Below are 288,358 nucleotides of genomic sequence, written 5' to 3'. Positions count from 1 at the left end.
GTGAGGGAAACTAGGAAATTTATCATGTAATGCTACAATACAAGAAAGACTCTAAATCCATAAGGCAAAAATAAAATGCTCTGGAAGTTCAGAAGAGGGTGAAAAACTTTCACCTAGTCAATCAAGAAAAGTTTTGTGGAAAATGTACCAATTCAATTTACACAAAAAATATAAAGGTCAATAAATAAGTGGAAAATATAATAATTTTGTTAAACACCATAAGTACAAAAAAAAAAAAAAAAACTTCAAGGTATGCTTTTTACCTTTCAAAGTTGAAGTGCTTTTTAAAATGAGGGTACAGTGAGTCAGAAACTTCAACCACTGACTGGGAGTGCAAATTGGTATGTTTCAGAGGAAACCATAAAGAATCTACCTGCAATGCAGGAGACCCGGGTTTGATCCCTGAGTTGGGAAGAGCCCCTGGAGAAGGGAATGGCAACCCACTCCAGTATTCTTGCCTGAAAACTCCCATGGACAGAGGAGTCTGGCAGGCTATAGTCCATGGGGTGGCAAAGAGTCAGACACGACTGAGTAACTAACACTTTCACTTTCAGAGGAAATGTATACATTGAAAGCCCTATAAGTATTTATACTACTTGACCTAATAATTCATTTTATGAATTTAATCAGAGCAAATAATCAGAAATACGTAAAATCTTTTAAGTATTAGAATAATCCCTGAAGCAAGGGAGAAAAAGGAGATAAGAAAATGAATGTTCAGAAATAGTAGATTGAATAAACACAGCACATCCATATAAAGGAATATGTGCTGCCATTAACATCACATTGTAAAGTAATATGCACTGACATGAGAAAGTGCCCATAGTATACTGGTAGGTGAAAAAGAGCCAAGTCATAAAACTGTATCCATACCCTCGATCTTTGCTTTTATATGTACTTCTATATATCCAATATTAAAAAAAAAAAACTACTGAAAAGAAATGAGTTGAAATTTTGTCTATACTTAGTGTTTTTATTGTGCTATGGGTTATTTTTTCTTATATTTTTGTATTTTTTTCATTTTATAATAAGCTCAGAATAAAATCTATCCCTTACGATGGCCCTGGCTTCTACCTTCTGTGATTTCATTTAACATTTCTCTCCCCCTCACTTTCTGAAAGTTACTCTCTGCTTTTTTGTTCCTCAACTACTCAGAGTGCAGTCTGGTCTTAGAATATTTGCATCTACTATTTCCTCTGCCTGGAGCACTCTGCCCCCAGGTCACTGTGTGACTGACTCCTTCATATCATTCTGTTCAATATATCACATTCTCAGAGAAGACCAGCCAAACTGAAGCCACCTCCCTGCCCCGTGTATTCTTCCGCTCTTATCATCACCCATCACCCATCAATATCTTGTACATGTGCTTGTGTTTTCTTGTTCTCTCTCTCCTCTCTCTAAAAATGCATTGTCCCTGGGAGCTCACCTATCTTGGATACTAGTGCATCTGAGAACCATGACCAGTGCCAGATATGAGCAGAACCTCATTCTACTAGAATTTGTATAAAAAATGACAACATAGGCTATTTGGTACTTTCTGGGGATCAAAACCCTCCTGTAACTAGAGTCTTCCTTTATACCCAACCCATTTTAATTCTATGTGTCCCAATTTCTTCCCCAGCCTTTTTTGGTTGTCAAGAATCCAGTGTCCACAGGAAAGAATAAGCCACTAAAGGGTAATACACATATACTGGTACATTTCACTGTAAAAGTAGAATTGTGAAAAAGAAAACCACTAGCACAAAGTGGACTAAAGAAGAATGGCTTCTTGGAAGAGGTTGTTAAGAAAATGAAGAGATACAGATTCACAGATGACTGGTAAAAGGATATTCACATGTTGGAACAGCACGAGCTGGAGTTAAGCAAGTCGTGTTTGATTTACCCCACTAAGATTCTTCAATCTTCACAGTGTTTTTAAGAATTGGATGACACACAAGTATGATATATATATATATAGTATAGTATTGTAAGTACACAAAAACCCCACAATCTCTAAAACTTTAATGTTATATAATAAAAAATTTGGTCTTTCTCTGCTCCCTTTTACCTGAGAGAGGGATCCTAAATCTTTAAAATGTTCCATTGATAAGGGAGTCTTTGTTATTCACTGCAAGCATCCCAAAGGACACAAGTTTATGCTAATAAAGTGACTTACACAATGGGCTCCTAGAAAGTTTCAAGATGGGAGTTGGTTGTACAGAAGGACTAGCCAGATGAGTAGAAGTTTGGGACTGAACCCCAATTACTAGCCTACCCTCAGGGATGGGATAGGGGCTGGAGACTGAATTTAACCAAGTGACCAATGATTCAATCAGTCATGCCTACCTAATAAAATTCTAATAAAAACCTAGATAATAAAGCTTGGGTGAGCATCTTAGCTAGTGATATAGATTTACTGGGAGGCTGAAGGGTCCTGGGGACTCAGGCTTCTGAGTCTTTCCCAGACATCTCCCTATGTGTCTCTTCCTTTGGTTTAAATGCATCTTTTTTAATTAAAGTGTAATCATAAGTATAGGATTTTCCTGAGCTCTGTGAATTATTAGAGCTGAGGGGTAGTGGAAACCCTTGATTATGTAGCCAGTTGTTCAGAAGCAAAGGTAACCTGTACACTAGAGTGTATGGCTGCTGTCTAAAGTGACGTGAGTATTGCGGAGGAGAGTGCCCTCAACCTGAGACGTCAATGCTAATTTTAGATAATTAGTGTGAAAATTACATTGCATTCAATAGAAAAACCTGATTCTCCATGAGCTTAAAATCTTTTTCTTAATCTGGCTATAAGAATTTTAATAATATTCCCATTTCTTAGACCTCTAATCAGCCAAAGTGAAAGAAAGAAAGTGAAGTGCCTCAGTTGTGTTCAACTCTTTGCGACCCCATGGACTGTAGCCTACCAGGCTCCTCTGTCAATTATGAGAGCCTACCAGGCTTCTCTGTCAATGGGATTTTCCAGGCAAGAATACTGGAGTGGGTTGCCATTTCCTTCTCCAGGAGATCTTCCTGACCCAGGAATTGAACCCAGGCCTCCCGCATTGTAGGCAGACACTTTACCATCTGAGTCACAAGGGAAGTCCAAAACCATATAAAATTTCATCACTAGCAAGATAATATTTTATTTGTAAACTCAAGTTTAACCACAAGTAGATTCAGCTTAGATTCAGAAGCAGATAAAATAAGTATAATATACTCCTGGGATGTTCCAAATGATATTCAACAATGGAAGTTCTAACTCTATAAAGACTCTATATGAACTTTTCATAAAAGCATAAATTCTCCCTGAAAAGCTGTTTCTTCTCAGCTGTTGTAGAAGATGAAGAATAATATCACCTAAATGATTCCTACCTGTACTGAACTATAGAAAAGATTAGAGAAAATTTGAAGTTATATGCAGTATACTATTCTTGCTTTTTATATTTTAATGCAAAACTTTAAAATTTATTTGTATATCTCCTGTACTCAAACAATAATTGTAAGATCAAACCTTGGAGAAAAGAGAAGAAAAGCTTTCAAAAGACATCAATTGATTATAAAACTATTTTTTATTCTTCAAGTTGCTTATTTCAGGAAAGTAACTGTAAATAGTTCTCTGAGATAGTAAAATTCAGAAATTGGCCTGAATCTTCTAAAGAGGGAAAGTTTTCATGTTCACATCAAAAAGTTCCTTCCATTCTTGAAAATACTCAAATTGCTCCTTAAAAAAAAAAAAAAAACTCACTTTTTTGGTTTTGCTTTGTAAAATGCCAAAGTTGAGAAATATCTAGTTCAAAACATAATTATGGAGTTTAACTATAACATGACAGAGATCGTAGATATGCATGCTGAGATCAAGGCTGAATTTTTTAATCCTTAGAAAAAAAATCCCCTAAGGGAAATGAGTCAAATAATATAACTGCCATTTTCCATTTAATGATGTGGAGTGTTTATTTTAAACAGAGTGAAAATAGATACAAACCAAGCAAATCTTCAAAACATTTTAACTCCTCTATAAACTAGTAGAATTTTCCTATGATGATGCAAAGAAATCAAACAATTGGAACTGAGCTGGGGTCTCTGTAATAGAACACTGTTCTTATTAACAGCTAATGTGCAAAGCTGGTTCTGTAGAATGAAAAGGGGGCAGGACCAGGATTTCCTCCTTAGCAGTTTCAGTAGCCAGAGACAAATTATTGCTCTTTTCACTTAATGACTTCTGTGAGTCTTCAGATAGACAAACCATGCCCACTGACCCCATAATCTCAATTATTATGACAAAGATTTTGCCCTATCTCTTTATTTCATAACAATAAAAATTAAGACAATTGATATTTGTTAAGTGCCAAAAACTGTATGATCAGCATATTTACACCTTACTTCATTTAATCTTAATAATAGATCTACTAGGTAAACAACATTAGTCCTATTTCCAACCATCATAATTGAGGAAAGATATTAAGTTACTTGCTCAAGATTGTTTAGCATTAATGGCTTAGCAACTTGTCAGTAGTAGAGCAAGGATGTGAACCTAGGTCTGTCTGATTGGGGCTTCCCAGAAGACTCAGTGAGTAAAGAATCTGCCTACAGTGAAAGAGATTCAAGGCTCACAGGTTCAATTCCAAGTCAGGGAGATCCCTGGAGGAAGGCAAGGCAACCCACTCCAGTATTCTTTCCTGGAGAATTCTATGGACAAAGGAGCCTGGCGGACTACAGTCCATAGGGTCACAAACAACTGGACATGACTGAAGCTACTGAGCCCCCATATATAGGCACTGTGTGTTTTAAAGTCCTAAATCTTAGCCACTACAAGAGATGGAAAACAATGACCTTGTGAGGGAAAAGTAGTGGTAACAGACTTTTAACAATTATTATTTAGAGGTAGTCTTAACAAGCTTGTATAATTGTCTGGCAAACACCGCCACCAAGAAATTTGGTGACCAAAATGTAGTTCTGAGAGCTCATTAGAGATTATATACAATTGTATATGCTATGTGAATATATAAAAATCAAGGGGAGAAATAGATAAAAGTCAAAGCAGAATGATTTTTAAAGTGGAATTTAGAGTCATTCAGATCAGAATTAAACACCAATTCTGTGCATGTTTAGTATTATCTGGTGTCCTCAAACATAAAATAGAAATGATATTTATTCTTGTCTTACTCAGTTTGGGCTGCTATAATAAATAACCATAGACTGGATGGCATAAACAGCAAACAATTATTTCTCACTGTTCTAGAGCCTGGAAGCACATGTTCCAGGTGTCAGCATAATTAGGTTCTAGTGAGGGCCTTCTTCTGGGTTGCAGACTGACAACTTTCCTTGGTCTCCTCATATGATGATAAGAAGAGAAAACTATCTTTTCAGCCTCTTCATATAAGTGGACTAATACTATTCATGAGGTCTCCAACATCATCAGAGGATGAGATGGCTAGATAACATCATTGGCTCAAAGGACATGAATTTGAGCAAACTGGGAGATAGTGAAGGACTGGGGAACCTGGTATGCTGGAGTTCATAAGGTCACAGAGTTGGACACAACTTAGGACCTGAACAACAAAAACAGCCACCCTCATGGTATAATACTCTCCTAAAAACCTGGCCTCCAAATACCATCACTTTGGGGATTCAATTTCAACACATGAATTTTGGGAATTACAAACATTCAGTCCATAGCATTACTATCCCTACAAGCTGATCTTAAGGATCAAATGACATGGTACATATAAAGTACAATGTCTGATATACAATATGGAATCAATCAGTTCAGTTCAGTTGCTCAGTTGTATCCAACTCTTTGCTACCCCTTGGACTGCAGCACACCAGGCCTCCATGGCCATCACCAACTCCCAGAATTTATTCAAGCTCATGCCCATTGAGTCAGTGATACCATCCAACCATCTCATCCTCTGTTTTCCCCTTCTCCTCCTGCCTTAAATCTTTCTGAATATCAGGGTCTTTTCAAATAAGTCAGCTCTTTGCATCAATGGCCAAAGTATTGGAGTTTCAGCTTCAGCATCAGTACTTCCAATGAATACCCAGGACTGATTTCCTTTAGGATGGACTGGTTGGATTTCCTTGCAGTCCGAAGGACTCTCAAGAGTCTCTCCAACAACACAGTTCAATTCACCAAGCATCAATTCTTTGGTGCTCAGCTTTCTTTATAGTCCAACTCTCACATCAATACATGACTACTGGAAAAACCATAGCCTTGATTTAGACAGACCTTTGTTGGCAAAGTAATTTCTCTGATTTTTAATATGCTGTCTAGGTTGGTCATAACTTTCCTTCCAAGGAGTAAGCGTCTTTTAATTTCATGGCTGCAATCACCATCTGCAGTGATTTTGGAGCCCAAGAAAATAAAGTCTGCCACTGTTTCCAGTGTTTCCCCATCTATTTGCCATGAAGTGAAGGGACTGGATGCCATGATTTTTTTTCCTGAATGTTGAGCTTTAAGCCAACTTTTTCACTCTTTTACTTTCATCAAGAGGCTCTTTAATTCTTCTTCACTTTCTGCCATAAGGGTGGTGTCATCTGCATATCTGAAGTTATTGATATTTCTCCCAGCAATCTTGATTCCAGCTTGTGCTTCATCCAGCCCAGCATTTCTCATGATGTACTCTGCATATAAGCTAAATAAGCAGGGTGACAATATACAGCTTTGATGTACTTCTTTTCCTATTTGGAACTAGTATATTGTTCCATGTTCAGTTCTAACTGTTGCTTCCTGACCTGCATACAGATTTCTCAGGAGGCAGGTCAGGTGGTCTGGTATTCCCATCTCTTTCAGATTTTTCCATAGGTTATTGTGATCCACACAGCCAAAGGCTTTGGCATAGTCGATAAAGCAGAAATAGATGTTTTTCTGGAAGTCTCTTGCTTTTTCGATGATCCAACAGATGTTGGCAATTTGACTTCTGGTTCCTCTGCCTTTTCTAAAACCAGCTTGAACATCTGGAAGTTCATGGTTCATGTAATGTTGAAACCTGGCTTGGAGAATTTTGAGCATTACTTTACTAGCTTGTGAGAGTACAATTGTGTGGTAGTTTGAGCATTCTTTGACATTGCCTTTCTTTGGGATTGGAATGAAAACTGACCTTTGCCAGTCCCATGGCCACTGCTGAGTTTTCCAAATTTGCTGGTATATTGGGTGCAACACTGTCACTGTTTCATCTTTTAGGATTTGAAATTGCTCAAGTGGAATTCCATCACCTCCACTAACTTTGTCCAAAGTGATGCTTCCTAAGGCCCACTTGATTTCAAATTCCAGGATGTCTGGCTGTAGGTGAGTGATCAAAGCATTGTGATTATCTGTGTGGTGAAGATCTTTTTTGTACAGTTCTTCTGTGTATTCTTGCCACCTCTTAATATCTTCTGCTTCTGTTAGGTCCATACTATTTCTGTCCTTTATTGAGCCCATCTTTGCATGAAATGTTCCCTAGGTATCTCTCATATTCTTGAAGAGATCTCTAGTCTTTCCCTTTCTATTGTTTTCCTCTATTTCTTTGCATTGATCACTGAGGAAGACTTTCTTATCTCTTTGCTATTCTTTGGAAATTGCATTCAAATGGGTATACCTTTCCTTCTCTCCTTTACCTTATGCTTCTCTTCTTTTCACAACTATTTGTAAGGCCTACTCAGACAGCCATTTTGCTTTTTTGCATTTCTTTTTCTTGGGGGTGGTCTGGGGATAGAATCAATAAATATTAGCTAATTATCATTGCAGTTTTTGGTTAAACCAATTATCACTGGTCAGTTTTCATTCCAATCGCAAAGAAAGGCAACACCAAAGAATGTTCAAACTACTGCACAATTGCACTCATCTCACAAGCTAGCAAAGTAATGCTCAAAATTCTCCAAGCTAGACTTCAACAGTATGTGAATGGCGAACTTCAAGCTGGATTTAGAAAAGGCAGAGGAACCAGAGATTAAATTGCCAACATCCTTTAGATGATAGATAAAGCAAGAGAATTCCAGAAAAACATCTTCTACTGCTTCATTGATTGCTCTAAAGCCTTTGACTGTGTGGATCACAACAAACTGGAAAGTTCTAAAACAGATAGGAATGTCAGACCACCTTACCTGCCTCCTGAGAAATCTGTATATAGATCAAAAAGCAATAGTTAAAAGTCAACATGGAATAACGGACTGATTCCAAATTGGGAAAGGAGTACATCAAGGCTGTATATTGTCACCCTGCTTATTTAACTTATATGAAGAGTACATCATGTGAAACGCTGGGCTGGATGAAGCACAAGCTAGAATCGAGATTGCCGGGAGAAATATCAATAACCTCAGATATGTAGATGATACCACCCTTATGGAAGAAAGCAAAGAACTAAAGAACTTCTTGATGAAATTCAAAGAGAAGAGTGAAAAAGCTGGCTTAAAACTCAACATTCAAAAAACTAAGATCATGGCATCCAGTCCCATCACTTCATGGCAAATATATGGGGAAACAGTGGAAACATCGAGAGACCTTATTTTCTTGGGCTCCAAAATCACTGCAGATGGTGACAGCAGGTTTGAAATTAAAAGACACCTGTTCCTTGGAAGAAAAGCTATGACCAACTTAGATAGCATATTAAAAAGCAGAGACATTACTTTGCTGACAAAGGTCCATCTAGTCGAAGCTAGACTGGTTTTTCCAGTCGTCATGTATGGATGTGAGAGTTTGACTATAAAGAAAGGTGAGCGCCAAAGAATTGATGCTTTTGAACTGTGGTGTTGGAGAAGACTCTTGAGAGTTCCTTGGCTGCAAGGAGATCAAACCAGTCCATCCTAAAGGAGATCAACCCTGAATATTCATTGGAAGGACTGATGCTGAAGCTGAAACTTCAATAGTTTGGCCACTGGATGTGAGGAACTAACTCATTAGAAAGACTCTGTTGCTGGGAAAGGTTGAAGGCAAGAGGAGAAGGGGATGACAGAGGACGAGATGGTTGGATGGCATCACTGACTCGATGGACATGAGTTTGAGCAAGCTCCAGAAGTTGGTGATGGACAAGGAAGCCTGGCATGCTGTAGTCCCTGGGGTCAAAAGAGTCAGACACAACTGAGAGACTGAACTGAACTGATGGTTCAGTTTCATTTCTCTTATAATTTTAATTATTGTAAGTACTATACTTAGCATACAGGAACTCATGCACTTCTAAAAGAAATATCATTGCTGTTATCATTTTCAGTAATGTAAGTACATTCCCACGCACTATACTTTAGCATACAGGAACTCAACAGGGCCTATAGCACTATGATTAACTCCATACTACTGCTTACTGTTACATGATCAGGCATGCAACAGTAATTGATTTGAGTCCAGACCACATATCTAGATAGAACTACTGGGTACTTCAGCCTTAAAGCAACATTATTCCACACTAATGACAGAATCAAAAGTTGCCCAGTTTAAGAATGATAAATCTTTTGTGATTTTCAGTAAAATATCATATAAGTCTCTCTTCAAAGTAAAGGTTCTTCCTGTTATGTATACCTGGCTCAAACTGATTAATTTGCCACAGGTCAAGGATAAATCAATGTTTAGTTTAGAAAAAAAGCATCAGTCTCCTGAATCACTTATTATTTCCTATTGATTTTAATTATAAGACACTGGTCAAAATTTAATGTGTTAATAGCATTTAAAGAAGTAGTCTTTGTCATTGCACAGATTCTTATTAATAACCAAAATAAATGCTTTAAAACAAGCATGTACTATTTCCATGCACTTGAATACCATTTGGTATAGCCAAGAGCCAAGAGCAGTTTTCTGAATAGTATCAGGAGAATCTAGATAAATGAGTCTACCAAAAATGGTATGCTAGCAAAAAGGGGGGAAATCATATCACACCATGTACGCTTACAGTTAACATTAATAAATGTTATTTTCCCCCTAGAAAAAGAGAATTACACTCCTTATTAATAAAACAACAACATAAAAAAAACTTTTCAAGATTTTTATTGTAGTATAGTTGATTTACAATGTTATGTTAGTTCCAGGAGTATAGCAAAGTGAATATTTTAAACTGGAATGGAATGATCTGATAAGGGATAGGCATAGTATATAAAATCTAGTTGTGTGCTCCTGCTAAGGAAAGCAAAAAGGGCAGTTGCCTTGAAATGAGAGGAAACAGAGTAGTTTTGATTGTAAATTTTAACTTTGTCAGTGTAACCCAAAGTTAAATCAGTTTTAGAAACTAAATGGACAAGAACTGGATAGCTCTGGGTGACAAGTTACTTATATCACTATGAGAGACCTGTTTTATATCCAATAACGTTTATAGAGAATAAGGACATTTTTAAATAAGAGCTCTATTAAAAATAATTGGTCAAAATTTTAAATAAATTGTCCAGAGCTTTAAATACACCTTTAGCAAATCAGAAGAAAGATACAACTGGATAATTCAATAAAATTTCTTTGTCAATATTTCAGAGAAATAAAGAAGCATAATGTCAACATTGTCTCAGGCCTCAGGAATCTTGGTGAATATTCTATAGACAATGGCATTTCAACAGTATCACCAGTCACAATCATACCAGATGTTACACTTCCAACCTTTATTCTGTAGCTCATAGTAAAAAGAAAGGGGAAAAAAATTATCTTTCTATTTATAGCAATAGGAAAAATAGGTGACTATTTTATAGATCATCAGTTCAAAGATGGTAGGCTCAATAGTTTTGCCTTGAACAGAATCGTATTATAATGGCAAATAATGGCAGTGTAGATTTTTGATATCCTGTTTTCTCAAAACTGAGCTAAGCTTGAATTTTACCCCATTCACAGTCTTTCAGAGGAAAGCTGAAAGAGATATAACCTCTGCAGTAGTTAGTGGCAACTTTCTATGAGATTGGAAATGTATTCACCGTGAAAATATTGAGTCACTAAGCCTTCAGACTGCATTCCAAAAGTCTACTAAGGACATTTCAATCAAGGGTGTGAGAATGTGACAGCTAGGCCATTTGGGCTAAAGAGCCTTGTGCAGAATTATGTTGGTGAATCTAGTGCCCTCCAAACGACCTCATGTGTGGCCGTGGTATTAAGTCATGGAGAAACCTATTCATAAGTTGAATATTTTTTCCAAAAAACAGGAGAAAAGAAAGAGTCTTGAATTCCCAGTAAGAATGCTAAATTACCCCATCTCCCAACGGAATGATTCACTTTCATTTCCAATAGCAGTAAAACCTTTTGACCCCCGTGGTGTTATCCTTCTCGCTGCTCATGCAGTACTTTCTTTAATCTCTTGGATCAAAGATTGGTCAATAAAAATCATCTCTGCTTTTGTGGGGAGCAAACAAACCACACTCAGTCTTATGATAATTGTAAGTTTTCACAAAATTCTAAGACAGAAATTCCCATGTGCTGTTATTAAACTGGCAAAGGAAAAATACTTGTCTTCTATTTGGTATATAAGCCCAACATAAAATGCACTAGGGTTTCCAAGTAAGGTACATGTTACTCCTCTTGGGGAGTTTTTGTTCTGTTTTCCCCCACTTCTTCCTAAAATTTTAAATGAATTTTGAATCAGTGAAAGATCTTTTACCACTGACCCTGAACACTGAAGTCCAATTTTTCTATAGAAAAAAATTATATGGAGGTGTCATTTTGAAAAAAGAACATCAATATAAATGACAGCCTCAATATGAACTGCCCTTTGCAATAAAGGAAACATGCCTCAATCCCAAACGAAAAAGACAACTTCTTTGGTGAAAGAGTAGGCCAGTTGTTTTCTCCATTAAAGTTTGGTCATGTTGCTAAATAGTAGCAAGTTTCAGGAGAAGATAGGAATAATATCTAATTTTTGTTAGGTTTGTGGTTAGTCAGTTGAAACTAGACTCAGTTCATTGACTTATTTAAAAATAGATCATTTAACAGTCACTGGTAGGATATTCATTCAAGGCTCTAATAAATTATTTTGAAGTTGACAAATTGATAATTATTAGGGTACAATTTGTTCCAATAAGCTTTTAAATTTTTATTTTAATTTCATAATTGCTGATCATAAGAATACACACTGTCTTCTGAACTGCTTCTTCCATCCTTATTCCTTATTTAAATTTAAAAAGTAATGGAAATGAACACTTTGCAAAAGTGAACTCTGTGGGTGTTATTCTGATAACTTTGCCATCAAAGGAAACTAAAGATCAATTTCAATGATATGGGGTGAAATACTATGGGGAATTGGCTATTCTATATACTACTAGGTATTTTACATAATGCACCAGGAGAAAAGAAGCAGCTAAAACTATGAAACTCTCTAAGGACTATGAAATACAAAACAGAAAAGCTGATTGCCAGAAAGACAGAACACACTCTACAATGAGGTGTACATTCTGACATATTTTGCTCATTATTTTGGCATTAATGTGGATGCTGTTGTTATTGTTGTTGAGTAACTAAGTTGTGTCCAACTCTTTCGCAACCCTCTGGACTGTAACCCATCAGGCTCCTCTGTCCATGGGGTTTCCCAGCCAATAATACTGGAGTGGGTTGCCGTTTCCTTCTCCAGGGGATCTTGCTGAACCAGGGATTAAACTCTCGTCTTCTGCTTGGCAGGTGAATTCTTCACCACTGAGCCACCTAGGAAGCCCAATATAAATGTTACTACAAATATTTTCTTCATAAGCATGTGTTTAATAACTTTTTGGTGTCATACAAAACTGTAATATTCACCTATTTCACCAGTTATAAGCCATATGCTTTAAAATTATTAAAGGAATAGATTAAATGAATCTAAGAATTATTGTTACTGCTAATTTGAGAAAATAATTCAATGAAATTTTACCATTCTTAAAAGCCAGTTATCATTAATTTAAAATATATATATATAATTCAGAGCATTGGTTTAGAGTTAAAGAGATTTGGACTAAAATTCAAGAATCATGACTTATCCTTGCTGAGTTCTTATACTCCTTGAGTTTTCATTTTTTCTTTCATAAAATTAGAATTAAAAAAATATACATCATTATTTTGTGGTAAAAATTAAATATGAATGGTACATATAAGGGGTTTCCCTGGTGGTTCAGTGGTAAAGAATCTGCCTGCAATGCAGGAGACCTGGATTCCATCCCTGGGTTGGGAAGATCCCCTAAAGGAAGGCATGGCAACCCACTCTAGTACTCTTGCCTAAAGAATCTGTGCACAATTCAGGAGATCTGGGTTTGAACCCTGGGTTGGGAAGATCCCTTGGAGAAGGGAATGGCAACCACTCCAGTATTCTTGTCTGGAGAATTTGGTATTCCATGGATAGAGGTGCCTAGCAGGCTACAGTCCATAGCGTCACAGAGTTGGACCTGCTGAGGTGACTAAGCAGCAGTACATATGAAATGCCTGGTACCATTCATGGCTTACTCTAGGGACTCTAAATAGCTAGTTTATTGAGTACTTAGTATTGGTAGGCTGTGTTCTGAGTACTTTTCTTATATAAGCTTATTTAAACTCCAAACTAATCTAAAAGTGAACAGTATGATAAACACATTTCACAGACAGGGAAACAGAGAAATTTGGTAATCTGCCTAAGGCTATTCTGAGTGGCATAGGCAGAATTTAAGCCCAGGTGGTCTAATTTAAGAGATTGAATTTTGGGTCTCCACAGTGTCAGGGGGTGTGGGGTGTAATTTCCTCAATTCTGTCTCCCTGCAGCAAAAATTTGTAACAGTGGACCAGAGTTACAACTTAGTTACAGCTCAGTTTAAACCGCGGACCAGTGATATAGCTCAGTTACAGCTCAGTTTAACTGGTGGACTGTGTTACAGCTTGGTTACATTTCAGTTTTATTTAACAGGCAAAGAAAAGTACATCCGTGAATATTCCATCCAATGAATATTCAGGACTGATTTCCTTTAGGATGGACTGGTTGGATCTCCTTGCTGTCCAAGGGACACTCAAGAGTCTTCTCCAACACCACAGTTCAAAAGCCTTGATTCTTTGGCATTCAGCTTTCTTTATCGTCGAACTCTCAATCCATACATGACTATTGGAAAAACCACATCTTTGACTAGATGGACCTTTGTCAGCAAAGTAATGTCTCTGCTTTTTTATATGCTCTCTAGGAGGTCACAGGTTTTCTTCCAAGGATCAAGTGGCTTTTAATTTCATGGTTGCTGACATTATCTGCAGTGATTATGGAGCCCAAAAACATAAAGTCTGTCACTGTTTCCACTGTTTCCCCATTTATTTGCCAAGAAGTAATGGGACCAGATGCCATGATCTTAGTTTTCTGAGCTTAAGTCAACATTTTCACTCTCCTCTGAATTTCATCAAGAGGCTCTTTAGTTCTTCTTTGCTTTCTGCTGTAAGGTTGGTGTCATCTGTATGTCTGAGGTTATTGATATTTCTCCTGACAATCTTGATTCTAGCTTGTGCTTCATCCAGCCCAGCGTTTCTCATGATGTACTCTGGATATAAGTTAAATAAGCAGGGTGACAATATACAGCCTTGATATATTCCTTTCCTGATTTGGAACCAGTCTGTTGCTCCATGTCCAGTTCTAACTGTTGTTTCCTGACCTGCATACAGATTTCCCAGGAGGCAGGTCAGGTGGTCTGGTATTCCCATCTCTTTCAGAATTTTCCACAGTTTATTGTGATCCACATGCAAAGGCTTTGGCATAGTCAGTAAAGCAGAAATAGATGTTTTTCTGGAAGTCTCTTGCTTTTTTGATGACCCAACAGATGTTGGCAATTTGATCTCTGGTTCCATTGCCTTTTCTAAAACCAGCTTGAACATCTGGAAGTTCTCGGTTCATGTATTGCTGAAGCCTGGCTTGGACAATTTTGAGCATTCCTTTACCAGCATGTCAGATGAGTGCATTTGTGCAGTAGTTTGAGCATTCTTTGGCATTGCCTTTCTTTGGGATTGGAGTGAAAACTGACATTTTCCGGTCCTGTGGCCACTGCTAAGTTTTCCAAATTTGCTGGCATATTGAGTGCAGCACTTTCACAGCATCATCTTTCAGGATTTGAAATAGCTCAACTGGAATTCCATCACCTACACTAGCTTTGTTCATAGTGATGCTTCCTAAGGCCCACTTGACTTCGCATTCCAGAATGTCTGGCTCTAGGTAGTGATCATACCATCGTGATTATCTGGGTCATCAAGATCTTTTTTGTATAATTCTTCTGTGTATTCTTGCCACCTCTTCTTAATATCTTCTGCTTCTGTTAGGTCCATACCATTTCTGTCCTTTATTGAGCCCATCTTTGCATGAAATATTCCCTTGGTATCTCTAATATTCTTGAAGACATCTCTAGTCTTTCCCATTCTGTTGTTTTCCTCTATTTGTTCGCATTGTTCACTGAGGAAGGCTTTCTTATCTCTCCTTGCTATTCTTTAGAACTCTGCATTCCAATGGGTATATCTTTTCTTTTCTCCTTTGCTTTTTGCTTCTCTTCTTTTCACAGATATTTGTAAAGCCTCCTCAGACAGCCTGTTTGCTTTTTTGCATTTATTTTTCCTGGGGATGGTCTTGATCCCTGCATCCTGTACAATGTCACAAACCTCTTTCCATAGTTCATCAGGCACTCTGTTTATCAGATCTAATCCCTTGAATCTATTTCTCACTTCCACTGTATAATCATAAGGGATTTGACTTAGGTCATATCTGAATGGTCTAGTGGTTTTCCCTACTTTCTTCAATTTAAGTCTGAATTTGGCAATAAGAAGTTCATGATCTGAGCCACAGTCAGCGCCCAGTCTTGTTTTTGTTGACTGTAAAGAGCTTCTCCATCTTTGGCTGCAAAACATAAATCAATCTGATTTCAGTGTTGACCGTCTGGTGATGTCCATGTGTAGAGTCTTCTCTTGTGTTGTTGGAAGATGGTGTTTGCTATGATGACCAGTGCATTCTTTTGGAAAAACTCTATTAGCCTTTGTCCTGCTTCATTCTGTACTCCAAGGCCCAATTTGCCTGTTACTCCAGGTCCTTCTTGACTTCCTACATTTGCATTCCAGTACCCTATAATGAAAAAGACATCTTTTTTGGGTGTTAGTTCTAGAAGGTCTTTTAAGTTTTCATAGAACCATTCAACTTCAGCTTCCTCGGGATTACTGGTTGGAGCATAGACTTGGTTTACTGTGATACTGAATGATTTGCCTTGGAAACAAACAGAGATCATTCTGTCGTTTTTGAGATTGCATCCAAGTACAGCATTTTGGACTCTTTTGTTGACTATGATGGCTACTCCATTTCTTCTAAGGGATTCTTGCCCACAGTAGTAGATATAATGATCCTCTGAGTTAAATTCACCCATTCCAGTCCATTTTATTTTGCTGATTTCTCAAATATTGATGTTCACTCTTGCCATCTCCTGTTTGACCACTTTCAATTTGCCTTGATTCATGGACCTAACATTCCAGGTTCCTGTGCAAAATTACTCTTTACAACATTGTACTTCGCTTCCATCACAGTCACATCCACAGCTGGGTGTTGTTTTTGCTTTGGCTCTGTCTCTTCATTCTTTCTGGAGTTATTTCTCCACTGATCTCCAATAGCTTATTGGGCACCTACCGACCTGGGGAGTTCATCTTTCAGTGTCTTATATTTTTGCCTTTTCATACTGATCATGGAGTTCTCAAGACAAGAATACTGAGGTGGTTTGCCATTCCACTTTCCAATGAACCACATTTTGTCAGAACTCTCCACCATGACCCATTCATCTTGGGGCATTAAGAGTATTTTAGTAATAAGTGGGATGGAGTGATGTTGCCTACAAGGGGGCATTGTCCTGGTTTTAGGAGTTAGTAAGTGGCTTAAGAACAAATTGATAAGAGACAACAGACCAGATTTCCATAAAAGTGGAGTGGAGATTTATTTGATCCACGAGTATGTTTGTAACTTTAGGAGAAGGGTGGTAAGGGTTTGGGCCCAAACGGCCTGCAGGGCTAACTCCCAAAGTGGCAAACATTATCCCTGGAAGCCCAATTGTCCTTGAAGGGATGCCACCAACAGATGGACTTCTAGCAGGTCATTGTGTGCCTGCTACCCACCTTGGAGTGTTCCCTGAGAGATGCTGTTGTTGAACATGCTGTAGGAAACACGGGAGATGAAGGCCTGAATATCTAGAGGGTTTTGATATCATACAGTATTTCCCTCCCAACGACCAGCTATTTTCTGGTTGTCCCTCCAGAAGATTGTAGAGGCAACATCTACAACGGGTCCAGACAGGAATCAGGAAAAGAGCATGAAATAGGAGTGAAGGGGGCAGGGCATGACTTTTGAAGGAATGACATCCACCAAGAGCATAACATAAACCATTAAAATCAAATGGGTCCAAGATGACAGACAATTCAAATTTAACTAAACCTTGATTCTCAGTCTGCAAGCTAAAGGACACACTCAGAGGCGCCAGGACAGTTCCAAGGCACTATCAAAAAAACCAAGGAATGGGTGGTTCCCCAATTGTTGGAATGATCCTCCCACTCATTAGCACATTAAATCACACTCTGTGGACTGCGCTTCTCTTTGAATCTGAACAAATCTACCCCTTACCTATTGCTGTGTCTCTCACTGAATTTTTTGCCATGAGACATCGAGAACCTGAGCTTCATTCGGTCCTGAAACCAGGCACCATGGGTTTTGGCCGGGCTCAAGTCCTAGTCAGATAGGACTGAGTGACTAAGCATAGCAAAGAATCCCTGCCACGTGGGTGTGAGCCCCAATCTTAGGTAAACAGTTTCAAACACAACTTTCAGAAATGGAAAGATGGTGACTTGCCCGATACTTTGTAAGCAGTGGCATCAATGGAGAGAGGAGCTGAAGGATGGGAGGAAAAAGCAGTGGGAAAAATGTGCTGAGAGACCCCCTTCATAACCTGTTGGGAAATCTGCTAAATGCCTGACCTGTGTTTACAGTTTTCATAGCCTGATCCTTGGCACAAAGAAGACTGGCGACAAAGAACCTTCACCCGCTTGGGTACCCTCAAGTACGCTCAACAGCTACCAAGACACAATAGATAGTACAGCCTTCAGGACACACTAGGGAGTAGCCCCTGCCAGAGTCCCTCAGTTGCACCCACTGCCACTCGCCTGTTCACAGGGGTTTGAGGAAACAAGAAACAAGAAATTGTAAAGGAATTAAACTTTGTTATCCATATGTCCTTCCAGCCACAGGGGCGAGGACCTCCTACATTAACCAGAGGTCTTCTGGAATCTGAGACTGAGCCTCATGAGCTTTCTGCTGAGTGTGTTTTTGCTGTCCCGGTTTCCGGCAGACTGGGCTTCTTGTCACTTCCATTGCACTTGGTTTTCTTCGCATTCAGCTTCCACCGCAAGAGCTCTCCCGAGTTGGGCTTCTGCTGTGCTTGGCCTCCACCTTGTGGGGCTGAGCCGAGGTTGTTTCAGACAGGTTAAATCTGAGTCACAGCACCAGATATGTTGGAGGAGTGTATAATTTCCTCAGTTCTGTCTTGCTGTAGCAAAAATTTGAAAGGGTGAACCAGTGTTACAGCTCGGTTATAGCTCAGTTTGAACAGTGGACCAGTGTTACAGCTCAGTTACATTTCAGTTTTATATGGCAAACAAAGAAAATACATCCTCGAGGTGTGAGGGCAGGCTGACCCCAAAGAAGAGGCGAGCAGCTCAATTTTGGCTCCTCTTTTTGTGTGTGTTTTTTCTCTTCTCCCTGATCCTGCCCTATGTAAATTGGGTTAGCCAGGAGGGCTGTTTATTTCACCTGAGGTTCTCAGTCCAGTCCTCAGACCTTCCTTTGTTGCATTTTTGTGGGCTTCTCTTTCTTTGTCTTTTAACTACCACCATTTTGGAATCCTTTTTCCTATTCTAACTAACTAAAATAACAGGTTACTGCCTCTCCAGTTAATAATAACTACTAACTGGCTATTTATGTTAATGTGTACAGCATCATCTTGCATTGAAAGTACTTGAGTTTTGCATTCTTTTAACTTGGGATCAAAGCCTGGCTTTGGTGCTCAAGGGAAGTATCAACTTGGGTACTCCATTGGGTGTGTCTAACTTTCTTCACTAGCAATATGAGCAACAAACTCTCAGTGCTCAGAGAAGATCACAAAAGATGATAGGTATATATGTGATAAGTAATCAGAAAATTTTAGTGTACCATTTTGTATCCTGGGGGAAAATATCCTAACTTACCCCTGTGACCCCAATGCTTCCCAAATCCAGGCTTTGAGGGGCCCTGATTAACAGGTAGAAAGGAATTTTAACTCTCCCAACCACAAACAACCAGAATTTCTTGTGTGTACTTAATTTTCATGTTCAAAATAAGAATACTTTCAATAAAGGATCCCAGAGCTGTAAATATTTAAAACCTCTGAACTCAGTAGTCTATACCTACCAGTCAAAATTCAATTACTCTATCAACATTACCACTTATATCACATGCCAAAGAGATTTGGGTTTGCTAATTAATTTAAATGTAAATACTTTTTAAGGAACTATATATCAAACAGTATGTTTCTAAATTTGGGGAAAGTTTAGTTAAGCCATTAACAAAATGCCATGATGTTTAGAAGAAAAGAAAAGGAAGTGGGCACTGGAGATTAGTTTTCTATCACTAACCTGACTTGATTGTATGTGTACAAATTAACATCATAATTCAATCCTTATGAGTGATACTATACCAATTCATAATGCAAATACCTCACAGATAACATTAGTGAAGGAATAAATTCTACATCCATGCATTTGTTCATTCAAAATTACTTATTAGACATTTATTGAAACTGTTGCAGCGGCCATTATAGAAGAACAAATATATTCTATATAGAAAACTAAAAATACAGAAGAGCATAGATAATACTTTGGTGTACTTCCAGACTTCCCACACTTTTTACATACTTTCAACTTCTTGCATGAATGAAATTGCCTGAGTTAATTTTTGAGTAACATAATTTGACTAAATGATAACATATACTTGGAGATCCCACCTGGCTCCGTGGTAATGAATCCACCTACCAATGCAAGAGACGAAAGAGACAAGGGTTTAATCCCTGAGTCGGGAAGATCCCCTGAAGAAGGAAATGACAACTCACTCCAGTATTTTTGCCTGGAAAATTTCAAGGACAGAGGAGCCTGGTGGGCTACAGCGCATGGGATTGCAGAGTTAGTCACGACTGAGCACGCACACATAGGCACAATGCATATTTATTAGAACGAAACTGGGATATACAGAAACTCAAAATGAAAAAATTAACTCATCCAGAATCCTAATGCATATCATCATTAGCAATTGGTATATTTTCTAAATCTCTTCTAAATAGTTGAGATTACTTCATATGTTCTGATTTTTAAGTATATTCACAGCTGATCAGAGGGCTCAGATAGAAAATTAAGACAGAATCAGTGACTGATGTCTGCTACTGCATAGTCTCTGTCAAATCGCAGCACAATGTCGTGTCTCACATCATTTAATATGTTTCATGTTAGTCACTCAGTCGTGTCCAACTCTTTGAGACCCCATAGACTGTAGCCTGCCAGACTCTTCTGTCCACGGAATTCTACAGGAATGCTGGAGTGGGTTACCATTCCCTTCTCCAGGGGATCTTCCCGATCCAGGGATGGAACTCGGGTCTCCTGCATTGCGCACAGATTCTTTAATGTCTGAGCCACCAGGGAATCCCTTAATATGTTAAATATGCATAAATTAATTACACACATTAATTAAATGCATAAATTTAAAATGGAAATTTAAAAAAATAAAAAAGGTTATTTTCATGTTCTATGCAACATGCTTGCAGGTAAAGAGAAAAATAGATGCTTTTTAAACCAGGTCTCCTAACTTGAAAATTGTTAGCATGAACTGAAGTAGAACACCATCATATTAATATTTGGTTAAAAGTCTAATATTTGGTTAAAATTTCTATATTTTCAACATCTATGATCTTTCACAACATGTTCATTTCTCAATACTGCATGTTGGGAAATAGTCTTAACATTTCAAGGGGTGCTCTGGCGAACTTTGATGAGTTCACAAAGCACCTGCAGCAGGTCTTGTTCAAATGCAGATTCTCACTGAGTAGGTCTGGGCTGGGTCTGAGATCCCTCAATTCTCACAAGCTCCCTGGGGGATGGAATGCTGTCAGTCTCTCTCCAGCTCCTACAACTCACCAATGCAGAGGCGAGATGCCCCCTCATCTGCTGATATAGACGGTATGTTTCTGAGTCTGGAAGCACACTTTGAAGGAAGAAAGAGTTCACCTACTTTCTTTTAGGTAATTGAGACTGTTCTGTTTCTTGTTTTAAAATTATTTGCAAGCTAGAGATTGGTTTTGTGTTTTGATTTGCATTACTCCTTATGTCTTCATAAGCATGTTCATAGGAAAAAAGGAGAGAAAGTATCAGGGACAACTAACTTTTAAATATATCAGAAGTTAGTTTTAGATCTTTAAAAATAAAAATTAAAAAACATAATGTGACATGAGTTGTGTCAAGAGCCAGCAGTGAAGAAGCTGGAAAGGAGGAACTTCCCCGCAAGTTGTAAGAATAATGACCATCCCACAGGATGGAAAACTACCTTTTTATTGCTGTTTCTTTCAATGCAAAGTGTTCAAGTGATATTAACAGCCTAAACCTGTGGTGCCAACAGGTGAGTGTAGACATATCCTAGGAGAGTCCGTGCCTGGGGCCAGGCACAGATGGCTGTCAGTGATCCTGTTCGGCATTAAAAACGTCCTGCAGCATGAGAAACAGAGCAGAATATAATTTAGACCACATTGTGAACAAAATCAAGCAGGAGAGAATTTCACTTTTAAGTGTTCATTTGCCAAAAACACAAATAAACAAAAACAATCTACATAGCGCTGTATTCCCCTGAGGCAAATGATTATATCTATGCATCAACTGGTTTCAGAGAGAGCTTTGTGAGCCGAGATAATTAAGTACTGTCCTGCCCTGAAGCAGGGGATGGGTAAAATGACCTCTTGACATCCCAATCCTGTAATTTAGGAAACGGCTACTAACTCCAGTAGAACCACAGAAGTGCTGGTAAAGGGGTTAGCAGGCACTGGTAGCCAAAAGACAACACATTTTAACCCTCTGTTAGCTGCAGTGTTAGCAGGGAAAAACATTTCTGCTTTCAATAACTAGAAACTTCCAAATTCCCATGGTCCTTTAATCCTAGTGGGAATCATCATTTAATTTCGTACAAGCATTAGGACATTCATTCCCTAGGGACTATCAGAACCTTTATGGGTAACTGCATTGTTTGGTAACAAGCCTAGATTTTTGCTTTTAACTTGTAGTTTTTGCAGGAAAGGTACAGAATCAAATATCTTAAAGGTACAGAATTAAAGACATTGAGAGATCACCTTGCCTTAATGATTCCAGACATATCAATTGAGGCTAATTTTGAATAATTCTCAGTTACACAGAACAGTATTGGCTGAGATATTTTTATTTTGAAAATACACGTTGTAAAATTAAAAATGCTCAACATCATTAATCACCAGGGAAATGCAAATTAAAACCACAGTGAGATATCATCTCATACATGTCAGAATGGCTATCATCAAAAAATCCACAAGTAACATAGGTTGGCAAGGATGTGAAGAAAAAGAAACCTTTCTCACTATTGCTTGGATTGTAAATTGGTGTAGCCAATATGGAGAACAGTATGGAAGTTTCTCAAAAAACTGAAACTAGAATGACCATATGATCCAGCAATCCCATTCCTGGATATATATCTGAAAACAAAAACAAAAACACTATGCTGAAAAGATACACAAAAAGAACCACAATGTTCACAGCAGCCTTATTCACGGTTGCCAAGACGTGGAAGTATCCATCATGGATGAATGGATAAAGAAGATGTGGTATATATATATATATATATATATATATATATATATATATATATAAGTGTGTGTGTGTGTGTGTGTGTGTGTGTGTGTGTGTGTTAAGTGGAATACTACTGAAATACTACTAAGCCATATAAAGTAATGAAATTTTGCCACTTGTAACAACATAAATGGATGTGGAGGACATATAAGTAAAATATCAGACAGAGAAAGACAATTACTGTGTGTTATCACTTATATGTAAAAAAACTATCTACTGAGTATAACAAGGACATACAAAAAATAACAAAATATTCCAAAATATAACAAAAAAGAAACAGATTCACAGATATAGAAAAACAAACTAGCAGTTACCAGTGGGGAAAGGGATGAGGGAAAGGACAACATAAGGATAGAGGATTAAGAGGTACAAATTATTGCATGTAAAACAAATAAGCTTTCTGGCTTACTTCACTCTGTATAATGGGATGAAACTGGAGCCCATTAACAGAGTGAAGTAAGCCAGAAAGATAAAGACCAATACAGTATACTAATGCATATATATAGAATTTTAAAAAGATGGTAATGATAACACTATATGCAAAACAGAAAAAGAGACACAGATGTACAGAATAGACTTTTAGACTCTGTGGGAGAAGGCGACGGTGGGATGTTCAGAGAGAACAGCACTGAAACAAGTATACTATCAAGGGTGAAACAGATCACCAGCCCAGGTTGGATGCATGAGACAGGTGCTCAGGGCTGGTGCACTGGGAAGACCCAGAGGGATGGGATGGGGAGGGAGGTGAGAGAGGGGAACAGGATGGGGAACACATGTAAATCCATGGCTGATTCATGTCAATGTATGGCAAAAACTACTACAATATTGTAAAGTAATTAGCCTCCAATGAATAAAAATAAATGGAAAAAAAAAGAAAGCATTACTGATTAAAAAAAATAAGCTATGAGGATATATTGTACAACACAGGGAATATAGCCAGTATCTTATAATAACTCAAAATGGAATATAATCTTTTAAAATTGTGAATCACCTGTGTTGCACACCTGATATAATACTGTACATCAGCTATGAGCTTCCCTGGTAGCCCAGGGGTAAAGAACCACACCACCCCCCCAACTCCGACAAGGCAGGAGGCACAAGTTTGATCCCTGGGTCAGGGATCTCCAGGCTCCAGGTAGCCTGGAGAAGGAAATGGCAACACACTCTAGTATTCCTGCCTGGGAAATCCCATGGACATAGGAGCCTGGTGGGCTATAGCCCACTGGAATTATGAAAGAGTCAGACATGACTTAACAACTAAACAACAGCAACAGAATCAACTATACTTCAATTTTACAAAAAATTTTAAGGAGGAACACATAAACATGTGGTAAGATTTGATAAATGATACTCTATGTAGACAATAGAATTCCAGAAAATTAGAACACTTAATTCTGAACTCTATTGCTGTCTTTCCAAGGTGTAGTGCTAATTAAAAGGGAAATTTGGACAAGAGCTTGAATGACTTTGCAAATCTATTACTAATGAGTGAAAACAAAACAAAGCAAAAAATCTAGGCTCACCTATTGATGGAGGTTCAGAAGAATTTTCACATTTGAAAGAGGAGAAATACTCTTATGGGACATTATGGGTGCTGTGATTTTTCTCTGTGGTTTAGACCAGGCTGCCAATTTCTAGTTTAGAATCTGTAATATAGAAATGAAGCAGTAGCCAGGCTTTCCTGTGATATCCTTTCACAAGCTCCTCAGCTTTTCCTTCACGGGATGATGCTTATGATTTTGTATTTGTGGATCAGTTGAATCCTCCTGCCTTTCCCCACTAGACTCTAATTCCATGTTGACAGAGACCTTTTGTTCTTTCCTTCTTGAATCTACAGCACTTCCTAAGCCTAGTACCTTACACATAGTAGACTCTCATTAACTAGTCATAGAATAAATTTTAAAGAAATTTTGAATTTTTTAATATGAAAATTTTCCTTGAGCTACCAGAAGTTCACTGACACTTTGATAAAGACATTTTTCAGGTAGAGTTCATTTTATTCATGGAAATGGTATATTTAAATATTAATACTTTTCACAGGACTATTAGCTTTATCAGTGGAACTGATTTCTCATTGTCCTAGTATCTTAAACTAAACAAGTAAACTCATCCCATGTTATGGATAGTGAGTGAGAAGGACAAAGATTCCCGATTAGCAAAATTAATATCCCAGATAAACAGGGGATGAAAAGCCAGATATGTAATCAGGATCTTAAAATATTCTGTTACCTGTTCAACCACAGAGTGCAACTCCCTCCATTACTGATAGAGTTCATCCATTAGCTCAACAATTATATTAATGGAAGCACTATTTAAATCACATGAATGCTTAATGACTTACTTTAGAATTTACATGTATTTAAGAAGTAAATATGCAGTATATAAATGCATGCAATTAAAGAACAGCACCTAAAATTCTTATTTTCTTTTTTCATACTTTGTAACATATAGCATTTTTGCTATAAGAAATAGAAGCAACTTATTGGAAAATATCAAGCTTTATTTTTTAAACAAAGCACTCGGATACTAAAAAACTGAATACTTCATAAGGAAAATAGGTTGCTTTCCCATAAAATTGCCTCTAATGTTAGCTGAATATTAATAAAATCCATAAACCATTAGTACATTATAGCTGCTTTGTTCTGAATTACATAGACCTTTTATGTTTATTCCTCAGTGAAAATGCATAAAAAAATGAAATCCGCTCTAATTGTACTCTCTGAAGATAGCTGGTAAAATCATTTCTAGCAGCTATAAATCAATTGTAGTATTAAAATGACCTGCCAGGTGCATCTTCTGGGTATCAGACTAATTAAGGAAATGTATTAATTGCAACTATTCATCAACACCACCAACGTTGTTAGGTAACCCTAACAATGAATCTTTTTTACCATATTATCTAGCAATAAAACTGCAGTTTTAGAAAATGTGAAGAAAAAAAAGAGAAAGAGAAAGCTGGGAGAATGGTTTGTTCTTTTGCTTCTACATTTTGAAAAGGTCTTATAGTGTTGCAAGATAGCTACAAAAGAATTTTTCTTACACAAAAAATCTTTAACTCACTTTCATGCTTGGTTTCTGTTATATTTCATTTTGTAAAACACCTTTAATATGTTCTAATAAGTCAATTCTTATTAGTCATATTCTAATATGTATGTGCAGTAATATATGTATATACACATAAACACATGTGTACAAAATAGCATTACAAGATTGTGTGTGTGCAAGCATGTTATACATATATATATATATATATATATACACACACACATATATATATTCCCCCAAATGGAAGTCAATTAAGCTGTAATGGTAATTAGAACCAAAAAATGTCAGGAAAATGTATTTTGATCTTAAGTAGTAAACTGAGTAGGCTTTTGAAATTAATTTCAAATGGCTGCCATATCAGTTTTACACTTTCCATTCCTCAAAGGAAAAGTGTAAAATCTAAGAAATTGTTACAAGATAAAAAGTGTTTTTTGTTTTTTCTTAATGAGCCAAATTCTTAAGAGAACATTAAGTGTTCCACTTGTTCTAAGACATACATTAATTCACTTTGTCCTTATGGTAACATTTTTGAGATTGACTCTCTTTAGTAATGTAAATAATACAAATGACAAATTCCAAGTGGAAGAGACTGCTATTTTCCATTCTTTGGTTGTAAATCCCCTGGGGACTCGGAACTGACCATGAATATCTGAAAAATCAGTTCTAGAAGCTGATTCCAAGCTTCTGAAAATGTGATTCCTTTCAGATCAAATCTTTGCAACCTGCTACCTTTTTGGAGTTTATCTGCAAGAAATCTGTCCCATGTATACAGTGTTCTGAATCCACGAATTTTGACTAGACAGGTTCTGGGATAATGTTGTATTACATTAGCACTGATCCCTCTGGGAGACTAAGTCACTGGAATCTCCGGTTCCACAGGGCAATGCTCTCAACAGTACTAAGAGGAGTAGTCACTAGTGTCAGTTGCTTCCATACAAGTTGCATATTGGTAAGCAGCCTAGCTCAAACAGGGGCTTCCCAGGTAGTTGCTATTAATAAAGAATCTGCCTGCCAATGCAGGAGATATAAGAGATGTGGGTTTGATCCCTGGGTAGGGAAGGTCCCCTGGAGTAAGGCATGGCAACCCACTCCAATATTCTTGCCTGTAGAATCCCATGGACAGAGAGGCCTGGTAGTTACAGTCCATAGGGCAGAAAAGAATTGGATTCCACTGAAGAGACTTAGCACACACTTGACCAAATAGCCTCAGGTAATGTTTTCCTGTAAGGCTTGTGCTGGGGCAAAGGAATTCCCCTGCTCCTATGTGGTTGAAATTTTAAGATGGAACAGAAATGTGTTTACTTAACACATTTGACCTAAATCTAAGAAGGATCTGCCAGTTCCCCTGCAAGGAGCACACTGGAGGTAAGAAATTGATAGGCACTATTTAGAACTTCATTTGGGTGAGTAAACTCTTCAGCTCCTCCAGGGAAAGGCAGTCAATAGCCCCATATCAGGGATTAGAGATGTAAATTCACTCTTGTTCTCCATCTCCCAAAGAGCTAAAATAGAAGAGAAAGGGGAAAAGGACTGAAGTCTAAAGGGGCAGACAAAGGCCCCCATATAAAGGCAATAGGAGCAAGGCCTCAGGCTAGCATGTTCAACAACCACAGCTGGGCCTCCATACCCATAAGTTTCACATCCATGGATAATCAACCATGGATAGAAAAAAAATTTTTAATTCCAGGAAGTTCCAAAAGGCAAAACTTAAATATGCCCCTCACTGGCACCTATTTATATAGCATTTACATTGTATTAAGTGAAAATTGAAGTCGCTCAGTCATGCCCTACTCTGCAACCCCATGGACTCTAGCCTACCAGGTTCCTCCCATGGGATTTTCCAGGCAAGAATACTGGAGTGGGTTGCCATTTCCTTCTCCAGGAGATCTTCCCAACCCAGGGATTGAACCTGGGTCTTGCACATTGTAAGCAGACACTTCAGCGTCTGAGCCACCAGATAAGTTATTGCATTGGGTATTAGTAATTTAGAGATGATTTAAAGAGATTCTTGATGAGAGTAAAAGAAGAGAGTGAAAAGGCTGGCTTAAAACTCAACATTCATAAAACTAAGATCATGGCACCCAGTCCCATCATTTCATGGCAAATAGAACAAGGAAAAGTGGAAGTAGTAACAGATTTTCTCTTCTTGAACTCTAAAATCACTGCAAACAGTGACTGCAACCATAAAATTAGAAGACGCTTGCCCTTGGAAGAAAGGCTATGACCAAACTAGACAGCATATTAAAAGCAAAGACATCACTTTGCTGACAAAGGTCTGTCTCGTCAGAGCTATGGTATTTCCAGTAGTCATGCATGGATGTGAGTTGGACCATAAAGAAGGCTGAGTGCCGAAGAATTGATGCTTTTGAACTGTGGTGTTGGAGAAGACTCTTGAGAGTCCCTTGGATGGCAAGGAGATCAAACCAGTCAGCCTTAAAGGAAATCAACCCTAAGTAGTCATTGGAAAGACTGATTGAAGCCGAAGCTCCAATACTTTGGGCACCTGTTGCAAAGAGGAGACTCATTGGAAAAGACCCTGATGTTGGGAAAGATTGAGGACAGGGGAAGAAGGGGACAACAGAGGATGAGATAGTTGGATGGCATCACTGAGTCAATGGACATGAGTTTGAGCAATCTCCAGGAGATGGTGAAGAACAGGGAAGCCTGGCATGCTGCAGTCCATGGGATAGCAAAGAATTGGACATGACTGAGCAACTGAACAACAATGACAACATCTATAAACAGGGCTAGTTCACTTATTAATACTAATCAAGGACAGTAGAAAGGAATAATCCCAAAGTCACTTTGGGTCCTGAAATAAGTATGTTTGAATATTTCCTTTTTGATACAGAGACTGCTTTTATTTTTATTTCTGTACTCTTAACAAACTCAAAAAGGAAAGAAAATCAGTTTCATCATCTCTCAGATTTATTCATTGCAGTGATTTGTGGATACTGGAAACAAACGAAATAAGCTTAAATCAGAAAATGCTTGTAGGCTGTTCAATTTTGCCAGTCGGTTCTATTGGCTGATATCTTCTTGAAATTCTCTCCATGCTGGGAATAATTAACTCCCACTCAAGCTGACATTTTGCATGTCTCTTCATCTTTCTGTGTATATATCAAAGGCGTGATTATCTCTGACAACATTCAAGCTTTTAAATATAATATAAGATTTTCCATGTCTCTTATTTTACCTTTGACACAGAGCCCATCACCCATTAATTCTCTCAAATACATCCATTGTTGGGCCCTATCCTTTACCTAAATGATGCAAAACAGCATTTTTCATATATTTCTGCATCCCCAGTCTCCACTCTATGCTAAAGGAATTTCTTTAGCATGAATTTTGACCATGTTAGTTCACTTCTCTGGTCGTCTCTTGGGCCACACAACTGAAATTCAAACTACAATTTCAAAGGAAAGTGCTATTTTGAGCATCATCTTTTAGAAAATCTTTCTCAGTCTTCTCAAGAAAACCAGCTTCTTCTTGCTCATTACCACCACCGTACAAGTACACAGCTCTATTTTCCAACACTTTCCATTCTTTTTTCTACTCTGAAGAGTAGAGGTTCATTACTTGCAGAAATCAGTTTTATATAACTTGCACATCAAATAGCAACTATTTTGTTTGTCATAAAGTGGTACTCATTAAATGTTTATTGAATTCAGTTCAGTTCATTTGCTCAGCTGAGTCCAACTCTTTGTGACCCCACGGACTGCAACACACCAGGCTTCCCTGTTCATCACTAGTTCCTGGAGCTTGCTCAAACTCATTCCATCGAGTCAGTGATGCCATCCAATCATCTCAACCTCTGGAGTCCCCTTCTCCTCCTGCCTTCTGTCTCTCCCAACATCAGGGTATTTTCCAGTGAATCAGTTCTTCATATCAGGTGGCCAAATTATTGGAGTTTCAGCTTCAACATCAGTCCTTCCAATGAATATTCAGGATTGATTTCCTTTAGGATTGACTGGTTGGATCTCCTTGCAGTCCAAGGGACTCTCAAGAGTCTCCTACAACACCACAATTCAAAAGCATCAATTCTTTGGCATTCAGTCTTCTTTATAGTCTGACTGTCACATCCATACATGACTACTGTTAGCTCCAACTTTTTGTCATTGACTAGGCCACAGTCTTGTATTGAAGAGTGAACAAGGTCTTTGGAGTCTGGGAAATCTCCTGAATTCTACAATGACAATTTATGACTTAAAAACTACTCATGGAGCCAGTCTGAACTTCAGTTTGAAATTTTACAAGAGAATAAGAAGTCCAAGATCCTTTTCCTTGCTCAGTTGTGTCCGACTCTTTGTAGCCCCATAGATATAACCTGCCAGACTCCCCTGTCCATGGGATTTCCCAGGCAAGAATATTGGAGTGGGGATGCCATTTCCTACTCCAGGGGATCTTCCCGACCTAGAGATCGAACCCAAGTCTCTTGCATCTCCTGCATTAGAAGACAAAATTTTTACCACCAGCACCACTTAGGAAGCCCTCCGTTTCCCTATTCCCAGGCATATTGTATTCAACACATGCAACCATCAATAAATAGCACTAATGATGGTGATGTTTGGAAATTTTGATGTCTTCTGCTCTCTACATGCATAACACAAAGGAAAAGAGAGGGGTTTGTGTTATTCATCACCCAAAGATATTTATCAAGGTCTCCCACATTTTAGCAGTATTCTGAACATGCATTTTAAAAGTCAATAAACTGCTGGAATTTCTGACTAATCATGAAACAACTGTCTATATGAGTAGAACTACTACTACTACTAAAGAAAATAATAAGCTAAAAAAATATAACTATACTATATTGCAAGTTGAAAAACTTTCCTGCTAGAAAAATGAGAAAATATAGTTTAGGAATCATAACATTATTTCCATTTCATTTGGGGAGGCTTTACCAGGATAACAGAATTTAAAATAGTGTTCTAATGGAACTTTTTAGTGCATCCCAGATGATCATTTCTCATCTTTAAAATCACAAGGGGAGATCTGACAACCTCAATTTCTTAATGTAGCTGTTTGAAACACTCCTTTGTGACACTCATATCTTTATGCTTAGTTAAAGTCTTCTGTAGCCTGAAAATAGGAACCAAATGTCTCCTGTCAAGAAAGAGCCTTAGCACATAGTAATATAACCAAATGTTACAATTTATCCTTTGACTGCCCTGAAATTTTCCTGTCAGGGTGCTATTTCTAACTGGTCTAGTCACATTCCTTGGGTTTTGCTTCTGACACAATCAAAAGGGGCTCCTGGAAATTATTGATCAGCCATGGCCCTGCCGTGAGAGTCTGAATGCCATTCAATAACATCGCTTGCCAAGAAAGCGCTATGTGCTGCAAGTTGTCATGAAATTCCCATCATGCTGGTTTCCTTTAGGTTCATTGATGCCTCAAAAAGAAGCCTGAAAAGCAGAGAGGTGACTGATGTCGATGGCAAGAGAAGGAATTGCAGGTGGGATTTAAAGGTAACATCAAGAAAACATTTGTTAAAAAACATAAAACTCTATCGGGTGCTTGTAGGTACCGTCTCCAGCGCTGCCGTTTGGACGGCACCTGTTCTCTGCAGTCCTTTATTCTGCCTCCTTCTCAAAGGGCTACTGAGCCAGAAGCAATAACACAACAGGGAGTACTTATGTCAGTCCCCACACTCATTTCTGTGAACTGAAATATGAGGTGTGGCTAAGTAGACCTCACTGGTGCCAGGGTCTACATATTTTACCTGTGCTCTCACTCCCTAGAATTGCTCTCCTATTACTGCCCTGATTGTAGCTAAAAACAATAAATGAAAATATGCTGAAAGATGACAGTCTAAAGTCATAATGGAAATTACAAGCACATAAAGTAGCACCGAGGTGCCTGGGTAGTCATTTGACTAGGAGTACAGATGTCCTGTCCCAACGCAGCAGAGAAGCCCGCATCTCCCCTTCTCTGTGGTTACTGAATATACACTCTCAGCTCACTGAAACTCTGAAACCTTGAGAACTGGGTTTCCTGGTAAAAACTCTGTGGCCCCTCTTTACCTTGTACCCCTAAAATTATGGGACACCACTGTCCAGCGCAAATAGAAGTCACAACAAGCTGAAGGTGCTGCTGCCTAAGCTAGCATGACAACAAGTGCTAAATATTCCTTGTCTCAAAGCAATTCCATCAAATCATATTGGTGGCACTGGGAATGTCAGATTCTGTCCTGCATCTGAATAGATTGTAGGTCAGTTATTTCTGAGAATGTTCATAAGAGCTTGGTGAAACAGTGACTATTAATATAATATTCTTAAGAAGAAATAGCTATATTCTAAAGTGTAAGGATTGATATTCTGTGAAGAAAATTATTCCCTAGTCAATATGTCTGGAAAGTTTTTTTTTTTTACCACATCCTGAAAATGTACAGTAATAAAGTACTTTTCTTATTTATTTGTTCTAATTTTATTGGAGTATAGTTGATTTACAAAGCTGTATTAGTTTCATCTGCACTGCAAGGTGAATTGGTTATACATATGCATATATCCATGCATATATATACCCAGTTATACATATGCATAAATCTTTTTTATATTTTTTCCCATATAGGTCATTACAGAGTATAGACTTCCCTGTGCTCTACAACAGGTCTTCATTAGTTATCTATTTTATATACAGTAGTATGTATTTGTCAATCCCAATCTCCCAATTTATCTCTTCCCCGCTTCCCCCCGCCCCACCCCGTAACCATAAGCTTGTTTTATACCTCTTTGACTCTATTTCTGTTTTGTAATAAGTTCATTGAAATACCTTTCTCATGTAATATAATGTTCCATGAAACATAGTGGAAATCATTGTTTTACTCATCTAAGAGAGTAGAACGTTTCATGCCTCTCTTCTTTAATTTGAATTTCCCCTACTTTGTTTGCATTATCTAAAGGAAATGCTAAGGCCAATCAAACTCAGGTGTGCTGATATTGAGACCCATTATGCTCAAGGAAGGCATTAGAGTTTCTATACAGTGCTGCCCTTGGAGTTTATTATCTAGACACCAATTTAAAGATCCCTTAGAACTTGAAAAAGTCCTTATGCTGGAGAAGAAGACAAACCCACCTCCCACTACTATTGTTTTTATTATGAGAGTTATGTACACTTTGGATGGTGAGAAAAATTTTAATTTACCTCCATTGAAAAAGGAAGCATGTGGTTAACACTACTATGCAAATTTATACCCTCAAATTCTGCCCAAACTTCACCAATGATGGTACCTCTGCTTGGATTATCTGAAGTGAAAGCAATAAAAAATCCAGCCAACTGCGTTGATGTAGGAGAGATGTTCAGTTTTACCTGGTAATTCATCAAATCACTGCAGCTACTTTTCAGTGTATTGCTTTCTGGCTTCCCAGATTCAAAACTTTCTTAGTTCCTTTTAACATCAACTGGTGAATTTAAAAATGCCTTGAGAGTTTAGTTTCTATCCTGAAACTAAACAAGAAATCCTTCACTCTTTAACTCTCTTGTTGCACCTGTTTTTTACCTTCCTCTTGTCCTCTATCTCTGACTTATCCCTTTCACCTTCTCTCCATTTGCCTCATTCTCTTGATCCATCAGACACAGCCCAGCCGTCTGATAGCTATACCTTAAAGTAATTTTGGACAGAAGCAAAAAGCCCCAGAATCCTTAGTAATCCGCTTCAGATCCAGCTACTGAGCGTTGGTTAGGCTCCTGAACAGCCAACAGTCTTTTCAGGCAACTACCTTGAAAATTGAAAACCTGTTAGAGCATCCATGGAATAATGTGAGCCCTGAGACAAAATCATACAAATAGAAAAGAAAATGTCCTTTCAGTGTTAAGGCACTGCAGAAACAATGGAAAGGAAGACAGGCCCCAGGTAATCTCTATTGATGAGCCTCAAAGTGGCTGGTGCTTAGAAGCAGCCTGGTTATTTTGCCTGCATTTCAGGTGTTATTAGGTCTCTGCCCTAAAGGCCCGGATGCTTACTCTGGTGCATGCAGCTTCCTGTCAGGGCGAGAATAGCAAACCTGAGATGATGCATGTTTGAGAGTTATTCAGAGGGTAGGCAATACATGCACAGAGGATCACAGCTCAAATGCCCGACACTTTGTTGAAGGAAAAGATAACTGTCCATGTAACTGCTGCTTCTGCTTCTGCGTTTTGCTTTCTGTCCCCAACCTCCACAAATGTGCTCCCCCTCTTCCCTGGGGAAAGACCACCATGCTCTCTCCCCATCTCTCCTTGGACTCATTGGTCTCTGAATTATTCCTTCCCCTCCACTCTCACCCTGTTACTGTCTTGTGTTGAACAAAAATGTTTGACATGGATCTACAAATTTAGAGAAATTTCTGCTGAGCCAAATTTAGAGAAACTCCTTTCTCTTTGTTGAGATCGCCTGTGAAATTATCCCGTGATTCAACATTTTCAGCTTTGCCTAATGCACGGGGTATTTTTAAGCAGGTGATTTTATTTTTGAGTGCCAGACTGCCACTATTAAAGGCTTCTAGTGTGCTGAATGCAACGCATTTCCAAGAAATTCAAGTCACATCGCCCATTGCCTCCTCATAATATATTCCTCTCTCTCTGTCTCATCCTGTCTCTATTTCTCACGTCCCCCTCCCTATGACCTGCTTGCTTTGCCTTTTATTCCTCTAACTTCCTCCCCCTCCACTTTTTCTCTTCTAGTCTTCCCCAACTAAAATGGACTTTTTCATCTAGCCGTTTCTGGTCAGCCTGCTCCCCTCCTAACAATGCATGGCATCTTTCTTTTCCCATTTCCACTCTCTTCACCCTGACTCATCCCCCGGTCCCAGGACAACTGAGCTCTGCAAGATTGGGACAAGGATCAGAAGCAGGAAATTTAACAATGGCAGAGCTGTGACAAGTTAATTCAACTCCTGCTGTTAAATTAACCAGCGTTCCAGCCGAGTTAACGCGTCACCCAGTTTCAAAAGGTTAAGCTCCAAGCTTAATCTTATTCATCATTATGAACTCTTCAAATTGGCTGAAATATTTAAAATTCAGTGAAATGAAAGGACCTCAGAAAACATTTAAGAACCAACTACCCAGTCTTCAAAAGAATGGAGAAATAATCTACAAAGATTAGGAAAAGAAGACTTCAGAATGGGTGAGTGGAGAACCAGGTTAGAGTGAATAATAAAAGGACATGGAGGACAAGGACATCTTATCTGCCCACCATCATAAAGAGATTCAGGCGTTAGGAAGAAATTTAATGGAGCACCCTGAAAATGCTTGTCCTATCTCATCATAAGCAACAGACCAAAACTGAATGCTAATGAAAAGGGCACGTACAGTAATACCTCCTGAGCTCTCAGTGTCTCTGGGTTTCAGACACAGATGGGAGGTGGGCCACGGTGTGCCCCCCACTTATGACTGACTGGGAGGCAGAATACAATCCCCTGAGTGCGCTCTACTCAGGTTTCTGTGACAGCAGAGCCCATATGAGTTTTGAGAGAGTAACCATGCAGTAGGAAAGAACACTGGAGGTGCTGAAGCTAGCATTTCTTACTTAGCAAAATGGTTAGTATACAGTAGGGCTTAATAAAGGTTAACTTCATCATTATTAGTATTGCTGTTATTGGATATTTTCAATTACAATCCTCTGTAGAATTTTGAACAGTGTAAACATTGAGATGGAGGGAAATGATATTCTATAGGCACCCCTTTCACTTCCTTTATCGCTCACCCTGAGTGGAAGTGTCTGAACTTGTCTACAAGGTTATTTCTCATGCACATGAGCTCCTGCTACTAACCCAGCAACATGGTGCTTTTCACATAAATAGCCACATTTTGCCCAAGTTGGTCCTCATGCTTCAATTTTCTCCCTGCTCCTGTTTGCCACTCGTATAGACTGTCACACGTTCCTTCATGCTCCACCTCTTCTCAGAAACTTTTTGTATTAGGGTTGTGCAAGCATGCATGCTAAGTCACTTCAGTTGTGTCTGACCCTTTGCAACCCCATGGACTGTAGTCCACCAGGCTCCTCTGTCCATGCGATTCTCCAGGCAAGAATACTGAAGTGGGTTGCCATGCCCTCCTCCAGGGGATCTCCCCAACCCAGGGATTGAACCTGCATCTCTTGCTTCTATTGCATTAGCAGGCAAGTTCTTTATCACTGAGCCACTGGGGAAGTCTGCTGTATTAGGGTTATCCATCCTCAATTTGCCAACAATCATATTTTAACTTCTTGTAAGAGGTAGTCTTAGAATATAATGATATTGCTTTGCTGATTGTTTATTTGGTCTCTTTGTATATTTTATCACATCATAGGTGTCTAGAGGGCAAAAAAACAAGTCTGTTTTTATTAATAATACACTCTTTGTATGGCTGATACAATATTGTCCATACCTTGAGTTCCTAATAAATAATAAGCCTATAGGCATCTGTGGCTCAGGTGGTAAAGCATCTGCCTGCAATGCGGGAGAGCCCGGGTTCAATCCCTGGGTTGGGAAGATCCCCTGGAGAAAGAAATGGCAACCCACTCCAGTACTCTTGCCTGGATAATTCCATGGACAGGGGAGCCTGGTAGGCTACAGTCCATGGGGTCACAAAGAGTGGGACGTGACTGAGCGACTTCACTTTCACTTTATAAGCATCTGTATACCTTCCATCCAATTTTGTGCTATATTTAACATTCTCTTGATTTCTCTTTCTCCCTCTCTCTCTCTCCCATTCACACAAGATTGTCCTTTTCTATTCGTATGCTGTTTTTAATGTTTCTTTATTCTAATTACACAGGTCAAAACCTCAATATAAGGCATATATGCTAAACTGTTAAACAGTAGTGAAGATGGGGAGCATCTTGCCTTTATCATTTTAGCATATACACCTCTAATATCTCGCCATTAATAAGATACCAAATGTGACATTATATTTTCCAGTAATTGCAATAAAGAACAGAATGATCTCTGTTAGTTTCCAAGGCAAACCATTCACTATCATAGTTATCCAAGTCTATGCCCCAACCACTAATGCATGCCAAGGAAGCTGTGGTTGAACGGCGCTATGAAAAAGAAGACCTATAAGACCTTCTAGAACTTACATCAAAAAAAGATGTCCTTTTCATAATAGGGGACTAGAATGCAAAAGTAGGAAGTCAGGAGATAACTGGAGTTAACAGAGTTTTGCCAAGAGAATGCACTGGTCATAGCAAACACCTTCTTCCAACAACGCCAGCAACAACTCTACACATGGACATAACCAGATGGTTAGTACCAAAATCAGACTGTTTATATTCTTTGCAGGCAAAGATAGAGATGCTCTGTACAGTCAAAACAAGACCAGGAACTGACTGTGACTCAGTTCATGAACTCCTCATTGCAAAATTCAGACTTAAATTGAAGAAAGTAGGGAAAATCACTAGGCCATTAAGGTATGACCTAAATCAAATATCTTATTATTATATATTGGAAGTGACAAATAGATTCAAGGGATTAGATCTGATAGACAGCATGTCTGCAGAACTATGGATGGAGGTTCATAACATTGTACAGGGGCAGTGATAAAAACCATCCCCAAGAAAAAAAAAAATTCTCACAAAGGCAGAATGGCTGTTTGATGAGGCCTTACAAATAGCCAAGAAAAAAATAGAAGTGAAAGGAAAAGGAGGAAAGGAAAAATATACTTATCTTAATGCAGAGTCCCAAAGAATAGCAAGAAGAGTCAAGAAAGCCTTCCTAAGTGAACAATGTGAAGAAATAGAAGAAAACAATAGAATGGGAAAGACTAAAGACCTCTTCAAGAAAATTAGAGATACCAAGGGAATATTTCATGCAAAGACGGGCACAATAAAGGACAGAAACTGTATGACCTAACAGAAGCTGAAGATATTAAGAGGTGGCAAGAATACACAGAAGAACTATACAAAAAAGACCTTCATGACCTAGATAACAACAAAGGTGTGATCACTCACCTACAGCCAGACATCCAGGAATGCACTCAAGTAGGCCTTAGGAAGCATCACTATGAACAAAGCTAGTAGAGGTGATGGAATTCTAGCTGAGCTATTTCAGATCCCAAAAGATGATGCTATGAAAGTGCCTCACTCGATATGCCAGCAAATATGGAAAACTCAGCAGTGGTCACAGGACTGGAAAAGTTCATTTTTCATTCCAGTCCCAAAAAAAGGCAATGCCAAAGGATGTTCAAACTACCACACAGCTGCACTCATCTCACATGCTAGCAAAGTAACACTCAAAATTCCCCAAGCCAGGCTTCAACAGTACATGAACCAAGAATTTCCACATATTCAAGCTGGATTTAGAAAAGGCAAGAAACCAGAGTTCGAGTTGCCAATATCCATTGGATCATAGAAAATGCAAGAGAATTCCAGAAAAACATGTACTTCTGCCTCATTGACTACACTAAAGCCTTTGACTGTGTGGATCTCACAAACTCTGGAAAATTCTTAAAGAGATGGGAATACCAGACCTGCCTCCTGCAAAACCTGTATGCAGGTCAAGAAGCAACAGTTAGAACTGGATGTGGAACAAGAGACTGGTTCCAAATTGGGAAAGGAGTATGTCAAGGCTGTATATTGTCACCCTGCTTATTTAGCTTGTATGCAGAGTGCGTCATGTGAAATGCCAGGCTGGGTGAAGCACAAGCTGGAATTAAAATTGCCAGGAGAAATATCAATAACCTCAGATATGCAGATGACACCACCCTTATGGCAGAAAGTGAAGAGGAACTAAAGAACCTCTTGATGAAAGTGAAAGAGGAGAGTGAAAAAGCTGGCTTAAAACTCAACATTCAGTAAACGAAGATCACGGCATCTGGTCCCATCACTTCATGGCAAATAGATGGGGAAACAATGAAAATAATGACAAACTTTATTTTCTTTGGCTCCAAAATCACCTCAAAAGGTGACTGCAGCCACAAAATTAAAAGACGTTTGCTCATTGGAAGAAAAGCTATGTCAAATCTAGACAGAGTATTGAAAAGCAGAGACATCACTTTGCCAATGAAAGTCTGTCTAGTCAAAGCTATGGTTTTTCCCATAGTCATGTATGGGTGTGAGAGTTGGACTATAAAGGAAGCTGAGCGCTGAAGAATTGATGCTCTTGAACTGTGGTGTTGGAGAAGACTCTTGAGAGTCCCTTGGACTGCAAGGAAATCCAACCAGTCTATGCCAAAGGGAATCAGTCCTGAATATTCATTGGAAGGATTGATGGTAAAGCTGATACTGCAATACTTTGGGACCTGATGTGAAGAGCTGACTCATTTGAAAAGACCCTGGTGCTTGGAAAGATTGAAGACAGAAGAAGGGGACACCAGAGGATGACATGGTTGGATGGCATCACTGATTCAATGGACATTTTTGAGCAAACTCCAGGGGATGATGATGGACGGAGAGGCCTGGTGTGCTGCAGTCCATGGGGTTGCAAAGAGTCACATGACTGAGATACTGGTCAACAACAGTTGCCATAAAATTACCTCCCATCCCAAATGCCTTTATGCAGTGTGACCCTGTCACTTCCCCATCAAGGAATGAAGTTGAATTCTGGTCTCCATGAGTACTGTCAGCCTTAGTGATTTAACTGAAACCAATAGGATGTGAAGGTGTGTGACCTGTGATCCTAGGCCAAATGAAGCCTTCTGACTCTTGGAAAGATACCTCTCCTCCAGATGCTGTCTCCAGGACATACCCTGTCACCAAGCTGTGAGAGCCCATTCCAAATGATGAAACCATATGTGGGCACTCTGATCAACAGTCAAGTGAACCCAGCCTCTGAGTCATCTCAAACCAAATACCAAGCCTGATACCAGGACCCAGGTTTTGAGTCATCCCCATACATTCATGTCTCCAGCTGAGGCCCAGACATCAAGGAACAAACATAGTATATCCTTCCTCAGCCTGGTTAGAATTCTGACCCACAGGATCTGTGAGCAGAATAAAATGGTTGCTTTACACAACTAATATTGATAACTATTTCATTAAATGTTTTTATTAAGGATTGTTAAATTTTGTAAGAAGAGTTTGAGCATCAAGATATATTTTTCCTCCTTTGATCTATTATTATGTTGAACTGTATTGATAGATTTCTTAATGTAAATCTAGATTTACATTTGTGAAATAAATCTTATTACTTATGGCTTATTATTTTAAATGTACTTTTGGATACTATTTGCTGTTATTACCTTAGAATATTTAAATCAATATTCATAAGTAATATTGATCTTTGTTTTTTTTTTCCCACAGATTTCTATCAGATATAAGTATCAATCTTATACTTGCTTCATGTAACAAGTTCAGTGGGTAACACTAATGATTATCACTGGAGAAGGCAATGGCAACGCACTGCAGTACTCTTGCTTGGAAAATCCCATGGATGGAGGAGCCTGGTAGGCTACAGTCCATGGGGTCATGAAGAGTCGGACACGACTGAACGACTTCACTTTCACTTTTCACTTTCATGCATTGATAAGGAAAAGCAAACCCACTCCAATATTCTTTCCTGGAGAATCCCAGGGACAGAGGAGCCTGGTGGGCTGCTGTTAGAGTCGGACATGACTGAAGCGACTTAGCAGCAGCAGCAGCATATAACAAATTTGGAAGTTTTTCTCCTTTTCTATGATCTGGAACAATTTAAGTAAAACAGGGATTCACTTGTCTTTGAAAGTTTTGCAAATATATAAGCCTGATGTTTTTGTGTGGAGGGTTCATTTATAAACTATGCTTCTTTTATGGAAACCATTTTTTTTAAACTTCCTATCTCTAATGTGTTCCATTTTAGTAAATTATATTTTCTTATAAAATTAGTCATCTTACCAAGGTTGTCAAATTTATATGCATAGAATAGGACAACATTATCTCCCTTTTAAAATATAACTTTTGTTTTAATGGTGTTTTGTCATCATTTTTTAATCTTAATTGTGTAAAACATGTAACAAGAGATCTACTCTCTTTACAAATTTTTTAATGTTAAATAAACTAGACTATAGACACAATATTATACAGTAGATCTCTAGAACTTACTTAATCATCATGCATAACTGAAGCTTTATGCCCACTGAATAGTAAATCCCTATTTCTCCTTGCCCACAGTCCTTGGCAATTATCATTCAACTCTCTACCTCTAAGTGTTTTACCAATTTATATATGTAAAATAAGTAACATATGCAGTACCTGTTTTTCAGTGACTGGCTTATTTCACTCAGCATGATTTCCTCAAGACTGATTTACGCAAGTTTTCACATATAGCAAAATTCATTTTTTAAGGCTGAATCATATTCCATTATATGTACATGCTACATTTTTTTTAATGCATTCATCCATTGATGAACATTTAGGTTATTTCTGCATTTTGGCTATTATGAATAATGCTGCTATGAACATGGGAGTGCAAAGATCCCTTTGAGATTCTGACTACAATGCTTTTGGTTAAATACTCAGAAATCAAATTACTATCATATGATAGCCCTATTTTTTACTATATATTTTGAGGAATCTCTATACTGTTCTACATAGTGGCTGGATGATTTTACATTCTCACCAACAGTGGACAAAAATTCCAGCTCCTCCAGATTCTCACCAACACTTTTTTCTTGTTTTTGTTATGATAATGCCCATCCCAACAGTGTGAGATGATATATAATTGGGTTTTGATTTGCATATCCCTGAGGATTAGAGATGTTGAGCATCTTTTCACATATATGTTGGCCATATACATGTTAAAAGAAATGCTTATTAAAATTGGGAGACTGGGATTGACATGTAAACACTGCCATATAAAAAGAAAAGAACAGATAACTAATAAAGAACCTACTGTATAGGACAGGGAAGTCTAGTCAATACTCTGTAATGACCTATGTAGGAAAAGAATCTTTAACAAGTAGATATACATATATGCATAACATTAATTTGCAGTACTGCAAGAAATAACCCACCATTGTAAAACAACTATATCCTAATAAAAATTAATTTTTAAAGAAGCAGAATATGATTAAAAACAAATGCTCATTGGAGTCCTTTACCCATTTTTAAATGAGGTTATTTATTTATTTATTGCTATGACAGGTTTGCTATATATTTTACATATTTGGAGTCAACTTTTGTGACAGTGTAAAGTCTGTGTCTGGGCTTCCCTGGTGGCTCCATAGTAAAGAATCTGCCTGCCAATGCAGGAGATGCAGGCTTGATCCCTGGCTTGGGAAGATCACCTGGAGAAGGAAATGGCAACCCACTCCAGTATTATTGCCTGGGAAACCCACGGACAGTGCAACCTAGCAAGCTACAGTCCAGTGGTTGCAAAAGAGTCGGACATTACTTAGTGACTAAGTAACAGCAACAAAGTCTGTGCGTAGATTCAGTCCTTTGCATGTGGATGTCCCATTGTTGCAACACTATTTATGGAAAATATTATCTTTGCCCCATTTTGTTGCCTCTGTTCCTTTGTCAAAGAACAATTAGATACTTCTACATGGATCTATTCTGAGCTTTCTATTCTATCCCACTGATCTACTTTTTCATTGATTCACTAGTACTACAATGACTTAATTATCATAGCTTTACAGTAGACCTTGGAAGGGTCGGTCCTCCAAATTTTCTTTTCTTCTGCAAAACTATATTGCCGGTTTTCTAGTTTTGCCTCTTCACACAAATTTTAGAATGAGTTTGTGTATGTCGGCAAAATAATTTGTTGGTTTTTTTTTCATTGATTTTTATTAGTTGGAGGCTAATTACTTTACAATACTGTAGTGGTTTTTGCCATACACTGACATGAATCAGCCATGGATTTACATGTATTCCCCATCCCAATCCCCCCTCCTGCCTCCCTCTCCACCCAATTCCTCTGGGTCTTCCCAGTGCACCAGACCCAAGCACTTGTCTCATGCATCCAACCTGGGCTGGTGATCTGTTTCACCCTAGATAATATGCATGTTTCGATGCTGTTCTCTCGAAACATCCCACCCTCACCTTCTCCCACAGAGTCCAAAAGTCTGTACTGTACATCTGTGTCTCTTTTTCTGTTTTGCATATAGGGTTATCATTACCATCTTTCTAAATTTCATATATATGCGTTAGTATACTGTATTGGTCTTTATCTTTCTGGCTTACTTCACTCTGTATAATGGGCTCCAGTTTCATCCATCTCATTAGAACTGATTCAAATGAATTCTTTTTAATAGCTGAGTAATATTCCATGGTGTATATGTACCACAGCTTCCTCATCCATTCGTCTGCTGATGGGCATCTAGGTTGCTTCCATGTCCTGGCTATTATAAACAGTGCTGCGATGAACATCGGGGTGCACGTGTCTCTTTCAGATCTGGTTTCCTCAGTGTGTATGCCCAGAAGTGGGATTGCTGGGTCATATGGCAGTTCTATTTCCAGTTATTTAAGGAATCTCCACACTGTTCTCCATAGTGGCTGTACTAGTTTGCATTCCCACCAACAGTGTAAGAGGGTTCCCTTTTCTCCACACCCTCTCCAGCATTTATTGCTTGTAGACATTTGGATAGCAGCCATCCTGACTGGCGTGTAATGGTACCTCATTGTGGTTTTGATTTGCATTTCTCTGATAATGAGTGATGTTGGGCATCTTTTCATGTGTTTGCTAGCCATCTGTATGTCTTCTTTGGAGAAATGTCTGTTTAGTTCTTTGGCCCATTTTTTGATTGGGTCATTTATTTTTCTGGAATTGAGCTGCAGGAGTTGCTTGTATATTTTTGAGATTAATTCTTTGTCTGTTGCTTCGTTTGCTATTATTTTCTCCCAGTCTGAGGGCTGTCTTTTCACCTTGCTTATAGTTTCCTTTGTTGTGCAAAAGCTTAATTTGCTGGGATTTTAATTGGAATTGCATTCAGTTATAGACCAAGGTGTGAAGAATTCTTGACAATACTGAGTCTAACTTTCCATGGGTATGAAATATTATCTCTGATTATTTAGTTTTTCTGTGATTTTACTCATCAGAGTCTTGTACATATTTGTTAGATTTATACCTAAGTACTTCATTTTGTGGGTGTTAATGGTATTGTGTTTTTAATTTCAAATTCTATTTGTACATTGCTGGTATACAGGGTATAGCTGGATTACTGTCTACAATACTTATTAATGTTTTCTAGTTGCTGCCCTTGTTCTCTGTTCCAATTTTTGTCTCCCACCTTTTTATGCCTTTTGATATAATATTTTTTTCAGCTTCAGTTCAGTCTCTCAGTCGTATCTGACTCTTTGTGACCCCATGAACCGCAGCACACCAGGCCAGGTCTCCCTGTCCATCACCAACTCCCAGAGTCCACCCAAACCCATGTCCATTGAGTTGGTGATGCCATCCAAACATCTTATCCTCTGTCGTCCCAGTTTTGACTTCAACATCCATCCCTCCAATGAACACCCAGGACTGATCTCCTTTAGGATGGACTGGTTGGATCTCCTTCCAGTACATGGGACTCTCAAGAGTCTTCTCCAACACCACAATTCAAAAGCATCAATTCTTCGGTGCTCAGCTTTCTTTATAGTCCAACTCTCATATCCATACATGACCACTGGAAAAACCATAGCCTTGACTAGACAGACCTTTGTTGACAAAGTAATGTCTCTGCTTTTTAATATGCTGTCTAGGTTGGTCATAATTTTCCTTCCAAGGAGTAAGGGTCTCTTAATTTCATGGCTGCAATCACCACCTGCAGTGATTTGGGAGCCCAGAAAAATAAAGCCAGCCTCTATTTCCACTGTTTCCCCATCTATTTGCCATGAAGTGATGGGACTGGATGCCATCATCTTAGTCTTCAGAATGTTGAGCTTTAAGCCAACTTTTTCACTCTCCTCTTTCACTTTCATCAAGAGGCTCTTTAGTTCTTCTTCACTTTCTGCCATAAGGGTGGTGTCATCTGCATATCTGAGGTTATTGATATTTCTCCCGGCAATCTTGATTCCATCTTGTGCTTCTTCCAGATGTTATATAAACACACAGTAAAGTATGGTAGAAGTCCATAGAGGATAATGACCAAAGTTTTCTATAAATCAGCTACCAAGAGGTTTATAAGCATAATCCTGAGTCTATCTATTGATTTTTAAATCCAAACGTTAAGCCACTTTAGTCATGTCCAGCTCTTTGTGACCCCAAGGACTCTAGTCTGCCAGACTCCTCTGTCCATAGAATTCTCCAGGCAACAATACTAGAGTGGATTGCCATGTTCTCCTCCAGGGGATCTTCCCGACCCAGGGACCAAACCCTCATCTCTTGTACCTCCTGCACTGGCAGGTGGGTTCTTTACCAATAGCACCATTTGAGGAAGCTCCAGACCAAAAAGGAAATCAATGATCAGGCAATCTAAGATCTTAGAACAAGAATGTAGCTCAGGAAAGTTTTCTGCTTTCCAACAGTTAAGTATTTAGGTTTTCCCATTTTATAGATGTGTTCATTGAACCTCTGGCACAGGAAATAAAATGCCACAAGTCCTAATTACTATCAGTAGTAGAGAAGAAAAATGGTCCTTTGTCTCCTATGTCCTTTTATGATACTGTTACCACTCAATCCCAGTGGTCATCTTATCTTAAGAATTACTTTTGTACAAATAATCTTTTAAAAGTTATATAGAGTAGCATTACCTCTGTCTTGTGAGTGATATGAGCAAAATTAAGATTGAGAAAATAAACATCATTTTATCAAACCATACTAAAGATATATAAGGCATAATAATGAAAAATATTAGATAAAAACTGGTTAAATAAAAAGCAAAAATATTATGTAAGAATATGACTGATGCTTATCAAGGGAAACCTAAGAATAGACAAAATTCAATAGTATAGGAAAAAAAGCAAATATTTGATCTAAAATAATATTAAGGTATACGGAAACTAACATCTCTAAAGTCAGTGTAACTGAGAACTCAATATTTAAAGTCTAAAGCATTTTCACCCATAGTATAAAAACCTAAAATATTAAGTTAGGAATTTCTTATTTTGAGGCAGTTTAAGAAAATCTTTGAGAAAAGATAGGAAACTAAGAAGGAAGACTAAAAGGTCTAAAGGCAGTTGGAAGACTAGTGGTCAAGTTAAAACATGATGAGTATAAATGTAGTTAGAAAATGGTATTTTTACTTATAATAATTTAAAATTTGCAAACTGGTCAACCTCTTGTAAAAGAATGAAACTATAACACTTTCTAACACCATACACAAAAATAAACTCAAAATGGATTAAAGATCTAAATGTAAGACCAGAAATTATAAAACTCCTAGAGGAGAACATAGGCAAACACTCTCCAACATAAATCACAGCAGGATCCTCTATGACCCACCTACCAGAATATTGGAAATAAAACCAAAAATAAACAAATGGGACTATTTAAACTTAAAAGCTGTTGCACAATGAAGGAAACTATAAGCAAGGTGAAAAGAGCCTTCGGAATGGGAGAAAATAACAGCAAATGAAGCAACAGACAAAGAATTAATCTCAAAAATATACAAGCAACTCCTGCAGCTCAATTCCAGAAAAATAAATGACCCACTCAAAAAATGGGCCAAAGAACTAAACAGACATTTCTCCAAAGAAGACATACAGATGGCTAACAAACACATGAAAAGATGCCCAACATCACTCATTATCAGAGAAATGCAAATCAAAACCACAATGAGGTACCATTACACGCCAGTCAGGATGGCTGCTATCCAAATGTCTACAAGCAATAAATGCTGGAGAGGGTGTGGAGAAAAGGGAACCCTCTTACACTGTTGGTGGGAATGCAAACTAGTACAGCCACTATGGAGAACAGTGTGGAGATTCCTTAGATAACTGGAAATAGAACTGCCATATGACCCAGCAATCCCACTTCTGGGCATACACACTGAGGAAACCAGATCTGAAAGAGACACGTGCACCCCGATGTTCATCGCAGCACTGTTTATAATAGCCAGGACATGGAAGCAACCTAGATGCCCATCAGCAGACGAATGGATGAGGAAGCTGTGGTACATATACACCATGGAATATTACTCAGCCATTAAAAAGAATTCATTTGAATCAGTTCTAATGAGATGGATGAAACTGGAGCCCATTATACAGAGTGGAGTAAGCCAGAAAGATAAAGACCAATACAGTATACTAACATATATATATGAAATTTAGAAAGATGGTAATGATAACCCTATATGCAAAACAGAAAAAGAGACACAGATGTACAGTACAGACTTTTGGACTCTGTGGGAGAAGGCGAGAGGGGATGTTCTGAGAGAATAGCATTGAAACAAGTATGCTATCAAGGGTGAAACAGATCACCAGCCCAGGTTGGATGGATGAGACAAGTGCTCAGGGCTGGTGCACTGGGAAGACCCAGAGGGATGGGATAGGGAGGGAGGTGGGAGGGCGGATCAGGATGGGAAACATATGTAAATCCATGGCTGATTCATGTCAGTGTATGGCAAAAACCACTACAGTATTGTAAAGTAATTAGCCTCCAACTAATAAAACTAAATGAAAAAAAATAAAAATAAAAAATAAAATTTGCAATAGGCAAAAGCCTTCTGTAATTAGCAACAATTCAACTATAAGTTCAATAAGGGAAGGATGTTACTGCAATAACATTTATTTTATTGTCTCAGGACTTAATGTTGAATGGCATTGTGTTTAAAGAATAAAATATATTTAACTAACAGTTGAATTATACCAATAAATACTGTTGTTTTTGATTATGTTCTTAACGTCAAAAACCATCAGCTAGAATTTGTAAGTATTATTTTTAAAAACCTTTGAAGACTTTCAATTTTTATATTAGCATCTTTGAATAACATATAATAAAAACATAGTTATATACAATTATATTGCAAGCATAAAATAATCTAAAGACAAGGAAATTCAGAGAGATAAAAGTCTGTTTCATTCCCCATAATGCAACCTCTGCAAAAATAAAAATAACTAATTCTGTCTCATGACTACTATAATCACTTTCAAATAAGTGATTCTTGTAATCAGAATTATTGTTAAAGAATTTATCAAAACAAATGACTCTCTGCTGAATACAGCCATGAAACTATGCACTGTGAAGTGTTTCTTTAATTATTGTTTCTTTTGGGAATACTTAAAAAAGAGAGGAAAAGAGAGTGCTTATAATTTTCATTCTTAATACAATAGTGGAAGCTCAAAATTCACAGCATAATTAAGTCTACTGTTGACACTATGTGCAAGATTGGTATTTCTTCCATTCAGAATGATGTCACTTAGTCAGGCCCTACTGATGCTTTGTAATAATCTGTAAGAAAATATTCAAGATCTACAGTAATATAAAAGTCCACTATAGAAGTAGGAGAAATGTGTACCAAAATTATATTTCTAAACATAATCCAAAGAGTGTTCAACTATTATAACATTAAAGTGATAAGTGCATAAAATCCTGAAAGGCTAGTGGTTATGTCATGATTTTTAAATATTTTCCTGAGGCTAATTACTTTACAATATTGTAGTGGTTTTGCCATACATTGACATGAATCCACTGCGAGTGTACATGTGTTCCCCATCCTGAACCCCCCTCCCACCTCCCTCCCCATCCCATTCCTCTGGGTCATCCCAGTGCGCCAGCCCTAAGCACCCTGTCTCATGCATCGAACCTGGACTGGCAATCTATTTCACATAGGATAATACACGTTTCAATGTCATTCTCCCAAATCATCCCACCCTCACCCTCTCCCACAGAGTTCAAAGACTGTTCTATACATCTGGGTCTCTTTTGCTCTCTTACATACAGGGTTATCGTTACCATCTTTCTAAATTCCATATATATGCATTAGTATACTGTATTGGTCTTTATCTTTCTGGCTTACTTCAGTCTGTATAATAGGCTCCAGTTTCATCCATCTCATTAGAACTGATTCAAATGAATTCTTTTAATGGCTGAGTAATATTCCATGGTGTATATGTACCACAGCTTTCTTATCCATTCATCTGTTGATGGGCATCTAGGTTGCTTCCATGTCCTGGCTATTTTATATAGTGCTGTGATGAACATTGGGATACACGTGTCTCTTTCAATTCTGGTTTCCTCAATGTATATTCTCAGTAGTGGGAGTGTAGGATCATATGGCAGTTCTAGTTCCAGTTTAAAAAGGAATCACCACATTGTTCTCCATAGTGGCTGTACTAGTTTGCATTCCCACCAACAGTGTAAGAGGGTTCCCTTTTCTCCACACCCTCTCCAGCATTTGTTGCTTGTAGACATTTGGATAGCAGCCATCCTGACTGGCGTGTAATGGTACCTCATTGTGGTTTTGATTTGCATTTCTCTGATAATGAGTGATGTTGGGCATCTTTTCATGTGTTTGTTAGCCATCTGTATGTCTTCTTTGGAGAAATGTCTGTTTAGTTCTTTGGCCCATTTTTTGAGTGGGTCATTTATTTTTCTGAAATTGAGCTGCAGGAGTTGCTTGTATATTTTTGAGATTAATTCTTTGTCTGTTGCTTCGTTTGCTGTTATTTTCTCCCATTCTGAGGGCTGTCTTTTCACTGTGCTTATAGTTTCCTTCATTGTGCAAAAGCTTTTAAGTTTCATTAGGTCCCATTTGTTTATTTTTGGTTTTATTTCCAATATTCTGGTAGGTGGGTCATAGAGGATCCTGCTGTGATTTATGTTGGAGAGTGTTTTGCCTGTGTTTTCCTCTAGGAGTTTTAGTTTCTGGTCTTACATTTAGATCTTTAATCCATTTTGAGTTTATTTTTGTGCATGGTGTTAGAAAGTGTTATAGTTTCATTCTTTTACAAGTGGTTGACCAGTTTTCCCAGCACCACTTGTTAAAGAGATTGCCTTTTCTCCATTGTATATTCTTGCCTTCTTTGTCAAAGATAAGGTGTCCATAGGTGCGTGGATTTATCTCTGGGCTTTCTATTTTGTTCCATTGATGTATATTTCTGTATTTATGCCAGTATCATACTGTCTTGATGACTGTGGCTGTGTAGTAAAGCCTGAAGTCATGCAGGTTGATTCCTCCAGTCCCATTCTTCTTTCTCAAGATTGCTTTGTCTATTCGAAGTTTTTTCTATTTCCATGCAAATTGTGAAATTATTTGTTCTAGTTCTATGAAAAATACCGTTGGTAGCTTGATAGGGATTTCATTGAATCATAGATTGCTTTGGGTAGTATACTCATTTTCACTATATTGATTCTTCCAATCAATGAACACAGTATATTTCTCCATCTATTTATGTCCTCTGATTTCTTTCACCAGTGTTTTATCATTTTCTATATATAGGTCTTTTGTTTCATTAGGTAGATATATTCCTAAGTATTTTATTCTTTTCATTGCAATGGTGAATGGAATTGTTTCCTTAATTTCTCTTTCTGTTTTCTCATTGTTAGTGTAGGAATGCAAGGAATTTCTGTGTGTTAATTTTATATCCTGCAACTTTACTATATTCACTGATTAGTTCTAGTAATTTTCTGGTGGAGTCTTCAGGGTTTTCTATGCATAATATCATGTCATCTGCAAACAGAGAGAGTTTTACTTCTTTTCCAATCTGGATTCCTTTTATTTCTTTTTCTGCTCTGATTGCTGTGGCCAAAACTTCTAAAACTATGTTGAATAGTAGTGGTGAGAGTGGGCACCCTTGTCTTATTCCTGACTTTAGGGGAAATGCTTTCAATTTTTCACCATTGAGGATAATGTTTGCTGTGGGTGTGTCATATATAGCTTTTATTATGTTGAGGTGTATTTCTTCTATTCCTGCTTTCTTGAGGGTTTTTATCATAAATGGATGTTGGCTTTTGTCAAAGGCTTTATCTGCATCTATTGAGATAATCATATGGTTTTTATCTTTCAATTTGTTAATGTGGTGTATTATGTTGATTGATTTGTGGATATTGAAGAATCCTTGCATCCCTGGGATAAAGCCCACTTGGTCATGATGTATTATCTTTTTAATATGTTGTTTGATACTGTTTGCTAGGATTTTGTTAAGGATTTTTGCATCTATGTTCATCAGTGATATTGGCCTAGAGTTTTCTTTCTTTCTTTTTTTTTTTTTTTTTGTGTGTGTGGCATCTTTGTCTGTTTTGGTATTAGAGTGATGGTGGCCTCATAGAATGAGTTTGGAAGTTTACCTTCCTCTGCAATTTTCTGGAAGAGTTTAAGTAAGATAGGTGTTAGCTCTTCTCTGAATGTTTGGTAGAATTCAGCTGTGAAGCCATCTGGTCCTGGACTTTTTTTTGCTCAAGATTTCTGATTACAATTTCAATTTCCATGCTTGTGATGGGTCTGTTAAGAATTTTCTATTTCTTCCTGGTATAGTTTTGGAAAGTTGTACTTTTCTAAGAATTTGTCCATTTCTTCCAAGTTGTCCATTTTACTGGCATATGGTTGCTGATAGTAGTCTCTTATGATCCTTTGTATTTCTGTGTTGCCTGTTGTAATCTCTCCATTTTAATTTCTAACTTTTTTAATTTGATTCTTCTCCCTTTGTTTCTTGATGAGTCTGGCTATTGGTTTGTCAATTTTCTTTATCTTCTCAAAGAACCAGCTTTTGGCTTTGTTGATTTTTGCTATAGTCTCTTTTGTTTCTTTTGCATTTATTTCTGCCCTAATTTTTATGATTTCTTTCCTTCTAGTAACCCTGGGGTTCTTCATTTCTTCCTTTTCTAGTTGCTTTAGGTGTAGAGGTAGGTTATTTATTTGACTTTTTTCTTGTTTCTTGAGGTAAGCCTGTATAGCTATGAACCTTCCCCTTAGCACTGCTTTTACAGTGTCCCATAGGTTTGGGATTGTTGTGTTTTCATTTTCATTAATTTCTATGCATATTTTGATTTCTTTTTTTACTTCTTCTGTGATTTGTTGGTTATTCAGAAGAGTGTTGTTCAGCTTCCATATGCTGGAATTTTTAATAGTTTTTCCCTTGTAATTGACATCTAATCTTACTGCATTGTGGTCAGAAAAGATGCTTGGGATGATTTCCATTTTTTTTTAAATTTACTAAGGCTAGATTTATGGCCCAGGATGTGATCTATCCTGGAGAAGGTTCCAGGATAGAGAAATTTGAGAAAAAGGTAAAATTCATTGTGTTGGTGTGAAATGTCCTATAGATATCAATTAGATCTAACTGGTCTATTGTATCATTTAAAGTTTGTGTTTCCTTGTTAATTTTCTGTTTAGTTGATCTATCCATAGGTGTGAGTGGGGTATTAAAGTCTCCCACTATTATTGTGTTATTGTTAATTTCCCCTTTCATACTTATTAGCATTTGTCTTACATATTGTGGTGCTCCTATGTTGGGTGCATATATATTTATAATTGTTATATATTCTTCTTGGATTGATCCTTTGATCATTATGTAGTGTCCTTCTTTGTCTCTTTTCATCTTTATTTTAAAGTCTATTTTATCTGATATGAGTATTGCTACTCCTGCTTTCTTTTGGTCTCTATTTGAATGGAATATCTTTTTCCAGCCCTTCACTTTCAGTCTATATGTGTGCCTTGTTCTGAGGTGGGCCTCTTGTATACAACATATATTGGGGTCTTGTTTTTGTATCCATTCAGCCAGTCTTTGTCTTTTGGTTGGGGCATTCAGCCCATTTACATTTAAGGTAATTATTGATAAGTATGATCCCGTTGCCATTTAGTTTGTTGTTTTGGGTTTGAGTTTATACACCCTTTCTGTGTTCCCTGTCTAGAGAAGATCTTTTAGCATTTGTTGGAGAGCTGGTTTGGTGGTGCTGAATTCTCTCAGCTTTTTCTTGTCTGTAAAACTTTTGATTTCTCCTTCATATTTGAATGAAATCCTTGCTGGGTACAGTAATCTTGGCTGTAGGTTTTTTTCTTTCATCACTTTAAGTATTTCTTGCCATTCCCTTCTGGCCTGAAGAGTTTCTATTGAAAGATCAGCTGTTATCCTTGTGGGAATCCCCTTGAGTGTTATTTGTTGCTTTTCCCTTGCTGCTTTTAATATTTGTTCTTTGTGTTTGATCTTTGTTAATTTGATTAATATGTGTCTTGGGGCGTTTTGCCTTGGGTTTGTCCTGTTTGGGACTCTCTTGGACTTGGGTGACTATTTCCTTCCCCATTTCAGGGAACTTTTCAACTATTATCTCCTCAAGTATTTTCACATGGCATTTCTTTTTGTCTTCTTCTTCTGGGACTCCTATGATTCGAATGTTGGGGTGTTTAACATTGTCCCAGAGGTCTCTGAAGTTGTCCTCATTTATTTTCATTCTTGTTTCTTTTTTTCCTTTGTTTCATTTATTTTTACCATTCTATCTTCTACTTCACTTATTCTATCTTCTGCCTCCATTATTCTACTGTTGATTCTCTCCAGAGTGTTTTTGATCTCACTTATTGCATTATTCATTACATATTGACTCTTTTTTACTTCTTTTATGTCCTTGTTAAACATTTCTTGCATCTTCTCAATCCTTGTCTCCAGCCTATTTACCTGTAACTCTATTTTGTTTTCAAGATTTTGGATCATTTTCACTATCATTATTTGGAATTTTTTATCAGGTAGATTCCCTATCTCTTCCTCTTTTGTTTGGTTTGGTGGGCATTTATCCTGTTCCTTTATCTGCTGCGTATTTCTCTGCCTTTTCATCTTGTTTACATTGCTGTGTTTGGGGTGGCCTTTCCATATTCTGGCAGTTTGTGGTTCCTCTTTATTGTGGAGGTTCCTCACTGTGGATGGGGTTGGACGGGGGGCTTGTCAAGGTTTCCTGGTTAGGGAAGCTTGTGTTGGTGTTCTGGTGAGTGGAGCTGGATTTCTTCTCTCTGGGGTGCAATGAAGTGTCCAGTAGTGAGTTTTGAGATGTCTGTGAGTTTTGTGTGACTTTGGGCAGCCTGTATATTGAAGCTCAGGGCTATGTTCCTGTGTTGCTGGAGAATTTGTGTGGTATGCCTTGCTCTGGAACTTGTTGGCCCTTGGGTGGTGCTTGGTTTCAGTGTAGGTATGGAGGCTTTTGATGAGCTCCTATCGATTAATGTTCCCTGGAGTCAGGAGTTCTCTGGTGTTCTCAGGTTTTGGACTTAAGCCTCCTGCCTCTGGTTTTCAGTCTTATTCTTACAGTAGCCTCAAGACTTCTCCATCTATACAGCACCAATGATAAAACATCTAGGTTAATGATGAAAAGTTTCTCCACAGTGAGAGACACCTGGAGAGGCACACGGAGTTACATGGAGAAGAGAAGAGGGAGGTGGGAGATAGAGGTGACCAGGAGGAGAAGAAGGGGAATCAAAAGGGGAGAGAGCAAGCTACCCAGATGTTTTATCATCGGTGCTATATAAATGGCCTGAGGAAGACTATTAGGGCTTCAAGGAAAAAGAGAAACATGCTTTTGGAGGCCAGTGAAAAGGTCAGCTGTGTTATATACAGACAGAACACTTAGCAAAACTGTTGCCTGCAGCAATATGGAAAATAGAAAAGCAACCTAATGATCTCAGATATCTTGCTAAAGAGATTTGCTGGCAAAAGTTTTTCTAGCCATGCATAACAAAATGAAAGCTGAGGGAGACAAACTAAGAAAGAAATCTTTAAGCTTTCTAACACAGTCAGAGAACATAACACACTAAAAGCTCAGGACAGTCTTTCCAAGCCAAAACCAACAAACAAAACAAAAATGAAACAGAAAAAAACAAAACTACAAAAAGAAATCTCCTCAGAGAAAAGATCTAATTCAGTTCCCTGTTTAGTAAAGCATAGTCTAAGAGTAAAAATGAAGTCAAGGGTCAAAGTATAAAACTATTTTTAAGACCTCACAGAGACTTAAGATGGTGTTTTGTAGACCCTTTCAGCTAGAAAAAAGGCCTTTTAAGGAGAAAAGCCTTCTTAGGAAAGTCTTACAGTCTATCTCTTTTAAAATTTTGGGCTTCTAAGAATCTTCAGGGCATTGACTCAAGCAGTGTCCAATATATAGAAGAGCTTATTTTGAAGATATTTATGGGTGTAGTGTTGTCTGTTGAAATGGATAATAAATTGATACACATGAAGTCTATTGAAAGAATTATACAACTTAAACTGGAAAAGAGATATTACAGAATTAAAAAGGCATTAGGGCTCCTAATTTTCTCAGACAAAAAGATGGCTGAGAAAACTACTCAGCTAGAAACATCGATTATTTCATATAGGAGGGAAGTGTGAATCTAATGTTGAAACCAAGAGCTAAAAGGGAGAAGCCAATAGGCACAGAGAATTATTTCTATGGAGCAGTTATAGATATACATACATATTATATATATATATATATATATATATATATATATATATAATGACAACACATGGCTGACTGAATTTAAGAATTGCTGTGAAAAAAAAAAAATTGCTGTGGACCAGAGATTGCCATATACCTTCTGTCTGAAGGAGTGCCTTTTTGAAAAGAGTACCTATTGCCAGTATCTTGTGCCTAACTCATCATTGTATTTGGTTATGGGAAATACGTAACTCATATCTTATACAAAGGTTAAGATGAAGAGAAACCATGCACAAAGAACTGCATGCACATGATTTTGCAACTGCATAGACTTGATTTTGAGCATGAGGTCTTGGAATCTGAAATAATATTGCAATAGGACAAGAATTTGTGGGATTTTGAGAGAGTTTATTTTCACTTTTTTTATAAACACATAACTTAACAGAAATATAAACAATTTGTGGTTCAGGGCAGACCCTGATAAATTTAAAATGACTGCATATTCTTTGAAATTCTTTTCATTAAGAGTTGGTTTATAATTTTTCTTTTCTAATTAAGTGAGTTCTATTAGCTCTTCAATTTACATAATTCAGCAGAAGTAACACTATCCCAACTTCAACTCAGTAAATGTCTTCAAATCAATAAAGAACATTTAAAACAGCCTACCAGCCTACAGCCAGCATCCAACTTAATGGAAATGACTAAACATTTTCTAAGATTGGTAACAAAGTAACAATGTCCTATCTTAACATTTCTATTCAAAATTATATTGAAAATTTTAATTATTATAATAAGACAAGAAAAAAGAAACAAAAGGCATATACATTGAAAAGGAATTCAGAATAGTGATAGTGAAGATGATCGAAAACCTTGAAAATAGAATGGAGAAAGTGCAAGAATCAATTAACAAAGACCTAGAAGAATTAAAAAATAAACATACAGAGACAAACACAATTACTGAAATTAAAAATACTCTAGAAGGAATCAATAGCATAATTATCTGAAGCAGAAGAATGGATCAGTGAGTTGGAAGATTAAATGACGGAAATAGCTGCTCAAGAGTAGAATAAACTAAAAAGAATGAAAAGAACTGACGATAGTCTCATAGACCTCGGGGTCAATATTAAATGGACCAACATTCGAATTATAGAAGTCCCAGGAGAAGAAGAAAAAAAGAAAGAGCACGAGGAAAATTTTGAAGAAATTATAGTTGAAATCTTCCCCAACATGGAAAAGGAAATAGTTATTTAAGTCCAAGAGGCACAAAGAGTCCTACACAGGATAAACCCAAAGAGAGAAACACCACGACACATACTAATCAAACTAGCAAAGATTAAACACAAAGATAGTATATTAAAAACAGCAAGGGAAAAGCAACAAGTAACATACAAGAGAAGCCCCATATGTTTAATAGTTGATCTTTCAGCAGAAACTCTTCAGGTAAGAAGGGGATGACAGTATATATTAAAGTACTGAAAGGGGAAAATCTGCAACCAAGATTACCCTGCAAGGATTTCATTCAAAACTGATGGAGAAATCAAAAGTTTTACAGACAAGCAAAAGTTAAAAGAATTCAGTACCACCAAACCAGCTTTACAACAGCTGTTAAAGAGACTTATATAGTCAGGAAATACAAGAGAAGAAAAAGATCTTCAGAAACAAACTCCAAACAATTAAGAAAATGGCAATAGGAACATATATATCAATAATTACTTTAAATGTGAATGGATTAAATGTTCTAATAAAAGACATAGACTGGCTGAATGGATACAAATCAAGACCCATATATATGCTGTCTACAAGAAACCCACTTCAGATCTAAAGACACATATAGACTGAAAGTGAGTGGATGGAAACATATTCCATGCAAATGGAAAGCGGAAGAAAGCTGGAGTAGCAAACCTCATATCAGACAAAATGGACCTTAAAATAAAAAATATTAAAAGAGATAAGAAAGAACACTACCTAATGATCAAGGGATCAATCCAATAGGAAGACAACATAGCAACTGTATATATATATGCACCAAACATAGGAGCACCTCAATACATAAAACAAACACTAACGGATGTAAAAGGGGAAATTGACAGTAATGCAATAATAATAGGATACTAACACCCCACTTACATCAATGGACATATCATCAAATGAAAATTAATAAGGAAACACAAGTCTTAAATTATATTAGATGAGATGGATCTCACTGATATCTTCAGAACATTCCATCCAAATGCCGAAGAATACACCTTCTTCTCAAGTGCATATGGAATATTCTCCAGAATAGACCACATCTTGCATCACAAATCAAACCTCAGTAAATTTAAGAAAATTGAAATCATACCAAGCATCTTTTCTGACTGCAATGCTGTGAGACTAGATATCAATTACAAGGAAAAAACTGAAAAACACAAACACATGGAGATTAAACAATATGTTTCTAAATAATGAACAGGTTACTGAAGAAATCAAAAGGGAAATCAAATAATTCCTAAAAACAAATGACAGTGAAAATATGACAGCTCAAAATCTATGGGATGTAGCAAAAGCAGTTCTAAGAGGAAGTTTATAGCAATACAATCCTACTTCAAGAAACAAGAAAAACATCAAATAACAACCTAAAACAACTGGGAAAAGAACAAAAAACCCTCAAAATTAGCAGAAGGAAAGAAATCATAAAGATCAGAGCAGAAAGAAATGAAAGAAACAATAGTAAAGATTCAGTTCAATTCCATTCAGTCGTTCAGTAGTGTCCAACTCTTTACAACCCCATGGACTGCAGCACATCAGGTCTCCCTGTCCATCACCAACTCCCAGAGCCTACCCAAATTCATGTCCATTGCATCAGTGATGCAAACCAACCATCTCATTCTCTGTTGTCCCCTTCTCCTCCCACATTCAATCTTTCCCAGCATCAGGGTCTTTTCCAATGAGTCAATTCTTTGCATCAGGTGGCCAAAGTATTGGAGTCTCAGCTTCAACATCAGTCCTTCCAATGAACACCCAGGACTGATCTCTTTTAGGATGGACTGGTTGGATCTCCTTGTAGTCCAAGGGACTCTCAAGAGTCTTCTCCAACATCACAGTTCAAAAGCATCAATTCTTCAGTGCTCAGCTTTCTTTATAGTCCAACTCTCACATCCATACATGACTGCTGGAAAAACCATAGCTTTGACTAGATGGACCTTTGTTGGCAAACTAAGGTCTCTGCTTTTTAATATGCTGTCTAGGTTGGTTATAGCTTTTCTTCCAAGTAGTAATTTTAATTTTAATTTTATGGCTGCAGTTACCATCTGCAGTGATTTTAGAGCCCCCCAAAAATAAAGTCTGTCACTGTTTCCATTGTTCCCCATCTATTTGCCATGAAGTGATGGCACTGGATGGCATGACCTTCTAGTCATGTAAATTGATACAGCCATTATGGAAGATGGTATGGAGAGTCCTTTAAAAATTAGGCATAAATCAACCATATGACCTAGCAATCCCACTCCCAGGCATATACCCTGAGAAAACAAAATTTGAAAAAGACCTATGTACCCCCCAATGTTCATTGCAGCACTGTTTACAATAACTAGAACATGGAAGCAATCTAGATGTCCATTGACAGATAAATGAGTAAGTCGTGGTACATATACACAATGGAATATTATTCAGTCATAAAAAGGAACATGTTTGAGTCAGTTCTAATGAGGTGGATGAACCTAGAGCCTATTATACAGAGCAATGTTTAGTCAGAAAAAGAAAGATAAATATTGTATACTAACACATATATATGGAATCTGAAAAGATGGTACCAAAGAATTTATTTGCAGGGCAGCAATAGAGAAACAGACATAGAGAACAGACTTACGGACACAGGGAAAGGGGAGGGGAGGGTGAGATGTATGAAGAGAGTAGCATGGAAAATTATATTACCATATGTAAAATAGATAGCCAATGGGAATTTGCTATATGTCTGAGGGAATTCAAACAGAGGGCTCTGTATCAACCTAGAGGGGTGGATGGGGAGGAAGATGGGAGGGATGGTCAAGAGGGAGGGGACATATCTATACCTATGGCTGATTCATGTTGAGGTTTGACAGAAAACAACAAAATTCTATGAAGCAATCATCCTTCAATTAAAAAATAAATAGGTTTTTTTAAAAGAATTAAAATGATAGCATGACTTATGTAGAAAACCACACATACACACACACACAAAAAAAAAAAACCCTGAAAATAATGATTGCAAGTTCATAGAATATAAGGGCAACACACAGATCAATTATATTCATATATACCAACAAGGAACAAGTGGAATTTGAAGTTATAAAACAACACCATTTACAATAGCCTAAAATAATGCAATACTTAGATACAAATCAAAATACTATGTATAGGGTTTATATGTGGAGAACAAAAAATACTGATGGAAGAAATGAAAATTTTTCTTTTTTTAACGAAATGGTGTCCCATGTTTATATATTACAAGACTCAATATTGTTAAGAGGTCAATTATCCCTAACTTGATTTATAAGTTCAATGAAATCTCCATGAAAAGACCAGGAAGCTAAACTATTGATATCAAAGAACAGATTATAAATTTGATATGGGAAGGCAAAAGACTTGGAATGGTCAATAAAATATTTCTTTAAAAAGAAATAACAGAAATTTATTCAAAGACATCATAAATATAAAGTAACTAATGCAGCATGGTATTGGAAAAAAATAGATATATAGAATAATATATCAGAATACAAGACCTGGAAATAGATCCTCACACATATAGTTAATTCATTTTTCACAAAGTTTCAAAGGCAATTCAATGAAGAAATGATAGACTTTTTAACAAATAGTGCTGAATTAATTAGACATTCATATGAAAATAAAATAAATATAGATTATTTTATAAAAATATATAATTATACCTTTTACTAAATTAATTCATAACAGACTATAGACCTAAGTGTAATATGAAAAACTAACAATGCAACAACAGCAATAAACTATTTGAAGAAAGCATAGCAGAAAATCTATGTGACCTTGGGTTTGGTGATGAGTTCTTAGATACAATGTTAAAATTATGATCCATAAAATTTTAAAAATGATAAATTAAACATTAAAATTAAGACTTCTGCTCTGAGAAAGACAATGTTAGCAGACAAGTCACAGTCTGGGAGAAAATATCTGCAAAACACATATCTGATAAGGGAATTATATCAAAATATTCAAAGAGCTCATAAAATTCAATAATAAAAGAAAAAGCAATGCAATTTAAAAATTAATAAGAGATATTAACTGATACTACACCAAAGATATACAGATGTCAATAAGCATATGAAAAGATGCTCAACATGATTCATCCTTAGGAAAATACAAACACCACTACATGCCTAATAGAATGGATACCAACTGCTGGTTAGGATGCAGACCAATAGGGACACTTATGAATTGCTGATATAAATATAAAATTGCACAGCCAGATAGGTAGAGTCTTACTCTATAGTCCTGCCAAGGTAATTATAGAAGAAAACTCTGATAAAACTGTCACAGCTAAGAAAAGCCTAAGGATACATGATTACTAAATATAATGTGGTGTCCTGAGTGATATCCTACAGAAAGGACAGAAGAAAGACATTAACAAAACTTAGGAAATCTGAATAAAGTATAGACATTATGTTTCAACATCACATAAATTGTGATAAAATTCTATACTAGTGTCATATATTAATAATAGAAAAACTGAGTGTGGGATATATAGGAATGCTATCTTTTCAAAAGTTGTATAAATTTAAAACCGCTTTAAAATGAAGTTCATCTCAAAAAAGAGCAAACTTGGAAAACTTATAATACTCAGATTACTTATAATACTCAGATAAAGGTATATAGTATTAGATGCCTTTTTATACTATAAAGGTATATTAATAAAGGCAGCATGGTATTAGCATTAAGACAGATAAACAGAACAATGAAACAAAAAAGAGAATTCACAAATATATTCTCACTAATATGACCAACTGATTTTCAAGAATGGTGATAAGGAAATTCAATGAAAAAAATAGTCTTTCAATAAACAGTGAGGAAAAAATTGGATATCCATATGCACAAAAATTAACCTTGAACACATGAGTCAAAGAAGAAATCAGGAGAAATTTTAAAATATTTTCAGTTCAATGAAAATGAAAACACAGCTAATCAAAATTAGTTTGATACAATAAAGACAGTGCTTAAGAGGGAACTTACAGCAGTGAATGCTTTGATTAGAAAAGAAGAAAAACTAATAATCTAAGCTTCCACTTGAAAAAACAAGAAAAAAGAACAAGAGAGTAAATCCAAAGAAAGCAAAAGAGAAGATATAATAAAAATTAGAGCAGAAATCAATAAAATTGAAAATAAGAAATCAATAGAGAACATCAATGAAATGAAAAGCTGGTTCTTTGAAAAGATTAATGAGCTCAATAAGCACCTAGCTAAGCTAAGAAGGAAAAGAAAGGACACAATTATTAACACCAAAAATGAAAGAGGGTAAATCACTGCAAATGTTATAGATATTGAATGGATAGTAAAGGAATACTATGAATATCTCATTGTCCACAAATTTGATGACCAAGATAAAGTGGACCAATTCTTTGAAAGACACACCTGCCAAAATTCACACAAGAATAAAAGCATAATCTGAATAGCCCTATATCTGTAAAACACATTGAGTCAATAATAAAAAAAACTTTTAAAAGAGAAAGCATTGGACCCAGGTGGGTTTACTGGTGAATACTACCAAACATTTAAGGAAAAATTTACACCAAATCTTTACAGCTTCTTTCAGCAGGTAGAAGCATAGGGAATACTTCATAACTAATTCTCTGAGGCCAGCATTACCCAGATACCTAAACTAGACAAAGACATTACAAGAAAATAAAACCATATCTCTTATGAGCATTGATGCAAAAATCCTCAACAAGATAATAGCAAACTGAATCTGCTGCTGCTGCTGCTAAGTCACTTCAGTCGTGTCCAACTCTATGCGATCCCATAGACAGCAGCCCTCTAGGCTCCCCCGTCCCTGGGATTCTCCAGGCAAGAACACTGGAGCAGGCTGCCATTTCCTCCTCCAATGCATGAAAGTGAAAAGTGAAATTGAAGTCGCTCAGTCATGTCCGACTCTTAGCGACCCCATGGACTGCAGCCCATCAGGCCCCTCCATCCATGGATTTTTCCAGGCAAGAGTACTGGAGTGGGGTGCCATTGCTTTCTCCAAAACTGAATCTAATAATGTACAAAAGATTACACTACAGCCAAGTGGGATTATTTTAGATATGCAAGACTTTTTCAACATTCAAAAATCAATTGGTATAATCCATCACATTAATTAGGGCTTCCCTCATAGCTCAGTTGGTAAAGAATCCACCTGCAATGCAGGAGAGCCTGGTTCAATCCCTGGGTCAGGAAGATCCCCTGGAGAAGGGATAGGCTACCCACACCAGCATTCTTGGGCTTCCCTTGTGGCTGAGCTGGTAAAGAATCTGCCTCCAATGTGGGAGACCTGGGTTTGATCCCTGGGTTGTGAAGATCCCCTGGAGAAGGGAAAGGTTACCCACTCCAGTTTTCTGGCCTGGAGAACTCCATGGACTGTATAGAGTCAGAAATGACCTAGTGACTTTCACTTACTTCATCATATTAATTGGCTGAAGAAGAAAAATCACATGATCATTATCAATAGATGGAAAAAATCTTTAAAAGCATTTGACAAAATCCAAAACCCATTCATAATAAAAACTCTCAGGAATGTATTAATAGAGCAAACTCTCTCAATTTGATATAGAATATCTACAAAAACCCTGTAACTAACATAACATTTAATGGTGAGAAACTCCAAGATTTCCTACTAAGATCAGGGTCAAGGCATGAATATCTCCTCTCACCACTCCTTTTCAACACTATAGTAAAAGTTCCAGCCAATGCAATAAGACAAGGAAAGGAAATAAAATATATAAAGATTTGAAAGGGAAAATGAAACTTTTTTTATAGATGACATGATCTTCTGTGTGTGTGTATGCACGCTCAGTTGCTCAGTCATGTCTGACTTTTTGTGACCCTGTGGACTTTTGCCAGCCAGGCTCCTCTGCCTACGGAATTCTCCAGGCAAGAATACTGGAATGGGGATCTTCTATGTAGCCAATTCAAAAGAAACAAGGAAAACCCTGGAACTAATAAGTGATTATAGCAAGGGTGTGGAATACAAGATTATTATACAAAGGTCAGTTACTCTCCTATATGACAGCAATAAACAAGTGGAATTTGAAATTAAAATCACAATTCACTTTTATTAGCACCAAATAAAGAAATACTTAGGTATGTATCTAACAAAATATGTACAATATCTCTATAAGGAAAAATACAAAATTCTGATTAATGGAATCACAGAATAGCCAAACAAAAGGAGAGATATTTATGGATAGGAACATTCAATATTATCAAGATGTGAGTTCAAAAAAAAAATTTAAAAAAAAAGATGTGAGTTCCAAAATGATCTATAAATTCAACACAATTCCAGTAAAAGTAAAAACATGGGAAGTTAATTTTTGGATATCAACAAATTGGTTTTAAAGGTCATATGGACAAGCAAAAGACTCAGAATAGCTAGCATGCTATTGAAAAAGAAGAACAAAGTTGGAGGACTGACACTATCTGTGCTGGAATAGCATGATATCCACATACAAAAAAGATACATATATATATATGTTTATGTATATCTATGCATACAGATATACATATATAGGTGCACTCCTGTGCTTGGTCGCATCCAACTCTTTGTGACCCTATGGACTGTGGCCCACCAGTCCTCTCTGTCCATGGATTTCCCAGGCAAGAATACTGGAGTGGGTTACCATTTCCTCCTCAAGGGAATCTTCCCAACCTAGGGCTCAAACCCACATCTCCTGCATCTTGTGCATTATAGGCAGATTCTTTACTGGTGAGCCATCAGGGAAGCCCTTTATACATACATGCATATATATACATATACACACACATAAAATATATATCTAAACACAAACTTTACAACTTTCACTAGAATTATTCAGAAATGGATCATGGACCTAAATGTGAAACATAAAATTATAAAACTCCTAAAAGAAAAGATATGAGGGGAAAATCTAGATAACTTTTGGTTTAGTTCAGTTCAGTTCAGTCGCTCAGTCGTGTCCGACTCTCTGCAACCCCATGAATCACAGCACGCCAGGCCTCCCTGTCCATCACCAACTCCCGGAGTTTACTCAAACTCATGTGCCATCCAGCCATCCAGTCAGTGATGCCATCCAGCCATCTCATCCTCTGTCGTCCCCTCCTCCTCCTGCTCCCAATCCCTCCAAGCCTCAGAGTCCTTTCCAATGAGGCAACTCTTCACATGAGGTGGCCTAAGTATTGGAGTTTCAGCTTCAGCATCAGTCCTTCCAATGAACACCCAGGACTGATCTCCTTCAGGATGGACTGGTTGGATCTCCTTGCAGTCCAAGGGACTCTCAAGAGTCTTCTCCAACACCACAATTCACAAGCATCAATTTTTCGGTGCTCAGCTTTCTTCACAGTCCAACTCTCACATCCATACATGACCACTGGAAAAACCATAGCCTTGACCAGACGGACCTTTGGTGGCAAAGTAATGTCTCTGCTTTTTAATATGCTATCTAGGTTGGTCATAACTTTCCTTCCAAGGAGCAAGAGTCTTTTAATTTCATGGCTGCAGTCACCATCTGCAGTGATTTTGGATCCCAAAAAAAATAAAGTCTGAACTTTGGTTTAGGCATCACTTTTTTAGCCACCATACTTGTATATAAGGTCGTGCGTTGGGGAGCACTTCCCTGGTGGCTCAGTGACAAAGACTCCGTCTGCAATGCAGGAAACCCAGGTTCAATCCATGGAATTCTCTAGGCCAGAATACTAGAGTGGGTATCCTTTATCCTCTCCAGGGGATCAAACCGAGGTCTCACACATTGCAGGCAGATTCTTTACCAGCTGAGCCACAAGGGGAGCCCAAAAATACTGTAGTGGGCAGCCTATCCCTTTTCCAAGGGATCTTCATGACCCAGGGATCTCCTATCTGGAGGAGGAAATGACAGCCCACTCCAGTATTCTTGCCTGGAGAACCCATGGATGGAAAAGCCTGGCAGGCTACAGTCTGGGGCTCACAAATACGACTGAGTGACTTCACTTTCACTTTTCACTTTTTGGATAGGACATCAAAGGCACACAATCCATTAGAGAAGGACTTGATAAGCTGGATTTCATTAAAATTTAAAATTTCTGTGAAAAGGACAATGTCAAATGAATAAAGATACAAATCACAGACTCAGAGAAAATATTTGCAGAGGACACAACTGATAAAACTATGTTATGCTAAATATACAAAGAACTTATAAAACTTAATGCTAGAAAACAAATAAACCCATTTGAAAATGGGCCAAAGACCTTAAGAGATACCTCATCAAAGATATACAGATGGCAAGTAAGAATATGAAAATATGCTCCACATCATTTGTCTCAGGGAAACGCAAATTGAAACAATGAGATACCCTTACTCACCTAGTAGAATGATTGAAATCCAGATCAATGACAACACCAAATGCTGGGAGAATGTAGAGCAACAGGAATTCTCACGCATTACTAGCATGAATGCAAATGATGCAGTCACTTTGGAAGATAATTTGGTAGCTTCTTACAAAACTGAACATATTCTCATCATATGATCCAGCAATCACATTCCTTAGTATTTACCCAAAGGAGTATAAATTTATGTCAACACAGATTCCTGTACATAGATGTATTTGTTGTTGTTATTTAGTCACTAAGTCATGTACAACTCTTTTGCAACCCCATGGACTGTAATCTACCAGGCTTCTCTGTCCACCAGGATTTCCAAGGAAAAACTTGGAGTGGGTTGCCTTGCCCTCCTCCAGGGGATCTTCCTGACCCAGGGATTAAACCCATGTCTTCTGCATTAGCAGGCAGATTCTTTACCACCAAGCCACCGGGGAAGCCCCCCACACAGTGGTATATAGCAGCTTTATTCATAATTGCCAAAACTTGGAAGGAACCAAGGTACCCTTCAGTAGGAAAATGAATACATACTGGTACATCAGGAAAATGGAATTTTATTCAGCTCTAAAAAGAAATGAGCTATCAAGCCAGCCCCCCTCCCAGAAAAAAAAAAATGGAGGAATCTTAAGTGCAAATTACAAGGATAAAAAAGCCAATCTGAAATACTCAATGATTCTAAGCATCTGACATTTTGGAAAAGGCAAAAGTATAGAGACAGTATAAAGATTAGCAGTTCCCAGTGTTTAGAGGGGAAGAAAGGAAGAAAAGGCACAGGATTTTAAAGGAAGTGAAAATACTCTGTATGATACTATAATGGTGGATACATGTCATTGGATACATGATACAACACCAAAAGTAAATCCCAATGTAAACTATAGTCTTTGGAATAATGATGTAGCAGTGTAGATTCTCAATTATAACAAATGTATAACTCTGGTGAGGGATGTTGATAATATGGGAGGCTATGCATGCATGGGGACAAGGTGTATATGGGAAATCTCTGTACCTTCTTCTCAATTTTGCTATAAACCTAAAATATCTCTTAACAAATAAAGTCTATTTCTTACTAAACCAAAAACTTAGAAAAAAAAAGAACCCCAACCCTCACGTTACATTTCACACAAGAATTAACTTTAAATAAATCATAGACCTAAATATACAAGATCAAATTATTTCAATTGTAAGGTATAATACAGAAAAATGTTTTGCTTGGATGTGTATTAAAATATAGATTGATATTGATCTCTCTTTATAGAGAAAAACGGACTTAGAGAGACAGATCAAATTTGGCAAAATGCTAACAGTTGAAGAATCAAAGACAAATATATGGATGTTCTTTTCACTATTCCTAAAAGATTTCTCTCAGTTTGGAAATTTTAAATTTAAGCTTGCAGGAGAATATAAAAATAGAGTCAAATTAAAACTGAAAAAGAAAAACACTGCATCATACTCTAGGACTGCTCCAAATGTCTCAAAATAATTAAATTTGACTCTATTAAGTATTTCAGCTTTAGAAACAAAAGGCTTTAAAATAGAACAAAAGTAATATCAACGACAAATACACAAGAGGTTAGAGACCAAGAACAAAAATTCATTGAATTTAGCAGCATCAAGGACATCAGTGGTTTTGTTGAAAGTATTTTTGATTGGATACTGAGATTGGAAACAAAATTTGAGTAGAGGGGGTTGTAAATATGTATTAGAGAAATTAAAACAGCCTCGTAATACACTGTGTCATGAAGACAGTGGGAATTTCTCCCTTTTTTATGAGGAGAAGATAGGCAAAATAGGAAAAATGGTTTTAGATGTGGTGGGAAAATGATATGTTTTGCATATGTTAATTTTTACTGAGTTTGCCAAAAAGTTCTTTTGGGGTTTTCTGTAATATCTTATGAAAAACACTGACAAACTTTTTGGCCAACCCAATACCTTTTTCAGTGAAGAAAGGACAATGGTTTTAACCTGAAATTTAGTGTTGAGAAATGAGCTGGCTTAAAGAATTTGAAAGTTACTTTTAGATATCATAATAGTGTTTCTGGGTCCTAGTGAAAGTCTATTTAATAATACACTTATATTTATACAATATTCATACCTATACATAAATTACTGCTCATTAAGTAGCAGCACTATCTTCTCTGTATTTATCCAAGAGAAATGACATTATGTTCACTCAAAAAAACTGTGTACTAGTTATTATAGCAACTTTATTTCTGATTATTAAAACTTGGGAAAAACTAAAATGTCCTTCAGCTGATCACTGAATGAGACATCCATACAATGGAATACTACTCAACTGAAAAAAGAAACAAACTACTGATATACATAGAAACATGGATGAATCTCAACTGCAATATGCTAAATGGAAAAAGCCAGATTCAAAAGAATGCATACTATCTGATTCCAAGTATGTAATATTCTGGAGAAGCAAAACCATAAGGCATAAAGCAGACGAGTTGTGGCTTAGGGTCTGTGGGTGAAGGAGGAACAGATGAAGTGGTGTCCAAGGGTAATTCTTGGAGTGATAGAATTGTTTTATTATTGATCACAATGGTAGCTACACGACTGCAGGTGTTTGACAAATCTCATAAATCTGTACACTAAGAAGGGAGAATCTTACTGTATGTGTGTGCATGCTCAGTCAGTCATGTCTGACTCTTTATGACCCCATGGACTGTAGCCCACCAGGCTCCTCTGTCCATGGGATTCTCCAGGCAAGAATACTGGAGTGGGTTGCCTTTCCCTTCTCCGGGGATCTTCCCAACTCTAGGATCAAACCCAATTTCATGCATTAGCAGGCAGATTCTTCAACACTGAGCCACTAGGGAAGTCCCCTACAGAAGTTGAAATATAATGTTGTACACATAAATCTTACATACTGTTACAAAACCAATGTTACCTCAATAATTTTTAAAAGCACCCCAAAGATGTCTGTAGGTATCATAGGAGTGGAGGTAAAAAACACAGTGAAGCAAGTAAGGGAGTTATACCAAGAGATTCCTTACCTCTTTGGCAAAAATGAATGAAGTGAAAAAAAAAAAAGAATGAAGTGATAGACACATGATAAAGAGTGAGGTTTTAGGTGCATGAGGAATTTCAGCTTCCATGTACTTCACTGAATAAGTATTTACCACATGCTCTTTTTGTTAATTTTTTTTTCCTGTGATGGAAAACTAGTGCCTACAAGAAGGATGTCAGGATACGAAGCTCTTCTAATATTTAAAATACAATATGGAACAGACTTGTGGACTCTGGGAGAAGGAGAGGGTGGGATGTTTCAGGAGAACAGCATTGAAACATGTATATTATCTAGGGTGAAACGGATAACCAGCTCAGGTTGGGGACATGAGACAAGTGCTCGGGCCTGGTGCACTGGGAAGACCCAGAGGGATCGGGTGGAGAGGGAGGTGGGAGGGGGGACTGGGATGGGGAATACATGTAAATCCATGGCTAATTCATATCAATGTATAACAAAAACTACTGTAATGATATAAAGTAATTAGCCTCCAACTAATAAAAATTTAAAAAAAATAAAATAAAAAAAAAAATAAAACGGATAACCAACAAGGTCCTACTGTGGAGCACAGGGAACTCTGCTCTGTGTTCTCTGGGGCAGCGTGGGTGGGAGGGGAGTTTGGGGGAGAATGGATACATGTGTATGGATGGCTGAGTCCCTTTACTATTCACCTGAAACTATCACGTTGCTTGTTTCAGTTATGCTCCAATACAAAATAAAAGTATTTTTAAAAAAAAATAAAATAAAATAAAATAAAATAAAATACAGATTGGCAAGACCATCCTCACTGAGCCCAAATATGAGACCATTAAACATGCTGTACTAGTTTATGGAAACATTCTAATGGAACAGTAGGAGTTCATTAAGACAGGTGACTTTGCTCATATTTAAACTTTTCCAATTTAAGTGTACCAGTTAAGCAGATTTACAGATTACATTGTCCAGTCTTAATGAAATTTGCCCTCACAAAATGAACAAGAAATTCAAAAAGTCTCTTGCAAAGGAGTCATCAAAGGCAATTCTCTTATCACAAGTACAGCTGAACAATTGGAAAATGGTAGTGCTAAGAGTCCTCTTCCCCTTTGGGCATATTTCCTATCAAACATTTATGAGTGAAAAGTCAATGACAATGATAAAATCATCAGATCTAATACAACTATGTCACTATTACTAAAATACTGCTAGTAGTAATATCAACTATAATTACTTAACTAAATGAGAAAAGTGTTTAGGCTAAAAAATAAAAATAAACAACATTACATTCAACTTCACTCTATTTCAGTTCCTATGACTGGCCAAGTTTTATAATGTATGTATCATATTTGTATTTGATTATATTTGAAGAACATAATTTATACATAAACATATGTTGGGATACAAATCCATAGAAATATTTTACTGAAAGGGGCACACTATTAAAAACATTTGAGGGTTTTCCTGGTGGTGCAGTTGTAAAGAATCCACCTGCCAATGCAGGAGACTTGGGTTCCATCCCTGGTCTGGAAAGATCCACACGCTACAGGACAGCTAAGCCTGTGAGTCACAACTACTAAGCCATAACTGGAGCCTGAGAGACACCACTACTGAACCCACATGCTGCAACTGAAGCCCATATGCCTAGAACCTGTGCTCCACAACAAGAAAAATGAGAGCCACAACGAGAAGCCTGCATACCACAACTAAATAAAGCCTGCATGCAGCAAGGAAAACCCAGCATAGCCATAAACAAATAAATTTAAAAAAATTTTTTAAGTTTCCAAACACTTAAAGAAAAATTTGAAAGCATTGATGGAGAGGATATAAATTCTACAAGTAGATCTATGAGGCTAATATCAATAAACAGGAACATTTTTTTTAATTTAAAAATTAAAAAAAAAAGGCTTTTATTCTTTAAAATGAAGGCATCAAACATGTAAAATAATAAACTCAAAATGGATTAAAGATCTAAATGTAAGACCAGAGACTAATTGTTCTTTTTTTCTAGATCTTAGAATCTCACAGTAAAATACAGAGCTCTGTTCTTTAATATTTCCCTCATTACAGATACCAAGTTAAACCAGAATTTCTAGAATCAATGTATTTTGTGAACATTTGAAAAGAAATGTTGATATAATGAAAAGCATATAATAATCATTAGAAAGCAAGATGACTTTTGTAAAAACAACTTGCACAACTGACTTGAGTTGTCTTTTTTAATAATGTCACATTGACATTAAGAGAATGGGGTAAATACTACTATCTTGAACAAAGCAGTTAAAAAAATCAAGATGTGAATAATAATTTAGTAGAATTTTGCTGACACATACTGTAATACATAACCAGAATACTCTTTCCAGTTCACTTCCTGGCAGTACCACAAGTCTAAAGTCTTCTGATGTCCTCAGAATGAGCTCTAGAGTCATTATTCCCACCACCTTTCACTGACCCTCCACTCTCTGTCTGATGCCCTCACTACTCTCCTTGTGTCTGTATGTCGCTCACTTGTATCCAGCTATTTGCAATCCCATGGACTGTGGCTCCCCAGGCTCCTCCGCCCATGGGATTCTGCAGGCAGGAATACTGGAGTGGATGGCCTTTCCCTTCTCTGGAGTCTCTTCCCAACCCAGGGATCGAACCTGCAGCTCCTGCATTGCAGGCAGATTCTTTACCAGCTGAGCCACCAGGGGAGCCCCACTACTCTCCTCAGCGAGTTTAAATTCCAGGATTCAGTCACTGCAACCATTCTCTGTAACGGCTCTTAGCTCTCACCTCTCCCTGGCTTTCCTGGATGAACGTACACCTCCTGCATTTAAACCCATACCTGAATGTAGATGACTACACCTAAACCATTCACAGCCGTATCATCTAGACTCACTTGCTCCTCTTCTCCATTTGAGTAAATTTCAACTCTGCTCTTCCAGGCCAAAAGTTATAAAGTATTCCATGACTTCCTATCATATTCTATATCCAATCCTTCATCTAATTCTACCTTCAAAATTATCCAGAAGAGAACTGACTTTAACCACAGCCACTGCTACCATTCTAATCCAAGCCACAAATACCTGCAATAGCAATCTCCCCTCCCTCAAAACACAACAGAAGGAAACAAACCTAGCTTTTCTTTTCCCTTGACCAGCTCTGGTCTATTTTCAATTCGGCAGCCAAAATAATCTATTATAATGTAAAAATCTCTCCTGTCGTTCCTCCACTCAAAATTCAGGAGCTTTCCAAACTAAAGCTCAAATTTCCTGCAGTGACATATAAAGCTAGTTTTTCTTTCTGATCTCATCCTAATCTCTTCTTTGCTAATTTCACTTCAGCCACTTGAAAGAAGTGGAGGAAGAAGCCATTCCCTTCTCCAGGGGATCTTCCCAACCCAGGGACTGAACCCAGGTCTCCTGCATTGCAGGCAGATTCTTTACCATCTGAACTACCTGAGAAGCCCTCATAGATAGATAGATAGATAGATAGATAGATAGATAGATAGATAGATAGATAGATGTGTATATATATACATACACACACACACACACACACACACACACACATATATATATCCAAACAAAACAAATTGCAAACAACAAATATGTGTGATTTTTTATATATCAAATATACTTCAATAAAACTCTTAAGAAAGCCAATTATAAAAATAAAGGAGGACGGACCTAATTTGATCTCTCTCTTGCAATTTCCCACATGTTTTATGTAATCTGGACTTCAGTGCCTTTGTATGTGCTTTTTCTACCTTCCATTTCCATCTCTATCACCATTCATCTCAGTGGCTCAATGAAGACTCATGTGTTATGAGTCTTTAAATCTGTTAAAACCTCTTTTATGTGCCTCTGTAGTATGTTCATACTTCTATCATTGTCCCTATTACACCAGGTTGCAATTATTTGTTTTGAGTCTTTCTCCTTATAAGCTATGAGTTTCTGGATATTAAGAGTCATGTCAATGATTTGCTGTATTTGACACCCCCATGTCTATGTTATACAACTGATTTTCAAATGTAATTGAATCTATATTTAAAAAAAAAAATCTAGAAGGATCTAATCTTCCCAAAGCTTTAGTGTGAGCCAAAATTGTCATTGGTATTCGTTATCCAGATTATGGAAAGCAGATCTCAAATATTGTTCCAAAAACACAGTCACAGACAAGTATGAGCCTCCCATTAGCGGAGGCATTTGGGCAGAGCCTGGATAATCAATGCTTGAACTACATAGGAAGTTAGACTAGAAGAACCTCAGGATCTGAAAAAATGTATTCCCTGATCAGAAAAAATCATTCTCTATTTTTTCTTTTCTTTTTTGAAATTTATGGCAGTCTTTGTATTGTTCTATCTAATTTAGTACAATTTGAGTAAAATTTAAGGATTAAATGCAAAGTCAACTATAAATCTGTAGTGAACACATTTGCTTATGTAATCTGAGTGACTTTATAGTCAAAATATATTTTTAATTTAAAGATCTCAATCTATTTGTATACACTTTTTATATTAATAAGCTGAGCTTTGAAATAACAAAAACATTTACAATTCTAAAATGTTATTACTAGTGATATTTTTCCATTGCTTCTTAACCATTGTTTTATCTCCTCTCCCACTCCTTTTATCATTTTAAGTTAAATAATTGCTTTACTTGTATAGTTGTTTTGTGCAATTTTTTATGATTTAAGATGTTTAGAATTTAGAAGCATATTTTAATACTGAATTTTATTTTTTTATAAAAGGTGTATTTAATTATTATCATGTTAATGTTTCAAGAGTAACAGCTTTATTTCAATATAAATGATTTTGAAACCTTAGTGATTATAAAAAATACAAAAATTTTGCTTCTACTGATACTGTTATCATGCAACACATTTTACAAGTAGTTACATTGTCTTACTTTATTGCAAAAAAAAAATACCAAACCTAGAAAAAAATAGAATTTTTTCATTCTATAATGAGTGTTCTAGTACAGAAAGATTTCAGTGATTTGTAAAAGATTACATAGCAAGTTATGGCAGATTGAGAAGTAGAATTTTCTCCTGATTTTAGCCCAGAGTTCACTACATTTCAAACCTACATATCTAATTTCCAGAGTCTACTAATGGAGAGAAAATTTTTAAGAATTTCCTTTGACTTATTTAAGAAATAAATTTGCTTTTGTTTTCCTAAACTAAGCAAAGAAAATATATTTACTATTTCTTGAAATTAAAATTTTTAATTTACTAGTTATCCCCAAAGCCAGAAGAAATCCTCAGGTAAATATAATATTTAGTATTTGAATTGCAGTAACCCACTAACATTTTTTTTCTTTCAAGTTTCTCTCACTTTGACCTTAATCTCTAGAATGCAGTCTTCACATGTGAATTCCCATCTGGTAGGAGACCTTTTCTGTTCTTGATTTTAAAGAAATTTAATATAACTTAAAATCATCCAAATTAAAAACCCACATAGAGTTTATTGGCTAAATCTTTTTCTGCTCTTTGTTATGCAAAAGTTTGATGTCTTATTTTAATATAAAATAAGCCCAGTTATTCTCTGTGTGTCAGTCACTATTAGCAAGAAATTCATAAAAATATGCATGACTATAAGTTAAGAGCACAAGTCTTTTCTGAGGGATCAATTTTGAAGTTCAGGAACCTGTAAAAAATGAATGTTTTTCATTTTCATTTCATAAAAATGAGAATGTTCCTTCAAAGTAATTCTTATTATTTCACATTCCTTTTTCTATGCTTATGATAAATCCATACATTTTCCTACTAAAATATTTGCATGACACTAACAATGGATTTTTCATTAATTTAATTAGAAATAATTAATTAGAAATAAAGTGAAAATGAGGATTTTGAAACTGAAGCCTGTATATATTTTAATTCAAGTAATCAACATTTTACAAGGTATGCAAACAATTGAGGAAATTAATATAGGAAATTTGAAATAGCCTCAATGGTTTTGCAAGAATATTTAGAAGTGGACTAGAAAATTTGTTCTGCTAGAATAAGTAGATAAATAGACAGCTAGACACACAAACACACATATATGTATACTATTCTCAACAGTTAAAAACTGTGTGCTGTCTAGAACATATATATGATATCTCTGTTTGTTCTTTGTTTCAGTTCTATATAATACCCCCCAAAAAGGAAAACTCTAAAGAAGGCAAATCATAGTTTCCAAGAAAACAAAAATGATAGATAATAAGATACTTAACCAATTGGTAAGCATCTTAATACTTGCTATGTTAACCCTCAGCCTCTGAGAGATACAGAAATAGATGTCCATCAAAATGTGTGCTCACATTGGACAACTTTCCAATAAGAAATTCACCAGTTGCAGTCAGTGTCCAGCCATCTTTCTAAGTGAATCAACCATCCATGGGACAAGTCAAGTTACTGCATATTACAGAAACTGCCAGGACGTTATCCCAACTGTTCAAAGGCTTCCTGACCCTAAACCTGAAGCAGACTTATCAAGAACAAGTCTACCACTGACCAGCATCTACATGCCTAGAGCTGCTTTAGTGACACAATTTAATGAACATTCTATAGCACCTCCCAAAGATTATTTCAAGGAAATCTTGCCCTTATCCATTCATTCCATGAAGGTACAAAAACATATTTGGAATAACATCCAATCTCTTCAGAGGGCAAGTCATGCAAACAGGCCCAGTGCATACAGAAATAAGGGAAAGGAGGTAGAGAGAGAAGGAAGGCGCAATGGAAGAAAGGAGGAAGGAAATGACTGATGACAATCTTCTCAGCTTCTGGATGTCTGTTTAGAAAGATCATACAACTGACCAGAATCCAGGTTTAGCATTCCTAAACTGAAATACAATTAACAACAAAACAGAAAGCATATTTATCTAAGTAAGCTCTTCATATGGAAAATGCAACTTAAGAAAATTTTCTTCCTATAAGTTTACATATATATACATATATATTCATTAAAATGTCAGTCTTAAAAAAACTAGACAATTCTCTCAAAACCTTCTGGAAAATGCAACATGCTTCCATATTTTAAAAATGTAATTAAGAGTTCAAACATTTTGAAGCTTCAAAACTTTTAACTTTTTCAAAATTTTCACCAAGCACAGAATGTGGGTGAACCATGTACAGACTGTCCCTGACTTGACTTGGTTCAATTTATGATTTTTCAACTTTAGCCATGGTGAGAAAGTGATACACATTCAACAGAAACTGCAGTTCAAATTTTGAGTTGTGATCCTTTCCTGGGTTAGCCCTATGTGGTACAGTCCTCTCTCTTGATGCTGGATGGGATGGCGGACAGCAGCTCCCACTCGGCAACTCCCACCATGAAGGTAAACAACTGATACACTTACAAACATTCTGTAGCCATACAAGCATACTGTTGTTCACTTTCAGTATCACATTCAATAAATCACATGAGATTTTCAACACTACTATAAAATAGGCTTTGTGTTAGATGATATTTGCCAAACTGTAGACTAATACTAGTGCTTTCAGTAAATTTAAGGTAGGCCAGGCTAAGCAATGATGTTTGGTAGGTTAGGTGTATTAAATGCATTTTCAGCTTATTAATTTTTCAACTTATGATAGATTTATCATCTTAAGTCTAGGATGACCTGTGTATGTGCATGCTGTCACTTCAGTCATGTCTGACTTGTGACCCTATGGACTGTAGCCCTCCAGACTTCTCTGTCCATGGGATTCTCCAGGCAAGAATATTGCAGTGAGTTGCCATTGCCTACACCAGGGGATCTTCCTCACCCAGGGATCAAACCCGCATCTCTTATGTCTCCTGCATTGCCAGGTGAGTTCTTTACTGCTAGCGCCACCCAGGAAGCCCAGGATGATCTGTACTTACTACAGAAGTAAGTATGTGGCACTTTCATATAATTCATAAAACATAATATGTGGATATTTCATACCTTTCAATCTCTCACGTGGCTACAAAAAAGGAATCTAGATTACTAAAGTGACATTTATATGTTGTCTGTGTCTCAATAATGATGCTGGAAACTAGGAAAGAAACAATGCATTCCTTGGATGTTTAAATCAACCGAAACAGTCTATTCTCACGATGCATTGTGGCGTGAGTGAGGATACACCCTCAAGCTTCACATACATTTTACTAATTTCCCTAGGTTCATTACTTTCTGGGTATTTCTGACACTTCCTTTGCACTCTTGCTCCCTCTCCCTCTGCCTCTCTCCCCCTTTCCCTCTTTTCTAATTAGGCCACTTCTTTCTTCCTATCATTCTTGCTCTAAATATACTTGCTAAGTCTATCGCTGCTGTTGCCTCTTCTCCAAGTTATCTTTTTTTAGGCACAATGCCAGTGCCATTTTTCTTATGATTTGTAAAAAGTCTTTCTTTCCTCTGTCCCTGCCCAGGCCTCCTACCTCCTGCCTAAGCTTTTCCTTTTTCCTCTATTATCTACTATGCTCTCTGTTATATTTCTAGCCCTTAAAGTTCACAGGGCTCATGAGAAAAGAAAACTACAGCTGTGGTGAAACAACAGAGGTTTGTCCAAAAACTACCCTTGGTTATTTGGATCTAATTTACAGTGTTGCCTCCAAACAATAGCTTAATTGCAGGAATGTCAGAGAAAAAAAAAAGCTGCAAAAATCAAGCAGAAGCCTTGGAAAAAGCATTTGTTATATGTCTGTTCTCAAGACTCAGGCCCCTCCAATTTGCCTTATCCTTGCATCAATTTGATAAAACAAAATCTATTTACATTTTTCTTTATTTACAGGAGAAATAAATCATAAAAGCTTCTGTTCATCCAATTAATGAACTAAAGGTGCAATACTAATAAGATACAGAATACATGTCATCTTAATCATTAAGAGATAAATATAAGATATATTTAATTTGACTAGGACGTTTGCAGTCTTACTCAGAACACTGGGGAAGGCAATTGGGTAACTGATGTCTGAGTTCTTAGTGACATCCAGAGAATCTTATGGGCTAAAGGAATTCCCAGAGGAGAACTGTGGAATTTAACAACCAGATTGGGCTTCTATACTTGATTCACTTCTTTATTTAGTTATGCAGTGAGTTTTAAAGCCTTTAATTTGACCAGTGTTGTTATGTATCTTGTTTTTCTATAGCATCCTGTTTTGTTTACTTTTATGGCTAGTTTGGTTGGCTAAAATTATTGCCCTTCCTCTGTAAGCTCAACACATTAGGTGAATTTGCCTCAATAGTGATCAGCATTTTTATTTTCATTTCACAAGCAAATATTTTTATACATGCTTTGAATAAAGAATATATTTTAGGTCTTAACAAGGAAATGAATCATTATAAACATAACTGGATCCCTTGCCTTTTTTTTCTTTACTCTCCACATATATCTTCAATAGGTTGACTGAGCTGCTGACCTACAGAGAAAAAAATCTTTCTGATTATAACTGGGAACATTAAAAACAATCCTATATTTGCAAAATCAAAATGATCAAAGATGAGAGCACTACAAATACCAAGTTAAGTTCCCTGTAAGCTACCGTCAGAAGTTAACAGTCCAGAGGCAGTTAAGGGAGTTTACTTTTAAAGAAAAATTCTCTCCCAAAATCACACCTGAGTTAGTCTTCAGGGTAAGATATGGAATGAAAAATATATGGATTCTACATAAATCATTAGGATATTAAAGGTGAACAGAATAGACAAAAAAAATAAAGAGAAGAAAAGCAAAAAAGTGAAGATGCTATTTAATTAACACTGATGTGTAGCCATGAATACCACATAGAAACTTATACTCCAAGAATCTTTTTAAAAGAAATACTGCTGTGATAAGAGAAAAGGAAGCATTAGCACTGACCAGCTTTTGAGCAGTGATATTTTGGCCTATGAAGTTCTGTGAAAATTGCACTGTACCAGTAATATTTAATTGTAGCATAAAAATTAAACACCATTTACTTGATATAAAATAGGGATAGTATGTAAATTAAGTAAGTTTCAATTCATGTCTTCTTACTCACATCTGTTGGCAGTTTAAATAGTTTTAGTGTCATTAATTGTTAGAAAAGTGCAAGATTTGCTGTATGCTTGCCACTTAGGACCAAAGGCACAAAAGTCTAATTGAACTAAGTAATTAGTAATTTGTCATTTCCTATTGTCAGCAATTACTTTCCATTAGAAATCCTCACTGAAAATTCTAATTTGAAGTGAGGTTTGCATTTTATTGCTGTCCATCCAAATTAGTTTAAAATTGACAGCTACATTTTCATTTAAAATTTTAAAGATATTAAATATGCTTGAGGAAGCTGAAGCACACTCAGCTCCACATAAGCCTCTGTGTGTGTGCATGCACATGCAGACACACACACACACAAGAAAAGACAGCCAACACCCAAGAAGGCACTTTTTATTTTTCCGAAAGGGAGTTGCTGTGCAAACATCACACTGTGATTGCGTCTATGAAATTTCAGGTTTCTGATTTTTACATTTACACACAGACCCCTGCAGTGATGCTCTCACCTGCACACAGATGGACAAGGAAACAACACACTATTAGACTTCTTTCTAGGGTTCCGAGCTCCCTCTGGGATATGGCTGTTGGATGGTTTTTCATTTGTTCTTTCTTCATGCTCCACTAGCCAATCAACTATTTCCATTCCCTATGTTCTGAGCACTGTATAAAGCTAAAAGGGAACATAGCCTCAAAAATAAAACTAAGGAGTTGACTCATAATTAGCATGGGTCCACTGATGTATTTTAACGAAGGGCAACTGATGAGTCAAGCTCATCCTCAAACTTTGTAAAAGTTTAAGCACCATGTATTTCCCAACTGATAGTTTTTCTCTTTTAAAAACTTAAGACTGTTTTCCTTGAAATACAGCCAGATATCTTTAACAATTAGACCAGGCTTCCAATTAACTTTAAAGATAAAGATGCAAAGGTCACATATTTTTCTCTTTACCCCATGATTAAAATTCTGAAACTGTGAAACAAATCTTTAAAAGATTTGAGTTAATACACCTGTGCACAAAGATCCCATGTCTTAGATGAAGCTAACAGAACTTGCTCAGGGAAAAACCTATCCACATAGTTACATTATGATAAAGAGGGTAATGTCCATAAAGAACATTTGATTTATTAACCTAGAAATAGAATTACATTAAAGGGAAAATGACAATGAAATTCCATAATTACTTGTCTAATAATTCAGTAACTAATAAGGGTGGTGTTGAATGCATCTCTATATTAATTGAAGTGATACGGTTTACTAATTTTTCCCTAAGTTATGCAAGTGCTAAAATTGACTTGTAACACTAGAAATTATAATGAATTTCTCTTATTGTTTTAAGTGACAATCTAATCATTATTCTAAACTCATATACTTTTATAGAACAAATTTTCTACTGCTACCCCTTTGGTAACTAACTAGATATATCACACATCTGTAACACTTAAGTGAACATTAATTAGTGCTAATTTACAATCAAATTCCAATGGAGAAGCAAATTATGCTTTCTTGAACATCAAAAGTCTTTATTATGACCATTATGATGAAGAATGCCAGAACATCTTAATTACTTCTGCTTATAAATAATGTCTCCCACAAACCTTCAAAATGCACAAGAATGCTCTAGAAAGCAAAAATAATAATAATAATGTTAGTCTTTACTATAATTTAGTTTTAACTTACTAATAGTGCAGTTCATTTCAATGAATATCTTGCTCTCTTTACTACTTTATAACAGAAAAGAGATTGCCTGAAAACTTAGGAGTAAAATTTTCCATTGTGTATTGTTTAACAGCTATTGAAATCGATTTTAAAATTTTGACTATACTGCCACAGGATTTTGCTACATAAATCCAAGTTTTTCCATAATAAATATATCAGTTTTAGATGAACCAAAAATCATTTAAACAAAATATTTGCCTCCTTGTATGGATCACACAGTTATAAAGCAAAATACTTCCCAGAAGAAAAATAAGCAACAGATACCAACAAACTCCTATTCCACTCATTCTAAAATTGTGTATAACTGCCAATAAGGCATTGAAAAAGAGAGAGAAGTAAATTAAAAATTCAATAAACACTGATCAATATGCTTGTAAATACCAAGTCTATAAAATGATCTTCTCTTTAAATGTATTTAAACCACAGGTACATGTTCTATATTTTGGAATTCAGTTGTCTAGTGAAATTTGTTTCAAATGGAGACATGCCAGAAATTTAAGACCACCAGAGAGGACAATAAAATGGAAGGAAGGAAAGAATGAAGGAAAGAAAGAAATAGGGAGAGAGAGAGAAGGAAGGAAGGGATGGAGGGAGGGAGTAAAGAAAGGAGAGAAGAGAGAAAAAAGGAAGAAAATATCAGCTCGGATTGTCAAATTCTCACTGTCTCCGGGTTTAGCACCAGCTCACAATCAGTTGAATAAAGAAGTCATCTCTGTCTAAGATGTAAATAAATCACAAGCCTCAGTTACTTTACCACTAGCTGTTTGTCATTCAGGAAAATAATGGTTAATCAATGTCTAATCAATGAAGATGTGTAACATATTAGTTTGCAGTCCTTCATCATCCTATTTTCTTCAATTGCCTGGGGGTTTGTGTTTAGTACTTACAGAATCGATTACAATTGAGAGTGATCATTCAGCTCATGTTGAGAGCTGTCAGCTGTGCTTTCCACGAGGCAGCTCTATCTACTCTTGTGTTTAATATGAGATGCTAATATTTAGCTGCATCTGACAAACTAGGTTCCACGGTGGAACATTTTTGAGAAGTGCTTAAGTAACTAATTGTATCACTACATGTCACTTGATGAAACTAAACTTTTCCTGACTTCACGATAATCATAAGCATTACCGGTTTGCTGTGGAAAATTAAAGGGAAATAGCTGCCTGCTTGAGTCTGATCATGCCTTCAGGGAAGGTCTGAGAAAGGCAACTACAGTAACGCCTTTATAAATAACTACCTGGGGGTGGGGGCAGGGGGAGGAGATAATTCTTCCGTTTTCATATAAAGCAACATTTTTGACATAAGGCTTGTGTGTTCTCTAGTGCAAGTCTCTTTTGAATGCCCGCGATTTCTCACAAACACCAGGAGAAAAGTTAGACCGGCAGCCTCTTGACACATTTCTTTTAAGAAACGATCTTTGGTGGCCATGCATGTTTAAAGTCCAGAGAAAATGTTAATTGCCTGACAAGCCTATTTTTCTTGCCATTTATAAAAATGTATCACCAGCCTATATATACATCCTGAAGAAAACCTGGAAGGGTATTATAAAGGTGGGAGAGGAGAACCCTGATTTCCTTTCAACAACAATAAGTAATTGCCAAGTTATGGAGAGCTTTGCTTTCATTACTGCCTTGTAACTTGTTTTGGAAGTTATGCTGGTGACATTCACAGAACCCAGTGTTAAAGACTAATAGTAATATAGTATTTCATGAGAAATATTTTTGGATCTGGGTAGGACTGATTTTGAAAGCACAAGCTCATGTGTGTTACGGTTAGTATCAGCTCCAACAGCACCCTCTAGTGCACACTGCCCTGAAACACTTTGTGGAAGGCGGAAAAGCCATTTGTATACATGCGAGCTCGTTGACACTTGCTTTATAGCCAATATTACGGAACTTTAAAAAGTATAGTCATCATCGCAAACGACCTACATGTGCTCTTAAACTTAAAAATGTTTGAGTATCATTCTGTGATCAAGCATACCCAAGAAATGTACAATGATCTAAGGTTTTTACAGGTAAAATAGTGCATTAATGTTATCAGACTATTGCTTCAGTGATATGTTGTCCAACTTTATGGTATTTCAGGATATGTTTTAATAGTTTAAATTGCTTGGATAGTTGAGAAAAACTTAACTAATGACCACACCTTAAAAAGAAAGGTGATTTGTGCTCAATACCATAATGTACAATGAAATATTGAACTTACATTGTTTTCATTAACAGTGGGAATTTTGGTGAATCTGACTTGTCTTTAAAAACAACTAATTTTAAAGGTGAGCAATAAAGATCCCATCAAATGAGTAAATAAGCATTTTTGTTTTCTCTTAGCTTCAACTCACATTTCACCAATAAATTCCATTATAGTCAGGAGTACTTTGGACCAGAATGGGTCTGATGGAAAAATGAAAGAAATTCTGTAAAATGCTGGTTTTACTTATTTTTTGAAATAGAATTTCACAGTCATAAGGAACAGCTAGAGAAGACATGTGTATGCAACTTTAGATAATGGATATATCTTTCTGGGTTGATGTGTGGAATGTGTAGCAGAGAAATCAGAAATCATGGATTTATTGTCATAATATGCTGGCATAAACTGTATCATATAAAGAAGTCACTTAGCTCATCTGACCTAAAAAACAAACACACAAATATCTCATCCTTTAAGTGAATCAAAACTGTGTGTATGTGTGTGCACACACGTGTGTGTGTGTGCGTCTTGGCAAGCCAGTGGTTAAGACTTCCCCTTCCAGTGCAGAGGGTTTGGATCCCTGGTCAGGGAGCTAAGATCCCACATGCCTCAGGTCCAACAAACTAAAATATAAAACAGAAGCAATATTAGAACAAATTCAATAATGACTTTTAAAAAAATGGTCTACTTCAAAAAATTCTTAAAAAAAAAAAAAAAGAAAACCCATACACCCTCAGTGTGTGTGTGTGGGTGTGTGTGTGTGTGTTTGCAGATATGACAAAGAGAGACTAAGGACAAAATTGCTAGAAGTATGCAGTCCCAGAAAGAGTCCCCACCACAAAAATGCTGTTTTATCAAACACACATGATGGTGTTTTTCTCCTTTACATCAAATTTCTTATTGAGAAACAGTTCCTATGTTTACATCCAGCGATATCTCAGCAAGCTTTACGAGGCTGTTTCTTATATTTTTGTGGCAACTGGAATATTCCAAAAGGAAAAAACCTAACATTTCTGCAATGCCTAATATATATGTTAGTCTCCAGACTAGGCATAAACATATGTGTTATCCCACGGGGAATCACACCAAGCTAGGCAATAAACTTGGTCAACATTTTCTAGAAGTTATTCTTTTTCCTATCATACACATTACTTAAGGGCATGAGAAACCTTATTAGCTGGATATCTTATAAGCTGGGCTCACATACCTGTGCAAGTATTTGTAGTCTTCTTAAATTACATTTTGACCATCAGCAGTTCCTAAATCGACCACATACACTTTAAAAGGCAAACCAACAAAGAAGTATGTAAAAGATCTTCATCCGGCTCTTTGCACAGCTACCAGGGGAGGTGAGCTCGCCCCATGAATGTCTGCACTTTGATATAAGAGCTGTGATAATGATGAAAAGTTAATGGATTTTTATCTATATCAACCTGATGATCATAGACCTTGTTATTTTTATTATTTTTTAAGAAGGGGATTGGTGCTGCATGAATATGAAGGCATATATTCACAGCATTTCTTAGATTTATAGGTACAGGGGCTACAAAGCCTTCTTTCCTTTCTAGGTAGATAAATTGAGTTCCATGCAGTTTACTATGTAGGGGTCTTTCAAATGAGACCACAAAATCTTAAATCCTACTCCCCTGTGTGGACATTAAAGATCCCATAGCACTTTTCATAAGAGTAGGGGCTTGTCACCATGCCACTAGGCAAATTCCTGCAACTTACCTTAAAGTTCCAACAGCTAGCTTCTCTCCACAGGATACTAGTGTATTAGGTACCTTGGAAAAGTTCAGTATATTTATTCAATTTATTAAAAATGTTAACCTAATGGTTCTGAAAATACCTTTTTTTAGTAAAAAGGAACCAAAGGTCTCCTTAGGCAGAGTTACTGTAATGTTTGTTGCATGAAATCAAACTTCCTTCCAAAATATTTGATTAGTCTCTTTTGAACACAAATGCCTACGGTATTAATTTTATTTAAAAAACAAAAACAACCAATATATAATAAAAAAATCTTATAATCCATGATCCATGCTTTCTGATACAGGTAATATAAAACAAATGATATAATCTACAAAACCATGACAAATGAAAGACTTGGAAAAGGTTATGGTTTGACAAGGTAACATTTTTGAAATCTGGACACCAATCAAATTGATGTAACTATTGGTGATGCAACACTCTTTGACACTAAAGTCTTTACCACTGTCTAAAACATAGAGAAGAGCCCATTGTGATTGCTTAACGTCAGCTTTTGTTCATAAGCTCCTTCATAAAACTGAAACGAGGAAAATGATTTAAAGCAGTTCAATTTGTCTATTTACCTTAATCTTTAACTATTCCCATATGTCTGGCTACATGATGTATGACTCTTCGTAAACCAATTTTTCAAAGATATACACGACAGAAAAAAGTCAGGCTCCTAACCTTTTATGCGTTGAACTTTTATAGAGCTCTAGAAAACAAAATGCTTTTAGGTTTCAGAAAAGGAAAAAAAAAGGGCAAAAGGTTATTTTCTTTCTCTCTCCTCTTAGTAAATATTTGCATCAGTGAAAGTAGAGCAGACACTAATTTCTAGGTACATGAAGAACCATTTGGAAGGTCCTATCTGCAAACATTGATGACAAGGTCTGTGTTTTAAAAAGAGCTATTTAAAAAATGATGATGCATAAATTAATATCATTAAGCTCTTACAAGTCCAGCAGTTGAGGTAGGAATATTGTGCTAGGTATAATACCATTCAGTGGGGTGAGCAGAAAATAAGAAATGCAGGTTAGAGATTCCTTAGAATAAAGAGCCTGAATCATGACCATAGAAGATTTAGTTTCACTCTTAGCAAAAACAGAAATTGGAGAAATTAGTCAGTATTGAAATAGAATGTTTTAATTATTTTAAAAATATCACAAGATTAGTAAACCAATTTTAATTTAATTTACATGACTTTATAAAGATGGAAAATAAAGAAAAATTATAGTGTTTTTGCTCATTCATGTAACTGACATTTATTAAGTACCTACTGTATGCTTGGAACTGGATAAACAACTGTGAACAAGACACATTCACATCCCTGCCCTCTTGGAACCTATAATTTTGTTTAGAACTAGAAAAAAAACAAATTCAGGATCATTATTATCAAGTTATGGTTATAAGTTAAGGTAAAAGTAAAGATTTTCTGGTACTTTAAGTTCTTAACCCGCCTGCAAATTTTGTACCATAGCCTGTGTAATTTTCAACAGACATTGTAATATCCCATATGGTTTGTCCAAGCTACAAAACCTAGTCTTTTCTCACAAAAAGGCACAAAACATTAGAATTCTTATGATAAATTGCGAAAGAGAGTTAGCATTTGTTACATCTAACTATGTGCCTAGCCCAGTTCCAGGCACTTTGCATATTTTTATCACATTCACATCTTTCAAAGGCAGATTAAGATCAGCTAAATCATTTTATAGATAAGGATGGCTTTTATCTTAAAAGTAGAAAAAAGTCAAATAGAAAAACCAATGAATCATTAAAATTAACTTATTTCAGTGTGTGGAATGATTAACTTTACTTTACCACTGTTTCTCCATCAGTAATTCCATAAATAGTACCTTTCTTATGCAGATTTATAAAAGGGTCTTAATGAAATATATCAATTTATGAGCTATAAGATCTAATGCAAAAAAGTAAATCTGTCAATATGGAAAAAATTAATCTTCAAATTATTACCATCAAGCTTGTTGAAATCTAATGTATGATATCTACATGATAAAAATCAGTATGCTGTCTAAAGTGTAATAAGGAATTTTATTTTCATCAACATCACAGAATGATTGTATCATTCATCTGTGCCATTTTGATGTGCCATTTGATCAAATAGCCATAAATGCCAAACTAAGATTTTAGTACCAGCTCCCAAATTATATTGAATTTCCATCTCATGTACACAATTATTATCCTCCAGGTGAAATAATGAAGCATATGCTTATTAAACATATATGTTTACACAGACACTGCCTCGCCATGGCAAAGGGGCTTGTGCCCCTCGGTGAAGCTATGAGCAGGGCCATGCAAGATGGACAGGTCATAGTGGAGAGTTCTGACAAAACGTGGCCCATTGGAGCAAGGAATGGCAAACCACTCCAGTATTTTTGCTACAAGAACCCAATTAACAGTACAAGAAGGCAAAAAGATATGACACTGAAAGATGAGTCCCCCCACCCCCAGGTTGGAAGGTGTCTAATGTGCTACTGGGGAAGAACGGAGGACAATTACTAAGAGCTCCAGAAAGAATGAAGAGGCTGGGCAAAGCAGAAACGATGTCCAGCTGTGGATGTGTTTGGTGGGGAAAGTAAAGTCCAATGCTATAAAGAACAATATTGCATAAGAACCTGGAGTGTTAGGTCCATGAATCAAGGTAAATGGTCAAGCAGGAGCTGGCAAGAGAAAACATCAACATCTTATGAATCATTGAACTAAAATTGATGAGAATGGGTGAATTTAACTCAGATGACCATTACATTACATTACTATTGTGGGCAAGAATCCCATAGAAGAAGTGGAGTAGCCCTCATGGTCAACAAAAGAGTCTGAAATGTAGTTCTTGGGTGCAATCTCAAAAAGGACAGACATTATATAACTATATGTAATATTTACTATTATACATATAGCTATACTTGCAGTTCTTAAAACCCAAATGTGACTATATCCTTATAATTTTGAGAATGAGAAAGGATCAAAAAACTTACAAAAACTAGGATTTAACTGATGTGATGTCATTTTAATGTGCATCTTCAATCTATTAAAACTGAAAAGGAATTCTAAGTGTACGAGGATAACAAGAAAATACTGTATTCCCAAATAAGCATATTCCAAAATAATTAATTTTTTTCTACTAGTGGTAATCATAATTTCTAATCTTATTTCAATTTCAAAATAAAAAGTTGTCATTTAAAGCAATTTTAAATAACTACAGAAAATAAAACCTCAAATAATTAATTACAGGAGGTAAAGTTGTTAAAGTTTAATGAAACACACTGACAATTCTCAGAAGGAAGGAAAAAGCAAACACAGCCATATGAGATTTGGTAAATGGCTCTAATCTATTTTGTTAGAAAACGCCACTTTTTCTTAATCCACTGATAAAATAAAGAAAAAAACTAACAGAAATTAGATCAATATCACAAGGTATATATTCATATATGGCTACTGTTTGATAAATAGGAGGCTTTGTGAGGATGGAATAGATAAGCATTTAACTATACTCTCACAAATAGAAATATCAGTACATAACTTGAAAATTTTAAGTTATTTTTAAAACTTTATAATATTATATTATTTTTAAAGAAAATGAAATAATTTTAGATGCATTTAACCTGAAATAAAAATGATTTTTCTGTTTGGCTCATTTGGACAAATACATTTTAAATCAACTATTCACAAAAAACAACTCACTTAAAATAGGTTTTTGTTTTTTTTTTAAGTTCCAGCTTACTTTTGGTCAATGGTTCTTTTTTAAAACTACAAGTGTGCTTGAGAAACTGACTGTGGATCATGTATAGAATGTAGGGTCAATGCTGTATTGAATTTCCAGGCCATTTTCAGACTACCTTCTGGCAATGGAAGCATTTTGACCACTGACACTCCCTTTGGGTATATCTGACTATCCTGGTACAATGCACCATTCCCCATTATTGGATCTACAACAAACTGCTGTAGGTTATTCATTGATTGAGTGTTTAAGTGTATTCTTTAGGAGCAAATAAAGAACTAATCCGTAAGCAATCACATAAAATAAAAAATCAGCAGAATTCCTGCTTTAAAGATGCTTTGAGCTTAAGCACTTAATTATGTGCATTCTTTGATTATATTGTGTGACATTCAATAAAGATATATAGGAACTCTGTTTCTTTGTATCATTGTAGATTCTTAGCGCTTCATTGCATCATGCAAAGAAATCAGGAAAGCACCTTCCAAAGCAATCATACCAAGTTAAAGTGTATCTGCTCCCTTTTTATACCAATATTTTTTTCCCCTGGGTCAATCACATTATTCACCAGAATGTTTGTTTAACCAACAAAGATGCTAGCCGTGATTCTATAGTTTTCTAATATGCATCACCTAAATATCAGGTAAACTGTTTTCACACTCCAGATATACATTCATCTAGGCATAGGCATCTACATTCATCTTAACTAGACTGTATTTTAAGAACAGGCTTGAAGACTCCTTGCTCAGTGTTCTTAAACAATTCAGAACCTGAGAGCGTGTGTGGTGGAATGTGTGAGACAGCAGACAGCTCTGTGTCCATCCTCACGGCCCCTCTGTCAGTGCGTATTTAGGACAGCTTTCTAACATGAAACCAGCTCAGCTGCAGTGTCGACTTCAGGGGCTTCTGAGAGAGAGAGAAAGAAAAAATACTTCAACTCCTTAAAATGTATTTGCTGTTTCTGTTCTCTGAAACCCTGAATGTGTTTTCTTATTTCTCAAGGAAACGACTTTTGGAGGACATATCTAATCACATCCAACTTATTTCTTTTTGTTCAAATCAGCTTGGTAGCTGTTAATAATTTGACAAACATTTAAAAATGTTTAAAAATAGAGTAAGATATTCAAAATTATATATTTTCAGAAAAAAAAATCTTTATAGAAATGTATACACTTTAACACCTGGATTTAAAAAAAGGTGGTGAGAAAACAAAGTGGAAATACTTTTTATAGCCATATAGATGCTAAGTCTTATTTTATTCTTTGGTAAAATATACTTCTGGTGGGTTAGTTTCTATGTGTTTTGTTCTGTTCTATAACCAGCAAAGCTTTCATGGAAGCTGCTATCTGCATAACAGAGGAAAGAGATGTACAAAGTATTGATATCAATAAATAAAAATAATCACAATTTCATCTAAATTCCTTTTCTAACATGCAACAGCAGCACTGCTTTGATGCTGATGCTTTTATTTACTGAACTATTTTTACTTAAACTCAGCAGAGAAGGCCTGTAGAAGAAATGATCACTTTGTTGCCTACCTAATATAAGAATTCAGTATGATCTCGAGTTTATTCCAGCTAATGCTGAATGTGAAAACATTTTATTTTAATAAAACATTTTAGTAACATTTCTTTCAAGTGGGAAATGACTAGAGACTGTAAAACAATTTTAAAATACAAGCAAGCAAACAACAACAAGAAAAGAAAATGTCAATCTCTGTGGCCAATGTCACATTACCAGTCACTTCTCTGTTCAAGTTTATAGAGTTCTTCAAGTGTAACAATTACTGATCCAGGTCAGTTAATCAACGTGATTATGCTGTGGGGACCTGTATGTGTGAGAAGAATGTGGCCCGTTCACAAAGGACTTTGCACCATAAGACAAGGGTATAGAAATGGAACTCAGTTGCTTATAAAATAGTGACAAAAAGTGCTGACAATGTGAGAGATTTTTAAAAAGATTTCTCTTCTCCAGATATATTTCCCCTAAGTTATGACCAATTTCAAAAAGCTTTTTCTTTATGTGGGGAGGAAATGCAGAGTAAATATTTTTTACCATCTTCTTACAATATCATACAAAGTTTTATTTTACTTTTTGTAAATTATACTTTTGGTGGGTTAGGCTTGGTAATGATAATACTTCCCAACTTAAGGTCAAGCTATTACATACATACATATAGGTATTTATATATATATATATATATATATATATATATATATAAAAAATACTTTTACTGTATAGAATTTGTCAACTACATGTTTTATATTCTTGAAAATGCATATCTATTACCAAGATACACACTCAGAGGCATTTGGGGAACTTTTCCATAATTTTCAATATCATTTTGATCCTTCTAGGAAAATGTCTTTTTTAAATTTAAGAAAGAATCTGCTAAAAGTTGACCAATGTATAGAAGCCCATATCAAACAAATAAAAAATATATTCAAGCCACCAACGAATTCCAGCTAGCATCATCCTGCTGATACTTAACTATACTTATACACTTATCCTGTTGAATTATTATCTTTTTCATATGCATATAGTTCTTACTAAACTATGAAGTATTTAAAGACTAAACCATATTTCATTCAGAGCCTAATTCACATAGCAAACTTATAGTAAGTATTTATGGAAGAAGAGAATGGAAAGAAAGAAAGAACAGGAGAAAAGGAAAGACGGACAGGCTTGAACAAGAAAGCTAAATAACGAGAAAACCCCAAAGAAAAGGTATGTATAAAATATGTAACAATATTAAGTTTAGCAGCCTTTGCTATCAGACAAGGAAAATCATTAATCTATAAGTCATACAGATGTAAATATGGTTGCTGAACTTATTATTTATCTATGCTTGAGAATTTCAACATGTTTTTTTTATTATGTAAGCTCACCTTACTTCATTATCATTCTCCAAGGACACATTTTGTGAAGATGAGTTTATGTTTTGTTTTGTTTTGTTTTTTCAAAGGAAGACTCAACCAGCAAGAGTCTCAGACTGATCTCCAGTCGGAGGGGAAGTTGCAAACACGGTCAGTTTCTGGAAGAGAGGCTACAGTGCTCACCCCACGAACAATCTTCACATGTATATAGTAAGGAAAGAATTACTCTTGGTTGCTTCAGTAAATGCAGTCTTTCTTGTGTATTCATTTTTGACCTATAAAGAATGTCAGGGTCTCCCTAAAGTACTGTTGAAATTTTTAAAGTCTTAAATTTCATTGTCAGAAACTGAAAGTCTATGTACTGCTCTTTTTTGGTAATAAGCAGTGCATTTCCTTCTCACAAATAATATGGATTTCAATTCTACCAACCGTAAGACAAGGTTATATTATAGTCTAAAACAATCATCTTTCATCTGGCATAGGGTCTGAATACATCTCTAAAATTGCATGATGTATCTTTTTTGAGTTTTAAAAGCTAGTAGAAATGAATTCCAGTGTCCTACTAATTAGTCAATCACTATTACAGTAAAAAATTGATGATGCTATAAAAGTAAAAATATGTTAAAATCTGGAAAACAATTTTGGAATAATCTTACTAACCCAAGGAAGGGGGGGAAAGATACATAACATGCTTAATGCTATAAAAGAAGACTGGATTGGAGTTTAATTGTATGTCCGAGAAGAGAACAAGGAGCTATCTAATTTCTTTTCAATTGCTTGGTTATAGTAATTTTTAGACAGATTGGATAATTTGCAAAATGAAATAATCTATTGAATTTTACTCTTGATGAAGGTCAATTATATATGACTTGAGAACTGAGTATATCTTTCCTTTTTCGGTATGTGGGCCTAATGCCTTGTAGACACTGTATATCTTGTTGAATTTGCTGATTGAACCGAATGGGCCTTTGCATAGCTTTTACCTAGTTCACTGATGCTGATGATACAAGCTAAAAATAGTGAACAATATTTTGAGAATTTGTTTGTGAAAAGAGAGAGAGAAAGTGAGAGGAAACAATTAGCTGGATAAGCTTTAAGCTTAACTGACAGAACCTCACTGAAAGATTTCATAAAGGCCTATTCAGTATTGGCATACACATGTAGTTCCCCTCTCAGCTGGAATGACTCCAAAAGGGCTGTCATGGTTGGTCGAGTAAATAATACATGCTTTAAAAACAATTATAAATCTGTATTCACCTGATGGACTTTGTATTAATTCCAGTCAATTGGGCATATAATACTCGTTTAAAAAATAAGTACATATAATGCATTAAAAACTGTTTAAACGCCCATTTAACCGGAGGGGCCAAAACAGCTCTAAAATGGAGCATGTGATTAACACTAATGGAAGTTATGCATATGTAATGCAAAGGCGAACCCCAAACCCTTTTTAAAAGGGCCTTGGCAGGAGAATGACAGCTGGGAAGCAGTAAGATCTAAGGCTTCTATTGCTTCTGAAAGCTGGCTCTGCCCACAAAGCAGCCAATAACTCCCAGGATGGTGAATCTTGGGGTTCATTGCACTAATATTAAGGTAAAAGAATGCTTAAAGGAATGGTCATAACAGCCTGATAAGTAATGTAGCACTGTTATTGGGTTGCAAGTCTACTTAAAGAGCTATTCACTGATAATGGCTTGTTCTAACTCACTTAAAGATCTAACCCAGGACTGCTTCTTTATAATGTCAAGCACAAGAAAGATCTATATTTTGTCATGAATGAGCATAATGTGGGAACAATCTCATCATATTTTGACTCATGGTGTTTTTTTACAAAAAGAGTGTAGGGCATATACAACAGTTGACAAAAAAAACAGAAATGATTCTAGCTTATTTCTTATTTGGGCTTTTAGAGAGTATTTACCAATTAGCCAGATAGATGGGAAGATTTGAAAAGCAATCAAAAGTTCATCTGTTGTCCAAATTGCTTCCCTATTAGCCTTTTTAGAAAAAAGTTCTAAAATTATCCACAAAGATGCTTTGTAGTTGGTGAGTTAAGATGAGGGAAACTCCCTGCTGAAATACAAACAATACCTGGACATCATAAGCATTAATCCATGAGCACACCTCAGCCCATAAATTGACTTCATAGATAAGTTACCTATGACCTATGGAAATAGAGTGGTTCTGTAGGGCAGTAGGATACAGGAGGGAGAAGTGTGATGGGAGAAAATGAATAAGGTATCTTACGTATACCTAACAAATGATCAATGAAAGCATGGATCTGTCTCAAGGAGCCTTGGAAATAGACACAATGTTCTCATCTGCTATTTTTCTGATCACTTTCAAAATGATATCATACTAGTAACTACTATAATTCTACTCAAGTCTCAGCTTATTTTCCAATAGTTTGAATGTTGCTAGAATATGAGTATCTTGAACACAGGATTGTTTTTGTGTATAAGATCTAGGTATTATTACCAGTATCAAGAAGTGTGCCAAAAAGGAGGAAGGCACTCAAGTGAATATCTGTTGAATGAATGAATAAGTAAAAACAGTAATGCTTGCAGAGGCACAGAATCAGAAATCAAGTTCAAAGTCAAATGATGAGCTGACTTCCTATTTAGTCTTCTCTTTCAAGGTGTAATGAAGATGTATGAAAGAGCTAGCAGGAAGAGGAAAACGAAGTAGACAGACAAAACCCAAACAACCCTGGGGATGCTTCGAGGGCCATTAACAGGAGCACACAAAAATGAAAATGCATAAAACAAAAATCCCTCAGGGATTCTTGAATCTAGTTCCAGTCTCTGCAAAGGGTGGCATACTACATTTACTGTTCTTTATTCCCATGAGACAAATGCTGCCTTCCTTACTGGCAGACACAGTCTCACAATAAATCCCTATAACCTGAGCCTGGCCAACTTAAGGTCCCAGTCCTGTGAGAGTCACAAAATACTGGGCCCTATGCATGAGGGCATAAAGGTCTTCTTCCAAACTCTGTGCCCACTTTATCGCCTAAGCACACTGCAGCCCTAAAGAATCTGACCACTGCTGCCTCTCTCCATGGTTGTAGAAACCAAGTTTCAGGGATGTGCGTTGCCAGCAGGAAGGAAAATTGACTCCATTTTGTTTCCCATCCTCCTCGATCCTTCCTACATAATGCACCGAATCTCTCCTTTACCAGTGAGAAAATATATCTCCCAAAGGAAAGGAAGCAAACAAACAAAAAATATTAAGGAAGTGAATGGGGAAGGGAAGTACAAAGATCTAAAATAAGAATAAAGTGAAGTTGCTCAGTCGTGTCCGACTCTTTGCGACCCCATAGACCATAGCCTACCAGGCTCCTCTGTCCATAGGATTTTCCAGGCAAGAGTATTGGAGTGGGCTGCCATTTCCTTCTCCAGGGGATCTTTGCAACCCAGGGACTGAATCCAGGTCTCCCGCAATGTAGGCAGATGGTTTACTGTCTGAGCCACTATGGAAGTCCTATAATGAAAATAGCCCGCCAAAAAAAGTCCTATTGTTCAGTCTTCACCATCTCCCAATGAAGTTATCCCACCTTTGTTTTGTGGAAACTGAGGCTAGCCTGAGAGAATAAATAATTTACCCAAGGATGTACTGGATACCTGTAATGCATTAGCACTAGAAGCCCAGGGCTCAACCAGAGGAAATGGCCCTTTCCTCCATGGAAAATACTTAGTAAAGGAGATAAAAGAGTAAATATGAAATAAAACACAGTGTGATGAGTGTTACAGTCACTAAACACATAAGAAGACAGCTTCTAACACAGACCTGAGGAATTAAAGACAGTGCTAGATCCACTGAAACCTAAAAGATGAATTGGATTCAGCAAAGCAGAGGTAATGGAGACAGACCATGTAGAAAATACATTCAAAAGACCAGAGATAAGATGAACAAAATCTCAAAGGTGTAAAGTTTCAAAAAATGATGCTAAAGACATCAACAGAGACCAGATCATGTAGGCCCTTGTAGGTCATGGAAAGGAATTCAGACATTATCGTAAGGACAGTGGAAAACAGTTGAAGGGGGTTAATAAGGGTGAAATCTCATCAGATTTGTAGTTTTGAAATATCTCTCTTACTAATGTGAAACATGGATTAGGGCAAAATGAAAAGTATTTTGGTTGAATGGTGGATATATTAATATTTTTTGTCTAACAAAGATGCCAATTTCCTAAGGTTCAGTCTACTGATTAGGCAGCTGCTGCCTGCACTAAAGCCATGATGGGAGAATGGAAATATATAGATGCTTTCCAAATCATCTGTAGCTATTTTTGAGCAGGCATAGATTTGAAGATTGGTTGGATATAGCAAAGAGAAAGAAAAAAAGGCATAGAGAAGAACCCTCCTCAAAGTTTCCAAAAATAGCATCTGGGTAGATAGTGAGGGTACCCATCTAAATATGAAAACAAGTGAAAGAAACAGAAAGAAAGAGATAGAGAAATGGGCTGATTGAAGGAGCTTACATATTCCCAGAATTCCGTATTCCAAGAGTACAGGAAATGGTTTAAAATCAAAACACTATTAATAATTTAACAAAATAAAAAATGAGCTTAAAGAAAGGATGATATTATGAATAGATCTATCAATTTTCTATATTTTAAAAATAAAATCCTTAAGCTAAATTGTCTATCCTCATCTTTCTGTAAAATAGATATTGCTCTTAACCCATTTAAAAAAAATAGGCTCTTATTTTTGCATAGATTGATAATCTGACCTTCTCCAGGTTGCCAAAGCCTAAGAAATAGCTTCAAGACTATAGATTAACCTTTATAGGGTGTACTTGACATGAATTTTTAAGAGATATAGTGTCTTCAAATAAATGATCCCAACACAAATTTAAGATTCAATCAGCATTAATGGTGGTATTAGAAATGATAACTTCAATTATAAGCATAATGCATTTTCCTTTGGGAAATTAATTTATGTAGAGTAGGTACTTGGAGTTTGCCCTGGTACAGCCATACTTCAAACCTACTTGTGACCAAGAAAAGGCATTTGTGCTAGTATGATCTTAGATAATAGCAAATAACAAATGTTTTAAAACTTAATGTTATGTAACTCATTTTCCGAAAGTTCCTTTTTCCAGTCATCTAAGAAAAGAAGTGTGGGTTGAAATTAAAACAAGGTAAGATATGAAATTGGTCAAGGAAATCTACAGTTTTGTCCTTGTGTAAATTTTATATTCAACCCATGATTTCAAAAGTATGATAGTAACTGTAAAGTATTGTGATATATAAGAATAAAACAATTTAATCTCAGCATTTTTTATCACTTCACTTTTTGAAAGAAAAATGTAATTCTTCAAGGAGATACATAACCTAAAACTATAAAGTAATTTTTAAAGATGTTGACAGCTACTTTTTAAAATGAGGATCAGGAGAGTTCTCTTGAAAATGAAAACAAAACTTTCTATAACATTAAAATTATCTAAATGAAACATTCAAAAGAAGAATTTTTTTCTCTAGCTAATTTAGAAAAAAAAAAAAACTATTTCTAAATAAATTTTCCTGGGAACTCTGACAGAGTATAAAGAAACACATTTCTTAAAGTATACTATAAAATATATGGATTAGAATCCATATTCACTATCTATGAAACAACATATTAATAGAATTAGAAATTTTTGTCAAACTGTAAAGCCTTAGAGTGTTAATAAGTATAGGGAACATTTACTAACAGCTTTTTATATGCCACACAAAATATATCAGATGTTTTAGGTACTTTGATTTAAATACAGTTATTAGTTTTGGTTTCCTAATGAATAAACAAAGTGTGGAGTTGCTCATCTAAGTTCTCCAGGCTAAGGAGTGGCAAAGCCAGACCTTTATCTCCAATCTGTGTGTCTTTTGAGCATGAGCTTGGCTCCAGAATGCTCTGTATTGCTCCTTCAACAAAGTAAAAAGTGATTTGATATCTTTATATTTACTTTAGATCAGCATATCTTTTCACTGGCAATAATTTAAATAATGGGAGAGGTGACACTAAGAGGTGAAAACTGGAGACTTTGAGTGGGGGTATCCAGTTATCCTTCTGGGCTGGTTATTAAGTTTTTGACCAAGTGAGTCATTTATCTATGCAGTTTTTCCATCTGCAAAATGAGAATTAGATTAGATTGCACTAGTACACCACTTTAAGTGGTATTTCTGATATTGTAACTGGTTGTTATACAGATTCATCAGATAATTTTAAACATTTAAATAAGAAGCCCTTCATAAAAACCCTCTTTAAAATAGTTCAGTATAGCTTTCCTTTATTCATACAACATATACATGTTACACATTGAAAAGAGCTTGGTGGCTACTGTGAGAAAAAAAAATGTCAAAGACATTTTATGCCTTCCATGATATATCAATCTACTTGGAAAAATAAGAAATGCATGTAGCCAACACACAATTACTAAGCAGTATATAGACCAGAGAAAATAATATAGTTAAAAGTGATCACCTAAATAATGAAGAGATATTGAATAAAAGCATAATCAGTGTGCATAGGTATAGTTAGAAAAGAGAACTGAAAAGATGGGTTTTGACCCAGAACATCAAGAAAGTAATGAAGATGAACATCCAAAGGGAAAAGGTAAGAACGCATGAGAATGTATTGTGTTGTGTTGTGTTAGTCGCTCAGTTGTGTCCAACTCTTTGTGACCCCATGGACTGTAGCCCAAAAGGCTCCTTTGTCCATGGAATTCTCCAGGCAAGAATACTGAAGTGGATTGCCATGTCCTTCTGCATGGGATTTTCCCAACCCAGGGATCAAAAGTGGGTCTCCTGAATTGCAAGCAGATTCTTTACCACCTGACCCACCAGGGAAGCCCAAAATGTATATTTGGGCTAATAAAGTTGTAGAAGAAATAAGAGCTGGGAGCTTGAGACAGGGCAATTGACAGATAACCTCAAAGATCATACAACACAGATTATATGAATAAACAACCATATTTTGATTTGCTTCTTCAAGTTGCTTTTGCAATTTGGAAGACAAAATTTCTAATTCTAATGTACTGTTGCCCCAAACTGTCTAAAGTATCTATCAAATCACTGTTCTATCAGTTAGTCTATGTGTTACAATCTAAACAAATCAAATGAGAGAACCAAATCCAAATATTACCAATGCAAGCTGAAAGGTTCATTTTTAGCCCTAAGTTTTCTTTTAGAAATATACATACTTATATACTTTAGATTTTCTTCCACCCTGCTTTAATGTAGTCTTAATGACAATTGTGTCTTTTGTTTTCATTTAATCTCATTTGTGTAACTTTTTAATGCTTTCTGCGAAATTCAGCAGTTCTATCTTGAGCTAGAGAAAGAAAACCTTGATGACTCCAAAAGAGTTTAAGATTAATGCAGGAAGAAATTACCTTGGTTAGCCATGCCTGTTCCTATTAACAGCTTGAAGTTTGCTTGTGCTGCAGAAGAAGAAGCTTGACATGAGCCAAGACTCAGTGGATCATGTTGAACGGCTTGTTTTTAATCACTGAATTCAAGTAGAAGCTAGAATTGCATTTTGAATGATTATGTGACTGTACATGATATCAAATACTAACCAAATAAGATGGGACATTAATGTGCACGATAAACAGAAATAAGTATCTTCCTTCCTCTTTAGATTTTATCAACAGAGCAACTGAATATTCTATAGTTTGAAAGCAACATAAACACATTTTTAATGGAAGCCCACATATAACTATCATGAATATCTTTCTAAATAAGAATATTGAGGGCAGCTACTCAAGACATATATTACATTGGGAAATTTGTAATTGTTCTCCCAGAATGTTATGAACACTGCAGTTTTAATCAATTAATCATGCAGTTACTGTTCTGCAAACTGTAAGCTGTGAGTGTATCTGCATAGTGTACATGAACTAAGAATATGAACACAGAAAAAATGCCTGTTTTTAACCTGCTTTCCCTTGCGCAAAGTAAAAGACAACAGGGCTAGTTAAAACTGAACTAAGTATTCACACATGGCCTGAGAGTGAATGGTTTCTCCTAATAACTGGTTTTGTTTAATACTAATAAAAATATTGCTCACATTTTTATCAATAAATAGAAATATCTCATGGGATGTCCGAGTTGGCTCAGTAGTAAAGAACCCACCTGCCAGTGCAGGAGACATGGGTTCAGTCTCTGGGTCAGGAAGATCTCTTGGAGAAGGAAATGGCAACCCACTCTAGTATGCTTGCCTGGGAAATCTCATGGACAGAGGAGCCTGGTGGCCTATAGTCTGTGAGGTTGCAAAAGAGGCAGACACAACTTAGCAACTAAACAATAATAGCAAAAATATCTAATATATATGGAACAATAATTACATGCCAGATACTATACCAAGTGCTTTGCATGGAACCTCACTATTCTCCCTAGTACACTATTGCAGTGGTTCTCAAATGGGCCTTTTTGACCCCATGGAACATTTTGCAATGTCTGGAGTCATATTTGGTTGTCAGAACATAGAACAGAGGGTCTGTACCATTGGTGTATAAGGGATAGAGGCCAGGGATCCTGCTAAGTATCCTTCAATGCAAATAGCAGCTTCTGCAACAAAAAATTATCCAGTTCAACATGGCAATCATGCGGAGGTTAAAAACCTTGCCCTACTTTTATCTTCACTTAACAGATAAAGAAAAAAAATTAGGCTGAAGGAGATTAAATAAATACAAGGTGTTTTAAATAAATACTAAATAAATAAATACTGCCCAAGGTAAGAGAGTGAATAAGTGGCTGAGGTAGACCTCAAACCCTGCGTGTTTTGTACTCCGGATGCCACAGCTTCTCCACCATGTCACATTCTTGCTGTACTCACTGCACCTCGTTGGAAAATAATTTGTCTCCCTGTACACGATCTCATAATGCAGCAGACTTAGTGCTTTGAGTCAGAGGTCCTAGGATTTGGTATAAGGAGGGCCGCTCTCTACCTGTTTGATCTTCAGGAGTCATCCAGTTAATATCAGTAATCTGGGGGCCTCCAGCTAGATCTTTCTTAAATGTTTCCTCCAGCTGGCTATGATTCTAGCCCTGAGCTCTCTAGCAAGTTTACCTGATTGCCTCTGTATCCCTCCATGGGGTGTTAGAGTGGACCTCCCTTAGGTTTCAACCTTATTCTGTTCTCTGCTTCCCAGACAGCATTGGAGGATTCCCTAGAGTGGCCCCCTGCTGACTGTGCCACTTTCTCTGTTGAATACAATTCTGCCTTCAGCAATGCCACCGCTGACCTTTTTTGACCTCCAGTTCAGTTCAGTTGCTCAGTCGTGTTTGACTCTTGGCGACCCCGTGGACAAGGAGGCCTGGTGTCCTCCCTGTCCATCACCAACACCTGGCGCTTGCTCAAACTCATGTCCATTGAATCAGTGATACCATCCAACCATCTCATCCTTTGTCGTCCCCTTCTCCTCCTGCCTTCAATATTTCCCAGCAGCAGGGTCTTTTCAAATGAATCAGTTCCTCACATCAGGTGACCAAAGTATTGGAGCTTCACCTTCAGCATTGGTGCTTCCAATAGATATTCAGGACTGATCTCTTTTAGGATGGACTGTTTGGATCTCCTTGCAGTCCAAGGGATTCTCAAAAGTCTTCTCCAATACCACATTTCAAAAGCATCAACTCTGTTCAGCGCTGAGCTTTCTTTATGGTCCAACTCTCACATCCATACATGACTACTGGAAAAATCAGAGCTTTGACTAGGTGGACCTTTGTTGACAAAGTAATGTCTCAGCTTCTTAATATGCTGTCTAGGTTGGTCATAACTTTTCTTCCAAGGAGCAAGCGTCTTTTAATTTCATAGCTACAGTCACCATCCGCAGTGATTTTGGAGCCCAAGAAAATAAAGTCAGTCACTGTTTCCATTGTTTCCCCACCATTTGCCATGAAGTCATGGGACCAGATGCCATGATCTTAGTTTTCTGAATGTTGAGTTTTAAGCCAACTTTCTCACTCTCCTCTTTCACTTTCATTAGTTCTTTGCTTTCTGCCATAAGGGTGATGTCATATCTGAGGATATTGTTATTTCTCCTGGCAATCTTGATTTCAGCTAGTGCTTCATGCAGCCCAGCATTTTGCATGATGTACTCTGCATCAGGGACTTCCCTGGTGGCTCAGATGGTAAACCATCTGTCTACAATGCGGGAGACCCGGGTTCAAGCCCTGGGTTAGGAAGATCCCCTGGAGAAGGAAATGGCAATCCACTCCAGTACTATTGCCTGGAAAATCCCATACACAGAGGAGCCTGGTAGGCTACAATCTATGGGGTCGCAAAGTGTCAGACACGACTGAGCGACTTCACTTCACTTCACTCTGCATATTAGTTAAACAAGCAGGGTGACAATATAAAGCCTTACCATACTCCTTTCCTGATTTGGAACCAGTCCGTTATTTCATGTCCAGTTCTAACTGTTGCTTCGTGACCTACATACAGTTTTCTCAGGAGGCAGATCAGGTGGTCTGGTATTCCCATCTCTTTTAGAATTTTCCACAGTTTGTTGTGATCTACACAAAGGCTTTGGCATAGTCAATAAAGCAGAAGTAGATGTTTTTCTGAAACTCTCGCATTTTCGATGATCCACCTCTAGAGAACAATCCAAATGCCGCTGGGGAGGTAAGGGGGATTTGGCATTGTCCTTGCCCTCCAGCTATCTATGGAATATCAGATATTCCTCAGGGAAACCACTAAAAGTTGATTCTCTCCCACTTCAAAACAGTCAAGACTCCTAGGGGAGAGAATCTATAGCCTGACCTGCAAACCAAATATCCGAGGACCCAGTGTAGGGTGCTCAGTTACCTGCATGCACCCCAAGAACCAATTTAAAACATCCCAGACAAAGCTAGCAAACAATACGAAGCTAGATTATTTATGCCCTCGGGTCACCTTATTTTTACACCCATTACAGAAGTAAATACATGTTCCCCATACAGCAGCTTCACTAACGCACAGCATCAGGAGCTGTAATTTGTCTCTAAATATAATTTTTTTTTTGCATTTTTTTTCATTTATTTTTATTAGTTGGAGGCTAATTACTTTACATCATTGCAGTAGTTTTTGTCATACATTGAAATGAATTAGCCATGGATTTACATGTATTCCCCATCCCGGTCCCCCCTCCCACCTCTCTCTCCACCCTATCCCTCTGGGTCTTCCCAGTGCACCAAGCCCGAGCACTTGTCTCATGCATCCAACCTGGGCTGGTGATCTGTTTCACCCTAGATAATATACATGTTTCGATGCTGTTCTCCTGAAACACCCCACCCTCGCCTTCTCCCAGAGTCCACAAGTCTGTTCTATACATCTGAGTCTCTTTTTCTGTTTTGCATATAGGGTTATCGTTACCATCTTTCTAAATTCCATATATATGTGTTAGTATACTGTAATGGACTTTATCTCTCTGGCTTACTTCGCTCTGTATAATGGGCTCCAGTTTCATCCATCTCATTAGAACTGATTCAAATGAATTCTTTTTAATGGCTGAGTAATATTCCATGGTGTATATGTACCACAGCTTCCTCATCCATTCATCTGCTGATGGGCAATTTAAAAAAAAAAAACACAATATTTCCTATTATGTGTCCTTTTGAAGGATCAGATTTGTGTGTACAGAAAATAGGATATGAAAGAACACATAGGAACACAGTATGATATCAAGCAGAACTTAGCCCACTAATGTGGATTTCTTTCAACAGTATTTACAGACAGGATTTTCAGAGTATTTCTAGTTCTTGAAACTTGCCTATGTCATACAGTGGTGATGGGGTTTTCTGTCTCAGTTAGAAAATACATAGGTCTTTTCAAAGAGGGCTCATGAGGCTTCAGAAGTAGGAGCTCTTAACTCTGTAACCTTGCAATTTTTCATAAAATGCTATATTCACTCAATAATGTTAAGTTTTTATGAGGAGATATAAGATGTCAGTTCAGTTCAGTCGCTCAGTCGTGTCCGACTCTTTGCGACCCCATAAACTGCAGCATGCCAGGCCTCCCTGTCCATCACCAACTCCCGGAGTTTACTCAAACTCATTTTTATTGAGTCAGTGATGTCATCCAACCAACTCATCCTCTGTCATTCCCTTCTCCTCCTACCTTCAATATTTCCCAGCATCAGGGTCCTTTCAAATGAGTCAGTTCCTCACATCAGGTGGCCAAAGTATTGGAGCTTCAATTTCAGCATCAGTCCTTCCAATGAACACCCAGGACTGATCTCCTTTAGGATGGACTGGTTGGATCTCCTTGCAGTCCAAGGGACTCTCAAGAGTCTTCTCCAACACCACAGTTCAAAAGCATCAATTCTTAGGCACTCAGCTTTCTTCACAGTTCAACTCTCACATCCATACATGACCACTGGAAAAACCATAGCTTTGACTAGATGGACCTTTGTTGGCAAAGTAATGTCTCTGCTTTTTAATATGCTATCTAGGTTGGTCATAGCTTTTCTTCCAAGGAGCAAGTGTCTTTTAATTTCATAGCTACAGTCACCATCTGCAGTGATTTTGGAGCCCCTCAAAGATAAAGCCTCTCACTGTTTCCATTGTTTCCCCATCTATTTGCCATGAAGTGATGGGACCAGATGCCATGATCTTAGTTTTCTGAATGTTGAGCTTTTAAGCCTACTTTTTCACTCTCCTCTTTCACTTTCATCAAGAGGCTTTTTAGTTCTTCTTTACTTTCTGCCATAAGGCTGGTGTTATCTGCATATCTGAGATTATTGATATTTCTTCCAGCAATCTTCATTCCAGTTTGTGTTTCATCCAGCCCAGCATTTCTCATGATGTACTCTGCATATAAGTTAAATAATCAGGGTGATAATATACAGCCTTGATGTACGTCCTTCCTTATTTGGAACCAGTCTCTTGTTCCATGTCCCATTCTAATTGTTGCTTCTTGACTTGCATACAGATTTCTCAAGAGGCAGGTGTGGTGGTCTGGTATTCCCATCTCTTTCAGAATTTTCTACAGTTTGTCGTGATCCACACAGTAAAAAGCTCTGGCATAGTTCACTCATAATAATCCATGATTGGATAATAATCTGGGAAATTAAATAAATGTTTGAAAGTTTAAAAAATATACCATTCTGACACCCAGTTACACATAGAAATAGTAAACAGGTATCATAACTAGATAATTGGAATTTACATGAGGACCTGAACTTCAACAAATAGTTTCTTCTTATCTTCCTAAGTCACCTCTTACATGTGTTTACAAAGGTCAAAATTATCCAGTGTGGACTGTATTTCTTTGTTTGTGGAGGTCAACAAAGAGGACATGACCACAAGTTGATCCCAGAACTGGTCCCCAGCAATTGAAACTCCTTACTCCTGCCCTTATCCTTGGAACGTATATTCTGCCCACCATTCCTGTGCTCAGAGCCACTCTGAGGAGGACACAGCTTTGGGAAAGCAAGGTGTTCCTGAGACTGCCTGGCCTGAGGGAGAGACTGAAGCCCATTCAGTCCTCTCTATAAATTCCTAGGATTCCAGCAGGTGGATGCAGAGACCTACTCATCTTGCAATCAACACAAACCTCAGATATAAGTTTCCTAGCTTACTGAAACTGCCACCCACCAGTCTGGGGTAGTCGTTCTTTTTCTTCAATGTGTTGGGGTCAACTTCCAATTTTACCTGAGAGTAAAATTTATATTGAGAGTCAGCATTCTCTTATCGCCACCAAACCAACATCTCCCTGGCCATTGTGCTAGCAATGATCCAAGTCCAAGTAGTAGAATGAGAGAGAGACAGAAACCCTCCAATATTCAGAAACTTAAAGTTTTCTATGAACAAATGCAAAGGAACTACAGCTTAATTATCAGTGCAGTGAAACCTTACCCATCCCCAGCCACCTGTCTTGGCAGGGTTTCTGTTTTAATCCTTCTGAGGGAAGCAAGAGACTGCTCCCTGGAAAGGCTAGTACAGTTCATAACACAGGCACATTTCCCACCAGGAAAACAATCAAGATGATAGAAACCTCATCTCTGGATTTGTTGCTTATGGTACTCATGTTCTTTCAAACCCACAGACCATATGGTGGGGGTAGTGCCCAGTGTAGAACAACTGGTTAGATTCAAAGTGATCATCCCATTATCTGAAAGCTAATCAAATGCCTTAGAAATAAAGCCCAGTACCTTTCTACTCTGTGAGCTCTGGATAGTGCAAAAATGGAATCAACTGCACCAAGTGGAGACCTAGGCTAATTTGATTCTAAATAATTCACTGTTTCTGGTCATCTCATTATGGTGCTCCCAACCTTATCCAATCTTCTACCTAAAAGCATTCTCTCTCTCTCTCTCTCTCTCTCTCTCTCTCTCTCTCTCTCTCTGTCTCTCACACACACCTTTTCTTTTATTCCATTTATTTCCAAATATTTAAGCAGATGAAAGCGAGCTGGCTGAACCTGGCTAGAGCAGGACAGCTGGAGCTGTCAGGGAGTTATCTCCCCTTGACACAGAAGTCAGCCAAATTGCCATACTCAAGTAGCAATCATTTGTCTTTTCCCCCATCTCTGCAGAGAAGAAGCTGATGCTCAGGGTGGTTTTAGAATATGGACAGGGGTCTCCACAGCCAGGAAAAGACATCTTATGCCATCTCTTCCCCTCCCCCACACCGTGCTTAGCAGTTGTGGCTCCTCTAAGGCTGGCATGGCAGTCTCCAGAGGTGAAAGGAGCAGGAATTTAGCCCACTGTGCTGCCTTGCCCACAGCATAGTATAATATTAATTAGTCACCTTCCTTATTATTCAGTCAAAATATGCCAGACTGAAATAAATTACATTCTTAGCACATATTTCACACCCCTGGATAAAGTCTTGCAAGGGTTTTCTTTTATTATTTATAAGATCATGTGCTGTCTTCCTGTGGAAAATGAGATGGTCTGCATGAGGAAAAAGGTAAAAGAAATGCAGAGAAATGAAACAATCAGATATTCCCTAATGATATTTAAAAATAGAAAATTTGCTACTGTTACATACAGCATGTTCCATCTTTTGAGATTTAATGGCTCTCTTGTGGTTTAATGGAGAATTACTTTCAGTAATTGATTATTAAAATTTAAAATTGCTAACCATCTTCATTATTAGATGAGCGAACATGTTATCCTTGTAATTAAAAAAGCCTGAGACTCACTTTCATCCTGTTGACAGAGCGGGCAGACTGTCTCTGCACTCAGACTTGATGGTTTCAGGCTTCTTGTTTGACAAAAATAACCAGACAGTCATTTGATGATGAAAATGCAGAACATCCACAGAGACTGAGCAGAAAATATAATGAACAAAACATAAAATAATAAGCCTTACAAGCTAATTTAAGTTTTCAGTCCCGACTCATTAAATGCTTGGCATCACTTATGTGATATTTCACTGTGCCCTGCTCAGGTAACACGGGTGCTGTCACATTAGTCCAGCCTCCCTCCATGTGCCTTCAGAAAGCATCACAACCTGCACCAGCTCCTGCCCTTTCACATTTCACCTAGAGATGTTACAGTACAAACTGTGGGTTTTGGCAACGTATTCCACAAAGGGGTGCTGGAAAAATACAGTGTGATTTCCTACTCTCTGGATGTGTTTACGATGTGTCCAGACTGGCTTGGAGAGCACCAAGGTTCAAGCGCCCTGCTGAGTCCAGACAGTAGTACCTCAAAATCCCTTGCCAAGTCCCCCATTTGGAGAGAAAAGGGGTTATCAGTCATTTATCCACACACTAGGGGTGGGGAATTTGTCTTGATGGGAGCTTGCACTTCCTTAGATGTTTTCATCATATTAGAGCATTCCTTTTAGGAAGATAGTACTCAGTGATTTCCAAAAGGAAATTTTATAACTGTCAATGAAAAGAGCCTACCAGAGGAGACATTTTTCACAACCCGAGTATTAGACAGATGTCAGCCTTTGGGAGAGGAAAATCCAGCAGACTTGAGAAGCACAAATTTTTGTATGTGAAGGTATTTTCTGAAAATCAAGGAAAGCCCTCTGAATATCAGCATTTCTATAGAGTCTCAATTGTTTAGCTCATAAAATCCCCACTCAAACATCAATTTTTTTAAATGGATTAATCAATGACTTGCCAATATTCTCTTAAGATTCAGATCCTCAAGGATATCCTCTCTGCTTCCACCCAGACAGCCTCGATTATTCTTTAATGCAAATCACTACCCTCCCCTTTGTCCACACTCAGACTATGATATCACTGGACCACATTTAGATGATGCTGTAAAGCTATTCTCATTTACTTGTCCTTGTATTTATCCTCCCAATTAGATTATAGGATCCTCAAGAGTAAGAGAAATGTCTTTTATTTCTTTTGCTATTTTCACTTACCTACATAGCCTCTTACCTGCTATCAAACTCAGCCAGACATCAGGTCCACCACCCATCTTATTTGCTTTCTGAGTTAGATGTGAAAGTTTGACAAGAAGCTGAGATATTTTGTACTAATTAAATATAACCTTGAATTTAGAACCCGTACAGACTAGCTCAGCCTTCTTCAACCATGGAACAATTGACTTAATACTCCCAAGGAGGCTAGTTGCATGCCAGATGCATATGAGATAAATAAATTCATTACAAGAAATGAACATTAGGTCTTAATATGCAGAACATCTTGAAAAAGGTTGATTTGGACTGTTTTTTCAGATTACTTTTAACAATCACACAAAGTCATTAATAATTTTTTTTTTCAATTATTTCCCTCTCCTATGGGCTTTCTGGCTCTATTGATGTAACAAGTTTCCTCCTGGAATATAAAGTTCTAACCAATTTATAAGGCTATCTCACATGTTATCTCTCATAATCATTCATGTATACCCAAAGACCAGGACACCTTACTTGTGTTAGTGACACACATTTCCACCCTCTATCAGTTTAAATAGAAAATTATATGCATTCTGATAGCATAATTCACATTTGAATACCTTTCTACCTCTCTCCAGAGAAGGCAATGGCAACCCACTCCAGTACTCCTGCCTGGAAAATCCCATGGATGGAGGAGCCTGGTGGGCTGCAGTCCACGGGGTTGCTAGGAGTTGGACATGACTGAACGACTTCACTTTCACTTTTCATTTTCATGCATTGGAGAAGGAAATGGCAACCCACTCCAGTGTTCTTGCCTGGAGAATCCCAGGGATGGGGGAGCCTGGTGGGCTGCTGTCTATGGGGTCGCACAGAGTCGGACACGACTGAAGTGACTTAGCAGCAGCAGCAGCAGCTACATCTATCAGCACCTAGTATCTAGCTTTAAATGCATAAGAGTTTACAGTACATATTAATTGAAAGAATGAATGAATGAATAGATGAAATCAATAGAATGGGCTAGTCCTACATTTTTTCCCCTTTTCTCAATCTCCTTTCTTAAATTTAAATAGAAGGAAAATTGCTATCCAACACAACTGTACTGATATAGTGTTTACAAAACATTTCTTTCTTATATGGGAGTCAAAAACTTGCACCCACAAATTCTTGTTCCTCCCATCTCAGTTGATGAAAACTTCATAGTTTCATCATCTCAGGCCATAATATCTGAATCTTCTTGGACTTACCTCTTTTTATCATACCACTTGATCCTATCCACCAACAGATTTTTGTCAGCTCTCTGTCAAAATAGATCCAGACCATTTCTCACCACTTTCACTACTACCAAGGTACGATTATCCACTCCCTAAGATTACTCTATCTGGCTCCTAAGGTCCCTCTCTATTTACTGCCAGAAATACCCCCATTACAATATCACTTGGTTGAAGTCATCCCTCTGCCCAAATCCTCTAGTACCTCCAATTTCATCACAATGGCCTAAAGATTCCTACAAGACCCACCTACCCCTTCTCATCCTCCTCATCATCCTCTACTACCCCACCTGTCTCTCACTGTCCCCAGTTATTCTGGTCTTCTTGCACTTCCTCCAACCAGGCACTCACCTGCCTCAAGAGATGCCTCTGGGCCTTTGCACATGCTCTTCCCTCAGTTTGCATTGCTTTTCACCAACATAGATGGGAGGAGAGGTTCAAACATCACCTTTAGACCTTTATTAAGACCTTTAGAGATGTAGGAATATGTTTATTCTACAACTAATTTAATCCAGTTAATTTAGCAAGACAGTTTTAAAATGGAGAAAACATAAAAGTTGTACACGGCTTACAGAATGCCACCATATCCAAGGAAAATCCAAACGCGGTCATAGTTTGATAAATAACATGGGCACACAGTGTGGAACAGCTATGGCTTCCTAGTAGGAGGCTGCTGAAGATGCATTTCCCACTTGAGTTTCTTTTTGTTGTTTTTCTTTCAACTTCCACAAGTGGTGAGAATGCCTAAAAAAGAGTTCTCAGAAGGCTTTTGACAACTACCTGAAATGGTTTCTACCATTCCAAATTACCTTTGAACATTGATTTTATTGACTCCATTTTTCCTACCAGGAATAGGGCTTTGGAGGGAAGGTAAGAAGGGAAAGGAAAAAATTTAAAGAAAGAAAAAACTTATTTACTACTGTCTTATAGTCAGATAAATCAGACTGACAACAAAAATTCACCGAGCAGCAAAAGATTTCCCTCCAAGCTTTTGTTTTTGTTTGTGTTCTTATTTTATACTGGATCTTCCCACACATTATAATGTCTTGGCAGCAATTCAACTGATAACAGCCTCTTGGCATTAAAACAATTTCTGGAAAACATTTCAGCTTTGTTATATTTTTGCAGCCTATCATGTTATGGGACCTGGACCAAGGCTAATTTTTTACATAATTTGTAGGGCATTCTCTTGAGGATAAATTAATGTGATAGATTAGAAAATATTTTGAAGATGATAAATTGTAAACTGAAAAATATATGCCAATTTGAAAACTTTGTCAGATTGAAAGACTTTGTAGTAGCATTTTTTCCTGATCAGCTTCATATATATATTTTTTTTTAAGTTCTTTCAAGGATCTCTTAAAATCTGATCTAGATGGAATACTGGTTGATCCACTCCTTCATTTGAAGGATAAGGATACAAAGTCTCAGTGATATTAAACAATTTGCTCAAGGCATAATTTGTTAGCAGAGAGTTGGGAATAACACAGAAGCTCTTTGGCATTCATTGTTCTCTAGGCTTCACTGTCTTTGAGCTTTTTTCATCATTTGTGCCACTTTGGTACTCACAGTGAAAATCCAACTACATTAGCCCTGCTGCCTAGGAAGTTGCAATCTAAAACTTGAGACCAAATGAATGACATGAAAATCATCATAGTTGTCATTATAATGACATATATTTTTCAGTTTACAATTTATCATCTTCAAAATATTTTCTATCACCTTAGTTTACCCTCAAAAGAATGCTCTACAAATTATGTAATAGAAAACACGGCATGAATATTTAATAGATAACTTTTACATACTCCAGTTTGCTCTCTGGGAGATGGTCAGGAAAGAAAAGTCACTGTGGTTTCTTACATGTATGAACAGTATGATGCTCTTCCTATATATGTTGGATGCCACTAAATTGATTTTATGATCAACCAATAATATGCATATATACACATATGTATATACATATATATTTGTGTACATATATACATGTAGGTATGTGTGTATACATGTATATTTTTATAAATACACATATAATTTCTGTTCTTTATTTTCCTAGTCACATTTGGAATCCACTAATGCTCTTTGCTATATTCCATGTGTCAGCACAGACAAAAGTCATCTCAGGGCTCTGGAAATGGCAGAGAGTGAATAATTAAGATCAGGCATCAAGACATTGACATGTCATTCACTGGTAACACAGAGGGACAGGATGCCAATAGTACTTTCTAAATATGCCACCAAGGGAGGGATTTTCTAGATCCTTAATAAAATTGGTCCCTATACATAATGGATACTACCAGTCAGTACCTTCTTTCTACTGCACAGCTTATGTCAAAATTATGAAGAAAAAAAAAAAGAAGAAAAGGATATTGCCCATTTGCTTATGGAGTAGACAACTGCTTATTTTGTGAAATTTGAATGGAGTGAGGCAGGGCCTCTGGCCAAAAGTATATCCCTCAATACCTGTCAAACTGCCTGAAATCCCACCATTATCGACTCAATCCTCTGTGTCTTGAATCTGTTTCAGGCCTTAAGCAAACCTATTAAAATGCATATACTCTCAAAAGTGACACAATCTTCTTGCAGATTAGGCCCTTAATTAGTGGGACCCAGGATAAACCAAAGATGAGGAGAATGATAGCAGAGTGTGTTTTTAAAATAATAGAACACAAATATACTTCCAGATATGGAAAATATGCCTGGGGTCATTATACATATCAGAATGTGGAGTGAGACTTTTATATTTGGGCATTAGGATCCACAGTTGAACATAACAGACAAAAAAAAAAAAAATGCTCAAATTATAAAGGGAATCACCAGCAATTGAGGCCAGGCAGCCTGATCCCAGGACTGCAGGAGTGTGGTTTATTTAACAAATCCCTGGAACCTGGTTTTGGGAAGGGGACCCAGAGCATATCTTTCATAAAATTTTAAGCCTCTTTATAATATTTGCTGGTGGGCACAAGGTCCTGATTCTTTTTTTTTTTTTAATATCTGAGTCCTTGTCTGACTCATATCTACCTACAAATAGAACTGGATACACAGTGACGTTTACCACTTACGATTTGCCTCCTAAAACCCAAATGTCATGATAGGCTTGCCACCAAGGAAGACCTTATTCTAACTGATCTAATATCATTAATGCTTCGATTCCTAAAATCTGTGAGGTTGAACTCACATGGGAGAGACTAGATGATAGACCATTAGATCATTTTGCATGAGACGAAGAAGATATGGTAAAAAAGTGCTATGAGAACTGCTTGAAGAGGGACTGGCCGCAGTGTGATCATAAGAACATCCCTGGAACCAGCCACTCCACACTACACTGTGTGCCTGGAGCCTGCTCTGCACATCGGGACAAGCGAAGGATGAGTGTGCCTACATTTTTTGCGTTTGTTCATTTGACCACTGGTAAATGGAGAGAAAAAAAGTCACCCAGAGCCTCTATAGAAAACTCTACTCATGACTGAAAAAAACCCGGACTGAGTTTGAGAATACCTCACAAGAGAAAGAAGGAGAGAGTAAAGAAAACCCAAAATGCAATGGAACCTAATCTGTACTCAAACAAAACCCCCTCAACCAGACGAACTATGATGCACCCTGGGAAACAGCAGCTCAACTCTTTTGAGGAAAAGATGTTCTACGACCCCCAAGGGGACAGTCCTGCCCGCCAGGGACAGATTCTACAAACCTAGATGGACAGAGTGGGGAGAGGCTCTATTCAATCACTGGAATTTCCTAGAGCTTCTGTAAGTGTCAATAAACACCCGTCTAAGGGTTATATGATGTTCCAATATATTTTGGTAAAATAGTTGTAACCAGGAAAGTCTTAAAATAAAAACACTGGAGGGAAATGTGTGAGTCTATTGAAGAAGGTGAGGCCATTCTGAAAGCCAGCATCTAACTGCAGAGGGAGGCTTGAATCCCCCGAAACCAATCCAATAATCTGTTTCACTGATACAATTATTAAATCATTGATTAGTGTGCTGAGTCGTCTTTATTACAGGTTAAATGTAGCCACTGCCAGCTGTTTCTGTGGTAAGTTCTTCTGCTAGAGAAAAGCTGGCATTGTGCCCAGATGGAGCCTGAGAGCCCCAGTGCTTCAAAGTGCTTTTTCTTTCCTCCAGCAAGTGCTTCCCCCTGTCATTACATGGTTTCCCTGTGCTCTCATCATTCCAACAATAGAATCCATAAAACCAAACACAGAAACAAAGGGATAACTTATTGGCAACTAATGAAACACAGAAAAATTGTTCAAGCAATGTAAATGCGAAAGGGCTTTGAACTCGTTTAAATAATCTGCCTTTATTTCATCACCCCACGGTTAATACAGGCATGAAGGCAAGTGTCTCAGCTTCGTAGAAACTACACACTTTGCTTTAAAAGTCTGCTCGCTTTTGCTCCACTTCTCAAACTCTTGGAGTACTGATTTGCTTTCAGTCCACTGTCCACATTCTTCTATCCATTTAGCAAAGCTGGCTTATCTCCCAGCTTTTTAAAGAAAACTTCCCTGGACATGCATACTCTGCTAAAAAGCTTTCTTTTCATTCTTCAGTAATTGAGGTGTGTGTTACTCATTTGGCCAGCAGATGCCGGGGCAAGAATGGGAAATTTCAAGAAGCCATGCTCCATCACAGTACAAAAGACCAAGGTACTTCCCTCTGGTCTTAGATACACACACACAAACTTTCTCAATCAATCCTCCTGGTGGTCGCATCACAGTACTGGCAGGTGAAACCTGTTTGCTATGTGCTGAGGAAATAGACAAGCCTTGGCATCAGACGAACCAGGATTCAAACCCCAGATAAAAATGTTTAGTAGATACGCAACCACAGCTTTTGTGCTTCTTTTCTTAATACCTGAGACTCAGTTTTTTAATCCATAGGATAGAAATGATACGATCTTTTTTCACAGTGTGTGCTATGCCTGTGCATGCATGCTAAGTTACTACGGTCATTTTCAATTCTTTGTGACCCCATGGACTGTAGCCTGCCAGGCTCCTCTGTCCATGGGATTCTCCAGGCAAGAATACTGGAGTGGGTTGCCATGCCCTCCTCCAGAGGATCTTCCTGACCAGGGATCAAACCTGCATCTCTTATGTTTCCTGCACTGGCAGGTGGTTTACCACCAGCACCACCTGGGAATCCCATGTTATGCCCAGTACTTGGTATAAGGTGGCACCAAGAGCCTAAAGTATGAACATGTCCTCTCCTCTGATCCCAATCTCCACCCCTCAGGACACTTATTATCATGTACTGCTAATCAGGTCTCCTCTCTCCAAGTAGACTGTAAGTTCCTGGAGGACAGGGCTACCAAAGATCTCTATGCTAAGGCTAAAACTGTATGCATAGACTCTAAACATTAGGGCCTTTTCCCTAAACTAGTAAGTAGGCTGGAAGAAATGTAGGTGAGTCTATAAATAGAAATAGGAGAATATCTGCAAACAGTTTCAGGTAGTTGATTTTTAGCACTATGATCATTCTCTATTGATTCTATGATATGCAAACATGATAGAATAAAATCCTACCCATTTTTGGCCCAGATATATAATAACCTCAATCGCATTCTTGCAGATTCCTGTCTGAGAGTATTCTGATGCATTATTTTAATGTCTCCATAGGGTCTGCTCAAGTTGAGAGATGAGCACCCTGATTTGGTCTGGCACAACTCTGACAATGGTAAGAAAAGAACACATCTACCTGTTAGTTTCAAGCATGCTGCCAAATTATGCTTGAGAACCATTTTGAAAATGGAGTAGAATTAGCACAGATATCATACTATACTTGAGAGAAGTCATCTATCATAAATTTGAAATTGCACCTTTAACCAGAACTAGCAGGATTTGGGTGGAGAAGGCAATGGCACCCCACTCCAGTCCTCTTGCCTGGAAAATCCCATGGACGGAGGAGCCTGGTAGGCTGCAGTCCATTGGGTCGCTACAAGTCGGACACGAGTGAGCGACTTCACTTTCATGCATTGGAGAAGGAAATGGCAACCCACTCCAGTGTTCTTGCTTGGAGAGTCCCAGGAACGGCAGAGCCTGGTGGGCTGCCGTCTGTGGGGTCGCACAGAGTCGGACACGACTGAAGTGACTTAACAGCAGCAGCAGCAGCAGCAGGATTTGGGAGGCTTCCCAGGTGGCACTAGTGGTAAAGAGCCAACCTGCGAATGCAGGAGACATGAGAGATGCAGGATTGATCTCTGGGTTAGGAAGATCCCCTGAAGGAGAGCATGGCAACCCTCTCCAGTATTCTTGCCTGGAGAATCCCAAGGACAGAGGAGCCTGGTGAGTTACGGTCCACAGGGTCACAGAGACTCGGACACAACTGAAGCACCTTAGCACACACACAGAAGACTTTTCACACTTCCGTTCCCAATCCCCATGACCTATCTCTGAATAAGCTTACTACAGGTTATGGTACAGTAATAGGTTATTATACATGGTCTAAAGTATATTAGAGACCAATTTCTTTTACTCAAACATCTCCATTTTTTTCTTTCTTTTGAAATACAGCTTGTGATGCAAACAAAATTCAAATTTTCCAAGTTAAAAGTCCCCTTTGTTCCTACATAGAGGAATGCAAAACCTCCAGCCACTGAGAAAAACATTAAGTAATCACAGATTCATAGAACTTTCAGTGCTGGAAGGGACCTTAGAGACCATCTAGTCCAACCCTCTCATTTGAACAGATGAGGAGACTGGTGTCAGTGGAGGATTACAGCCTCCAGGGTAAAACAGAGTTCATTAACTCACCTTAGAAAGGATCTGTTTTTGTTGTTAGAATAAATGATTAAATGATTCCAATTTCATGCCATCTCCTTTATTCAGAAAGTTTATCATTCGCCTTCTCCTTTTGTCCATGTAACCATGACAATTGCTGGGAATAATATAGCTATCAGTATAAAAATAGCCTCATTAGCATCAACAGGGAGCTCACCAATCAGCTTGGACTTATTAAAGGGCTGATAACCGCCTTCGGTGGCCTTACACTTAGCAACACACACTCTCCTGACTCCTCCCTTAGACTGGCTCTTTCCTCTTCTGAGACTATCCGTCACAGCTTGACAGCTGGGATTTACAAGTGGAATCCTACCTGAGAAAGCTCTGTTCTCAAGCAGGCTCAGTTGGATCTTGTCCTGGGATTTCTGGTCTGCCTTTGCTTTTGAGAATGTCTAAAGCAAAAGTGAACATTTTCCTTCTCTGTGTATTGCAGAGGATGGAGGAAAATGAGCTATAATTTAGCAATGGACACATTCATTAACAGGAATCCTTTAGAAAGGGTTTAGCATTTACTTTAGGTTCTTCATTTGATTCTTCCTCTGTGACTCCCCACCCCATCTTGAGCGATTTGATGATTCACGCTAATTTCTATAGGTTTGTATGCAATATAAAACAATTTGTTAAGGTATTTTCATCACACAACCTTCCCCCCACCACCACCAAAAACACAAACAACATAAAAATTAAAATGAAGCAAAACTGTCAAAGGATAGAGAGAGTACTTAGATCCATTTTAAATCACTGGCTAAATTCACCTTGGATAAATTTCACTAAAAGAGAAAGTTAAACTGATTTTCTAGTTGAACTACAGAGTTGGAGGAAGAGACTGATAGAACGGAACTCAGCAAACTGCTTTGAGAATTAAAAGGTTACATAAAATAATACATCCCTAAAAATAGATAAATGGAGCAAGATGGAGAGTCCAGAAGTAGATCCATCCAAATATGATCAATTGATTTTTGACAAAGGTACAAAGGCAATCAAGTGCAAAAGAATAATCTTCTCAACAAAAGGTACAGTGACAATTGAATATTCATATCCAAAAAAGATGAGCATTGATGTCTCAGCAAATGAACATTTTTACTCAAAATGTATCATACACTAAAATGTAAAACCTAAATGTAAGTGAGAAATAGATTTAAGGGACAGATCTGATAGACACAGTGCCTGATGAACTATGGATGGAGGTTCGTGACATTGTACAGAAGACAGGGATCAAGATCATCCCCAAGAAAAAGAAATGTATAAAAGCAAAATGGTTGTCTGAGTAGGACTCACAAATAGCTGTGAAAAGAAAAGCAAAAAACAAAGAAGAAATGGAAAGACACCCATTTGAATGCAGAGTTCCAAAGAATAGTAAGGAGAAATAAGAAAGCCTTCCTCAGTGATCAGTGCAAAGAAATAGGGGAAAACAATAGAATAAGAAAGACTAGAGACCTCTTCAAGAAAATTAGACATACCAAGGGAACATTTCATGCAAAAATGGGCTCAATAAAGGACAGAAATGGTATGGACCTAACAGAAGCAGAAGATATTAAGAAGAGGTGGCAAGAATACACAGAAAAATTATACAAAAAAGATCTTGATGACCCAGATAATCACGATGGTATGATCACTACCTAGAGCCAGACATTCTGGAATGCGAAGTCAAGTGAGCCTTAGGAAGCATCACTATGAACAAAGCTAGTGGAGGTAATGGAATTCCAGTTGAGCTATTTCAAATCCTGAAAGATGATGCTGTGAAAGTGCAGCACTCAATATGTCAGGAAATTTGGAAAACTCAGCAGTGGCCACAGGACTAGAAAAAGTCAGTGTTCATTCCAATCCCGAAAAAAGGCAATGCCAAAGAATGTTCAAACTATCGCACAATTGCACTCATCTCCATGCTAGTAAAGTAATGCTCAAAATTCTCCAAGCCAGGCTTCAGCAATACGTGAAACATGAAATTCCAGATGTTCAAGCTGGTTTTAGAAAAGGCAGAGGAAGCAGAGATCAAATTGCCAACATTCGCTGGATCATCGAAAAAGCAAGAGACTTCCAGAAAAACATCTATTTCTTCTTTGTTGACTATGCCAAAGCCTTTGACTGTGTGGATCACAATAAACTGTGGAAAAATCTGAAAGAAATGGGAATACCAGACCACTGACCTGCCTCCTGAGAAACCTGTATGCGGGTCAGGAAGCAACAGTTAGAACTGGACATGGAACAACAGACTGGTTCCAAATAGGAAAAGGAGTATGTCAAGGCTGTATATTGTCACCCTGCTTATTTAACTTATATGCAGAGTATATCATGAGAAATGCTGGGCTGGAAGAAGCACAAGCTGGAATCAAGATTGCTGGGACAAATATCAATAACCTCAGATATGCAAATGACATCACCCTTATAGCAGAAAGTGAAGAAGAACTAAAGAGCCTCTTGATGAAAGTGAAAGAGGAGAGTGAAAAGGTTGGCTTATAACTCAACATTCAGGAAACTAAGATCATGGCATACAGTCCCATCACTTCATGCCAAATAGATGGGGAAACAGTGGCTGACTTTATTTTGGGGGGCTCCAAAATCACTGCAGATGGTGATTGCAGCCATGAAGTTAAAGGACGCTTACTCCTTAGAAGGAAAGTTATGACCAACCTAGAGAGCATATTAAAATTCAGAGACATTTCTTTGTCAACAAAGGTCTGTCTAGTGAAGGCTATGATTTTTCCAGTGGTCATGTATGGATTTTAGAGTTGGACTATAAAGGAAGCTGAGTGCAGAAAAATTGATGCTTTTGAACTGTGGTGTTGGAGAAGACACTTGAGAGTCCCTTGGACTGCAAGGAGATCCAACCAGTCCATCCTAAATGTAATCAGTCCTGGGTGTTCATTGGAAGGACTGATGTTGAAGCTGAAACTCCAATATTTTGGCCACCTGATGTGAAGAGCTGACTCATTTGAAAAGACTCTGATGTTGGGAAAGACTGAAGGCAGGACAAGAAGGGGATGACAGAGGATGAGATGGTTAGATGGCATCACCGATTCGATGGACGTGAGTTTGGGTAGACTCCGGGAGTTGGTGATGGACAATGAGGCCTGGCATGCTGCAGTTCATGGGGTCGCAAAGAGTCAGACACAACTGAGTGACTGAACTGAGCTGAAATCCATAAAACTTCTAGAGAGAAAAATAGAAACATTTCATTACCTCCACTTAGGCAAAGATCCATGGATCATGTGTGATAAATTGATAAATGATAAATTAAACTTCATCAAAATTAAATGTCCCTTCAGAGACATCACAAATAGAATGAAAAGGCAGCCACAGCAGGAAAAAATATTTGCAAATCACATTTCTGTTACAGGATTTGTATCCAAAATATATAAATAATTGTCAAAATCATTAATAATTCAATTTGAGTGGAGCAAAATATTTGAATAGTCACTTCTCCAAAGAGGATAAAGGATGTCAAAAAGGCACCTGATAGTCATTAAGTAAATTAAAATCACAGTAAGATGCCACTGTATCACTCTTTAAGTGAGTAAAATTAAAAAGTCCAAGCTGACTCACTATTGGTAAAGGAATGGCACGGCTGCAACTCATATGCTGATGAGTATGAAATGGTACAAACGCTTTGGAAACAGAACGACAAAAATTAAACATACACTTACTGTATGATCTAGTCATTCCACTCCTACATATTTCTGCCAGAAAAGGGGAAGCATATGTCCATACAGAGACTTGTATTTGAATCTTCATAGCAAATTTAGTTGTAACAGTTGAAACCTGGAAATGATCCAAATGCTTATCAACATTTATTATTGAATGGATAAGTAAATTGTGGTATAAATATAGAATAAAGTAGTACTTGGCAAAAAGAAGGAATAAATTATTAATAGACACAACAACAAGAATCCTGTTTGGATAGAAAAATGCCTTTGCTGAGGTAAAAATGCTTACCTCAAAAATAAAATTCAAAATAATTATGCTAAATGAAAGAAGCCAGAACAAAACACCAAAAAAAAAAGAAAGAGCACATGCTATATGATTTCATTTATATAAAATTCTAGAAAGTGCAAACTAATCTATAGTGAAAAAAAGCATATCACTGACTGTCTGGGGATGGGAAGGGGCTTGGTCGGGGTGAGGATGGGAGGGTAAAAAAGAGAGATTGCAGAAACGCACAATGAAACTTTGAAGGGTAATTGATATATTTATTATTTTGATTGTGCTGAAGGTTTCATGGGTATAAATATAGGTCAAAGCATAATCAATTTCACAGTTTAAAACTAGAGGGGTTATAAACATACCATGGACTAATTTACTGATATGATCCCTTTTGATTATTATAGAATGCTACTTTTGAGGACATGGGTCAAGGAAAAACAAAGTATGAGATGAACATGACAAAAGAATATTTCACCAAAGAGTCCTACAACATAGGGGCTTCCCTGGTGGCTGAGACAGTAAAAAATCTGCCTGCAGTGCAGGAGACCTGGGTTCAATCCCTTGTACAAGAAGATCCCCTGGAGAAGGAAATGGCAACACACTCCAGTATTCCTGCCTGGAGAGTTGGCAGGCCACAGTCCATGGGGTCATAGAGAGTCAGATACAACTGAGCGACTAACACTTTCATACGACATTGCCGACTTAGGTATCTGAGTGCCCTTATTTCAGCTTAATTTGGGGATCATTTTCCAGAGCAGCAATTTTCTAAAAGCAGCAAAATTTCCACTTGTTTCTTTTTTAAATTCATCCCCTGCACTTCAAACAGTACCCTCTACTGAGCACTTACTCTGTGCCTAGCGTTTTACCAAGCACTTGGCTTGTATTTCCTCATTTAATTCTCCCAGTAGGTATTATTGTTCCTATTTTACAGATGAGAAAACTGAATTTCCAAGAGTTTAATAACATGTTCAACATTATACAACCCGTAAATGACAGGTGAAACTCAGATTCACAAGCACACCTGACTTTACAACCCCATGTTCTAAACTATTGCTATTTATTCAGAAGATAGAAAAAAAATGCTGGGTGTGAAAATAACACATCACTTTGACTTAATCTATCCTTTTGAAAGGGCTTCCCTGCTTAGGCATAAGATCTTCCTTCATGCAGTTCAACAAAATTCATCCTACTCCGTAATCCTGAGCAGATTTCACTCTTCAGGATGTAGGTAGGCTAGGGAAAAGCCTGTATGTCCCTGATAACATAAAGACCTGAAATCACAGATAAAGCCAAGTAAATACAAATAAGTAAGATGCAGAGATGAGACACAGAGCCCTAAAAGATGTACTGTAATCTGTTCAATCTGCTCACTGTGCAAGTGCATGGCACTGAAGGGGCAAGTGAAGCTTTGCACCCCAACTTCATCCACCAAGACTGGGCTTGTGCCCTCACTCAGGGCTTCACTGGCAAAACAAACGGCACTTTAAAAGAAAAATTTTGCTCAAAGCTAACAGTGGTCTTGATGAACAGATTTCCTTTGTTTGTCTTTTGTTCTTTTACTATCTTCCAAACTCATGGCATTGCATTATCACTCTGGATTTTGCATTATTCATGTCAAATAATCTGCTAAATAATATGTTCTAGAAGGCACAATCTGAGCCAAGGTAACTCACATAAAAAAGAAAAAAATAGCATAAATGATAAATGAAATAAAGATTTTTAAAGAAATTTTATGGTATTTAATTAATCTACCAGTTTTACTAAGTTGCTTTCAAGTGAAATGGCTCTTTACCAGTGCCTTTTGAAAAGGTTAGAAGTGAATTCCCTGAGCTACAATCATTAGCATATAGATGTCTCTAAGTGTTAATTTCTGTTTTCACTGAATGAATGTAATTTAAAATGAGGCCCTTTCAAATCAGTTAACTTCGGCCATTTGAGGAAGATAAGAAAAATGGACTCAAGCATGAACCCCCAGCAGAACCTGCTTCTTCAGAATAAGTACTATATGCCAGAGCCACGCACTACTTTGGGAAATTACAGGTCTGCTCAGAAAGAGAAAGAGGGTTTGAGGTGAATAGGTTAAAAGGACCCCAAACATTTGCTTTGGATTTAGCTAATCATGAAAAGGAAATTGAAAATGAATGAAGAAATCAATTTTGAAAAATATGGCCATCATGTCCCTGTAGAAAATGTCAGTAATACTGTTGATTCAGTCCAGCAGCACCAGCTTCTTACTCCTGCACCATGCTTGGCACATAGAGGTTACCCAACACACGTCTGCTGAACTGTGTTATCATAAATGGAAACGCATGTGTAGTAGTGATCTCAAAGATCATTAAGTCATTTATTTTACTCCCTTTAAAACCCCTTCTTTTTACAGCAATGATCCTTTGAAAATATAAATCAGATTCTGTCAATCTTGTACTTACAGAACCACGATGACTTCCCCTTGTTCGTCTTAGAATCAAATTCTAACTCTTGTGCATGGCCCATATGATCTTACATGCTCTATCTTTGTGACCCCTCTCACTCTCCTCCCCACTAGGCTCAGCTATGCTGGCTTCCCTGTTCTTCACACATAGCCCTGTCCCACCTCAGGGGTCTTACTTCTGCCCCCCTCTGAATGGAAGGCTCTTCCTCTAAGCTCTCCTAGGAGCAGCTCCTTCTCATCCCTCAAGCCTCGGGTCTAACGCCGCGTGTTTAGGGAGGCCTCTCCTTATCAGCCTACCTAAAGTGACTCACCCCCAGTCCCCCCGGTGGTTCTGCATCTCATCACTCTCCTCTGTCATTATATTTTTCAAAATCTGACATTATAGTTATTTAGCATCTGTGTTTCATGCACAAATGAAAGGGCATTGTGAGAGCAGGGATTTAATCTCTTTTATTCACAGCAATGTCCCCGGTGCCTAACACACCAGGCACAGTGACTGTTCCTGTGTGGGAGATCAAAGAATATTTTCTGACTTAATAAGGGAATGACATACAGATGAGTTTACCAGTCCCACTCGATTTTTGTTAATGGCATATAGACCTAAAGATGCAGAAAGCCCATTGCTTATACAGATCAGTTTAAATTAGAAAGACAATAGACTCACTGCCTTCAAAGTGTTATTTTAAAAATCCAAGTATTACCTACATTCCCCCATGGCACTTAGAACACAGTAGCACAATTTGACCAGTCTGCCCCACTCACACTAGACTCATATGTTCAGAGGAACATGCCCATACCCTAAATTGTGACATGTGACAGGAATCAGATCACCTCTAGTTCAACTTTGCATCCCCCAGAGTGCCATGCACATGACAAATAAATATTAGCCGTTCTACTAGTCTCTAACTTCGCCAGAATTCAGACATATTGCTACTTGGAGTCCTCCTCAAAACTGACTTCAGGCACTCGCCGGAGCAAGGAGAAAATGGTGATCATCTAATAGACCTCCATGAAATGAGACTACAACTAATTATTCACTCATTCTTCACTCAGTAAATGCTACCGACACAATTCATTCTATATAGTAAGCTGCGTTGGCTATACAGTGATAAACCGATAAACGTCCCTCTTGGAGCTTACAGTTGAAAAGAGAAGAAAAACCATATACAAGTATAGGTTACATGCTAAGCTGCTGTCGTGTCTGACTGTTTGTGACCCTATGGACTGCATCCCACCAGGCGCCTCCTTCTGTGGGATTCTCCAGGCAAGAATACTGGAGTGGGTTGCCATGCCCTCCTCCAGAGGATCTTCCCAACCCAGGAATCAAACATGCAACTCCTGCATTGCAAGTGGATTATTTACCACTGAGTGAACCAGGGAAGCCCACACAAGAACAGACAAACTAACTAAAACCCGTAATTCAAATTATCAACTCTTTTATGAAGATATGTATAGGGCAAATGATACAGAATAGGCTGTAGCATGAAAAGGTAGTTAGGGAAGACCTCTCTGAGATGCCATTTAAAAGGATTCCTTAAAGAGGGGAGGGAACAGAGTGTGTGGCAGCCCTAATATGGGAGAAGACTGGGTGCCCTCAGGAAATTTAAAAGGCCCCTGGGCCTGGAAGCGTAAATAGAGGAGGAGTGAATGACACTGCAAAGGAAAGCACAGTCTGGATCATGGAGGACCTTGAAGGACATAGCCTGACTTTCCAGTGTATTCATAGTGCAAGAAACAGCAGAAAGCCCTTGAAGAGGTCCAAACAAAAGCATGATAGGCTATATTCCCATTTTAAAAAGTTATTCTGGGGGATAAGTGGAGAAGGCAGGGGATATATTCCTAACCCCCCAGTGGATGCCTAAAACCATGGGTAGTACCGAACCTGTATATACCGGTGTCCTGGTTTTTTCTGTGTACATATATACTTATGATAAAGCTTATTTTGTAAACCAAGAGCAGTAAGAGATTAACAATAATAAGTAATAAATAACACATAATTTTAACAAGAGACTAATGATAGTTGTGTGAATATGACCTCCCTCTCTCTTTCAAAATATCTTACTGTACAAATGTAATGTCTTTTTCCATCTTAACTAAGCATCCATCGCACACAGTGGCTGTCAGTTTTGCAGTTTAAAGTGCAACAAGAAAACTAGCACAAATTTCTATTTCCTTCTTAACAATTTCACAGATAGAAGATTCGGTCTTACTGTAAGTCTTAGCAACCTCAGCCTACAATGTTTTTCTTTCCTTATTAAGTCGAGAACTTGCCCATCTCACTTAAAGGAAGCACTTTATGACTTGTCTTTGGTGTATCCAAATTGCCAGTGTCACTCCTCTTGTGTTTTGGGGCCATTACTAAGTAAAATAAGAGTTACTTGCAGCAAGCACTGTGACACTCCCATGGTTGCTCTGATAACCAGCTGAATTATCTTTGCCAAAGGGATGATTCACGTTTGGGGCAGGACCTAGAAGGATCATCACCAGATTTTGGCACAGGAGCTACTCAGAATGTGGCTCCCTTTAAAATTTACCAATTGCTAATTTCTAGAATTTTCCATTTAATATTTTGGAATCAGGGTTGATCTTGAGTAACTGAAAAACACAGACACCAAAACCACAGATAATGGGGGACTACTGTACATCAGTCGCGGAGATTTGTAAGTGCCACTCCTTCAACAAGCTAACATATTTTAATCTGACAAAATCTTTTCCTAACTAATGGAACCTCATCTGATACACTCAGAAAACCCCACCTGAGGTGCCTCAGTTTTCTAGGTACCTAATCACACCATGGAATTCATCACAACTTCAGAAATACACTGGGACCCTGATGCTGAGGATGCTGATGAGTACCTTGCGCTTTGACACTGGATTTGTAATGGGTTTTCTCATTAACAGCTTCATTCTTTTAAGAAGAGAGTCAGACATGATTGAGCACACACGCAAGCATTCCTTTTTGGCTTGCTTTCTCACAAGTTTGTTTATATAAGTTCCAGTTTTATCACTAAAAGACCATATTTTTAAAGGCAAAAACTTCAGAACTGACTCTTACCTCCCACTGCAGTGCTAAGCTGGCTCCCCCAAACCTTATTTGACAAAGGTGATACGTGGGCACATCTCAACACATACAGACACACACACAGTCACACTAGGGGCGACGGATGAAGGGAACCAAAAGTTTTGTAGTTTTGTTTTCCTTTTTTCTAGGGCAAAAGTAGAATAATACCTTGAAGGTCATGTAACATCTCAGTGGCTCAGATCGCCCCTCTACAATAGCTCCTTCCCCCTGCTTCAAGGAGCTATTTAAAGGACTCAATTCTCTCCATGTCCAGCCTTCCTTCAGTTCAGAAAACATCAGTGCATTAAAAAAACATATCTATTCCCTGTGACCTAAATAATATCCTAGGTAGCCTGAGTTGATATATCAACTAAGATGACAAATGCATTACCAGGAGGACCCTAAGCTGAAGATAACATAGCTAAGGGAGGGATAGTGTCTCTATATTGAAGGTTAAGCTCCACAGTTCAAGAAACAAGGGTATCACTAGTCAGTAAATTCGGAATACAATCTGGTTCATCTGTGCCCCTCATAGCCCAATTTATGCAACAAATCTGCATCTACAATTATGATAATAAACTTAGAGGATACAGGAAATAATTATTAACAATCTATGTTAAGCAATGATGTGCTGAATGCACTTAATCTTTCTAGTATAGTGTTATGATGAAGCAATGATTATTATCCCCAATTTACAGATGATAAAAACTGAGCTCCAGTAGATTAAGGAATTTGCCAAGTTTACATTTTAAGTGACAGACATGGGATCAAATCCAGGTCTGTCTAACTCAGGTCTAAACTCTTAGTACTATAAAATGCTGTTCATTGTCTTCAAGAAGATGAAGTGGCTCCATAGTGTTAGTGGCTCCATAGAGTCCATCTCTTTGTGACCTCATGGACTGTAGCCTGCCAGGCTTCTCTGTTCATGGAATTCTCCAGGCAAGGATACTGGAGTGGATTGCCATTCTCTTCTCCAGGGGATCATCATGACCCAAGGATTGAACCCAGGTTTCCTGCACTGCAGACAGATTCTTTACCTTCTGAGCCACCAGGGAAGCCCCCACAGTGGGAGAGCAAAAGCAGAGTTTACCTGTATGTACCTTGGAAGTTGCTATGTGTGGTGGTCCCTGTGGGAGCGCAGAAGAGATATTTCCTGGACAGAAGAGTCTGAAGAAAAAGTTAAGTGTGAGCTGAATCTGTGGTGTTGGTGTAACATAGATTACAATTTACTGTCTTGGAGGTATATTGCCTGAGCTTTAATCTGGTAAACTGACTTTGTGTTCTTGTTCAAGTTATTAATAAGTTTTCAGTTTCTCAGTTTCCCCATCTATCAAATGGGGATGATAATTTATATGCTTCAACAGGTCAATATGGGGGTTTAATGAGTGATGTGATGTCATGTGCTTAGAAATTTGGCATATAGTAAGCATGTCATACTTCACTTTCACTTTTCACTTTTATGCATTGGAGAAGAAAATGGCAACCCACTCCAGTGTTCTTGCCTGGAGAATCCCAGGGATGGGGTCGCACAGAGTCGGACACGGCTGAAGTGACTTAGCAGGCATGTCATAAATGTTACTAATTCCTATTTTTATCAAAGTAAAAGTAGGAGGTTATCAACATGAATTAGATGGTAGAGGAAATGGCATTCCAAAGTAAAGGAATATTTTCAAAAGCCTGCAGAGAGAGAGTTTGACACAGTCAAAGCATTTTTTTTTTATTTTATTTTTTTAAATTTTTATGGGAATATAGTTGATTTACAATGTTTTGTTCATTTTAGGTATACAGCAAAGTGAATCAGTTATACATATATCCACTCTTTTTTTAAGATTCTTTTTCCATATGGGTCGTTACAGGATATTGAGTGGAGCACTCTAGGCTATACAGTAGGTCTTTATTAGTTATCTATTTTATATATAGTAGTATATTTATGTCAATCCCAATCTCCCAATTTATCCCTCTTACTCCCTGGTAACCATAAGTTTATTTTCTACATCTGTGACTCTACTTCTGTTTGGTAAATACAAATAAGTTCATTGTAGCCTCTTTACAGATTCCACACATAAGCTATATCATTCGGTAGGGTGGAGTTTAGGGCCTCCACGAGTACAGAAAGGAAGTCTCCCTCATGACAGGAGAGGGAATTGTGCACCATGACACTAAAATGATCTTGCCTGTAATTTTTGAATTAAAGCATAACTGGTACTTGGGGTTCTCATGGGTAAACTGGAAGAATTTGACAAAATGACAACGTAACCCCTTGCAGTTCTAGTAATTACTGTAGTCTACAATTCTTAACAATATCCATTATAAAATTCTTGTGGAATTTATTTCTTGAGTCTTTTTAATCTAGCTAGCCACCTGGCTTTCTTATTACAGAATTCTTAATTAGCTGATGTAAATTCTTGGCTTACATTTAATGTCATCATGTTTAGTAATGACCATATCCCTATAAATAAGACAATCTTAAAATTATGGTAACTTTTATATTTTGGTCATATTTTTGACAGTTAAGCTTTTCTCACCCAAGTATTGTCAATCTTATCAAGGCATATTTTTTAAACAAGTCTATAAAAAATGCATTCTTCAGATATAATAATAAAGAGAAACACTAGGGACATAAAGTACTGACAATAGTTAACATCACATGGTAATGTTTATCTAACAAATACGTGCTGTGTGCCTGACATTTCCCCTGATACCAATACCAATTTGTTTTATTTAGTTTAGTTTTTTTTTTTTTTTTTTTTACTTACAGTAACACAAGTGCATTTAAATAGTAAATTTGCTCTGGGCCTAAAAATGTTCACATTCATAAAAACATATACATCTTGTTTTAATACCTTGTCAACACATTTATTAAAGATGGATCCAGAGACCAGAATCCATTCAAAGTCCTGCTGTTAGGGAAATCATTTGTTTCCAGCCAGTCCAATCACTGCAAAAATAGGCATTGCCATTGTGCTGTAGATCACAGCATTGTTGTTTATAAAGTGCTGCTTTGGAACAGAGAAGTGCCATCCATCAGTATCCAATCAGCAATGAAGTTGGCAGAGGGAAGTGGGGTATACAAGAATGCATTGGCACAGACCATTTAAACTGGCAGATTCTAGAGCTTGAACTTGGCAGTGGTTTTTTGAAACTAATTTATTTGTTATTTGTGGGAAATGGTTACCACTTTGAAACACATCCGACAAGCTTCCAATTTCAGGACATTGAAGAATCAAACACTGGAAGTAGCATTCTTGTGCGACTCTGTCCGTGTATCCTCTTGGCCCCATCCTCATACCTGATAAGATGTCATTTCATTCCCTGCCATGGTTATATTTTTTTGCTCATTTTCTATTTCTGTTTTTAAAATTGGATCCTTTCCAAATTCTTTCCCATTTTAAAAACCACCTGCTCTTCTTTCTAAAGTACCTCCAACACAGGTTCGCATCTCTTGAGCTAGATTTGGAAGTGATGCATACATTCTATTTGTGTCTTGGCATTAAAGTCTGCAGTACAGCATCAGCTCTGTATTTGAATATGTTAGTATTATGTAGACCAAATCGAAAACTCCTTGGGCATTATAAATTCAATGCAATTCCAATCAAAAGCATAATAGGATTTCTCCTATGCCTTAACAAACTGATTCTTAAATCCATATAGAGAAATAAAGTTCTGAGGCTAGCCAAATATATTTGGGGGAAAAAAATCACAGAACAGAGAGGTCTTTCTCCACCAGAAATAAATGTTTTTATATAAAGCCATGGTAATGAGTACAATATGTTTATAGAGTAGAAAAAGACATTTTAATCAATAGAACTGAATAGGAATCCCAGAAACAGAAGTATAAATAGAGATGAACTTGGTAATTGTAAACAGGGTATTAAAACACATCATCAAAGAACAAACTATTCCAAAATGAGAATTTGGACATTAGCTTCATATATTAAATAATAATAATAAAAATAAAATCAGACTGTTAGCCAAACAATATACACAGACATAATTCCAAGGATATTAAAAATTACAAATAAAGAATAAAAATAGGAAACATTTGTGGACTTAGGATGGCAAAAAAAATAAGAATTCTAAAGGAATAGATGGATTAATTTGTCTGGATCAAAATTTAAATCTCTGTTCATAAGGGATATCAAAAACAAAATATAAGGACAAGACCCACACTGGAAGAAGACATTTGAAACATGTATCACAAGGAAACTGAATCAAAAAAAATAATTTAAACTCTTATATATGATAAAAACACAATAATATAGTAAAATATGGAAAGGATTTGAACAAATACCAGAAAAGTAAATTTCCATTGTCAGTTAACACAATCCTCTGGGAAGATATCCACACACATTAATATTTTCAAAATACTATTTCATACCAGACTGGCAAAAAAAATTATAACACCTAGTGTTGATGAGGATTAGGTAGCTTTGGTTCATTACAATAGGGGTATAAATCATTAAAACCAATTATGAAAGCATTTTCAAAGTATTTTTTAATGTAGAAAATTACAAAATCTGAAATCTACCAATTCAACCCCTAGGTATATACTCTAACAAGAACACTAACAACACAAACAAAACTCTTATAAGAACACATAATTTAGAATTTTTTGTAGTGTTATTTGTAATGATGAAAACTTTGAAAGAATCCCCCAAAATAACATATACAGAAATTGATAGATTTTGGTATAATTGTAAAAAGCAGCAAAAGTTAAGTGCATACACAGCTAGACAGAATAATAGAACAATAAGTAAATCAACACAAATAGATCTCAAAACTTAATGTTTATTTACTTTTTAAAGGCAAGTTATAGAACAATATGTATAGGATGATAGCATTAGGTAATTTTTCAAACACATGAAAATAAAATATATCTTGTTAATGGATAGTTACATAATAGTAAAAGTATTAAAAATACACATAAAATTTGTGAATGTGATTACCTTAGGGGAGAACAAAGGGGAAGCTAAAATGTTTTATTTCTTCAAAAAATAGCATGAAGCAAATATGACCAAATTTATTTCTTCAAAAATAGCATGAAGAAAATATGACCAAGTGTTATTTATAATTCCAGGGGTTGGGGGAGTTGTTGTCTGCCATGGAAATTAAAGCTGCAGGGAAGGGGTATGAAATATTTCTACTTCTTACACACTCAAGGAACTATTGTCAGATCTCATTTCCCACAAGCTTTACCTTCCTGAACTTAAGTTATGGCTATTTTTCACCTTAATACTTGAATAAATTTTACTTTAAACAACTCAAAATATCTACCCCTGAGCTTACACAGACATAAACTGGTATGGAAGATTTAGGTATCCAGGAAGCACTAGCATTTTTATCAGAACCCCAGGCAGAAATAGGGGGCTTCCCAGGTGGCACAGTGGTAAAGAATCTGCCTGCCAATGCAGGAGACACAGGAGATGTGGGTTTGATCCCTGGGTTGGGAAGATCCCCTGGAGGAGGGCATGGCAACCCACTCCAGTATTCTTGCCTGGAGAATCCCATGGACAGAGGAGCCTGGCAGGCAACAGTCCTCAGGGTCGCAGAGAGCTGGACACATCGTCACAACTGAGCATGCACAGACAGAAATAAGGAAAAGCCCTCCGTCCCTTTGAATTCTCCCTTACTAGTCCGTCTTAAAGCTCTGCTGTTCTACCATGAGTTATTTCTTTGGATAACAGAATTGTTACATCTGATCACCCTGGTCTTCTTTCCTGCCTACTGTTTCTCACTACCTTCTTTCTTATTAGAAGTAGCTATTAATATTTTCCAGATACATGAGATTTTTTTAACCTTTCTAATTAATGAAACAGCTAGCTGAAATGAAGTTTTGAAAGGAAGAATGTTGTTTAGTTGCTCCGTGGTGACTGATTCTTTTGCAATAGGAAGAATGGCAGTAGGAAACAACCTGGGTCATAGAATTTATTAAAAGATTGGGCTTGGCCTGGCTTAGTAGAGGACAACTCCAAAGCACCCCCAAAACTCTAATTGGTTTAACATAAAAATACCTCTGTCTTATTCATGTTACATGGGCAAAGCAGATTGATGGAGATCTCTTTTCTACTAGGAACCCAAGCAATAGAGGCTTTGCCAGTTCATAACTGTGATATTTGGAAGATGTTATTTTATTAGTACCATTTATGAATCAAGATCAAGGGAGAAAGGCACACAAGTTCTTCACCACCATATATTCTTTGGCCAGAAAAAGTTACAGGGTCCACTCACCCTAGAAGTTGGTCTTCCATGTGCCTAGAAAGGGAAAATATTACATGTTGGTATTAACGTCTACCAAAGTTGGAAGTGGGTAGCTAGATAGGATATCAGGAGAGGACAGTCAATGGAAGGTTGGAAAGAGGGCTGAGTGCACACAAGGAGCAGACGTCCCCATCTTTGCCTGAATGCAGCCCTCGGATTCAGATATCTGATTGTCATACAGAAACTAGGAGAAAATAGCTTTAGTCTATGGCTTTTAGCACAGAACTTCCCTGCAGTGGTTACAAGACCTTCCGAATCAGAAACACAGGACAGGCATTTTCAATAATTGTTTTTCAGAGAATTCAAGCCAGGTTTCTTTCATTTTGCTGAGGACTACAATTGGAAAATAGGTGCTTAGGTCTTCCATAATCTAATGCGTTTGTGGGAAAACAAAAAAATCAAAGAAAGGTCATTCATTCTCATTCTTTCTCTTCTGTTTATGAGATCTAGTAGAGAAAAATGAAAATTTGTGAAAGTCCCAGAAACATTTTGTGCAGATATTTAAAAAGAAAAAAACTTTTAAGGGGATTATATATCTTCAATGATGTTAAGGTTTGTGCAATTATGCCTAAAATATCATTTGGACCAAATTCATTTACTATACAATATTTTCTGCAATATATTTGATTCTCTCCCAGCTATAGCTAAATTGTAATCACCTATGCCAGCAGGTCTCTATGTGAAGAGTCATACCAGGTATTTTTATATCCAAGACAATTTAATGTCAAAATGTATCCATGTTCTGTAACAAGGGATTCTAAACAAATCTAACAGAGATTGTCAGCTTCCTTTATCTTTTGTAAAAACTATTGGTAATTGCAAAATAACATAATCTGTTCTGAAGCATAGTATTTAATTATTGGCTCATAATTTTATTAAATTCAATGCAGCAACTATAATGAGTTTGTGTTCAATTCTGCATTCAGAATTGAGATCTAGGGATTAAGTAATCTTCTTATATTCCTATTCATAACGAAAATCCAAAAGCATTATATCAGTTTGATAAGATGTAAAACCTCAAGGAAATTGCTGTGGTCAGCTAGATCTGTAGTCTTAATTTTGATAACAGAGATAATATAACTTCTTTAGAATTTTTTTTTCTTACAGTTCTTTTAAACCTACTGCATTTCCCTGCAAGCATGTCTCTGACAGCAAGCCCAGAAATTTTTTTTCCTCTTCATTTTTCTCTTTTTGACAAAGAAAGAAAACAAAGTCAGGGAGTAATCCTTTTCCTAGAACAAGAACAGCAGAACCTTTTAAAGGACTTTCATTATTTTATGTGGTAAATGTTCACAGCTCTCAAATTTATTGGCACAGCTGTCAACATGTATATTCAGTTTGATAATAATGTTCCAGCTTAACGAGGCCTCTTGGAATTATTTATTATTAAATTTCATTACTTTCAGCAAATGTTCATGCTGATTAAGCCCACCCTTTCAGGCTCTACCACACTTAAACCAGTCGCAGTGTGATGTGATGAGATGGTGAAATTCAAGCTAACATGCTTTCCACAGGACCTGTCTTGTCAAATCTTTAAATATAATTTAATGAAATGTCTGTTGACGTAACTATGGAAAGTGGAAAAACTCATTTATAAAATCAACCAACCATACCTGAAGAACATTTGCACTTTCTGACATGACAAGAATTACTTGCACATTTTGGACTGCTTTTGTGTGGGAAGAATTGTCACATATGGCATTTGCCAAAGTCTGCCCATTATATTCTATTGTAAACATGGCATATCTTTCCTGAGGAATGTTACTTCCAAGGCACAGGCCTCCACAGAAATGCCTGGAAAAGTATCAAATGGTATAGAAAGGTAACATGCTTTTATCTTTACAGATGTTGACAGTGAGAATAGACCTTGTCTAAATTCTTGATGATTTTATAGTGTAATAAAAGAATAGGAATATATTATATATTATCAGCATTGCCATAAGAGAAAAACTGTATTATCTCTATTGCCATGAGAGTAATTTCATGTATAGCATAGACAAGGCTTATGAATAGGATAGATAAATAATTTCCAAATGGAATATACAAGTGTCCTGGTTTTATGGAGTCAATTCAGTAGGAAAAAAAAGTCATGATAAGAGAAAGGATATGGGCCCACTGAATCAAAATCATCACAGGTAAGCTGTGGAATAACAATATCCCAGAACACACCTTTGGCAGCCAAAATTAGGTTAAACTTGTCCATTTGGGGTGCCCTCATTATACTTCTGAGTTCTAGCACTGCACCAACCATATTTTTTATGCCACACAAATGCTTTTTATTGAATAAGCACAAAGTATTTTTAAAATTCTGACTCTTTTTTAAAAATTTTTTATTGAAATAGGATTGCTTTACAATGTTGTATTATTTTCTGCTATACAACAAAGTGAATCAACTATGTGTATACATATAACTCCTCCTTCTTGGACCTCCTTCCTACCCCACTCTCCTAGGTCATCATAGAGCACCAAGCTGATCTCCCACTAGCACATAATCCTGTATAAAAGTCAATGCTACTCTCTCAATCCATCCCACTCTCTCCTTCCCCACTGTGTCCACGAGTTTGTTCTCTATGTCTGCATTTCTATTCCTGCCCTGCAAATAGTTTTATCAGTTCCATTTTCCTAGATTCCATATGCGTGTGTTAATATTTATTTGTTTTTCCCTTTCTGACTCACTTCACTCTGTATGACAGACTCTAGGTTCATCTGCATCACTGAAAATGAGGCAATTTCATTCCTTTTTGTGCCCAAAGAATATTCCATAGTACAACCATATTTTAAAAATAATTTATTTACTTTTAATTGGAGGATCATTGCTTTACAATGTTGTGTTGGTTTCTGTCATACATCAGCATGAATCAGCCATAGGTGTACACATGTTCCTGCCCTTCTGAACGTCCCTTCCACCTCCCACCCCATCCCAACCCTCTAGGTTGTCACAGAGCAGCAGGCTGAGCTCCCTGCACTATACGGCAACTTCCCATTAGCTGTCTATTAATATCTTACACTTGGTAATGTATATATTTCAATGTTACTCACTCAGTTCATTCCACCCTTTCCTTCCCTCGCTGTGCCCATAAGTCTGTTCTCTATGTCTGAGTCTCTATTCCTGACCTACAAGTAGTTCATCAGTACCATTTTTCTAGATTATATATTTATATGTTAATATACAATATTCATTTTTCTCTTTCTGACTTACTTCACTCTGTATAACAGGCTCTAGTTTCATCCACTTCACTAGAACTGACTCAAATTCATTCCTTTTTAGGGCTGAGTAATATTCCACTACATATCAGTTCAGTTAAGTCACTCAGTCATGTGCGACTCTTTGCCACTCCATGGACTGTAGCATGCCAGGCTTCCCTGTCCATCACCAACTCCCAGAGCTTGCTCAAACCCATGTCCATCAAGTCAGTGATGCCATCCAACCATCTCATCCTGTTGTCGCCTTCTCCTATCACCTTCAGTCTTTCCCAGCATCAGGGTCTTTTCCAAAGAGTCAGTTCTTTGCATCAGGTGGCCAAAGTATTGGAGTTTCAGCTTCAACATCAGTCCAGGACTGATTTCCTTTAGGATGGATTGGTTGGATCTCCTTGCCATCCAAGGGACTCTCAAGAGTCTTCTCCAACGCCACAGTTCAAAAGCATCAATTCTTCAGCACTCAGCTTTCTTTATAGTCCAACTCTCACATCCATACATAACTACTGGAAAAAACATTGCTTTGACTAGACGGACCTTTCTTGGCAAAGTAATGTCTCTGCTTTTTATTATGCTGTCTAGTTGGTCATAGCTTTCCTTCCAAAGAGCAAGTGTCTTTTAATTTCATGGCTACAGTCACCATCTGCAATGATTTTGAAGCCCGAGGAAATATAATCTGTCACTGTTTCCATTGTTTCCCCTTCTATTTGCCATAAGTGATGGGGCCAGATGACATGATTTTAGTTTTCTGAATGCTGAGTTTTAGGGCAACTTTTTCACTCTCCTCTTTGACTTCCATCAAGAGACTCTTTAGTTCCCCTTTGCTTTCTGCCATAAGGGTGGTATCATCTGCATATCTGCAGTTATTGATTTTTCTCCCAGCAATCTTGATTCCAGCTTGTGCTTCTTCCAGTCCAGCATTTCGCATGATGTACTCTGTATATAAGCTAAATAAACAGGGTGACAATATACAGCCTTGATGTACTCCTTTCCCGATTTGAAACCAGTCTCTTGTTCCTCGTCCAGTTCTAACTGTTGTTTCTTGACCTGCATACAGATTTCTCAGGAGGCAGGTCAGGTGGTCTGATATTCTGATCTCTTTAAGAATTTTCCACAGTTTATTGTGATCCACACAGTCAAAGGCTTTGGCATAGTCAGTAAAGCAGAAGTAGATGCTTTTCTAGAACTCTCTTGCTTTTTCAATGATCCAGCGGACATTGGCAATTTGATCTCTGGTTCCTCTGCCTTTTCTAAATCCAGCTTGAACATCTGGAATTTCACGATTCACATACTGTTGAAGCCTGGCTTGGAGAATTTTGAGCATTACTTTGCTAGCATGTGAGATGAGTGCAATTGTGTGGTCAGTTGAGCATTCTTTGGCATTGCCTTTCTTTGGGATTGGAATGAAAACTGACCTTTTCCAGTCCTGTGGCCATTGCTGAGCTTTCCAAATTTGCTGGCATATTAAGTGCAGCACATTCACAGCATTATCTTTTAAGATTTGAAATATATACCACTATTTCTTTTATTCATTCATCTATCGGTAGACATCTAGGTTGCTTCCATGTCCTGGCTATTGTAAACAATGTTGCACTGAACACTGGGGTACATGTCTTTTGTAGTTATGTGTTATATAACCATAGTTTTGTACTGGGTTTGTCCTAGTAATTTTTCATGAGTTCTTTGAGGACAGGAACCTGTTTTCTTTTTATGTTACATTTCTTTGGCACTGAGAACGGTATCTAAGATATAGGAGATGATCAAAAGTGCTAAATAGATTAATTGGAAATACATAAAATAATCATAATCAAAAAACAACTTGGATATTTTCCTTACAGGCAGATGGGCTTAAAATTATTTTCCTATTTCTCCAAAGGAGAGGTACTGGTGAAGGTGAAGGCAGAAGAAATTGACCAGTTTTTTTCTAAAATTCCAAAAAAGAATTATTTTATACCCTTTCTTTCTGATATGGTTTGGTTGGAAATGTGTTCTGTTATTCAAATCAGTGAATATTTGAGTGCCGAGTGCCTTCCTTTGAATGCTTAGGGAGCATCAAGAAAATAGACAGTAATATATGCAATGCTTTCTCTGCTCACGAGGACCATGTAGTCTGTTTCAAACACATGCTGATTTTACAAAGCCCCTTCAACATGTTCTCAGAAATGTAAAATTTTGAGAGAACTGTGTGCTGTGTGAATCTAATGTTTTTCTCTTGGAAGATTTCATCAAAAAGGTACATGTCAAGTTGTGCTTTGAAGTACAACAAGATGGTGAATAAGTGAAGAAGCCTCGGGTGACAAATAAAAAAAAGTCTACTTTTAGGGGAGTGCATATTAGATGGCACGAGAACCCACCAAAAACAAATGAAGTAGTCAGCAAAAGTAGAACCCAGAGAGATTTGGGAGACAACACACTCACATCTACAACCATTTGGAAGGTAGGCATGGAAAGATTAGGATAAAGATGGACATTATAATAAGTAGGCTTAAAAGTTATTCATACAGTAGCAGTTATTTATCCTCTCAACCAAAAATTATTAAATAATTATGTTCACATAGAAAAAGGAGAAAGGAAATTATTTTTAAGATAGCATTTATTGTTATTTTGTTCCAGGCCCTAGTCCTCATGTTTGATATATATTATCTCTCAGTCTGTATGATAACTCCTTATGTATAAGGGAAGTGAAGTGCAGAGAAGTTATTTGTGCTAAAATCACAGAGTTGTTAAGTAGACTTGAACCCACTGTCTTTCTGTAACAGAAACATTTCCCTCCCATCCCCTTGTCCCCATGTACATACTGCCTCCAGAATGTGCCCTTTAACCAAAACACACAGTAATGGATCTTTTAGACAAAGGTCTTGTACTCTGGTTTTAAATGATGAAAGACATATATACATAGTTGGATAGCTAGATAGAGATAGAGATTTGACCATTAAAAAGCTGTTGAAAAGCAACACACATAAGCAACTGCAAAAATAGATTAGTGTTATCAAAATCTTGGGCAAACAAAAACCCTGATGCATCAAGAAATAGAAAAAAAATTATACCGTCAACATCCTTAAATGTCCATACCTACCCCTACAAGTCCAGAACTGCAGTTTCTTAATCATTTAACCTATTTTAAATAATTTTACAATTGCTATTTTTATTCACCCATAATGTTTATCCACAGATATAATTGTATCATGCTGAGATTGGGATAAAGTTAGACTACATAGTTAATGATAACCTAGTGAAAACCGGAGCTACAAAAGTAATCTTCAGAAAAACATCTCTATAATCAACCTCAGACAAGTGGTGTCCAGGGTCCAACATGAGAAGAACTGGCCAATCCCAGAGTTAAATCCAGATTCATGAGATGGCCTTGAAGCTACTGTTTGTATTCACCATGATTTTTCCATTTGTAAATTAAGACTGAAAATCTCTTCTTCATTTTGCTGCCTTTGACAATAAGGCCCTAAACTTAAACAGTAAAAGTTACTATTCTACAGTGACTCTGATTACAAAGGCTCCAAAGAGCAAATAACTAGATTCAATCCTATGGAAAGGCATAGACAGATCCTTGTTCAAAGAGCCCTGGAAGAGCTTGGCAGATCCTTTCTGTTCAGGAAGGAGCACTGTTCTTTGACATCACTGGAACTCACACTGCCAGCCCCTTCGTCAAGCCATGGAACATATTCACTTCAATGCCTGGGCAATACCTGAACCTTAGGAAGCATAGCAACAGCCTTATCTACTGAAAACAGAGTCCTTTGGGAAAAGATCTTAGGCCTTTGAGTCAGGCACTCATGATTTGAAAGCAAGCCACAATGCTTACTTTTCTGTTTTCCCTTCTCTGATATCAAAATAGCACAACTTCCTGTCTGGGCTTTTATCAATAATTAAATGAGGTAAACCACGCAAAGAGCCTGTGATAGTGCCTGAAACTTAGCCCTTCAAAATAATAACTACTCCTGGTATTGTTTAATTGGCCCTATAATACAGCTAAGAAAATAGATACATAAAGAGTTTAAATTTCTTTTCTGCTATCACACAATGAAAAGACCTGAACTAACACAAAATTTCTGTTCATAGCAGAGAAAAATCCATGACTTGGAGAAAAAAAAGCATCTTAAAAACTTATTTGGAGGTCAGAGTTGCTAGGAAAATTTCATAATTTTATTATTAACTAAAAATAGGCTTATTTTAAGCCCAGTGATCTCAACAGCCGTTCCCATTTGATCTGGACAGCTACGCTTCACTGCTTATACTTCACAACAAACCTTCAAATTAGAAAATTCACTGGAGTAATTAAGATTTTTAATTGGAAGAAAAAGTATACAATTTGCAAAATGTATTTAATTAGCCCTCAGACCACTCACTGATCCAACACATAATTTCCAAAACAGTTGTACAATTTAATACATCATCTTTGCTTAAAAGAAACCATATTATTAAAACAGCTAGATCTGACTTAAAGGGTAAACATGTCCTGATCAAATTATATTCTTACTTCTTGGCATTTAACCCAATTCTCTTTAATGTCTCACTTCTTTTTTAATGCTTCTAAGCTTGTTTTTTTATTAATTATACAAATCATTAGTATTAAAAGGCAATATAATTGTTTCAAGAAGTGGCTTCACAGACTATCTGCATATTTAATCAACTGCCTCTAAATTTTTAATCATTTGAGTCCAGGTTCTTGTCTTGAAGCTTAACGTGATAACAAGCCTACGAATTTGGTAGAACTAATTCGTACAGAATTAGTCAATAATTTATAAGGTAAGAAGAAAAAATATTAGATGTTACAAAGGTAAAAGACCATCAGTCACAGTTGTTTCTGAGAGGTACCAGCAAAAATAGTACTTGCTTCTACAAATCTATGGTGCACCGGTGACATCCACTGGCAGTTCTTTGGCATTGTTCAGAATCTTTGAATTTTTAGTGTAAGTAGTTTAAAAAAAAAAAAATAGCAGATCTTACATATTTATGCCTTTCTTTAATGCTAGGTTAGTTGGATTAACCTGTACACCCATTACATTGAGTGGATCATGTGTCCAATGAAGAGCTTGAAATTCAATAATACGTGGATCATTCTGTGTATTCTGAGTTAGAGAGATTCCAGTGACGCTCCTGGCCGTGAGTTTGAGAGAAGACAAACCGAGACACAGTGAGAAGAGAAAACATCTTCATTTTGCATACAATTGGTGAAAATCAGTATTGCAGTGTTATGCTAATGGAGTGTGAGGAAATGCCTTGCTGCTGTCATTTTGGAAACAGTGGAGCATTTGGGAAAGACAGCACTGTGTAGCAATGGTCAAGTGCACTAAGATTAGTAGCTCTCAAAATTTAGTAAACAGCAGAACTATGTGGATTGCTTATTACAGCTACATATTTGGGGCTTCATTGCAAAGCTCTATCAGAGTCTCTGAGGAAAGTTTCTAATGTAATTGGCTCACGAACCACACTTTGAGGAATAAAATTTCTTATCCTCTGTACTCCAAACATGGAATTAGATACAGAACGCAGAACATACTGTTTTGGATGCCCAATTGGGGGCAACATAGGGGAGGTCAACTTTACCAGCGGAACAACTTATTTAAATGACTTCTTTTGCATTATAGCACTTCCAGTAATTTGATCATCCCCTGGAAGAGGAAACAGCAACCCACTCCAGTATCTTGCCTGAAAAATTTCATGGACAGAGGAGCCTGGTGGCTATAGTGAATGGGGTCACAAAAGAGTTGGACGTGACTGAGAGACTGAGCACACCCACACTTCCAGTAATTTGATCATCAGATCTTTCCAAAGTATTTAAAAATTTTTTTCAAATCTTCCAGGCAGTACGTATAAGACAGAAATAATTTATGATTGTTTATAAATGGAAATCAGATTCCGAGAAAGGAACGAAATTAAATAGGTGAAGAGTAATGAGTGTCAAACACTCAAAGGCAATGTGTCATTTATTCTCACTATACATATCAATGTGTTAGCAGTATTGTGTTATTTGTGGGTGGTAAAATCACAAGTAAATTTTTTTTGCTACATATGTCTGAGTTTTTTGCAATTAGGTTGTGTTTGTTTATTTTGTAAGTTTAGCTAAACATACCCACCCTACAGGTTCTGGGGAAACCACAGTTGTTCAGGGAGGACTCAATGATGCATTGATAATATTTAACCAATAATATTTAACCAATCATCCTTATCATCATTATCATCATCATTCCCCTAAACAGCCTTCAATCAACCAGAAGCTTCCTGGGTGCCTTTAAGAACAGAATCACTGCATAAAGAGTTTGGGTATTCACTCAGAAACTATGATTTCATAATTTAAATGAATAATTGTGACTTGGAGTGAAGAACAAATTTGAGAAGACCCAACAAGGTAGAGGACATAAAGGAAAGAGAGCGCAAGGCCTAAGCTATTTTCTATGAGAACCCAAGTCAGAGGTTCTACAGAGATGGGGTTATAAGGCAAGAGGGACAGCAACTAGAACTTGGAGGGCGTGAAACTATTTTCAATTTTTTGGAGAGATTAAAGATTAAAAATTAACAAGGTAGATTGCAAGTCCAAGTAAGTTATTTCTTTTAGCTGTAATAAAATGTCACAGTGTTACAAAGTACAGTAACAAAAAAAGCAATGTCCTTTCAGAGAATATGCTCAAACCACCTTCAGGCTCCCAAAGACCTGTGTAGGATTCTCGTGTGTCTGGGATAATGTTGCCGGAAGAGAACTGGGGAGTTTGATGCTGTAGCCACTTTGTAATCTTTACTAGTCTCTCAGGATAAAAGCCAAAAGCTCCCCAGCCTCAGAAGATAAAAACAGGTCTCTTTTAATGAAAATTCTCTAGTTCCTTTGAGTTACAAAACCACAGCCTGGGGAGAGAGCCTAAATTTAGACTTTTCTTCTTTCCTTAAGGAACTATCAAACAGCTGCCAAGGTGTGTGTTCATTGTCCATTGCGAATTAATGGGAAATAACTAATCCACCTGTTTTGAAGAGTAAGATGCTCAGATCGAAACACTAGCTTGGATGGACAAGACACCCAATAATCCACATGCATGTTTTACAAGAATGCTAGTTCACATTAAGAAATGACAATTGTATTAGAAAAGTAGAGAGTATAAAATCACTTAAATAAAAATTTCCCTGTGTTGATTAGTCTCTTTTTCTTGAAAATGAAGAGAGATTGATTTTTCTGAATATAAAAACTACCCATTCATCAAAAGCAATAAAGAAACAATACAAAGCCAAACAGAAAGTCAGCCAAGAATACCACTAATTTTATATCATAGGCAGAGCAGGGTCCACTAATTCTACCCTCCTTTTTGTGAGCATCTTTCTAGCATTGCACACACACTCATGCATATACTTTTTCTCAAAAATTGTGAAAATTTTTCCGTCAGTGAGCTACATATATAAACATCCATTACGATTATGACTGGTACCCTAGGCATTGTCGGTTTCCACTCTTTTACAATTGTAAATTATGCTGCAGTAAACTTCTACTCTTGCCCACTTCCAATTCATTATCCACAAAGCTTTAAGAGTGATCTTGTCCAAATATAAATCCTATTTTATGTTTTTTCATTTGTTTGTTTAAAAGCCACCAATGGCTTTCCATCACCCTTAGAATAGAACCCAAACTCCTTTCCATGACCTGAAGGGCCTTTGTGATCTGAACGTTGCCTGTCTCTACTATCATCTGCGCTACTCCCTCCTTACACACCATGTCTAATCATTCTGCTCCTCAAGTACATATTGTAATGTTTTGCCATGGGCTTTTGCATGTGTTCTTTCCACTGGTTGGAAAACTCTTCAATCATAGAACACTCACATAGCTGTCCTTACTCTTTTTTTGTCTCCCCTTAAATGACACTTCCCCAGAGAGGTTTTCTCTGGCCACTTTATCTAATGTACATTACCCATCATTCTCATTTTTGTTAGTAGTTCCTTAGAAGTTGTTTGAATCTGTTTTTAATTTTATTTCCCCTTTTCTGTCTGTATCCTTAACCAGCACAAGCTCCACAAGATCAGTGATTGTCTTTTATGTACATCAATGGTTCATAGTCAAGCATTTGGTGGGCATTAACAAAATATCTGTTACGTGAATGAATAAGTGAACAGATGAATCAATGTGTATATCTTGATACACTATTTAACCAGTTTTCTTCTTAGGATAAACTTCTAGACATAGAGTTTCTAAATATAAAGTGAAATCATTTTTTTTAATTTTATATACATATTACCAAATATTATTCAGCCTTTTTCAACAATATGGATGGTCCTTGAGGGCATTATATGAAGTAAAATAAGTCAAACAGAGAAAGAAAAATACTGAGTGATCTCACTTATATATGAAATCTAAAAATAACTGAAGTCATACAGAGATGGAGTAAAGATTCGTGGTTGCCAGATGTGGGGAGTGGAGTGGATGAAATGGGTGAAGGTGGTTAAAAGGAACAAATTTTCAGTTATAAGTCCTGGCAATGTAATGTAACATATAGTGTAGTGATTATAGTTAACAATAATGTGTTATATATTTAGAAGTTGATAAAAGACTAGATCTTGAAAGTTCTCTTCACAAAAAAAAAATTATAAATGTGGTGGTGGATGAGCTTATTGGGGTAAACATTTTACAGCACATACATATATCCAATTATATTATGTATTTGAGTACATCTAACATCAACAAAATGCTGTATGTCAGTTATATTTCAAGTTTTAAAATTGTAAACCAAATATTACCTAGCTATTCTACTAAAAGCATGGAACACTTGAAATTCGCACTAATAATATAATGGGGATACTTTTTCCCCTCCACATCTCTGACAACACTTAATACCAATCTACTAGGAAATGAAATAACGGATCAAATTTAAATTTTAGCTCCTGAATGTCAATAAAGCTGGACTTCTTTTTTTATGTATGTTGGTGATCTGTTTTTTAATTGGCAGTTAGTTATTTCTTTGTCTTTTTTCTCTCATATGCCTTCCTTGTGTACTGTTACATAAATGCATTTTGCACAATAGGAATACTAATATTATTTTTCATTAATAATGTCATAAATAGTTTATCAAAATTTTCTGTTGTAATTAAGCCTTATTTGTGGCAATATTCCTCTTTTGTATAAATTTTAACTTTGTATATTTCAGTGCTTCTTTTATTTCTGGCTTTAATATTTAAATACAGCCACAATTTTGCAGAAATAGTCCTCTATCATTTTTCCAGTTCTTTATGATTTCATATTTTTTGTTTAGGGTTTTGAACTATACGAAATTTATTATGGCATAAAGAATAAAGTAGGGAGTTTTGAAATACTAGTTGTCCCATCAAACCTAAAAAAATCAACTGTTTCCTCATTGAGTCTAATCGCAGGAACCTTCCTTATTCTTTTCCTGGCTTCTCTTTTTTCCATTTTAAAGAAATATGAATTTGTTCAATGACACTTGAGTGCAACAAACTTTACCTTCATAGAAATCCAAGGCATGGTCCCAGGCACCAAATACTGTGACTTGATCTTCCTTTTTGGCGATCAGCACCATTTGATAATTTTGCTAAAATATGTTGTGTCATATGGATCCTCTGCCATCTTACCCTTGGTGCTCTGCGCAGTCTGCTACTGACTCCAGCTTCTGCCATAGAAGATTTTGTCTCTCTTCTTGAAGATAAAATAGTCTCATCTCCCAGGCATTCTCCAATCATCCACCCATCCACAGAGCTGCGGATAAAAGGGACACAGATTTCTGCTCCTCAAGTAAAATTCCAAACCACCATCTGCTTCTCAATTTCTACTAAACTATATTACCTCTCCTTTGGTTAGGCCATTTCCACTTTTTGCAACATACAAATCCCCTTTCTCCTCTTTGAATAATCTAGATTTTACCACCATTCAGTAGTTCTAAAAGACAAAGTTGTATCACCTCTCTTCAGGTGTGAGGGTAGCTCAGATGTTTACAATCACAATGTTTGTCTCTGCTTTCTGAAGTGAGGATAGGAGAAGGAGTAGCTTTCTTCTCTAATGAGTCCTCAGCAACAACAACCAAAGCCAAAGTAGCTCAGTTATACAATAATCACATTAGTCTATTTGGAAATTATTTTTATCACTTTTACTTTACATAGATTTTAATATGTTATAGCAATATCCTACCATTTTCCACCTACTGTTTGCTATGTTAATATGTTAATTTTTAAAAGTACGTTAATTTTTCTGGACAAAGTTAGAATCATTACACCATGGGGTGGGGGAGGATCCAGTAGAATCTTGATGAGGGTTTACAGGTTTGTTGAGTACTAAGACTCTAGCAACTTTTCAAAACAGAATAGGAGTGATATTATGCCACCAGCCCAGAAAAACATGAGGGGGATTTTAGCTGTTCTCAACTGAATTCAATGTAAAAGCAATTTTTAATGAGTATAAAATTTCAATTAAGGAGGATAAAATAAGGATGGAGGAAAACCAAAATATCATCATTCTCATGATTACGTAAATGATCACAGGGTATACCTGAATTCTGGTTTTTATCTTATAATGTCTGAAACCATTTCCTCATGCATGTTGCAAAGGAATTCTAGATTTAGGAGTTTCAAAACTGAGCTCATATTCTGTTCCTCCTCCTCATCCTATTGATTCATTCAACAAATCTCTAGTGAGCACTTAATATCTGCCTTAGATACTTTGCTAAGTTCTGAGGTTACAGCCATGAACAAAGTTCTTTCTTGCCAGGAACTTACACTTATAGGCTTCCCTGGTGGCTCAGATGGTAAAGAACCTGCCTACAATGTGGGAGACCCAGGTTCAATCCCTGGGTTGGAAAGATCCCTTAGAGAAGGGAATGGCAACCCACTCTGGTATTCTTGCCTGGAGAATCCCATGGACAGAGGAACTTGGTGGGCTATAGTCCATGGGGTTGCAAAGAGTTGGACACAATTGAGCGACTAACACTTTCACTTTCACTTTAGACTTATAGAGAAAACAAAAATTAATGAGTAATTCAATAAAGTGCGACAAGCATTATAACAGAAAAATAGGAGGAACATATTATTGGGTAACCTACCTAATCTGTAATCAAGAACATTTTCCTGAAGAAATAGTATATTACATAAGCCCTAAAATGGGGAATGTGTTACCTGGGTTGGAGAAAACAGTAATGTGTTTGAGATAAAGGGATCAGTACGTGCAAGGGCCAAAGCTTAAAAGAATATGTCAGAATAGAGTCTATTCCAGGGCATCAGCTAGCTGGAAAATAGAACACAAGGAGAAGTGACTAAAGATAATGCTGGAAACACAAAGGCCAAATCATGAAAGCCTCATAGCCCTGTTAGAAAAGCTTTATCCAAAGCCAGTAGGAAGCCACTGAAGTTTTTAAGTAGAGGAGTGGTATGATCAAGTATTTTTTGTGAGACCACTCTGAGTATAGTGTATGGAATAAACCTGAGAAGGGAGGGTAAGCATAGAGAAAGATCAGAAAAAGAAAGGCCAGCCAAGAGCCTGCTGTAGTCATCTAGGAAAGCAAGTGGCCCAGATCTGTGTAATGGCAGTGGAAGTGAGGAGAAGTACACAGATATAACCAGCATTTTACAGCACTTGGTATTTCTAGATTGTTGTTTGGGAAGTTGGCGGTAGCACGTTACTGAGCTGTGAAGCTCTGGAGATCAGGTCTGGAGGGAAGATAAAGAGATCCATGGAAATGTAGTTTGATGTAACTATAAGGTATACAAATGGAGACATTGAACAAGTAGCCAAATAATTGGATCTGAAGTTCAGAAAGGAGGAGCAAGCTTTAAAGCCACTTAGACTGTATGTGAAGCCATAAGAATAAAGGGACGGAGTAAAATAAGGAGGGAGGGAAATTGATCTTATGGCCTAGCTAAGCAGAGCAAGATTTAAGGAATGAGCAAAAAGGGAAATGGATTTGTAACGAAGACCAAGAAGTGGTATCCAGGACTGGAAGAATATAATTTTGTTTTCATGGAAACCGAAAGAAAAGAATTGTTCAAGAAGGAGAGACTGGTTAGAAGCACCGAAGTTGTTGAAAGAGCATGTACAAAAGATCTGAAAGGTTTCCTTTTATGTGTGGTCTCACAGTTTCAAGGAGCTGGGGAAATGTCAGCGATTGTGAGTCACAGCAAGTGAAGAAAAGGTAATGTGCAAGAAGGTACTTTATAAAGGAGGAGGGCAGGGAGAGAATTAGAGTTGTTACTAAGGCAACCAAAGGGTGATGTTTTTTAATGATTACAAAAAGTGAAAATTACCTCTTAGCTGAGGGCAGATTACTTTTTGTTTTTTGCAAAACAAGCTGCATCTACTTGGAAGGGCAATGACCAACTCAGAATTTCTGACATTAGGCTGAAACTTGAATTTTCTGTTTCCTACCTCTGCTGAAATTTTAGTTGCCTGTGTTCCTCCTAAACCTTGATATGGAGTATGGTCTCTTCCCTTGACTTTCTACCACAACACTCTTCCAAGTCCCTTGTCTATGTGCAGATTTCATTTCAGGTTTGGAAGATGAAGTGTTGTTCAACTGTAGAAGCACACAGCAAACATCCTAGGAAATACATCCTCAATGTCCATATTCCTAAGAGTCTTTGGTCTCCGGAATTTGCCAATAGCCATCTTTCACTCCAGCTTCCAGACTCCCACTCTCTCATTAGACCACTTGATTCATTCTCTTGCTGCCTCCCCTGTCTACTTCCATGCCCAAGTTCTTATCTTCCCATGCAAAATGAAGTTCTCTATACTTAACTAATTTTTTTCAGCATCAAGTTTCAGATTCATCTTCCTACATAAAGAGGTGCTTAAAAAGATAATTATTTTTCTAAGAATTCCAATGACATCTGTTAAAATTGAAACTTTGTCACCATCATAATTATTGCAATCTTCCTAGTTTTTGGACTTCACTGGTAGCTCAAATGGTGAAGAATCTGCCTGCGGTGCAGAAGACCTGGGTTCAATCCCTGGATCAGGAAGATCACCTGGAGAAGGACATGGTAACCCACTCCAGTATTCTTGCCTAGAGAATTCCATGGACAGAGGAGCCTGGCAGGGTACAGTCCAGGGATTCACAAAGAATCAGACACGACTGAGTGACTAACACTTTTCTTCGGCCCTAAATCTACTAATAATTTCCAGCTCCTCCCTTTACTCCTTCAAGTCTCTCATCCAATGTCTGGTCATAACACTGATGATTTCCTCCTCCATAAAATCATTTTTTCATGCCCATTACTGGAGAGCAGGCTCTCCTGATTATTGCCCAGATTACTGCAATGGCTTCATGATAGACTATCCTCCTTTGGGTTCCCTCTCCTCCTTAGTCATCTAATACAGAGTTACCCTTCTAATCCAGATATCATCAGAGTACTTTTATCCTCTAATTATTATACTCATTGACTCAATAGATATTTCTGAGAACTCCTAATATGCAGAGGGGAGATGAAAACACAAAGCTCATTTCTGATTTTGACAAGGTAAAAATGAAATGGGGTGGCACCCTGAGGTCCCTGGCTATGACCTTCCTGAACTAAAATGCCTTTCCAGTTCCCTTAGCCATGACCTTTCCCCATCACTTGCCCTGCACACTTCAGTTACAATGAAGCTATCATTTGCTGGAAGACTCTTAAGTTGAACCTGTACCCTTTCCACACTGGCTGGCAACGCCACTCTCCCTTTGATGACACTCTCAGCTTTATCCAAGGTTTGGCTTTATAAAGATAATCCCCACAGGCCTTCTAGGACCCGTCTCATTCTTTCCATCATTCAGCAAGTGTAACCAATGTCTCTCTCCCATTGTATTTATAATCTTATTCATCTTGGCTTCTGGGACACCTTTGTATATCCAATACTGTAATAGTTAATTTAGCAGTCCTTTTTTCTTCTTCCACTCAGTCATGTATTAGCTCAGTTCCTGTGTTGTCTAGGTGGAGGGCAGGGTGTCTGGATCAGGTTTTCAGTCTTCTACATTTCCCACTTTATCAATGTTATTTGGGGGAATGGAGATGGAAAGTATGAGAATCTCAGTTATCCCTTTGTATTAATCAAGTGGAAGGAAGCATGGGAGTCTGCAGGATCTGGTGCAGGCAGGGACAGCTGTCCACATGGTCTCTTCAGGGGGGTGGGGAGGGGAGGGTTAGGCACCCCCAACTATGCTGCAACTGTGGCTACTTCCATAAAAGCAGTCTTACAGGAAGGACTGAAACCAGGGCTAAGCCACAATATATGATGTATATTGTGCTATTCTTGGCAGGAAGGGCACACAAGTGGTGACATGGCAGATAGTCAGTGGTAGAAAGGGCAATGTTCCAGGGACGTAGACTACCTAAATGCACAATTACTAACATGACTATTTAAAAATACATCAGTTAAGATTTTAGATTGTGTGCTAAGCAGTCTACATGAATTTCATTTCCCCACCCAACTGAAGAAGTAGTGATGATGCGGATAGTGATGATGGTAATCCCCTTCATAGGAGAGAAGAAACTATGACTTGGCCAAGGCTTCATAGCTTCTATGTAAAGGCTGGCATCCAAATCTGCAAAGTATGACTTCAGAGCTACAATCTTAAGTTTAGTTCCTAATGCCTGGGGTGTCATGAGGAATTGAATCAGGAAGCAGTAAAATTTTTATAATTACAAAACAAACTAGTGTGGTAAAGGACTAGTCACCTGATTCTCTAACTGTTCAGTTCAGTTCAGTCACTCAGTTGTATCTGACTTTTTGCCACCCCATGAATTGCAGCACGCCAGGCCTCCCTGTTCATCACCAACTCCCAGAGTTTACTCAAACTCATGTCCATCAAGTTGGTGATGCCATCTAGCCATCTAGCCATCTCATCCTCAGTCATCCCCCTCTCCTCCTGTCCCCAATCCCTCCCAGCATCAGGGTCTTTTCCAATGAGTCAACTCTTCGCATGAGGTGGCCAAAGTATTGGAGTTTCAGATTCAGCATCAGTCCTTCCAGTGAACACCCAGGACTGATCTCCTTTAGGATGGACGCTTGGATCTCCTTGCAGTCCAAGGGACTCTCAAGAGTCTTCTCCAGCACCACAGTTCAAAAGCATCAATTCTTCAGCGCTCAGTTTTCTTCACAGTCCAACTCTCACATCCACACATGACCACTGGAAAAACCATAGCCTTGACTCTAACTGTAGAAACAAATATTTATGCTGGTTAAAAATTCATTTGGATTCCTTTCTCAAGTTGGGGAAATCTCTGCAATGATGTTTTGGGTTAATATAGTTATGTGCTCAGGCCAAAGGCTAGCCTTTCTCTTGTTCACATCTTTAATTTGTGGCCCGAGATATATGCAACTAGAGACATTATAAGCAGTGCCCTGGTTATGAGCATCCCTAAATGTTAAGTGGTAAAAGTGTGGGAGTCAGGGCTGGCAGGGATTGATATATCCCACAAGAGGCAAGTATGAAGGTTTGGTTGAGAGTTCAATAAAAGTTACTAGAAACCTGCATCTCAAGCAAACTACTCTGTGCCCCACTGGTGTGGTAACACTGACTGAGCATTACCCTTGTATTCCCTAGAGGATGACACAGAAAACTGGAGGCTTTATATGAGCAATAATCAACACAGCCAGGAGACACATCAGGTCACACTACCGCATGTTTCCACCCGGGGTCCATCTACATATATAATCACACAGTTAGAACTCTGTTATTACTTTGTTTTGAAATTCTATTTTATTTTATGCATTTAAAGATATTCTGTGAAGGGAGTTTATAAATTTCACCAGAACTGAGAGATGGATCCAAGGCACAGAAAAGTTTAAGAATGGCTGGCAATAGGGAGAAGAGCTTTTTAAATAGTGGAGCCAGCTTGAAACACTGACTTGTAACCATTACCGATGGTAATCTTTCCTCTCAGAGAAATCATAATTCAGGTGGAAGTCTGAAAGCAATAACAAAACATAGCTACCATATATACAGATAGCACTCTTGGTGATCAGAAGCCAGAGACCACATGGGGCTCTGACTAATTGACGCTCAGTTCAACAGCTCAGTCATACCTGACTCTTTGCTACCACCATGGACTGCAGTACGCAGGACTTCGCTGTCCTTCACCAACTCCCGGAACTTGTTCAAATTTAGGTCTAGTAAGTCGGTGATGCCATCCAACTTTCTCATACTCTGTCGGTTCCTTCTCCTGACTTCAATATTTCTGAGCATCAGGTCTTTTCCAAAGAATCAGTTTCTCATATCAGGTGGCCAAAGTATTGGCGTTTCAGCTTTAGCATCAGTCCTTCCAGTGAATAATCAAGACTGATTTCCTTTAGGATGGACTGCTTCGATCTTGCAGTCCAAGGAACTCTCAAGAGTCTTCTCCAGCACCACAGTGCAAAAGCATCAATTCTTCGGCTCTCAGCTTTCTTTATAGTCCAACTCTCACATCCATACATGACTACTGGAAAAACCATAACTTTGACTAGACGGATCTTTGCTGGCAAAGTAATGTCTCTGCTTTTTAATATGCTGTCTTGGTTGATCATATAGCTTTTCTTCCAAGGAGCAAGTGTCTTTTAACTTCATGGCTGCAGTCACCATCTGCAGTGATTTTGGAGCCCAAGAAAATATAGTCTGTCACTGTTTCCATTGTTTCCCCATCTTTTTGCCATGAAGTAAAAAGATGTCCCTTTAATTATAGGGGACTGAAATGCAAAAGTAGGAAGTCAAGAAACACCTGGAGTAACAAGCAAATTTGGCCTTGGAGTACAGAATGAAGGAGGGCAAAGGCTAATAGAGTTTTGCCAAGAGAACACACTGGTCATAGCAAACACCCTCTTCCAACAACACAAGAGAAGACTCTACACATGGACATCACCAGATGGTCAACACTGAAATCAGATTGACTATATTCTTTGCAGCCAAAGATGGAGAAGCTCTATACAGACAACAAAAACAAGACTGGGAGCTGACTGTGGCTCAGATCATGAACTCCTTATTGCCAAACTCAGATTTAAATTGAAGAAAGTGGGGAAAACCACTAGACCATTCAGATATGACCTAAATCAAAATCCCTTATGATTATACAGTGGAAGTGAGAAATAGATTTAAGGGACTAGATCTGATAGACAGAATGCCTGATAAACTATGGGTGGAGGTTCCTGACATTGTACAGGAGACAGGGATCAAGACCAGCCCCAAGAAAAAGAAATGCCAAAAAGCAAAATGGCTGCCCGAGGGGGCCTTACAAATAGCTGAGAAAAGAAGTGAAAAGCAAAGGAGAAAAGGAAAGATATACCCATTTGAATGCAGAGTTCCAAAGAATAGCAAGAAGAGATAAGAAAGCCTTCCTCAGCAATCAATGCAAAGAAATAGAGGAAAACAATATAATGGGAAACACTAGGGATCTCTTCAAAAAAATGAGATACCAAGGGCACATTTCATGCAAAGATGGGCTCAATAAAGGACAGAAATGGTATGGACCTAATGGAAACAGGAGATATTAAGAGGTGGCAAGAATACACAGAACTGTACAAAAAAGATCTTCATGACCCAGATAATCAGGATGATATGATCACTCACCTAGAGCCAGACATCCTGAAAAGTGAAGTCAAGTGGGCCTTAGGAAGCATCACTACGAACAAAGCTAGTGGGGGTGATGAAATTCCCATTGAATTATTTCAAATCCTAAAAGATGATGCGGTGAATGTGCTGCACATAATATGCCAGCAAATTTGGAAAACTCAGCAGTGGCCACAGGGCTGGAAAAGGTCAGTTTTCATTCCAATTCCAAAGAAAGGCAATGCCAAAGAATGCTCAAACTACTGCACAACTGCACTCATCTCACATGCTAATAAAGTAATGCTCAAAATTCTCCAAGTCTGGCTTCAGCAATACTTGAATCGTGAACTTCCAGATCTTCAAGCTGGTTTTAGAAAAGGCAGAGGAACCAGAGATCAAATTGCCAATATCCACTCGATCATCAAAGAACAAGAGAGTTCCAGAAAAACATCTATTTCTGCTTTATTGGCTATGCCAAAGCCTTTGACTGTATGGATCACAATAAACTGTGGAAAATTCTGAAAGAGATAGGAGTACCAGATCACCTGAGAAACCTGTATGCGAGTCAGGAAGCAACAGTTAGAACTGGACATGGAACAACAGACTGGTTCCAAATAGGAAGAGGAATACATCAAGGCTGTATACTGTCACCCTGCCTAGTATTTAACTTATATGCAGAGTACATCATGGAAAATGCTGGGCTGGATGAAGTACAAGCTGGAATCAAGATTGCTGGGAGAAATATCAATAACCTCAGATATGCAGATGACATCACCCTTATGCCAGAAAGTGAAGAAGAACTAAAGAGCCTCTTGATGAAAATGAAAGAGGAGAGTGAAAAGCTTGGCTTAAAACTCAACATTCAGAAAACTAAGATCATGGCATCCGGTCTCATCACTTCATGGCAAATAGATGGGGAAACAGTGGAAACAGTGGCAGACTTTACTTTTTGGGGGGGTGAGGGCTCCAAAATCACTGCAGATGATGACTGCAGCCATGAAATTAAAAGGTGCTTGCTCCTTGGAAGGAAAGTTATGACCAACCTAGACAGCATATTGAAAAGCAGAGACATTACTTTGCCAACAAAGGTATGTCTAGTCAAGGCTATGGTTTTTCAGTAGTCATGTATGGATGTGAGAGTTGGACTATAAAGAAAGCTGAGCGCTGAAGAATTGATGCTTTTGAACTGTGATGTTGGAGAAGACCCTTGAGAGTCCCTCGGACTGCAAGGAGATCCAACCAGTCCATCATAAAGCAGATCAGTCCTGGGTGTTCACTGGAAGGACTGATGCCGAAGCTGATACTCCAATACTTTGGCCACCTGATGCGAAGAGTTGACTCATTTGAAAAGACCTGATGCTGTGAAAGATTGAAGGTGGGAGGAGAAGGGGACGACAGAGGATGAGATGGTTGGATGACATCACCAACTCAGTGGACATGAGTTTGAGTAAACTCCAGGAGTCGGCGATGGACAGGGAGGCCTGATGTGCTGCAGTACCTGGGGTCGCAGAGTTGGACACGACTGAGTGACTGAACTGAACTGATGGTACTGGATGCCATGATCTTAGTTTTCTGAATGTTGAGTTTTAAGCCAACTTTTTCACTCTCCTCTTTCACCTTTATCAAGAGACTCTTTAGTTCCTCTTTGCTTTCTGCCATAAGGGTGGTGTCATCTGCATATCTGAGGTTATTGGTATTTCTCCCGGCAATCTTGATTCCAGCTTCAGATTCATCCAGCCCAGTATGTCACATGATGTACTCTGTGCATAAGTTAAAAAGGCAAGATGACAATATACAGCCTTTAGGTACTCCTTTCCTGATTTGGAACCAGTCTGTTGTACCGTGTCCAGTTCTGTTGCTTCTTGACCTGCATACAGTTTTCTCAGGAGGCAGGTAAGGTTGACTGGTATTCCCGTCTCTTTAAGAATTTTCCACAGTTTGTTGTGATCCACACAGTCAAAGGCTTTACCATAGTCAATGAAGCAGATGTTTTTCTGGAATTCTCTTGCTTAACTGATGTTGACCACCCTAAAATAGAGCTAAGACAAAAATCTCCAATTGATAATTCAGAAAAATTACTAAACACTCCTAGTAATTTTGATCTTGTCTAACTAGGTCTCCTGAAAGTTTCAAAATAAATAATTCTCCCATATAAAAAAAATGAAACCGAACAATGTGGATGTACCAGATCAGCTTTTGCTTTCATTCTTTCTAGTACTGTACATTACCTCTAACATATGAAAAGCAAAAAAAGAAGAAAACACAGCTAATCTGTCCTAATCCTAATCCAAAAATGGTGTGATAGCAGCAAGGAGATCAAACCAGTCAGTCTTAAGGAAATCAGCCCTGAATAATCATTGGGAGGACTGATGCTTAAGCTGAAACTCCCATTCTTTGGCCACTTGATGTTAAGAACTGACCCTTTGGAAAAGACCCTGATGCTGGGAAAGATTGAAGGCAGGAGGAGAAGGGGACAACAGAAGATAAGATGGTTGGATGACATCCCTGACTTACTGGACATGAATTTGAGCCAGCTCTGGGTGATGGTAAAGGACAGGGAAGCCTGGCGTGCTGCAGTCCATGTGGTCACAAAGAGTCAGACATGATTTATCAACTGAACAACAAGCAGAATTTGGCTAAACAAAAATGAAACATAATCCAAAGGTAATTTCTATTTTTCTTGGAAATTCATTTTAATACTGTACTAACTCTGGATGTATCTGACACTCTCAGATTTAATTTCCTATAAGGTATATATACTAATTAACACCTGTTCAAAAGTCTTTACCAGATAGAATCAGAAAGGATAATGTCAACCTTTCCTCCATAATTTTTCTTGGTTCATGCTTTAAGATCAAAATGAGCAATTATGTACAAAATCTGGGCTCCACAATAATAAGTTTAGATAATGAATGAAGTTAGAGACACAATAGCAAAGACAAGCACAAGTTGGTCAATTTATGAGAGTCTAGCATTTAAAACAGGACGTTTTCTGATACTGTCAATTTGACCCTGCTGCAAAACAAGAAAATGCGTATCAATTCAAAACAAAGTATTTTTATAAATCAGAAATAATCTGAGATATCCTACACGGTTGAAAGAGTCAAGTGTGTTTACCTCTTACTCTTCTATTTAGAGATCCTGTGTGTCATCCAAGCCTTTGTAATACACCAAATCTATCTCTTTTTTTGGTGTTTTTAAGATTTTTATTTATTTTTTGATTGAAGAATAATTGCTTTACAGAATTTTATTGGTTTCTGCCAAATAGCAACATGAATCAGCCATATGTATATATATATATATATATATATAGACAGATAAATCTTTGATAACATCAGATTTGTGTTCTAAGTTTTGGTGTTTTAAGAATTAGGTTTGAACTGGCTAAAAATAAACTGACTACTTTTAAATTCTGTCAATAATTCTTTTCTAGTAACAGCCGATTTTATTAGCATTTTGTGAATGTTTCAGATGCTCTATTACTAAAAATGTATAGCTTTTATTTAAAATTAAAGTATGCATTTTTTAAATATTATTTAAAAAAACCTTAACTTTCCCACAATGTTTTACAAGGATCAGAGCAGATGGGCAACATTGTGTATTATGTTAATGTTTTCTTGCTGTTTAACTTCTCATCCTTTTTTAGAACACTGAATACCCTTCTCACAAAAAGTAGGAAAAATAGGGATAGAATCCCAACAAAAGCTTTCTATATGGTCTCAGGGAGGTGATAAGGGAGGCTGGTGTCACAACTTGCTGAAACCTTTGTCTTTCATAGTGATATTGCCAAGGTAAGAAACTAAAACGGGGGTATGAAAAGAGAATAGCATGGATTTACCTATTTGAATCTTAATAGATTTTTACATCTTTGATTTTAACATTCTGATCAGGTTAATGATCTAGCTGTATAAGGATCTAAAGAACCTTCTGAAAGTACAGCATGGGGAAAATGGGAAATATTATGGTGAAAATGTTACACTGTCATAAATTTACATGCCATGAGAAAGCATGTGCAAATTTTCTAAATTACCTCTACATTTTGATCATTTTCTTAAAATCAGGTAGATAGTCACAGTCAATCCTTAAATAAATGAAAAAAAATGCAATAAGTAATGTCACTGATAGGTACAATACCAGTGTAAATATTGTGGTATAATTAATAATATGTAACAAAAGTCATTCTAAAAAATCAATATATTTCAAAAAAATTTCAGCTGTTATTTCAAAATATGATTTGATCTTGTTTATAATAAACTCAGAAAATATACAATTCAAAATAGTTTTTAGTTTTATTAATATGTTGCGAGTAGCTTCTTTTAATTGATAACTTGAATTTTTGTCATACTTCTTAAGTTATAAAAACAGTGGTATAATTGAAATTCAGTCCACAAATAATTCATTCTGAGCTTCAAATTTTTTTCACATTTTGCAGTTGAGAATTCTAATGCTGCTATAGTAAATAAGGACAGAAAGATGTCTAAATTATGCATATTTGAAGAAAATATTATAATAATGTAAAATCACACAAGAGCACACCAAATCATTTTTTTCTGAGGTTTAATTTTAACTAATGAATTTTTAAATGATGAAGGTAATGTCAATCCAAATCTTGAATTATTTGTAATGTACAAACTATTTTTTGTAATTGTAGGTGAAATAGATTATTTTCACCATGGCAATGCCTTCACCCTTATTTATGGTCTTTTTCTTGAGTTCTTTTTCCTCAACAGTTTAACAAGTCACTTCTGGTTTGGCTAAAGTGCAATCCTAGCACAATAATGTTTCAGCTTGCAAGGAAGAACGCCCTTATTGAGTTGATAGAACTCCACCAACTGGATTAGATCCGTAAATCTTGTATGTCCATCATCTAGGGTGTGGAACATCTCACCATCATCTTCCACCTGAAACAGGAAAAATAACAAACCAGTAAGAAGGGAAAAAAACTACTCAGAAAGTCAATCATGTTCTATTTCACATTGCATCTTCAAATGCCAAAACTGACACATTTATAATACTAAGGACAGTGAAAAGATTTTGGCACATCCACTTCTTTTTTGTAACTTTACTTGCATCTAAAGGAAATATCATCTGATCCCAAGGTAAGGTGTGGCTCTACTTCCTGTATCTTTAATTCTCTTAATGTTCTGTAGTTAGAATAGTAGGACAAGTCTGAATCGATACAGTACTCAGTGAGAAATCTGCACTATTTAGTGTAAGAGTAAACAAAACATTTTGGTATGCCTACCCTCAAAAAATAATTTCCATTTCTAATTGCTATCTACCTAAACCCTCACTTTGTATATTTAAAAATGAATATCCACCAGAATTTGTATCAGTAAATTGATTCTGGAGCAGTCAGTCAAACATTATGTTAATGGAATGACAGGTTGGTTTGGGTTTTTTTTCCCCCTTTGCATTGAGATCTTCGGGCATTAAGCAATTCATAACTTGCCAGGGATGTCACTCACATAATCAAATGCAGTCAGGAAGAAACTTCATATGGATTGGATAATTTCAAAAAGAGTTCATTTGAAAAAAGAAAACACTAGCAACTTAGCAATTTCATGTTAATACTTTCTTAAAAGTAGACTGGATCTCTGTTCCACACAATCTGGTTCTAATACACAGATCACATGCATACATACATGCACTCATGTGTATACACACATACACACACACAGCAGAAGCAATAACAACAACAAAAAATCTCAAAGCAAGCTGTGCCACCTGGAAGCAGAATTACATTTTTAAAAGGTGTTCAGAATAGTTTAAACAATGATCTCCAGTGCTACAACACCTGCTAACATATCCATAATGATGATTATAAACAAAACTACAAAAAAACATTTTTGGGTCAAGAGAGGAGAATGGGCTTTAAGATATGGTTTTTAAACAACCACTAGTAGATTTCAGGAAAAAGAATTTTCAGTGGCCTACGTGGCATGGAGTCTATACAATATTACCAAATCATATTTCATGAGAAAAGGGAAATTTAATTTTTACAATTCCTGTATTTCTTATATTAATTCAGACTCATAAAAGCATTTCTGCTATAGTTAACTCTAGTCAAAGCACAAGCTCCCATATTATATTTAATAAAAGAACCAAAGAAAACTAAAGTCTCCAAAAGCGTATGCATTAAGATCATCTCTAATACATGAATAAGAAATCACAAATACTTACTGGTATAATTTGAAAGTGCTTTATTTTTTGTCCATGACTCATTGACAGTACAAAAGTTTTGGGGTTACTCTGACTATCCCGTACCAAGAAAACTCTAAAGAGAGAGAAGGAATTTCAATATTTTTCTGTATTTATTCATGGATTTCATAGAAAGATAGCCTATACCAAATCCAGGAAGTATATTCCTAAATGTAGCCAGAGTTTTCCTTTACTGTGTATTCAGTGATGGGATTATCCAACATGGTAAACAATATGGTATGATATACTCTAATACTATAAAACTATCATTGGAACTAATTTAATTTTAATAGGATAACTACACAGTCATTTGTCAGATTTTTTCCTCACAATAAACAATATAAAGCTATGCTGGCATCAACAATTATTGCCAACTCCTTTTTCCAGTGGGAAGTTGGGTAATAATATGCAACTCTTTGGTACAGAGAATGAATCATTAGCATATTGTTTCTTCTGGGTCATGTAAGGTCCTGCAGAAAGAAAATTTTTAGAATTAAAAAATTTTAAACCCACTCTTCTATACTGGATACTTTTTTTTTTATTCTGGTTTCTACTATTACATACAACTGAAACTGAGAAGTGAATATATTCTAAAAAAAAAAATCAATCATGAAATCATTTATTAAACGTTTGAGCAAAATATTTTTCATAAAAGAAACACCCAAACAACATTTACTTCAACCTTGAAAAGGGTAGCATAAAGTCTCTATAACAAGCTAGAAAAACAAGACACGTCCTCATGGCCTAAGAAAAATGTGGCCAGGCGTGGATTCTTATTAACTGGCAACTCAGTGCATCACCATCTTTGTATTAATTGCTGGCAAACAGACTGTGCCAACAGCCCCCACTGGTGACTCCAATACTAATCTCACTGTGCCTGGGGAAAGAGAGCCAAATGTGAGCCATCACAGACGTCTGACAAGATTATCCATTTCATCCGTGCTGTGTGATTCTGACATTACATCTCTGGGAGATGGGACAAAAGGGAGTTTCCCTGGTCAGTCAAGCTCTAGTCTAGTCCCATTCCTGATTCCTGAGTGGATCAACACTACCCCCTAGTGGACTGCCTGACAGCATCACATCTTTCCAAAGGAATACCAAAAACCATTTTTTTTTAATTAAAAAACATAAAACATAACGATACTCTCATTCTTTATGCAGTTATGTCATTCAATTAAAAAAACTGGGCTCAGAAATAAGGAAAATTATAATCCTCCAAAATATTTTGACATTTCTTTGTGATTTACTTTTTTTATTGGTCTTATCAGATGGTAATTCTGCTGATTGTTCAGATTTAATCTAAAAAGATCTAGTTCCAATGCAGAGTATATTGAAATCTTTTCTTATTTAGAGTCTTCTGAAATGCTGACTTTCTATTAATAATCTTCTACATGAAAATGCATTTTTGTCCAAATGTCTATATTAAATCACCTTGAAATCTTGCCATCATCTTAATCCAACACTTGAAGATATAAGATCCCATTGCTGCTGCTGCTGCTAAGTCGCTACAGTCATGTCTGACTCTGTGTGATCCCATAGACAGCAGCCCACCCATTACCACTTGTTTAAATTGATGCTGGTTTTATTTCCCATCCAAACCTCAATACAACCTCCTTAATTTGTACTGCATTTAGGAATAAAATTCAGCTAATATTATATTATAGGAAGTATCTGTAACACTGAGTAATTTGAGAAGAATAAAATTTTTTAGACTATAAATCTTGCATAATAAATTTTCTGCTTCTCCTGTGTCTTCTATGGTCTCCCACTAAAAGATAACATGAGAAGAGTCAAAAAGTACTATTTTCATAGGTTTATATTACTTGAAACTGTTAAAATTTAGAGGAAAGAAATGGGATGTAAACAGAAAAACATGACATAATCTAAGTACATAGGAAACAGCTTTTTACTTTACTTTTACATTTTACTTTAAACACACCCTCCGTCAAACTTAAAAAACGTATAACATGTAAGATGTGGTTCATGGTTTTGTAAGATGCGGTTCTGTCATGACACAAGCCATACTTTGCCACCGTACTAATCAATTCAAATCAAAATGTTGACACGCCAAAATGTGTTCAGTTTTTACCCCATCAATTAATATCTGAGAAGGACAGAAGGGGAAAATATTAACTATCACTGTTTAAGACCAGAGAATCCTATTCAACTATTTTCTTTATGGACAAAGACTATGCAACCACTATGTAACAGGTCTTGTCTAGGTATTGCTAGGATTCAATGGCAACCAACCTTACAACACAAAGTCACTCCTTTTTATTGAGCCAAAATCAAAACTCTCTCTGTGTGTTGAATAAGTAATTACTGATTATAGGAGAAATCAAAAATCAGCGCTATTCAAAATCTAAACTTACCCATCCACTAGACCTTGCTGAATAATTAATCGCTGAGCTTCCTCTCTAGAAATTTTGTGGTGAAACCATGGTTGGGACCGGTGGATAGCTGAAGAAATAAAGTGGGGTAATACAAGATTTGTTTGAAATGATCGCAGTCTAGTTACATGTACTCTGACCCTCGCCCCTCAGCGACTATGTCTAAATGCAACCTTCCCACCCAGCTGGCTGCAGTGACTGCACAGACATACCCATGTTTGTGGCAGAGCTCTGTGAAGACGCGGTGGGGCTACCGTGACTGCCCAGGCGTAAACATCCTTTTTTCTGCATAAGGAAGTGGGAAACAAATTTCAACTTTAGGGGTGAAACAAATTCAAATCACAAACATTTTGAAGAACATGAAGCTAATCTGTACCCTCCAGGCTAGTCCTTCTTCAACGGCAACAGAAAGGGCTTCAGTGGGATTTTCTATAACTCTGGTTTTCTGGCCTGAGAAGTCCATTGCTACCAGGGAATTCTCTGATATACTTCTCTGGAAAAAAGCACATTTTTTTTTTACCTTGAAAATACCTTTGAAGTTACCTTTCAGTCCTTTGCTGGCAATATATTTTAGGATATGGTTCCAAAGGTAACTAGCAGGAAATTAAAAAGTTAACAATACATATTGAATAGGAAATGATGCTATAAAATAATCTATTTAAATAGGTTACACAGTTATTTGTTAAGGTCACTGAATTAAGAGAAATTAATAGCTTTCAAGGTAAGTACGTCTTTCTCCTAAAGCAACCCTGTATCTTTGTATTCATTTAAGCAGAAAAATACCAATTTACAAAAAAATAACCCTTCATGTGGCTAAAAATATCCATCACTTCCAAATTCATCCCTCTATTATGCTTTGAAATTCATCAATGATTATTTAAATATTAAATCTACCTACTTATAAAACAGCTTTTATTAAGATTCAAGATACACTAAAGCTATAACAGACTGACTTACATTACTTCTTTAGAAAGAAACAGTACTCATATTTTATAATAAACCAACAACATGTACTTTAAAAGTTTATCACATCAACTTTCCTCTATCTTAGAAAATGAAATTTAATGAAATAATTCAGGTAACTCCTTAATACTAAAATTTCTATGATTTAGTATGCGAATATTTTTTCATCTTGTAGGCATAAACATGGCAAAATGAGAGTTGCAAAAATTAGTCTGAAAGACAAAAGAACCAGTATAAAAGGAAGACATCTTTAAATAATTTTAAACAAGTAAGAAAGTCATCTTTGCCAATTACTTTTTTTATTTTTTATTCTGGCTGTGAAAATAAAACATCCAAAACATGGACCTTATTTTATTTTTTCTTTGTTTAGGACTCTAATCACAACCATCTTTCTTAAAAATATGTCATCTTAAATAATGTATCCTAAAAAAAAAAAAAAAGTTGTCAAACTCTCCAATTACAAGTGTCACTCGGTTTATAGAAATCAAAAGACAAAATATCCAAAACCAGCATGTGCATGCATGTTAAGTCACTTCAGTTGTGTCCATCTCTTTTTGACCCTATAGATCACAGTCTGTTGGATTATCGAAAAAGTGAGTGAGTTCCAGAAAAACATCTATTTCTGCTTTATTGACTATGCCAAAACCTTTGACTATGTGGATGACAATAAACTGTGGAAAATTCTGAAAGAGAAAGGAATACCAGACCACCTGACCTGCCTCCTAAGAAATCTTTATGCCAGTCAAGAAGCAACAGTTAGAACTGGACATGGAACAACAGACTGGTTTATAATCAGGAAAGGAGTACATACATCAAGGCTGTATATTGTCACCCTGCTTATTTAATGTATATGCAGAGGACATCATGAGAAACGCTGGACTGGATGAAGCACAAGATGGAATCAAGATTGTGGAGAGAAATATCAATCACCTCAGATATACAGATGACACCACCCTTATGGCAGAAATCAAAGAGGAACTAAAGAGCCTCTTGATGAAAGTAAAAGAGGAGAGTGAAAAAGTTGGCTTAAAACTCAACATTCAGAAAACTAAGATCATGGCATCTGGTCCCATCACTTCATGGCAAACAGATAGGGAAACAATGGAAACAGTGACAGACTTTATTTTTTGGAGCTCCAAAATCACTGCAGATGGTGACTGCAGCCATGAAATTAAAAGATGCCTGCTCCTTGGAAGAAAAGTTAAGACGAACCTAGACAGCATATTAAAAAGCAGAGACATTACTTTGCCAACAAAGGTCCGTCTAGTCAAAGCTACGGTTTTTCCAGTAGCCATGTATGGATGTGAGAGTTGGACTGTAAGAAAGCTGAGCACTGAAGAATTGATGCTTTTGAACTGTGGTGTTGGAGAAGACTCTTGAGAGTCCCTTGGACTGCAAGGAGATCCAACTAGTCCATCCTAAAGGAAATCAGCCTGAATATTCATTGGAAGGACTGATGAAGCTGAAACTCCAATACTTTGGCCACCTGATGCGAAGAACTGACTCTTTGGCAAAGACTCTGATGCTGGGAAGACTGAAGGCAGGAGTGGAAAGGGACGACAGTGGATGAGATGGTTGGATGGCATCACCAACTCCACTGAAATAAATTTGAGTAAGCTCTGGGAGTTGGTGATGGACAGGGAAGCCTGGCATACTGCAGTCCATGGGTCACAAAGAGTTGGACACGACTGAGTGACTGAACTGAACTGAAGTGAGACCATAGTCCACCAGACTCCTCTGTCCATGGGATTCTCCTGGCAAGTATACTGGAGTGGGTTGCCATTTCCTCCCCCAGAAGATCTTCCCTACCCAGGGATCAAATCTATGTCTCTTAAATCTCCTGCATTGGCAGGTGGGTTCCTTATCATAGTGCCAACTAGGAAGCCCATAAACCAGCATGGGCAATGCTTAATAGTTTTTCCCCACTGGTCATTAATAGATGAGCAACACACATAAAAAATGGGTTTCCCAGATGGAGCCAGTGCTAAAGAATCTGCCTGCCAATCCAGGAGACAAAAGAAATGCGGTTCAACTCTCGGGTCAGGAAGATACCCCAAAGGAAATGGCGACCCGCTCTGGTATTCCCGCCTGGAAAATTCCATGGACAGAGAAGCCTGACGGACTACAGTCCCTGGGGTGCAAAGAACCGAACATGACTGAGCGTGCACGTGCACACACACACACACACACACACAAAGGAGTTTTCATAGTAAAGGATGCGCCAACATACACCTGGAGACTCCTGGCTTAAGGCCATTTTGCCTCTCTATCCACACGGTTTCTGGCATATCCCGCTTTGTCTAACAGACTCTAGTCAAATGTCTGCTCGAAACAAAACTTGGTTCATACAAAAATGGGAGGGGGGGTCATTTATCTCTGCATTACACATCCCACTTTGTTAGCATTTATTATTTCCTCTCAAAACCTTGCTGTAGTGGTCCACAATCTTATTACAGTTCATCTTTATTTGTGGAGATCCGGCGTGCAATCTTTCATTTGTTACAGGAGTTTTTGTAACTGACAGCTGCTCTTTCCAGACAGATGCTGTCTCTGTAATCTCTATTTGCTGTCACACCTTACTTTGCCCTTCTCACCCCATGATCTCCTGTGCTGGGCTGTGGACCAGTCAGATATACTTTTGCTTTGCCGACATTAATGAAAAGCTTCCACCTGCCCAAGCCACAGAGTAACTAATCTCAATCATAATGATAGCTTTATCCGTATAATATCTCTGCCTTCACATGCCAAGATGGCCTCTGTAATCACAAGACTCTGACAACATAAAAATACCATTAGGAAAGAAAAATAAACATAAGCAGTTGTTCTTAATTCGTTTCTCATTTTTCCCCTTATAGTATGACAGGCTGAAATGTAAAACAATATCCCATGTTCCATAATTACTTGACCTTAAGTAGGGAGTCTACAATACAAATAAGTATTTTCATTTGCTATATTACTATGCTAGGGGAACACACAGAAATAGAGCAAATGTTTTCTACTGAATGGCAGGTGGTAGATGAAAAATTAATAGTTTACCTTTGGTGGACAAAGAAATGGAAGTGAAGCAAAATCTGACTTGAACCAAAAGGTCATTTTCAGCTCAATTTCTTTCACATAGGAAAGCGACATTGTTAACATTCAGAATCAATGTATTTCTCAACTATTTGTCCCTTTTTCTAGCTCTTCCATGTGGTGGATAAACAGGGCAAGCCCGAAAAATAAAAGTCCATGATTTTAACAGCATGCCTTTGTTTAAGAAAGAAGGAGCCCGAGTACACCCTCCATTATCCGGATCATCCTTGAGATCAGATCCAAACACTTCTGAGTGAGGCTGGGGCCTGAAATGTTTTTCAGGCAGCTTAGCTAAGCAGCAACTTGTTAACTACTTAGTCTCTGCCACTCCAGGGCTTCCCTGGTGCTCAGATGGTAAAGAATCTGCCTTTGAACCTAGGAGACCCAGGTTCAATCCCTGGGTCAAAAAGATCCCCTGGAGAAGGGAATGGCAACCGACTCCAGTATTCTTACCTGGAGAATTCCATGGACAGAGAAGCCTGGCGGGTTACAGTACATGGGGTCGCAAAGAATCAGACACGACTGAGCAACTGACTTTCACATAAACATGCAGTGCAGGCCACAGTAAAAGGGCAGAGAATTTCCTCAGACAGCATCCTCTCAGTATCGTACAGAGCCACGGGACATCAGAGGGGTAATCATTTCTACAGATCACACAACCACCCTCCCTTAGTTTATACTGCAGGACAGCAGTGACTCCACCAAAGTCACACACTTGGTGCAAATAGTGATGGGCCCTCTCTAAGGTTCTTTTCTGTACCACGGGATGGAGGTACAGGGGAGAAAATGGCAATTTGGAATGTCTAGCTCAAGGTCAAATATGAGAAACAATAAATAAGAACTTCAGTTGATTTGCTTCTCCCATCCCCTCATTCTGGCCAGGGTCTAACTAACAGATGTTCCTTTAAATGAATTCCTTTTTTTGTCCTAAAAAAAGACCAAATATCTGCTTCTTGAAATATCTGCTGATGATTCTCCTTTCAAAGGCTGATGGGGTAGCTACTGTGTGCTATATATAGTTAAGATGTTCGTTATGGTATGATCATTTTTTTTCTCATTTCCCTTCTCAAAATGAATCCCTGGAGAAGAAAATATTGTCCCTTAAAACTATAACAAAATTAGGAAGCTTTTCCTGTTGCTCCTTGAACATGGTACCTTGATGAAAACCCACGGAGGCAGGTGAGGTCACTGATTTTCTCATCTAGAAATTATCCTGGGATTCTGTATAGATATCAAAGTAAACAAAAATGCCTCCCCAGTCTGCTAGGTTTCCTTTGTGAAAATTAAGAAGAGTTGAGATGCCATTTTGTCTGATCATGTCAACTGCCATACAGGACTAGATCCTTGTCCTCATCACAGAGGTTTAAACCTCTTGTCCTTGAACCCCTGTTTACACCAAATTCGAGACTCAAGGAGTGTCTTTTCTTATACAGGTGCCGAAAAAATAAAGCTACATTAACTGAACTGTCATAGTTATAATGATCAACAGTAGGGTCAGTTTCAGTGGAAAGAAGCAAGAATAATACTATACTTGTATATTAATGACAATGATGAGGCTGGAAAGGACTTATTTTATAGCATTCTTCCCCTATGATTAAGAGGATACTAAATAATAATTGCCTCCAAATCATGGCTGCTATTAACATGCTCATCCTAATAACTTTAGACTCTGAAAGAAATTTAGAAGGATTTAGAAAAGGATTAAGATAATAAAATTCATTATTCATATATACATGAATTAAAAGATTAGGGTAAGCTGACAAATTATAAAAATTCTCACCTTAAAGCTACTGCTTTTATAAAAATTCATTACATGCCTTACTTTCTTATTTTAGAGCTAAAAAGTAATCGATATAAAAATGAAAAGTTACTCTTCCTTAACTTAAAGCACCATAACTACAGAATTGGAATTCTTTTTCCATATTAGTCTATCAGGATACATAATTGACATTATTTCATGCCTCATTCCTAGAACTAAGCGTTTTATCTGCTATGTTACCACGTGCGAAAATGCACCTCCCTTGGTCACAGCCATGAAAAGCATGTTTTAACCTAAGTGTAAATGCAGCATGTTAGCCAATTTGTCATACAAGCTCATACGTCCAAATTTCCAATATACTTAATAGTAAAGAGCACAAGCAAAAACAGCAGAACATAAACTTTAAGTTCAAAAATAAATTTCTTGTTAATGCACAGGAAATTAAAATTAGGTCCCAAAGACGGGGAAAGATGTATCTGTGTATAAATATCCAAGTGCCATTTAGGATAAACTTGTGAAGCGGTGCTAGTCTTAATGTAATGCACAACCAATATTTTGGCTTGCATCTTTTGGGTTTCCTGGAGAGCGGTATGTTTTTCAAGGACCTGAAACTTTAAAAATATTATTGTTAGAAAGTCAGAATGCAAAAGAAGTCACAGGCTATGATAATCCCAGAATTAATATTTAAATAAATAAACCTACAATCAAATCAATAATTAAGAAATATCTACACTCTCAAGGACAGTGTTCTATAAAATATCTTATTAATATCTAATCATCAATGTAATGACACACAATGACTCTCATAATTCTTTCAAATATTTAAAATTTTTCCTTAACATAAAACATTATTTTAAGTGACTACTTAATGTATGCCCCACTATGTGATTTTATCATATAGGCTGCAATCATACAAAATCCAAATGTAAATAGTTTAATATAACATGATGGTAAGAAGCTGTGCAAAAGTTACTTTACTTGACAAAAAAAACAAACCAGGAAATGTAATGTAATGTACATTTATAATGTAACATGATTGCAAATTAATGTAATGTAAATATAAAATAAGATGTAGGTTCAAAAACTTGGTCCTTACCATGGGAGATATACTCTGAGAACTGTAGCCACTTCTGCCTTGATATGGATGCATGTAATTCTGGTATAGCTGCATGCCATACTGCAGAATAAATAAATAAAAACACAGTCCCACCGCTTTTACCACATACATAACTTATGAAAATCAATACTTTCATTCATTATACATCAATATAAAAAATGAAAATTACAAGCTTTCATTAAAACAAATAAGTAAAGCAACCAAAAGTTTGAAAGACAAAATTTGATGTTCTAAATGGGACAGTTTCAAAGAGTGGTTTTTATTGGGACCCACACTTAAGTTCTAGCTCACAATACAAAGATCTGGAATTGACATTCCTACTCATTATTTTTAGTGTCAACAGCACCAAAACTGCGTGGCGTGGTATATCACCTAATGATAAGAGAGCTCACTTGGAAAATCTTCCTGAGTTTATGGTACAAAGACTCTGAGAATCTGACACACATCCTAAGCAGAATTGGGTAAAATTTACCATAACTCTTCAATGACAAATTTACTATAACTGTTCAATGACTGATTGATGAATTACACTGTTTTTTTGTAATCCACAAACTTGATCCTATTTTGGAAATTCCTGGCACTGTACCATTCCTCTGGTTTAGGCCATTGTTTAATTTTTGATTTTAAATTCTGGGAATCAAAATGGTGGGGCATCAGGTTGATTTCAGACAAAGGGTCATGGCATACAATGTAAAGAGCAATAGATCAGAACTACACAATGTTTACTTTCAAGAGGTAGCATCATAAGAACCAGACTGCCAGGCTACGATAAGAAAGTGGGTCTGGATTATAATTGGATTATTAGTTTGAGAAACACTAAGAATGTCAATTGCCATGGCCAAACATCTTACAGGAGCCCCCGTCTAAAACTGGAAGATAACCCCCTTAGATATAAGTTACTCCCTTAAAAAAAAAAAAAAAAGAAAAAGAAAGGAAGAAACCAATGGAACAAATAGGCTTATCTTTTTTTCTGCTACCTTCTATAATTCTCTCCATTTCATGGAGCCATTATGAACTTAAAAGTAGGTCCTATATAAAAGACTTTGGAAAGACACCATGGAAACCAATATTACCCTTAGGATGAATTCCATTTAAACATTCCAACAGAGCTATTTCTCTACTAAAAACTACTTTCATGAAAGCAATTTCAGCAATGTGGATATATTTGGTAATTAGGCAGAAAGTCAGAGGGGGGCGAGGGAAGTCACTGTTTTCAAGATTTTGCTTTTAATATGAATACAAACCTAGAGTCATTTAAAATTCTCTGTGTTGACTTTTTTATCCAATTATTTCCCAACTTCTAAAAGTTATTTTTTAATTTAAGGTTTGATTGACATTAATAGGGTCTAATGAAATTTATTTTAAATCAACTCTAAGCCTACAATGACTTTAAAAAGAAGACAGAGGAGCTTAATTTCGAGTCAAGTTCATTTTGAAGAATATATAATAGACTCCAACCAACATTTTCACAAGTACATGCTGCCTGGACACCTTTTATTCACCTGTAGTGAAAAGTCTGCCATCTACTAATAAGACTGTTTTCTTCAAAGATGTTCTATCCTCAATACCCCCTGGCTTTGGGAAGTTGCTTCTGTGCTGCTGAAAGTCTTTAGTAGGCAGTTAACTCTGTCCAAGAGGTAGGGCATGGATCACCTTAATATTTCCCTGTCCTATGGAGGGGCAGATAAGGGACCAAAATATGTTAAAGAGTTCTAACTGAAGGGAAGGGGAAAAGACACCATGTACCCAGGACACTCTACATGAACAAATCTCCCCTTTTCTAAGTCTCTGATTTTTTTCTGATTCTACATGGAAATGGAATTTCTTCAAAGAGAATGGGAATATTTCTGTTTGTTGCTACATGAAGAGTTTACATGTATATATGAAAAAGAAAGGAAAACAAAACAAGAGGCCAAAATTCTTGGGGGAGACTACATCTAATAAACAGCATATAATGGAAATAAGAAGGGTACTTCTGGTTGAGCCAACATAACATAGACTAGTGTTCCCCTGCTCCTTGCTGATAAACTGTGGAAATAACACAAGAGGCAAACAAAGAAGATGATCAAAAGCTACCTCTAACCCCAGGTGAGCCCAGCTGCACCAGCCATGGGGATCAAATCAGCACCTCACTGACAACAAGCTGCCAGTCCCCTGTTAGAGAGTCTCAAATATGTCTGTGCTGGCAGGCTCAGACTTCCTGTAACTGATTATTTTTAAATGTAAAACAGATCATATCACTTTCCTGTTTGATTCCATGGTGGTTTCTCATTGGCTCCATGCTAAAGGACTTCACTGATGCTGGCCTGTATTTCCAGCCTCATCTGGAAAAGCTTTGCCATAATTGAAACAAACAGGGAACATGGATGCGGTAGCAGAACAATGGGCCATATATGTCCACATCCTGGAACCTGTGAATATAATACATCAGGCTAGCTGTGTGTGTGTTAAGTCGCTCAGTTGTGTCTGACTCTTTGCGACCCCATGGACTGTAGCCCACCAGGCTCCTCTGTCCATGGAATTCTCCAAGCAAAGATACTCGAGTAGGTTGCTAGGCTAGCTGGCAAAGGGGAAATAAGGTTGCAGATACGATTAAGGGTGTTGATCAGCTGACTTTGGAATGACATGATTGTCTTAGATGATCCTGGTGGATCCAGTGTAATCACAAGGGTCATTATCCAGAGCCAGAAGAGAGAATCGGAAATAAGGGAGCATGGACTCAGAAGGATATTGCTGACTTTAAGGATGGAGGAAGGTGTCATGAGCAGTCTCTAAAGGCTGGAAAGTGCAAGAAAACAGGTCCTCCCTTAAAGCCTCCAAAGGGTAATGGAGCCCTGTTGACACCTTCTTTTTAGGCCAATAGACCCACTTCAGATGTCTGAATGACAGAGGTGAAGGATGATAATTTTGTGTTTAAAGCCACTACGCTGGCAGTAATATGTTACAGCAGCTTTGGAAAACTGATACAACACAGCCTCTTTAAACTGGGCAACTGGGACTTGAAAGATACTGAGAAGAGTCAAACAATAAGAAGATACAATCTTCCAGAAACTGAGCATTCTGGATACAAAAAGAACAAAACTTTCGGTATATTTCATCATTTCTCAGACAGACATCTGTTTTTAGACTAACAATCTGTATATTATAACCTATGGCATCTTATATTCACTGTGGACCAAGCAACTTGCCATTGCCTGAAACTGATGGGATTAAAAAGTCATTAGCATCAAACCTTGCAAAGGGATTGCCAGTGGCTAGAAAGAACCTCCCAGACCATGGCAGAGCACTCATCTGCCTCCCCTACGCTCTCGAAGGCACAGAGCTGGATAATCTCTGGAAAATATAAGTATCCATGACTCTGAGATGAAAATGACTCAGAAAAGTCAGATTTAGAATATGAAGAAGTTTCATGAATACCTTAACTAATTTATTTCATATATATGTACATGTATATATGTACACAAAATTGATAACTTCAACAAAAATGAGAAGCAGGACTACAGGCCTAAATAAATCTAAATACTCAAATGAAAATAAAAATTATAAGTGATGTGAAACCTCACATCATAATTTTATTGGCATAATTCTTATCTTCCTAGTTCCATACAAATAATGGAGCATCCTAGTAAAGTCAATGGCATGTTAGAGTCACTGAAGGACTATTTAAAGGAAGTGGGTTTACCACCTGCTTCTGTGTTGGGTATTTGAACCTGAGCCCATGAGAAGGGAGAAAGTCTTGCTCAACAAGGTTGGAAGGTATCTCCTCAGTCAACCTAGCTAGGCTTCCAGAGTTCTGATGGAAGCGGAGAGAAAATCAGAGACCTTAAGATATTTTCTCTACCATAACTGTGACGGAATAAAGTCTTTCAAACAGTGCCAGCTTCTTTATCTGTGAAAGGAGGAGACGGGATGAAGTCAGTGGTTCTTAATCGGGTAGACACTTGGAACTCAATCACGAACTCAGGATTCCCAAGGATGCAGCTGGGCACACGGGGCTTCAGAAAGCAGCGCCTGTGATTCCAACGCAGGTCCCTGGTTACCAAGTTACTACTGTCTCGACTGGTTGGTTTCCAAGACACCCTAAAGTACTTCTCTCTTTTTCATTTTGTTTGTTTTACATTTTATGACAATGAGAGCAACATAGAAGTGACTAGTGACTACTTATCATGAGGGTTTCAAAAAATTAATAATTATAAGATTTGCAGAAATCAAAATCATGACAGCCATTTTGACAATAGACTATTTGAGAAACAAACAAATCTCTAATAAAAAGGTAACCATAGTGACTTTCTGCCATAACACAAAAGGAAGAAAATTTCACAGTTAATCCAAAAGCTTTAAATTACTTTTAAACACTTGCTTCTTACCACTTCACACCCACTAGGATGACTATTTTTTTTTTTTAATGGAAAATAATTCATGTTTGTGAGGTATGGAGAAGTTGGAATTCTTATACATTCCTGGTGGGAATATAAAGTGGTTTAGCCTCTGAGGAAAACATTTTGGCAATTAATCAAAAAGTTAAACATAGAATTACCATATGCCCAGCAATTCCATTTTTAGGTATATGCTGCTAAGTCACTTCAGTCATGTCCGACTCTGTGCGACCCCATAGACGGCAGCCCACCAGGCTCCCCCGTCCCTGAGATTCTCCAGGCGAGAGCGCTGGAGTGGGTTGCCATTTCCTTCTCCAATGCATGAAAGTGAAAAGTGAAAGTGAAGTCGCTCAGTCATGTCCAACTCTTGGCGACCACACGGACTGCAGCCTACCAGGCTCCTCTGTCCATGGGATTTTCCAGGCAAGAGTACTGGAGTGGGGTGCCATTTCCTTCTCCGTTTTAGGTATATACATATATATAAAAAAACAAAAACTGTTACTAAAATAAATATGTGTATAGACATGTTCAAAACAGCACTATTCACAACAGTAAAAGGTAGAAACAATCCAAATACCCATCAATGGATAAATGGATAAACAAATTGTTTATTTAACATATATGTGTATGTTAAACAATGCACATACAATGGAATATTACTCAGCCATTAAAAGAACAACGTACAGATACAAGCTGCTACACCATGGATGAACCACAAATTATGCTAAGTGAAGAAGCCAGATCCAAAATGTCACACACTATATGATTTTGTGTGTATGGTGGTTTAGTTGCTAAGTCATGTCCAATTCTTTGTGACTCCATGGACTGTAGCCCCCCAGGCTCCTCTGTACATGGGATTCTTCAAGCAAGAATATTGGAGTGGGTTGCCATTTCCTTCTGCAGGGATCTTCCCGACCCAGGGATCAAATCCAGGTCTCCTGCACCGCAGGCAGATTCTATACTGACTGAGCTACTGGGGATGCCCAAAAACATGTGCCACCCAATGTGGGGCCTGAACCCATGACCCTGAGATTAAGAGTCGCATGCTCTACTGACTGAGATAGCTGGGCACTTTTATTTGTATGAAATATCCAAATTGGTAAATCCATAGAGGCAAAACATGGTTGCCAGGGGCTGGGAGTAACTGCTTACTGGGCACAGAGTTTCATTTTGAGTGAAGAAAATGTTTAGGAACTAGACAGAGGTGGCAGTTGCATAATATTTTGAATGTACTCAATGCCCCTAATTTGTTCATATTAAAAAGAGCTAATTTGGTTAATTTTATGTTACATGTATTTTACCTCAATTAAAAAAAAAAAAAAAAAAAGGAAAAGGACAGAACATAAAACTTTCCTCCAAGCCTGGTATGACAACTACTAATTCTGATCCTGATTATTCTGCCCTTCTTAAAATGAAATGGGTGAAGTTTTATAATTATAAATTTAAAGTTGTGCTAAATTTACTAGCATACAAGTTTTGAAAATACATGGGCTTCCTATACATCCAGGAAGGTATCAGCTGTGTCTCTCTTCCCTACATACTTTCAGAACATTCTTATTCCTTGTCAAAATGCTTGCCAATAAATTTTGCTTGTGGAAGCTATAATTCTTACTTAGCACAAAGGTAAATATTTGAATAATACAGCTACAGTAAAATTTGTAAAATAATTTACATTAGACTAAAAAGCAATTCAGTCAATACTTCAATAAAACATAAAACAACTACGGAAAACATATCCAAGTGGGCACATTTTAAAATACACTTTACCTCGAATTGATGACAATGTTTTTAAAATGCAGACTAAGTAACAGACAGGAGAAATTTCGGTCAGTTTTACTGGATATATATGTAACACTCTTACCAAACAATAAAAATCAGAACATTTCTAAGAATGGAAGACTCCACACACACAAGATAAAAGCATTAGGTTATTCCACTCTACTCTGGAAATGTTTATCTTTTAGATAAAAAATAAAATACATGCATATAGTGGTGGTTATTTTTCTTTTTCCTCACATAACCACACGGATTCAGAGTGAGTCTTCTGAGTTTTGAAATACAGCCATTTTCAAACTTTGAGGGTACTCCCAGCATTTAATAGAAATTCACGCCTGCAGTGAGATTACCTTAAGCAATCTAATCGCGGTCACCCAGCACATCCTACTCTGCTCTTCTTCTGCACAGAGCATTTTCAGGTCTCGGGGCCCTCCCGCTTTGTTAGGCTAGAAGGCCACAGCACATTGTTTATCGTTAATGCATATCTTGAAGGTAACACCTGTTGAAATAAAAGCCACTAAAATTCTCCTATATATAAGAGAAAGCTGTCTCTTTTTAAAAGAAATTAAAAGAAACTCAAGCTTACCTAAAAGGCTGAGGCTTGCTTTATTCATCTAGCAAAATATTAAGCCTGTACCTTAAAGCAGAATCCATAGTTAGTCGGTGCTCCGTGTTTTTTTTTGCCTGCCAGTGACACATAAATATCACTATTGCCAAATTCGCTGAAAAACTGCAAATGCCGTGGTTCCTTAAAAAAATATACATGTGTGTGTTGAAATGGGTACATATATTTTACACTACCTTCTGTATTTCTATTATATTACATAATTTATACCTTGGTAAACATTATCCCAAATAATGTCATAGAAACAAAAGGAGAGGAAAACTAAGTCACCATATCCTTAGATAACCAGGAGCTGGATATGAGATTATTTAATTTAAGAAGAGGCGACCTGTTTACAATTTAACTTCCAATATACCAAAAAATATATCTCCATATTTAAAATGACTTGCTTTAACCACCACTTCAAGGAATCTGAGGGAAAGAAGAAAGATAGCAAAGAACAGCTTTTGAAAATGTTTTCTTTATCTGGGTTTCAAATAATGGTAGTTCCTCAAAGGGAAGAAGGGTGGTTTAAGCTTCTGCAGCAGTAAAAGAAAAAAAAAAAAGAAACAGATGATGATCCCTGCTTCATTGAGAAATGATCATTCCTCATGTTTGTGTACTGCCTCACACACCACATCAAGTAATGTAAGAGGCAGCATGACTACCTTCTTTTACAAAAGCAAGGGAACCTGTACAGATAAACGCAGGGAAATTCCCTGCAATGGAATATGTATGATTTTAAAGGTAAAATGGAATCATGAAGGGCTATTTTTTCTCTGGGAAAGCCATGAGATTTAGAGTTGGTCATGGGAAATCTGGGTCATACTCTTCTGTGATAGGTTAATAACTTGGAGAAATGCTTAATTCTGGGGTTGAATGTATAATCAAAACTGAGCAAAATGCATTTGTTCTTTAAAATCTTGCTACTAGCAATCTCAGACCAGCAGTATCAGCAGCACCTGGGAGTTTATTAAAAATGGAAAATCTCAGGGCCCACCCCAGATCTGCTGATTCAAAACCAAAATCTACATTTTAACAAGAACCCAAGTGATTGTATGCACTGAAATTTGAGAAGCAGTAGTATTCTTAAAACAAAAAGACAAGAAGAACATTCAGCAATTTGAGCAACCCATTCAAATCCAAATCCAAAAAAATTCAGTCATTGGACAGTAGACTGGCTATCCCATCAAGAGTTTCTGTTGTATGCAACTGTTTCTCTGCATGTCACTGTTCTTCAGGCACTTTAACCCAATGAATGAATATCCCAACTCCATGAAAGAATGAAGCAGAAAAGAAAACTGTTAAAGAGACCCAGCCTAGGGTCCTAGGAGAAGGGAGGAGGAGGAGGGAGAAAGGTACTCTCACTGGCATGGCCTTTAAAACTTTATTCCTTGATAGAAACTTTGCTCATAAAAAATGTCTGATTTCTATGAAGATGGAATAAAACCATTCCTGCCCCCTGATAGTGTAGAAGTCAGTGTAGCTGAGTCATTTGGATGTAAGAAAAAGGCAACTCAAGAAATACTGGAAGGCCATAAGAGGCATGATCAACTTCTTCTCTTGAGTTTCAGTCCACTAGTTTGGATGGCATCACCAACTCAATGGACATGAGTGTGAGTAAGCTCTGGGAGTTGGTGATGGACAGAGAGGCCTGGCATACTGCAGTCCAGGGGATCGCAAAGAGTTGGACACGACTCAGACTGAACTGAACTGAAGGGAACTGAAGTGCAGACATATCAAGGCTTACAACACTGTAAGACTGCAGGCTGAGCTGGCATGGTTAGCGAAGCTATGCATGCACACGTGTACATAATGGAGGGGGGAGGTGGACAGCAGGGTACTTAGATATTTCTCTGTAAATGTAAGTCACAGCTATACCTCCAAGGCTTGCAAAAGTGTTTATCCAACTCCCATGCAGCCTACATCTTCACAAAGTAAAATAAATAAGACCCTTCTCATAGAAAAAGGGAAGGAAATGGTCACTTTGCCAGGCAGGTATGCCATATTAGACAACCTGCATGATTTGTATCAAGATCATAATCCTTGGGGTTATCTAATATATGGAATTCCTTTTTTGAGGGAGAAGGTAAAATCATTTTCATGTATAAACAATGGAACACATGCTCATTAAGCACAGGCTAGAGAGAAGACTGGGCTTCCCTGGTGGTTCACACTAGGTAAAGAATCTGCTGCAATGCAGGAGATGCAGTTTTGATCCCTAGGTTGGGAAGATCCCCTGGAGGAGGAAATGGCAACCCACTTCAGAAATCTTGCCTGGGAAATCCTATAGTCAGAGGAGCCTGGTGGGCCACAGTCCACGGGGTCTCAAACAGTTGGATGTGCATGCTGTGTGCTAACTCACTTCAGTTGTGTCCGACTATTTGCAACCCCATGGACTACAGCCTTCCCAGGCTCCTCTGTCCATTCTCCAGGCAAGAATGGAGTGGGTTTCCATTTCCTTCTTCAAGAGTCAGACACGACTTAGCTAATAAACAACAGAAATAAGGCTATCATGTATGATGCCTAGCAAAGTCAGACACCACGCTGAGGAGAGCTAAAGTATGACCTGAGAACAGAGGTTTGATACTTGTAATGCCAGCCAGCCAAGCAGGAACCATGGCGAGGATAAGAGCATGGCTCCAACAGATGGAATAAGAGCTGTCTTATTATGTAATAGGTAGGAAAAGAAAGGAGTCGGGTGAAGTAAAAAGATAATGGGCAGTGTGGATTTTCATGAGAAACCAATTAGAATTCAGGAATTGAGGAGATACTATCATATCTTCCATTGAAGAATCACTGGACAGACAGTGAGAAAAACACGGTTACTGGATTTAGAATCTACTTTTCTCCCATGTTAAAAGTATAAAGATGATCCAACACACATTTGTTTAAAACTAACTTCATATATTACTTCATACATTAAGAACACTGGGAAAAGAGAAAGTTCATTACAAAGGTTAAGAAAAAATCTAAAATCTTAATTACAAAAATGGGTAATTATTCATTCTCACATGATCTACAATATAAAAATTTGAGAACTAGGTTTAAATCCTCAAGAAAAGTTAAATGCATCTATAAGATAGAATGGGGCTTCCCTGGTGGCTCAGAATACTAGTTGTCAAACTATATATACTTATAAATAAACGTAAAAGATTTCTGTGAAGGAATGGGTTACTAAGTAAAGCCCTATTCCATGAAATATTCTACCACCTAAACCTTAAAGAAACACAGGAACACACACAAACACCTGCAAGTCTTTGTGCACAGTGTGTGAATAGCAACAAAGGAAAACTCTGTGTCACGGAAGCCAGGAAACCATGCAAGAAAAGCTGGCGAAAACATGGTATCATTACTCCTTTGCAACTCTGAACTCCTGTTAGGACCACTGCTCAAATATCTAGTCTCTATCATTAGCTGTGTTCTGGGCATTTCCATTTGATGCTTCATCATCAATGCAATATATCTTGAACTAAGATCATTATCTTTCTTCTAAGATGGTGACCTTGAAACAAATCTCCTATTCCTGTTTATTTCATCATTTTCTATTTATTTTCCTTTCATGTCCTTCTCTAAGAACATTTAAGTGCTTCCTCTTCTTTCATATCAACTGTCAACAAAGCCTGGCCATTTGCCATTTAATCTTACATCCACTCCTCTCTCCACTGCTCATCCTAGGTTAGATTTCATCACCTCCATCCTTGATTAATGAAATGATCACCTAATTAGCACTATTCAGCATCTGGCCTCAACTCAATCAATGTCTTTCTCCCTTCTCTGCTCACTACCCCCATGTCCCCTGCTTCCTTCCCCTCTTAATTTTTCTGTCTTTCTAGTTGATTTTTTAAGCTTCCTATGGCCATACTAATCTTCTTACAACCTGATCATTTCACTCTCCACCCCAAATTAAAAGATCTGTCCCTGTCCTAACCTGAAGCAACTACGAATGTGACCTTTTTTTTTTTTTTTTTGCAAAGGGGTCTTTGCAGATGTAATTAAGTTAAGGATCTAAAGATGAGATCTTCCTAGATTATCTGGGTAGGCTCTAAATCCATGACAAGTGTCCTTATCAGAGACACACAGAAAAAGGAGAAGACTGTGTGAAGAGAGAGGCAGAGACCAAAGGCAGCCACAAACAAAGCGACACCTAGAGCCACGACTAGCCAAGACAGAAAATAGTACTACAATGTAAAGATCAAATATTGAAAATGAGAGATAAATAATGAACATCTTCAGCATATAAGAAAAACATGAATTTGCAGTCTGAATGTGTATGTTGAGAATCAAGCCAGGCTTAGCAGAATATATTTGAACATACCAAGAAATATGCCAGGAAATGACTAAATACTAAAGATGACAATAAAATTTGAAAAAGAGCCAGAGAAAAATGACAGATTACCCATAAAAAAGCAACAATGTTGTCAGTGACAAAACAGATGCATGAACATAGAATTAAACTCTCATGAAAACTCTCAAAAGTAATTTTACTTAAAAGAAATCTATGCATTGCATAAAATATCCAGACACAATGCAGGAATATGGCATAGTCGGCAACAACTAGACTACATAGAAACAGACTAACTAGTATTAGCACTAAGGGAATTATACAAATATGTGATTCTGTATGTGTGTAGGAACATCAGCACAGCCATGTCTAAGTAACTGTATACATAGACAGGTATACATACACAAACACACAAACACATACATCCATCTGATCAGAACGTGATAATTTCCTCTAGGAATTTACAGTCTAGGTAAGGAGGCAAAACTGACACACACGAAGGAATTAATAAGCAGTTACAGACTCAGTTAAGTGTTATTAACTGCTCAACATCAACAGAAGGTCAGTAATATGAACCTCGGTAAAAAGAAAAGATGTGAACTCTGCTGGTCTTCAAAACCCCAGCCTTGATAAGGAGAATGAAGGTAGATTCAGAGTGGGGGAAAATGGGCAGGGAATGTGATACTGAAACAAGAGCATCCAAATTCCATCAAAGGATGTATATTGAAACTAGTGGAAAACAAAGCTGAATAATTAAGTTTTTAAACAGGTTATGGCAAATGTTTGGAATCTTAAAAAATATATATATATCAATACCATGTAATAAAATAATAAAACAAAGTAAAGTCTGTTTTAACTTACAACTTCCATATAATTCATAATATATCATTGATATTACCATTTACCTTAGATGTCCCTTTAGTAGAAAAATATAAACCGGATCTTCTTAAAAGGAAGTAAATCTTTTTCCAGGACTTCTTTCCCTGTTCTTTTGAATGTAAGAAGCCATGGATTTCAGGATATGTGCTTGAACTTAGAAACATCTGGAAGAAAAATTAGACATTCTCATACAGTTTCTGAATCAATGATCCTGTAGCTTTATACTTCAAACAGAAATGTGCACTTTCAAACAGCACAAATGCCACTTATACACCACTATGGAAATCGGGATATACATACACAGAAAATAAATCAGTCTTCGGAAACCTGAGGCAAGCTCCAAATGTAAATATGCTCACAAAATATATATTCTAAGTGATCAGTACTACAGAAATTATATGCTATTTCAACGTCCATTTGATAAGTTCAACTTCGTCTTGATACTTTACATCTCTTTCTTTAATAAAAGGTGAAAGAGTGATAAGATCTGAAGAGAAACCAGAGTATCTTTTCATCCCTTTTGGTGATTTTCCTTGAGATTATAGATTGACCTATCAACTTCAACTTCACTACAGTCTAAGACAGACCATGATCCAGACTTCCATTATTCAGTGAGTAAAGACATTGGGCCAAATTCATCTCCTCGATGAAGGTAAAGCAAGTAATCTCTTCTTTGTCCTCTGCGGCTCTCAGTTGTGGGTGGGTAGGGCAGATTGTGTTTTCCAAAGAGAACTGTACAGTAGCTCTTGAGCAACTGTTACCCTGCCAGTGAGCCAAGAACTGAAGTTTCTCCACCCCCTTGGATCTGGGCAAGGCTTGTGACTGCTCTGACAACAGGGTGTGGCGGGAGCGGCGCACTGCTGATTCTAACCCTCTGTCCATTAACTAGCCTGAGAGCTTTTACTCATTGACTCTTGGAAGCCAGCTGTCATGTAAGAAACTGGACCGCCCTGAGATGGCTGTATAGTGGGAAGCACAATGCAACTGGAAAAGCCCTAGAGGATGAGACACCCTGGAGGGCGGGGGAGAGGTGAGGAAGAGAGAGGGAGAAGCACCAAGCAATACCGGGCACATACAGTGAAAAGCCATCTTGGAAGAAGTGGGTCCATAACCCCTCTGGGAGTCGATCTGCCTCAGAAAACCATCCAGCTAAGCCCTTTCCTAATCCTGACCTACAGAACTGCTGACAAAATGCGAGTGGTACTTAAGCCATTAAGGTTTGGACTAGTTTACTACCCAGTGAAAAGTAACTGAGACAGAGGGCGTGTGTCGGTCAGGAAATGGAGAATGAAAAGGGCTAGCTCTGAGTAGCTGTGCTCAGCATCCTTAGTTAAGACAGTGGATATGCATTAGTGTCTCATTAAAAGAAGAAAAATAGAAATCTCTATGAAAAAACTAATGCAAAACAGAAAAACTGAACCTAAGAGAAAGTATTAGCTAAAACAACGTGACATATTTTTAAAAGGCTATTCAGGGAAATGCCGAGAGTAGATAATGTTTTTTAAGTAAATTAAAAAAAAAAAAAACTTTTAATTTAATGAGCCACAGATATTAATTAATTGACATGCAAAACAGGGAAGTAGGTTTTTTAGTTTGAGTGCTTTCCAAGTTATTAAACCAAACCAATTAAATTTTAAAAAGGGAGTCACAGAGGTCACACTAGAAAAAGAAGGAACGTTTTAAAAAGTGGAAACATTGCCTCAGTGGAGAGAAGAGGTCAGGGGCACATGCAGGACTATCTGATTCCAAAGTTATGATTTTTCTTGTTTTTATACTCTAACATTAAAGCAGTATAACTAAATTATAGGCGAATTTGGGAAAGGAGGCAGAAGAAGAACTCCAATACACCACTCTCTCATAACCCAAATGCAAAGTATTAAGAGGCATGAGAGCGGGGCTCCTAGGGCACTACCTCTGCTGCAATTCACCGGAACATTCCATAGGGTGTCTGTGAAAACCCACTAGCATATAAGTAGCTTTTGGAGAAATCACGAGACCAATTATATCTCTAAAATATTTTGAAGCAAAAAATGAAATACAACTTATTAAAAATAAAAAGCCCACAGAAAAGAAACCTGTGATCCTCAGTGTATTTACCAATATATTCAAATATCAATACATTTAAAGCAATATCTATACTGGAACTATTAAAAGTTTTTGTCATTAAAGATGAGAGAATATTGAGTGGATTCGAGGATGCCTGCTGTTTAGATCAAACAGCAACCATTATAAAGACCCTGTTTACCATTAACCTGTTAACAAGTATAGTATCAAACATAAAATACCTGAAACCTTTTATTGTAATGCAAATATCTTGGGAAAATGGTTACCTAAAGCCATAGCCAGTTTGGAAAAAATGCCCAACAGATGCAAAACTAAGGAAATGTTAAATACTTAGTATTTTTAATTCAGCTGTTTCATTTTTCAATCAGGTATTTCCATCATAGATGGTATTTCATTGAATTGCTAAATATTTTATCACAAACAGGATTGAGGGCATTTATTATAAAAGTTAATAATACATATCTGTTTGTAAAGGGTCTACAATTTACTGGAAATTTTGACTTTTTCAAAGACTAACATATTCTCTAAATATGTCACAGAGCAAAACTCTGCAAATTTCCTTTTGTGATACACTTAAAATCCTTTGACAATTGTCCAAAACTGGAAAGAATAATATAGTGATAGGGTGTTTATTGACTTAGGGAACTCTTTATCTAGATTTTGTTTTTTCCTATTCTTTTCCAACTTTATCTCCATCAAAAATTAATAATTCAAGACATAACATCCCAAATCTGGACATGTATAAATATGGATCTGACTGAATAGTCACTTCTCCAAAGAAGACATACAGATGGCACATGAAAAGATACACAGCATCGCTTCTTATTGGAGAAATGTAAATCAAATTGACAATGAGGTATCACCTCACACTGGTCAGAATGGCCATCATTAAAAAGCATACAAATAATAAATGCTGGAGAGTATGTGGAGAAAAGCGGACCCTCCTACACTGTTAGTAGGAATGCAAATTGGCACAGCCATTATGGAGAACAGTAAGAAGATTCCTTAAAAAACTAAAAATAGATCTAAAAATAGAACTAAAAATATGATCTTGTAAGCCCATTCTTAGGCATATATCCAGAGAAAACCATAATTGGAAAAGACACATTCCTCCCAATGTTCATGGATGCACTATTTACAACAGCCAAGACATGGAAGCAAACTAAATGTCCATTGACAGATGAATGAATAAAGATGTGATATATTTACACAATGGAATATGGAATATTACTCAGCCATAAAAAAGAATGAAATAATGTCATTTTAAGCAACATGAATGGACCTAGAGATTGTCATACTAAAAAGTGAAGTAAGTCAGACAGAGAAAGATGAATAACATATGATATTGCTTATATGTACAATCCTAAAAAAAGAAAATGATATAAATGAACTTATATACAAAATAGAAACAGATCCACAGACATAGAAAACAAACTTACAGTTATCAAAAGGGAAAGCAGAGGATAAATTAAGAGTTTGGAAACAACATATATATACTACCATATATAAAACAGATAGCTAATAAAGACCTACAGGGACCTATACTCAGTATTTTGTAATAGCCTATAAAAGAATCTAAAAAAATAGATACATATGTATGTATAACTGAATCACTTTGCGGTACACCTGAAACAGAACACTGTAAATCAACTATACTTCAATAAAAACAGAAAATTTTTAGTCTCATAAAGTAAAACAAAAGGGCACTGAAATGTAAGATGAGTAAACCTACTTATAAAATTAGATAAATAAATGAATATGGACCTTACAGTTTCCCTTTATTATTTATTACTTACATATCTTATTGAAAATATATTTTACCTGCAAAATCTGTGTGGGGGATATTTCACCATTGGTTTCAGTTGCAAAAGACACCATATGCTCTGGAAAAAAATACTAACGAAAAGATACATGTTACATTCTCCCAAAAGCCATGCCAGAAAAGAGGGAACTGTGACCAACAGAATACTCTAAAGCAAAAGCTCTTAAATCAGTGTTTTGAAAATTCACCCAAAGCACTTTTTAAAATGCCAGTCCCGACTCTAACCAATACACAGGTGCATTAATGAGAAGACAGGCGCACAGCCCAAACATCAGGCAGACACCCTCAGAGGTGCCGACACCGGAAGATCCGCGCACCTCCAGTTACAACACACTGCCCTCGGGCTGCTCGTGAGCGAGCTCCCGCGCCTGTCCCAGAGCCCTGCGACCACTCCAGCAGGTACCGAAGGGCTATTTACAAACTCAAGGCTCACAGAAGTAAAGTATCTACCCAAGGTCACAGCCACAGTATAAAGGAGCCAGGACTTGACTAGAGGGTCAGGTTGCTAAAAGGACAATTTTGTCTACCTACTGTTTTCCCAAACCTGTTTAATCATAAGATTCACCCAGAAAAGCTGTTTAAAATAGGAATTCCCAGGCCTCAATCCTGGAGTGTCTGATTCAGTAGGTCAGGATAGATCTGGATCCTGTGTTTTTAATAAGCACTATCTCCTCCCCCATGAAACTTTCATGATCAGGCAAGTTTGGAAAATTACATGCCACTATACTTCCTCTAGGACAGGGTTTTTGAACAGTAGCTCTATTAACATCATCTAATAACACTGTGCTGGGGGGACTGTTCTGTGCATTGCAGGACGTTTAGAGCATCCCTGGCCTCCACCACAGGCAGCCCCCCGTCCCCTCAGTATGAAAACCAAAAAGGTCTCCAGACATTATTATCAATCACTCTCAGTTGAGAACCACTGCTCTAAGTCTACAAAATGAATCTATAGCCTTGTTTAAATAAAAGAAAAATAGATAAACAAAAAATGAGCACTAAATCATGTCTTTAATGATGACTTTTAAATTTCTTGCTTTTAACAAAGATTCACAACAAGAAAACAGTTTCCTTTTAAATTCTATTTAATTTTTATTAGGACTCTTATTCATCAAAGATCATCCCATTATGTTTCTATTAATAGGTTCAAATAAAAGAGAACGTAAGAGGCCTTTCTGGATTTGAAAATATTCTATTATGGTGTGTTATCATATATTTTTCATTAAGTACATCATTTCAATCCAATTATCCAAAACTTAGTGTAAAAATATGCTACAGTTGCAGAGACAAAAACAATTTAAAGTAATGAGCCCAGAGGCTATTCTGACTTCTCTAGATCACTAGTCTTCATTAGTATGTGACATACATTTATTTTCTTTTAAAAAGAACTATAATGAAAGTAGTATTTACTAGATAATGGACTGGTATTTATCTCATTTCTTCTTAGCTCAGTAATTATTGCACTGAAAACAAAATAATTTGGAACAGTAAGATGCTTGTCAATCTAAACTTCTGGTTAAGTTTCAACACTCCCAACAAACATCAATTTGATCTTCCTTTAGAATTTTTCTTAATTTCCTAAGTTTTGCAAAAAGACTTAAACAATAGTGTTTTGGAACCTGCCTGGGAGATATCTAATAATTCATTCCCCAAATCAAATGTAGTTTTTTTTCTTAAAAGGCAAGAAAAAAAAGTAACAGTTCCCCAAAACTACATATATGAACTTCTGTGAGCATTTCAACTATAAGTTTAAAGGACTAGAATTCTTACCTACAATTTACCAAGTACATAATTGTACTTTATCTATAGTGTACTTTTTCCTCACATAAAATAAAATAAAATTTAACTAAACTCATTTATTTTCCATAACTATTAATTGGGATTTCACTTACCATTGGGTTTTTAAAGAATTCATATTTGGCATAATTTTTTCTAAAGTATAGCTTATTTTCTTCTTCCATTCCCCAGTTAGATAGCACTTCAATCACCAGCTCGTGGTCTTCTATTGTTCTTTCTGTAAAGAATGTTCCAGTGAGCATGTCAACAGATAGATGAATGGATGGATGGATGAACAGACAGAAAGATGGACAGGTAGATAAACAAATATATATATGGACATATATATCCATACAAATATATAAAATATATTATGTATGTATCTTTATTAAACATAGCCAATTTAAACTTAATTCTGAAATAGCCAGAATGATAAAATTTTCATCAATTTTGAATTTGCAATGTTGATTTTACACCAAAGCAGTCTGTAACCCAAAGAGAAAAATGACATAAAATATCACAATGCACTTCACTAATTCTCAATCTCCCTTTGCTGATATGTAAATTACAAGTTTGCAACAAACCTGAATTAAGAATATGAGAGCTATTATTTTTCTCTAACTCATCATGGTGCCAAAAATTAAAATATTTGCCTCAAGGTTGAACAATTCATCCCATTAAGAAATGAAAAATTTTGACAGGTTCAGTATGCATTTAAGACTCATAATCTGGATAGTTAAGAAAATTTAAAATAAATGCTTTAAAAAAGAAACTTTTAATGCAAGGAGATACACTTTTTAAGAAACTTAATTTCTGTGGTACTTTTAATTTTCAATACTAATGTTCAGGCAGTTTGTATTAACCAAGAAGATAATTAGGCATGGTGGGAAGGCACGCAGGAGGAAAGGAACTTAAATGAAAAAAGCAATGGCATCTTTAAAGAGGTGAACATAACATGCAAAATTCCTGTTTTAAAAAGAAACTGTGATGTTCACAGTGGTACTATTCATAATAGCCCCAAACTGGAAGTTATCTAAATGCCTATCAATGTGAGAATGAAAAACTAAATTGTGTAAAGGACCAGTGGAATATACACTACACAATACACAACTGCATGGATAAATTCCACAAACATAACAATAAATGAAAGAAGTCAGACACAAAGAGTAATAGTCTACTTTCATTAGTTCAACACAAATACAATAGATCTACGGTGTTAGAAATCAAGATAATGGGTACAGTGGGTGGGGTGCAGGGCTGTGAGGGAAACACTAGGTGAAGGAGATTCTGTTTCTTAATCTGGGTGTTAGATACTCAGGTATATATAATACAATATCTGAGAATCCATCAAGTGATCTACATTTGTCCTCTTACGATAAGGTATGTCACACTTCGATAAAAGGGTAAAGAAAAGTGACTATGAAATTATTAATGCAAAATGGAGAAGAGTCAAATAAGAAATACAGAAATCCTCTGCTTTTTTTGGGTGTTTCATGGACCTTTTTGAAAAGAATCTGTCTCAGAAATTCAATACTCAGGAATGATCTGTGACCTACAACACCCAAACCCTTGAAAGTAATGTCATACTTAAACAGAAGCTAAATCATCTGAAAGGAAGTTCTTGTAAGAGCGCTCAGTGAATATGGATGAGTTGGAGCTAAGTGTGTATCAGTACTCTGGGTTCTGTTCCTAACTCCGATCGTTCTTTTTCTGTCTCATTGACTAGCTCTGGTAGCTCCTTCTCTCCTAAGATGCAGTCCTTGCCTCGACTCTTTTCTTTCCCTTCTCTCAACTAATTCACTCTGCCTCCTCTTCAGCTATCAAGTCTGCCTGTCAAGTTCCTTGAATTGAAATCTCCACTGCAGTCGCTTTCACTGGCACTTCAATCCTAACTGCTAGACTTTCCAACCACTTCAAACATAGTCTGTCTAAAACCAAAGTTCCGAAGGGTTGTTCCTCAAAATATTACACAGTTCCAGCAATTCCACTTCTGAGTACATAATCAAAACAAGTGAAAACAAGGACTGAAACCGGTACTCGTACATCAGTGTTCATTGTAACCTCATTCACAGTAGCCAGAAAGTAAAAACATCCTCACATCCATCGACAAACGAAGGGGATAAACAAAGTGTAGTAAAGACATACAGTGGAATATTTAGCCTTAAAAAGAATGAAATCCTTACACATGGTACAACACGGATGAACCTTAAAGACATTATGCTATATAAAATAAGACAGACACAAAAAAATAGATACTATACGATTCCATTTGCATGCAGTGCCTAGAACAGACAAATTCACAGAGAAAGAAAGTAGAACGGTGGTTGCCGAGGACCAGGGTGGGGGAGGAATGAGGAGTTATTGTTTAATGGGTTCAGGGTTTCATTATGGGAAGATAAAAACGTTCTACTAGAGATGGACAGGGATAATGGCTGCACAACAATATAAATGTATATAATTCCAGTGAACAGTAAAATGGGTAAAATGATAAATTTTATGTTACACACATTTTCCCAAAAGTTGCTGAAAAAATTAAAAAACTAAGAGTATCTTCCTTTTTCTCAAAGTGCTTTTTCTTAAATTCTGCTACATCTCTTACAACCCCATGTCTTCGATATTCTCCACTGTTGTTACCCCAGACATTAGACTCTTCCTCCGACTTTCTCACACAACCAACTCCTCACCCCCACTGTTACTATTCCAATTTAGACCTTCGCCTTTTCCTAACTAATCTCCAAACCGCTGTTTTCTCATTCTTCCAATACAACCTGGACCCTTATATCATAAGAAGCCTTAAAATACATTTGCATCAACGTGACCACTGTTCAAAAACTCATCTACTTTCTACTTGTTATGAGATAAATCCATATAATCTGGCAGTTTTCCCTTGTTCATTCATCTATCCATTCAACAAATATTTATTGAAGGCCTATCATGTGTCAGACATTCATCTTGGAGCTAGCAATTTTGTAGTCAACAAGACAGTAAGTAAGAAATCATTGCCTTGTGGGACTCCCATTCTAATGTGAAGACATGGAAGAAAAAATCTAATGTAAATCTTAAAAGGTGGCAATAAACGCTATAGAGAAAAATGGACTGGGGAAGAGGGAGAGAGGAGGGAACAGAGGAAAGAAATTCATTTTCTGAAGCTTGCCAAGGGACTTCCCTGGTGGCACAGCGGTTCAGAATCCACTTGCCAATGCAATGCACACGGGTTTGACCCCTGATCCAGCGAGATTCCACATGCCACTGAGCAACTATGCCAATGCACCTCGACTACTGCTCCGCGCCTAGAGCCTGAGCGTCTCAACAAGACAAGCCACTGCAAGGAGAAGCCTGTGCACCGCAACGAGCGAGTAGCCTCCACTCGCTGCAACTAGAGAAAGTCCACGCAGCAACAAAGACCCAGCACAGCCAAAAACAAATAAGTAAAAAAAAAAAAAAACTTTAAATAATAAAGATTTCCAAGGAAGGCCATGTTGAGAAGGTAATGTTTAAGCAAAAATCCAAAAGAGAAGAAGGCATGAGCCAAGCAGCTATTGAAAGGAAGAACAAGAGGAGACCCCTTGAGGCAAAAACCAAGGCTGGCATGTTTGAAGTAGGGCAAGAAGGCTAAGGGAGCTAAAGCTGAGTGAGCAAAGGGGAGGGGAGTACCAGGAGGAGAGGTCAGGGACGTAAAAGCGATGAGCTGGGGCCACTGGATAAAGACATGCAGGTCAGAATAAGGATCTGGCTTTTCCTCTGAGTTAGATAAGAAGTCATTTTGAACAGGAATACTACAAGCTGACCCCTGTTTTCACTGGATGACACCAGATGCTGAGTGGAGAACTGATTTCACAAGGCTTAAGGGTGCAAGCAGGAAGCCCATCTGGCAGAATACTGCAATTAACAAGGGGAGAGATGACGTGGCTTGGATGAGCAGGCAGCAGTAAGAAGACATGTAAGAAGCAGGCAGGATCTGGATGTGTTCTGAAGCAAAGCCAATAGGATCTGCTGACAAATTGGATGGGGAGTGAAAGAGAGGGGGCAGTTAAGGAAGACACCAAGATTCTTGGCTTAGGCATTTAGAAGGACTGCTGCCACAGAGCTAGGAAGACTGTAAGAGAAGCATTTTGAGGGGAGATCCAGCAGTCACTCAGATATCGAGTGAGAAGTTGCACCTCTAATAATCTTTATTAGCCTTACTTGTGTCTACTTCTCACACAACCCCAGCTGATATTTTCAATCTTATGAAGCACAGGTTCACATTATTAAACATACTATGTCCTAAGCGCTGGACCTGTATTCACTGCAACCACAGTGGGAGAAAACTGCAAGGTATTAAGCAAGAGGTCTGCCTATTTGTTTCATCAATCTGTGTTTAATTGTACTCATCGCCTATCCCTACCACTAAGAAAACAGCACATGATCTGCCCTGAAGATAAACTATGCAGACGAGAAAAATGACAAAGATGCACTTTCTTTACTTTTGACCTTCAAATTAGACTTTGACCAATACGATCACTTAGGGAGAATAATCAGCTTCCTTGATAGTTCTGTTGGTTAAGAATCCACCTGCAACGCAAGAGACTCCAGTTTGACTCCTGGGTCGGGAAGATCCCCTGGAGAAGGGATAGGCTACCCACTCCAGTATTCTGAGGCTTTCCTTATAGCTCAGCTGGTAAAGAATCTGCCCACAATGTGGGAGACCTGGGTTCAATCCCTGGGTTGCGAAGATCCCCTGAAGAAGGGAAAGGCTACCCACTCCAGTATTCTGGCAGGGAGAATTCCATGGACAATAGTCCATGGGGTCGCAAAGAGTTGGACCTGACTGAGCAACTTTCACTTTCACTTTCAGGGAGAATAATGGCCAGCCAATCCTCTACTGCCCCAGGCAGGGATGCACCCTCTGTCATCTGGGAAATCTTGGATTAAGGGGTTAGTGGAAGAAAGGGTAGAGTGGAGACTGAGAGGGAGATGGAGAGTAAGTGGATGGCTTAGGTACCAGTGACTCCCTACTCTGCCCTTCCTAGAACTAGGACCCTTTCAGGGTAAGAAGTGGATGGTGATAAAACCCCATCTAAGTTTACTGTTGGTGTGTGGTTCAAACCAGAGAGAGCCTCGGGAGATTTACAGCCTCAAGTAGAAGTCTTGCATCTAACACAGCAGAAAAGCAATTAGCTAAGTGCAACCTTGAGGAAGATGAGTCCACAACATTCAAGAATGAAAAAGAACACTGCAGAATCAAGTCCCCCAAAAGGAGTGGGGAAGGGCTAAGAGAAGACCATGAACTTAGTGGACTTTACGGTACAGGCAATAAGCTTGAGAGTAACAAGTTTCTAGAACATGAAGAGAAAAGTTGGATAGCAGTTAGACAAGCACCCTTCCTGGGACTTAAATGCCCCACCAGAGTATTTGAAGAGTGAAAGTAGGTCTTAACCTTCAACTGCTGCTGCTGCTGCTAAGTCACTTCAGTCATGTCTGACTCTGTGTGACCCCAGAGGTGGCAGCCCACCAGGCTCCCCCGCCCCTGGGATTCTCCAGGCAAAAAGACTGGAGTGGGTTGCCATTTCCTTCTCCAATGCATGAAAGTGAAAAGTGAAAGTGAAGTCGCTCAGTTGTTTCCCATTCCTAGCGACCCCATGGACTGCAGCCCACCAGGCTCCTCCATCCATGGGATTTTCCAGGCAAGAGTACTGGAGTGGGTGCCATTGCCTTCTCCGAACCTTCAACTGAGAGGATCTTAAACCTGTATGAAACTTATGTATATAACCTGAACTGATTATTATGACAAAAAGACTAAGAATAATCCATAAAGCAAGCCAATAACAAAAGATTAAACTGTCATTAAGAGGTGAAGAGACTCACTCAGAAATTAATTCAAGCTATAGAAATAAAGTTAGTTACATCTCTTCATGTCTAAACCTGAGAAATCATGGCTGTATTTAATTATTATATAATTATTCTGCAGTAAGTTGAATAAAGACTTCAGGTCCTAATCTCTGGAACCTGTAAACATTACCTTATATGGCAAAGGATCTGCAGATGTCATTAACAGAAAGATCCCGAGAAGAGATTATCCAAGACTATACAGGTGGGCCTTAAATCCAAACACAAGTATTCTTTTAAGAGAGAGACAGAAGGAGATCTGACAGAAAAAGAAGAGGAAAGGACAATGGGACCCCAGAGGCACAGACTCGAGTGATGTGATATGACCACAAGCCAAGGAATCATGGCAGCCACCAGAAGCTGAAAGAGACGAGGAACGGCTTCCCCATAAAGCCCCTGGGAAGAGTGTGGCCCTGCCAACACCTTGATTTCAGCCTAGCGAAATTAATTTAAGACCTCTCACCTCCATAACCTTTAAAGATTACATTTTTATTGGTTTAAGCCACCATCAATGACAGAGGATGAGATGGCTGAATGGCATCACTGACTCAATATTTGACATGAGTTTGAGCAAGCTCTGGGAGATGGTGAAGAACAGGGAAGCCTGGCATGCTGCAGTCCATTGGGTCGCAAAGTGTCAGACACAACTGAGCGACTGAACAACAAACAACGAAGCCACTATAAATTTGTTCCAGCAGCCTTATGTAACTAAGAGGATAATCTATAAGAGCAAGCTCTATTTCCATTTTGCAGATAAGGAGTCTCGTGTTTAGAATAACAACATCTCAGGATTTGAATGGCAGCCACATATCTGACCTCGGGTTTCTCCTCCTTCCTCCGCACAGCACTGCCCTGGCCTTCACTGCAGTTCCCACTGGAAGGGCATCCCCTGTTTATAGCCTACTTGTTCTTTCTGTATCAGCTCATATCTCTCTCACATTCTGGCAGTTCTCAAGACTCCATTGCCTAAGATTCTTTTATTTTGATATGTGTTCCATAACTATTTACTAATTAACTGAAAACAAACCACCACAGTTTGGGTGTAGGGGAAATAATTTAACAGGCAGTATTTCAAATTATCAATCTTAACCTCACATAAAAGTAAAGTAAATTATTTGAATTTGGATTCTCTTCAAAAAAGAAAATAAAACAAAAAAGAGTGGAAAAATCAAGTTGCATTTGAACAGCTATGACAAACACATCACACACACAAAAAAAAAACTGGTGTAATATGTGTAGTCACCAAAAAAAGCAACAGTCTAGCTGGGGTTTTGTTGGTTACACATATATGAAGCCCAACATACCAATCCAGAATGGAAAATTAAGGGATATATTATTTGCAGAAAAGTTCATAGAATGATAATACCAAATGCCAATTAATAGCATCAGGAAGATAGCCTGGTAATCTTAAGCAGTAAAAAATGTCTTCAAATCAAGCAGACGAAAACTAGAGTATGTGGGAAAGCAGAGACATACTTCTGGTACTATTATATTGAAAATCCAGAAAACATACAAAAAGCAAACAAAGACCAGAGTATCAAATGCAGCCACAGGTTTTTACCTCTTATACTCTTCTGGTAATAGAGACAAAACTTACTTATTATAGAATCTGGCTTTTTAAAATGATATTAAATAATTTGCTTACACTTATACATCACAGTCCCCATTTAGATGTGCCATTATATATACCATTTCCCAACTGATGCTCATTATGTTAAAGGACAAATGCTATAGTAATCCAAAGAACCCTAAAAGGTCTAAGTGACTATCAGCTAATCACATCTTACAGAAAATTTGTGTTTTTTAAAAATGCAGAAATCAAACGAATTACAGATCTTAACAGGGAGAAGTTCAAGAGGATACAAGATGCCTAGATGGATTACTTTGAAAGGAAAAGAAAAACACTTAAAGGGTAGGTGAAAAGTGGCCGAAGACCAGCTTTGTTTTGCCAAGGCCTATTCATAAAGTAAGACATCACCACCAACACCCAAGAAAGGCAAAACAAAACCAAAGACTTGTCTAGATGGCTTCCAATAAACTTTCCGTTGACTCTTCTTCTGTAGTCCCATTATAAAGCCAAGCAGACTTTAACCAACTGAGCAATCCTAGTAAATAACTTATATTGTTTAAATAGCAAAAGAAATGCATTAATTCTATATTTAGAGGCTCCTTGCTATAAATGTTTGAAAACACAGTATTATGAGCTATCATCCAGGATGAACTCAGATACTTGTTGAGTTATCATTTGAGAAATGACTCCAGGTAAAATCCACATAAATTCAATGTGATTTTTTAAAAAACCTTACTTTTAAAACTTCATAAATTCATCGAAACTATTATATTAAGATAAATTATTAAAACTTCACAGGGACTTTCCTGGTGGTCCAGTGTTAGGACTCCATGCTTCCACTGCAGAGGGCACGGGTTCCATCCCTGGTCAGGAACCAGGAGGCTGCAACCGGCGCTGCATGGCAGAAAAAAAAAAAAAAATGCCACAAACCTTCACAGATACAAGTCGATTTAAAACACTTTCCGAAGAATTTTTCAGGCATTGTAAAATGAATTTGTTATAGTGATAAAATTCCACTCTTATGTAGGTAGAAAAATAGAAGAGAAGCCATCTTAAGTCACTTCAAAACAGCATCCACAAGGAGTGAAAAAAAGCCTCCAGGAAGAATGGGAAAAAAAGCTGTCTTAAAAACAGAAGCTTCACATCACTAAGTTTTATTTTTGCTTCTGATAAATCAGTGAAGTCTTATGGTAATACACTGAAATATTACTGAAGAGTGATACCCACACATAATTCTGTGTTCTATTTAATTTTCAGAAAATTTTTCTTTAAAAAGAAAGAAAAGAAAGAAGTTTCTTCTGAAACTGTTTATTTAACTTCAAAGTCTTTTTAAAAAACCTCAATCCTCCCAGAATGGAAAATGTTCACCTGTGACCTTCTGCCTGGACTTCTTCGCTGAATCTACTCAAAGTAGAGCATGAGGATCAAATAGAAACTGAAGTCCCTACTCTTCTCATCACCAGATAAGAGAAGAAACAAAAGTGGCTTTTAGCTCTAATTCACCCAGAAAACAATTCTTTGTATACCTTTGTTACAGGAAACTCCAGGAGACAAAAGGTCCTTGTACTTCTCTGTGCTAGCTAGAAACTACATACATTTTGTCAATCTTATTTTCAGATAAAAATGAACAGCATCTGAGCAAGCAAAACAGTAACTGGGGAAGCAAACAATAAAGCAGGGCTCAATTTCTAAAAGGTTCCTTAACCTAAGAAAACTACCTAATACCAATAAGATCCCCCAGAAAATCGTCACTGCCAGATTCAGCTTCCCAAAAGCAATAATAAGAAAATCTTGATGCTTAAGTTGATGGGTACAGGGTCTTGTGGATCATTCCTCAACAAAGCATAACAGTCCTCATATTAACTCAGTTTCAATGATCACAACTTGTATTATTCATAGAAAGCCTTATTTTTTTCCCCAGAAGTTTGCATATATATTATCTCAAGCTTACTGCAAATACTTGAGGTTAGAAACAACTTTCACAAATTCTAAGTTACCCAATGCATCCTTTAAGGACTCAGAGTAAATTTCCACCTGGGCATGGCATGGCACATGATTCCTTTAGCTCCTTTTTCAAATCTCTTCCTTCTATGCACATTGTAATCTATCCTTTGAACTGCTTGTTCAGTACAGCTTAGTTCAGAAGCCATTTATTTGTTTTAGACTCTAAGTTACAAAGATGCACATATACACAGTTCCAAAATTGATGTAATTACAGATTAGATTTAATAATACGATCCCTATTAAGACAGCTGCAGAAAATGTTACAGCAGCATAAAAGATTGATACTTGATCCAACTTGGACCTTCAGGAAGTTTTCTGAATTAAGTCTTTAAAAAAATATCTTAACAAGTTTTAAAATTTGTGTTTATTTTTTTTTCCAGATTACTAAAATAATGTATTTCCATTACAGAAAATTTGAAAACAGACAACTCACAATCACAATCCATCTTTAAAACTGTCCATTAGGAATAAGCACTTAACATTACATTATATTCCCTTCTTGTCTTTTTCTTTGGGACCATGTGAGTTTATATGTATAGATTTTTCACATTTAGAAAACAATGTACATATAGATTTATAAACATATATACAATATTTCCTAAATGCGGTGAAAAGTATACACTTTATTCAAATCACCGTTACAGTCTCACATTTGTCCATACTAGTCTTCAATGGAAAAACTGCAAAAACATGATTAAAAGCTGCATAACATCATATTCTATAAATGTACTATAATTTATAACATTCCTCTATTATTATAGCATTAGGCTTTTTTTTTCATTAATTGATACTGTAAATAATCCTGCTTGAAACAGCCTTAAGTCTGTTTCTTATCCAAATTTGCTTGTCCCCTGCACCCACCTATCTGGCACTTGTGGGAGAGTCGCCTGCCAGAACCCAATTCACCTCTATCACTCCTAATCAGTTTTCATTCCAATCCAAAGGAAACGCAATGCCAAAGAATATTCAAACTACCACACAACTGCACTCATCTCACACGCTAGCAAAGTAATGATCAAAATTCTCCAAGCCAGGCTTCAACAGTATGTGAATTGTGAACCTCCACATGTTCAAGCTGGATTTAGAAAAGGCAGAGGAACCAGAGACCAAATTGCCAACATCTGCTAGATCATCAAAAGAGTAAGAGAGTTCCAGAAAAACATCTACTTTTGCTTTATTGACTACACCAAATCCTTGCCTGTGTATATCACAAACAAACTGTGGAAAATTCTTAAAAAGATGGGAGTACCAGACCACCTTATTTGCCTCCTGAGAAATCTGTATGCAGGTCAAGAAGTAACAGTTAGAACTGGACATTGAACAACAGACTGGTTCTAAATGAGGAAAGGAGTATGTCAAGGCTATATATTGTCATCCTGCTTATTTAACTTACATGCAGAGTACATCATACAAAATGCCAGGCTGGATGAAGCACAAACTGGAATCAAGATTGCCTGGAGAAATAACAATAACCTCAGATACACAGATGACACCACCCTTATGGCAAAAAGTGGAGAAGAATTAACGAAAGTGAAAGAAGAGAGTGAAAAAGTTGGCTTAAAACTCAACATTCAGAAAACTAAGATCATGGCATCTGGTCCCATCACTTCATGGCAAACAGATGGGGAAACAATGGAAACAGTGACAGACTTTATTTTCTAGGGCTCCAAAATCACTGCAGATGGTGACTGCAAATATGACTTGCTCCTTGGAAGAAAAGCTATGACCAACCTAGACAGCATATTAAAAAGCAGAGACATTACTTTACCAACAAAGGTCCGTCTAGTCAAGGCTATGGTTTTTTCCAGTAGTCATGCAAGAATGTGAGAGTTGGATCAGAAAGCTGAGAGTTGAAGAATTGATGCTTTTGAACTGTGGTGTTGGAGAAGACTCTTGAGAATCCCTTGGACTGCAAAGAGAACCAACCAGTTCATCCTAAAGGAAATCAGTCCTGAATATTCATTGGAAGGACTGATGCTGAAGCTGAAACTCCAATACTTTGGCACCTGATGTGAAGAGCTGACTCTTTGGAAAAGACCCTGATGCTGGGAAGACTGAAGGTGGGAGAAGAAGGAGACATCAGAGGATGAGATGGTTGGATAGCATCACTGACGTGATGGACATGAGTTTGAGCAGGCTTCAGGAGTTGGTGATGGACAGGGAGGCCTGGCATGCTGCAGTCCATGGGGTCACAAAGAGTCGAACACAACTGAGTGACTGAACTGACTGACTCCTAGTGCTTCTTGCATCACTCTGTTTTGGGGGCTGCGGGGAGGTCTGTAATTTCTTAAAAGATGTATGAGAAAAACCAGTGCCAGCAAGTATGCTGACTGTCTCAAAAAACAACTAGCTTCTGAGCAGCCACACGCTGCACCTAGGCATATGGGAGAGGCAGGTGTGTGTCCCTACCTGCTCTCAAACGGAAAGGGCAACTCCACTTCATATGGCAGAGTGTGGGATGCCTCCAACTGCTTTCCCATCTTTCCTCTCCCTGGACCATGGCACTAGGTTAGCCATGGAGAGTTAGCCTGGACAGCTGAGGGGATTCATTTTTGTTTTTATAGGAATTTTTAGGAAACAGCTAGCAGTTACCATTTGAAAGTGCCAGTCACTCATTCATCTCTTTGCGACACCATGGACTGCAGCCTGCCATGTTCCTCTGTCAATGGGATTTCCCAGGCAAGAATACTGGAGTGGGTTGCAATTTCCTTCTCCAGGGGATCGTCCTAGCCCAGGGATGGAACCCCCATCTCTTACCTCTCCTGCCTTGGCAGGTGAGTTCTTTACCACGAGCACTATGGGAGAGTTAGTATACAGTTATACTTTATTGTCAATTTTAACTACTATTCCAAGTAAGCCTTGGAAGATGTATAGCAGTTAGCCAGGTAGAGATGGGTGAGAAAGGGCTTCCTGAGAGTCTTAACAGCATGAGTAAGGAGACTGAGGAGTAGAAATGCAAGCAACTACAGGCAGTTGTCTCGTGTATGGACTCAGAGGAGAGGAGCAGGACATAAGGCTGGAGACAGGAAGGGTAGTCAAGTCGCACATACTACAAGCCCTGCAAAGGACCTTGGACCCAAACACAAGGTAAATCATGTCTGCGCTCAGATGGATAACTCTGGTATGATCTGAGGCAACAGTAAGGGCCCACTATGAGAAGAAAGGAATTCTTGAGAAGAGAGATGATGAGACTTGAACCCAGGCTATTAGAACTCTGAAAAGGAAAAATCAGCTGGACCACGAGAGGCAGATTTGGTTATAAGCACTCTCTGCTGCTTTAACATCCCACCTCCTGTCTTAGGGTGCTACCAGAACCATGTCGCCTTACCCCTCGGGTCAGGGTCTTAGGAGAGACGCAGGCACACACGTCCTAAAAGCTTCACAATTATTTCTGCTGGTGACCAGGGTGGTCACTACTCTGATGGCTGATGGGTCCCAAACAGCACAGGAAGTACAAATACATATTAGTATCAGTGTCAAACATCCACACGTGTGCTTGTTTCGCCAAAAGAAAAAGTAGAGTAGCTTCAAAGCCGGCTGTTGGAAAGGGTTCCCTCCCCACTGCTGTACACTGCTTCAGTCTTAAACAGACCACGTGGGGAGAGCCGAACACATAGAAGTGGTTTCATTAAAAGTCTCCAGTCATTCATTTTGCTTATTAAAGCCACTCTACAGTGATATTCAGAATAGAAATCTCAGCTGTCCCCAGCAACGACTCTAAAATACAATTAATTCCACTTCCCGAGGAGTCTATAGCTATGCGCTTGAGGTATTGTGTTAATTGCCGCTGCTTCATGCCAGGAATCAAAACGGGAGCAAAGCCAACACGGATCCTAGCAAGTTCCAGAAGACTTAAAACTGAAGTTTCTTTTTCCCCCACCCTCCTCTTACACGATTCTAAAAGCAGGGGACTCCATCTGGGGAACTGCAGTGACATCCAGTGGCTGTGAAGTAAAATACACCAGCTACAAAACTTGGTTTGTTTTATAATTAGAGAAAGGGGAATATTTGTTGATTTACTGATATTTGAAATCCAACGTCTATAAAGCTGTGTGTACATCTAGAAACGCATAATAACACAACCCCAAATCAGGCAAATCAGGGATCTGTAACAAAAGCAGGATGTTGGGCTGCCCACCATGATTTACTCTGCCTGGGAAAATTCTCAGCAGTATATATTAATAATTATGGACAGAGGTAATGAAATAATGATTCTGCAGTCAAAGCTCCAAAGGTCATATCACCATTCATGACGTGTATAAATTCAAGAACAAGTCATTTCCAAAATGAGCCCCTTGCTCAGCCAAAACAAATAACTGGCTCTGCAATAAAGTAGACTAGGCTGGATCAGTTGAATACCAGTAATTTCAGTACTACCTGGCTGAAGGGTTATATGAAAATGTTCTTGAGGTTTCAAAATTTCAGTCTTGTATTTATAGCATGTATGAGAGATGGAGATGGATACTGAGGGAGACAAACCAACTACAGACTCCCCCAAAATTTTGCCTGATCTAATGGGGTGAAAAAAAAAAAAAAAAACTTTTTTCCAAGGAAAACATGTACACTTGAGAACCTGACAGGTATATAGATTTGTGCAAGGTTTAACTCTGGGTCAGGCATTTTATCACCGATTCTTTGTATTCTTATATGTGAAATGGAGATGAAATTAATGTACCTTGCAGGGTTGCTATGAAGCTAATTACTGAGTGTCTATCAAGATGAATGTGAAGCCTCTAAATAGGGGCCCTGCATACACAAGATGCACATTAATAGTAGCTACCACACATATAGAAAGAAAGAAAGTGAAGGGTCTCAGTCATGCCCGATACTTTGCGATCCCATGGATTGTAGCCTACCAGGCTTCTCAGTCCATGGGATTTTCCAGGCAAGAGTACTGTAGTGGGTTACCATTTCCTTCTCCAGGGGATCTTCTTGAACCAGGGATGGAACCCAGGCCTCCTGCATTGCAGGCAGATGCTTTACCCTCTGAGCCACCAGAGAAGCCCAGGGAATCACACATATACATTCATATTAAAATAACAAGGAGTTTTCTTTGCCACATCAACTGTCACTCTGAAAACAGACTTTGGATTCAATGCGTGCATGTATGCTTAGTCGCTTCAGTCATCTCCAACTTTTTGTGATCCTCTGGACTGTTGCCCTCTAGGCTCCGCTCTCCATAGGATTTCCCAGGCAACAATACTGAAGTAGGTTGCCATGCTCTCCTCGGGGGATCCTCCCAACCCAGGGACTGCACCCACATCTCCAGTATCTCCAGCATTGCAGGCAGATTCTTCACTGCTGAGCCACCAGGGAAGTCCTTTGGATTCGATAACCCTACGTATTTTTAATGTCACGTGCACCTCCTCCTGACCTCAGTAATCTGTGGTGTGCTAAAATGGATCAGAAGCAACAATAGTAGCACATCTATTAACAACATAGCATGTCTCTGGAACTTTCCTAAGCTTATCTGGGACATTAAAGTCAACTGGAGTGCAAAAAACTCCCAGCTGTCATGATCTCGTAAGTCAAAATGTTCTTGCCTACAAGGTTTCAGGATCTCACAAACTCTAAGCCTCATATGTGTGCAGACCATGATGTGAAGATGATACAATGTGACATGCATCACTAGCAGAAATGAGAGATGGGCAAGGACTAAGCCAGGAAACCAAAGATAATTTGATGTAAATGAAAAATTAATTTGCTTAGCCTCCAAATGGTTAAAACTTGCATTTGGGTCTTCTCAGTAATAGACTTTAAAACTAAGTCAGATCCTACCGCTTTCTAATGCAAAAACGTCCAGTTACTTTTTGCCTTACTCAAGGTAAAAGTTCAGTCCCCTCCATGGCCTGAGGGCCCCACAGAAGCTCCATGAAGTCCCTTTCCATGACCTTCCTTGACTTCCCTAAGTGCCCACCTCTGGGCTGCTTCCTGAACACAAGCTGGTTGCCAAGTCCAGGCCTTCCCCCTTTATGTTCCCTCCTTGCTGAACAATCTTCTTCCATTTAAGTGAAAGAGCTGCTCCTATCCGCTTCAATCTCCACCCAAACATCACACTGTCAGGGACACCTTCCCTGATTTCCCTGCCAGCCCTAGACTCCCTACCCCATTCTCTGCCTTCATTTTCTCCCCAGTGCTAATCATTACCTAAGAGATTACACATTTTAATCACGTGTCTCTTGTCTTTCTCTTCCCATCAGAATGCAAATTCATCAGGGCATTGCTTTCTGTCTATTGTGTTCCTACTGTACCCCCAGGATCCATATACAAAACAGGCTTGTGCAAAACAGTCAATAGACATTTGTTAAGCTATTGGAAGAAAGCAATCGGGAAAGGCAGAAGGGGTAGAGGGAGTTCCTAGTTTTTGTGGAATCTGCAAAAAAAAAAAAAAAAAAAACTGAGAATACTCACGATTTTTTTAAAAAATGTACACATACATATAGAAAGGTAGTTTACACAAGTGAACACACAGGCAAGAGATAATGTCAAAATAGAGAAACTAAAGAAACATTTCAGTGTTGTTAAATTGTGGATAGCATTGTTTACTTCTTGACATCTTTATTTCTAAGTTATTGGCAATGAGACTAATTATTTTGTACTAAAAATATTTTTAAAAAATAACAGACTATCCCTTCACCTTTAGAATTCTATGCATTGAAAACCCAGTATTTCTATCAGAGAGAGGTCAACAATGTCCCCTGAACAACATGCAGAGCTCACTAGCTGGTCACCAAAGTTTCGGCAAATGGCTTGTCCTTTGGTTTTTTAAGTCAACAGGATGTAAAGAAGATTTACAGTTCAGTATGTGAGTGCCTCACTTTATTGACAAAGGATATTGTCATCTGCACAACATATTTAAGGGGGAAACACTCCATCCTACTTGTTTTCATTTTAACATGCAAATAGCAAAAATGTTGCTTAATACCACTCTTAGGCTGAAAAGATATTGCAAGAGTATTTATAAGCTGCTGCTGCTGCTAAGTCGCTTCAGTCGTGTCTGACTTGGTTCAACCCCACAGACGGCAGCCCACCAGGCTCCCCCGTCCCTGGGATTCTCCAGGCAAGAACACTGGAGTGGGTGGCCATTCCCTTCTCCAATAAGCTACATACTCACAAATACAATTCAAAAACACACTGGTTTTACACTTCATGCTGAGAAAGACCACAGCACCATAAAAGTTGTTCTTGTCACACTGTTAGATAAAGAAGTGGAAGAAATAAAAAGGAAAAAACTGTTCCTCAGGAGTTTATTTGGATAGTCATTAACTATTATCATCTAAAGTATATCTAACATTTCAGTGTATCCTTACAGAAATAAAGCAGTAGATTTTTTTTAAAAAAGGGAAGGGAAGGTGGTAAATCTAATACACATTAGTAATTCAGTAGCATTAATGTCTGCAATTTTTCTACTGTATAAAGATATTATCTGAGTAAAAACAAAGAGAAAAAAAAGAACACAATAAAGCTTTGGAACTCAATTTCTTTCTCATAAGCTTTGGCCTAATGCTTGGTTAATGAAACCATGAAACAATATTCTCACATCTTTGATTTTATTTCAGCAGTTTCCAGAAAATACAGTAATGGAGAAATATATTTCTATTCAGTGCCTGAAAGTTTAAATTTAGTATGTAGCTCAAATTAATTCTCAATGTTCCATTTTAAGCTTCTACATTAAAAGACTTGCACAAATCTTTTTATTCCTCATATAACCTGCAGTTGGTCTCCATGAACACTGCTGCTTGATTTACAGAGTAGATTTTATTACTGAACTTCAAGCTCTTTGTTAGGGATAAATCATAGTGACTATAACTGCAAAAGATGTTTAATGATTTTTAAAGTCTCTCCAAGAGAAAAAGTTAAGAGCATAAAATATTTTTATTAGATATTATGTTAATTAAGAGTTATATTGCTAAAAGCCATAAGTAAACAAAATAGTTTGGAATTATGGCACGTGCCTTTTGAGAGTTACCACCACACTTCTAAGAGGTTAATGATCATAAATAGAAGCTAAATCAGTTACAAATGGCAATGAAGAAAATATACATTGGGTTTTTTCTGGCCTACGAAGTTGAGACAGCAAGTCACACGGACAAGTATAGCATACCTGCAAGATTCGAGTTTTCCTGGCAGGTATAGGCTCAGTTGCGGAGATCAGCTGACATGTTATGGCCCATTAACTCTCAAACAGAGGGTGGGAGTGTGGGCTGGGGTTCAGAATCCCTTTGGGGACTATCCAAGCTTCTTTTCTGCAGGTTTCCCTCTGTCTTCTCCCAAGGTCTTGACACATCTTAGGACAGCAATCTTCAAATAGGAAGTACTACTGGCACTTTCTGAATTGTTTAGGGAATGCGAGGGACTTTAAATGAACCAACCACTTTCCAGAATTTTTTGAAAACGGATCCTCCTAAGAACATAACTTTTCTGCCAACATCATCTCCATTGTACTTCATAAGACAAAGGCAAACTTCTCATCCAAACTGATACTTGCTTTGGTACACTGCTCTGGGGCGTAAACATGTTTCCTTTGTTCTATGTATCAAACAAAGGAAATTGTTTTTAAGACTAGTAGCTAGCTATGCAAGAAAGTGAATGACTCTCATAGCTAGGTATAAAATTATCAGTTCTTTAAACAAATTGAAGGAACAAACTGTGCTGTCACTGACAGATTATTTAAAATAATTTTGATGATTTACTACTAAGTTGTTTGATATATAATGCAAAGGAGTTGGTGGTAGGCTAAATGATAGATACCTACATCTTAATCCCTGGAACCTGTGAACGTTACCTTACATGATAAAAAACCAAAGAAAACAAAGCTTTGCACGTATAACTGATTTAAGGATCTTGAAGTAAAGAGATTACCCTGGGTTATGCTGCATAAACCCTAAGTGCTACTGTTCTGATAAGACAGTGACAGTGGGAGATTGCACATGGACAGAAGACACAGTGTGAGCATGGAGGGAGAGAGCAGAGTGACGCAGCCATAAGCCAAGGCCTGCCAGCAGCCACAAGAAGCTAGAAGAAACAAGACAGGAATTCTCTTCGTGAACCTGCAGAAGAAGTTCACCCCTGAAGATACCTTGAATTTAACCCACTGATACTGATTTCAGACTTCTGGCCTCCAGAATGCTAAGGGAATAAACTTCGGTTGTGTTAAGCCACGGAGTTTAAGCTGATTTGTCACAGCAGCCATGGGAAACTAACATAAAACGCTAAGAATCAAATGGCACTGTCCTAACACAATCCTTTCTCATCTACCTACTGTGGGAACATGGTTTTTAACAGCAATATCTGTAAAAATAAGAAAAGGGAGACAAAATTGTTGTTAGGGTATGTCCCATTCTAGCAGGAGAATGGAAACAGTTTATAAGTTTTTAAAAGGTTTGAGAGGAAAAGCTTCTATAAGTTTACAATACAGAGATACATTTCCAACTGAAAATAAGACTATTTTTTATGTTTATGACTTTCAAATGTGAAGGAATTATTTATTTCTTTAAGAAAAATTTAGGGCATACACTCACATAGAGTTAAACACCACTATGGGTATTTCCCATGGCTGTACTATAATTAATGTAAAATGTAGCTCACATTACAGCATATTTTATTAACCTCCCAAAAATTTTCTTTGTGCTACTAAAAATTTTTATGCAATGTATCTTTCCATCAACTTAGACTCGACAGTTTAGCTCCCAGATTTCCATAGATCATTATTGAAACAGTGAGAGGTGGGAAATTTGTAATATTTCTATCCTTATTTCTATTCTTGTTCTTATTATTTCTATTCTAGTGCTACTTTATTTTTCTCTCAATCACCACAACAAAAATTAAAAACAAAGAAAAGGATGATTCATAACTGTCCTCTGTCTTTCCATAAGTGAAGCAAACCTTTTCCATATGATCAAAATTATAAAGGACAGAAAAGCAATGATATGACCATGATTTTGTGTCCTTACCTAGAGCTACATGAGGCAGGTGCTCAAAAAGGGTCCAGCTGTGGTCATCAATGTAATGATTCTTCAGGATCAACAGCTGGCAAACATCTCGGGCAGTTATGTCACTGGGTACCTCTAAAGCTCTGCTGGTTTCATCTTCACTGTATACTTTAATTACCTGTGTAGGTAGAAATTTAAAAAAAAAAAAGAGCTAGAATAGTCTGTTAAAAATATCATTCTAACAAGTCATTGAACTTATTGGTTGAGCTAATTACCAATTCCTCATACAGTCTATTTCACATCTAATTTTCTTATACATGGAGCAAATGGTTACCCATCCCAGACTTGTTTATAACATGTCAAAGTCACTCTGTCCGACAACTTCCAATCTGTTAAGTGTGTAAATTTCAGGCCATTCAATGACCATTCAATGTCATTTTCCACCACTCTGATCTGCTAAAAAGCTATTCTTCTCTTATCAACATTTAAAATTTTCCATTCTATATTTTAATCTGTAAATAATCCCAGTAACACAGGTGATTTATTCTCAGATATACACAAGTTGTAATAGCAGCAAAGATTTCTCTATTTCAGCTTATAGGAACTTTGGCAAAGATTGGCTAGATGTTCACAAAATCCTTTTTTCTTTTCTGCCTTGCAAGTAGTTGTGTCCACAGGATTGAAATTTGGCCAACAGGATGTAAGTACATGCAATGTGGCACTTACAGGTCTAGTCCCTACAGCTCTCCCACATACTGTCCTCCATTCTCTTACACCACCTGCTCACTGAATGGAGATGATGACAAAGACCTAAAGAGGACAGCAGAGCTATGGGACAGAAGGAGGCTTTGTCTCTGAACGACCACATAAAAGGTGCTCAAGTAGGAATGCCTGCGAGGAACTTTGACAAGAGCAAGAAGTTAACTTTTACTGCTAACTTATTGTGATTTTGTATTTATCTATTACAGCAGCTTATGTCACCCCCAAAACATGCAGAATCAGAGAAAGTTTCATATACATCACTCTCTTCAACATTTACCAAGTTGTGCTACCTGCTAGAATTTTCACTATTAACTATGGCATGTCATTTATAAATTAAATTTTTTATGGTTTTTTTTTTTTTTTTGGTTTTTAAAAAAGTGAGTACTTTTTTTTTTTGCTTCCCCCCCCAATTATTTTTATTAGTTGGAGGCTAATTACTTTACAATATTGTAGTGGTTTTTGCCATACATTGACATGAATCAGCCATGGATTTACATATGTTCCCCATCCTGAAACCCCCTCCCACCTCCCTCCCCATCCCATCCCTCTGGGTCATCCCAGTGCACCAGCCCCGAGCACTTGTCTCATGCATCCAACTTTATGATGAACTGAATACCAACCAGTCCATCCTAAAGGAGATCAGTCCTGGATGTTCATTGGAAGGACTGATGCTGAAGCTGAAACTCCAGTACTTTGGCCACCTGATGTGAAGAGTTGACTCATCAGAAAAGACCCTGATGCTGAGAGGGGTTGGGGGCAGGAGGAGAAGGGGACAACAGAGAATGAGATGGCTGGATGGCATCACCGACTTGATGGGCGTGAGTTTGAGTAAACTCTGGGAGTTGATGATGGACAGGGAGGCCTGGCGTGCTGCGATTCATGGGGTTGCAAAGAGTCGGACATGACTGAGTGACTGAACTGAGCTGACTGAAATATCTATGAAAGTAGTATAGTAAGATCAACACACACAAATGTCCGGAAGTCATAAGAAAACTCAATATAAGAAATATTCTTGCTATAAAAATGTTGACATTTAAACATTTTTAGCAATTCAAATAAATGAAAATTAAAACGATGTATCAATTCTCTCCTACTGATTATTTTTCTAATTACATAAAATGACTGGAACGAAACAGTTGCTCTCTTACAATGACAGAGTGTTATAAATTGGTAAAACTATTTTTTACATCTATTGGAAAGTATCAAAAGCATTAGAGAGGCTATTTCTTCAACTTAGTAATTTCACTTAGGCAAACCATCTCAGTAAATCTGTCCTAAATGTGGGGAAAATAGCTTTAGGCATAGACATGTCCTGCAAAGCATTGGATATGTTCTATCAACCTAAATAGTCCACAATAAAAGAGTGGTAAACAATTGTACTTTCACAAAATGCAATATTATAAGGTGCTTAAAAATGTTACTCAAGAAAATGACGTAAGAACTTTAAAAAAAAAAATGCTTAAAATAAGGACACCAAAGTATAAGTTATGCACAGTCTTATTAGCTGGATTGGCTACCGGGCACTGACTCCTCATCTAACTGCATTCTGATTGGCTTTCAGAGAACCACTGCCTCCCTCACCATCAATCTCTGTGATGCTGGCAGCTCTAACTTCAGCTCAGCGACAGAGTAGTGGAGCTGCTGGAACTTGCTCGTCACAGTTGACTGTTAAACATTCAGGAACTTGGCCAGCCAGGCATCCTGAAATCAGCCATGGTGGGAGAATGTATACTGAAGAATTTGGCAAATGCTACAAATAGGTCTTTTTTAAAGAAAAATTTTTTAGAGCCAGTTTACCACTGCATGATTGCCTCAGCTCCACAGAGAATATATTATCTAGATGGATCAATCAACGCCCAGAGTTTCCCTGGCAACAATGACTATTTCAGAGATGGGGGCATGACCTAATCAGAGCTGATCAGGGCCAATCTGGACATCATAAAGTGGGTCTTCTTTTCCATTGGGCAGGGGTAGGTGTGGCTGCTACTGTTCACAAAGAGAAAGACTGTGGAAAACTAGGATCCCACATGGAACAAATCACACCAAGAGATGAAAAGAGTTCTGAGAATAACCCTGTGCCCTTGGACCAAGGAACTTTTGAAGTCTTTGTGTTTTAATAATATGTGTGCTATGAGGCTGTACACTTCTAGTGGTAATATCCACCTACTTATCTCCGTTGTTCTAGCCATAGACCTTCTCTAACTCCTCCACACTGCTAGAGGAATAAACTTTCTAATAGCCGATCATATCAGGTCATTCTTCTAAAATTCTCCAGGGCCTCTTCATTGTCCTAACCCAAGTAGCTCATTGTGCAAAGTCCCCATGCAAAGTGCACATCCTCTGCTAAGTGTTTTAATATAAGACTGGCTTCCTAGGTGGTTCAGTGGTAAAGAATCCGCCTGTCAATGCAGAAGACACAGGAAATGTGCGCTCAATTCCTGGGTCAGGAAGATCCCCTGGAGAAGGAAATGGCAACCCACTCCAGTATTTTCACTTGGAAAATCCCATGGACAGAGGAGCCTCGCAGGTCCATGGGGTCACAAAGAATTGGACACGACTGAGCGAGCATGCACATGTATGCCAGTGAAAGAGTTGGCTGCTGCCCTCAGAGAGCTGAAGCACAGTGGGGAAAGCAATATTTAAAACGATAATTAGAAAGTATGTTACTCAGTCATCAAATGGGTGTTAGGAGAAGCCCAAAAGACATCCCTGGGAAAGTGATATTCAGGCTAAGACCTGAAGGAGGAGTGGACAGTAGCTCGGCAAAAAGAGGGTAAGAGCATTTCAGGATAAGGGAAGTGAAGTCAGGCAAAGTCCCTGGGGCAGAAAGAAACCTGGCAGGTTCTAATGATTAACAGAGTCAGGGGTGGCAGGATCAGCAAACAGAGAGCATGGTCCTAAGGAAACAAGTCGTAAGCACGATGGTTCTAAGAGGGGTGTAAGACCCTAAGTTCAGAATTGACTTAAGAATCACTGAGCTTATAGGTGGTAAACAAACTTGTGGACATGGATATATCAGACAAGGGAGAAAAGGAAAAAGCATGAGGAAAAAAAAGAATCTAGGGCTGAACCCTGAGAAATTCCCATATTTAATGGCAAGTTAGAGGCAAGAAAAGTCTGAAAGATGAAGTGAAACAGAGAACCAGGGAGGTGGGGCCCCAGGGAATGAGGCCCACACTCTAGCACACGGACAGCATGTGTGTGTGTGCTTGGTCGTTCAATCGTGTCTGACTCCTTGCGACCGTGTAGACTGCAGCCTGCCAGGCTCCTCTGTCCATGGAATTCTCCAAGAAAGAATACTAGAGTGGGTTGCCATTTCCTTCTCCGGGGAATCTTCCCAACCCAGGGATCAAACCTGCATCTCCTGCGCTAGCAGGCAGATTCTGTACCACTAAGCCACCTGGGAAGCCCCTCACAGTATGTGTACCCCCAGCAAGTCAGCCTATGGAACAGGTCACTCTGACCGTAGACAAATACGATATACATTTGCTACTCCTTCCATTTGCTCATGAGGTATCCTCTACTTGAAACCTTTGCTCCAACCACCAACAACATGCTTTATTTGGCAAATACCTACTTACCATTTCGCTCCAATTTCAATAGCACTTCCTCCAGAAAGTCTTCCTGACTGCCCTTGGCTTTGTAATGTGCCCCTTTCAGTGCTCTTATTTTATAATTTTCTATTTGAATATCTTTCTCCCCAACTCTACTAGTAAGCTCCTTTAAGGAAAATCTCTATTTACTCACCATTTGACATGATATCCCAGGGACTAAGCCCAAGTAAATGTATTGCTTAATAAAGATCTTTGTAACAAATGAACTTTGTACCCATGCAAAATGTTTTGTACATAATACTCAATGCATGTTTGTAAATTTTAATTTAGAAAAAATTTTCTGTTGCAAAAGTACAAATTGATCAAATTTTAATGCTCAGGAAATTAAAATTCTTCTATTTTTCTTATAAATAATCCTAGGTAAGAACTGACTATATTGCCATCAGCAGACAGTTCTGAGTTTTGGAGTCACTGAGGCAGCTATAAGGTCATTTAATATCAGAAAAACTAAGAAATAAAAATCTGGAGACACTGCCAAAATAAGATGAAGTGTCTGAGCCCTCAATTCAATGCCTTTACTTTAGGGTTAAGATGTGTGGCTCACTAAGATCCCAAGATCTATTTGGAATCTCAGTGTTTCCTGAGATTGCAGCTGGGAAGGCTATTGTTCTTGTGCCTGTGTCTTCATTGCCTTCAGACAAATCTCAGTGCCAGACAATTGTTGAGGTGCTAAGAGATGCCGCCCGCCATGCCGCTGTGGTCAAGCACTGGTGGGAGCATTTGCCAAAAGCAACGTGAAGATGACCAATCCTGAGAGGACAAGAAGCTCTGACTTGGATCTGACTTCATGTGGAACAATGATAAGCCTCCATTTCAGTACCCTCAGAGGCCACTGCCCACTCCATGCCAGGGGTTGGGAATGAGCTGGTGGCCACTGGACAGGTTCCCTGGACTTCCTGACTACCCCCACGCTTTCTTACAATAAACTCCCATCACCTAGGATAACGGAAGCAAGCCTCTTATTTTTCACGCTCTGTTGTTTATATCAGATGAACTACAAAATGAAAATCTGGAGATATTCTAAAGTCTAAGCCAAATCCAAGAAGAGAACAGAACAGAGCAAGAGGCAAGCATTGGGGAAAATAAAAAAGACATCTAACCAACCAGGAAATGCCATTAATCTCTTCAGTTGACGTTGCTACAAATTTTTAAAAAAATAAAGTTGCCAAGAATTGAGACACATAAATTTAGAAGGACAAGGCTAATTTAAATTTCTGGAATAAGTGCATGTACTCATTTTTTAAATAAATAACACTTGTTAGGAGAAAAACTGAATATTTTTGCTTGAACTCCATTTCAAATCCTTCTTAAAAAAAAAAAAGTTCCATTTAATGCTGACATTTTTCCAAAACACACATTTATCAACAAATGATAAAATTACTTTTTGGTTGATATTCCACAGTCTCTGTCATCTCACAGATCTATTCAGTACTTATGAAAAACTCCTTACACTACCAATGGAGAGGCTTTGTTAAAATGTCTCATTTTTGTTTCTACTTATTTCTCCTTGAAATTTATGAAAAGGGGAAAGATAATCTAACCCTTAACCCTTTAGTAAGTTGAATATGCCCCTTGCCAATATTATTACTACACTAAACTTTCCTATTTAAGAAAAATGTCAAGTCATACGTGAAACTACATGACTACTACAGATTTAAACTAAGGTACAAACTTTTGTGAGCATACTAAAACCAAATAGCAGGGTTGCTCCTATGAATCATTAGAGCAAAACAGTGGTATTCTATTTCCTGCACATACTGAAAGATAAAAACAGAGAGATATGGAGATCATATAATCATGCTATTTAATAAAGGGATATTGTACATTTCCAATGCAGTGGCCCAAATCCTCAACTTTCTATATAAAGTTAAAAGAAATAGGGTAAAAAGAAGTCATATCAGTTGATCCACAAGATTATTTGCAATGTATCTTAGCAAGAAGAAATCCTCCCAGAACCCTAAAGAAGAACAGGAACTGTCTTTGTCTCATCAATGAGCAGACAACTGATTAGCAAGAATGACAAGCATTGATAAGATCTGTCTATAACATCCCACCAGGATGAACAGAGAGAGCTCCGGCGGACAGCCAACAATGTACACACAGGCTGTGCTGAGGAAGCCCTCAAGTGTCGCTGCAACCCTGACAGAGCAGCCTTGGCCTTTAGCGTGGTTTACAGTTTAAACTGCTTTGGGAGCATGCGGCACCCAGCAATGAAAATGTAATAGAAAGACCCAGTAGCCCCTGCAAGAGGACATGCCGGCATGGGGATGGAGCAGATCTCTGTTTTGGCTGACATCCTTATCAAGGCAGTTTATAAACTTTACACCCCAACTCCCCTAGACTGGCCCTTCATAAAAAAATAAGTGGAGGCAAGAGATTAAAAAATTAACATAACTCATTTTGACAGCAGTAGACACAACAATGTTCAAACATACAAAGACAGCAAGAAATGGTTAACTTCAGAAAAGAAATCTGAAAGCCTAGGGGCTAAAGGAGATGAACGACTTAAAACATAAGACAAAGGCTATTGCCAAAAATTGGAGACTGAAGTTGAAAGTCAATTTGATATGTATTGCTTTGCCCTCAAAGCACACACAGCAGTCATCTGTTATTTTCCCCGGAAATTCTGATTCTCAGAGCAGATTATGTGGGAAGTCTCAGGAAAGGCCTGGGCAGGTGCTAAGCAGTCAGCCTTTCTCATCCTTCTGGAAGACTCCAGAAAGTGATGGAACAGGATGGCTAGTTCCTTTCCAAACTGGATTCATCCTAGAATATGGGGAAATACTCAGGGTCATGATCTGGTCATTTGGCGAAACCACAGAGCAAAAAGGGGCGCTGGACCCACTGTTAAGTAACTAGCTACTCGATAACCTTCCCCCATTTACTGCTTTGTTTCTTCAGAGAAAAGAGGAAAAGGTGATAATCATTCAGCAGGTAAAAAACAAGCACAGACTAAGCATAACTACATGAGCAAGAATCTACAGGATGAAGCAAGAGACCGTTTTTTAAAAAAAAGAAGAAAGAATAAGCAAAAGGGAAGGAAAGAGACCACTGGATATGGCCATTTTCTGTGTCAAAGTTTCTATTTTGGGGAAAATTAAATTCGATTTTTAGATTAAGTACCCTTAAATACCACATTTAATATTTAATTAAATATAAGTTAAACACCATCATTTAAATACCAAGATCTTACTAGAATGAAAATTACGTAACTTTTCAAAAGAAAGATAAATGCATTTATTGTACCTATTAATTATATATGATGTTTATATATAATTAATAGAAAATACGGAACAAGGTAAAGTCCATAGAAATTTGATTTCAACTAGGTCCCAACGTAAAGCTTATTTCTACTGCTCTTTAAAATTTTATCATCCAAGTACAGCCAGATTATAAAGATATCTTTTAATGCTTCAGATTTTTTTTCTCCATTATTTTTAACAGATAGGCAATGTACCTAAAACAGTGAAATATTTTTATATAGAGGTCAGAGTAGCCCTGGATTTTTACATTCTTCTAAATAAGGAACGCAACGTCCTAAGATAAGAAGAGACAGATATTTTGAATTAAGCAACTCAGTGTGTTCCCTTGAAGGAAATGGCAAATAATATATTCATTCTTGCTTTTTCCAAACCTCTAACAAAACGTTATATTTAAAAACAAAGACTGTTCCAAAAGATCCTAACAGTTCAAGAAAAGCTGTTGCTTCCTTATTACTACCCTTCATATTTTGCTAGCTGTCAAATATTTATTAAGAGCAAAACAGTACATAGTTGAGAGAAATCAGAGAGTAGGGACTTAAATTCTTGTCACTAGATGAGACATTCAACAACATATTTTATTTAAGCATATGAGCAGTACATGTTCAATTAGCCATCTGATATTAACTCAAAATTGATACTGTCACCAGTATCAGAATTATAAGAAGTGCTGACATAAACGGGTCCATTTCATACTCCGGTGGCCCCTTTCAATTTTATTCCCTCTGATCCTTCCCTTATTCTCTAACTCTGATCTTATTTTTCTCGGTTTCTTCAAACAGCCATGTCCCTTGCTGACATGGGGTCTTTGCACCTTCTACCACCACTGCCTGAAACACTGTCCCTCCACCCTCTGCTTCTCCTCCCTCAGATAAACCATCCATTCTGTGGGGACGTTTTCCACGCTCCTCCCAGCTGAGGCCCCAGCCCTTTGCTTCACGTCTGCATGCGTGCAACTATGAGATCACTATCCACCAGCTTCCACTCCTCAGCATGCCACATGACACCAGGGGTGACCTCAAAGTGCAATCCCCACCATGTCCCCCAGAGGGCAGCACACTGCCTAGCACAGAGTAAGCATCCCTTTAGTGAAGACTGACACCATCAGGCAGTATTAGGGATTCCAAAACAGAAGCCTGGAAACCTCACGGGGTTTAAAAACTTCGAGGGGAAGAAGGGCCCGCATGAGACAAAAGAGAAAACACAGGCAAAGTTTCCAAGAAATTGGCAGACTCAACAAAGGTGGATGAGATGACATCTCTAGGACTTTGTGAGTTTGAAAAAAAAAATAAAGACCATATGGGTGGAACAAATATCATGAGCAAAGATACTTGAACTGAAGAGGCGAAAACTGTGCATGAAACAGGAGATGGAAGACCCAGCTGAGAGAGAGACTTGAGTTCCGAGGACCAGGTGAGGAAGCACGGGCGCTGGGAGGCCTGTGGAAGCAGCATCCTGGCCCAACACTGCCGGACACTGGTTTCCATCAATGCGAACTAGCGAGGAGGGCACCCCAAGAGGGGATCCTTTTTAATATACACAGACAACAAACTACCTCTTTTTCAATGGCTGGAAATAGATAATTAAGTTTCAAAAAGACAGTTTTACCAGAATAAGATTATCAAGTGGTAAGAGAACGATAAATAACCACATGGTGATCTAATCATTTGGGAACAAGTTCAGTTACAAGTAATAGAAAAATCTATTTGACAATGGCTTATTAACTAAATTAAAGTTTTTATTTATTTTTTCCTTTTCTCACATTTGAAACCAGAGGTGAACAGCTCAAGGTCTGATGAGGCCATTCCATCAAGTAACTATGGATCCAGGCTCTTTAAATATTTAATCAGTTCACAATCCCTCAAGGTCACGAGGTGGATCATCCCCACACCACCTCTGTAAAAATTCTCAACTTGGTTATATCTGGAGGTTATCGCATTTTAGCAGGAACATTAGAGTTTGTGCCAGGATAAAGAGATGAACTAACTCAGAGTTAAAGCGTCTGTGTGGCTAGGGATCCATACAGATCTTCTGGGAGTTTCGTATGAATTCAGAAAGCCAGGATGAAGCTTTTTGCTGTATGAATTCATTTCCCGTCTAGCATCAGGCACTGAGGCCCAGTGTGGCCTCACTACTGGAAACGCCCCAGGCCTGGCATGGCAGGGCATTTAGCACTGCCCCACCTGACAATCTGGATCGGTGACACCGGAGAATCATGCCATGTCTAGGCTTCCAACCAAGAGAAGAAAGTGTGTCTGCAGGCAAAGAGGGGCCCAGAAACTCTCCTTCAAGCCCCTTTGCTCTTCTCTATTCTTGATACTTTCTGCTCTCCTTCTCAGGCCAAGAGCCAGGCAGATTGTTCATTCCTTGGACTTTCTTTCTCCCTCAAGGATAGCAAGAAAGACCCTAACTCAAACGGGCATCCAATTTTATAAAGCAAGATATCAGAAGTCCTTTCGTTGTGCTCTGTTATGCGGTAGGAAAGAAGGCAAAAGAAACAGCTCCAATTTCATTATAAAAGAAAGTAAACATTAAAATTAAGTCTAAAAATATCCCAAACCGTGGACATACACATATACACATGAATATATTCATGTTATTTTAGGACCTAAATCCAACACAAATAATAAAAAGGGTCAAAGCACAAACCCCACTCTAATGTTCCCAGTAACTTCATCAAAGGAGTGTTCTCTGAAGCTTCAGTGTTTTTAAAACTCATGTAATTCCTGTGAAGATGCCAGTGCTGACTAATTCATCTTTGAAGTAAAAAAAAAAAAAAAAAAAAAAACCTTCACAAGTGCTAATGCTTATTCATATTTAAAGCAGAAAACCACTGGTCATGCTTATGTTGGACACAATGTTATTCCAGTATCTCATTTCAGTTTTTCAGCAGTCGTTTGTTCCCAGAATAACCATAAGACATGCCTAAGCGAAAAAGTTAATAACTGTTTCACACAGTGAGGAAGAAAGACAAGTCGGGGAGGGCAAGGGGAGAAGAGTTTAGAAAAGAGGAGAAAACATGAGGAGAGGAAAGAGAATATTTATTAGAGCCCAGGACCCATCAGACTTTTTGTTGTAAATTCTTGAGCTGCCTGGCATCAACCGAAGCACTTTTAGGACCTACCTGTTTCAGTGATTTTCAAAAGCACATCTTCTCACATTTAACTTCTCTGAACCTTAGGCGTAACTTACCATCAATGGTTACGGCATAGTTTAATTGGAAGTATATAAGATAATGATACTTTTTGTGATGTAAGGTGCCAGAGAATCAATGAAATATGCAATATTCAGTCTTCTGATTCACCTGCGGGTATTATTGTATGAACTTTTAACAACATGCAAACTATAACTTTCTAGGCCTAACATTCCCATATTGTGATAGCACTAGGGAGAACTGATTTATATCCATTTTTTATAATTTTACCTTTTTCTCACTTTTCTAAATATTTCTTTTCTATCAGTGCAAAGCATGTGTATCAGTATAAAACATGTATATTTCCATAACATGGAGTAGGAAATGGCAACCCACTCCAGTGTTCTTCCCTGGAGAATCCCAAGGACAGAGGAACCTGGGGTGGCTATGGCCCATGTGGTTGCAAAGAGTCGGACACAACTGAGTGACTAAGTACAAGCACATTCCTATTTAAAAAAAAAAATGGCATCAATACTGTTAGAATTATAAAATACGTAAGACTGCCAGGACTCTTAGAAACACCCACTGAAATCTTCTCATTTTACAAGTGAAGAAGCTGAGACTGAAGAGGGCCTGACTTGCCAGGGGCTCTCCATCTGCTCACTGGCAGAACCTACCAGGGAACACGTCTCTGGGTTCCTACCTGGTCTTTCCAGTCTCCTTACCCAACTTTACGCTGCTGTTTTGACAAGACATCTTGGATAAACACATTAGATAATTGAAAACCCAAATATGCAACCATATGCAAATACGGCTCAAAGCACCCAGCTTTTTGAATGTCAAAAAAGTTATTCTTTGTATTTCACTGTTTTCAGCACAACTTGCCAGGAAAAAAAAAAAAAGGCATATTCAGAAACAGCCAGCAGAGGGAGTCTTTATTTCTCGGTGCAAATAGAGAAAGAAAACAGGATGCTTTGAAAGTTGCTTTGTTAGCCCTTTAATATTTAATATTGCTTTATTATTATTGGACTTCCCTGGTAGCTCAGTTGGTAAAGAATCTCTCTGCAATGTGGGAGATCTGGGTTCAATCTGTGTTGGGAAGATACCCTGGAGAAGGAAAAGGCTACCCATTCCAGTATTCTAGTCTGGAGAATTCCATGGACTGTATAGCTCATGGGGTCACAAAGAGCTGGACACGGCTGAGTAACTTTTACTTTTTTCACTTTTACTATTATTAACCCTATAGAGGTCCTGCTTAAAATAGCTGCAAGCTTCTAACAAATTTAAATCTATTTTTTTAAACATTCTGAACTATTTGAATTTTTTAAATAAATCATGTTTAAATCATTAATAAGAAGGGTTAGAGATGGGGCGGAGGGTGGTGTGTATATATTTATATTTATATAATATATATACACATATATATGTATGTCACTTCAGGCGGTATATAATATAAAGTCCCCTTTCCTGGGACTCAAGCTGAAGATCCTCCTTGGCATTTGGAATGATCATGCCAAAATTTTTCTTCAAATCCTGATAAAACTACGCCAACTAATTTGACTTCTAAAACCATAAAATAAAACTCCTGGAATCTTCACAGACACAACTGAATGTGTATATCCAAATGTGAAGTCCAATTAGGAAGCTATAAACAACATAGGACACTGCTGTTTTGCCAAAATGGTTTTTTAATCCCTCTTTTGAAACTGTCTTAACAGCAAGCATTTTTAATATCCTATGGGAATAGAAAATCTTTATCCTTTCAGAGAGCTTAATAACTGAAATAACCAAAAGTCTTACTTCTTGTTTTCTGCCAAAAAGAGATTCTTATTTTTCTAGAGTTGGCTTAGGGCACTGAGGCATGGCCCGGAGAGTCAGCCTTAAGACCAGCCCGAGCAAGAGTCTTAGACTGTTAATCAGCCCAGCTATTTTTAATCTGCTTTCATTGCCAAAAGTGGACCAGACATTGTAGTTTGCAAACTAATACGATGGATGGCCCTCAGTCATGCAGAGGTTCAGACCAGGTGCTTGAGGCCATGGTGGACTCCCAAAATCTTCTCTGTGATCAAATCATAGATCACCAGCTTATCAACTATGAGTCTTAGATTTCTCATCCTGTAAAACAGGCAAAGTGACAGCAAACTCATAGCATTCCATTCATAATAGTGACTACTATTATACATTTTTGAAAGCAAAATAAGTCCCAAGAGATTTCTACTGAAGTCCAATGAACTCTCTCATATGGTTTGATAACTATATCTTTGAGGCAAGATTGAGTGCACATCAAGGAAAAAATAACTAGGAGGGCAAAAGACAGAGAGGTTAAAGTAAAAAAGGTGAGATCTGTCCAGGGAGTAGACTACAGATGGGCTTCCCTGGCAGCTCTGCTGGTAAAGAATCCACCTGCGAGGCAGGAGACCCTGGCTTGATTCCTGGGTTGGGAAGATCCTGGGAGAAGGGATAGGCTACCCACTCCAGTATTTCTGGACTTCCTTGGTGGCTCAGATGGCAAGAATCCACCTATCAGACAGTAAAGAATCTGCCCGCAATGCAGGAGACCTGGGTTCAAGTCCTGGGTTGGGAAAATTCCGGGAGGAGGGCATGGCAACCCACTCCAGTTTCTTGCCTGGAGAATCCCCAGGGACAGAAGAACCTGGCGGGCTACAGTCCATGGTGTCGCAAAGAGTTGGACACGACCGAGCGGCTAAGCAGAGCACAGCAGACTACAGGTGAGAGGCAAGGGCTCGGCAGCGCGGGGTGGAGCCCGCTCTGGAGCCTGCACGCCATCAATTCCGACGGGCACTCCTGTGCTGGCGCCCGGGCTCAGTCCTGCCTCATCTTTCACTAGCACTGTGCTTTGGGTAACTTCTCCAAGCCTCACTTTTCTCATCCCAGACTGGGTCTGCCCACCAATCCTTTAGGGTTCTTAAGAGGATTAAAGAGACCGTGTAATTAGTGCTGAACACTGTATAGCTGCCTTTATTTCTATTGGAGTATGTGGACTGCTGGGAGAGCTCAAAACTGCCTGGGGCAACAAGCTGGGGGGTGGGGGTGGGGTGAAACAGAGTTCATGAAAAAGCAAGCTGGACCAGCTAAAATGGGCCCTGGGTGCATGGCTTCTCACCACAAGGTATGGAACACAGGGAAAAGGAAAGGAGTGCTATAGAGAGACAAATGCAAAGAACGAAATGCCAATAACAGGTCAGTATCAAAAAAGCCCAATTTACTTTTTTTTTTTAATGTGTTTATTCAATGAATAGGAGTTATATCTCAGCTTTGTACATTCCCTGTGCTGGGCACTTGAGTCTAGTGATGATCAAAAATGACACAGCCCCTATCAGCCTATAGCTCACAGTCCAGTAATGTCCCCTCTGTCTACTGAGATAATGTCTTAACACTAGGTACAACTGTACCTCTTTCAGATGTTATATATAACCCAGAAGTCCCTGACGGATATTCCCTAGGAGAGTGAAAGGAGATGTTATCTAAATACCTATCTTATTATATTTAAATCTATATTCCCAGATGTTTAAAAAAATACTTACCAGCATATAATAGTTGGATTAATTTTTTTAATTCAAATTAGAGTCTTCATTCAGAAAGTGAGCAGAGGCAACAAGAATTTGAGAGACATATTGTCTCTTGTTCCCTGGCTGCACTGTATCAAGGACAACTACTTTTTGGTTGATTCATTTGTTACAAGAAAATTTTTGGACACCTACTTAACAGGATAGAGCCCCCCCTCCACCATTTTTAATAGGCAGATTTTTAAACTGTTTATGAAACTAGTAAAACATGCCAGATGAGGGGGGAAAAAAAGAAATTCACATTTGTTGAGCTTCTACTACATGTCAAGTACTTCTAAATATTTATGCTATTTAATCCTCACAACTGTTCTGTAAGGAAGCACCATCATTCCCAAGACAGAGAAACTGACTGTTAGAAAGGTTTAAAAAGAAGACACCTAAAGTCACAACACTGATCAGTGACAGGGCTGGGTTCAAACTCAGGGTTTCCTGACTCTAAAATAGAATCTCCACTCTATTACACTTCCTAAAAGTGCACTTTTAGGGAAAAGAAACATTCTGGGAAACACAAAATCCATTCATCTATGTGGTACCCTTCCTGGGTGAATATGCAGCTATGTTACCCGGTATACAAATTAAAAGGACAGAAGAAAGATTAAGGTTTAGCAGGAATGGGAACTCCAGGCAAACAAGCAAAAACAGTACTCACTACCACTTCAAGACCACCTTTCAAGCAAGTCAGCCACCTAAAGTCAAGTTACCATCTGTGATCTCCAGTAGCCTCCCCTTTTCAGGAAATCTGCTCTCTCCCCACTTACTAGACATTTACTGTCTCCAATCAAGCAATAAAATATATTTGTTCAAAAAGCATAACCATATCTTGTAGCTGGCATGACAATAATCAAAATCTAAGGGACAAACATTTTTTGCATGCCTTATATGTAGGAGGCACTTCTCAGCTAGTTGCCCACAAAGAACCATCCTCCCTATCTCCTGATTCTGATGAGAAGGACAGCTTGTGGAGTTGAAGGCCTACATTGCCAGGCTTTCCTTGGATCCAGACCACATGACACGACCCTGGCCAGTAAGTAGTCGGCAGAAGCTCCTGGTTATTCCCTGGTGGCCCGTTAATAACTGACAGAAGTAGCCTGTATACCCTGGGTTCCTCCCATTTTGTATGCCAGGAATGTGAGCAGGATGACTAGCGATTTGCAATTGTCTTTCCATAAAAGGAAAAGGGACCCACACTAAGGACGGTACAATAGAAAGCAAGGGGCTTGGTCGCCTGAGGACATTGCAGTAAGGCCAGGTTAGCTTTGGACCAATTCTTCTTGTAAAGAGAAAGAAAAATAAATCTCCCCCCTGTTTAATACACTGTCATTTGAGTTTTCCAGTTACATGAAATTAAATTCAGCCTGCAACTGACAAAGCACTTTATTTAAAGAGTCTTTTCCTTAAAAGTGTAAAATCTAGTTATAAAACAAAATCCACCAAATTTTGAAAACCAAATAGAGCAAGATATATAAAAGATATATGAGGTCCACAAAGAAAACTAAAAGTCAAATATGAAAAGTCAGACAGTTTAAGATACCTAAGGATAAGATAATAAGATTTAAATATCATAAAAGGTAATAACGAAACTGATGTCACCCAGCAGGCATTACTGAATTGAGGAATGAGTAACAAAGGTGCAGCCACTAACACCCGAGCCCAGACATCATCAAGACAGATGTGACGAGAGTGAGTCTTAGAAGGCTTCAGGATGGCACTACAGCCTGAGCTGGGACACAGCCAATAGCCTTTGGGAAAACAAACAGGATCCTGAAGTTGTCTATAGGCCATGGAGCACAAGTCAGGGTGCAGAAGCACAGAGGGACAAACAGCTCACCCTGCGTGGGGCACAAGGAGAAAAACCATGCGCTGGAGTGGAAGTTTCATATGAAGCCGGGGCCCCTGTGGATCCAGGTCCTGCAGCGCAGTGAGTGAGTGCTACATACGCCTGGACTGATTTCATACGTATTTACAAGTTTCTGGGCAAAAGAGTAACATGAAGATCTATATTCTTTCATTCTTTACAAAATTCTTTTTAGAAATTCATAGTAATAATTCTAATTGTATGAGGAGGAAAATGAATATAACAAACTATTCTCTTGTATAATCCAGGAACTGGATCGTTCAGTAAATGGCCTTGCTCCATATTATACTCATGAATTTTGGATTTTCAAAATGATTTGAATCTTATGAAAAATATATTCTAAAAAATATTTCTTATTTCTCTGAGATTTTGGAAGAGATGTTAGAATTTTGTGTGCCTTTGAAAGTCTCTTGTAATTGTAGTATGGATAAAGAATGTAGAAATGCTTGGAAACATAGTTTGCAAAACAATTTTAATTTGATTGAGGTAGAACCCTTCCTACCCACAGAATCAAAGTATGAACATCTGGCCTCTGACCTTGCAGTCTTTCTATAAAAAGAATGTGAATTTTATATTGCACTTAGTGTAAGCCTTATAATGCTTCAGTCTTTTGTTAACTCTCTGGGACCTTAAAATAGTTTCTTGATGTAATGAACCCAATTAGAGCACTGGGTACAACTGCCTTTCCATCTCTCTGTCTCTCATTCTCTCCATTCTCCTCTCCCCCCTTCTTTCTTTCTTTCTTTCTTTCACACACACACACACACACATGCACGCACGCGTGCACGCACATGTGCACACACACATATACTCATTTTTTGCTCACAATTGCTTTCTGAATAAAATGTTTTCTACACTAGAGCATATGGGAGTTGGTGGAGGTGCAGAGGAAGATGAAAGGATTTGTCTGAGCTAATTTCAGATTAGAAGCTGAATGGCAATTAAACACACCATAAGGCAATTTCATTAACATATTAATTCAGGAGGTAACACATATCTAATAAGAGAAGCACCCTGGAAGTCACAAGACCTAGATTCTATTTCTAGCTTTGCCATCGACCTTCTGAGTGACCTTGCCTAATAAGTTACTCAACACTCAAGAGACTCAGTCTTCTCATCTGAACAAAAATGGCATAACCTAATAGTGATCTGAGAAAAATGCTATGAGGCAAAGAATTCACTCAGCACACATGATGAGGATGTGATCATTTCTGAGAGAGCTGATGAAACTTTCTTCGCTAGAACCTTGATTAACTACTCACTAGAATCAAGGAAATCAGATCCTAATAGAATTAGAGAAAGTAAAATGCTCTTGCCAATTTACTTCAGAGAGTCCACACAAATATCCTATTCCTCAAAGATCAAAATACATTTGATTTGCTACAAAAAAGACCCATACCATGTTATGAGCAAGTTCAAGTTCTCAATCCATCTCAGGAGATCTTATACCCAGTTAAATCATATGCACTTGCTGATAAGAAACTACTCCTTAGCACTGTTAGGCATTTTCAGAAATATCCTCAGCCTTTGAAATGATTAGGATTTCAGCTGGCAAATTATTTTGCAAGCACCACTCATTCAGGATGAGCAAATCCTATGCCAAACGTGTGGGGAAAAAACCTACGTTCTTTGGAAAAGGAAGAGCTGCCCCCCAAATACTTTGAGAAATGCTGTATTAATTTGTATCATCTTAAATTATGGTGCATATAGAAAATGACAAGTTAATTACAAGTACAGAGTAATTTCCTATCTTAGGGGAAAAAAAGGCATGGTGTGACCAGAACAGATGGATATTTTTTAGTCAGAGAAACACCCAGTTCCTAAAATAAGATTAACACTAAGATTTTCAGAACAATCTTACAGACAATGGGTCCTCTGGGGATTAAAATGTTGGGAGAAAGAAACAGTATTACATATTTTCAGCAAATGATGTGCTAAATTATATGAAAATCTAATATGTGTACTCACAGGAAAGGAATAACATGAACTTGGGCAAAGGGAATTTTGACTTATGTAATTATTATAATAGAAATCTGGCTAGAAGCTTATTATAAAAGACCAAGAGGAATCACAATGATATATCTATTGGCAGCTCAGACTTAATAGTAACTATAATCACAGTAATCTTGTTTTGCTACTTACCAATCAGAGCTGGATGTTATTTACTCACACCAATTTCCCCTAGACTAACTGCTCCAAATACTTGAAGATGACAGCATCTTTTTCTAATATTTTATACACTAAGAAAATAAGAAATGGTTTAAATATTTTATTATAGTTATAAAAATCCAAATACTTGATTCACAAAATTCTAGACACAAATAAGACTAAAGAGAGCATTTAATGAAAATCTCTCAACAAATATCGGTGAGGAGGTAATGACGCCAAGTTTAAGTGACTTGCCCAAGGTCATACAGCTAGGAAATGGAGAATCCATGTGGCATGCTTTCCACCACACCAACATGTCATGCAAAAAATACCACACAATGAAAGTTTCTTGGTTATTCCAAACTGCAAAATTAACTGGATAAAGAAGAACCCAAACATAAGGACACAGATGTGATATATGCTATTATATCTTTTCACATCCCCAGTGACTCGGGAAATCTATATAGTCATTATTAATATACTACTAATTCTAAATCAAAATAAAGATTCCAGCTCAAAGCAAAATATTTTTAATTAAATTTGCTCAGAAAGACATCAAGAAAGATAAGAACAAGTGTTGCAAAATTATCATAATCTATTTCACTGCCAAGTAAAACGTCCCTGGTGAATAAGTAGCCAATTGGATAAGAAAATAAATTAAGAACAATAAAAAGAGACATTTCTTAAAAAAAAAAAAAACTAATTGTAATATTTGTCATTTTCAAATAAATTAAACCATAACATCTGACTTAATGAAATACACTGATAGTTAACCATTAAAAGTTAGGTATGGAAATAACATTGCAGTTTCTAATGTCACCAAAATCATTCAAAAATTATGTGCCAAAATGTGTTTTGGTGCTTTCTTTTTTTATACAACAGATTTGATTCTTTAAGGATTTCAATACATGCTTCTTATTTGGTGCATTTACAAGAGAAGTTTAGTATATCCAGCTTTACTAAAAGCTACATTACGTGGTTTGTTTATTACCTTATGAAGTACAATGCAGCGAGTGAGACATAGGAATAAACTTTACAAAAAAACTAATAGACAAAATATTTTCACACAAAGGATTGATTGCATTAACAATTAACAAAAAGCCTTTTCACAGGGTATTTCAATAGAAAGTTTTTCTTAAGCAAGAAAGCAGAAACTCAATAGAAATGGGTAGAAAACTGGAGGCTAATAAACTGGTGCCATATGTTTAAGTAGTAAAACAATTACACAGTCCATTCAACAATGAAGATGGATATATTATGAATTATAGTGAAACAAAGAAACTGCTCCTTAGTAAACAAATATGAAACATAATAGCTAGCAGATTGCCTATTGAACTAAAAGCAAAGAGGCCTGAAGTTACAGTAGAAGGGGAAAAAAAGTAAGAAAAAGCTTCAATACAGTCTCTAAATCACAATGCCCTGAAATTGAGACCAAACTGCTTTCACATGGAGTTTTTTTACAACAGAGATGTGCTGGCCCTGCTTTTTTTCTCCCCTTAGTCTAATTTCAATAATCTGTCCTTTAATCACCTACAGCCTCAATGAATTCTAGCCCCTCTCAGGATAGATAACGAAAGTGACCAATACACTAATAAACAGAGTTACAGGAAGGAAAAAAAAGCAAGAAGAAGAAAAGAAAAAAGCAGAAGTCACATACCCTTTTCTGGAGAACTATGGGCGTTATTGCAGGCAGAGTGACTCTCCTTGCACTCAAACTCATGCCTGTTCTTCTCAGAGGGATCCCCTCCCGTAGATCATGGACAAAATGAAAGAAATCTTTTATAGTTTCTCCTTGGGAATCTCGGGGCTCAGTGCAAAGAAACAACTAGGAAAGTAATAAATGTCACTCTGCTTATGTGATTCCAATCTACCCAAAGCCAATTAAGGATGGCTGTGGGACAGGACAAGGCAGCGACCAATCAAAGCCCAGAAAACTCCGCCTTTGTCCTTGGAAACACATTCTGATACTTTTGTTTATGATATTTAAAGAACCAGATTAACAGCCATCTAGTTCACTTAACTTTTTTTTCCAAAACAGTGCAATTCAATGCCATTCTTTGTTGACTAGGCAGTTATGTCTTTACTTTACTAAAACATTTCAACATATGGCAGATAAGAAACTGTTTACATTGGTCTATTTAAAGTGTATAAATATGCAGATGCACTAAATTTACTTATGATACTCATATAAGTGATAAATGGGTCGATTGAAACATGTTATATGAGGCACAAAAAAAATAAAGCTGAAGTTAGAATCAGTCCAAAAGTGTTCATTTACAAGTTATAATAAAAGGATTTTAATATATACTTAGGCATTTCATCTTCTAAGCAGCTAAAATTTTTTGTTATGAACCTTTCAGCTACCCTTGAAGTTACACACTTAAATATTCCTGTTAAATACAATCTTAAGAATCAACCTAAATAATAATGTTAAATATAAATGGGGCATTAAGCTACAACATATGAATTGGATATGCTAATTTTTTTAAAAGCACACATCTGTGTAACTGAGCATATTTCACTTAATTCAAAGCATTTAAACAATAATCATGATTAAAGCATTCTCAAAATTTTAACAAGCATTTTGACTTTTGTCTTATAATAACTAAAAACTGTATTTCAATATTTTTGAGGGTTGGAGAATGGTCCATTTCTGGTTAATGAGAAAATTTTCAATAAAGTCTAAATGAAGAGTAACACTCAAAAATGACAAAAAAAGTATTACCATATTAAAACTAATCTAGTTTTTATAATTATAAAATCTCTTCTGGACTGACTCTTTAACAAGCAGCCACTCAATGCCCTTCAAGCAGGACACAAGGTGTGACGCCCTGTGTTTAGCATGAGGGGCGCTCCTCATCACTAGATCACAAAGTGGTTGTTGTAGAAACAAGGCAAAATGGAAGATTCCCAGCAACCCAGGCACAAACTTTCCATTTCATTGTCTAGCTGCTACTGGGCAGGGTTCACATGGGTGTGTTTTATATGCATGGTGATCTCATACTCCTCAAAAGAAAAAGACACTACAAACTCTAGGGTTCCCTACTTTGAATTTCAAATCCTACACAGATGGCTCACAATGGTAGTTAGGGGTAGGGGGAATTCACTTAATAAAAAAGTCACAGTCATCTAATTTGGGGGCATTCATTTGATTCCTATCCTATTAGGTTTATCATGGTCTTTTTTTTTTTTCTTTAATTTTTAAAAAAAATATTTTACAAGGTTGAGTTGGTTTCTGCCATACAACAAGGCAAATCGGCCATAATTATACGTATACCCCCTCTCTCCTGAGACTCCCCCCCCTCCCCAAATCCCCTTCCTCCAGATCATCAGCAAGAGCCACACTGGGCTCTCTGTGTTACACACCAGCTTCTCACCATCTATGCATCTTACACCCAACAGTGTATATGTGTTGATGCTGCTCTCTCCATTTGCCCCACTCTCCCCCTCTCCCACTGTGTCCCCAAGTCTATTCTCTACATCTGCATCACCTTTCCTTCCCTTCAAATAGGTTCATCACTATCGTGGTCTTTTAAAATAAAACTACCAACAAAAATTCTACCAATAGAGAGGGACGTCACCATTTGTGAAGGAAGATTTTGCTTTAACCTTGAGTCACTTTTTTGGCAGGCACACAATAACAAAGCCTACTGTAACTACATAGTTTCAAGATTACTATCTATAATTTTTCTTTCTTCTTTTCTCAATTAGTCTTTGAATATTACAAAGAAGCATTATCTCTGGTCTCAAAAACGTTTCGACCATAATCGAGGCAATTCATTCCACTAAATCTTAAGGCAAAGTACCTACTATGTGCTAGGCAGTGAGTTAGGTGGTAGGCACATCCTGATAAGTAAGGTATGGTCACTGCTTCGTAGTGAAATAGACATTCATTTTTTAAATGAAAAATCACATATGTAACTTTGTTCTGTATTTTCCAAGTCTCTGTAAATGTGTCATCATATTTTCATAATTTAAAAAATAAAAACGCAATTTAAAAAAAAATTTTTTTTAATTTTTTAAAAGAGGTTAACCAAAAAAAAAAAAAAAAATTACATTCGGTAATGGACTGAGTCTCATTGTGATTAAATGCCAAGCACCAGGGGTAGACCATCATGACAGGCTTCAAGGAGGAAATGACATTTGCTCTGAAAAGTGTTGAGGAAACAAGAATATGCAGAACTTGATAACTGATGGAGACTCAGAGGGAGCTTCTCAAAGCTGACTGCAAGTTTTGAAGTCTTGGCAAACGGAGAGTCAGAGATGCTGTTTTACATCACACAAACTTTTTAAACACTAAAATGAATCCTTCAAGTCAAAACATCACCCAGGCTCCATATTCATTGCACCGCAACATACCTGCTCTCAAAAAACATTCAAGAGACAATAAACTGCTGACATACAATAGGTCATCTCTTTGGAACTCTTGAAAATTAAAGTTCACAAATTTTCAGTGAAAACCAAGAAGAGTGAAATGTAGCATTTTGTGACTCTGTTTCCAAAAAGATCTTACCAAAAAAACTCACATTTTTTGCAGTCAACAGGCTGAAAAGATTAATGAGACGACACTTGCACTTAATAACACAGGAGGAGTACACTTCTCAGCGATCCTTTCCAAGTGTTCCTAGTGACTGTCCTTTATCTTACGTCCTAGTTATTGCAGACACTGACTCAAAACTTAACTTTAGCCTCTGCTTTCTACCACTATTATCAATGGTTTGCATACTCACTAACTTTGTCATCTGAGCCTTAATTTCTTCAGCTGCTGCTAAATGGGAATATAAAGCTATGGCCAACAATTTGGGAATTGCTATGAGGGTCAAGGATATCAATTCTGTGTAGGATCTGCAAGAGTCCAAGGCAGGTGCTGCAAAATATTCCTTGAACTGCTCCTGCAGAGGACTGGGCTGAAGATACCTTCTCCTTAGACTGTCACAGATCATGGTTTCCAAAATTAAATTTTGATATAACAGGGTTGCAAACAATATAGTATGACATACAATGAAATATTATAGAATAGCACTGTATATTATTGTGTTCTTTGCTCAGTACTTTGTTAGAACAAGAGTGAATTTTGTCACTCAAAATATGTATTTCAAAGTTTCAATGTGAATTAAGACTAACAAAAATAATATATAATAATAAACATTATGATGATAATATTATATAAGGGAGTACCCGATATGAGCCAGGCATTTAGCTAGTTTTCATTGAATTCTCACAACTTTATAAAGTGCACATGTGTGCTTAGTCACTCAGCTGTGTCAGACTCTTTGCAACCGCATGGACTGTAGCCTGCCAGGCTCCTCTGTCCATAGAATTCTCTAGGCAAGAATACTGGAGTGGAAGTCACTCAGTGACTTCCTCCAAGGGATCTTCTTGACCCAGAGATCGAACCCGGGTCTCCTGCACTGCAGGCAGATCCCCTACTGTCTGAGTCAGCAGGGACGCCCCTCTAGTAGGCACTAGCTATTCAGTCGATGAAGAAACTAGGGACAGAAGAGCGGATGGCTAAAAATGGTCGTAGATACAAGTACATGTTGCAAAAACTTACCCAAATTCACCAAGTACGTAAGTCCATCAGTCAAGGTGAAAACTACATCTGGCCCTCTCCAAGACACTACTATTCTACTCTACAATATTCTCTCCCACAATGAACTATATAATTTGATGTATAATTAGCATAAAATGTCATCTTCATACCACTCTTTTTCTAATGTACCTAAGCATTCATTTTACTAACTCACTTAATAAACACACATGGCGGGGCGGGCTTTAGTATGCATAAGTATGATGTTATTTGCTATCGGGAGTTCAGAGTTGATCATCCCTGATACCTGTGTAGCAGAGGAGCTGACATGTGGCAACATGTAAACACTTGGGCAAAGTAGGATACAAGGTGGGATCCAGGCAGAAGGGATGCGGCATAAGCGCTGATCAGCCTCTAGGTTCCAAGCCTGCCTTTCAAGCCTCTCCTTCCACTCAACATCAATGAAAGCTTCTTGGGACTCACTTAAGCATGTTCAAATTCTACCTCTTTATATTATAATGCTCTCTCTCTAAAACCCACAAGGCCTCTCTAAAAGCTTTCAAGGCCTCAAAACAGTCCCACCTCTTCTGAAAGTTTTACTGGTGATGCATCATACAAGCATCACTCTCTCTCTTTTTTTTTTTTTTTTTTTTTGCACAAGTTACCTTAGAATTGAGAGGTAGATAATGCTTTATAAAGCAGGCATTATTTTTTCCCATTTTACAGATTCAAGCCATATCCATCTTTTCCAGACTCTTTACCCTAGTTTAGTTAAGCTTTAGCTACTGTTTCCTAACATTCTTTTTTTCCCCCCTAACATTCTATATTATTTAGAATGTAGGCTCCTTGCAAATATGGACATGTCTTTGTTGTTGTTTAGCTGCTAAGACATGCCTAACTCTTTGCTCTTTGCGTCCCAGTGGACTGTAGCCTGCCAGGCTCATCTATCCCTGGGGTTCTCCAGGCAAGAATACTGGAGTGGTCTGCCATTCTCTTCTCCAGGGGATCTTCCCGACCCAGGTATCAAACTCACATCTCCTGAGGCTCCTGCACTGGCAGACAGATTCTTTACCTTCAAGCCTCGAGTGAAGCCCCAGGGACACGTCTAACTTCCCTTTGACCAGCACTCTTTCTACTTGAGTGGCTTTATACATGGGGGAACATGCTGTAATAAATGCTTTCTGTTTACTAAATCCTACAAATACTTCTTTAGGGGACCCATCAACCAATCTCCTGTCTCACACAAAACAAAACTTGTCTCCCCCCTTCACCATGTCCCTGAATATCGTGCCATTATGCTACCCAGTGGGATAGCTAATTGTCCTTCCATATTCATTAACTCCCTCAAAGATGCAGATCAAAATTGGCCCCTCCAAGAAGTCATTCCCTGCATCTAAATTATATCATTTCTTGTTCTATACTTTTTCTAGGGCATAAACTTTTCCATTTCTCATGCCTTTTTCTGTACATACTAATAATTGCTTTGATAATTAACAAATTCTTTTTTAGGCCTTAGTTATTTGCCCAAGGGAAATATAACCCTTAACGTGGGACCCAGGATTCCTTTCCCGTGCGGCTCCTCTCTGTGCACAGTAGGCATTATGTTACAGTCAACGTGGAATGACGACTCACTCTGGTCACATGGTGGACAAGCTTCCTTTCTCGTCTTAACAATTGCTAGCCTTATGATTTATTCTGAACAAAAGCACACAGTCTTCTTCACAGGACCATTTGGATATTCTCTTGCTAAATGACAAAGTTCTGGCCTTCCCAGGTGGCTCCTGGTAAAGAATCTGCCTGCCAATGCAGGAGATGCAAGAGAGAAGTGAGTTCAGTTCCTGGATTGGAAAGATCCCCTGGAGGAGGAAATCCGTGAAGGAGGCAACCCATTCCAGTATTGTCTGGAAAATTCCACGGACAGAGAAGCCTGATGGGCTACAGTCCACAGGGTCACAAAGAGCTGGACATGACTGAGCAACTGAGCACGCATAGCTCTGTCAGTGGTCAGCAGTGTTGTCACTAAATTTAACTGTTGTCCTAAGAACTCTGGATTCAGAAAAATCTTAAAATATTTCGTTATAGCAGTTAATTGCAATAAGTAGTCTAGATCTTTAGATACAAACTCAGTACTCCTAATCCTATCAATTCATCTTACTCAAATACCCTTTGCTTCCCTAGGTATATGACACAGCATCATCCTTTATACTTGGTGGATCTGATCGGATCTTCCTCTATCTTACTTCTCCTCCTCCACCTTGACAGCGCTTTCCTTCCATCAAAAATGTCTGGACTTTCTTATTGATTAAAACTCTGATAGGAAGTTTCTTCTTTTAAAGAAATTACTGAATGACTTATAAGACTAGTGATGATAAATATTACTAATCTACAGGTCATTCAAGTATTTTTAAAAGTGCCTAGGTATTCTTTCTCCAGATGACACGGTTTTCTAGGAGCATTATGGCTGCCGACCAAGGAGGCATAATGTACCGTGCTGTCTACAAGAGGGTAGATGGACACATAAAAATAATTACAACAATGTGTTAAGTTCTTTAACCAAGTATACATAAAGTTCTGGAACCATAAAAGAGAAAGACATTAATTTCACCATGAGCAAGCAGACAAATTCCCCAAGTGGACAAAATATTCAAGACGGAAACATATACAAAGATAAATCTGGAAAAGCATGGGCCAGCCAAGAATGGTCATTCTATGTCACACTGAGAAGTCTGACTTTCATCCTCAAAAGTAGCAGTATTTGATAAGATGTGACCTTTATCTTAGTGTGGAAGACAAACTGTGGAATGGTGACTAGAAGGAAGAAAAAGAGAAAGAGAGAAATTAGTCCTAAATGAGTCCCAGAGAGAAATGGAAATTATCAACATAGAAACCAAGATTTCAAAGATGACAAGGAGGAGAAATACAGGATCAAATAGTAAAAACATTAACAAATATAAATAAAATTATATTTTCCCTGTGTATGAGCTTTCAACATAAATTATAATTTTAAAAAGTATAGAATATAAAAAGATAAATGTCTTATCTACACTATTCAAATTTCATATACTTTAAGGTTCTCATAAGAAAAATGGATCAGGAAAGTAGACAGAAAACAAACACTAACTTTCTTCATGCCTCCAAAACCTTAAAATGACAAGAAGGAAGAAGAGAAGAAAAACGAGAGAGAACTTCCTTGCTAAAAGAAAATAAGTCACTTCATCTTTTTTTTACCATGCTGGGATACAAGAAAGGTACCTTCAATATACCATAAATTAAAAGAATTTCTGAAAGCTAGAAGTCATTGAGATTAGACTGATAAGAACACAAGAAATTACAGCCAGAACTTGTGTATAAGGGAGGTCCAGAGAACTTAGGTTTACAGTATATTTAGAGAAAGTAAGAGAAAAAGAATGCAGAAGATGAGGCAACTAGAACTCTCAAACATTATTATAACAAAAAAAAGCTAAAAACTAGAAAACAATATAGAAGATAAAGTTGAGAAAGTGCCTTCTATAATGTGAAGAAAAGTCAAAGAAATGAAAAAGAAATCATGGAGGAAAAATCTAGAAGATCAACACACGTAGAATATGTTACAGAAAGAGTTTTTAAAAAAGAAAGTATATGAATAAGAAAGAAAAGGCAGAAGAGAAGTTCCCTTAGCTGAATAAGGTTACAAGTCTTAAACTAAAAGTGCCCCAGATGGCTCATATGAACGAAAAAGGAGCCATGCTCAACAAACGGTGGGAAATGTGACAACTTCAAAGAGAAAAAAAATTCCTAACACTTTCTGAGAGAAATTTTTGTTTACCTGCAATGTAGGAAAATCGGACTGGCATCATACTACTGTCCAATTTCTCATCAATGTCCCCCATGAACATAGGCACAAAAATCCCTTTAAAAAGTAACAGAAACCAAAGGAGGTAAGAAATCAATTTTTGCAGGAACACCATACCTCTGTAGCAGTGGGCAGTCATTATATTAAGAAAAATTTCACATATTCCCAAATCCCTTAGCTTAGAAGAATTAGACTGAAAAAAATATTCAATCACAGAAAAGGAAAAGTCTTTTTAAGTTAGTACTTAAACTGTGGCTATCTTCCTCATGAACCTCCCAAAAATATGTTCTAACAAAAACCCACTGCTTGCAGATGAATATTAAAACAGACCCATCCTTGAATCTGTATAAACATACTATGAATGGGAAGAAAGAAGAAGAGGCACAGGAAAAACAAATGGCAGATATGGACTACTTGCAAGAAAAGTACTAGCAAAAAGCAGATAAAATTTAAGATCACACATTAAACCAAAAATAAAAAAATAATTAATGAAGCAAAATCATATCTGCTTGCACACAAAGTAGACAATTAAAAATATAAGGAAGAAATACCAAAACAATAAGAGGAGATGAAGCATCAGCTGACAGAGCTCATCTATGGTGAAATCAAAGTCAGGATAAATAGACGACAAATACAAAAACTGCAACCAAAGAGAGAAAAAAAGCTGCTTTAAATTTAAGAAGCCCTAGAGGCTCAGACAGTAAAGAATGCTCCTGCAATGCGGGAGACATGCACTGGATCCCTGGGTTGGGAAGATCCCCTGGAGGAGGGCATGGCAACCCACTCCAGTTTTCTTGCCTGGAGAATCTCCGTGGACAGAGGAGCCTGGCAGGCTATGGCCCATGGGGTCACAAAGTCCACGGCCCAAAAAGTCAAACACAGCTGAAGCGACTAAGCACAGCACAGCCAAGAAACGGAGAACTAAAGACAAGTAAAGGAAATCTACACAATCTCCCCAGAAGAAAATCAAAATATTGGAAACAAATATATAAAAATAAAATATGAGAAACATTTGACAATAAAATACATACTGAAATCTGAAAGATATATAGATATACATATTTATATTTATTTATGTGTAGCTGAACCACTTTGTTGTACACCTGAAACTAACACAACATTGTAAACCAACTGTATTTCAATTTTAAAAAAGAGATTTATTAAAGGGGCACATCAGAAACATTCTACACAAAGTTTACTTCTGAAAGAATTTAAGTATTTTCTTCTCAATAGGCTCTGATGACCATATACTATTTTGCTCTGAAATGAGAGTTCAACATTCCAATAAAGGCTTGTTCCATATCTGTTGAGAGAGGGACCTCTTCATACTTTCTAAATGCTAGAATTTGCTTAGATATGATTGTAAGATAAAGTATCTTAATATATTTCAGGGAAAACCAATATAATAAGAGCTCTACTGTCTGAAAATAAGAATAAAATTGTCCAGTGGGTTGGTCTATTCCCTCAAAATGAAGAATGAAGCTACTTGGATAATGTTCATTGATCATTTGTTTATAGTTTAATAGGTATTTAGCAATACAGTTAGAACAATAGTGAATACATGTGATATTTTGTAAAAATTCATTAGTGCATTTCCTAGCTATAAAATGCAGAGTGTAGAAGTCTGTATTGAGAGGTGTGAAAGCTTTAGTTGCAATGTAACAGCAGAGAAATATCAAATAAGACTAGGAAAAGGATGACAATTTTCACTTCATTCCTTGTATTTCTTTTGAAGGATGTGTATTTTATTATACTCAGTGAATCTTGGCATTCTCTTCTGCAAGTCTTTCTTTCCCCTAGATAAGAATGAGTGAGTTACCAAAAGGTAACAAATGAGTTTAAAAAAAAAAAAAACTAGATAAATTTAGTTCAAATATTCAGCTCCATCTCACCTGCCACTCTGACCAATAAATAGACACTGAACTCTTTACCCTCACATGACAAATGTAGTTGTAATTGAACCTAGGTTATACCACTCAAGACAAGACTGAAATGTTACTTCCAACTTATAGTAATCTTATTTTCAGACCTGATGAGGTTTGAGGCTGGCCACTGGTACCCCATCACTCACCAAAAGATTCTGCAGACCCATTTCACTTAGATGTGGGAGTCAAGGTTTATTTTGTATGAATAATGAGTGGGTAGCTGGGAAACGAATAGAAAGTTCTAGTTTTGCTTATGGTCTAAACTGATTTCCCTATTCCAAATTTACTATTAATAAAGCTGAAATGCTATTTTAATGATTAAAAAACAAAATACCTACCAAAGGGCACATATCTGCTAAGAAAGTCATTTTAATAGCCAACAGTAAAATATCCTACTTTATTGGACTTGAAATTTAAAGAATGCTTCGGACATCAAGGCAAAAAAGCCCTAGTGGCTCATAAGGGGGAAATCCATCTGCTGCAATATTTCTCCACTATAACATTCAACAAGTTTCACTGGACCTCAGGGCCTTCTAGTTACCCCAGTGGATGAAGTAAGCCCATGAAATACTTGGGGAAAGAAAAACAGAAATGAGATTTTTAAATCTAGTGAAACTCATTGATTATAAAGACAACAGACAATATTCAAAAGTTTTGAACATATGAAAGCACATAAATCTTGTTCCCATGGAACCTTCCTGAAGAATTTACTAGGAGATAAATTGCAATCATCCGAGAGACAGCTGGAAAATTCAGAGGAAAAGGACTATAATAAATACCAAAACTAATTATGGGACTAAATCCCTATGTAATTATGTTGCTATAATAAAAGCAATATAAACCTTAAAAAATGCAGAAACGATAAAACAAACATGGAAAGATAAAAGCTGAAGGAGGAAAAACATGGAAATGTTACTGAGATCAAAAGCTATTATTTAAGACTGATAAATCACAGGATAATTTAAATTATTTTATAATGCTAAAGCCAGCGGGCAGAAAAGGGAGGAGGAAAAAGAAAAATATTAATTTTATTATTGCTCCTTAGAGGGGATTAATAGATAATGCTTAAAGAAATAAGAGGTTTAAGGGTTTCCATATATAGTCATAATGATAACAGAAATGTAAACCTTTCTAATTAAAAGAACGCAATGCTAAGAAGGCAGAACACACAGTAAATTTTCTTCAAAACCTATTATTTTAAAACATAATAAATAGTATAACAGTGAAGTGAAGTGAAGTCGCTCAGTCGTGTCCGACTCTGTGCGACCCCATGGACTGCAGCCCACCAGGCTCTCCGTCCATGGGATTTTCCAGGCAAGAGCACTGGAGTGGGCTGCCATTTCCTCCTCCAGCAGTATAACAGTAGTAACACCAAAATTTTATGTTATCTCAATAAATGTCAGAGAGCCAAACTCACCTACTGAAAGGGAACCAACTTTCCATTTGAATCATAAAGCAGATTCTACTCTAGTCTGTGGGGAAGAGACTTCCATAACCAAGTGACTGAGAAAGTTTGAAAACAATGTGGGAGAGTGGCACAGGGGGTGAGAAAGGGAGAAAAAGGAAGGAAGGAGGGTTAGGGAGAGAACGCAGTGGGCAATATCATGCAGGACAGAAAAGCATCAAACAAGCAATGAAGACAACTTGAATGTTAAAAGATGTGATTCACAATAAAAAATATATATTAATTATGAATGTCTAGGTATCATATAATCAGAGAAGGCAGTGGCACCCCACTCCAGTACTCTTGCCTGGAAAATCCCATGGACGGAGGAGCCTGGTGGGCTGCAGTCCATGGGGTCGCTAAGAGTCAGACACGACTGAGCGACTTCACTTTCACTTTTCACTTTCATGCATTGGAGAAGAAATGGCAACCCACTCCAGTGTTCTTGCCTGGAGAATCCCAGGGATGGGGGAGCCTGGTGGGCTGCCGTCTATGGGGTCGCACCGAGTCGGACACGACTGAAGCGACTTGGCAGCAGCAGCAGGTGTCATATAATACACATCCATATAGGAGACATAAGGAACATCAGAAACACTCTATCAACAGACTATTATCCAACCCTCTCAAACCATGATGAACAGGTGTATTAAAAAGTAGATATAAATACGAAAGCTATAAATAGTTTGATATAAGTAATAAAATGGGTTTAACTGCTACATATTGAATTCTAAGGTTAAACTGAGAATATAATTTCTCTTTAAGAAAATGATTAAAAAAATACTCGGTCACATTTTAGGTCACAGATAAAACCGCAATAAATTCTAATAGTCGAAGGATGACAGACAACAGTTTCTGACCACAATATAATAAAATGAAAAATGACAAAGAAAATGTGGGATTAGGAAAAATTTTAAGACTCTTCAGGTAACTCTCCAAAGAAAAAATAAAAATTGAAATTGAAGAATATCCATATAGTAATACTACTACTATTAATAATGAATTTAATGAAAATATTATATGTCACATCTTATACTGCTAGCATAATTCTCATACTATGCTTCATAGCCTTAAATATATATTAACAAACAAGAATGAAAATAAATTCACTAGCATTCAAAATTTAGAAAACATTATTAAGTTAAATCTCAGCAAAATAGAAAGAAAAACACTTAAAAAAATAAAAGTAGAAATTAAAACTTGGAAAAAAAGCAAAATGATAAAACTGAGTAATGTGCCTCCATCAAAAAAAAAAAAAAGTCCATGTCCTAATTCCTGGAATCTGTAGTTGTGAATATATTATCTTAGATGGTAAAAAGGGCTTTGCAGATGTGATTAATTTAAAGATCTTGATAAGGGAAGATTATACTGAAATATATACATGGTCTCAAAGTAATCACAAGGGTCCTTTATGATGAAGGCAGGGATGCAGTCAGAGTAAAAGAAAATGATGTGCTAATGGAAGCAGAGAAAGAAAGATGTAAAAACAGAAGCAGGGATCACAGTGAGGTGGGACCAAGAGCCAGAGGCTAGTAAAGGCAACTCAATGGAGTCTCCAGAAGGAAAAAGGCTGTTACCTTGATTTTAGCTCAATGAGTTGGTTTCAGATTTCTGAAACTGTAAGATAATAAATGTGTGTTGTTATAGTTTGTTAGTATAACAATAGGAAACTAATACATCCCCCTTTCTCTCTAGTTTCTTAGGAGTCTTACTTTATGCTCTTTTCTCTCTCCTGGGTATTTAAACTTTTCTCAACCAGATTTCTCTTAGGCTTTTAAACATATTACTGAAGCCTCTAGATTTAAAAACAAAAGATACTAAAATTTCTCTCCAGCTAAAATAATTTTTTTCTCTTTTACCAACAAACTTTCTCCAAATACAATCTAAGGTTTCCACTCTGAAAGACCTAATTCAGTCCTTTAACCAATGATCTCCTTGAAGCTAAGTAAAATGAACATTTTTCACCCTCTTTTCTATTTGCCCTTCATTATGTGAACATTCTTGGCTAGCATCTCTCTGTTGACTTTCATTTGGCCAGCTCACTCAGTCCAAAGACTTCAATTACCACCATATAAGCAGATGCTCACAAACTCACGTCTCTTGCTCAGATATCTCTGTGCAGCAAAAGACTCATGATATTAATGGCTATTTGATATCTCCATTTGGAGGCCTCAAACGCATCCCAAACTCAAAAATTCTGAATCAAACTCTTAATGTCACTATCCAACATGCAAATCTGGTCCTCTTCCAGTGTTTCTAGCTCAGTGAATGGCATCTTCCACCCATCCAGCAGCCAGAAATTTGGGAGTGATTCTGGATATGCCTCATATCCACACCTCATATCCATTCTATCACCAATTTTGCTACTTGTACTTCGTGAACATCTCCAAAATCAATTCACTTATCTTCATCACTTATAGTAAAATAGTGTAAACCTACAAGCTTATACAATGAAATAGCTGAATAATTTTCAAAGTATTTAAGTTCATTAGTCCAAAAGAAGGCAGAAAAAAAAAAAAAAGAAATATAAAATGATTAGGACAAATAGTAAAAGGGTAAACAATAAATGGTCTGAAGCTGTAGGTAATATACTCATTTTTATATTAAAATTGACATAATTTCTTAGTAGATTTTCTGTCTGTAAACATTCTAGTAAGTTCAACAAAGTGGAACTTTTCTTACTTGAGGACATTTTCTTCTTTACTGAAAATCATACTTATTTTGTTTCCCTGTGAATATACAGGATTAGCTGACCTCATATGCACTTACATATTATCATCAATTCAATATCAGTACCCAGAGTCTAAAATGAATTACACTGAATTCAACTTATAAACTATGAAAGGTTAAACCCAGTTTCAATTTCCATCATATTTTTATTTTAAATAAGAAATTTTCAGTCATCCTAGGAATAAACGTGAAAGTGCTAGTCACTCGGTGTCTGACTCTGTGACTCCAGGGACTGAAGACTCTGTCAACAGAATTCTCCAGGCAAGAATACTGGAGTAGGTTGCCATTGTCTTCTCCAGGGCATCTTCCCAACACAGGGATTGAACCCAGGTCTCCTGCATTGCAGGCAGATTCTTTTTTTCTGTCTATAAATTGTGACAGGTATGCTCTGTAATGAGATGAACTGACATTTACAAAACTATTGCTAAAACTAATGTTGTGATATTAGGTTTAAGATTAATCCTTATTTTCTTAGAGCACTTAAATTCACTCAAGAGTTTCATTTAAAAAGTGAAGCCACAGATAACCACATTTCTGGGTTATACCGAGAGATTCAAAAGAAGAAGGTCTACTTTTGAACCCCAACTCTACCACTTCATAGTGTGATCCTGAGCAAGCTACTTAATTTTTCAATGCTTCAGTTTCCTTATAGTAAGAGTATATGAAAATATATGCATTATACATATTAGCTGCTATTATTACTGTTGTTGTTTTGTTGTTAATATTATTAGTATTAAGTTGGAAGACTTGATCATTTTGGTCCCAGATCCTCTACCAACTCTTAGAACATCTATCCTTCTCCACAAAATGAGGTACTGGTAAAAAAAACAGTCTTTAAATATTTTTTTCATTTTTAAGGGGAAAAAAATACTAATATAAACTTGAAAACACACTCATGATAGAAAAAAAAAATCTGTATACTGGGGAGATGATCAGAAGTAAGTCCCTACAATTTAAAAGTTCTTTTCAGAAGACTTAAGTAAGGATTTTTCTCTTAAGTACTGTCATCATTGCAAAACTGCACAGGAATATGTTGACTTGCCACAAATCAATGCCACTCTGCTGACTGAAGACACAAAATTATAGCTGTTCTTTTCCCAAATATTATGTCACACATAACAAATTGCCATGTAATGTCTTGCCCTACTCCTCGTCTTTGTATTCATCAAGAAACTTCTAGTGCATTTATAAAACTCATGCAGTTAGTTACAGAAATGCTGCAACTTAAAGAAGACCTTTCATATCTTCAGTTTCATCACTGGAAAAGAAGTTAGAAGAAAGAATGCATTTTGAAACAGAACTCAACTCTCAGCAGATTTATCACAGTCAATCCCAAGTAATAAGTATGTTCACAGGTAAAACAAATTAGATGGTATAAGAAATTTCATTAAAATGCACAATATTTTTCAGCCACAAGCAGTATTATATCTGATTTTCATTTTTCTTCATAAAGACTTTTAAGAGGAGAAGAACTGAAAGCTGAGTAACTACATCCCAAAATTTGACACATCCTATGTCATTAGAAAGTGCTTATAGCTTTCATAAAAATCAAGAAGCGATCATATAAAGAATATTTTAAGAAACCTCTAATCAAAATAGTCAAAAAGGCACAATTTTGGTCGCCAGTCAGTTTCATCAAAAACAAAAAAATCTCCAAGTCTATTTTCCTCCATGTAAAACATTACAATGCAGCATGACTGGAATGCATTCACTTATTTAAGCATTCAACCATAATTATCAAATTATGTAGCACAGGTTACAAAATAGGCATTGTTAGACCTCAGTAAATTACAGATGAAGATACAGTTTCTTCCTTAGGTCATTTCAGTGCAGTATATTAGATGCTATAAGAGATGTACAAATCCTGTGCTTTGGAGCCGTACAGAGAAACAGTTACAGAGACTGCCAGAGGCCTTGTAAAGGAAGAAGCTCTGAGGTTGAAACTTAAAAGCCAAGGATTTCACTAGAAAAAATAGAAGGCAGGGAGAACTGCAGGCAAAGGGAACAGCATGGGATAGATTTGGGAAACAGAATAATATATTTTAATTAGAATGAATGAATATGTATAGAACAGTAGGATATAAGATTGGAAAGTTTAACTGGAGCCAGTGTTTTGGACAACTTGAAAATTAAGTTCAAGAATCTGATGTTACCTCTGTAAGGAAATGAAGATTCAATAAAGATTTTTAAAGAGTGGTGACATGCCTGGAGCTCTTCTTCTGGGAAGATTAATCCAGCAGTTATTCATCAGCTGAATCTATATGGAAACATTGTAGATCCCACAGCTTTCTTGTATAGACTTCTACCTTGTAACAAACTGGGTCACCTTGTTGTTTAACACTCTCCCATTCCACATATACTTTTACTCTTTTTTTCTCTGTGTTGATCACTGTAGTTGACATATAACACAGCTACAGTATCCAAAGAAGTCTTCGGAAATGAGCCAGTGCTACCTTGAGGAAGACCAGAGTCATGTCCAATAACCTTCATGCTAAAAACAGCCCAGACATCACTTTAAGAGCCAGAAATCTATATTTAGTTTCAAGTGCCTTGATCAAAACGATAAGCTTAGAGCAGCAAGGCATCTGAAGGAGAAAGAATAATTACCATTTTGGGTACTGGCCTCCTGGGGATTATTATTTCCACTTTATAATAATGCAATTGATGATCAAAGATGTTAGAGGTTAACTAGCTGAAAACCACAAGGCTGACATAATGCTTGGCAAAATTTGGGCCCAGAAGGGAAAAACAGAAGAGAGAAAATAATGAAACACACAATGTTCTCTTAGCTAAAGAAAAGACTATGAGCTTGAGATTAAATGAGTTTACCAAGTACAGAGCAGGAATAGTAGGGTTTTTAAGACAATTGTTAAACATATTTTAGTGAAATATCATAACCCCAACAATAAGAGAAAAACTGCAAAGCTTCCAGAAAGGAGAATAAAAACCAATAAACAAATCAAAACAAAAACTCTTACAAAATAAACAGGACTCAGGCTAACAAAACACTTTTTATCTTCCAAACTGAACACTCAGAGACAAAGGATTAATTGAGACAAAGTTTTGAGGATAAAATAATTTTGAACCTAGAATTCTAAACCTAGCCAAATTAATGAACAAGAATGAGGGTCAAGTGAAGACATCCTTAAAAACAGAGCTCTATGCGCTTTTAATTACAGATGATTAATCAATAGCACTATTAATTCACCTGAGATAATGGATGCTGAGCACCATACCCACCCTTTCTGTTTCAGATGTGGTAGTAGGCATTCATTAGCTCAGGTGAATTACTTTGTCCAACATAGTTTTTCTACATAAAAGGGTTTTCTTACAGTTAATAAAAAAAATTCAGTTTACTGGAACACTGTATTCCCCAAACTGGCTTAATTCTAATATTTCTATAAATGAGGTGTTTTTTTTAGTACTGGGATTGACACAGTAATGTAATATTGTTCACATCTACCAACTCTCATTCCACAGACTGACAAATAATCACTGACAATAAAGAAAAGAAAGGAGGGAGTCATCCAGGCAGTCAGTAAGTTGAAATTCCAACAAATAATTCAAGGCAAATCTTTACTCATTTTTATTTTCTCCAACTCAGAGTCTGCTAATCTTACTGAACAAGAACTACTAAACTGCTCAACTGCTAATCTTAATGAACAGAGACTGTTCATCTTACTAAACAGATATTTAGGACTATCTTCCAAAGCAAACTTTCATTCTAGACAATAGGACTGAATGTAAAGAAAACGCACTGACCTAAAACTTTTCTCATACAGGATGGGGGTACCATGGATTCACCACAGGCAACTCCAGAAGGAGGTGAGTTCACAAAGGATCTTTTCAGAGATGATGTTTGTCATGGAAACTTCTGATATAAACAACCAGGTCCAAAAATAATGTGTGCATTTGTTTAGGGCTTCACTTTTAGTCACTGCAATCCTTCTGCATTAGAACTACAGCAGTCACCAAAATATTTCTGAAGCCAAAGGAAATGGTCAACGTCTCATCAACTTTTAACAGATAAATCCATTTCCAGTCCTCACAAACTTTCTATATGTAACAGGAGTTAAACATAGAGCCATCTTTTAAAATATTATGCCACATGTAAAAATGATTTTATTGTTTAAATGATTCATTTAATGGTTTTATAAAGATAAGAGAACTAACGACAATGCCCAGCCGAGGGTAGGCAAGAAATGCAGAAATGGTGCCAATGTACCCCATCTTAACAGCAGCATCCTTATGTTCTCTCATTAGACTCTCCTGAGCAGATTGAGTAGAACTACCGAGTTAAATAAAGGCCAAAGAATTTCTCTACTCAAATCAACAGACCATCTGGTCTCCTCTGCTGTTTCTGCCAGTGGTCACAGCAGAAACTTTGAGAAAGCAAATGTGGACATCATTATAGAGTTGTATGTAGGTGGAGAGAGAAAAGTATTCTTTTTAAGTAACTGTGGGAGAATATGCAGTTTCTTGATTGCAAGTTCAAATATTTATGAGGTGTGACTATGTGATATTATCCTGATTTAACAAATATACCAGAACATAAAGATGCAGCAAATGAGTGAACTCCTTCAAGAGTGACTGTCTCAGGAGTTATTCAGGTAGATCTCATCATTTGGAGCTCCATTTCAAAATAAACCTGTATTTTTATTTTCAGCCACCTTTATCCACATAACAGTCTACTGAGAAGAGACCATTATTTTCTGGAATAAATGGGGAGGAGCTATAAGCTCCTCCTGAAGTAACATGGATCTAAGTTAACACAGTAGTTTTGAATGTTCAGTTTGATGCAGGGCACGCTATTTTGAGAAGAAGATGGTTTCCATTGAAATCTCTTAGACATGCTTATTAAAATTCCCAATTCAGATAAACCATTCCAAAAGTTTCTTCTGAATAGCCCCGGGAGCTCAGGTGGTCAAGAATCCACCTGCAATGCAGGAGATCCCGGTTCACTTCCCGGTTTGGGAAGATCCCCTAGAGTAGGGACAGGCTCCCCACTCCAGGATTCTTGGGCTTCCCTGGGGGCCCAGATGGTAAAGAATCAGCCCACAATGCGGAAGACCTGCGTTTGATGCCTGGGTTGGGAAGATCCCCTGGAGGCAGGCATGGCAATCCACTCCAGTATTCTTGCCTGGAGAATCCCCGTGGACAGAGGAGCCTGGCGGGCTCCAGTCTGTGGAACTGCAAAGACAAAACTGAGAGACTAAGCCCAAGACAGCACAACATGCACTCACTGGTACACACTAGCTGCACAACAGATGAGGTACAGTTACACTTTCGGCATGTTGAATGTACACGTGGCAGCACACAGAGGTCTTTCCTGGAGTCTGTGTACATTTACAGACATTTTATAGGCACTGCAATATAAGACTATACCCCCCTGTTACTTAAGAGTGATTTATGGTTATTGTGTTTTTGCTTTCACAATACTGTCCTTCTAGGATGTATTTAGTTCAAATTAAAACTATAATAATACCTTGCCTTTGGGAAAAAAAATGCTATCCTAGTTAAAATACTCTAATTTGCAGTTCAAAAGAAAATGTCACAGAAAAAGTTTTGGACATCCTATATATCCTTATTCTAACAATGTTCTTTTCCACAAGCAATTTTCATATACTTCCTAAGGAATATCAAGGTGTCTGAGTCAAGCAGGAAATGTACAGCCTTCTTCCTATATGTCCTGGTTTGAGCATTCCCATCATTCTCCAGAATTGGCTCAAAACAACTTTTTGCTAACTCTCAAAATGAGACTGCTTCAAGGAATTAAGATCAGTCACCAGTGAGAATGCTTAAAAGATTGTTATCAATCTCTAAAAATAATTCAGTTGTTACAAACTTTTGAGCAGTAACACTATCACTGGAATCAGTGTCATCTCCTAGTGTTTATCTTGAATGAGAGTATATTTATTCAGATGTATTGATTCTAGAATAAAATAAACTGCATGACTTTAACACATATCCAAATGGAATCCAGCTTGGAAAGAGGAAATAAACAACAAAACTATTAGTTAGATTATAATCTAGTGCAAACTGACATTTAATTTATGCTCTCTATATAGTACATTGGAGAAGGAAATAGCAATTTACTCCAGTATTCTTGCCTAGAGAATCCCGTGGACAGAGGAGCCTGGTGGGCTGCAGTCCATAGGGTCGCACAGAGTCAGACACGACTAAAGCAACTTAGCATGCATGCATGCATTGGAGAAGGAAATGGCAACCCACTCCAGTGTTCTTGCCTGGAGAATCCCAGGGATGGAGGAGCCTGGTGGGCTGCTGTCTATGGGGCCGCACAGAGTCGGACACGAATGAAGTGACTTAGCAGCAGCAGCATATAATATAGTACCTAGCACCCTGGCATTGGATGAAATCTACAAGGCTACACGTCTTTTTAAGAGTATCATTTCATCTGAACCTATGACTGAAACTACTTTTATAGTGCTTTGCAAAAGTAGTTTCACTTTTTTTAAACAAACAAGACACAACCATATTCTTTACTTTATGAAAAGAAAATATCAACTCCATTGTTTTGGTATTAAAAGTGCTCTAAATGTACAACTTCACTGGTTATATTATAATTCGTATTTGTAAAACTGCCACTTGATTTGTTTTGTAAAAGCTACAACACAGACGTAATAACAACCCAACAGGACAATACTCGGCTATAATCATATATCACTTATAAGTTTGTTAACCCAGTAAAATTATTTGACCTAATGAATTTGTCTCAGCCCTAGGAAATTGCTTTCAGTTCTAATATTAAGCTGAGGAGAAATAATATGCAGAAATTTTTGTGTATTAAATTGAGAGTTCCTCTAAAACTCAACAACTGCTACAATAAATTGGCACTTAAAAATACTCTTCCACATAGAATGTAGACTTTCCAAGTCTAAGGATGGAAAAAGATTACCAGCATGCACCTCATTTGTGAGTATTTCACTAAGGTGCCTTCTATCCCAGACCATTAAGTAAGCAGTTTTGATCAAAACATTGCATTTAAAGTGTCTACTGAGTGACAAAAGTCTTAGAATGTTTCAAGAGTTAAAACAAAATCTTTTCCTCTCTTCCTTCCCTTCCCCTTCCCACTCTCTCCCCCCATCAATAGGCTTGAATTCACCACAGGCTTGAGTCCTCCGTGCCTCAACTGTACTTACATTCTTCAATAAAAGAGAGAAAAACAAAAGGCTTTATTCTGCCCAAGTTCAGCTAAGTCCTGAAATACCAGGCTGTTGCTTTGCTAATTTTCAGAGAACCAGAGGTCAGATATGGGAAGGCCTGGTTACCTCCAATCCTCTGGACTGCTGGTCTGGAAACCTCCCCAGGCTTCAGGGCAGGTTACTTCCCTACCATTCCCCACGAATCCTCAGAACCTATTTCCTGATCCCACTGCCTTCTCCAAAGCAGTAACTATTGTTCTGGGCAGCTGAGCAGACACATTTGGTGCGCCTGGCTCAGAGACTGCTTCATGGGCTCCTGATCTTAGCAAGACCTTTGGGACCCAACCCCAAACAGGCCAGCTCTGACTTGGAGGCCCTGACTCTTGGGTACCACCAGGCTGGGATCCAAGTGGGCGGCTGGCATCAGCCAGCAGGCACACTGCATGCACGCCGCCTCTGTCTTCACAGTCTGGCCTTGGTGTGCGTGGCAACCTGCTGACAATCAGAAAATCAGAGTGTGACTCACATCCACTGACACTGCAGCCAGATCATCAGAAAACCTGAGGTTTCCTCTTGGCACCACTTCACTTGATAAATGACCATGGCCAAGTACTGGCAAGTAATTTAATTCACTTGGGTCAGTTTCTAAATTTGTAAAACAAGAAAAAAATCATTAATAGAACCCTTCCTGATAAAAGCTTATGACTCTAGGTCAATATACAGTATTAGATTGAAAAATTTTATATGTTTAGATTCATTAAGTGAAAGTGAAGTCGCTCAGTTGTGTCCGACTCTTTGCAACCCCATGGACTGTAGCCTACTAGGCTCCTCCATCCTTGGGATTTTCCAGGCAAGAATACTGGAGTGGGTTGCCATTTCCTTCTCCAGGAGATCTTCCCAACCCAGGGATTGAACCCAGGTCTCCCGCATTATAGGCAGACACTTTACCATCTGAGCCACCAGGGAAGTCTAGATGCATTAAAGGGGTAGAGAAAGATTAAAAAATCCAAAATTTTAGCAGGAGTTATTTCTAAGCAATGGGATAGTATTTTTATTTTTGTTCAGTGGTCTTAATTTTATCTTTTGTTTGTATAGTGTTTATAGTTTTCTATAATATTTAATCATCTAAATTAATTAAATTTAAATATTTATTTTAAATTTAAAATACAGAATAAAATTATATAACTTCTCACGAAAAGACTGATGGTTAAGATCAGTCAAGCAGGATTTTTCCCAATCACTAAATGTTTTTTGAGTTGTTTTTTGTGTAGACTAGGAAGCTATTTTAGTAGAGCTTTCTCATTTACACATACATAAAGCATGATGGAAGTATGCATATAGCATTACTAACTGAATTACAACCAACCAAGTCTTTGAGTAATTGTTTTTGTATAATGTTGATATAGGGCTTCCCAGATGGCTCAGTGGTAAAGAATCCACTGCCAGTGCAGGAGACAACAGGAGACATGGGTTCAGTCCCTGGGTCAGGAAGATCCCCTGGAGGAGGAGGAAATGGCAACCCACTCCAGTCTTCTTGCCTGGAAAATCCCATCAACGGAGAAGCCTGGAGGAGTACAATTCATGGGGTCACAGAAGAGTTGCTTTGTGACTAAGTTGCTAAGGACATGACTTAGCAACTGAGCACAATGTTGATATAGATGCTCGGAAAATAAGTTCCTTGAAGGCATCATCCACATTTTGAATCACTGAATGTGGATGTATTGCTGAATATGCATGTATAAGCCAGAAATTATTTAATGGTCTCAAGTCTATCAAAATTTTTCAAGATGTGCACAGATGCATGTTCTCTTTTAGAAGTGGCAACACTTTCTGATGCAAGCTTTGCTATTTACTAGATATTTGGGGAAGCATATGGTGACATGCACCATATGCTTACTTTGTATGTGTTTTGTATGTAGTTGAACACTATACTATCTATACTATTTTTTCCATGTGTGGAAATACTCCTCAGTTTATGAAAGTTGGCCTAAATACCCACCTCCATTTTTCTAATTTCCTTTCAACACTGAGCTTCTCTCCCTGCATCTCAACTGTCTCTACGCCTCAGCCTCTTTTATCTTTTATACCTCAATCTTCTGCACAATCCCAATCCCCATGAAAATTCTTGAGTTTCATAAAAATGTGATTGAAAGTGTATGAGAACTAATTCTAAACTCTAAATTAATACAAATCACTTTATAATATATATGGGTTTATACCGCTTAAAGTGTTTTCAAGTAAAGATATCAAGAGAAAGTGTCAAGCCAAAAAGCAAAGTAAATAGGGTATGCCTAAAAATAAATATATATTTATAGCTATTAATATTTACATAAATAAGAACAAGGGGATGCACTGTTGCTGTTCAGTCACTCAGTCATGTCCGATGAACTGCAGCATGCCAGGCTTCCCTGTCGTTCACTATCTCCTGGAGTTTGCTCAAACTCATGTCCATTGAGTCAGTGATGCCATCCAACCACCTCATCCTCTGCTGCCCTCTTCTTTTGCCTTCAATCTCTCCCAGCATCAGGGTCTTTTCCAATGAGTTGGTTCTTCGCACCAGGTGGCCAAAGTATTGGAGCTTCAGCCTCAGCATCAGTCCTTCCAACAAATATTCAGGTTGATTCCCTTAGGACTGACTGGTTTGATCTCCTTGTTGTCCAAGGGACTCTCAAGAGTCTTCTCCAGCACCACAACTGAAAAGCACCAGTTCTTTGGCACTTAGCCTTTTTTATCATCCAACTCTCACACCCATACATGACTACTGGAAAAACCATAATTTTGACTATACAGACCTTTTTTGGCAAAGTGATGTCTCTGCTTTTTAATACACTATCTAGGTTTATCATAGCTTTTCTTACAAGGAGCAAGCATCTTTTAATTTTGTGGCTGTGGTCACCATCTGCAGTGATTTGGGATACAAAAAGACATTAATAAAAGTGAATCCCTACAGGACGTGGAGGAGATGTCCTAAACCAATGGATTTGAAACTGAGAGCAAGACCTCTTGATGAATAAGTTTAATATATTTTATATCACTAACTATATGTATGTTATAGCTACTCAAGAGAATAAAATTAAAAATGAAATGAATAAATGCATGAATGCATTTTCAATAAAATTAAAGTTTCAAGACTATAGGGTAATACATTTTTCCTCCTTTACAAATGCCTCCAAACAAGAACAATAAACAAAAATATTCATTTCAGCTACAAAGAGATCAAGGAGCAGATTTAACTACAAACTGTAATACATGAAAACATAAAATAGCTAGAATAGTAGATGACTTAGGAGAATGGAGGGAGGTCAAACCTAAGAGCCGAAGCAATGAGAAGCAATCCATTATGTCCTGCAAAGCCCTGGTATGTTCAGAAACTAGAAATATAAGGTATGTACAGAAGAGGTGCTCTTCAGTTCAGTTCAGTTCAGTCACTCAGTCATGTCCGACTCTTTGCGACCCCATGGACTGCAGCATGCCCTTACTAGATATTTTTTTTTTTAAATGGTTATGACCTGAAATTTTGAATAAAGGGTCTCTGCACTCCTACATCCTTCCTCTCTATCCTGCAGAGTCAGGCCACTACTTCTACCAAGTCTCAGGGGAGACAGAGTCTTAAGAGAAATGAAACTGGAGAGGCTCTAGGGTCAGAAGAGGCTAGGGGTGAAAATCTATATCCCAAATAATCAGACACACACTCACCAAGCACTCTGTTCTTACCCAGCTCCTACACACTGGCTGCCAGGCTTATATCCTCAAGCAAAACATTGGCAAATCCCTGTCTGGATGACCTAGATGGCCTCAGATGTAAGACCTATATAGACATGTGTGTTTCCCAATAAGCTTAATTAATACTGCTTTACCATGAAAACTGCCAGCCAACAAACACAGTTTCCAACAATCATTTTCTGACCTCATTTTAAAATATCAGTGGGCAGCCAAAATTCAACAGGCATTGGGTGAGTATCGCCAGCACAGGAGAAAGAAGCACAACAAATAAACAGAGGAAAAAAATCAGACGAATGACTGAGACAAAAGTTAATTTCAAAGAAGGTACAAATAATATCCAGAGAGAGATGGCATAAATTGCATCAAGGTACTATAAAACTTAAAAAGGAAGACTTAGAATAAGAAAAGCATTCTTAGACATGAAAGATATAATCACTGAAAAAAAAAATGGTTGTTTCAAAATGGAAACATAACAGGAGAAAAATCACCCAGGAAGTAGAACAAAAAGTCCAAAAGAAGGATGAAAAGGAGGAAATGATTTAAAAATTAGATCAGCAGGCTCAACATCTGACTTGTATAACTCTAAAATAGAGAAGAGAAAACAGGGAGAAAGAATATACCACAGAAATATTACAGAAAAAAATGTCAAACAGAAGGACTAATCTCCAAATTACAAACTGCCTTGCACAATAATTAAAAAAAGAATCTCACATCATGGCATTTCATCGTGAAATTCTAGAACATCTCTGATAAAGAGACCATCCTAAAAGTCTCCAGAAAAGAACAAACAATTCACAAAAGACTGAAATTTTGAATGAACTCGGCCTCTCAACAACAATCTCCAGCAGTGGAGAGTTACTCAAGGATTAACAGAGAAGAAAATCATGTTCAAAAAAAAGAAAAGAAAAGAAAATCAGGTTCAGATTTAGATTCTTAGAAGAAGTACTCAAGTACAACACCCAAAGAGAGAAAGGTATAGTCTAGGGGGCCACTTGATGACATCTAGAGATTACTGCAATAATGTAGAATAACGTCACACATCATATTAAAATATGTTCAGGGAAAAACTAGGAAAAAGCTGAATTCTATACTTGGTACCTACATATAAACTTCCAACTTACGCACTAGTACTTGGGAATTAGTACCTGGGAATAGTACTGTAGGTATTCCACTCCATGTACAATTAATGTACAAAATATTTCACTCCATGTATAATTAATGAATAAAAGTTAATTAAAATAAATTTACCCAAACATAAGTAAGTCAGCAGTGTTGGAAGGGACATAAGAATTTTCATAAAAATATATAACAATATCAAGTCAAGTTTTAATCAAGCAAATAGAGCTAAGTTTCTCTTTTGAAATACTGAGTGTCTAAAGAATTAGTGCTCTAATAGATGTTTAAAGAATCCTGAACCCTAACATAAAAAGTAGAAATTAATACCACTCCAGTCATTAAAATGTCAGTTTTCTTTAAAAAAAAAAAAAGGACTAAGAATTAACCAAGATCTTTAATAAAAAGTTTCCTTACATATCATTCTAAGTTTCTCTTAAAATTACTATTTAGAATTCTCTCATAGTTGTGTTTTCAATTACTTGAAGAATTATTTAAAGGACATTTGGTCTAAGATTTAAAAAAAAAGCAAACAGTTTAGAATGACTAGGGTAAAAAACTGATAAATATATGAAAGATAACATTTTGTAGAATAGTATGTTCTTCAATTTGAGACTTCCTGGCATCTTGTTTTTACACTTCAAATCAGGCTCCAGGGAACATAAAACACTAAACTACCTTGAACTTTTCGGCACAATTTTTTTCTTATCCTTGAGGAAAAGAGAACTGTCACAGTGCAAAGTACTCTGAGAAAAGAACTATAGTTCACTTGTCATCAAAAAACAAGTGGGGGAGAAAAAGTTTCCTAGTTGTAGTCTTTAATCCTTGAAGTAAACTCGCAAAACCTTCATTTATTTACTTACTTTAAGGAATAGAAGTATTTAATGTCGATACTGCCCTTATTATTGGTGAATTAGCCACACGTTTATGACTTTACAGTTTCACTGTTTAATGGTATCGTAACAAGAAAGTTAAGCAGTAATAAAGGGAAAACCAAAGCAAAATTTGACTGTATTTTCACATACACTTGCACTATATATACAGGCTAGGAATGTGGGCAATACACCATCATTCACAGGATTTTAAAACAACTGTCAGGACATTTCACCCTCTTTCATTTTACAGACATTTTACAGACTATAGAGGTCATAATTGTGATCTGTATTCATCTGCACAATAAATATTGCTAAGTATTTCAAAATTATATGAAAGGGACTACAGAGAAAAATTAGATGTAGTCTCTCCTAGCAAGGGCTTATAATCGAGTAAAACACCTATAATTTGTCTTAGTTATATAAGCAGTAAAGGTGCCACTCACCATCTCTAAATCTAAAAATAAACTGAAGTATTTAATGAACTATAGCAGATACCAGGGAAGCCTGGCATGCTGCAGTCCATGGAATCACAAAGAGTTGGACACAACTGAGCAACTGAAAACCAATAACCAGATAACAATTCCCAAGGCATAAAAGAAATTAGAATGATTATAATAGAAATAAGGGAAAGGGAGGAAGGAAAGAGGGAACGAAGGGAGGAAAGAGAAGAAGAGAAGGATAAAAAAGAAAATCTCTCTTCTATCTTGAGAAATAGAAAAATATAGAAAAATTAAAAGACTTCATCCCATCTCTGGTGAGTTTAAGAACTGATACCTTGAATGGGGGAAGATATTGGGAAAGATGAAAAGGAAAGAAAGTAAACAAATCTCTAGGATTCTTAGAAGAAAGAAGCAAAAGCACCAGGAGTTGATCTGAACTGAGAAATATTACCAGCAAGATATCCTGAACCTTGCTATTGCTCCCTTTCTTCTCCTTATCCACAAAGAGAGCACACTTTCAGTTGCACAGAGCCCCCAGAACCTGCTCTCCTTCATCCCTAGGCATAAGAAGTCTGGCCCCAGCTGATGCTAAGAGCGAGGTAAGGTGCTCACTCCCACTGCTCATGAAAGAACAGAACCCAGTTCCTCTACCACAGTCAAAGGGAGAGGCTGGACTGACGGGTTCACAGATGCCAAGCCGGAATTTGGAAAGCATCATCCCATAGAAAATCAACAAATATGGTGATTATTTAAAGTAGTATATATTAGGCATACTATGTGTTAAATTGAAATTTGCTTATCACTGTTCACATAGGGAAATGCATTCCAAGTTACCAAATTCACCAGAAGTTCTGGAATACAGGGCTTCCCCAGCGGCTCAGTCAAGAATCCACCTGCAATGCAGGAGACCCAGGTTGGATCCTGGTAACCCACTCCAACATTCTTGCCTGGAGAATTCCATGGACAGAGGGGCCTGGTGGGCTACCATCCATGGGGTTGCAGAGTTGGACACACATGAGCAACTATGCTGAGATTACCCATATAGGAAATGAGCATTCATTATTTGTGTGTATGCTTCTTTTTCTAACATTACTTACTATATTTGAATATTAAGTGAAACATCCATTTACCCTGGAATGTAACTTTTTAATGATAGTTAAATCATACAAAATAGATGGGTTGGGTAATCCTGGAACAAACACTGTTTGGGGGTCCTTTCTGAGGTTGCATAAAAGTTCTTTCAGTCTATTCCCTTGGTGTCTCTATGCTCTATCTACGTGTCTTGGCTTTACCAGGTATAAAGTGAAAATTAATGATCTAGGGTATTCCAGCAGCAAATGCAGCAGTCAGACTAGAGTTTGACTGTGACCATGACTGTCAGGATGACTTGAAAGGAACATGTCACTTCATTTCTCTGGAATGCAGCTTTTCCCTATAAAAGGGAGCGGTTAAGTAAGATGTTCCCCAGAGTTCCTTCCAGTTAGCACCATCTATTCTCTCAGGAACTTTGCTTGTGTTCTGTTTATCCTATTGCAGCATAACAAACTGCCCCAAAACATGGTGACTTAAAACACGAATGCTTTTATCATATCACAGGAATTTGTGGATCACGACATGACTTGGTTAAGCACTTCTTCAGTTTTGCATGATGTCAATTGGCTAAGCACTTCTTCAGTTCAGCATGATGTCAATAGAAGTCATAGGTATTCAGCCAGGGGATGGGCAGGTCTGGAAGATTCAAGATTGTGTCACTCTGGTGTCCAGCACCTTGGCAGGGATGCCTAAAACGCTGGCTTAGCTGAGACTATCAATCAGAGAGCCTAAATATGACCTCTCCAACATGGTGATCCCAATACAGTCAGACTGAACTCAGACAAGAAAGCTGGGGGCTTCCAAAGAGAGGATTTTAAGAAACAGTACATGGAAACCACCAGTCTTTCAAAGCCTTGGACCAGACAGAATCACTTCCACTGTGTTATACTGGTCAAGTAATCAGACCCATCAAAGATTCTAGAATACCAAGATATAATGCTACCTCTCACTGGGCTGGAGGTGGGGGGGAGGGCGGTGACGCGGCAGGGGTAGCCTGTAGAAAGAATCAACATGCACTTTTAATCCAGCATATAGCCTGTATCTAAGAACTGACACCTGCAGTGACACTCATTACTCTGTCCAATATTTCACAGTAGAAAATAAAAAGATAAAAAAGGACAAACAGTCCCTGGCTTTGAAAAAGTTCTCAACACAACAAAAAGAATGGCAAGCATTCTTTTTCTGCTTAGTAACCTAACTCAAGCTGATTTATTCTATTGTTACTAATAGAACATTAATAACTGATAAAAGCATGTATGGGGAAATGCCACATTATAAACAGAGTCTATCTATAAACTAGGTCTAGAAGGAAAGAAAAAAGTTTTAGGATATGGAATTCACTTCCAATTTCTTAGTGATATAATTTAGTCTAAATGATATGTATCTTCAATTCCTAGGCAAAACACTGTAAAACTTTACTCAACAAATAGTCTGCAGGAAGTATCTGTCAATTCTAGTTTTATAATCAACTAACCATTTAGCTTATCAGACTCTTAACTCTTACAACTGCAAAAAAAAAAAAAAAAAAACCCTAACTGGAAGAGATGCTAGCTACAACCAGTGTTTGTAACATAATGTGAAAATGTGGAAAGAAACCAGAATTATTTAAATACATAATTAAAATATTTTCCTCAATTAACTGATTAAAATATCTGATCACGTGGTCCTTCCTTAAAATAGACCATTTGTCTCAATACTTTCCTAATGGTCAAAATGAAATGAATTAACAATGCAATCTCGAATAATTCATATTAAAACAGTTAGGTCACAGGTTCTCTGGGTCATTTAAAGCACACTCCCTCTGCTGTCTGTTTTCCGAACTAACTACAGACAAAACCATATCCCAACAGCGCCCTCCTGTGTGAGCTACATCAGCAACCGCTTGAGCAGTCACACAGCTGTGCCAATTCTCATTGCCACAGAAGTTCTTTATTAAGCAACAAATAAGCTTTATTTTTAAAGGCAATGCAATTTCAAATCAGCTTGGAAAGAAAGTAAAAATATTTAGACAAGTGCTATCGTTCAGAAAACACAGAACCACAAATGGATGTAAAGCATGTGGATGTACATGTTGAGTAACACTTCCACAATAATGGTGGATTGCCTAATTCTTCCTCTGCAAGAGAAATGCGGTTTTTCCAGCCCAACTCAATCAGAACAATCCCAAGGTGTCCTCCAAAGTGGTCTACAGACAACCTGCACCAGCATCATATGAATCACCTGTGAAGCGTTTGTTAAATGTTCTAATACCTCGGCCCCACTCCAGACCTATGGAAACAGACTCCCCAGGAATAGGACCCAGGGATCGGCACTGATATCAAACATTCTAGGTATGTGACACATGCCCAGTGAGGCTTGAGAACTGCCACCCTAACGCATTACAAATATAAAATGACTTTTCTGGGATTGGGAGGTAATCATATTAAAAAGTGAAGGATCACACACGCATATGTATGGCTGAGTCCCTTTGCTGCTCACCTGAAACTACCCCAACATTGTTATAATTGGCTATACCTCAATACAAAATGCTTTTGGTATTAAAAAAATTTTTTAAAATGAAGGATTACTAACTTCTGCTAAAAGTGTTAATCGCTCAGCTGTGTCTGACTCTTTGCAATCCCATGAACTGTAGCCCACCATGCTCCTCTGTTCATGAAATTCTCCAGGCAAGAATACAGGAGTTTATTGCAATGCCTCCTCCAGGTGGTCTTCCCAACCCAGGTATCGAACGGGGGTCTCCTGCATTGCAGAGAGATTCCTTACGTCTGAGCCACCAGGGAAACCCACTAACCTTTTTTAATGGAATTTAATTTGATCTCTGAACACTTGAATCATTTTTGATTCCATGTTTCAAAGACCAGGATTCTTTGCGCTGACATTTACAGCCTCACATTTAGTCTGACAATGGGTATCTGACTTGCTACAGGTGACAATGCAATGGCAGCATAGATTCACTACCAAATCTTTACTCTCCGTAGATGACCTGGGTTCTATCCAATGCAACAGAAAGGCTGAGAGAACACACCACTCTACACTTCATCTACTTTGCCCAGTTGTTCTCTAGGTCACAGGGCAGGATTTTCACTAACTTAAATCTCAACTAAATCCCAGGCAGTGGTCTGTCAGTGAAAAATTAATTTAACACCCCAAAGCACAGCTAAGCTCTTTCAGTCAGAATACATCCTGACTTGAGAAGGATCCAATTTCCTGGGTAGTTTCCAAAAATCACTGGAAATCCTATAAATTAAAAAATAATAAAGATTTCTGACACTTTCTGAAACCATAATAAAAAGGGTTTGTTTAATATATTTCCTGGAAGCAATATACCAATACCACTGGAAAAACACTGGAGGTAGAGGGAGATCAGAATACAGTAAGGTCGGGTTTCACGTGCAGTTCAAAGGACAACTCTTTATTACTGTCACAATTTCTGTTCTGTGACATGAAAATCAGTGATATTGAAAGCAAAAAGGAGGAATTCTGCATGTAGTTTTTTTCGGGGGTTTTTTTGCATGTAGTTTTTAAGTAGAATGTCACCTATCAATTTGGTGTTAGGCACTCAGGGCTGGAACTGAAATCTGAAATTCTTGGATCAAGTTTTGGCTACGCAAGCCTCTACGATTTAACCCTCGATCTCTGACTCAGCTTCTTTCCATATGTAAAACTGAGAAAACACTAACTCTTCTACTGACTACATTCAGATAGTAAAAGGATAACAGCGATAACCTATTTGAAAGTACCTTGCAAGCATCAGTAACACAGGCAGGAAGCTCCACATCCCATCAGAAACTGGCGTGAGAAGTCCTACTGCTCTAACAGCCTGGACCTCCACAATCTAGGAGCCGGTCTTACTGGTTTTGAAAAGCCATTCTTCTCAAAGAAGTAAAAAAGCATTTTTATATTTAAATGCTGTGCAATTACTAAATTTTATATATCCAGAGATAAACTAATCAACTTCAAGCTACTGTTGTGTGAAAAGAACCTCTGGGTAAATCTTACACTGGCTCTGTTCCATCAGGCACACTGGTCACATCGTGTATGAGAGATGTCTCAGAAATGCCTACCTCTAGAATTCTACCATGCAAAACAATTCATGGTAGGGGCCTGGTCTATTAATAAAAACAATCATTTTTTGTTTTCAAAAAAATTTCAAGGTGGGGTGGGGGGAGAATAGAGGAAGGGAAGAAGAAGGGAATGGTCATCAGGAGTGTGCAAATGTCACTAATATAAGTTGGCCTGAATGTGGATCCTGCCAGTTACTTCTCGTCTGTATAAAATTGATCAAATAACAATCCTTCTTAGACCTGAACATCTTCCTCTATAAGATGGATATGATGATAGCATCTACTTCGCTGAGGTATTGGGAAAAGTATACATTATAAAACTCATCTTCCACTGCAATGTTGTGAAGTAATTAGCCTCCAACTAATAAAAATAAATGAAAAAAAAAAAAAAAAGCTCATCTTCTTAGCACAACATCTGGTGCATTGTAAGGACTGAATAAATATTACTGATAGTAGTAATAACTAAGTTATCACCTTTAAATAAGCTTCTAGACTGATGGGTCAAAGGAATATCCAGGACTAAAATATCTTAATTTCTAAAGAATAACTGAGAAATATCTCATGACACTCTGGATAGACAAAATTAAAATAAGACCAAAATGATGACATAAGTGTACATATACCAAACACAATGACAGGTACAAAGCAGACACTCAATAAACACTGGTTGAACAGACTGGCGACATGTTGAGAAAAAAGCAAAAGTGTTTACGATCCATTAGCAAACCTTTGAAGCAGCCTAGACTAGCAAGCTTCATTTTTCACTCTTGACTGAAGACACTAATGTCATCTATATTTGTATGCATATGAAGCAAAACTGAGAGGGACAATTACTGTAATGAAAGAATACAATTCAATAATATACTGACATACTGGAGGAATGGATCAAAATTTAGACTTCAATAGGGAAAGGTAAAATACTACAAACAACTACAGTTAAATTTATTTTCTAACCATTATACACAATCTTGGTTTATATGCAATTCATAAGAAAGCATTGGTACCAGGGTTTTCTTGGTCACAGGAAAATTAAGCTCATCATTGAAAATGCTTAAGGAGACTATATGGATTATCTATCAGATATTTTTCAGAGACAAATCCTACTTTAGGTAAAAAAAAAAAAACCTGTTATCTGAACCATCTGTTCAATTCAGCAAGTATTTATAGAGGGTCTACAAGATGCCAGGCAAAAGGCTGGGGTCTGGAAATGCTCTGACGTCTGAGGCAAACTTGGTTCTTGCTGCCCCCAGAGAACTTCCTGGATAGTGGAACAATGATATATAAACAGATAGATGATGCAACCTACTGAGCGAATAACAGAGCACCGACCACAGAGCTGGGAGAGAAAGGGAAAACTCTCTCAGCCTAGTGTTCAAAGAGAGGTACTGGAAGCTAGCTTTGTACTCGTGGGCTTCCCTGGTGGCTCAGATGGCAAAGAATCCACCTGCCATGTGGGAGACCTGGGTTCGATTCTAGGCTCAGGAAGATCCCCTAGAGGAGGGTATGGCAACCCACTCCAGTATTCTTGCCTGGAGAATCCCATGGACAGAGGAACCTGGTGGGCTGCAGTCCATGGGGCCACAAAGAGTCGGATATGACTGGGCGACTAAGCACAAGGAGAAAAGAGATGCAGGAAGTCAAACGTCTTATGTAAAGACCTGATCCTCATGCAGCCAGCCTGGACTGGCGATCTGTTTCACACTTGATAATATACATGTTTCAATGCTGTTCTCTCAGATCATCCCACCCTCGCCTTCTCCCATAGAGTCCAAAAGTCTGTCCTATACATCTGTGTCTCTTTTTCTGTCTTGCATATAGGGTTATCGTTACCATCTTTCTAAATTCCATATATATGCATTAGTATACTGTATTGGTGTTTATCTTTCTGGTTTACTTCACTCTGTATAATGGGCTCCAGTTTCATCCATCTCATTAGAACTGATTCAAATGTATCCTTTTTAATGGCTGAGTAATATTCCACTGTGTATATGTACCACAGCTTAAAGGGCTTGGGGCTGGTGCACTGGGATGACCCAGAGGGATGGGATGGGGAGGGCGGTGGGAGGGGGGTTCAGGATGGGGACCACATGTAAATGGCTGATTCAGGTCAATGTATGGCAAAAACCACTACAATATTGTAAAGTAATTAGCCTTCAAATAATAAAAATAAATGAAAAAAAAAACAAAACAAAACCTGATCCTCACTGGTTAGATAAACATAAAAATAATGTACTAAAAAACTGAAAGGAGTTAAGTGTGACTAAAGAACAGAGTATACAGGAGGAAAGGGCAGGTGACAGGATTAGAAAGGCAGTTCAGCTATGCAGTACCCCAAGAGCCCTAGTAAAATCAGTATTCAAAGAATGATGCGGACTGTGGATTGGTTTAAGAATGTATAATCTGATTGGCCCTTTAAAACTATTAATTTTCTGTAAAAAAAAGAACTTGATACATGATCAAAGCATGCTAAAATGCTTTGAGAAAGAAGAGGTGGTTAACAAATGGACTTGTATGAGTAGACACTCATTTAGAAAAAAATTAGAACCCTATCATATATAAAAATAAGTCATGCTTATATTAAAGACACAAGTATGAGAAGCAAACTGTTGAAGTGACTAGATGAAAATATATTCAAGAAATAGGAAAAGATTTATTAAGATGCACAATAATATGATTTAACTAGATTTAACTAAACTAAAACAAAATACTCTGTATCATGACACTATTAAAAAAAGTTATGACAAGCCATAATTATTGAGAAAAGATCACAGCAATGTTCACAATTACAAAAAAATTAGTATTCATACTAACTATAAAGGAATCTTACAAATCAATAAAAAACACAATAGAAAAATATAGATAATTCACAAAGAAGAAACATGAATGGTCAGAAGCAAATGAAAAGATGTGCAACCTTACAAGTAGTCAATCTAAAGCAAATCAATGCCATAATTAATTTTATTACACTCATTACACTGGCAGAAACTTTAAAATCTGAAAATACCAGCTGTTGATAAAAAAATGTGGAAATGGAGCCACAGTACTAGTGGGTACACCACTTTGGAGAAACAATTTGGCAGTAGCTAGTGAAATTGATCATGTACCTGCTTTGCAGCCAAACAGTCCCACTTGTGAATACGTACAGCAGAGAATGCCTTCACATGGGCATAAGAATGTATACTTCAGTGTGTTTTTTAATGATAGAAATTAAGATTCTCAATTTTCTTCAATGGAGAAAGGACAAGTAGATTGTAATACCTACATACAGTGAAATAAAATTAAAATAAACTAGATCTACATTTACTGACATGGAATAATCAAAAATGTTGAATGAAACTGTAAGTTGCAGAGATATTCATTCAATATATATTTTTACATAAATCACTAAAACAAAGTACAGTGCTATATATTGCCAAAGTATAAAAATATGAAAGGAAGGATGCTCACCCACTTCAGTACAGTGGCTCCCTCACTACAGGAAGAAAGAGACAGAACAGGATGGAGAACAAAAGAATAAAGAAGGGAGCTACCATGAAGGAACAACCTCCTGTTTCCTCAAAAGAAAAAATAAGTACTTCTCCACATGTTTGGAATTATTTCATGGTTAAAAGCATATTATTACATGTTACAAAGTAGATGAACTTCAAAAACTTGCTAAGTGAAAGAAACCAGACACAGAGGTCATACATTATATGATTTCATTTATATGAAATATCTAAAGTGAGCTAAATGCATAGAGACAGGAAGCAAATTACTGGTTGCCAGGGGTTGGGGGAAGGCATGGGGTGGGGAGTGACTTAATGGATACAGGGTTTCCATTTGGGGTGACGGAATTAAACAGAGGTAATTATTGCACAACACTGTAAATGTACCAAATGCCACTGAATTATATGCTTGAAAATGGTTAATTTTACGTTATATGAATTTTAGCTCAATTAAAAAAAAAATGTTTTAAGCACACTACACTTTTAGGAGTAGAGTAAGACTAAAAATAGAATAATCAGTGAGGAAACCCTCAATTATGAGATGATTTGGCCTGAACTACGACAATGGCAGAGAGTGCATTAAAAAAAATTGATAAGTTCAACAGCTGTTTTTCCAAGAGAAGTTTGTAACCAGCTGAATGAGGAGACAGAAGAATCCTGAGGAGCCAAAAGAGAAGGAAGATTTCTGATCTTCTTCTAGTATAAGCAGAGAGCATGCTATTCCCTAGGAAAGGCAACACAGAAGAAGCAAATTTAACAGGAGAAGTATTAATTTAGTTTGGAATATGCTGACTGTGCAATGCCTATGGTCTGCAGAAAAGAAGACATTTAGCAAGCAGCCCAGGAAAACCGAGTCTAGACTTATATATAGAGGCCACGGGAGTAGATGAGATTGCCCCAACAATAAAATGAAAATAAAATGAAAACAAAAAGCTATGGTATAAAACCCTAAGGAATACCAACATCAAGATCTTCCAACAGAGGCCTATAAGAGGAAGAAGCCAAGAAAATGTTTCACAAAGGAAAGGGTAGTCAAAAAAACCCCAAACTGCTGAGGTATCAAAATAAGCACTGAAGTAGGTCTTCAGGAATATGGTGGTCTTTAGAGATTTTAGTGAGAACAATTTCCTGCCATGCTGCAGGAAAGTCAAGTGGAAAAAAACACTTCAAATGTTTAACAACCCAATACCCTCAAGATTAATGATACAGGTACCAATAAAATCAGAGACATTTCAGCGAGAAAGAACTTTGGCTAGAAAAGAACCAAGAAGGAAAAGAGAGATGACAGCTGATCCTCTTGAGGATTACAAAAAGCCCCTTTCCGCAGACCTGAAAACTATACTAGGGTTTCTCAAATTTTTCTACCAGAAAATTCTTTTCTATCAAGAATACAAAAGAAAGTCATTACCCAGCACTTGCCTTCTCAGGGTAGGCAAGAACTCTAAGGTATACAATTTGTTCTTTAAAATCCATGTAAATTGTGCATTTGACTCATAAAAACAGGAGTGTTTGTTCTAACAAAAAAGTGTTTCCTCTCATTTTCAATTAAAATTATTGTTCCAGAAAGGTGTCCCATGTTTACTGTGCAACGTCCCATATGGCCTTCCCACCATTCTCATACACACCATATGCATATACACACTATATCCTCCCACTTTGAGAAACATGGAGGGCATGCTTCATTTCCTCTGGAACTTTCTGCAGAAGAATCTGCTGGAGCACAAGGCTCATGAACTATTCCATGACCTATAAACATTTCTTCCTTTCACTTTTCTTAAAACTATCTTCAACCTTCAAAATATGTTTCATGGAACTAAACAGCTACATCCATGTGGAAAGGACTTTAATTATACCACTGCCTCATCTTTCTTGACAGAGGAGTCCTAATTTATCAAATGTTCTTTACATGGAGGTTGATCCAATGCTTTCAAATCACCTTTCCCTAAACCTTTCCCATTTATTTCCCAAGGCATAGACATGGTTTGGTAAAGAAGTCCTTTTGCCTTCAGGACAAAGACAGGTTCAGTCTAAATGAGGTCATTAAAACAAAACATCAAGTTCCCAGTGCCCTAAGATTCTAAGCCAATGACCTACAGAATGTTCCAGGTGATCTTAATTTCCCTGGCACAGCACAGTAAGAGTACTGTAATATAATGCAAAATGTCTCTAAAGAGAAACTAGATACTGGCCTGAGTCTTGCCAATACCCAGTTAAATAATACCAAAGTACCCCTTTCATCTGAATACTGGGCTTCGTCACCCTTCCCAAGAATGAAAGTAATCTTCTCCTGTGAATGTGGGTTGACTAAAAAGCTTTTACTGGACTTAGTCCCATAAAGCATACATGCTTTTCAACTGGCACATATGGGCTGGTAAGACTGAAAATGCTCACAAGGAGACCAAAGAGACAAGAGCAGCACTTATTCTGAGCAACGGTAATCCAGATTTAGAATGTGCTAATAGTGGTAAATCAATACTCAAAAGTTTATTCTGACGAGGATCTCTCTTAACATTTAACAATATCAGAACCTTCCCAGTAACTAAATTTTACTTTCCTAAGTTTTCTTCCAAACTCTTTACCATTTATATTAAACTATCAGTACGTTCTTAAACATACCCTCATTCCTTCTCTTAATAATACCTACTTTCTCTGCTCCTTTCCCATGCATTAATTCATTCATTTATTCTTTCATTCAGCAAAATTTACTGTTGTTGTTTAGTCGCTCAGTTGTGTCCAATTCTTTTGACCCCATGGACTGCACAACACCAGGCTTCCCTGTCTTCCACCATCTCCCGGAGCTTGCTCAAACTCATGTCCATTGAGTCGGTGATGCTATCCAAGCATCTCGTCCCCTGTCATCCCCTTCTCCTCCTGCCTTCAAACCTTCCTAGCATCAGGGTAAGGATCTGTTAAATGCCAGACAATGCTCTATCTACTGGAAACTGAACAGCATATAAAACAAAGTCCCTGCTCTCACAGCGCCTATACACTAGTAAAAAAAGGCACTGGGAGAAAAACAGATACATGTATGAACATACAATATGCCAGCTGACAGTAAGTGCTAGAGAATAATTAAGCTGAATAATGGAGAAAAGAGTGCAGAGGTGACAGAAAGCAACATCAATCTCGGAATTCCATCTGAGCTAAAATTCATTTTTAATGATCAATCATCCAATAAATCTGCAGGAACATGGGTGGACCTAGAGATTACTATACTAAGTAAGCCAGAGAGACAAAGACAAGTATTATATGATATCACTGATATGTGGAATCTAAACTATGATACAAACCATGAACTTTTTTACAAAACATAAACAGACTCACAGACATAGAAACAAACTTACAGTTACCAAAAGGGAAATGGAATAGGAAAGGGATAAATTAGGAGTTTGTGATAGGCAGACACAAACTATTATATATAAAATAAACAACAAAAGTCCTACTGTATAGCACAGGGAACTATATTCAATACTGTGTAATAAAACCATATAAAAAATATGAAAAAGAATATATATATATTATATATATATAACAGAATCACTTTGCTGTATATCAGAAATTAACACAATACTGTAAATCAACCATAAATCAATTCTGAAAATTTTAATTCTTCTAAATTAAACAATAAAAAAGGTTTAGGACTGTAAACTTAGTGTATTCAATTTAAGAAAAATGTCAACCATATAACTGGAAAAGTTAGTCCTTACTCTCAAATCAATCAGACAAATCAGACTAATGTTCTATCAAATAAAGTCCAGCTTTACTTTTCAGTTCAAATGGAGGGATCAATAATGCATTCTGAGAAAAAATATTTTAAAAACCACTAAAAATTAATTATCAAACATTTCTAAAGAAATAGCTGAAAGCACTCAAAATTAAAATAATATAGAATTAAGAGTTCTGAGTAGTATGATGAAGCTAAGAAGGCCATGGAATTCCTTTGATAATTGTGTGAACATACACTTATACATTGATTTTCAGCTTTTGGATGTAATTTTTAACAAGTATAAAATCAGAAATGTTTTCACTAATTATAGTATTCATCATGATAAAGTTTTCTTATGGTTTTAATGAAAGCAAATGGTATATACTTCTAAAAATTAGCCTCTAGTGTATTTTATTGATGATGTTGTCATTGTTTAGTCACCTAAGTTGTGTCCAACTCTTTCAGACCTCATGGACTGTATCCCACCAGGCTCTTCCATCCGTGAGATTTCCCAGGCAAGAATACTAGAGTGGGTTGCCATTTCCTTCTCCTGGGGATCTTTCCAACCCAAGGACTGAACCCAAATCTCCTGGATTATCAGGAGGATTCTTTACCACTGAGCCACCATGGGAGCCCATTTGATTAATACAAGTGGAAAATACTAATGTATGTTATGATAACACAGGTTGGGAATAGACTGGAATGAATCGTTCATTATATAATTTGATAAAATACCACAATACTAAGAAAGACACATAAAAGCTGAAAGAAATTATGTATAAATTATATCCCTGAGACGCGGTGGCATACAATCCAAGACTGCCCTTTTCAGGACTGAAGGAATACTTCTCCCTGCTGTTCCAGTGTCAGCCACTAAGACCCGGCTAAGGGTCGCGGGCGGGGCAGCAAAATATCAGACGGACTGAGTGGCTGAGGACACCTGCTTCCCAGATGGCTAAGCGGTGAAGAATCCGCCTGCCAGCGCAGGAGCTGAGAAGGTCCCCTGAAGGAGGAAATGGCAACCCACGCTAGCATTCTTGCCTGAGAAATCCCATGCACAGAGGAGCTTGCGGGCCACAGTCCATCGGGTTGCAAAGGCTCAGACATGCCTGAGCGACTGAGCACACACGCATGCAAGTCTTCCCCACCTGTCACTGCTCTCAGCGGAGGACAGTCCCCACGTTCAAGCTCAGGTCCCCGCTGAGCAGCCTCTGTGTCCTAATTCTGAGCAATTCCATAGTGCCTCTGCAGCTCTAGCTCCTATGAGATCGGCTGATGCTTCTGCTGTGCCTGCACTGCAGCCCAACTTGTCCTGTGCTCATCCCACAGTGTTTCCAAGCGCCCTGAGCCCCAGCATACTTCATGCAGGCAAACCTAGACTCCAAGTCGGCTCCCCAAGGAACTTCCCTCACCCACAGAACCCACTTAGTAATATACATAACATCAGGTGTTTGTAGGTGCATTTTCTTTCAGCTGTGGATATGTCTCAAGTGTTGAGAACAGTGGGAAAATACATATAAATTACACTTAAATACATCACAAAAGGCCATTTTCAGCATTCAGTATTTCCCAATGATGTGCTCACTATTTGCCTTGTTCTCAGGAAACTCTCCCTCAAAAGTTATATATTCTTTGACAACAGTCAGTAGAGGCAAGAACTAAGTCAATAAATGTAAGCTGAAAAACAGAAAAAGTGAAAATTGTCATTATTCCCATCATATATCTGAATTCAGAATGTTTCAACACCAGTCAAAATCCTTATTTCTAACCATGTTGCCCCTTAACAAAAATATAAGGCATAAAAAGATAAGAACCCCTTCTGATTTGTTGCACTTTGATTAATCATTAAAGGAAGCTTTCCCTGTGTGTGATGCCCTGGAGGTTTTCATGCCCCAGGGTGATGCACCAAGTGAGACAGTTACTGTGAACACAGGCAGCTGTTAGGAAGAAGTACACATGGAGGATGAGGATCTGGAAACTAGTTATCTTAAATCTCTGAGTTTGTAAATCTCTTGGAAAGTCTTTCTGTATATATCCACAGGGTATATGTCTCCCCATTTCAACATCACAGCACTGGCCTAAGTCATTCATTGATGACATTAATAGGTAATAATTTAAAACACTTGCTATAATAACAGGGCTTCCCAAGTAGCACTACTGGTAAAGAACCAGCTTGCCAATGCAAGAGACATAAAAGACAAGGGTTTGATCCCTGGGCCGGGTAGATCCCTTAGAGGAGGAAATCGCACCCCACCCCAGTATTCTTGCCTGGAGAATCCCATGGACAGAGGAGTCTGATGGGCTACAGTCCATGGGGTCACACAGATTCAGACACAACCAAAGCAACTTAGCACGCACATGCTGGTGGTTCAGAAGGTAATGAATCTGCCTTCAGTGTAGGAGACCTGGGTTCAATCCTTGGGTCGGGAAAACTCTCCTGGAGGAAAGCATGGCTACCCACTTCAGTATGCTTGCTTAAAGAACCCCATGAACAGAGGAGCCTGAGAGGCTATAGTCCATGGGGTCACACAAAAAATCAGACATGACTGAAGTGACTGAGCACGCATGCATGCACACTGTAATAACATCTACCCCTTGCACTGAGAGACTCATACTAAAAACCCAACTCATATTTATACTTAATTTTTTTTCTAAATGCATAGATTTTAAACACACAATAAACTGGAAGTGTAACAACCCACCATGTACTTTTCACTTATAATTCCATTAAATGAGAATAATGATTAAAATCAGAAATATGTCCACTAATTTCATTACACGTGCTCAAAATTTCCTATGTGCATAATGAAAGAAAAAGATATGTACTGCTAAAATCCCACAGGTCTACAAACCTAGAATATTCATTTTTTGTAAATAGAATCTGTTAATAAAATTAGAAACATCTTTTAATGTTTTAAAATTTGATGAAGAGGAAAAAGATGACTGATAATAATTAGAATAAATATGCCAAAATATTGTTTGTTAAATTGGTTTTAACTATTTACCTTCAATAATCCATTTACTCATTAATTCTTAAGAGAATCTGAGAACAATAAAACCACAGCATTTTATTCGGAGAGAAAAACAATAACTAGAGCAAATAAATAAATGAGACAGTTCAGATTATGGTAACTATGACCAAGGAAATATACTAGGAAATGTGATAGGATGGGGAATGAAAGTGTGGAGGGATACTTTAGGTAGACTTGTCACAAAAGGCCTCCTTGATGAGATGATCTTAAACTGGGATCTAAAGAATAAAGAGGAGTCAGCTTTGTAAATAACCAGGGAAAAAAGGTTCCATATGGAGAAAATAGTGAAGCCCAAGACTCTGAGGTAGAAAAAAAAAGCCTGCCAAGTTCACATTCAGGCAGGACTGTTCCTCTCCAGTGGTTAGAATATGAAGAGTAGAATGCAGGTGAGGTTCAAGACATGGACAGAAAGCAAGTTGCTTAGGAACCTGCAGGCCAAGGCAGAATTTTAAATTTTCTCGTAATCCATCAAAAAATTTTCAACCAGAGAGTGACATAATGTGATCTACATTTTTAAAAGTTCATTTCTAGCAAGTATATGGAAAATAGACCACAACAGGCTAAAGCAGAAGCAAAAGGAGGCCATTTAAAATGTTCCTAGATGTCAGAAGACAGAGGCTCAAGTTGGGATGGTAGCAGCAGAGATGGAGAGAAGGTTATGGATTCAAGTTTATCGGGATGAAAGATGTAGCAGAACTTGAAAGAAGGCCAGAAAGAGGACTCCTTTTTTTTGACTTGAGTGATCAAACAAATGACTTGAGCAAGCGGAGTTTAGAAAAGGACACAGAAGTTATAAGCCCCTCGAACTCTTTAAGCCAAGCATAACCAAGTGCATACTGAACCAAGGCCAGTCTTCAGTGTTCATATCTTAATCTTATAGCCTTATTTCTAAGTTTAAAAACAATTGCACCACACAAACTGACCCCTTCCAGATATGATACCTTTCTGACTTTCTCTTATTTGGATCTAGACACATTGATGCACAATGTCAAGTTTAAAAGCCCTTCTTGTCCCCATCATCTCTGTAACGTTGGCTCCTGTGCACCTTGCCCCACGGCACCCAAATGTTCTCTTCGTCAAAGGAGGTGTAATAACCACGTGAGAAGATCTAAGATTAAAGGGAAATGCTGGGGCCAATGGGATCAAAAAAGCCTCCTAAGACACCTGTCTACTATGCAGTCATTAGTATTAATACTCCAAGAGCCATTAGAATCCCTTGCTTTAGGAACAGAATAAAATTGTAGCACTCAGAGGCCCAGAAAGTGTGGGCAATAGGCTAATATCACATCACTTAGCAGCAGGACCCTATTAAAACCTAGGTTTGTAGATTCCCAGTCCAATATCTTTCAATTACACCATGTGGCCCTACATCTTTCTATGGAAATAGTATTAAAAGCTGGTGCAGAGGATGGTGTAAATCTACCATTTGGAGGCATGACTGTGGGTTAAAAAACTTTAACTGGCTCCTTAATAACCTAATAATCATATCTAGCATTGTATGTGCTCAGTTGCATCCAACTCTTTGCAACCCCATGGACTGTATGTAGCCTGTCAGTCACCTCTGTCCATGGAATTTTCCAGGCAAGAATACTGGAGCAGGTTGCCATTTCCTCCTCCAGAGGATCTTCCCAATCCAGGGATTGAAGAAGTCTCCTGAGTCTCCTTCACTAGCAGACAGATTCTTTACCACTGCGCTACCTGGAAACCCCATCTAACATTACAGCTATGGGAAAAATACAAGTGAATAAATAGCCAACTTATAAATGATCTTTCAGAATATTTGGAAACATCTGTAAACTACCAATAGTTAAAAGTGGTAATCTTGCTATTTGTGTTTATTCTCTCTGTGGCTTTGAAAACTACTCAAGTGGAACCAAAGGGAAGGACAAGAAGTAAAAGATACTTTTCCTATGTCAGCTCTCCCATTAGACTTCTAAACTGATTCTGAAAGTTTCCCTTCTGCTCCCTTTCTTCGGCAAAGGCTTGTAGCCATTTCCTAAGTTCTGCATTGAGCTAGCCCTTACTGGGAGTGCCAAAAGGACAATTCCCAAGTCTGCTTATCCTTGCTCAGATACTTATACAATGGAATTTATTACTATTCCATATAAGCTGACATGTTTCAAAACAACCCCATAAGACTACAGAAAGCTTTTTTATATTAATTAAGATCCACATTTATATTGAACCATGAATGACTCCAATTTTCCTTCTCTTGAAAGAACTTAATATACACCCCTAGGGAAAAACAAACTAGAAGCTGAGCTTTCAAAGAAGTAAAAAATAAAAGTCATGTTGCAGATAAAGGTTGGACTGCAAATGCATCCTGCAAATTAACTAAAAATTAGAGGCAAACTTCAAACTGGAAATAAAACCTTGACAAGCAGATCTGCTAGGGGATTTAAGTTTTAAAATAGGAAGAGACAGCTGTTTTCTATTACAGTCGAAGATATCTAACACAAAGCAGGGAGGATCCTGAGTTGATAGTTCCTGTCCTCAGAAGCCAAGGGAGCTCAATAAGAGGCAGGCTTAAAACAAAGAACAAGGAACAAGGAAGATGATCATCACTGAAGGGTGTCATCAGCTGAAACCACTGTCAAGTAAACTCCCTTCAAGCGAATTAAGTGAATTGAGGTAAAGGAGTTGGATCCTGTGAACTGTGCAGGCTATGTCAGACAAATTAATTGGTGGGCTACCATATATCATTCATATATTATAAGAAATTGTGTGTCCACTGCTTTTTGTTTGAGCTTTTTTCCTTAGGGCACTAGTTGTTCATCATTTCCTCCCCACCTCCATACATTATACCTACTGAACTTGTGCTTCCTACTCACAGAATTTGTTTCATAACCTTTGCTGAGTGAGCAGCGGCCCAGGTCCCTTGTGTCAGCTGTGGCTACAGCTGACTGAATAAGAGCTGGACATACTGGGCTAATAGCTCTCTCCAAATATGGACTCCAATCAGTCACCACATGCTAAACCAGCAACAGGAAGAAATAGTTATTCCAATAAGGGTGGCCACTTGGGGCCACATGCAGTGACATGCAATCAAGACAAACAAGACCACAGAGAACTATCAGAGGATGATATGGATTTAGAAAAAGAAGCAGACATTGTGTGCTATGTTTATGGGAAAATAAAGAGAAAGAATGGAGAAAGTGGCTGCCTTGATTTTTGCTGGCTTTCTGATTCCCAGTTCCAGTCTCTCATGAGATCAATGAACTTTTGGCCTTCAGGTACTATAACATAACCTTTCAAACTAGTTCACATGAGGCTCTATTCACCCCAAACAATCAATACCTGGATAAAATGCCAACTAAAGTCCTTTTGTAATATTTCTACCTTTTCTCAACTAAATAAAATTGTCCGCAATCTTGAAAGGTCAAATTGCTCCAGAGCCTGAAAGCAGCAGAGAATGAGTACCCTTAATTTTGTATATATGTTAAAGAAAAATAAGAAGTCAAATCCCGTGCCCTTCACCAGGATATTATAATTCAGTGGATTTTACAAGAAGCCCCAGTATCTATATTTTTAATAAGCATCCCTGCTGATTCTGAGGAAGGTGGTCCAGTGAGAAGTACTGTTCTAAAGCCTGCTTCAATATTGCTACAAAGATCTGGGTACTTCCAAATTTCTGTCAAGGAAAATTATATTCATCAAGTGCCAACATTCAAAAGTAGCACTCTGCTGCTGGAAACACCTATTTGTTTGAAACCCCAATAGGAGCAAGTATTGTTTCTGTATATTTTCTAAAAATATATGAAATTTGCATTTCATTTGACATAATATAGGATTTTGTAAAAGAGCCTGGCGGGCCTAAACACAATGTATAATGCTGTTTCCATGAATTCAAACAGCCAAAGACCTAATTTAAAGATTCTGAAATATAACCAGTTTGTAATTTGAGGATTTCATGTATCATTCCAACTTAGAAAATTTGATTATGAAAGATATTAAGTGATACCAAGGAATTTTTCACATGCAGCTCAGCTGGTAAAGAATCTGCCTGCAATGCAGGAGACCCCAGTTCGATTCCCGGGTCGGGAAGGGGCAGGCTACCCACTCCAGTATTCCTGGACTTCCCTAGTGCGTCAGCTGGTAAAGAATCTGCCTGCAATGTGGGAGACCTGGGTTCGATCCCTGGGTTGGGAAGATCCCCTGGAGAAGGGAACAACTACCCACTGCAGTCAGTATTCTGGCCTGGAGAATTCCAAGGGGTCGCAAAGAGTCAGACACAACTGAATGACTTTCCCTTTTCAAGGAATTTTTATTTTTGTTAGGGAATAATGGCCTGTTGGTTAAATAAGAAAATGTAAAAAAAAAAAAAAAAGAAAGAAAATGTAGTTTCCAGCAATGCATACAAAACTGCGTAGGGATGCAATGACAGGATGTCCAGAATTTACTTTTTTTTAAAGTAATTTATTGGGCTTCAACAAATACAAAAAAAAATTCAAAAAGGAATAGATGAAATAAATGAGACAAAATCTTGATAACTGCTAAATCTGGAAAATGAGAATGGGGAATAGAGTTCTTTGCTTTCTTCTTCTGTGTATATTGGAGAAATGGGTATGTAAATTTGGATAATGCAGCAGCCACATAAGAACCACACATACAGGTTTAGCACTGCACAAATTAAAATCACTACTGACATCATGAAGGAATGATATCAGAGACCCTTTCATCGGGGACAGAGACAAACTTATTGTTTGATAGTCCTGGACATATGAGAAGAAAACAAAAATCAAAGGCAGAGCATATGGAAAAGAATTTCTTTAATTATTTGGAAGATAGTTTTTATTTTCCTGAGATATACAAAAAGGTTTAATTCAATATAAAATAGACCAGAAATAGTGTAGTGAGGGACAAACACATATAGAAATGACACTTTTCGATTTCCCTTTATCTAAACTGTGGAAGCATGGACAAATCACTTCTGAGTTTTGTACTTTTTTTTTTTTTTTTTTTAGTTTTGTACTTTTTAAAAAAAAATCTTACGATCTGGATGACAGACACACTTCCTGGCCTCAGTGTGCCTGTGGACTGTAAACTACACACGAAATCCACTTATTAATAACACTGATAAAACTTACTTGATGTAGACCAATGATTTGATAGATTTTTCATATCAGTTTTAGGGAGAAGACAGAGAAGAAAGCTAGAGGGGGAAGAAAACACAAAAAGACTGCTATAGTCGAGGAAGGAAAAAGAAAAAGGAATCCAGATCCTTAGATGGAGATCATCAAACGGCATTTGCTGCCTCACCTTTTATATTAAGGGGAGAGTTATAACTAACAACTGATACAGGTTTATTACTTTGCTATTCTTACAGTTCTCAGTTTCTACAGATACTGTACCTTCCTTAAAAGTGGGCTGTCTATGCTTCAAGAAATCCAATTTTCAGGTTCTAGCTGTGATAATATCAACTACATAACATTTCTTTGCCTCAATTTACTCATCTGTAGAAGACTGTTTCACCAGCTTATCTCAAAGATCTCTTCCAGCTTGAAACTTCCATGACACTATTTCTCACAGGTGATTTTTTATCTTTAAAATCTTCAGTGGCTTTATTTTGAATTAGTTATCCTACACAGTCCTGGAAAGCAATGAGCCAGAGCAACCAATAAACTGAGTCCAAGAACAAAAATAACCCGGGGGTAGGCAAACTCGAGAAAAGAACTGATTCTTTTGCAAAGGCTAAAGATATTCTTTCCCTTTCTTCAAACAATAAGTGCTCAGGTATGACTTCCTGGTAAATTTTAATCAGAAACAGAAGAAAAGATAGCTAAATTCATAAGTTCAGTTACTTTTCAAATAAAATTTAAATTGCAAGTAACTTTTCTGGATCATGTATATGGAGGGCACACTTTAAATCTGCTTTATTGGCAAACACAAAGAAATACACTGAAGAAATATACCCAGTTAGTATTATTTTAAAAGGGGGGGGGGGGAGGATAAAGAATCCAGATTCTATCCCAATCTAGTTCTTATTTTAAAATAAAAATATTGAAAGCATATAGTAATGTATACTTTGAGACATTTTATTTGCACAAAGAGATAAAGCATATTCTATTTGTGGCATCAATTCATTTTACCACTCATGTATTATGTAGACATCGCAAATTGTAAAAAACAAAAAAAAGTATCTATGGCCTGTAAAATGGTTTTTGACTGTGGTTTTGAAAGGCCAAGATTTAACATTGCCAGTCTGGTTTCTTTCAAACTTTCTGGTCATTTATTTCTAAGTAACAAGTGCAATTCTTCACTTTTTCTATGGGGAGAAAAGAATTGCTAAAATGACTGGAATGGTTAAACAAAACAAAGAGAGACTATAAAGAAATGAGACATCGTCTCCTATAATGTTTTCAGCCATAAATAATAGTCAATAGGAACCTAGTACATCATCTCAACCAAAGGTCAGAGATAATTGGGCCTGAAATATCATCTTGTAAAGGGGTAATCTGTGTCACAAAGACACTGAGCTTGGGGGAGTTACTGACATAGAGTCCATCTGTCCCCAAAACCTCCCTCATTCTGAAGAACTAAGCATATAGAAAGGAATAAAACCAAAGGATCAGTTCTAAAAGCCAAGTCTAGGTGCAGAAAAGAGAACAAAAAGAATGTAAGAGATTTCCCTGGCAGCCCGTGTGTTGTCACTTCGGTTGTATCCAACTCATCCAACTCCATGGCTCCTCTGTCCATGGGATTCTCCAGGCAAGAATATTGGAGTGAGCTGCCATGCCCTCCTCCAGGGGATCTTCCCAACCCAGGGATAGAACCCACATCTCTTATGGCTCCTGCATTGGCAGGCAGGTTCTTTACCAGTAGTGCCACCTGGAAGTCCTGCCCTAGTGGTCCAGTAGTTAAAATCCACTTTGCAATGCAGGTGATAGAGGTTCGATCCCTGGTCAGGGAACTAAGATCCCACAACCAGAGAGCCGGCAAGCCACAACTTCTGAGCCTGAGCACTCTAAAGCCTGCGCCCCACAACGAGAGGCCCCCGCACCTCAATGAGAAGTCCCTCCGCTGCAGCAAGAGAAACCCCTGTGTGCTGCAACTAGAGAAAGCCCGTGCTCGTCAACAAAGATCCCAGTGCTCAGGCCTGGTGCACTGGGAAGACCCAGAGGGATCGGGTGGAGAGGGAGGTGGGAGGGGGGACCGGGATGGGGAATACATGTAAATCCATGGCTAATTCATTTCAATGTATGACAAAAACCACTGCAATGATGTAAAGTAATTAGCCTCCAACTAATAAAAATAAATGGAAAAAAAAAAAAAACAAAGATCCCAGAGGCTGCAACGAAAACCCGGCACAGCCAAAATAAAAGATTGCACAAAGGAGCCTTCTTGCCCAGCTCTAGGACATCCTTCTCTTCATGGAAATCCCAACCCTCACACCAAGGAAGAGATGAGCAGGGAGGGCGCTTCTCCGATGGGAGTACTCTTGGGACTGGTCCCTAGGATTCAGGCCAGAACTCTCTCGGGCCACAGCACGGCTGTCTGTGCGGGTGCAGGGCTCTTGCTGAAGATCACTGTGGGACAGCTCACAAAGGCCCAAGTAGGGAACTGGCCGGAGTAAGGCACAGCGTAGCACCCTTCTCCCACTTTGCCAATCTGCTGAACCGGGTCTGAAGAAACACCGTCATTCAGAATCAGATGTCCTACTCTAGATGGTGACTACCCACACTTGGGCCACACTCTGACTTGACGCTGACACGTACACCCACTCTCTCTTTTTTCTTCCTCTATTAACCTAATCATAAGATGTTTATTCTCTCTTTATTCAAAAGAAATCCTGCCCCTTCGACTCACCTGGTAGACACAGACTTTCTCCCAGTGTTCATTCATGAATTTAAAGCTGGAGTAAACCCAGGCCTTTCTCCCTCTTCTTCCCTTCCTCTGTTCATGTCCTAATGCTTAACCTAGCCCTACCTTTTGATAAACACCCTTTTTAATTTAATTATTTGTTTCTTTTGCTTTGTGGCAGTACTACACAGTATGTGGGATCTTAGTTCCCTAGTCAGATAGAACTCATGTCCCCTGCATTGGAAAAATGGGGTTTTAACCACTGGACCACCAGGGAAGTCCCGATAAACACCCTTTGGATGACATTTTTGCTTAGCTCTGTGCCTCAGAGCCTAGGATGATGCAAGAAACATAGCAGGCCATCCATTAATAGGGAAAACGATGTATTAAATTCCCCAAAGGACTATTATGCCATCATCAGACATTTCCTTTCCCCATCCTGGATCACAGGGATAGTTCAAAATCAATTTTTCCATCACCATGATGCACAAATGAATCTATCATCCATATTCCCATCTTACATCTTAACCCAAACACATATTATTGAACCCATCACAAATAGTAAAAGTGCAGACAAAAGGAAAGAGAACAATAGCTGGGGGAAAATAATCTACCATCTTCTCTCTTTTCATTAACCCTTTCCTTATGGCAAGCACCTGACTGTTTAAATTTGTTGCTTCTACCCTTGGAAGAAAAGCTATGACAAACCTAGATAGCATATTAAAAAGCAGAGACATCACTTTGCTGACATAGGTCTGTATAGTCAAAGCTATGGTTTTTCCAGTAATCATGTCAGGATGTGAGAGTTGGACCACAAAGAAGGGTAGACGCCAAAGAATTGATACTTTCAAACTGTGGTGCTGGAGAAGGCTCTTGAGAGTACCTTGAATGGCAAGATCAAACTAGTCGATCCTAAAGGAAATCAACCCTGAATATTCACTGGAAGGACTGATGCAGAAGCTGAAGCTCCAATACTTTGGCCATCTGATGCAAAGAACGGACTCACTGGACAACACACTGTTGCTGGGAAAGATTGAAGGCAAAAGAAGGGCGCAGCAGAGGATGAGATGGTTGGATGGCATCACCAATTCAACGGACATGTATGTGTATGTATGTGAAACTCGCTCAGTTGTGTCCGAGTCTTTGCTACCCCATGGACTATACGGTCCGTGAAATTCTCTAGGCCAGAATACTAGAGTGGCTAGCTGTTCCCTTCTCCAGGGGATCTTCTCAACCCAGGAATTGAACTGGTGTCTCTTGCATTGCAAATGGATTCTTTACCAACTAAGCCATCAGGGAAGCTCCCAGGGGACATGAGTTTGAGCAAATCCTAGGAAATAGTAAAAGACAGGGTAGCCTGGTGTGCTGTTTGTAGTACATAGGGTCACAAAGAGTCGGACACGACTGAGCGACTACAAACAACAACCCTTGCAAGAACAAGGTACATTGTACCTAGTGAAGTTTCTCTTTGTTTGCTGATTCAAGACTGGAATGAAGTATATTCAGAAGAGATGGGATTAACTTAGGAAACACTTTATATATATATATATATATATATATATATATATATATAAACACTTTTTTATTGTATATATATAATTGTGATGCATCTCCCCACAGTTGCTTGGTTCTTGAAGTTTAATTGCTCAAGTCAGCTCCAAACTAGAAACTTTAAAGAAAGTCATAAAAACTAAGTCCATATGCTAATCATCACTTACAAGTCATCTGCCTTCTGCACTCAGAAGCTTCCAGAGGAATTCGCTGAAATGAAAGAAAACCTGTGGAGTCCAAAATTCCATTTACCTTTCACCACAGATTCACCATTATCAATTTCCTTTAGTAAGTAAGGTTGGCTTGGGTTGAAAATATGAAAGATTAAAGAAAGTATTAAAGGAACCAGTCAATTCCCTTCTCACTCTAAATCACTACCCGCTCTCCCAATTTCTGAGTTAAAATTGATCAGTTATCATATATAACTCTTCACTTACAATGTGAATAATAATAGCTCCTAGGCTCTGTACTTCACATATATTCTTTAATTTAATCCATTCCAAAAGCCTGATGGGTATGTTTTAACGTCCCCATTATACAGATGTGAAAAGTGAGACCCTAAAGGAAACTAATGGCAAAGAATTATGTCAGCTAACAGAGTTATTTAAAATAGGCCAAGCTAATCTTTTGCTAATATTGTAAGTTATTAAATACCTTAAAGATTATATGATATAGAACTTCTAAGATTTTTTAATTAGAACATTTTTAAATGCATACCTGTTTTTTCCTTGAATTTGCTTTGGGAAACAGGCCTGCTGACAACACAGATGTAAATGGAGAGCAGCATAGCTCAGGAAAAGGGTTTGGAATAGATGGCATTTCCAGAACATCAAGATCTTTCTTTTTTCTCCTACAGAGAGAACATAGGATGTAATTTACATAAAACGGAATGTAAAATATAATTGCTGTCAGGGTTGAGACGTTAAGGCCAGAATGCCCCACTCTGTGACAATACTAATATAAAGTATACAGGAAAGGTCTGTGGTGTACTACCTGTGGGTCAGAATAAAACACGTTAATTGACATAAATCAATCTCCTTTTGCATTCCTTTCTTTCTTTCTTTTCTTTTGGCCTTTAAAAAAAAAAAATCGCCAGGCCTGGAAGCCCCATTTCCAGGACTTCTGATAATTCTCCTGAAACTGACATACAGACTACAGAATTATTGAAGTAAAAATCATCCTGAGTAGTTAGACATTGTTTTGCATCCACTACATTGACAGTCTATAAACATTTAGTGAATTCATCCCTATTCTATTCTACTAATCACTTTTGAAAGTTATGGTTTATTAATTATAGCTGTGGTTCATCTCACTTCAAATTTCATTCACAATGTGGCCCACACACAGTCTGTTGATTTTTCAAGTGCTTATAGATACTAAACTGCAAGGCAGTGTTTTTGAGGGGGCTAGTGAATAGAACTTGCTAGTATTAATGTACTTTGGTCCACTGCAGAGTAATTTTAACTTCAGTGAAGTTGAAGCACTTTGAAAATCTGAAGAAGAAAAAAAAGACACCATTTAAATGTATGAATATAAAGGACTATAGATTTTTGTATTGTTGCAGCCTTTTTCTTTCCTAAAGTATGTGTGAAATTGTGAATTCTACAGGCACTTAGGGCTGAATGCTATGGAGATTGGGAAACACTTTAAAGCCTCTATTCTTTCCTGATGATCAGCTAGACTGCTCAAATGTCAATCCGTACTTTGCCTCTCCAGGGTCGCTCTAAGACTCCATGTGGGAGGCGAACTGATTTATTCTGATTTTTTATAATATATAAAAGGGATTTTGTTGTTTGTTTTTTAAAGCAGTAAGAAGGAAGGAGGGTGGTCAGCCTGGAGCTCGGCCTCCTAGTTCACACCGATGAGCAGAGGCGAGAGCGACCCGGAGCTCTCAATGAAACGGTGATGCTATTTATAAGGCGCTGGGAGATCGCAATGTCCTGCCCATCCGGTAGGAGCCAGCTCAAAGGGAATTGTCTTCAGAGACTTTCTCAAACTTGGCCCAGCTCTGGGCACATGGCTCACCCCCTAGGACCGCCTCCTCACCCCTCGTCGGCTGCCAACCCAGGACACTCCCCCGCGCCCTCCGAGGGCTGCCTACCTGTCTGCCGCACAGCCGCGGGTCGCGTCCGGAGGGGGCAGGAGCGCCCGCGCGTGCAGCCAGGGTGCCGGCGCCAGGTCGCGGGCGTCGCCCCTCCCCTGGGCAGCGCCGCACACCTGGGCGGCCAGCGGCGAGTCCCGGGCAGCCGCCCGACCCGCGGCGCTCTGCCCATCTTGCAGGGAAGTGGTCATTGTCGCCGGCCGGGGGGCTCGGGCGTCATGGGAGACCCGGCGCGGGGGGAGAAGGAGATCGGGCGGCGGGAGGCGAGGTGCCGGTTCGGCAGCCCGTGCACGCTGCAGGTGCGGTGGCCTCGCCGCCTGCGCTCTGGACCCGGGCGGCTCAGACGCTCGGCCGAGCGGTAGGCGAGGCGGCGGGGGAGGGGAGGGGGCGGAGGAGGAGGGTGGGGAGAGGGGAGGAGCGGCGGGTGGGTGGGGGCCGCGGGCGGCGGGGCGAGGCGCGGAGGGGGCGGGGAGGGCGCCGGACGGGCCCCACTCGCGGCCCGGGGCGCCGGGGGGCGCTGGCTGGGGGCCCGCGCCGCCCGCGCTGGGGCCTGCCTGCCGGCTCCCGAGGCTCCGGCCGCCGGCTTCCCAGGTGGGCGCCGGAGCGCCAGGCTGAGCCCGAGGTCGGGGCGGATCCACGTCGCGGGAGGCGGGATCCATGTGATCCGGCGCTCCCTCGGGGCGAGCCTGGCAGGGCGCAGGCGGGGCGGGGGTCTGGGCAGCCCTGACCCCCGAGACTTTTCATTCTTGCTCTGCTAGCGGAGAGCTGTCGCCGGGCCGCCATGACAGGCCCACCGTGCCAGGAGAGCGGGGGACCAGGTTTGTCCCAGTCTGTCCCCCACGTGCCTCTTCTTGCTTCCACTCCTCAGCTGAGGACACCGGCGAGGGAGAAGGGGTGGACGGGGCACAAGCAGTACAATCGGTGCCGAAAACTCCTGAGATGTTTGAGAATTCTGAGTAAGGTATGAGTAAACCTGACGTCTTAGGAATTAGGAAGATTATTCATTTTCTTCTGATAAGAGCAGCTCTCATCTAATGAGTCCCCACTCTGCCTAGCCCCGTTCAACCTCACAACGGCCTCATAAATTAGATGTTTACCCAGAATAAGGGAATTGAGGCTCAAAGTCATGGAGTACCTGGTACAAGACAGGGCTAGTGAAGTAGTGCAGTGAAGCTTCCAACCCGAAAGATTCCATGCCCCAAATCCAGACTGTTTGAAGTGGTAATTACATTACGCTCACCTGAGATGCAGTCGCCCTACTCTGAATTCTGGGTGGTAAATCTGTTAATGCTCTTCCAATAAGTGCACCATCCCAGTGCACTGTTTGGGATTTCCAAATGTTTTATACACTCTTTGTTCTTTGACCAAATTAGGTAACATCTGTCCCTGGCTTCTGTTAACCAGGTTTTCTTAACCTTCACAACCTCTGCCCAGGGAAAGGCAAACACTGCCTCCTAAGGCAACTGGCAAAGCCCCCTGCTCCATATCTGCGTGTCACCCCAACACACACACACACACCATGGCACCATCCACTGCCGACACCCAGGGTTTGCTAATCCCCAGCCTGTGAGAAATCTGTAGTACTTCATAGAGGCACAAAATTTTGAGTCAAAGAGCTTACAGAATCCAAGTTTTGCTCACGTCAAAATTAAAACCCAATAAATAGCAATATTGACCTGGGTTACACATCAAGAGTGGTCTCCAGGACACTTTATGCAATGCAATGGCTAAGCCCAGACCAAATGGTAGCTCCCCTGATGGATAAGATTAGCAATACTAATCATGATGATAGCTAACACATTGGTGCTGTGTGCCAGGCAAAGCCCTCATTCACATCCTATTCCATGAAGGATGGTCTGGATTCTATGTGGATTTCAAGAGAGTTTAATGTAAAAACGTACAGATATGTTGAAGTCTTTCCAGCAAAATAAAAAAGAAGCAGGTATTTGCAGATAACTTGAGCTAAAGACATAAAGAAAGAAATATATTTTCTTCCTCATCATCATCAATCATTCCTATTTTCATTCAAAAGTCCTGCAGGCAGCCATTGCTCCTTTCTGAAAATGATATAGTTTGAACATTCTAACAGGAGAGTGAATCAATGGCTGAGGTCTGTCCCCTCCCTACTCAACAACTCTCTGTCTCTCTGTCTCATACAGAGAAAGAGAGAGCAGGCTGTCTTTTTTTGCCAGAGAAAAGAGTAGGTGGAAACTATATCTTTGGAATCACTGGAAATACTATTTCCCAGTTGTGTATACTGCTCCACTTACCAGCATAAATTTTTAACCTCAGGAAAGAATATTCATTGGTTGGAATGAGATCTCAATTGTGTCTCCCCTCTCTGGGCATTTTCTCATTTAGTGGAAATCCAGAGAGTATCCATTTGCAGACTTTATATTCCTCCTCTAACCCCCATGAGGAAAACTTGTTATACCTGTAGTAATTGGGGGGCAAAAAGGAAAAGAACAAATCTGAGGAATGAGAACTTAAATAGTTTTGCCTTGTAGATTGACGTTACATATTGAATTTACTCCCAGACACCTTGAGGATCTATATCAAGAATGATACAGTTCCCTCATTCACATTTTTGAAGCAAGCCAACAAAAGAACTAGCTTTTGTATCCAAGAGATTTACCAAAAAAAAAAACTTTCTGAATAAAGAACTATGCAATATAAAAGGTGCAGAATACTATGAGACCTAGTACAGCCTAAGAGAATACAGAGGCATTTTTCTGTGAAAAGGGTAGTTCAAAAGAGATTTTCCTTCCCATAACTAATGAAGATAGCGGAAGCTAGTAAAGCAGATACCTTGTCACCACAGAGTCAGTCCTCCCCTAGCGGCTGTTCTTTTTTGACTTGAGCCTGTAAAATGGCAAAGGAAGCAGTTTGTCTCCTGGCCCCTCCCCCACTGTAAGCCTTTTCTGCCCCTGGTCTCTCTCCGGGCATCCTAGGCTTCCTACCCCTAGGGAAAATGTGGCCTCTGCTTTCTTCTCTCCCTTTCTCAGCCAATCAAACTGCTTAACCCTTTATACTGGGAAAGATAGCCCATGTACAGACAAGAAGGTCACAAACAGAACTGTGTGATGATTTATCATAAGGCAAACACTGATGTCAGATGATGAAATGCATTACTGTCAGTCATCCCAAAGCCCAGCCCTCCGATCCAGATTTTCCGCGTAATCATAGTAAACTCATAATTTAACCGTAAGTATCCATCCCTACTCACAACAGAGTAGGTTGTCTGGTTTGGACCTTTATGTAAATGAAATCAGGTAGTAGGACCCTTTTGTACTTGACTTGATGGTTCCCTTTACCCATTGTTTACAATATGCTTCCATGCTTTTGTTTATGTTGTTTATTCTTCCTTGCTTTTACACGTTTCTCTAGTTTTTCTAACTCTTCTATTGTATGTAAATACCACAATATATGTATTCATCTACTATTGGTAAGCATCTGGGTTATTTCCAGCTTTGGACTGCCTTAGTACTGTTCAGTGAGCATTTTGCACCCTTCTCTTGGTGGTGTGCATGCATTTCTGCAGAGCGTGTATACAGAACTGGCATTGTGAGGTCATGCTGTGTCTGTGCTCATCTCCTGTAGATACTGCCAGTTTCTCAAATTAACTCTACCAATTTTCACCACACCAGCAATGCATGTTTCCCCAGTTCTTCACATCCTTGACCTTTGGAATATTATTAGAATTTGTACAATAGACATTCTGGTGTACGTACAGAAATACCTCATGGTGGAATTTGACTCTTGATGACTGATGAGGTTGAACACTTGTTCATGTGATTATCTGCCATTTGGACATTCTCTTTTGCTAAGTACCAGTTCTCCTGCCTATTTTATGATGAGTTGTCTGTCTTTTTCTTATTCTAGTTATATTCTAGTTATGGGCTCCTTTTTAATGTCTTGTAAATCCATTCTCCCATTCTGTCTTATATCTTAGACCTCATTAATATTTTTTGAGAAACTGTTCTTAATAGTTACAGGACTACTCTAATATTCTTAATCTAATATTCTTATTTCTTCTAGTGTCAATTTTGACAAGTAGCATTTTAATTTTTCTCTTTCATCCAAATTTTTAAATGTTTGGCGTGTTCAGTTGCTCAGTCGTGTCCGACTCTTTGTGACCCCATGCTCCAGGGTCCTCTATCCATGGGATTTTCCAGGTAAGATTACTGGAGTTGGTTGCCATTTTGTCCTCCAGGGGATCTTCCTGACCCAAGAATCAAACCCACGTCTCCTGCTTCTCCTTCATTGCAGGTGAATTCTTAATTGCTTGAGCCGTCAGAGAAATGTTTTAGCAGAAAATCTTTCATATTTTCTTCTTAACTTTTTAATACCTAAAGGATGTATTGTATTGGCCTATTCCTTAGTCCTAACATTAGCTATTTGTGCTTTCTCACTTTTCTTTTTGATGATATTCACCAGAATTTATGAATTTTAAAGCTTTTCAGGAATTACTTTATTGTCTGTGTTGTCTTGTTTGTTTCTATTCTAATCTTTTCTTTTTTCCCCCTTCTACTTTCTTTGGGTTTATTTGCCCTCTTTTGTTTCCCCTAAATTTTTTATGTGGATGCTTATAGCTCATTGACATTTAGCTTTTCGTATTTTCTGATATTCACATTTAAAGACATATGTTTCCTCTCAAGTATGACCATAGCTGTATCTCTCAAGTTTCAATGAGTTATATTTTGGTTATTATTCATTTCAATGTATTTTCCATTGTGATAGAGTTTTTTCTAGCTGTCTTTTTCTTTTGTTCTTTTTTTTTAATATAATTTAATTTCTTTGTTGTCAAGGACAATACTCTATGTGATTTCAGTCCTTTGAAAGTTGCTTTTTGGCCAAGCATATGGTCAACATTTATAATAGTGTGTGTATGATTGAAAAGAAGGTATTTTCATTTCATTGTGTCAACCATGTTGTTTAAATTCTCTGTATTCATAGTGATTTTTTATTTGTTTATCCTACCGTATTCTGAGAGATGTTATATTAAAATCTCCCACTATGATTGTGGATTTTTTTTAACTCTATTTTATTTTACTTTATACGTTTTAACGCTAAATTTTTAGAAGTTAGTTTTAGTATATTATTTTACAAATTTAGAATTAGTAGGTCTTTTTGATAAATTGAAACATTGAACATTTTGAGCTGTTCTCCTTTACCTCTATTAACTTTTCTGCCTTCAGACTTTCCTTTGATATTCATACAGTTTGGCTGATGTTTTATGGTACATCTGTTTTCCATACTTTGTGTCAGAATTTTTTATCTCCATGTTTTATGTGTCTTTTATGTCATAAGATTAGGTCTCTTAGCTAATTTTTTTTTATCCAAGTAGATGATCATTGCTTTTAATTGAAGAATATTTTATGTTAAATGTCTATCCTAATAAGAGCTGTCTTCTTTTCTAACCATTTCTGTGTTTCTTTTCCCCTTCTTTCTTATCGTCTCTTGGATTAATTTATATTACTTCATGTTTTTCCTTCTGCTTATCCATTTGTCCTACCTCATGGATTCATTTTTTATCTTTCCCCACCCTGCCCTGGGTCCCAAGGAAGGTCACGTTTATGGATGATATCAAAGAACTTCCTTACTTTCTGACTTCTGATTGGTTTTGTTCAATGGAAGAAACCAGTAAGAAATTGAACAGTGGGAAGAATATGAAATTGGGGTGTTTATTCCCTTTTTCTCCTGTCAGGTGGCATGGTTCCTCTCTTGCAATGCAATCCACTGCATGTATAAGTGTTACCTGACCTCTTTATGTAATCCTATGGGAATTTCAAGCTCAGAAAACTGCACAAATGCTGATACTTTGGCTACTGCTATTGCTGTGAGTGACAAACTGTCCTTTGTCTCTGACCCAGGAGTTTTGTGTCTTCTGCCAGCATCCTTGAATCTATAGCAGGATAATTTGTCCGCTTGCAAGCTGAGTAAAAATTCAGATAGATCTTGACACAGTGGAGTTCTGCACTAGCTCCTTTTGTTATAGTTTGTTTTCTCTTGTTTAAACTTGGTCACATCTTTATAAGGAGCTCCTTTGTTAAACTCTCTTCAAATTACCCAGCTTGGATGTGCCATCTGTTTTCTGCTTTATTAACTTGAGAATAATGCACATTTTTAGTATTCTTTTAGTGGTTGTATCAGAGATTACAGCATAAAGAAATAATAATTTAATTTAAACCATCTTTCCAAACAATGCAAGGATATCAAACACTTTTATATGAAATGTCCAGAATAAGCAAATCTGTAGAGATAGACAGTAGATTAGTGGTTACATGGGACCGCTTGGGTTGGAGTAAAATGGAAAGTAATTGCTAATGGGTGTGAGATTCTTCAGGGGGTGATAAAAATGTTCTAAAATTAATTGTAATGTTGGTTGTACAAATCTGTGCATATATTAATAGCTATTGAACTGTACATTTTAAGTGGTGAATTGTGTGGTATGTGGCCTGTATCTCAACATAGTTGGACACTCCCTGGTGGTCTAGTGGCAAGGATTCAGCAGTCCCAACATAGTTGTTATATATGGTCTTTTATGACTGGCTTCATTCACTTAGCATACATTTTCAAGGTTCATACATGTTGTAGCATTTATAAGTACTTCATTCCTTTTTATTGAGGAATAGTGTTCTATTGTGTAAATACATATATACATATATATTTTGTTTGTTTGTTTATCCATTCATCACTTGATGGATATTTGGATTTTTTTCCACTTTTTGGCTATTGCATATAGTGCCACAGTGAACATTTGCCTACAAGTTTTTGTGTGGACATATGTTTTCAATTCTCTTTGAAGTTGCAAGGCTATTTGATAACTCTATGTTTAATCATTGAAGGAACTGCCAGAATATTTTCCAAAGTGTCTACACCAGCAGTATACAAAGGTTCCAGTTTCTCCTCATTTTGACTAACACTTGTTATTTTCTGTCTTTTGAGTATAGCCATTCCACTGGGTGCCATGTGGTATCTCATTATGGTTTTGATTTGCACTTCCCAAATGGCTAACAGTGTTGAACATCTTTTCATGCACCAACTGACCATTTTTATATCTTCTTTGGAGATATGTCTATTCAAATCCCCTCCCCATTTTTCACTTGGTTCATTTGTCTTTTTTTTTTTTCAGTTGGTTCATTTGTCCCATTATGGGTTTTCTTTTCACTTCTGATGATTTTTTAAATCACAATGTTTTAAGCTTAGATAAAGTCCAGTTTTTTTGGCACATGCTATTGGTATCATATCTAAGAAGGCTGAGGTCACAAATATATACTCCTATATTTTCTTCTATCAGTTTTAGAGTTTTAGCTCTTAACATTTAAGTCCATAATACATTTTTATATATCATGTGAAAAGAGAGTCCAACTTCATTTTTTTTAACATGTATATATTCAATTGTCCTAGCATATTTATTGAAAAGACTTTTGTTTCCACTGCATTATTTTGGCATCATTGTGAAAAATCAGTTGACCACTAACACGAGGATTTACTTCCTGACTTCCAATTCTGTTCCATTGAACTCTATGTTTCTTATGCCTGCTATGCTGTTTTTATTATTGTAAATTTTTAGTTAGTTTTAAAATTGGGAATTGTGAGTCCTCCAGCATTGTCCTTTGTTTAAAGTTTGTTTAAGCTCTTCTGTAGCCCCTTAATTTCCTCTTGAATTTTAAGGTCAGTTTGTCAGTTTCTGCAAAAGAACGAACTGAGATTTTGATAGGGATTTCACTTAAACTTCAGTTCAGTTAAGAGGAGAATATTGTCCTCTTAAAAATATTAAGTCTTCCAATCTATGAGCATGGGATATCTTACCCTTTATTTAGGTCTTCTTTAGTTTCTTTCATCAATGTTTTGTGGTTTTCAGATTATGAACATTGTACTACTTTTAAAAAATTTATTACTAAGTACTTTATCTTTTTTGGTGCTAATGCAAATGGAATTATTATCTTAAATTCATTTTTGGATTATTCATTTTTAGTTTAGATAAATTAAATTGATTTTTTGTATATTGATTCTGTATCCTGCAACCTTGTCGAACTGACTTATTAGTTCTAATAGACTTGAGGATGCATTTTTTCCGCCCCTCAGGATTTTTCATATGCAAGATCAGATCATTTGCAAATAGTGACAATTTTAGTTCTTCATTTCTAATTTGGATACCTTTTATTTTATTTTGCCTTCTTTATTCTTTTTTTTTCTTTTTGTCTAATTGCCCTGCCTAGAGCCTATAGTACAGTATTGAATAGAAGTGGTAAGAACAGATATCCTTGTCTGGATTCTAATCATAGGGGGAACAATTCAATCTTTCAGCCTTAAGTATGCTGTTAGCTATATTTTTTCATAGATGACTTTTATCAAGTTAAAAAAGTAAGCTTATATTCCTAGTTTTGAAAGTTTCACTGTGAAGAAGTATAGGATTTTGTTAAATGATCTTTTCTGCTCAGCTTGCTATTTGAAGAATTTTTTGTTGCATAGAGAATTCCTACTTGGCACTACTTTCTTTCAACACTTTGAATATATTCTTCCATTGGTCTGACTTAATTGTTTATATTGAGAAATCAACTCAGTCTAATTGTCATTTATTTTGAAAGTAATTTGAATCCTATTTACCCCCCTTATTCTTAAGGTTTCCCTTTCCTTTAATATGCAGCAATTTTATTGTGTTGCACCTAGGTGAAAATTTCTTTTTATTCTTCTTGCAGTTTATAAGTGCTCTTGAATCTGCTACATAATATTTTTTATCATCTTAGAAATGTTTTTAGCCATTATCTCTTCAAATAGTGCTCTTTCCCCTTTCTCTCCTTTCTTGGATTCTAATTATGTATATCTTAGACCTTATCACTGTGCCCTCCTTGCCTATTGACGTTTCTCATGTATTACCAAATTTTTATTTTTTCATACTTTCTGCTAGGTATTTTTTTCCTGACATATCTTTCTTCAGCTGAGTCCAAGATATTAATAAATCCATTTATTCATACATAAATTCATGTGAAAGTATCCTATTTTTAGTATCTAAATACCTGTTAAAATTCAGTCTTCTTGCTTATCTCCTTGAAAGTAATAGATGTTATTTAAATGTGTCTGATAATGCCAGTCTTTGAACCCATCATGTGTCTATTTGCTATTCTTATTATATTTGACTCCTGTCTTTTTGTCTCTTTAAACTCTTGGTTATTTATTTTTGTTTACCTGACGTTGATTTGCAAAATAACTTTTAGAAATAAGTGGAGGCCTAAGATGACACTACCTTCCTTCCCAAAGGATTGTAATTGCTTCTCCCTGCTTCTGGAAGCACTAGCACTCTGGAATTATCTCATCTGGTGATGACTCAAAGTTGAGCTCCAGGTCCTCTAAAGATTTACTACTTCGGATTTGCTGTTACTGCTAGAGTAGATCCTTTTGGTGACCCATCCCAAATCAAGGGGTGGTTCCAGGATTCCTTTTTCTACTTTAATAGTTCTCTATTGTCAGAACCCTCACAAGACTATAAAAAAAAAATTGCTCAGCCTTTCAGCCATCCTCTAGAACTGACAAATGAAATTTCATCATCAAATCTTAACCTATGCTATATCTTACTCCTTTAAAACAGGAATATTGTGGACAACCCCCACCCTTCACCCCCACTTATAGCCAGCTGTGCTAACAAAGCAGTTAATAATTATGGGAAAAGCTTAAGCATCTTCTCTGTGATCTAGGAGACATACATTTATTCATGACTTTTAGAAAATAAAGTCTACCCCTGAATAATAGAAAATATAGGAGAATAATAGTAACAGTTTAAGTTCTTCTAAGATAGAAGGGTGGTGCCATGACCAGCCAGTGCAGAAAGCTGTTTTCCAGGAGCACATCGGTTGGAGATCCCATCATCTTCTGTTATGTGGCCCTCTCCCGTGAGTGTGCTGTGCTTAATGAATCAGTCGTGTCCAACTCTTTGCAAGCCCTCGACTGTAGCCCTCCAGGCTCTTCTATCCATAGGGATTCTCCAGACAAGAATACTGGAGTGGGTTGCCATACTCTCCTCCAGGGGATCTTCTCAGCCCTAGGATCGAACCCAGGTCTCCTGCATTGCAGGCAAATTCTTTACCATCTGAGCTACCAGGGCAGTCCAAGAATACTGGAGTGGGCAGCCTGTCCCTTCTCCAGGGGATCTTCCTGACCCAGGAATCCAACTCGGGTCTCTTGCATTGCTTTCTTTACTAGCTGAGCTACTGGGGAAGCCCCTGCCATGAATAACCATTTTAAATAATCTTTGTGCCTTATTAAAAATGAAATTTCCAGGAGCCATAATTGACATACCAAACTACCTGCACTTCTTGTGAATTTATGCATTTATCTCCTACCACTGCCTTCAGATGCAACAACAACCTGATTTATGTAAAAATTTTGACGTGCTTATAAGTTCCTATAATGCCCCAATTAAGTCCCATTACTGAAAACGTTTCAGCACATTTGTAATATCCCTGCGTCTGTTGCTGTTGCTTTGCAGGGAGAAAAATGGGGCTGCAGGGCTGCCAGTCTGATACTTTGATGAACTACATTCTACATGATATCATTTTTTAAGTGAAAAAGAAAACCACTACAATATTCCAGGGTGCGTACTTTATTC

At 37.7% G+C, this 288,358-nt stretch overlaps 1 protein-coding gene across 8 annotated transcripts; it reads right to left on the bottom strand.

The window, feature by feature from the left end:
• Positions 1-155,872: 155,872 nt before the first annotated feature.
• Positions 155,873-280,160, bottom strand: GRB14 (growth factor receptor bound protein 14). 8 transcript variants are annotated; one of them, XM_020877210.2, is made up of 14 exons: positions 280,020-280,160; positions 276,366-276,498; positions 203,809-203,965; positions 184,530-184,651; positions 182,640-182,714; positions 178,781-178,918; positions 173,624-173,734; positions 173,337-173,432; positions 166,814-166,894; positions 160,300-160,416; positions 160,136-160,208; positions 159,906-159,993; positions 157,516-157,609; positions 155,873-156,233 (listed from the first exon to the last, which is right to left on the bottom strand). In XM_020877210.2, exons 2-14 carry the CDS (start codon positions 276,465-276,467, stop codon positions 156,087-156,089), a joined length of 1,401 nt encoding a protein of 466 aa, XP_020732869.1. In that variant the 5' UTR covers positions 276,468-276,498; positions 280,020-280,160; the 3' UTR covers positions 155,873-156,086. The 8 variants fall into 8 exon arrangements, with proteins under 8 accessions (XP_020732869.1, XP_020732870.1, XP_020732867.1 ...); XM_020877211.2 differs by lacking the exon at positions 280,020-280,160 and adding an exon at positions 278,990-279,066; XM_020877208.2 differs by lacking the exon at positions 280,020-280,160 and adding an exon at positions 277,750-278,159.
• Positions 280,161-288,358: the final 8,198 nt, after the last annotated feature.

This window comes from Odocoileus virginianus, chromosome 13, assembly GCF_023699985.2.
Source record: "Odocoileus virginianus isolate 20LAN1187 ecotype Illinois chromosome 13, Ovbor_1.2, whole genome shotgun sequence".
In the NCBI taxonomy this organism is placed as follows: domain Eukaryota; kingdom Metazoa; phylum Chordata; class Mammalia; order Artiodactyla; family Cervidae; genus Odocoileus; species Odocoileus virginianus.
This window is presented reverse-complemented; position numbering and strand designations above follow the sequence as displayed.

Excerpts from the sequence above, each read along its gene's own strand:
- GRB14 (XM_020877208.2), bottom strand. The coding sequence starts at position 277,940 with ATGACCACTTCCCTGCAAGATGGGCAGAGCGCCGCGGGTCGGGCGGCT. Across the intron at positions 184,652-203,808 it reads CCTGCCTCATGTAGCTCTAG|AAAGAACAATAGAAGACCAC; the intron begins GTAAGGACACAA and ends CATTCTTTACAG. Across the intron at positions 159,994-160,135 it reads GAGCTCTGCCACAAACATGG|CTATCCACCGGTCCCAACCA; the intron begins GTATGTCTGTGC and ends TTATTTCTTCAG.